The sequence below is a fragment of the Gopherus flavomarginatus genome, chromosome 24 (genome assembly GCF_025201925.1).
Source record: "Gopherus flavomarginatus isolate rGopFla2 chromosome 24, rGopFla2.mat.asm, whole genome shotgun sequence".
Classification (NCBI taxonomy): Eukaryota; Metazoa; Chordata; order Testudines; family Testudinidae; genus Gopherus; species Gopherus flavomarginatus.
In genome coordinates this window covers 3,924,357-4,203,867 of record NC_066640.1, presented here as the reverse complement: position 1 = coordinate 4,203,867, position 279,511 = coordinate 3,924,357, and the positions used below count along the sequence as shown (strand labels likewise).

Here is a 279,511-nt window from a genome sequence, read left to right as displayed (position 1 = left end):
TCTGTTGTTACTAGGAATGGCTTGTCAAAGTCCGGGGCCCTGAGCACAGGGTCAGACATGAGCGTTGCCTTAAGTTGGGTAAAGGCCTTTTGACACTCATCAGTCCACTTAACGGCATTTGGCTGGGTCTTTTTGGTCAGGTCGGTCAGTGGGGCAGCGATTTGGCTGTAGTGTGGTACAAATCGCCTGTAGTATCCGGCCAAGCCTAAGAAGGATTGGACCTGCTTCTTTGACTTTGGGACAGGCCACTTTTGGATAGCATCCACCTTGGCCTGTAGGGGGTTTATGGTTCCTCGACCCACCTGGTGCCCCAGGTAAGTCACTCTGTTTTGGCCTATTTGACACTTTTTGGCCTTAACAGTTAGTCCGGCCTGCCTGATGCGCTCAAAGACCTTTTCCAGGTGTAGTAGGTGTTCGGGCCAGGAGTCTGAAAAAATGGCCACATCATCGAGGTAGGCAACTGCAAATTCTCCCAGTCCAGCTAGTAGACCATCTACCAGCCTCTGGAAGGTGGCGGGTGCATTTCGAAGGCCGAAAGGAAGGACATTGAATTCATACACCCCCGCATGGGTGACGAATGCTGACCTCTCCTTGGCAGGTTCATCTAGTGGTACTTGCCAGTACCCCTTGGTTAAGTCTATTGTAGAGATGAAATGGGCACGTCCCAACTTTTCCAATAGCTCATCGGTACGTGGCATTGGATAGTTGTCCGGACGAGTTACAGCATTTAGCTTACGGTAGTCCACGCAAAAGCGTATTTCCCCATCTGGTTTGGGTACCAGAACCACTGGAGATGCCCATGCACTGGTAGATGGGCGGATTATACCCATCTGTAGCATGTTCTGGATCTCCCGTTCTATAGCAGCTTGGGCATGAGGAGACACTCGGTAGGGTGGGGTTCTGATTGGGTGAGCACTACCTGTATCAATGGAGTGGTATGCCCGTTCAGTCCGTCCTGGGGTGGCTGAGAACAATGGGGCGAAGCTAGTGCACAGCTCCTTGATTTGTTGCCGCTGCAGACGTTCCAGGGTGGTTGAGAGGTTCACCTCTTCCACGCCACCGTCTTTTTTCCCGTCGTAGTAGACACCGTCAGGCCACTCAGCATCATCTCCCTGGACTGTAAACTGACAAACCTGTAAGTCTCTGGAATAGAAAGGCTTGAGAGAATTAACATGGTACACTTTAGGCTTTAGTGAGGAATTGGGAAATGCTATGAGGTAGTTTACAGCTCCCAGGCGCTTTTGGACCGTGAATGGCCCTTCCCATGATGCTTCCATCTTATGGGCCTGTTGCGCCTTCAAGACCATAACCTGGTCTCCTACCTTGAAGGAACGTTCTCTGGCATGTCTGTCATACCAGGCCTTTTGCTCTTCTTGAGCATCCTTTAGGTTCTCTCTAGCAAGGGCTAAAGAGTGTCGGAGGGTGCTTTGTAGGTTGCTTACAAAGTCCAGAATGTTAGTTCCTGGAGAAGGCGTAAACCCCTCCCATTGCTGCTTCACCAACTGTAATGGCCCCTTAACCTCGTGACCATACACAAGTTCAAATGGTGAAAACCCTAAACTGGGATGTGGTACAGCCCTGCAGGCAAACAGCAACTGCTGCAACACTAGGTCCCAATTATTGGAGAATTCGTTGATGAATTTTCGTATCATGGCCCCCAAAGTTCCATTGAACCTTTCCACCAGGCCATTGGTTTGATGGTGGTATGGGGTGGCAACCAAGTGATTCACCCCATGAGTTTCCCACAGTTTTTCCATGGTCCCTGCCAGGAAATTAGACCCTGAATCTGTAAGGATGTCGCAGGGCCAACCTACCCTGGCAAAGATGTCTGTTAGGGCCAGGCACACAGTGTTAGCCCTGGTGTTGCCTAGAGCGACTGCTTCTGGCCATCGGGTAGCAAAGTCCACTAAAGTCAGTACGTACTGCTTTCCTCTGGGCGTCTTTTTTGGGAAAGGGCCCAGAATATCCACAGCTACTCACTGAAATGGGACCTCAATTATGGGGAGTGGCTGGAGAGGGGCCTTGACCTGGTCTTGAGGCTTTCCCACTCTTTGGCATACCTCACAAGACCGGACATACTTGGCAACGTCCTTGCCCATCCCCTCCCAGTGGAAGGACTTCCCCAACCGGTCCTTGGTTCTGTTCACCCCAGCATGGCCACTGGGATGATCATGGGCTAAGCTTAAGAGCTTCTCCCGGTACTTAGTTGGAACCACCAACTGTTTTTGCGGCTGCCATTCTTCCCGGTGTCCACCAGAAAGAATTTCCTTGTATAAAAGTCCTTGGTCTATAACAAACCGGGATCGATTAGAAGAGCTGAGAGGTGGTGGGGTGCTCCGTGCCGCCGCCCAAGCTTTCTGAAGGCTGTCATCTGCTTCCTGCTCAGTCTGGAACTGTTCCCTTGAGGCTGGGGTCACCAGTTCTTCCTCAGACTGTGGACTTGGGCTTGGTCCCTCCGGAAGCGATGTAGGTGATGGGGTTGTTTCCGTTGCTGGTGAACCGCTCTCCGCTGGTGCACCTGAGGGTATTTTAGGCTCTGGCTGAGCCTTTTGGGTATGGTTGTCTTTTGCTTCTGCCAGTTTTGGCTCGCTGGCGCCCTCTGGCGTTGAGTTTGAAGATGGGGTTGCACTTGCTGGTGCTGGTTGCTGTTCCAGTTCCGGGCCTGGGACTGGAGATGCTGTGGCTGTTTCAGTGGTAGGCATGGAATCCGGGTCCACTACCTCTGTCTGGGTCTCTGGTAACACAGACGGGGCCTCTGTGGACGGTTCAGGAACAGGAATGGGTCTGGAAGCTTGCCTGGTTTGGCTACGTGTAACCATTCCCACTCTCTTGGCCCGCCTCACCTGGTTGGCCAAGTCTTCCCCCAGTAGCATGGGGATAGGATAATTGTCATAGACTGCAAAAGTCCACATTCCTGACCAGCCTTTGTACTGGACAGGCAGTTGAGCTGTAGGCAAGTCTACAGCTTGTGACATGAAGGGGTAAATTGTAACTTTGGCCTTTGGGTTGATGAATTTGGGGTCAACGAAGGATTGGTGGATAGCTGACACTTGTGCCCCCGTGTCTCTCCACGCAGTAACCTTCTTTCCGCCCACTCTCAAATTTTCCCTTCGCTCCAAGGGTATTTGAGAGGCATCCGGGCCTGGGGATCTTTGGTGTGATGGTGGTGTAATGAATTGCACTCGCATGGTGTTCTTGGGACACTTGGCCTTGATATGTCCCAGTTCATTACACTTAAAGCATCTTCCATCTGATGGGTCACTGGGCCGAGGTGAGTTACTGGAGACTGGTGAGGTTGAAGGGTAGGGTATCTGTGGCTTTACTTGGGTGGTATGTGGGGTCTTTGGCTGTCCTCGGTTGTAGGGTTTATGGTCTGTGTGCCCCCTGGGGTAATCGTTCCCCTTGACAGTAGCTTTCTTGCTTTCTGCCAGTTCCATCCATTTGGCTCCAATCTCCCCCGCCTCAGCGATATCTTTGGGATTTCCATCTTGTATGTACCGTGTGATGTCTTCAGGAACACCATCCAAGAACTGTTCCATTTGTATGAGGAGGTTTAGTTCTTCCAAGGTTTGAATGTTGTTTCCTGTTAGCCAGGCCTCATAGTTTTTTGCAATGTAGTAGGCGTGTTTGGGAAATGACACCTCTGGTTTCCACTTTTGGGTTCTGAAGCGCCGACGGGCATGATCTGGGGTTATCCCCATCCTGTATCTGGCCTTGGTTAGGAAAAGTTTATAGTCATTCATTTGGTGCTTAGGCATTTCAGCTGCCACCTCTGCTAAAGGTCCACTGAGCTGTGACCTCAATTCTACCATGTACTGGTCTTCGGGAATGCTGTACCCAAGACAGGCTCTTTCAAAATTTTCCAAGAAGGCCTCGGTGTCATCACCTGCCTTGTAGGTGGGAAATTTCCTGTGCTGTGGAGCAATAATTGGCGCCGGGTTGTTAGGGTTGGCTGGCACATGCAGCCCAGCTTTTGCCAACTCCAGTTCATGTTTTCTCTGTTTTTCCTTCTCTTCATTCTCTTTTTGTTGTTTTTCCATTTCTTTTTGTTGTTTTTCCATTTCTTTTTGGTGTTTTTCCATTTCTCGGTGGTGGGCCAACTCTTCTTCTGCTTGTTTCCTTCGGTAGGCTATCTCTTCTTCTTCTAGTTTTCTTTTGTGTGCTGCCTCTTGGGCTGCCTGTTCTCTTTGGAAGGCTGCCAGTTTCATGCTTTCTTCCTTTTCTTTCATCTCCATCTGTCGCCTGTGTTCAGCTTCTTTGATTTGTTCTTCGGCGTCAATTTTTGCCTTAGAAGTCATGGTTCCTGTTTTCTTGTGTTGGGGTGCCCTCCGGTGTTTATCTTCTGAACTGCAGGTTCTGTTGCCTCCTGAAGTCTGCCTAGCAACAGTGCTTTTTTCCTTTTCTCTCTCTAGCTAATGTTCAATGAAAGGAAACCAGAAAAACCACTTTATTTTCATGCATATAAGTGCCAGTACTTGCCTCCTAATGGGAGGGCTATTGCATGACAAAAGACCCTTAACATGCAAGCCACAAACTGCGAGAGAGAGCAGAAAAAAAAATTCTCTCTGGTTCCCTTTTAAAACCAACTGCTTCTCTCTGCTAAAAAGCCCTTAGCAGAGAAAAGAAAAATATAATATTTCTACTGGCTTCTGGGTTCTGTCTATCTCCCACCAGCTGCCACTCATGTAATAACCTTAGTCCCAGATTTGGACCTTAGCGTCCAAAATATGGGGGTTAGCATGAAAACCTCCAAGCTTAGTTACCATCTTGGACCTGGTACCTGCTGCCACCACCCAAAAAATTAGAGTGTTTTGGGGCACTCTGGTCCCCCTGAAAAACCTTCCCTGGGGACCCCAAGACCCAAATCCCTTGAGTCTCACAACAAAGGGAAATAATCCTTTTTCCCTTCCCCCCTCCAGGTGCTCCTGGAGAGATACACAGACACAAGCTCTGTGAACCCAAACAGAGTGAATCTCCCTCTCTGTTCCCAATCCTGGAAACAAAAAGTACTTTCCTATTCCCCCAGAGGGAATGCAAGGTCAGGCTAGCAATCCAACACACAAATCTCCCCTTGATTTCTTCCTCCCACCAATTCCCTGGTGAGTACAGACTCAATTTCCCTGAAGTAAAGAAAAACTCCAACAGGTCTTAAAAGAAAGCTTTATATAAAAAGAAAGAAAAATAAGTACAAATGTTCTCTCTGTATTGAGATAATACAACACAGGGTCAATTGCTTAAAAGAATATTGAATAAACAGCCTTATTCCAAAAGAATACAAATCAAAGCACTCCAGCACTTATATTCATGCAAATACCAAAGAAAAGAAACCATATAACTTACTATCTGATCTCTTGGTCCTTACACTTAGAAACAGAAGACTAGAAAACAGAACTACTTCTCCGAAGCTCAGAGAAGGCAGGCAGCCAGAAAACAAAGACCTTAGACACTCAATTCCCTCCACCCAAAGTTGAAAAAATCCGGTTTCCTGATTGGTCCTCTGGTCAGGTGCTTCAGGTGAAAGAGACATTAACCCTTAGCTATCTGTTTATGACAGCGGCAGCTCTGATGGGATGGGGACACGTGGACAGTCCACGGGCTAGTGCTGACGGGACGAACTGCAGCCTGCTGGAGGAGGCAGGAGATCGGACGCGCCTGAGGGAGATGGTTTGAGGCACCCCAGGATGAAAGACGATGGACAAGCCTCAAGGGGCCCTGGCTTGAACTCGGAGCGGGAGGGTCCAGGTTCCTCTACCCCTCCTATGGCAACCACTAGGCGGGAGGCCGCCAGAAACTGCAAGTGAACCGCAGACCTGTTCCGAAGGATGTGAGCACTCATGGAGCCCACCTTGCTGCACCTGGCAGGTGGACCAGGCCAAGTTAAAGATGCATCCCAGGTGGTTTCTGTAGATAGCTGGGGGGAGTCCAGGGCTGGGCTAGCTGGGGCTGTGGGTCAGGAGTGAGAGGCCCCGGCAGACATTGGCACTGATCCCAGCGTTCAGTCTAAGCCAAGATGTGGGTGATTCATGTCTTTGCCTGAGCCCCCCCGCAGCCTAGCCCCCCCCATACCCCTGCTGTTCCACCCCCACCCCAATGAGGCGGGGGGCTGGGAAGGGCCGTGTGCAGAAGTTAAACACAAATGAAACCCAGGAAGGTGCTCAACTGACAAGGAGCATAGGGAGGGAGTTCACACTCTGGGCCGGGCCCTGATGGGAGAGGGCAGCAGGAGTGCAGGAGATGCCTTCAAGCGGCCTGAGAGAAGGCCAACCCACTGGCAGAGATGGGAGTGGAGGCTCCGAGGAGATGCAGGACTCCAGGGAGGTGTCTCTGGAGAGTCAGCGTCCTGCAGAAGAATGCAGGGCAGGGGGGAGGAGCCCGGATGGATTAAAAGCTCAGGCCTGAGAAAGGGGGAGGAGTCACTTTCAGGGCGGTTTGTATTTCACTATTGCATTAGGTTAAGACTACAGGGAGTAGCCCCGGGGACACTGCTCCGGCAGCAGAGTGGAAGGGAAGAGGCGTCCTGGAGGGGCAAAAGCCATCACATCAATGACACCATTTGGGACGCTGATATCCCTGAAGGGGAGAGACTTTAAAGTGACCTGGCTGGTCCAAATCATGAGAAGAGGGACTGCCACAGGGCCGGCGCAGCTGCCAGCAGGGGGCGCTGGATGACAGAAGAGGTGCTACATCATGTCCAGCCATGAGGACGTGCACATAGAATCATAGACTATCAGGGTTGGAAGGGACCTCAGGAGGTATCTAGTCCAACTCCCTGCTCAACACAGGACCAACCCCAACTAAATCATCCCAGCCAGGGCTGTGTCAAGCCAGGCCTTAAAAACCTCTAAGGAAGGAGACTCCACACACATAGAATCATAGAATATTAGGGTTGGAAGAGACCTCAGGAGGTCATCTAGTCCAAACCCCTGCTCAAAGCACCACTCCCCTAGGGAACCCATTCCAGTGCTTCACCACCCTCCTAGTGAAATAGACTTTCCTAACATCCAACCTAGACCTACCCCACTGCAACTTGAGACCATTGCTCCTTGTTCTGTCATCTGCCATCACTGAGAACAGCTGAGCTCCATCCTCTTTGGAACCCCCCTTCAGGTAGGTGAAGGCTGCTATCAGATCCCCCTTCGCCCTTCTCTTCTGCAGACACATGTGGTGAGTGAGTGCACCTTCCCATAAATGCTTTTCACAGTCACTGCTTTCCAAGATGCAGCCTCCACCCTGTAACCAGGACCCACATTCTCTGTCCTTAAATTGTGCTAAGTACGTCTATTGCTTGGCCAAGGAGTTTATATAGATACACCTGCTGTGTGTGACCATTTGTGGGGAGTCACCGAACAGCTCTCTCAGGCTGTGCTGTGAAACAGACTTAAATGGGGCATCAATTCCACTTTGTCTCTTCACGTAGCAGGCCCCACGGGGTGATATTTTGTCCTAGGTTAGCTTTATGCCCACTGAATTTTCTCCATTGCTTTTGTTTGATTTCTTTCCATAAACCATTAAATAAGAAGTATTTGAAATGGGCCTGTGGCAATCTGATTTTTTGATTTTTTTTTTTTTTTTTTTGTGGTTCAACTGATATCTTTGCCAATGCGTTGTGTGTCTATCCAGAACCCCGGGGCAGCCGAGGGAAGGGGACAGTGTGGTCTGTGGCACTGGTAAGGCCTGATGGAGGGGGAGAGGGATTATATAGTGTTGGGTGCCTTAGCTTTGCATTTCATTGCTTTTGTGGTTTCATGCCACGGATGTTGCATGCAGCAATCGTCACTGCAGGACTGGATACAGAGAATCATAGAATCACCGAATATCAGGGTTGGAAGGGACCTCAGGAGGTCATTTAGTCCAACCTCCTTTCAAGTATTGACATTTTTAGGTGCAGAAAAGCTAATTTAGGTCATTTTTTTGGTGGTTTCCAGGGGTCTGCTGAGCCCTATATAGTTAGGCTGATGGTCACTAAGACACCAGGCGTTACAGGCAGAGGGATACAAAATATAGTCCTCAGAACTATTTTTTTAAAAAACGTAAAATATACATAAACAAATCTTTTTCTCCCCTATAACATGGGACATCTGCAGATTGCACAGCAGGGCAGAGGGTGCAGACAGCCCAGGGATGTGGCATTTTGAAAAGGGTCTCTTTGCCAAGAACAATCCCTGAGGGGCCATCAGGCTGAGGGAATCAGGGACAGGATAAAGAGCCTTTTTCCAGGAGGGCTGGCATAGGTCAGTAGTGAGCCAGTGTCCTGGCTGCCGCATCGCCAACCTCAAAAGATCAAAAGTCGGGAGTCCGATCCCCTGCCCCCAAATCATGGGATTGGCCCGAAATGTCATGAGACTTCTTGGGAATGGCTGGATTGTGTTTTTCACTCTGTCTTTTGATTGTTAAACTCCCCTATCCATCCCCAGTGTGTGGGTGACAATCAGGGTTAGCAACGCTCCCAGACGGATCGGTACGTGATTTCTCCCCTCCTCGCCCGCTGGAGCTCTCACCCCCACAGCTGCCCCTCCCCTGTCCCGCCATTAATTCTAGCCCCAACATCCAAATCAACCCTGGCCCCCACCCCCCATCAGTTCTGCCCCCCCGAGCCCCCCGTCTCAACTCTGCTCCTCCTGGGATACTTCATCTCCTTCTCCCAGGCCGGGAGGACGGGGGGGGTGGGGGCTGCAGCAGGGTTCCCTCTCCATCGCAGGCTGAGGGATGGCTCCAGGGGCAGTTCACCTCCCTCTGCCCCTTCCCAGGGACCATCCCATCCCCACTGCTCAAAGGAAGGGCGGGGGGAGGGGGAGGGACCAGAGCCACCCTGAGCTGCTGGGCTTCCTAGCAACCCTGACAATGGCTTCAGGTTGCTATGGGGAGGAGGAGGCAGGAGGATGAGCTCTGTCTGCAGCAGGTCTGATTGGCTGCTCAACCTCAGGATGCGGGCATGTGGGGGCAGGCAGCCAATCAGAGGGCTCAGACTGACAAGCAGGCTAGTGCTCCTGCATCCCTGGCCAGCCCTGGTGCAGTGAGAACGGGGGGTGGGTTGGGGATGCAGCATTGACCAGTGTGCAAGGCACCTTCTCAGTCTCCCAGCCTCTGCTGCCCTTAGCCCTGGTGAGACAGGCTTGGGTAATGTGGTCCCCCTTGGGACACAGAGGAAGCCTGCTCCCCGTCTCTCCACCAGTCCTGTTTAGAGTATTTTTACTCCCTTGTGGGAGAGAGTACTGCCTCCCCTCCTGGTGAGGCTCTCTGTCTTGCTGCTCCAACACTCCTGGCAGCAGGGCTCCTTCTCTCTCTGCTCTGCCCCCCTCCTTCCTCCCAGGGAAGGATTTAAAAAGGTCTCAGGCAGCCCTGAGTTGGAATCAGCTGATCCTAATTAACCTCAGGTAGCTCCGCCTCAGCTGATTCTAATTGCTACCTCAGTAACCCTTTCTCAGCTGAACCTGATTGACCTGTAATTGCCTCCCAGTTGATAAGGAGGAGGGCCTTCTAACCCTCTGGGATGATTCCTACCCCTCCCTTGCATCTGTCTGTCCTGAGTTTATCACACCAGCTACCAGGGGCCGGAGCGAAGTGAACTGGGGAGCCTCGGCCCGGCCAAGCCAGCTGCGCCAGTGGAGCACTGGGCCTGGTGCAAGATGTGAGGCCTGACCCAGAGGCTGTGAACCAGTCTGGTCATGGATTAAAGCCGATGTTAAAAGTTCACTGTCCGGTACATGAACTTGGTCAAGATGTTGCTAATGTACTAGGTACTAGATATTTACTAAGTTTATTCCAGCTGGAACCCTATCTAATACAGGCTAAAATGGCTTGGCAAAACAATGAATAGGGACATTTTATTCAAGATATTAGGGACAAGCACAAGTAACACAGAAACGTCATGAGATCTGTAAGGTGGTGCATAAGTTGTGTATTTAAGTTGTTTGTCTTAGCCCCTAAATGTTCGGATACTTCACCTTAATTCTTTGCGTGGTCTAGGGGCCGGCAGAAACTCCTGCTGTTGACTGAGCCATTCCTTGCTACTAGGCACTCGTATGTCAGTGTACGTGTAAGCATGGAGCTAGGGTGCTGAGACCACGTCTGCGGGCCATAAACCTGGCTGAGTGTCTTTGTCACTGAACTGTGCCTGTGGTCTTTCTTTATGAGCAACATCGAAGCCCACTGAACTGACACGCTGCACTGTCTGCTAATAACATTGAAGCTCCAAGGACAGACACTGTGCTGTCTAAGCAGTGCTACTGAGGAAACGACATTCCAGCCTCCAGCTGTTAACCACACTGGGTAGTACTGCTGAGGTCTGCTGAGCCAGCTACCTGCGCAGAGCTGGGAAAACCCACACAAGCCAACTGACAACACATATAACATGGAGATGGACAGTCCCTGCCCCAAGGAGCTTCCAGGGTGAGAAGAGAGATGAATGCTCCAAACAGACCAGGGAGAGCACCAGCAGCCAATGAGATGGCCATCAGCCCCCATACAACAATGCTGGCTTTGGTGGGACCCAACTGAGAGTGCCAGTTCAGGACAAATCGCGTAGAACAGGGCAGTTACAGCCCAAAGCTGGAGTTCCTTTACTAATAAGGCAAACCAAACCAGCCAGACAGAGAGGACTTCAGTCTCACCCCACCGGCTAACCACAAGTCTCACAAGCAATTCCCTTAGACACTCCAGTCTCCCAGTATCATCACCAGTGTCACTCGTTATGGGGACAAATGGTTATGAAAATCAACACCCTAGTAGAAGAAAAAAGGTTCTCTTGATCCCAAAGGACCAAGCCCCAGACCCAGGTCAATATACAAATCAGATCTTACCCACAAATCACGCTGTTTCCAATCCTTTAGAATCTAAAATCTAAAGGTTATTCTTAAAATAAAGATATAGTTGAGAGCTAGAATTGGTTAATTGGAATCAATTACATACAGTAATGGCAAAGTTCTTGGTTCAGGCTTGTAGCAGTGATGGAATAAACCTGAGGTTCACATCAAGTCTCTGGAACATCTCCCGCTGGGATGGGTCATTCAGTCCTTTGTTCAGAGCTTCAGTTTGTAGCGAAGTCCCTCCAGAAGTAAGAAGCAGGATTGAAGACAAGATGGAGGAGCTGCGGCAGCTTTTTATAGTCTCTTGCCATGTGGTTTCTGCTTTCTTTGTCCCAAAGACACACATTCCAATACACAGCATGAAAAAAACCTTAGAATTCTGTCCATAGGCATGTCCCGCGGGCTTCAGCGTACCCGCCGCCAAATTGCCACTGAATCCGCGGGACCGGTGGACCTCCCGTAGGCAAGCCGCCCAAGGCTTCCTGACTGCCACCCTTGCAAGGACTGGCAGGGTGCCCCCCGTGACTTGCCACTCCAGGCATGCTCTTGGAGTGCTGGTGCCTGGAGCTGCTGCTGCCTGCATGCCTTGCTGAGTCACAAGGTGTATCTGTCTTCTCTCAATGGGTCAATTGTATAGCTAATGGTCCTTAATGGGCCATCACGCAGGCTGGGCAGAGCTGACACCAAATTGTCTGGGGTATCACCCAAAAGTATAGCACAAGTTTGAAATACAGACAGTACAGAGCCAAAACTTATAACTTTAAATACAAAAATGATACATGCATACAAATGGCATAATCATAACCAGCAAACCATGACAGTGTCTTAAATACTTGATTTGACTCCCTTTATACAAGATTGGTGCCACTACAGGACCTTGGTTGCAACATTGATCTATATGGCCCCCGTTTGTGTCAATAACATCACACCCCAATCCCAGCCTCTCCCGGATTCGACTCTCCCTTGACCTTCTCAGTGTCAGCAGGGCATTCGTAGCTGGAGCCAGTCTGAAGGAGATTCCCAGGACTCAGGCAATGCTGGGGCCCCTGGGCTGCTAGCCTGGCCCTGAGGTGCCAGCTTCAGCCATCTATTGGAGGGATGGACCAGAGCCACAAAAGTGCAGCTGCAAACTGCACCAGAGCCCATGAGGTGCTGGGATCGGAGCGCTGGATTTGAGCCTCCATCATGATTTCATTTATGCGGTTTCTAAATTGGCCCTAGGTGTCAATTTGACAGGGCCCTTCTATTCTGTGCTTTACAGGTTCTTATCCTGTCCTCAGCCCTGCACGATCTGAGCTTCGTCCCCGTGTGCACTGGGCAGTTCACCTCTCTCACACCCTCTCCCCAGGAGGTGATCTGTGGCAGGCGGGTATGTTTGATTTGGAGGGGTTATTGTTTTTAACGTCCACGCTGTTCTGTGAGTTTATGTTGGAGAAGGCTGGTTGGAGGAGCCTGCCTGGCTCTGGGGAGGTTTGGGATGATCCTGGAACCGGGCCCTGAGGACGCTGCATCTCCCACCCAGAATAACTTTCTCCCAATGGGAGAGCATTCTCCTGGGGCTGAGGACAGGAGCTGTCAGCTGTGGCCCCATCCCAGAGCCTAAGGCTGGGCTCAGTGGGAGAGAGAGAAAAGGTCGGGGTGAGCAAGGACAGGAGGAATCTCTCTCTTCTGATCCACTCCAAGGGGTCCATTCAGCAGGATGCCCAGCCTTGGGGCCTGGGAGAGGGTCAGCAGCACAGAAGCCCTGGACTCTTCTCCCTCCATAGGCCCTATACCTGGAGGGCTGTTCATTGCTCAAAATACAGCCCTGTGCACCTCCTTGTCCCGCAGTCAGTCCCCAGCCATTAGGTCGCTAGAGGGACTGGGAGGCTCTCTGGCTGCTTGGACTTTTAACCTTTGAGCTTTGTTTTTGAGCAACTTTGCATTAAAGAAGCCAGTTCCGCAGGCGTCTAATGAAACCTCGATCCAAAAGCTTTAAGATACAGCAGGGAGACCGGAGAAAGGCAGCTGGGGCTGGGATTTGCTCACACACAATGGCCCCTCCTACACAGCATCTTAGGAGAGCTGGTCAGGAAGTTTTCAATGAAACATTTTTGCCGATTTGCCAAAACCGACGCTTTGTGCAGGGAAGGGTTGGGTCTGACGAGTTTCCTGTTTGGAAGCAAATCTGGAAGAAAAAAAAAAAGTCTTAAAATTGTCAAAGTGGGACAGTTTCAAAACAACATTTTCCATTTTTCAGTACGAAACAATTTGGGGTTTTTCAATATAAGTTAGTTTCCGGTTTAAAAACCGTGTAACTACACAAAGGTCACTATCAAAACAAAAGATTTCCAGCTGATTGAAATAAAACAGCTGGATTGGCCCAAACTGACATTGTTTTCAGATTTTTGGTTGGGGAAAATTTTCAAGATTTCGACTGTTTGTCCCAGTTGGGGATGGGAAATTTATTGAAATCTCAGAAATTTTCCTGGGATGAGAAAAACATTTCCTGTCTAACTCACCACCATCATCTCCCAGAACCAGACAGAGGCCCCTGGGATTTGTTGGAACATGGACCCTCTATGTTCTCCCCATGCTCATGCCCCCAGTTGGGATGGTCTCTGCTGCAATAAGGAAAAGAGTCTGTAATTCAGGGCGTTTGTGAAATTGCCCCTTAGTTCTTTGCTGTGGCTGCTTGGTGGAGCCCCCTATTGGAATGTCTTCTGTACAGCAGCTGGGAGGGGGCGCAGGTCTATGGTGCAGGCACCGTCCTTCGTGATATTTTGTACAGCGCCTAGCACAATGGGTCCAACCCAGCTGTGATCTTCGGTGCTATGGCTACATAAATGTGAGCTAATAACAACATGGTGCACATGCCCACTCTAGAGGAGTCTTGGACAGTTAGGAGCACGGTGGTGGTTTTTACATCATTCCCAGAAGAACCTGCTGCTGACCACAACTGGAGAAAACGTACGGGTGTCAGAGATGGTACGCGGGCAGTCACGTCTAGTGGTTGGAGCAGGAATTGGTAGCCAGGAACATGAGCCCAGGGTCAGAGCTGGAGTTGGAGGGCCGGGGCCAGAGCCGAAGGCAGCAGTCTGGAATCAGAGCTGAGGGTCAGAGGCCAGAGGCCAGGGTCAGAGCCGAATTCAGGAATCGGAGCTGAGGGTCAGAGCCAGGTTACCTGGAGTGAGGCAAAGCTGGGGCCAGCCACGAACAGGGCTGGGAGTCAGCAGACACCAGAGCTACTGCAGTAAATGCTTCAGAGACTCCTCTCAGCAGTCAGGCAGTGTAGCCAACAGGTGGCCGGCCAGAGTCCAGCTGCGCTTGTCAGGCCCCGTCTGCTGCAGGCCCCGCTTCCTGCGGGCGGACATCGCTGGGCCCTCTGTCTCACCCCACGTGGGAGAGGCAGGGTCATGGAGTTGCTGGACACAAGCAACCTGCAAGAAATGGCCAGTCTGGGTCTCTGCGGGGCCGGGGCCAGACTGAGAACAAAGGTGGCTGGCGACTGGGGCTGATCAGTGACTTTTCTGCCAAAATTATTGGACAGAAAACTGGGTTTTCAACTAAATTTTCCAGAAGGCATCAGTCGCCTGGGGGCAATCCTGACTTTTCATCAGAAAACAACCCCCCCCAGTCTGGGGCTTCGGCTGGAAAATATTCTGGTGCTGGAAGGAAAGTGGACATTTTCCGCAACCCCATCCCTGCATTTTCGGATCCGTTCTATTAGCCCCACTTTGATGTCTCAGATACACCCAGCTCAGCGAGAAAGGAAATGGAGAAAGAGTGGTGTCTCGCAAGCCCCCTCGCTCCGGGGGCCGTAAGGAGCTGTGCCACACACCAGATTGGGCAGATCCTCCCAAGTTGCCCCTCCCTCTCCTTTCTGACAGGCTCTGACCAGCAGTGAAATAGTTAAATATCAGCATGAGTCTAGCTGAGCCAGCCCCCAGGGAGACAAAGGGGCCGGTTCACACCTCTCCCAGCCATTGTTCCATGTGGTCTCCGCCTAGAGACTGAGTTTTGCTTTCAGATGAAAGCTTTGGATTCTGGAGACTACGCAGCTGGCAGGAAAGAGGGGCTGGCACCGAGCCCTGGGCTGCACCAGCTGAGTGTGAGCCCTGGGGCAGGTGAAGGAGGAGACTGGAGATCAGCGGAGATTGGCCATTGGCCTATGTGAGTACTCGAGGAGGCAGGAGGCCGGAGTAGATAGATCATTGATCTGTGCTTGGATGACAGAGGCAGGGCACTGGACTAGCCTGAACATAAGTCTGCGCTCGCACCCCACTTTTACTAGGCCCTCCTGAGAGAGGAACGCAACAGACACTGTGAACGGAGCCCGGCTGGAAAGGGCAGGAGCTGCGGGGACGGACTCTGGATTCGAGTCTTGCTCTGCTCCGACTTGCTGTACAAATCCCTTCCTCCCCCTGTGCCTCGATTTCCTCATGTCAGCGCATTGAGATCTAGGGATGGAGTCTGCTCGGGCAGGCCCAGGGGTCGGTGCTGTTTGGTTTACTGATCGCTTGAGCAGTTGTTTGCCTGCTCCATTTGGCTCCTCTCTAGCCCAGCCCCGCCCCACACTGCCCGGGTTCTAGTGCAGGCCAGATGTTCTCTCCAGGAGTCACATCTGCTCTCCCTGCCTGGTGGTGGCAAGTTCCCACATCCAACTGGGACAGGCGGTGCATGCCGGTTGTCTCCCTGAGCTCCCTCTCCAGGTTTGTCCACACGTGGATTTATTCTGGGATAGCTACTGTGCTTTCAATTCACACCGGACCTTGATCCAGATTCATTTTCCCGCACAGGCAAGCCTGCCATCTCTTTTCCTTTCCTCCTTAGGAGGGGGCAGCACTGAGCTCTGAGCCTGACCCATGTATTCTGGGGCCCCCAAATTCATTCCTCTTGCTTTCCCCTCACCCTTCTGACACTGGGGCACTTTGCCAGCCTCAGTAGCCCAGAATCTCTCCCTCCCCTGCCACCCACCCCCACCTACACCCTTCGAAAGGAAATGGCCGGATGCTTTCTGCAGGGAAAGACTGCAGACAAATAACGAGCTGTGTGAGCCAGCGGAAAATTATCCCAATGTTTGGCTGCTTGTTCCCTTAGCTGTGCTAATGACCCCACTCCCGGATGAACTGTTAACAGGTGGTGGTCTGCTCCGAGGGGGCCACTGGGAGGTTGTCTCCCTGGAGAAAGGGTGAGCGGGAGGGTCCTGGGCGGCAGTGCAGGGAAGGCACCAGAGCATGCTGCATATTGCTGCTTGCAGAGGGAAGGGGCAAGACTTGGGGAGAGAAGAGGGAGAAGGGTGAGCAATGGAGAAAGGAGGTGAGTCCCGGCTTTTGTGGGGAGCCCTGCACCCTCCACCTGCCCTGGCGGGCAGGGACTGGGACTCAGGCAATCTGGTTTCAATTTGTTCCTTTGCTACAAACTGCCTGTCTGATCTTGACTGAATCACCAGATTTCTCTGGGCCTCAGTTTCCCATCTGTAAATTGGGGGTGAGCCTTCCGATTTAGACCACAAGCTCTTTGGGGCAAGACCTGTCTCCCAGTGTGCGACCATACAACAGCTGGCTGAGTAGAGGAGTCGGGGGCGAGGCAAGGACTCCTGGTTCTATTCCTGCCTCTGTCCCTGACTTGCTGTACAAATTCCTTCCTCCCCTGTGCCTTGATTTCCCCATGTCAAATGTAAAGCGCTTTGAGATCTAGGGATGGAATCTGCTCTGGCAGGGTCAGGAATCGGTGGCAAAGTCGGAGGCCGGAAGCTGGAGCCAGGCAGGACGCCTGCTGTGCTGGCTGGTGCCATGGTGTGGGCGACTGAGATACTCCCCATCTCCTCCTCCTCCTCTGGCTTGGGGCTTCAGGGCTTCAGCAGCTCCTTGCAGCCCACAGAGCCCTCGGTGAGCAGCAACTGTGGGAGGATGGGGCCCAGGAGCCCAGGTCAGTCCACGCTGCTGCAGGAAGCCCCAGACCCTCCACCTGCCCTGGACGGTGGGTCCCAGTGGACAGGGACACAGGGCAGGTGCTGCTGGACGGACACCCAGCTCTGAAGGCAGCGCCATCGCCAGCAGCAGCAGAGAAGTATCTGTGTATGTGTGACGTTTGTGTTGGGAGGGATGGCTATGGAGGAGAGGGCAAAGGTGAATTTTGGGGTGGCTATAGCCCACCCCCAGCCATCCCAGCTGCCTTCAGAGTTGGGCATTCAGCCAGCAGCTGCTGCCCTCCACTCTGCCTTCAGTGCTGGGTGGCCGAAGACCAGATTTCATAGTCTGTGACATGATTTTCACAGCCGTGATTTTGGTAGACCCCCTCGTAATAAGATGGTAAGACTATAGTGTCCAAGCTCTTTTCTGGAGGGGAGTCAGGATGCCTGATTCTCAAAGGTGCTTAGCCCCTGCAGCATCCATGGACAAACCATGGCTGCATACATACAGAGACAGCAGTGGGGTCATTAGCAAGGATTGAACCTAGGACAGTCAGCACCAAAACCCCAGTATTTGACTGCCTGAGCTAAAGGATCATCTCTCTCAACTCTGAGGGTGCTGGCATTGTTAGGGCAGGGGAGAGGCAGACAAGATCCCACGCTAACTGTGTTGTATCAGCAATGCTGAAAATCAGGCCCAGCGTTTCTACCACCCCCAGTGTGAACTCTGGGCCCTGGCAGGGTGATTTATCAGTGAGAATCCTTTGCCCTGTGGCTAGCACCATTCAGGGGGCTTCCCATTCAGTCAATCTCATGGGATGAGTGAGCAGTGTCTTTCTCCTCATTTCACAGCTGGGGATGCTGAGCCCCAGAGAGGCATCAACCGGGCAGAGCCAGGAATGGAAACCAGAAGTCCTGGGTTACCAGACTGTGACTGAGGAACCCAGCTGGGTTTGCAGCTAGATGCTATCCTGGTGTTTGCTCAGAGACATGCTGCCAATCTTTTAACAAGGGGCTCCCAGAAAAGCTTTCCCACAGAGCTGGTACCAACACTAAACCCAGCGAGCCAGGTGGCATGTCTGAGGCCCCTGGGGAGGGGGGGGGCGTGCAGGGGGCAAGGCCAGGCAGCCTCTTCGTTTGCTTTAAACAAAAGCACTTTCTCTGAGTCAGGAAAGAGGCAAAGCCACTTGGCAAACAAGGGGCTATTACGAGCACTTAGCCGGAAGCGTTTGCACTGGGTTCCTGAGAAACGCACGTGGCAGCGTGGCACTCAGCTGGGGGGACTGGCACTGGGCAAAGGGCATCGCCCACGAGAAATGTGTACATACCGGCTTGTTGGGTGCAGCCCGAAATGAAAAGCATGCAGGAAAATCTCCCCTGTAGCTTTGTCTTAGGCTGGCATCTGGCCTGCTTGTCCCAGCAGCGAGCCCACATCGCACTGGGCGGGCACTAGGTGGCAGCACAGGAACACACAAAACTGCAGCGCGTCTAAGGTGAGGTGGAGTTTTGGGAGCCAGGGTCCTGGTGTGGGGAGCTGGGCAAGTTGGGGGCAAAGCCTTGGAGTGAAGTACCATCCCCCGCCAGGCAGGGGCGCCCCAGGGCCATGGTGCCCATGTGGGGGTGGGCTGAGAGGGTTATATTTCAAGGTCAGAAGGAACCTGCCTGATCAGTGGTTCCTAAAGGCAGTTCATATCTTACAGCTGAGCTGCAGCAGATCCTTTAGCAAGACACCCAAAGCTTCTGATGCCCGGCATCCCCCACTGCTGTCCTGCGGGATTTCCCAGTGGAAATGTGCCCGTCTCCTGTAGATGGGTGAATCGCCTGCCAGGAGCCAGGCCTTGTGCAGCATGGGGCTGGTGGATGTCTGGCTGGAGAAGTCTACCTTGATCCAATTCATTTCGCAGCTCCTGTCTGGCAATTGGGAGCGTGGGAAAATTCCCATCAGGCCTCAAACGACAAGCTTGTGCGGAGTCCCAGTGTGTGCCCAGAGCTGCGCACGTTTAATGGAAGGGAGGGTTCCGTTAAATGGCTGCAGCATTGTCTGTGGGCCAATTCAGATGAAACAAGTGACCTTATGCCCAGTGTGCACAGTCATGTCTTCCTCTCAGAGGACCCTCTCCCCCGACCAGTCCTGGAAGGTGGACAGCCCGGGAGATACAGACCCAGAGGAGTGGGTCCCACTTGACTTCTGGGTTTGGAGCTGGTGCAATGAGCGGGTGCTTTTCTGGAGCACAACCCTCCTCTTCCGTCCCCTCCCCCCGGCAGTGAACATCACCTTGCACTGTTTGTCTGTTGTGCGAGTGTTTCGCATTGATGGATGCTTTGCTTGTGTAGCTAAGTGGCAGGCTTTGAGCTTAAGGGTATAATTTACTCCAGCTTTACTACTTTGCTGCTGATGTATTGCAGCAAATACAGTGAACACAGGCCATCCATTAGCTAGTGCTTCCCGTATATGCCGGACGAACATAAGAATGGCCATACGGGTCAGACCAATGGTCCATCTAGCCCAGTATCCTGTCTTCCAACAATGGCCAATGCCAGGTGACCCAGCAGGAATGAACAGAACAGGTAATCATCACATGATCCATCCCGTCGCCCATTGCCAGCTTCTGGCAAACAGAGGCTAGAGACACCATTCCTGCCCATCCTGGCTAATAGCCATTGATGGACCTATCCTCCATGAATTTATCTAGTTCCTTTTTGAACCTTGTTATAGTCTTGGCCCTCGCAACATCCTCTGGCAAGGAGTTCCACTGATTGACTGTGCGTTGTGTGAAGAAATGCCTCCTCTTGTGTGCTTTAAACCTGCTGCCTATTGATTTCATCTGGTGACCCCCAGATCTTGTGTTATGAAAAGGAATAAATACCACTTCCTTATTTACTTTCTCCTCACCAGTCATGATTTTATAGACCTTGATCATATCCCCCTTAGTCATCCCTTTTCCAAGCTGAAAAGTCCCAGTCTTATTAATCTCTCCTCATACGGAAGCTGTTCCATACCATTTTCCATATGATTTTTGTTGCTCTTTTCTGTACCTTTTCCAATTCCAATATAACTTTTTTGAGCTGGGGCGACCACATCTGCACACAGTATTCGAGATGTGGGCGTATCATGGATTTATAAAGAGGCAATATGATATTGTCTGTCTTCTTATCTATCTCTTTCCTAACGATTTCCAACCTTCTGTTTGCCTTTTTGACATCCATTGAGTGGAGGCTTTCAGAGAACTAGCCTCTAGCTGACCCAATATTCTCACACACTGCTCAGGACGTCTGCACCTGCTGGGGCAAACCTTTTCCCACCGCTGCTTACATGACCGGGGGCCCTAGGGACCAAGGACCCTGGGAAAGCACCAGCTTTGATGTTTGTTCATTGAGGGGCTACCCAAGATGTTAATAAACTGCTGGAAGAAGCAGACAGGCAGCTTCTCCCTGGGACAGGCCGGGGCTGGAAGATTCTGCTTTGAGTCAAGCCTTAGTTATGGAACAGTTCACTGCCTTTCATTTGCGTGCTGGTCCCCCACTCTCTTACGTCCAAATCCTCGATCCCCTACTGCTTGGCGTGAGCCCACTTCCTCCCATGCTGCCCTGACTCCAGCTCAGCCTTTCTCTCCAGCTGCCCAGAGCCCTGAGCTGCCCCTGTGCTCTGCCTAGAGTCACCTCAGGGCTCCTGCTTTTCGGAGGACTCGAGTGCCAGCAGCTCCCCTTGAGTTCTGCAGGCCGTAGCAACGCGTCCCCATTGCCCAGGGCTGGGCACAGCCCTTCAGGTGCCATTTGCTATGGGCAGTCTCAGCTTTAGCCACCCTAAGCCCATGGTCCCTCGTCCTCTGGGGCTCGGGTGGTCTGCAGGGGGCAGCAGGGGGCTGCTGCTGGGGGAGGCTCCCAGAGGCTAGGCCTGAACTTGGAGGAATCGGAGTTTGAAAATGTTCCTAGTGATCGCAGCGGAAAGCTGCGCCCACAGGAAGTGACCTTTATCCCATATGCCAGGCGCTGAGTAATAGACACCGGAACAAATAAGTTGGCTCACAGGCCTCCTCAATGCTGCCTTGGTTCAGAGCGCAGGCCCCGCCTGGCACCCGGGTCCCCTCCTGCCCCCCAGCCACCCCGGGTAACTCCTTGTAGCTGGCCCCTGAAAGTCGCATGACATGCACGAGCCTGCTGCTTAGGCAGGCGCTGGCTTCTCTCTTTGCCAGCCACCCAGGAAAGATCTCGGCGCCCGAGAGCTCTCCATGGGCAGCGCACGGGGCTCTGAGGGGGCCTGCACAATCCCGGGGCCCCGCGTGCCCAGACCCCCAGAGTTATATGCCACACTTCAAGGTGCCCGCAGAGCACAGCAGATGCCCAGACACCCTCCTGGTTCGGAGCAGGCGCCGGCTCCGGCCCAAAGATGCTTGGCACCTTCTGCTGCATCAGGGCAGGTGCCTGATTCATGGTGCCTTGGCTCTGAGCTAGGACTGACGGGGGAGCTCGGTCTCCAAGCCTTTGGCCTAACTGCTAAGCGCCCTCCTCACGAGAACTCAGATTCACTGCCCCCGCGGCTGCCAAACACACAGCGCTGCTACCTAGGCTGCCTCTGCCAGTCACCAGCTGGCAAAAGGGGGGCCAGTTCCCATCCCTGCCCGACCCACCCCAAATCGGGCAGCTGGCAGAGTCACACGGCCTGTGCCCAGCTCCGGCTCTGCTTCACAAGCACCAGTCAGAAATTCCAAGGTGGGTTTTCCTCAAAGCTGTGGCTAAAAATAAAAGGCTGCCTGCAAAAAATGTTTGCTTTTATTTTTCTAACTACCCTGTGCCTCCTGCCTGCAACGCACCCAGCTCAGGTGCCACCTGGGACCGAATACTTCACTAGCTCAGCACAGGTATGGCACACCAGTGCCTACTCATTAGCCTCCCTGCCTGTCCGCCAGGCCTGCCTGGGCCTGCCTCCACAGCACGGCCTGGAGTGCAGCAGCTTTGCCTGGGCTCCTCCATGCACCCGTCTGTTCCCGTTCCAGGCTCAGCACGGCTCTGCTAGGGGACACAGTCTGGCCCCATGCCCAGCTCTGGAAGTGCCCCTCGGGCCTGGCCCTGTGGCAAGTGGGGGGCTTTCCCATGCCCTGGAAGGCTCCCAACATTTTCCTGCCCCGAAGTTCTAATCTGGCCTGCAGGGCTGTTGGGATGTGGGATTCTGGCTCTGTTCATTGCTGAGATGGAGACTGATGTGGGGGTCACCCCCAGTCCCTTCCTTGGCTGCAGAATTCAGGCAGGGATGTAGAGAGACCCTGTGTGGTGCCACTAGGCTGGTGCCCAGCAGCCTCAATGAAGATTCGCCTTGTGCCAGCCTGGCTGTCTCTTCTCACGCCAAGGGGCATTACAGGGGTTGCCAGGGGAAGGTGGATCCAGCTCCCAGGGATTAGAGCTGTCTGCACCCGGGGTTTCAGCCGGGACCCATCTCTTGGCCACTTAGCTGCCCCCTTCCCACTTCACTCCCTCATCGCCGCTGGGTGCTGGCCGGCCCTGCCAGACTGGCACCCATGCCAGGACCTGAGCGTGACTGGGGCGAAGTCTGCTCCCCCCTCCACCTCCCCAAGGTTGCTTGTTAAAAAGTACCCGGCTAGATAAATAGTTGTCTTGCTTTTATGGGTGCAGCAGCCGGGGCCTATGGGAGAGGTGGCCCAGGAGACCTCGCTCCATTGCAGGGGGAGGGCTGAGCCCGGCTGTTTAATGACCCGCAGCCGGTGCCAGCTTTCTAATCCGTGCAGCGTTCCAGTACAAACTGTACCAGTGATTATATAAACCAACTTGCCTCTGTTTATTTAATTCCCTTTTATTTATTTACCGTCCAGCCAATTGAAGCCGGGGGAGTGGCTGGGAGGTGGGGCTCAGCCCCTCTCTGCTCTGGAGCACTCCACCTTCTCAGGGCTTTTCCAAGAAGTGCTTCCAACCCAGCCTTGAAAGCAAGGTTCAGGCCAGATCATTCCCCCTCCAGCCCCGGCCTGGTAGTGGCGGGGTCAGAGTGTCTCCTGATTGCAACATTTCCTCTGGCTGGAAAAAGCTCAGGGCTGGTCAAGGAGGAATGACCACACACCCGCCCCATGCAGCTGTGCGGGGCCTGCCTGCAGCCTTGGCCGAGCCCCGGCTGTGACTCTGATCAGATGGGGAGGGCTGATGTTCACTGGGTCAAGAGCAGTCAGAACAACAATGGAGAAAGGAAACTTGGATGAGAGGAGAGCTCGGCTGATTCCTCTGGTGCTCTGAGTGATTCGGGATTTCCTCTTGTGTCTAATCCTGCACCCTGTAGTGCATAGTGCGCGCGCACACACACACGCACACACACATGCACGCACACACAAAGTTTCTTACCCATGTACACACAAGCAGGGCACATGCAGGGTATCTGAACCACAGCGTCTCTGCTGCCACCAGCAGGCAAATGAGAGGGTGACGGGGACACCGGCCTTCTTTCATGTGTGCAGCAAAACGGCTGATTCTCAGGGACAGGCACGGGCTTGCTTAGGGGCAGAACTGGGAGGCTGAGCTAGGCTCTGATCTTGACCTGCTGACTCTCTGCCTGATCCTGGACAAGTGGCTTTCCCTCCCTGTGCCTCAGTTTCCCCATTGTATAATGTGAGAATAGGGCCATCTGCTTTGCAATGCTGCGGTGAGATTTTACTAGTGAATATTTAGAAGGCGCTTTGATCCCCTCTCAGGGCCAAGGCTGTGGAAGTGCCAGGGGTTACCCCAGATTTAGCTGATTCCTGCTCTGATCATGTGAACCAGGCAAATCTGAACATGCAAAACCAGGCTTTTGGGGAAGGAAGAAACAGAAAATGATCAAAAAATGGGTGTGTCAGAGGCATGAGTGACAGATGGGGCAGCCTGCCTGCTGTCATCAAGCCATACCCCCTAATCTAAGTGTGCCTGGGCCTTTGAGCATAATCCTTGATGAGCCAACACTGGCTGAGGATGGCTAAGTCGGGGCTAGGCAGGTCCCCCTGCGCTAGGCGCTGCACCAACAGTCCCTACCCCAAAGAGATCACCATCTACATAGACCCAGCCCTGGGTGAGGGCAGGGGAAGGATACCCCAGCAGGGTGATCAGGATGAGGGCAGCAAATGGCATAATAGTGCCCTGAATATTTTGGGTGCATTAAGGTAGGAGGACTGGAGTGAGGCTGAGTGAGGGTGCAGTCACCCACATCGCCTGCCCTGCAGCAGTGTCCGCACAGACCGACTTGCTCGAGGTCATACAGGGAGTCTGGGATCCCAGGGTAGCGCCCGAGCCTCTGGCTGGTGAGTGAGAGAGAGAAACCACCCCGGAGCAGAGTGCTTGTCACGGGACGCCCCATGGCAGCTCTGGCGAGACTCAGCCAGGCCGAGGCTGGGTTTGGGGTTCACATTTGAGGCTGAGAGTCAGTGGGAAGTAGAGTGGGGATGGAACCCTGGTTTTCACAGCTCAACAGAGTTAAAGCCAGAAGGCACCAGGAGACCAGTCAGTCCGACCTGTCCAGCCCAGGCCCCTCGGTTTCACCCACTGGACCCTGGACTGAGCCCAATAGCTTGTGCTTGGCTAAAGCATCTTCCAGACAAGCCTCCAGCCTCCAATTTAAATGCTCAGAGCAGGGTTCAGTGTGATTTCACCTCTACCCCAGCCCTAACTCTTACCCAGCCCCCCCCCCCCGGCAAGCTCCCCAACTATCCCCCCTCCCCCATTTGCTAAGGCAAACTGCCTCCACCCTTCCCCCCATTGCATAAACTCACTATTACGGGAAATCAAAGGGGCAAATGTCTTGCCTGAATTAATAACTGACTTCCTGTGGTTCCCAGTCACCTTCAACGTTTGTTTATAAACTCCTGCCTTTTTCCTCCCGCTGGAATGTGGTTTCTTAACACATTGTATGTGTTCGTTTGACATTAACCACATCGGGGCAGCAAAATTATCTGGGGAGTGGCATGGCTGGGGGAGGGAACCAAGCAGTGTCAGCGCAACGGGGACGGTTCTCTTCTCCTGCCCAAATTTGCTCAGCACAAGGGACAGACGTAGGGCTGCCAGTGACGTGGTCCTGGATCCCTGATTCACGTGCTGCAGCAGCTCTGGCCCCAGCATGAGCTGGAGATGTCTGGGGGCTGCTCTAACTTACACCAGTCAGCAGTGCTCCCTAACAGACCATAGGCCAGCTGGGAGCCGGTAGAGCAGAGCTGCACTTTGTCAGTCCCCCTTCCGTCACATCATACCCCGCTCCAGAAAGGAAGTGTTTCCTACTGGTTAGAGCACTACTCTGGGACTTGGAAGATCTCAGTTCAATGCCTTGGTTTGTCACAAACTCTCTGTGTGACTTTGGATAAGTCCCTGAGGGTCCGTCTGTCTCGCAGTGTAAACCCACGGGTGGTCGAACTCAAGTTAGCAGCCCCTGGGTTTGTTGACTTCGGGCTTGAGCATCTTCAATTATTTGCAGGGGTGCTGGAGCTGGAGGTGCCGGGGTGCTGCAGCACCCCCTGGCTGGAAGTGGTTTCCATCAGACACAGGATTTACAGTTTGGTTCAACCCCAGATTAGGAGTTGAACCCTGGATACCCACCTGGGGCTCCGGCAGCTACATGGCATTATGCAGGCCCGATTCCAACCACTCATATCCCAGATGTTTTAGCACCCTCCAAAAATGTGGCTGCTTTAGCCCTTGGCTCGCGGTGCAGGATGCGAAAACTTGACTGACTGGAGGACAAAGAAAGTCGGCCTGTGGGATTGTGACAGACTCCCAGAGCTGGAGTCCAGAGGGGATGCTTCTACAGGTGCAAAGCAACAGGGCTTGAACCCTGGGTCCAGGCTCGGACCCTCCACCCCCTGGCTCTGAGCCCTGGGTTAGCATGATTTGCGTGTAGACAGAGGCCTGGGTTCAAACCCTGGGTTTACACTGCAATTTAGACATACCCTTGGAGCTAGATATTTAGGCAGCTCCCATTGATTTCAATAGGAGTTAGACACCTAAATACCTTTACAAATCAGTCCCCCTGAGCTTCTGGTCCCCATCTGCCCAATGGGGATAGTCACCCTGCCCTGCCTCACCAGGGGTAATACATTCAAGGCAGTGAGGTGCTCAGATGCTCTGGTGCTGGGGGCCATATAGGGACCATATCGGGATTATTCACTGATGGGGGGCAGCTGACTCACTTGGGACAGTCATGTTGCTTATCACCCTTCTGCAAAGTGCTCAGATACTCAGGTGATGTAAGAACCTTCCTAGAGGAGACCAGGAGAGTTCCCCCATCCTGGGGCGGGGGTTCCCCCTGGGTAATCAGGGCCGGGAGGAGACTCTGGCCCTGTATCTCTGCACGGCACAAGAATGAAGTGGATGGAGCTGACACATGGGAGTGTTTATCTTCCTCCTCCTCCTAGAGCCGGTTGGACGTGCTGCCAGCCCTGCGGACTGAAGTCCTCTCCAGAACGGACCCATGGTGTGCAGCGGCCCCAACCCTGCCCCTCAACACTGACCTCTAGGCTGGGCCCCCTGCAGGGCCCTTTGCTCGTTGGCCCCACTGCTGAGGGTGTCCCCAGACGTGGAGGTTTGTATAAAGTGGATCCCTGCCCATCTCCAGGGGTTTCACAGGGGGACCTCAAACATCCGCCACATCTCACTCGTCTCACTAACACGCCCCTCGTTGGACAGCCGGACTGCTGGGGGCAAGGACTCGCCATTGCTTCGCATGGCATCAGATCCAGCAACCTGCTGTCTAGTCACTATCACATCTTCTCCCCCCTGGCCAGGTCCACAGAGTAGGACAGATTGTCTCTCCACACAAGCTGATTCCTCAGTGCCATCAGCCCCACCCCTTGCTAAGGTTTTCCATTCAGAGCAATGCTCCCCACCTCTCTAACTTGATACTGGCCTTAAATCCCCAAGTCTGGTCCCAAGCCAGCAGAGTTAGAAGGGACTTGGCCAGGTTCTTGTGCTGTGTCTCTGAGGGGAATGGTATTTAGCCCTTGGAAGAACCCTGGTCTGGCTCATAAATTTCCAGGTGAATTTCTTTTATATTTCACAGACAAATAAAGACAAATTTTTTGAAACCAGTCCAGGTTTCTAGGAGACTGCAATGTACTTTACCCGTTGCCAAACCCAAGCACTAACAAAGCATGGAGACTCATGGGGAAGGCTGTTAGTAAATCGGATGCTGCTAACATAGCAAACAAATGCAATGTCTTCAGTGATGGATATTCCTTGCCACACGATAACCTTAACTCTGACCCCCGGATTGTTCTGGGCGTGGATTCGGGATAATTTTTGTTTGCTTGATGCCAGTATTTACATTGGAAAGGACCCGGTTCAAATGGGAAATGTTAATGTATTTAGCAACTGACACCAGGTATTTTTGGTAAAGAACATGTTTGCTCTTTCTTGAGAATAAAGCCGTATATGTAATCTAGTGGGGAAGGTTATAGCATTGGGGTCCAGTTGCTTTGCCAGGTGACTGGCTCCCACCAGAGGTCAATCAGGCTTCCACCAAACATTTCCTGGGGCCTTGTAGTGGGATGGTCACCTGCTCCTGCCCTTCGGGGCTTGAAATCAGCCCTGGGAAAGGCTGGGACTGCGAGAGGGCTGCTGCTAGGAAAGCAGCAAGCCTCATCTGATTGGGGAAAGCAGCCTCAGCTGGGGGCCACACCCCAATCAGGCCAAGGCTGGCTTAGTGAGGGCCCAGCTGGCCCTTATAAGAGGGCTGAGGCCAGAAGCTAGTGAGAGACTCTGTCTAGCTTTGAGAGGGAGGAACCTGGAGTGGAGCAGGGCTGGGGGAAGACCGAGGGAGCTGGAAAGCTCTGGTCTGGAAACCCCCCAGGCTGCAGCCTAGTGGAAGGCCAATTAGGGTACTGGGGTTGCAGAGGCAGCGGTTCCAACCCCCCCACCCCCTTGCCTATGATGAGTGGCTTTTACACTGCAGTCTGCCCCAGGGAGCAGGGGCTAGAGGGTGACCGGCAGTAGCCCATGACTACACAAGGTGGGGATAGAGGGTTGGGGATTCCCCTGGGTGGGGAGACCCTGAGGCTGGGGGGGTATTGCCACAGGGGGTATTGAGCAGAACCCCAGAGTTAAGGGGAACTGGGTCCTGGGAGGGACATGGTGTCACGGAGTCCCCGGGCCATGTTCTGGAGCTGCTCCCCACAAAGCCAGACAGGACTTTGGGGAGCCTCCTCTCCCTTGGAGCAGACTGTCTGCAGGGCAAGAAGCTCACACGGCTTCACCTCCTGGGTCTGACGTTGGAGCATTCAGCATCCTCTGCCCCTCCGTGCGCTTCCCACAGCGAGTCTGCCCAGGTGGGGTCCTGGGGAAGCCAGAGCGTCCTGCACCCCCACTTTGCAGTCAGACATGAGTCTCAGCCAGCCAGTAACATGGTCTAAAACAGAGCTTGTAGGTACAGAGAACAGGATCCCTCAGCTGGGTCCATTCTGGGGCCCAGTGAGGCAGACCCCCACGTCTGCCCTCGCTCCTCATCCCCAGCCAGCTCCAGACTAACAACCCCCTCCAGCCCCTCCTCCTCTGGCCTTTGTCTCTTTCCTGGGCCAGGAGGTCACCTGACCTCTTTGTCCTCCCACACCTTTAGCATCCCCTTGCAGCGGGGAAGGGCCTGGCCATTAGTTGCCAGGAGACAGAGGATCGGCCAGAAACTGAGGCCCCCCCCACAGTATTCAGAGGGAACATTAAGAACAGCCCCACTTTGTCACACATGGGGGCCAGCAGCAAGCAGGACACCCGCCTGCAGAGGATGCTCCAGAGCTGGAAAAAGAGCTAATTCCCAGGACACCAGGAGGAAACGCCGCAGCGGTGAGTTGTGCACCATCATAGGCCTTTGGCAAGTGATTTAAATACTTGGTTCCTCATTCAGTCCCTCTGGAGAATGGAGCTGCATGTGGGGAGTTGTCTGATCAGATACTGGACTGTCCTTACTCTTTTGAAAAGTGGTCCAGGCTAGCTCAGAAGTCCAGAGCAATCATATTCCCTGTGACTCCGTTTCTGACCCATCAGCTTCTGTGGCGAATTCTCCATCACTGACCATTGTAAAGTCCAGATTGGATGTTTCTCTGAAAGATCTGCCCTAGGGGTGATCTGGGGGCAGATCTCTGGCCTGTGTGCTACAGGGGGTCACACACGATGGACCCTTCCAGCCTCGGCGTCTGTGGCTCTCTGTGGAGGGTGGTGCAGCATGTCAGGTGCTAGGGTCAGAGTTGGAAGCTCTGTTCCTTCCTCTGCCCCAGGCTTCCTGCCTGACTTTGAACAATTCCCGTAAGCCCAGGTCTGCGAGTGTTTTCACAATCACAGGGAGCTAGGGACCTAAATACATTTGAGGCTCTGTGCCTCGGTTTCCCATCTACGGAAGGAGGTCCCAGCCCAGCCCTACTGGTTAGTAGGATAAATATAGTGAGGTGCTCAGGGCCGATGGCAATGGGATCCAGGTAGGTACCTTAGATGAGTTTTTCAGTTTTGTACCTGTCCTTCCCTACCCAAAAATCCACCCAGGTTTCAGATACTGCAGTGACTCACCCAGAGAGCCAGTGGGGGAGCTGGCAAGAGAACCCAGCTGTCCTGCCCAGGTCCGTCTCTACCCGCCAATACTTCACCTTCCTCGCCTGTTGCTCCTTGTGTTTGGCCAATCCTCAGACTAACCAATCGTCCCTTCCACTGCTAATCTCCTAGTCCCACCTCTTTCTGTGCCCACCGGCTCTGGGTCGCGGCGAATAGGGGGGGCTGGAATGGTTTGGTAGGGCATGGCGGGTGAAGGAGCTGTGATTTATGGGCCTTTGCCCCAAGCCCCACTGGGATCTCCGCCCTGCTAACACTGCCTGGCGCAGATGGCCCTGCCATAGCATGAGGCTCCTCGCCTGGAGCTGGCAGGTAGCAGGGCGGATGGCTGCTTGAACCTGGAATTGGGTAGCTCCATTTGTGCTGCCAAAGGGCCTGTTTTTGCCAGAGGCACAAAGCCCTTAATTCCTGCCAGATCATCAGCACTCTGTCTTCGAAGCGATTTGTGTATCACCAGCTGGGTGCTGATCTGTCCAGCTTCTTTCCCTGGCTCCGTTTGTACCCAAGGCGAATGTGCCGCCCTTTGAGACCCAATCCTGGGGAGCCAACAGGCACTGGCAGCCAGCGCCAATACCACCTGCCGTAGATCAGGAGCGAAATACCCACCGTCCTCCTCTTCTGCAGACAAGGAGCTTTGCCTGGGACAGAGTGCGCTGGTTCCGTAACATAGTGGGAGCTTGTCTCTCTTCCCTCTCCCGGGTTGTCTCTAAGGCAGTGTTGCTTAGCATGAGTTAGAGCATAGGACCAGAGTCAGGAATCCTATGCACTGTTGCTGGCTCTGCCACTCTCTGACCTTGGGCAAGTCACTGCACCGCTCTGTGCCTCAGTTTCCCCCTCTGAATTCTTGTAACACAAACCTCCCTTGTTGGCAGCAGGGATGAGGACTGTAATGAAGTTTAAGGAAGTCCTGTTTGTAAAGTGCTTTGATATTCTTAGAATAAACAACTCTATAAAGGGAGAGTGTTTGAATGTGATTAGATGGGGGGGGGGGTATGGGGATAGATAGATACTGTAGGGGCAAAGGAGCTGGTCCCATTTGTCTCTTGCTCTGCACCCACTTCTCTTCGGTGCTGTGGGGTGCTATGTGCATGGCGGCCGGAAGACCACAAGAGCTAGTCATGGCAATAAATTAGCCATTTGTGACACAGCAAATCATTTCACTGAAGGAACAGACTTAACGACTGCATTGTCTTCTGAGGCCTGGTCTACACTATGCTGTTAAACCGATTTTAACAGCGTTAAATCAATTTAACGCTGCACCCGTCCACACTACACTGGTCTTTATATCGATTTCTGTACTTCTACAAAACAAGAGGAGTAACGCTAAAATCGATATTACTATATCAGATTAGGATTAGTGTGGACGCAAATCGACGTTATTGGCCTCATTATTTTACAGTAGCTACCCACAGTGCACCACTCCAGAAGTCGACGCTAGCCTCGGACCATGGACGCACACCACCGAATTAATGTGCCTAGTGTGGACGCGCACAATCGACTTTATAATATCTGTTTTATAAAATCGGTTTAAGCTAATTCGAATTTATCCTGTAGTGTAGACGTAGCCTGAGAAGCTGCAGAAGGGTTCCGGTCAGGCAGGTCCTTTCGCACTCCGTCCTCTCCAACCCTGGTTTATAATACAAAGCCCAGTGCCAGCTTTGTGCCTAATGAGTGTGGGTTTGTGAAAAGGCCCCGTGGCAAGTGTGTGCAGGAGGGACGGAGCTGGGCCTTGTGCAGCCATGGTGCAAGATGCCAAAGCAATCTGAAGCAATGGTTCCAGGCCAACTGGCATTTTGGGGGCAGTTGTGTGCCACAGGGAGTGCCTGGGCTCTGACACAATGAGGTGAAGAGCTGTGTTTGGCAGATGGGAAAAGAGGGGTTGAAAAGGGAGATTTGGACAGGGTGTGTGACTCAGCTCAACACCTCTGTTCTCCACTCTAAGGTCCAGGGTCTTGCTAATGTCCTCAGATTATCCCCTAATATCCTTCCAAATGGGATTAAGAGAGACAGGACTGAATGAGCGATGATATGCTCCTGGGCACAATCCAGCTGCTTCTCAACAGACTGGGATCAAACCTGGTTAAGGTCATAAGGGTCAATGAGTTTTCCCCCATATGGTCCCTTCCCCAAACCAGTCGGGGTGAATTTGCCAAAATTTGGCAGCCTCTGCTCAGGGGACGGAACAGCAGGGGGCTGCGGAGCATGGTGGAGAGGCATCTACAGAGCTGTGGCAGGAGGGGAGCTGGGCTCCTGCCGGTCAGGGCTGGGGGACCCTGGCAGCACTGAAGGGTGCCCAGATCTGGAGAAGCAGGGGAGCATTGGGCCAGGACTGGGAGCATCAGCAGAGCAAGGTGTGGGAGCCCAGGATAGCAATAGCAGAGGGGTTGCACGTCTGGATTGAGGGGCTGCTGAGCTGTGGGTGGAGGAGCCTAGGACTAAGCTAACCGGTGGTGGCTGTGGGTCAGGGCCGAGGGCAGCGGCAGAGGTGTCGTGGAGTAGCTTCTACAGCCCCTGCTCCCTGCCCCAGTGCTGCCTGGAACTCCTGTCCCCAGGGTCACGAAGCAGAGCTCACAAGCAGCGCAGCGCTGATGCAGCGGAACGGCTCAGACGTTGCATCAGGAATATGCCTGTGCTGGTGTCAACAAGCCCCCGTTTCTCCCTTGCGTTAGAATTGGCTGTGTAGGAAATGGACCCTTCTGTGCAGACCTGCCCCTTGGGCTTTCAGCCGGGGCCTTTCCCAGCCCCTCGCCCCACTTTCTGGCCACAGCAGCAGTTTGGCCCCATCGTGTCTCAGTCTGATTCGTCAGCACTCCAGCAGCAGACAGACGTCTTAGTACCAAGCAGGCAGCGATGCCTCAACCCCGGTCATGTAAGAAGGGATGGGGGGGGCGGGGTCTGGGCCCCCTGCATGCTCAGCACTCAGCGATCTGCACAGATGTTATTCTGTGGGTTACTACAGCACCACCCCCACCCCTTGGGCCCAGCTGGGATCCAGGCTCCACTGTGCTGGACGTGGCACGGAGACATGGTGAAATGGTCCCTGCCCCACAGAGTTTACAATCTAAACAGACTATGGGTGGAAAGGGAAATGCAGGAGGTCAGTGGCAAAGCCAGGAATAGAGTCCAGTTTGACAGAGTCCCAGGCCGCTGCTCCATCCACTAGACCAGCAGTTCTCAAACTTCAGCAACTGGAGGACCCCCATTTTGCTTTTAAAATTTTTCACTGACCCCCAAGCCAGCTTCTAGTTTTCAGACCACAGCCCAGGCCCCACCCCCACTCCACCCCTTCCCCCAAGGCCCCACCCCGGCCCCGCCTCTTCCCTGCTTCCTTCCACCCCCTCCTCCAAGCACACCTCCTCCCAGCGCCTCCTGCATGCTGCTGAACAGCTGTTCTGTGGTGTGCAAGAGGCACTGGGAGGGAGGGGGTGGAGTTGACCCCCTGGAGCCGACATGACTTGCAGACCCTCTGGAGTACCCTCTTGGACCCCCTCAGGGGTCTGTGGACTCCAGTTTGAGAACCGCTGCTCTAGACAACATTGTCCCTTGCTGAGGCAGGGGCAATCGGGCACCTGGAAAAATTCTCACTAGATTGGGGATTTGTGCCACCTAAACTGTTCCTGTCAGCCATCCCCTCCCTGTCATGACAGCATAAGGAGAAAACTGATCCATGGAGATTTTGGTTGCTGATAAGCTCCGACAGGGAGTGATTTCCTTTCACCTACTGAGGCTGATTCAGTTCCAAGCTAGTATTAGGTTTGGGGGGATTCAGTTTTGATTTTGGAGTGTGGCACAAAGTCTGTGCTGCCAGCCCCTGGTTTAGAACCTTTGTGGAGGAAAACGCACTGTTTCTCCTTGATTCAGCTCTGCAGGAGCTGCTGAAATCAGGAGCAAACCTTAGCAGGAAGCAAAGCCAATAACCAAAGGGGTATGAAACACTCATTGGCTTTCAAGCCTGGTTGCAAACCCCAAACCTGGGCTACTTTTGAAAACCTGCCAGGGGAGCAGGTCTGGAGTGACAAGGGGCTGATCTACGGGTGGAAGTGGAAACCTCGCTGGGATTTCATCCAGTTTTGACTCTAGAAAGGCCAGAAACCAAAGCCATGCGTCCCAGCTTTTGATGGAGGGAGGGTGAGGAGGGGTGTTGGGCTCCAGGTTGAGATGGGCCAGCACCAGAACTCCAGCTCTGAGCATCATACAGCTCTGTACCTGAACCCAGGCAGAACATCTCCTCCGCAGCTGGGCTTCTGGGACTAGCTGATGCTGAAACTCAGGGGTCAAGAACCCTCCACGAAATGAAATGGGTTTAATGTGGGACACTGGGAACTGAAACGGTTGCCTTTACTCGGGCTCTTGCTCTCACCTACACCCCACCCCTGTTTGTCAGAGCTTTCCTGGAGCTGCTTCCCCTCCCCAGCCCTGGAGCCTGGGAAATCATTAGACTCTTCTGGGGAGGTTCTCCATTCCAGTGCTCGCTGTTGCCTCGCTTTCCCCACCCAACGCCTAACTCATGGGACTCCCGGCTAGCCAATCAGCATCCAGGGTTTCTGCAAAGTTTCAAAGCATCCCCCCAGGCCCCTCGATAGCAATTCCAGGCCCCAGGGCTGTCCCTAGGGGGGTGCAGGACCCAGGGCGGAAGTGTCGAATCTGTCACTTCTGGGACCGACCTGTCACTTCCAGGACTGACCAATCACTCCAGCCCACAGGGCCCCCCAAAGCGCTGTGCCCCACCAGGGAAGAACAGTCAATGGGCCCCCTCACAAGGTCTGCCTGACAGTTGGTGGTGCTGCACCTGCACTGGCTGGGTGCTCTCTTCCAGCACAGCCAGGTGCTCTCTTCCGCATGCCCACCCGGCTGCCTTCACTGCCGGTACCACCCGGCTTGTGCCTAGGAGCCCTGGGGCCCGCCCGGGCAGTTTAAAGGGCCTGCATCCCCCTGTCTCATGCTGCTCAGAAGGGTGGGGAGGGATTCTGATTGGCTGGCATGGAATTGGGGGGGTGAGGTTCCTTCCCAATAGGACGTCCCATCCTGGCACAGGGGTATTAGCACCAGGATGAATTAAATGCAAAGAAATGACAAGTGCACAGTGATTTTTATAGCACATGGTCCGGGCTGCCAGGGAAGGCAGGGCTGGGGAAGGGTGCTTGGCTTGCTTCCCTGTGTACATTTATAAATGGCGCCCGTGAGGTGCCGTGAAGTAAGAGCTGCTTCTCCCTACGGCTGTCACCTTTCGAATCCCACCAAACAGAGTGGGGCTGAAGATGAGGGGTTTGGGGTGCAGGAGGGGGCTCCAGGCTGAGGGGTGCAGCAGAGGGGTTCAAGGTGTGGGAGGGGGCTCTGGGATGGAGCAGGGGGTTGGAGTGAAGAGAGGGTGAGAGCTCCATCTGGAGGTGTGGGCTTTGGGGTGGGGCCAGGGATGAGGGGGTTGGGGGACATGAGAGGGCTCCAGGTTTGGGGGCTCAGGGTTGGGGCACGGGCTTACCTCCAGCAGCTCCTAGTCAGCGGCACAGCAGGGGGCTTCCTGCCTCTCCTGACTCCACACTGCACCCCGGAAGCGGCCAGGAAGTCCGGCTCCTAGGCGGAGGGGCGGCAGGTGGCTCTGCGTGCTGCTTTCACCCACAGAGCCCATCCCCGCAGCTCCCATTGGCCAATGGGAGAGGAGAGCCAGTGCTTGTGGTGGGGGCAGCATGCGGAACCTCGTGGCCCCCTCGTCTAGGAGCCGGATCTGTGGGCCACCTCTGGGGCGCAGCACAGAGCCAGGACAGGTAGAGACTAGCCTGCCTTAGCCCTGCAGTGCCACCAACTGGACTTCTAATGGCCCGGCCAGCAGCGCCGTCCAAAGCTGCTGGGGTCCCTTTTCTACTGGGTGTTCCAGTCAAAAACCTACTTCTCCCGTCTGGGTGGAAAACTGGAGGTGCTTTGCCAGTTGAACCTGGTTGTCTCCCCACACCATCTGCATGCACCCTGTCACCTAGTGTGGGGGAATGCATGGATCCCATCTACTCCATGCACACTTGAGGACCCCTTGGATGCTGCCCCCGACACCCAGCCCCCATGCACTGTCCCTCCCCACACCCAGACAGGCTGCCTCTGATACCGTGTCTCCCCAAATGCTTTACAGAGGGTAGAGTGGGGAGCTAAACCCTTCAAATGCCCCCTTGCACCTCCCCCTTAGTATGTTCCAAAACTTGACCGGCACAAATCCCGGGGGTCCCCATCCCAGCCTTCCTGGCTGATCATGCTGACTCTCCCACTCTTGCCATCCCGCCCCTGGTAATTCTCTCTAGGGCTGGGCCGGCCCAGCTCACTGTCTCCTGGCTCTGCATCTTAGCAATCAAATCAGCTTGCGTGGTGCTCGCTGCTTATCACCCAAATCCCGGTCCACAGCTAAGAATAGCCCCCAGACCCAGCCAGCCCTTTAGAGCAGCCCTGGGACAGGGGGTCTTTCAAAGGCCATGGCTGGAAGGAGGACAGATTGCAACAAGGAGGCAACTCCCCACCCCACCTGATCACCCTCCCTGGTGGGGCACAGGGAGTGTCCCCTCTTCAGTGTCTCTGGGCAAGGGTTGGCTGAATCTGGGTTCTGCCGTTTGCCTCCTGCTGTGCCAGGCCACCTGGCTTTTGAGTCAGGCACATTGGGTGGGCGGAGGGGAGAGAGCCTGGGGCAAGAGAGAGGTGAGGGGAGTGCCGGTGAAGAGACAGATGGAAAGTTCCCACCCTGGCTAAGGAGCGCAGCTCTCGATTCCCAGCATGGCTGCCCGTGCTCTTGCACCCCTCTTCCCCTCTAGTGGGTGACCACGGCACAACCCCATTAATAACCATGCCTGGGGGCTGTGGCCGGGGGTGTCAGGTGGTCGTGCCGCCGGCCTGCACCAGATACAAGAGAATAGGGGCCGTGAGGGCTCCCACTCTGCCATATTTCCTTCCCTCGCCAGCAATGGTTTTATTTTCGGGGAGCCAGGAGTGTCTCTGAGTTCAGGCAATAGCTATGGTCTGGGGGGGCTGAAACTCCAGTATTTATATGAGACTAAGAAACGGGGTCCCTTCCAAAACGCCAGCAGAGGGGGATCTTTGGGAAGAGCTGCAGAATCTTTGGGCGGTGTGGCGGGGTGATCACCTAGCTCCGGCCCTGGGTGGGTACAAGCAGCCCTGAAAGCCGAGCTGGTTGGGAAGCAGCCACACCACAGCTGTAGCTGGCTTAACAAGGGCCCAGCTGGCCCTTAGAAGAGGGCAGGGGGCCAGGAGCAGGCAGGCTCCCTCCAGCTGAGGAGGAAGATGGACGCAGCTTCCTGAGTGCTAAAGGGTGCTGGAGTGAGGCAGGGCTGGGGAAAGGCCAGAGGAGCTGGGAGCTCTGAGCCAGCAACTCCCCAGGCTGCAGGTCCTTGTACAAGGCCCCTGGAGCTCCAGGGTTGTAGGGGAAGGCAGCAGGTCCAAACCCCTCTTGCCTGTGATGAGTGGCTTTTACACTGCAGTCTGCCCCAGTGAGCGGGGGCTAGAGTGTGACTGGCAGTAGCCCAAGACTGAAGCAAGGTCGGCATAGAGGGTTGGGGAGACCCTGAGACTGTGGGGGTATTGCCAGGGGGCAGCACCCCAGAGACAAGGGGTCGTAGGTCCTGGGAGGGACACAGGGGCCAGCGGCAGCGAGGCACCAGTCTGCAGAGGGTGCTCCGGAGGCTGGAAATGCTAATTCCCTGAGACGACCAGCAGGAGGCGCAAACTGGGGGAACTGGCTTGTCTGGAGCTAGAGATTTGTGGGATATTCAGGAGGGGGATTGTGGGGAGCCTGTTAGCCCTGAGGGGATGTTTAGGGCTCCCATCCCTGAAACCTGCCAAGCAATTTCCAAGAATGCAAAGAACAGTCTGGTCCTGGCCTTCAGGGTCCATTTTCCAAGGCCTGATCCCTGTGTTTTCCGCCCTGTTGGGTTTATCCCTAGGCCAGACACTGCCATGGGGGTTCCCCTCTGGGCGCAGGGCCCCCTGAGCAGTGCTGAGGAGGGGGGCCCAGCTGGGGAGAGAAGGGGAAGGGGCTTTCGTCAGTTCCTCTGACGGGGGACTCGGGGAGCTGGCAATTGGTCTGGTGTTTAGAGTCCCCCAGTGGCACTGGTGCCCGGTGCATTTCCTCCATATCTGGCTCTGTGCAGGCCTAGCTGCAGCTGGGCTCATGGCAGCCACAGAGAAGTGCGGCGAGTGGAAAGTACCAGCCTCCGAAGCGCCCTCTGCATCCATCCCTCTCTCTTAAAGGGACAGCTACTCCATGCCTCCTGTAGACCTTGCTGATCCCCACGCTAGTGCAACGAGGTCGTTAGTTCTCAGCCCTTTGAAGATTAAAGGGGGGAGTGGGGCACAAAGGAGGGGATGAAATGCCCCCAGATATCAGGGTGAGGAATGCGTTAGAGCGACAGCGATCCTAAGAACAAGGCCCTGGGTATCCGGATGCCTGGATTCTTTGCCCATCTTCACCACTGACTCACCAGGAGGCCTTAGGCCAGTCACTTAACTGCTCTGTGCCTTTTCAGTCAAGCAAGGGAGATACTCTCCCATGTCGAGGGAGGGTAGCTCATGGGACGTGACGAAAGGGGCAAATCCTCAGCTGGAATAACTCAGCCCTACTGAAAGACGTTCCAGCTCAGTGACTGGCCCGGCAGCATGAGGGGGTTTGGGGCAGGCTTCCGTAGCTGAGAGGTTCATGGGCTGGGAAGCCTGGGGTGGAAATGCCGTATTTGTTCACTTTGCAGCAGTCTTTGGGGGAAGAGGGAGTTGGCTGATCCATTTCCCCTCCCTCCGCCCCCAACCCCTCTCCAACCAGGGGATTTTCCCCACCTCGATGGCATCTTCAGCCCCATGGAAGCCCTTCAGGGCACGACATCATTTCTTTCCTCTTAATGAGAACACTAATGAGAACATATCGGGGGCCTCTCCGGCATTCGCTCGACAAGAATGGGCAGCGCCTTAGCCAAGGAGATGCTGCTCAAGGCTGCCCAATCTGAGCGCTCCGGACAGTGTTTGGGGCTGGCCATCATTTTCAGAGGGTGGGACACAGCTTAGCAGAATGGGCCACACGCCTCCTCTTGGGGGCACCTCCCCTCCTTTCACGGCCACATAGCGCCCCCCCTTTGGCAACTCCGGCAAGTGCTTCCTCGGGAAGGCGTTCCCTGTCGCTTTTGCTTCTTTGAATGCCGTTTAGCAGCTAGGAGTAAGGAAAAGAAAGTAGAGTGATGTCAGCAGGCAGCTGTCTGCATGCCCCCACCACGTGCTCATCACGTCTGGAGGGGTCGGTCCTGTGGTGAGCAGCAGCGATACTGGAAAAAAGGTGGAACCAGACTGTTCAGTTGTGCATGGGGTGACAAATTTGTTTAGCCCACGTCCTGTTAATGCTCCTCTCAAAAATAGTTTATGAAAGCTAAATCGATGTCCTAAATAGACCAGGGGCGGCCAACCTGAGCCAGAGAAGGAGCCAGAATTTACCAATGTATATTGCCAAAGAGCCACAGTAATACATCAGCACCTTCCCATCCCTCCCGATCAGCTGTTTTGTGGCATGCAGGAGGTTCGTGGCAGGGGGGAAGCAGTGGGCATGGCAGGCTCAGAGGAGGGGGGGCAGGGTATGGGGCAGAGATGGGGGTTGAGCAATGAGCCTCCCCCCCCCCCGGCATATTGGAAAGTTGGCACCTGTAGCGCCAGCCCCAGAGTCGGTGCCTATACAAGGAGCCGCATATTAACTTCTGAAGAGTTCCATGTGGATCCGGAGCCCCAGATTGGCCACCCCCGTAACAGATGGTTAATCAGTTGTTATCGGGTGCCTATGACCACCTATAACCACCTCAACTGCTGTGCTCAGAACTGCCTCTCACCCGCACCTCTCATGGCTGCAACATGCTTCCAGCATTTTGACTGATCATTCCGAGATTTGGAATAAACTATTTTTAAACAGAGAGTGCGAGGAAGCTCTCGAAAAACTGTGAGTTTGCAGTTAGAGGATTAATTGGAAACACTTATTTTGATCTATGAAGTGGCTGGATTTTTCTAGGGCATTTTGAAGGGGAAAAAAATCTGCCTTTAATTATCATTATTGCAAAATGAACCTTGGGGACCAAGTATTTTGGACTGTCTCATGTTTTCTTCACATCCCTTTTGAAAATGTAATAAACTAGCTTGGGGTCTGACACTCAGGCCTCCCTGGAAGATCTGCGTTAGTCAAATACAAGTTTTCAGGCTCAATACAGGAGTAACTGAGTGAAATTCTCTGGGCCGTGTTACACAAGAGGTCAGATTCGATGACCATAGTGGCACTCAGGCCTTAAAGTCTATGAAGCTATGAATTAATGGACGTAGTTCTTCAGTCTGCGGTGTTTGGCTGAGCTTTCCTCCTCCCCCGACTGTTTAAGGGCTTCAGAATGAATGCCCTGAGTTGATGAGATACATGACCCATGTCCAGGTGTCACTGGCACAGTGACACTGGCTGTCCTTTTCCCAGAGGAGTTCTGCTGGAACAATGACAGAGCGTTGAAGTGCACCAGATGTGCAGGTTACTACGGGCTTGTCTAGCCTTGAAACACTTTGGAGCAGACACTACCTATGCCGACAGGAGGGGGTCTCCCATCCGCACACGTGATCTGCCTCCCTGAGATGCGATAGCTGGGTTGATGGAAGAATTCTTCCATCAGCCTAGCGCTGTCTACACTGGGGATTAGGCTGGCTTAACCCACCACTCAGGGGGATGATTTTTCCTTTTTAGTATAGCCCAGGCCTAGGACCCTAGTGTTCTCCATGTTACTTTCTCATTGTGCTCCAGCTTGAGAATAAAGCCGGGTCTACGCTCAAAAGTTAAGTTGATCCAGCTACGTCACTCAGCGGTGTGAAAAATCTACATAGTGAAGTCAACCTAACACCTGGTGTAGACTCCGCCACGACTTCTTGGGGCGGTGAATTCACGACAGCACCGGGGGAACCCTGGAGCACTACAGCGGCTGTCGACAAGCCCTGAGGTGCTGAAGATCAGGCAGTTCCAACCTACTGGATTTGTGTGAATACAATACCGTCCCCTAGTGGCTGCTCCCCAGAGAGGCTAGAGACCTACTGCTGCTATTACCTAGAGACGGGGCTGGGGGTCTGTGCATTCAGCAACAAAGAACATTCTCAGGAGCACGTGCGTTTTATATAACCGAGTCTGATTCCCCCTTGCCTAGCACCTGTGCAAAGTAGGTATAAACAGCTACCAGCGCGCGAGGGAGTGGAGAATCCGGATTTGAAGGCCTTTCCAGCCACAGGTAGAAATGACACCGCAAGACCTGAGGTCGACTCCATGCTGTTGAGTCTCTTCTCTGTAGCACGTTGGCCCATCGCCAGCAATTGTCCGGAGATACACAACAAGGCCTCAGCGCTGACCTACGGCGACAGCTGGAGGAAATTGTTTTGGGCTTAGAAATATTGAATTTTTTTTTTCTAAATCATGAAGAAATTCGGTGAAATGTTTGTGGAATTGTTCCAGCAGGCTGAAATGTAAAGAAATGTTGAATACGTGTAAAACAGGAAAACGTGCAAGAAGTGTTCTCAGTTTACGTACTGCCCCAGCCACCACGTCTAGTCACCGAGGTTCGTCTACGCTGCAGCTGGACACGAGCCTCGCAGCCTGGGAGCACGAGCAGGGCTTGTGCTAGAGCACTGGAAATATCCGGGTGGCCTGGGCAGAGGCTGCGCTAGCACCTGAACTTGGATCCACCTGGCCCCTGAGTCTGAGCTCAGGTGGCTTGCCCATGCCCGAGCCCCCTCCGGGGCAGCAATAGCCACCCTGCTATTTTTAGCATGCTAGCTCCAGCCCTGCTAGCGTGAGGCTCCCTGCCCAGGCTGGAGGCTGGCTCCCAGCTGCAGTGTAGACATAGACAAGGGAGCCAGGTGAAGAGTTTGTAACAAGCATCTTAGCTGGCCAGGAACAGCTGCTTCCAAATTGTCTTTAGATGTGGGGCAAGTTTTTTGACTGTACAGGTGCTTCTCAGGCTCATGTGCGCTCACATTGGGCAGGGACTAGTGGTTGCTGCTTTTCCTTCCCGTAGTCAACGTGCACTCTGTGACTGGCCCAGCTTAGGTACTCATATGGTCCCTGCTCCCAAAGCACCTGGGCACCTCACAGTCTTTGCAGCGGGTAGTGTCATGACACCCGGTTCTTCCATTGACCCAGCACTCTCTACACCAGACTTAGGCTGCTTTAACTTCATCACTCAGGCATGTGGGAGTGGGATAACTTGTGGGATAACTCACATGACTGCAGTAGTGTCATGGATGGATATAAACTGTTCAGGAAGGACAGGCAGGGTGGAAAAGGTGGGGGAGTTGCATTGTATGTAAGAGAGCAGTATGACTGCGCAGAGCTCTGGTATGAAACTGCAGAAAAATCTGAGAGTCTCTGGATTCAATTTAGAAGTGCGAGCAACAAGGGTGATATCGTGGTGGGAGTCTGCTATAGACCACCAGACCAGGGGGATGAGGCGGACGAGGCTTTCTTCCGGCAACTAGCAGAAGTTACTAGATCGCAGGTCCTGGTTCTCATAGGGGACTTCAATCACCCTGATATCTTCTGGGAGAGCCAGGGGCAGCTCTAGACATTTCGCCACCCCAAGCAGGGCGGCATGCCGCAGGGGGCGCTCTGCCGGTCGCCGGTCCTGCGGCTCTGGTGAACCTCCCGCAGGCGTGCCTGCGGAGGGTCCGCTGGTCCCACGGCTCCACCGAAGCTGCGCGGGACCAGCGGACCCTCTGCAGGCACGCCTGCGGGAGGTCCACTGGAGCCACCTGCCGCCCTCCTGGCGACCAGCAGAGCGCCCCCCACGGCATGCCGCCCCAAGCATGCGATTGGTGTGCTAAGGTCTGGAGCCGCCCCTGGGAAGAGCAATACAGCGGTGCACAGACAATCCAGGAAGTTTTTGGAAAATGTAGGGGACAATTTCCTGGTGCAGCTGCTGAGGGAACCAACTAGGGGCAGAGCTCTTCTTGACCTGATGCTCACAAACTGAGAAGAATTAGTAGGGGAAGCAAAAGTGGATGGGAACCTGGGAGGCAGTGACTATGAGATGGTCAAGTTCAGAATCCTGACACAAGGAAGAAAGGAGAGCAGCAGAATACGGACCCTGGACTTCAGAAAAGCAGACTGTGACTCCCTCAGGGAACTGATGGGCAGGATCCCCTGGGAGAATAACATGAAGGGGAAAGGAGACCAGGAGAGCTGGCTGTATTTTAAAAAATCCTTATTGAGGTTGCAGGAACAAACCATCCTGATCTGTAGAAAGAATAGTAAATATGGCAGGCGACCAGCTTGGCTTAACGGTGAAATCCTTGCTGATCTTAAACACAAAAAAGAAGCTTACAAGAAGTGGAAGATTGGACAAATGACCAGGGAGGAGTATAAAAATACTGCTCAGGCATGCAGCAGTGAAACCAGGAAGGCCAAATCACACTTGAGGTTACATCTAGCAAGAGATGTTAAGAGTAACAAGAAGGGTTTCTTCAGGTATGTTAGCAACAAAAAGAAAGTCAAGGAAAGTGTGGGCCCCTTACTGAATGAGGGAGGCAACCTAGTGACAGAGGATGTGGAAAAAGCTAATGTACTCAATGATTTTTTTGCCTCTGTCTTCACAAACAAGGTCAGCTCCCAGACGGCTGCACTGGGCAGCACAGCATGGGGAGGAGGTGACCAGCCCTCTGTGGAGAAGAAAGTGGTTCGGGACGATTTAGAAAAGCTAGACAAGCACAGGTCGATGGGGCCAGATGCGCTGCATCCGAGGGTGCTAAAGGAGTTGGCAGATGTGATTGCAGAGCCGTTGGCCATTATCTTTGAAAACTCATGGCGATCGGGGGAGTTCCTGGATGACTGGAAAAAGGTTACTGTAGTGCCCATCTTTAAAAAAGGGAAGGAGGAGGATCCGGGAAACTACAGGCCAGTCAGCTTCACCTCAGTCCCTGGGAAAATCATGAAGCGGGTCCTCAAGGAATCAATTCTGAAGCACTTAGAGGAGAGGAAAGTGACCAGGAACAGTCAGCATTGATTCACCAGGGGCAAGTCATGCCTGAGGCCTGGTCTACACTACGCATTTAAATCGAATTTAGCAGTGTTAAACCGACTTAACCCTGCACCCGTCCACACAACGAGGCCCTTTATATCGATATAAAGGGCTCTTTAAACCGGTTTCTGTACTCCTCCCCGACGAGGGGAGTAGCTCTGAAATCAGTATTGCCATGTCAGATTAGGGTTAGTGTAGCCACAAATCGACAGTATTGGCCTCCGGGCGGTATCCCACAGTGCACCATTGTGACCGCTCTGGAAAGCAATCTGAACTCGGATGCACTGGCCAGGTAGACAGGAAAAGCCCCGCAAACTTTTGAATTTCATTTCCTGTTTGGCCAGTGTCGAGCTCTGATCAGCACGGGTGGCGATGCAGTCCCAAATCCAAAGAGAGCTCCAGCATGGACCATACGGGAGATACTGGATCCGATTGCTGTATGAGGAGACAAATCTGTTCTATTGCAGCTCCATTACAGAAGACGAAATGCCAAAGCATTTGAAAAAAATCTCCAGGCTATGATAGACAGAGGCCACAGCACAGTGCTGTGTGACAAGCGTAACGGAAAGCCAAAGAATCAAATGGACGCTCATGGAGGGAGGGAGGGGGGACTGAGGACTCCAGCTATCCCACAGTCCCCGCAGTCTCCGAAAAGCATTTGCATTCTTGGCTGAGCTCCCAATGCCAGTAGGGTCAAACACATTGTCCGGGGTGGTTCAGGGTATAGCTCGTCAATTTACCACCCCCTCCCCCCGTGAAAGAAAAGGGAAAAAAATCATTTCTTGACCTTTTTCAATATCACCGTATGTCTACTGCATGCTGCTGATAGACGCGGTGCTGCAGCACTGAACAGCAGCATCCTCTCCCCTCCCTTCCCCAGTGGCAGATGGTACAGTGCAGAAGGACTAGTAGCCGTCCTCGTCATCATCCCGTGAGTGCTCCTGGCTGGCCTCGGTGAGGTCGACCGGGGGTGCCTGGGTAAAAATAGGAATGACTCCCAGTCATTCCCGGCAGATGGTACAGAATGGCTGGTAACCATCCTCATCATAGCAAGTGGAGGCTGAGCTCCATCAGCCCCCTCGCTTTCATGTCTAAAGAAAAGATTCTGTACTGCCTGGACTATTATAGCAGCAGGATGCTGGGCTCCTCTCCCCCCCACTGTTTAATGTCCTGCCTGGGCTATCATAGCAGCTGGAGGCTGCCTCCCCCTCATCTTATCTCACTAAAAATTCAGTGTTTCTTATTCCTGCATTCTTTATTACTTCATCACACAAATGGGGGGACACTGCAACAGTAGCCCAGGAGGGTTGGGGGAGGAGGGAAGCAACAGGTGGGGTTGTTGCAGGGGCACCCTCTAGAATGGCAAGCAGCTCATCATTTCTGCGGGATCTGACACGGAGTGGCTGTGCTCTCTGGTTCTCTAGTACACTTACCCCATATTCTAGGCAGGACTGACTCTATTTTTAGATACAACATAAAGGACGGAATGGTCAGCCAGGAGCACCCATACAGCAGCAGATGGTACAGAACAACTGAAAACCATCATCTCATCGCCAATTTACAATGGCATGGCAGACAGTACAGAACAACTGGTAACCATCTCTGCTATCTTGCAAAGGCAAATGAATGCTGCTGTGTAGCGCTGCAGTACCGCCTCTGTCAGCAGCATCCAGTACACATATGGTGACAGTGACAAAAGGCAAAATGGGCTCCATGGTTGCCATGCTATGGCGTCTACCAGGGCAATCCAGGGAAAAAGGGCGCGAAATGATTGTCTGCCGTTGCTTTCACAGAGGAAGGATTGAGTGACGACATTTACCCAGAATCACCCGCGACACTGTTTTTGCCTTGGGATCTCAACCCAGAATTCCAGTGGGCGGGGGAGACTGCGGGAACTATGGGATAGCTACGGGATAGCTACCCACAGTGCAACGCTCCAGAAATCGACGCTAGCCTCAGACCATGGACGCACACCACCGAATTAATGTGCTTAGTGTGGCCGCGTGCACTCGACTTTATACAATCTGTTTTACAAAACCGATTTATGTAAAATTGGAATAATCCCGTATGGTAGACATACCTTGACTAACCTAACGGCCTTCTATGAGGAGATAACTTGCTCTGTGGATGAGAGGAAAGCAGTGGATGTGTTATGTCTTGACTTTAGCAAAGCTTTTGATACGGTCTCCCACAGTATTCTTGCCTGCAAGTTAAAGAAGTATGGGCTGGATGGAAGGACTGTAAGGTGAATAGAAAGCTGGCTAGATCGTTGGGCTTAGCAGGTAGTGGTCAATGGCTCCATGTCTAGTTGGCAGCCGGTATCAAGCAGAGTGTCCCAAGGGTCGGTCCTGGGGCCGGTTTTGTTCAATATCTTCATTAATGATCTGAAGGATGGTGTGGACTGCACCCTCAGCAAATTTGCAGATGACACTAAACTGGGATCGCTAAACATTGAGAATGGAGTGGAGGTTAAGGATAATCTAGGCATGGCCCAACATCTAAACAAATACTTTGCCTCAGTCTTTAATGGGGCTAATGAGGAGCTGTCAAGGTTCTTTCCCCACTTTGAACTTTAGAGTACAAAAAGTGGGGACCTGCATGAACACTTCTAAGCTTGATTACTAGCTTAGATCTGGTACACTGCCACCAGCCAGAATTTAGTGTCTGGCACACTTTCTGTTTCCCCAAAACCTTCCCTGGGGAACCCAGATCCAAACCCCTTGGATCTTAAAACAAGGAGAAATTAACCATCCCTCCTCCTTTCCCCCCAGACTTTCCCCTCCCTGGGTTGCCTTGAGAGGCTTCACACACATCCAAACTCCTTGGATCTTAAAACAAGGAGGATTTGCTCAGTCTTTAATGAGGCTAATGAGGAGCTTAGGGATAATGGTAGGATGACAAATGGGAATGAGGATATGGAGGTAGATATTACCACATCCGAGGTAGAAGCCAAACTCGAACAGTTTAATGGGACAAAATCGGAGGGCCCAGATAATCTTCATCCAAGAATATTAAAGGAACTGGCATATGAAATTGCAAGCCCATTAGCAAGAATTTTTAATGAATCGGTAAACTCAGGGGTTGTACCGTACGACTGGAGAATTGCTAACATAGTTCGTATTTTTAAGAAAGGGAAAAAAGGTGATCCGAGTAACTATAGGCCTGTTAGTTTGACATGTGTAGTATGCAAGGTCTTGGAAAAAAATTTGAAGGAGAAAGTAGTTAAGGACATTGAGGTCAACGGTAACTGGGACAAAATACAACATGGTTTTACAAAAGGTAGATCATGCCAAACCAACCTGATCTCCTTCTTTGAGAAGGTAACAGATTTTGTAGACAAAGGAAGCACAGTGGATCTAATTTACCTCTATTTCAGTAAGGCATTTGACACGGTTCCACATGGGGAATTTTAGTTAAATTGGAAACGATGGGGCTCAATATGAAAATTGAAAGGTGGATAAGGAACTGGTTAAAGGGGAGACAACAGTGGGTCGCACTGAAGGGTGAACTGTCAGGCTGGAAGGAGGTTACTAGTGGAGTTCCTCAGGGACTGGTTTGGGGACCAATCATGTTTAATTTTTTTATTACTGACCTTGGCACAAGAAGTGGGAATGTGCTAATAAAGTTTGTGGATGACACAAAGCTGGGAGGTATTGCTAACACAGAGAAGGACCGGGATATCATACAGGAAGATCTGGATGACGTTGTAAACTGGAGTAATAGTAATAGGATGAAATTTAATAGTGAAAAGTGCAAGGTCATGCATTTAGGGATTAATAACAAGAATTTTAGTTATAAATTGGAGACACATCAGTTGGAAGTAACAGAGGAGGAGAAGGACCTCAGAGTATTGGTTGATCACAGGAAGACTATGAGCTGCCAATGTGATAAGGCCGTTAAAAAAGCTAATGTGGTTTTAGGATGCATCAGGTGAGGTATTTCCAGTAAAGATAAGGAGGTGTTAGTACCGTTATATAAGGCACTGGTGAGACCTCATCTGGAATACTGTGTGCAGTTCTGGTCTCCCATGCTTAAGAAGGATGAATTCAGACTGGAACAGGTACAGAGACAGGCTACTAGGATGATCCGAGGAATGGAAAACCTGTTGTATGAAAGGAGAATGAAAGAGCTTGGCTTGTTTAGCCTAACCAAAAGAAGGCTGAGGTGGGATTTGATGGCTCTTTATAAATATATCAGAGGGATTAATATTAGGGAGGGAGAGGAATTATTTAAGCTTAGTACCAATGTAGATACAAGAACGAATGGGTATAAACTGGACATTAGGAAGTTTAGACTTGAAATTAGATGAAAGTTTCTAACCATCAGAGGAGTGAAGTTCTGGAACAGCCTTCCAAGGGGAGTAGTGGCGGCAAAAGACATTTCTGGCTTCAAGACTAAGCTTGATAAGTTTATGGAGGGGATAATATGTTGGGATAGCCTAATTTTGGCAATTAATTGATCTTTGATTATCAGCAGGTAAGTATGCCCAGTGGTTGGTGATGGGATGTTGGATGGGGTGGGATCTGAGTTACTACAGAGAATTCTTTCCTGGGTGCCGGCTGGTGAGTCTTGTCCACATGCTCAGGGTTTAACTGATCTCCATATTTGGGGTCGGGAAGGAATTTTCCCCCAGGAAAGATTGGCAGAGGCCCTGGAGGTTTTTCGCCTTCCTCTGCAGCGTAGAGCACAGGTCACTTGCTGGAGAATTCTCTGCACCTTGAGGTCTTTAAACCATGATTTGAGGACTTCAGTAACTCAGACATAGGTTAGGGAGTTTGTTACAGGAGTGGGTGGGTGAGATTCTGTGAGGTCAGACTAGATGACCATAATGGTCCCTTCTGACCTTGAGTCTATGAGTGGTAGATATGCTGGAGGGTAGGGGTAGAATACAAAGTGACCTAGACAAATTAGAGGATTGGGCCAAAAGAAATCTGATTTGGTTCAACAAGGACAAGTGCAGAGTCCTGCAATTAGGACAGAAGAATCCCATGCTCTGCTACAGACTAGGGTCTGAGTGGCTAGGCAGCAGTTCTGCAGAAAAGGACCTATGGGGTTGCAGTGGACGAGAAGCTGGATATGAGTCGACAGTGTGCCCTTGTTGCCAAGAAGGCTAACGGCATTTTGGGCCGTATAGGAGCATTGCCAGCAGATCGAGGGACATGATCATTCTCCTCTATTCGGCACTGATGAGGCCTCATTTGGAGTACTGTGTCCAGTTTTGGGCCCCACACTATAAGAAGGATGTGGAAAAATTGGAAAGAGTCCAGCGGAGGGCAACGAAAATGATTAGGGGGCTGGAGCACATGACTTACGAGGAGAGGCTGAGGGAAGTGGGATTATTTAGTCTGCAGAAGAGAAGAATGAGGGGGGATTTGATAGCTGCTCTCCACTACCAGAAAGGAGGGTTACAAAGAGGATGGAGTTCGGCTGTTCTCAGTGGTGGCAGATGACAGAACAAGGAGCAATGGTCTCAAGTTGTGGTGGGGGAGGTCTAGGTTGGATATTAGGAAACACTATTTCTCTAGGAGGGTGGTGAAGCACTGGAATGGGTTCCCTAGGGAGGTGGTGGAATCTCCTTCCATAGAGGTTTTTAAGGTCAGGCTTGACAAAGCCCTGGCTGGAATGATTTAGTTGGGGTTGGTCCTGCTTTGAGCAGGGGGTTGGACTAGATGACCTCCTGAGGTCCCTTCCAACCCTGATAGTCTATGATTCTGTGTTGTGGATTTTTCACACCCCTGGGCACATAGCTGGGTTGATCTCATTTTCTAGCATAGACCGGCCCTAAAAGATTGTAAAGGGGCCACACCCAACACAAAGCCTGATGGAGTCTGCCCAGAAACCAGCACCTTGGGGGCAGAGGGTGCACTGGGTTTTGTGTCCAGGTGGGCGTAGGCATGGAGAGAACGCACAGAAAGAAACTAGAAAGAAAGGGAACAGACCGTGGGAGGAGGAAGGAGAGGCAAGGAAAGCCAACCAGTGCAGGAACCTGTAAGACAGTGCGACCCCGGAAAAAGCTAGAGAGAGAGGGTATGATGTTGGCTAAAGAGCTAAGAACCCATTCCTTTTGGGCTTGGTTCTTCTGTGTTCAGAGACTCAGGACTTTGTCCATCCCTTGTAAATAAAGAAGATGGCATCAAATAAATATCTGGCTACTGCCAATTTCTGCTTGCACCTGGAACCTCATAGGGCCCCAAACTTTGGTTAGCCGTTCAGGTCAAAAGGACACATGGCCACCTGGGATCAATGGATGAAAAGAGGGAGGGTGCAGTGAAGGTGAGAATCCCTTGAGGAGTTGCTGGTATGCTGGCCAATCAGTTTGCTGGTGGCTCACCCAGCACTAAACGCTGTTATTAATTAATACACATGAATATTGTTGTGAAGCAGTAATGTTGTTCCCCCCCCCAGACACACACACAAAATAGTTAAGACATCTGAGTACATTCCCCTCTACTCCAGGTGCCATCATCATCCTAGCTAACATCCTCGCAGCCTTATCTCTTCCCATCAAGTTTACCCATCTGCATGTACCCCCTTGACAAAATTCTTTCCCCGGCACTAATGGTTGTGGCTGTTTGATGTTCTAGTTGGCTGTGTTGGGAGAGGGAAGCTTGCTAAAGAGCTGGGTGCAGAAGGGTAAGTCAAGGGGGGTGATGGCCAGCTGGCTTTGGCAGGGAGCAGAGTTCACGGTGTGGTGTGCAGTCAGTTGTGGTAGTGGTAAGGTGTGCGTTGTGGAACAGAGAGAAGGTACGGCCAGGTGGCTTAACTTCATTTCCTTGCTTTGGAGGGTTTGTGTCAGGTGTGCTGGTGCATTGAGCTACAGTAGATTCCCAGCTCCTCCACAGACTCCCTGTTTGATTTTCAGGGCCAGTGACCCATCTAGGAAATTAGGATAATTACACTCCCTTTGTCCAGTGAAACTGTAAACTCTGTGGCCCAGGGTGTCTCCTCTTGTGTATTTGTAAAGCACCCAGCACTGCGGGACCGCACAGTAGATGTTACTAATGGTACCTACTCTAGCGAACACAACAGGGCAGTGACCGACAAAACCCAACAGTGGAACAAAAGCCACCCTGCTTGTGTTAATCTCCTGCAAGCTGCAGAAACATGTGGGGCTCGGTAAGACAATTCGCTGGTCTCCTCTTATCTCCTCGTGCCGGCTGATACAAAATGCCCCGTGCCAGCTGGCAGTAAAGCAAGATCCATTTGGGGTGAGGAATTCCTCTCGTTTTCCATTGCCCTGGTCAGCTTGCAAAGCAAACCCAGGTTGGTTAAGGATGGAGTGTTTAGGGCTCTTTCTGTGTCCTCTCACCCCATTTTGTCTTTCATCGTCTTCTTAATTTTTAAATTTATCTTTGTGTCTTCAGAAGATCTTTTAATAATAAGAGAGTGATCAAATTACATGGGCAAAGCAGGACTTGAAAGAATGAATACTGGGAGATTTCAGTTGGCACTAAGGGCTTATCTACATGGGGAAATGGACTGGCGTAGCTAAAGCAGGCTAATTATTCTGTTCTAGCTACGCTAGTCTAATGCTCCATGTAGACACTCTATTCCTAAATAAAAGTGATTTTATTCTAGAATAATTACTCTGTTTTCAAGACCGCGCTCTAGCTCAACCACAAGATATGGGCTGGCTGCAGGAATGACTGGATGGAATCCTCTGGCCTCTGCTATGCAGGAAGCAGTGCTTGAATTGGGCCTGCTCATAAGGGGTCGTAGATACAACAAATGAAATTTCTACAAGTGGAGCCTGGTTGCTGGGGATGTGTCAGCCCCGCCTGGGGATGTTTGGGGGAGACCCTCTCTGACTGGCTGCTTTCCCCACAGGAAGCAGCCCCCTCCCCTCAGGAGCTGACACTGTGTTCAGGGGAGGGGAGAGGGGAGGAGGAAGCAAAGAGACAAGTCGCTCAGGGCAGCTCCATCTCCTCCCCCATGGGCAATGGGGACAGGACGGTTCCTCTGATCCTTCTTTACCCCCTGTAGCACCCAGCCTGGGAAGGGGGAGGAGACCCTGATGCAGCCTCCCCCGACCTCCAGACCTAGGAGAGGAAGGTGCAGAGCCTCAGGAGCTGCAGCAGGAGCAGAAATGAGGCTGGGGGCAGAGTTGATGGGGATTGGGGAACAGGTTCAGGTGGATATCATGTCTCTGATAGACACACACACCCCTTCTTACAGACCACATCAAGCAGCGGCAGGAAGCCACATTAGAGGCTCACACCCTGCTGGCCTTGAAACCCGTGACTCCCAGGTGAAGGGAACTGGCCGTGAGACTGGCTCAGACCTTCAGACAGTCACATCTGGCTTCTAGTTTCCTCTCTCAGCCTTCCGGAGCCGTGCGGGCAGCTCCCAAACGGGGCTGGATCTATATTAACTCGCGTTCCTTCTTCGGTAGTGGCAGCTGTACTCGTGTCTCGTTAGCACCTCACAGCTCTGGCCGAGACCAAGGCCCCGTTAGGCTGGGCACTGTCGGGATGGAGACGTGTGGCAGTTACCTCAGCTACTCGCTGAGCTGGGGCACATCTGGGAGGAAGCGAGTATGGAGGAGTGAGCAGAGTGTGGCAAAGGGGGTGGGGATGGGGAGAGGCTGTTTCCAGTATTGTCGACCACATGTGCTCAAAAATATTGAGTCATGCCCTGAAAATTAAGGAGATCACCTGAACACCCCGGGGATTTTAAACATAGTAAACATTAGGGTCCTTTTTTACTTGCCTTCTGGCTTTTAAGCTCCTCAGGGTCACATTTTCCAACTTTTCTCTTCACCACAGGAGCTAGTATGGTTGCCAGTTTTGGTTGGATGTGTTCCTGGAGGTTTCATCACATGAAATAATCTTTAATTAAAGATTAATTCTTAATTCCTGGAGAGTTCAGGATAATCATGGAGGGTTGGCAACCCTCGAGCTAGAAATCTTTTTTTTTTTTTAGCTAAATTTCTCATGGGATCACTTGATTCCAGCAGCTGGGACTTAAAAAAAAATTAGATCCGGTCAGAATTTTGTTTCTTATGGAAAATTTTGAGTTTTCAGTTAAAAATCAAAATCTCCAATATTTGGATTTGGAAAGACCAATGCAGTGCTTCATGGGAGTTGTAGTTCAGGTTTTTCATTCTCCCACTTTCCTCTATAGATTGGGCTTCCTGGTTGGACTACCACGGTGTCCCTTCTTCATGAGGTAAGGCGGTGCATCAGGGCAGTCACAGGGACTTGGTGCCTTAATGGGAGTTGGAGTCCAGCCCATGGAGGAGAATGAGGGCATGAGGGACCCAAACTACAACTTCCATGAGGCAACCCGGTGGTATTTCAGAATTGAAACATTTCAGATTTCAGTTGTTTTTTTCCAGTGAAAAATCAAAATGTTCTATGGCAAGCAGACAGGTGTCACAAAATATTTGATTCGTTGAAAATACAATTTTCAGGCCAAACATGGTTGTGGTGGAAAAATTTTGACCAACACATGAACTGTCCCCAGAGTGGGTGATGCTGTGGGATCAGGTCTGTGGAGGAGACTGAGTGTGAGATGAGATTCGTGGCTGGATCAGGCCTGTTTGTGCAGTTGCACTGATGCTGTTCCAGCAGAGCCTTCAGGGATTCAGTCCTCATGTGGCTGCAGCCTGTTCTTGGTCAGAACCTGGGTCAGAACCACAGACTCAGGTGTTTCAACCTGGCTGCTAGAGTTGCAAGCCAGTGTGTGCACCAGCCCCACCTGGCCAGGAGTCCTGCTGCCTTGTGGTGTTACAGACGCTCTTGGCCCTCGCTCAAGAGTTGGCCTGCATCTGGTCTCCAACTCTGACCTTGATTCGGCTTATCCATAGACTCTGACCCCTGGCCTGTCCCCAGGCTCAGCACTGCCCTGGGCTTGGTCTTGACCTATCAGCCGGCTTCAACCCGTGGCATCTTTTCTTGACTGTAGCTCCAATCACCGGGCCTGGCTGCTTAGAACTCAGAGCCTGACACCGAGGATGCGTCAAGGTTGGTGGGACAGGCGGAGTGGCAGGAGCAAGGATGGGGGAGTGATCACGAGACCAGGTCAGAGATGCAGGAAAGGGCTGCCCAGCATAGACCCTGTAAGGCTGAGCGAAGACATTTGAATTGGGTGAACAGGCTGCACGGGCTTATGGGTGAGATGCCAGACTTGGGCTTAGCTGTTTGTGGCTCAGTGCTCGGCTCTTCCACAGGCTTGCTGCAGGCCCTTGGGCAAGTCACTTCACTACCTTGTGCCTCAGTTTCCCTTCTGTAAAATGAGTGTGAATCTTTACTGGAGAGCCAGCCACAAGGAGCTCTCTTGTGCGGCTGCTTTTGTGGCCCATATCACCGAGCACCTCACACTTGTTAAAGCTCATAGCTTCCTCCTCCCTCTATGCGGCAGGACCCACCCCCATGCAGCTGAGACCCTTGTCCGAGCTTAAACACTATGTCTCTGGCAGAGGTGGGGATTGAACCTACAGCCCTGGCATGCCTTAAGCACAAGGCCTATGCCCTCCTTTCTCCCTTGGCATGTGCTGGCATTGGCAGGACTGGGGACTAGGAGCTCAGCGTGGGTACAATCCCAAAGTCTGGGGGGCTCAGTGCAGGTGCAAAGATCTGCCCCCACGGAGCTCCTCTCTGTGTCCCAGCACCTTCCCCTGGACAATGGGGCAGCTGAAAGATCTGGGAGCAGGGGACAGCCCTGTTTGATATTATTCTGACTGCATTACACAGAAGGGGGTGGCACTGGTGCTAATTAGTCAATAAGCAAATTGGTGAGCTTGATTTTCTCTAATGAGCGAAGTAGCTGGAGGACCCTGAACATGCTAGCAACCGGGGAGTTGTCCGCTTGCACCAAAGGATGTGGGAGAATGAACCAGGAGTGACTTGATCCTTTCGCTCTTAGCATCCTGCCCTTGCCAGGGTGCTGAGTGCCTGCAGTCATGGCAGGCTGGAGGGTGCTTGGCACCTTACGCTCCAGCTCTCTGAGGTCAGAGCTGCTCAGATAACAAATGGCTGTCCTGCCGGAAATTCTAAGAGTTTGACATTTGGATTCAGCCCAAATCAAGAGGAAACGTCAGAATTTTTCATGAAACAAAATTTTCCGAAATGCTTTGTTTCAACCTTATCAAAATGTTAATTATATTATATTATAATGTACAAATTGCAAGGCAGCATTTTGATAATTTCCGGTCTAAAATTCTGCTTAAGTGGCTACATTCCCACAAAACATTTCAATTTTGTCAAATCAGCCTCACTGGGTGGAAAGCCATCCAGTCAGAAGATGGCCAGCCAGCTCTATTTGAGATCTTTGGGGGACAAATGGAAGAGAGGGGGGCTGGATGGAGATAACCTTCCTGCCATGGAAACACAGTGGGAGTTGGGCACGGCTCGTTTGGATCAACACCAATGGCTGGAGTCGGCCTAGGTCTGCATCCTGGAGGTCCACTGTTCCTCTGGGGAAACTGGCTACGGGTGTTCTGCCAAGGAGCTGGGCTGGTTCTGGGTTGGGAGCAGGGTTCGGAAGAGGTTTGGGGGAACGGGAGATCCGTCACGTCCTTTCACCTGGACGGTACAGCAGGTGCAGAACCACAGTGCTTACACGCTGGCTTGTGGCTGCTCAGAACGCATTGGATTTCAGAGTGATGGATTCCTGTAAATTTGTGCCCTTTTTACAGGAAACAACAGCCTGGGGGATTTATGTGCCAAGAGATAATAAATGTGTCATGTGTCTTTGGAGTTCTTTTTAGAAAGCAATACCCCCACCCCCCTCAAATCTGGAGGCTGGACATATGGCAGAGCACGTGCATGAGGAAATGTTTTTGTCATTAAAGGGTTGGATTCGGTGTTGAACACAAAACCCCAACTGAGGTCAGGGAGGCTGCTGGGCCCCACTCTGCCAGCTGTGATGCCAAGGGGCTGACCAGAGAATTAGGGCTCGGCCCATTAGCACTTCAAATAACATTCAAATGGGCCCTGAAATTTCTGCCTGAAATGTGACTGGGACCTTCAGTTTCCTTGAAGTTCCAGGAAGTGTGGGTCAAATTATTATTATTACAGTAGCGCCAAGAGACCCTGACCAGGATCTGGCCCCATTACGCTAGGGGCTGTACATCCGCACAGACAGTCCCTGTCCTGAAGTGCTTGCAATCTAAATCAAGTGAGACACAAAGCTGATTGGAAACTGAGGCACAGAGAGTTTAAGAGGGAGCTTTTCAGATGCACCCAAGGGATTTAAGTGCATAAATCTCACTGTAAATTAACAGGATCTGGTTTTAAAGTCCCTTGAAAGTCCTCTCCTTAACTGATTTGTCCAAGGTAACACTGAGTCTGTGGCACAGCTAGGAACTGACTCCAGATCTCCTGCGTCCCAGTCCAGTGCTTTTCCCTGGTTATTTTTCAGCTGCCTCAACACTTCCAGCTACAAAGAGGATGCTGGCATAGCTGCGTGAGATGCTGTTCTCATGGGAACTCTGGCCTGACCGATCTGCAGAATTCACTAGAGCTGCCTCTCCTGAGAACGCCAGCCTAATGCTACAGCCCAAAGCACTTCAGCTAGGGCTAAAATCAGCCTTCAGCTGAACTGAAGTCCCAAACTGCTGGAGACTTTCATGTCCCCAGTGCTCAAGGACATACAAATCATCTGTGGGCAGAGATTTTGCTGATATTTCTACCTGCAAATGTCCTGTGTTGCCTGCCCTGCCTGGCTGGTCTGTGTCACCAGTAAGCTCGTTGGGAGAGGGCGGGGTCTCACTAGGGGAGTGTACAGCACCCTGCACAAGGCAACCCTGAGCTCTGCTGGAGTCCGTAAGTACGACTCTATCATGATTAATACCAATACATCAAAACTGGGCAAGTTTTCTCTTTTGTACCAAGTGCAGGGGCGGCTCCAGACCCCAGCAGGCCAAGCGTGTGCTTGGGGCGGTATGCCGCGGGGAGTGCTCTGCCGGTCGCCGGGAGGGTGGCAGGCGGCTCCGGCGGTACCGGCGACCGGCAGAGCGCCCCCCGCAGCATGCCACCGTGCTTGGGGCGGCGAAATGTCTAGAGCCACCCCTGACCAGGTGCAATATTCCTTGGCCACATTCTCTCCCTTTCTAGCTATTTAGCCTGTTTCTTGCCTCACTGGCAAGCGGCATGATCTGGTAGCTTAGGATTGCTGCCTTTTGTCCCTGACTCTGCCATGGACCTACTGTGTCACCTTTATCAAGCCATTTCATTTCTCTATGCCTCAGTTTTCCTGCCTATAGGATGGGGATAAACATCCCCTCTTTCCTTCCCAGAGTGCTTTTCCCTCAACGGCTGGCAAGCGCTGCTCTGGACAGGAGCTGAGCATTCATATGTTGTTTATCGAATCTGATTTTCTACAGCACCATCCTGGGGGAAGAACAGTCCTATGCTTACAGCACTGACTGGATCGCAGGAGAGTTACATTCAGTTCCCATCTGTGCCACAGCTTCCCTGTGTGACCTTGCGCCAGCCACGCGGTGCCAGATCTTCCAGTCATCCCCACTGTGACACATAGGGCCCCATTTCCGAACAGACGTGAAAATCTGGCTGTTGGGGTTTGACCCTGTTCCCTCTGAAATCAGCCCCCTTGATTTCCAAGATGCAGCCTCAGGTCCTCCCACGCTGTCCCAGCTGGGAAATGAGAATGGGATTTCTCTGCTGCCTGTGGGGTTGTGAGCCAAGATTTCCCAAATGACTGTTGATTCTGGGGCCCCAGTTCAAGACCCCGTGAAGAGGCCTGAATTTTACAGGGAGTGGGGAGGGGCTCGGTGCTTCCTGAGAATCGGGTCTCAAGTTGGGTGCCCAGAATCTTGAGTTGCTCTGGAGAAATCTCCTCCCAAGCGCGTTGTGCAGTGGCTGTGAGGTCTCTGGAGGGAGAGGCAGGGGAAACTGGCCAGGATGGCAGGCTGGCTCTGGCTAGGAAGGCTCAAAGAGCGCTCAGAAGGATGTTTGCTGTGCAGATCACATGGCTCCCAAACACGTATTTACACACCATTGCACACTGCCTGCGGTGATGCACAATGTGCCGTGTGGGTAAACACAACACCCTTTTCAAGGAGATGCATCCTTATTTAATTGGCCTTTTGGGAACATAATCAAAGCTTCTGATAAACTGCATATATACAAATAACAGCAGCACCCCCAAAGAACACAGACCACCACAGCAGTTCATCGCATTTACTCCCAGCCCCGCTCGGCTCAGCGGCAAGGTGTTGTTCTGCCCAGGGTCGTTGGTGCGGAATGGTGACTCCCACTGCCTCACCCCAGACCTGATCGCATGTCGGGGTGGGGGAAGTGTGTGAGTGCTTTGGGATGGAAGGGGATACTGATTTTGACCCCCACACCCACTCTTTATAGCGAGTTTATAAACGAGGAAGGGAAAGTGTCATGAAAGAGACTGATGCCCTCTGCCTGGTGCTAATGCCAGTACAGCAGTCACAATAATCCCTGGTGTGCTCATGGTGCCTTTCATCAGTATATCTTAAAGCGCATCATCATCCCCATTTTAGAGGTGGGGAAACTGAGGCACAGCGCTGTGAAGTGACTTGCCAACCCATTGGCCCATGGCAAAGCCAGGAAGAGAACGCAGGTCTGCTGCGTGTGCTACAGGCCAGTGCTCTCGCCACTAGGCCTCACTGCATTGATCTCTGCTAATTAGGGTTGCCAACTTTCTACTTGCACAAAACCGAACACTGTTGCCCGCCTCCTGCCCTGCCCCTCCTCTGAGGCCTCACCCATGCCCTGTCCCTTCACTGAGGCCATGCACCCACTCACTCCACCCCCCCTCCCGTCTGTCGCTCACTCTCTCTGCCCTCACTCACTTGCTCACTTTCACTGGGCTGGCTCAGGGGGCTGGGGTGTGGAGGGGGTGAGGGCTCCAGCTGGGGGTGCAGGCTCTGAAGTGGGGCTCGGGATCAGGGGTTCAGAGTGTAGGATGGGGCTTGGGGCTGGCAAGGGCGGGCTCTAGGTATTTTGCCACCCCAAGCACTGCAGGCAGGCTTCCCTCGGTGGCTTGCTTGTGGTAGGTCCCCACGGCTTGCCGCCCCAAGCATGCACTTGGCGTGTTGGTGCCTGGAGCTGCCCCTGCAGGTTGGGATCCAGGTGTTTGGAGGGTGGGAGGGGGTCAAGCTCCGAGCAGCACTTACGTCAAGAAGCTCTCAGAAGCAGCGGCATGTCCCCCCTCTGGCTCCTACACGGAGGTGCGGCCAAGTGGCTCTGCACACTGCCATGTCCGCAGGTGCTTGGGGTGGGGCCAGCGTGCGGAGCCCACTGGCTGCCCCTATGCGTAGGAGCCGGAGGGGAGACATGATGCCTGCTTCCCAGGAGCCATGTGGCGCCGAGGCTAAAAGGGAGCCTGCCAGCCCTGCTGCACGGTGCCACCAACCAGACAGTCAACAGACTGGTCAGCGCCTTTGCCATCCCTGTGTGCTGACAGGGTGCTGTTCAAAAGTGTCTAGACACCTGCCTCCCATTGAAATCCACAGGAGACTGGTGCACAGGGACTTTCCAAGTCCCATGACAAGGGAGGAGTTCAGTCGCTGGAGCCCATTCAATCCTCCCGCCGAGGCCCAGCCCCTCAGAGGGACAATCTGCAGCCGCTTTGGTGGTGGGTGGTTTATCTGACATGGGTGCGTGTCCTCTGGGAAGCAGGAGTTGCTGTTGTAAGACCTGAAGTGTCTGGCTGTACCCTGCCACTAGAAGGCGATTCAAAGTTAAGCCGGAAAATCTGGTCCGAGGCCCCATTTATGTCACTGGGAGTAGATAGGTTGTGACTGAGGGCAGAATGCACCCAGCTCTCACTCAATCCCCAGTTAGCCAGAGGAATCAAAAGTCGCCTCTGGCTGTGTCTCCCCAAAGCTGAGTGAACCCTTGTATCTACTGGAATAAATTTCTGTCTTTATGATCCTGGACAAGAGCAACAACGTCTAGACTGGAATCACTGGACTCTTCCTCTCCCCACTGTGTTCCCAGCACTTACCAACCTCTTGGCATTTTATCAGGAGTCTTGCAATATTTGGTGTTATTCTTCAAGCTCCAGCTCCTGGAGTCAGAGGATCATGGGACAATCTCAGCTTTCCTTTCTAAGCTAGTTTCAAGCCCATGCAAAAGTTGGAAAGTATGAAAATGTAACAAATGCGCAGCGGAGGCTGTGTTAGGGTCCGATCAGAGGTGGGCACCGGCGGCTCGAGAGTGATGGAGAGGGGAGAAGGAGGGTGGGGATTAACTGGGAAGGGCCTTGAAAGTGGCCTTCCCAATATCTGGGCACTTCAGAAACACTGAAGAGGCCATCCCTGTGGGGCAGGGCGTTGCTTCCTTCCTATTCTACACACCCATAGACGGACCCAGAGAGAGATTCCTGGATGTCAAGGCCCAAAGGGACCCAGATCCTCCAGCCTCCTCTCCTGTGTGACACAGGCCAGCTAGAGAACGTCACCCAGGCACTCCTGCCCTGTCACTGCTGGTCGAGCTGGAGAGCATCTTTGCAAAGACAGCCAGGTTTTCACCGAGCAGCTCCCAATGCTCAACATCTTGCTCTTCATTTCGCTCCCTAAACAGGAGCTGAGCATTGCGAGAAGCCTGGCACCGCCTTCCTTGCCCTAGGTCACACAGGGAGTTGAGAAGTCCTGTGAAATGACCCCAGATCACCGAAGTCCCCTGCCACAGCCTTGCCTATATGGCTATTTTTTCCCCTGCTACCGTAATGCAGCCCAGTCCTCCCAATCAAAATAAGCACATAAATGAATAAAATAACATGGGAAATTATATAATATTCATCCCCAGATAGTTGGATTTGAATTTCATTAATTCAAAGCAGATTCTGGAGGAGGAAACAGAAAAGCAGAATCAGAAAAAGGAAAGCCAAATTTAAAAAACAGCAACATTTTAATGAAGAGGCAAGGAAAAAGTGTAATGTATTCTCAAAACCAAATAAGCACCATCTGGGATTGTATCATTTTTAATTATGTCCTATTTTCAAGGCCTTTATTACATACATAGAGCCTGTGAGTAAGTTTCCTCTCTTGTAAAATTGTATAGGGGAAAGAACATAAAAACGGCCATCCTGAGTCAGACCAATGGTCCATCCAGCCCAGTATCCTGTCTTCCAACAGTGGCCAATGCCAGGTGCCCAGGCGGGAATGAACAAAACAGGGCCATTGTCAAGTGAGCCATCCCCTGTCGTCAGGGCTTAATTTGTACTGAAAGAGGTGTCAGGCTCAAGCATTATTTTTATATTCATAACCGATGCAGCAAGTCCAGAGGCGCCGGGGCTCTGAACCGCCAGGCCCAGAGGTGCTGGGGCTCTGAACTGCCAGGCCCAGAGGTGCTGGGGCTCTGAACCGCCAGGCCCAGAGGTGCCAGGGGGCTCTGAACCGCCAGGACCAGAGGTGCCAGGGGGCTCTGAACCGCCAGGCCCAGAGGTGCCAGGGGGCTCTGAACCGCCAGGCCCAGAGGCGCTGGGGCTCTGAACCGCCAGGCCCAGAGGCGCTGGGGCTCTGAACCGCCAGGCCCAGAGGCGCTGGGGCTCTGAACTGCCAAGCCCATAGGTGCCAGGGGGCTCTGAACTGCCAGGCCCAGAGGTGCCGGAGCTCTGAACCGCCAGGCCCAGAGGTGCCAGGGGGCTCTGAACTGCCAGGCCCAGAGGTGCCAGGGGGCTCTGAACCGCCAGGCCCAGAGGTGCCAGGGGGCTCTGAACCGCCAGGCCCAGAGGTGCCGGGGGGCTCTGAACTGCCAGGCCCAGAGGTGCCAGGGGGCTCTGAACTGCCAGGCCCAGAGGTGCCGGGGCTCTGAACTACCAGGCCCAGAGGCGCTGGGGCTCTGAACTGTCAGGCCCAGAGGTGCCGGGGCTCTGAATCACCAGGCCCAGAGGCGCCAGGGCTCTGAACCACCAGGCCCAGAGGTGCCGGGGCTCTGAACTGCCAGGCCCAGAGGTGCCGGGGCTCTGAATCACCAGGCCCAGAGGTGCCAGGGGGCTCTGAACCGCCAGGCCCAGAGGTGCCAGGGGGCTCTGAACCGCCAGGCCCAGAGGTGCTGGGGCTCTGAACCGCCAGGCCCAGAGGTGCCAGGGGGCTCTGAACTGCCAGGCCCAGAGGTGCCGGGGCTCTGAACTACCAGGCCCAGAGGCGCTGGGGCTCTGAACTGCCAGGCCCAGAGGTGCCGGGGCTATGAACCGCCAGGCCCAGAGGTGCCGGGGCTATGAACCGCCAGGCCCAGAGGTGCCAGGGCTCTGAACCGCCAGGCCCAGAGGTGCCAGGGGGCTCTGAACCGCCAGGCCCAGAGGTGCCAGGGGGCTCTGAACCGCCAGGCCCAGAGGTGCTGGGGCTCTGAACCGCCAGGCCCAGAGGTGCCAGGGGGCTCTGAACTGCCAGGCCCAGAGGTGCCGGGGCTCTGAACTACCAGGCCCAGAGGCGCTGGGGCTCTGAACTGCCAGGCCCAGAGGTGCTGGGGCTATGAACCGCCAGGCCCAGAGGTGCCGGGGCTATGAACCGCCAGGCCCAGAGGTGCCAGGGCTCTGAACTGCCAGGCCCAGAGGTGCCAGGGGGCTCTGAACTGCCAGGCCCAGAGGTGCTGGGGCTCTGAACTGCCAGGCCCAGAGGTGCCAGGGGGCTCTGAACCGCCAGGCCCAGAGGTGCCAGGGGGCTCTGAACCGCCAGGCCCAGAGGCGCTGGGGCTCTGAACCGCCAGGCCCAGAGGCGCTAGGGCTCTGAACCGCCAGGCCCAGAGGTGCTGGGGCTCTGAACCGCCAGGCCCAGAGGTGCTGGGGCTCTGAACTGCAAAGCCCATAGGTGCCAGGGGGCTCTGAACTGCCAGGCCCAGAGGTGCTGGGCTCTGAACTGCCAGGCCCAGAGGTGCCAGGGGGCTCTGAGCTGCCAGGCCCAGAGGTGCTGGGCTCTGAACTGCCAGGCTCAGAGGCACTGGGGCTACGAACTGCCAGGCCCAGAGGTGCCAGGGCTACGAACTGCCAGGCCCAGAGGTGCCAGGGGGCTCTGAACTGCCAGGCCCAGAGGTGCTGGGGCTCTGAACCGCCAGGCCCAGAGGTGCTGGGGCTCTGAACTGCCAGGCCCAGAGGTGCCAGGGCTACGAACTGCCAGGCCTAGAAGTGTCGAGGCTACGAACTGCCAGACCCAGAGGTGCTGGGCTCTGAACTGTCAGGCCCAGAGGTGCTCGGGCTACAAACTGCCAGGCCCAGAGGTGCCAGAGCTACGAACTGCCAGGCCTGGAGTTGCTGGGGCTATGAACTGCCAGGCCCAGAGGTGCCGGGGCTCAGCCCTGGCATGAATTAAGCGCTGCCTCATCCAGTCCAAGCTTCTGGCATTTGGAGGTTTAGGGACACCCAGAACATGGTGTCATATCACTGATCATCTTGGCTAAAAGCCCTTAATGGACCTATCGTCCATCAACTGATCTAATTCTTTTTTGAAGCCAGTTATATTTTTGGCCTTCACAACATCCCCTGGCAATGTGTTCCACAGGTTGGCTGTGCGTTGTGTGAAGAAATACTTCCTTTTGTTTGTTTTAAACCTGCTGCCTATCCATTTCATTGGGTTACCCGTGGGTCTTGTGTTATGCGAAGAGGCAAACAACACATCCATGGTCTCTTTCTCCACACCATGGATGTTTGTATAGTCCTCTGTCATATCCCCCTTTTGTAGTCTCTTTTCTACAATGTACAGTCTCAATCTTATTAATCTCTTCTCATATGGAAGCTGTTCCATGCCCCACTCATGTTTAGTGCCCTTCTCTGTGCTTTTACTAATTCTAATATTAGAAGAAGAAAAGTCCATTGTGTTTACTGAAAGGTTTGCAAGACGAATGTTCATGCCAATTTGTTTGTAGTAATTGGGTTTAGCTACAGAAATATGCTGGCAATTGATTATGTAAGTTGCTAAAGTTTTCCCACAGAAAGAACATTTATACCAATGCCACTTTTTCATATGGCGTTTTGTTTTCATACATCAGAGGAATATGGGGCTAATTTTTGGAAACTAATATATTTTTTACAGTTCCCCTAAAACATTTTATTTTAAATTCCAGCACAAATTTTCTCTTCCAAATGAACAGTTGGAGAAACACTTTCCTAACAGGCCAAGTGTCTGATCCAAAGCTTATTGGTGGCAGGGGGGTTGTTCCATTGGCTTCAATGGAACTACAACACACTAGTAAAGTTACTCGTCTGTTTGCAGGATCAGGTTCAAATGTTACTTTCTAGCCATGCCCTGTATGGGAATTCTGGGTTTGTTTCTCTTGTGCACAGTCTTCGGGCTCTGATCCAAAGCGCAGAGCAAGCGGAGTCTTTCTATTGATTTAAATGGGCTTTGCATAGCCCCAAAGCCTTGCATACTTATCGGGCCTGCTTCTTCTGTTACTTCTGTTGGTGTACCTTGGGCGTAACTCCCTCTGTGACGCTGGCAGTGAGGTGCCAGCTCGTGCCAAGGTGCCCGTGTCTCCACTGAATTCTGACAAATACAGAGCTGGATCCAGCCTGGCTTGCCTGTGTGTCAGAATTGTTAAAATAGGTGATAAGAATGTGTTTAGTGTTTAGACTAGTTAATGCCATTGCTGCCGGCATTAATTCCCCCGTATCACATCCGTGCCCCATAGCGTAAGGGAACATTTGAGCGGTTGTATTGTGAGCCTCTGTAACCATGTAAATCACCAGCCAGGAGAGAGACGTTAACTCGTGTGAAATGCTGATCTCTGGCGGGAGGTGTTCCAGCCTGCCCGACAAGCAAGGCCCAGCGACACCAAGTGAACTAGAGTGGAACATTAAAGAGGACAAAAGACTTTGTTGTTTATTCCCCCTTTCTCTCCCCCCCCCCCCATGAAGATGAGTCTTGCGAGTGAATTCCTCCCATCGGTTGAGTTTGCAGAGCAGAAGGGGAAAGGGACTGAAAACCCGTAATGAAGGAGATTGGATCTTTAGGCTACTTGGACTCTGGGGGGCAGCGGGGGGCAGGCATGCGAGGCATAAGCAAGAGAACCCCAGTGCTTGGCCTGGGTTAGCCCTAAAGGACACATAGAACTTGCTGCTTATCACAGACGCTTCTATTACTTCTTGAAATTTAGGATTGGGACTCATTTGTGTGTGGGTTTACCTGCTTTAACCTCGTGCCTAACTCTCTTGGTTCCTTTTCCTGCATTATAAATCTGGAGACAGTTTATTGTAGGATTGGCTACAATTTGTCTTTGGTGGGAGGTATAAAGCGCCATGGACCTGGGGTAAGTGACTGGTCCTTTGGGACTGGGAGTAACCTGAATATTGCTGCGATTCATGGTGTCAGGGGCCGGCAGGCTCCCCTGGGTGGCAGGACAGACTGGAGCACCCAAGGGGACACTCCAAATTAATGCTGCCCCACAGCACCTGAGGCGTTTACACTCGATAACTGGTTAGTGAAATCTAAGTATAGAACTCACCCCCGATATGGGGATTGTGCCCTGGTTCCTAACACTCTGCCCAGAGGCTGGGACTCGTATTCTTGAGCCACTGCAGGGCAGCTTGACACACTCCATGTCAGTGAAGTTTCTCCAAATTTACACCTGCAAAACTGACAGCAGAATCTGCCTCATGGACTCCAGCAAGTGTTTCACCAGGTCCGCACATCTATACCCTGTCCAAACCCACTGACTGCTGGGGACAATGAGACACCAAGTAATGAATTACCCAATACATTCACAACTCCAAGGGGCAAATTCTGATCTTCATTTACACCACTTCAAATGCAGAGGCATTCCCGATTCACTCCACCGTAACTGAGATTAGATTCAGGCTTTTGGTTAGGCTCAGGTAGTCAGGTACCTAACGGCCTTTTGTTTGTTGTAGCAATTGATTAAAATTCCAAGCTTATTTCCCCCTCTCTTTCTTAGCTTTAAGAGGAAACAATGGCCTCATTTTGTCCTCACGCAGCTTCCAGAAAGCATACACAGAATGCCGGCAGTGTAGTTAAACAATGACACGGATATTTAAGGGTTAATCATCAGTGGGTCTGAGCAGTTTTACAAGTATTACTCCAATTTGCAGGGACTTGTTGCATGCAAACGTTTGCTCCTATCACACTGACTTTTAAAAGAGACAGTGTCCTCGCATAACTACTTTCATTTTGTTGGGAGTGTGAGCTAGAACAAAGCGGTTGGACCTAGGCTCCCAGGGCTACAGGGGACTGGGGAAATTCCTGGGCCCTTTCAGCCAAAAACTGTTTGAACTGAAACATTAATATTTCTACTCATACTAGGACCTTTCCCCTCTGTTTTTATAAATTCAAATTTTGGGCCTGAAATTAGCTGACACAGCCCCTTTAAATGTTGTAACTAATCTGTGGCATATAGAAATGTCATCAGTGTCACGTGGCTACACATTGTGGCTACTTGGGATTTTTTGGTGGCAACAGGGTTAACTGAGATCCTCTTGCTTCTAAAGCACAGACTCCACCTGCTACTTGACCTAAAGGAGGACAACTATTACCTCTGAGCAGTATGGAGCCTATGAAATACACTTCCAGTCAGCAGGGGAGCAGCTGTAACATATACAGAGAAGCCATCTTAAGGTCTCACAATGAAATAAAATAAATAGTTATCTATTACTTGGATTGTGAGGTGTTTGGGGTGGGGCAATATTTTTGTTCTATTTATGTGCAGCGCCTTGCACAAGGAGGCCCTGGTCTGAGACAGCATAATAAATAAATAAACAAATACATGCGAAAATATAAATTAGTGCTGTTCAACACATGGGGAAGAATTGCATGGGCAAATTTGCAAAAATGCTTTCCTTTAAAAAAATAATTTAATACACTGTAAAAATTGGAAATTTTGAAAAAGTTTGCCCATCTTGAAAAAAGTTAGCCAGCTCTATAGTTATTGAAAAAAGAAGGGTCATTTTTTTGGAAATATTTTGTTGAAAGGTGTGGGGTTTGTTTTGTTTTTTTAAATTTTTTGCTGAAATGTCAACATTTGAAAAATACGCCCCACCCACTTTAATACAAATGTACAATTATGATTAGGGCGATTAAAAAAATTAATTGTGATTAATCGCATGATTAAAAAAATTAATCGTGATTAACTGCACTGTTAAACAATAATAGAATACCATTTATTTAAATATTTTTGTTTTTTCCCTACATTTTCAAGTATATTGATTTAAATTACAACACAGAATACAAAGTGTACAGTGCTCACTTTATATTTATTTTTTATTATAAATATTTGCACTGTAAAAAATAAAGAAATCGTATTTTTCAATTCACCTCATACAAATACTGTAGTGCAATCTCTTTATCATGAAAGTTGAACTTACAAATGTAGAATTATGTACAAAAAAACTGCCTTCAAAAACAAAACAGTAAAACTTTGGAGCCTACAAGTCCACTCAGTCCTATTTCTTGTTCAGCCAATCGCTCAAACAAGTTTGTTTACATTTGCAGGAGATACTGCTGCCTGCTTCTTATTTACAATGTCACCTGAAAGTGAGAACAGGCATTCACATGGCATTATTGTAGCTGTCATCAAAAGATATTTGAGTGCCAGATGAGTTAAAGATTCATATGTCCTTTTATATTCAACCACCATTCCAGAGGACATGCGTCCATGCTGATGATGGGTTCTGCTCGATAATGATCCAAAGCACAGCGGACCGACACATGTTCATTTTCATCATCTGAGTCAGATGCTACCTGCAGACGGTTGATTTTCTTTTTTAGTGGTTTGGGTTCTGTAGTTTTTGCATCAGAGTGTTGCCCTTTTAAGACTTTTGAAAGCATGCTCCACACCTCCTCCCGCTCAGATTTTGGAAGGCACTTCAAATTCTTAAACCTTGATTCGGTGCTGTAGCTATCTTAGAAATTTCACACTGGTACCTTCTGTGCGTTTTGTCAAATCTGCTGTGAAAGTGTTCTTAAAACAAACAACATGTGCTGGGTCATCATTCGAGACTGCTTAACATGAAAGATATGACACAATTCGGGTAAAACAGAGCAGGAGACATACCAGTACTATTCTTCCCTGAGGAGTTCAGTCACTAAGTAATTATCACATTATTTTTTTAACAAGCGTCATCAGCATGGAAGCATGTCCTCTGAAATGGTGGCCAAAGCACTAAGGGGCATATGAATGTTTAGTGTATCTGGCATGCAAATACCTTGCAATACCGGCTACAAAAGTGCCATGCGAACACCTGTTCTCACTTTCAGGTGACATTGTAAATAAGCAGTGGGCAGCATTATCTCCTATAAACGAAACAAACTTGTTTGTCTGAGCGATCGGCTTAAGAAGAAGTAGGACTGAATGGACTTGTAGGCTTTGACATTTTGCATTGTTTTGTTTTTGAGTGCAGTTATGTAACAAATAAAATCTACATTTGTAAATTGCACTTTCACAATAAAGAATTGCATTGCAGTACTTGTATGAGGTGAACTGAAAAAACTATTTCTTTAATCATTTTTACAGTGCAAATATTTTTAATAAAAACTAATAATAAAAAGTGAGCACTGTACACTTTGTATTCCATGTTGTAACTAAAATCAATATATTTAAAAATATAGAAAAACATCCAAAATAGTTAATAAATTTCAATTGGTATTCTGTTGTTTAACAGTGCAATTCAAACTGTGATTAATTTTTTTAATTGCGATTAATTTTTGAGTTAATCATGTGAGTTAACTGCAATTAATCAACAGCCCTAATTATGATACATAAACAGCAGTGTATATAACTAAGGACCAGATCCTAAATCCATTGAACCATGACCACTGAACAGACAATATAATATAATATAATATAATATAATATAATATAATATAATATAATATAATATAATATAATATATAATATATAAAACTATGGTTCCAATCCTGTAAACACTCATCCATAGGCTTAGTTCTAAATCAATGAGTGACTAGGGCCTACACAGGCCAATTGCAAATTTTACAGTTGAATGTAAAATGTAAAACTCCCTCCTGATTAAAGTAATTGAGTTTAAAATGCCTTTTTTGTCAGGGTTGCACTAGTAAATTCAAGCTCTCAAATGTTCATGGAAGGCAAACCTGGTTACACAGCAAAATCACTCAATCTGAAGGAATTATCACAAGCAATTTTTGCTTGCTGTTTTATAATCTTTAATGGGCTGATTTCCCTTGTCATCTGGGAGAGCAGTAAATATGAGAGGTGGCTAATATTTCCTGCCAAAAAAAAAAAATCCCAAAAATTTTCACAGAAGAATTCACAAGAATCTCTTACCTGATTTTTATCAAAATTCCTGTATACTAGGAGATTTTATAATAGATAGCAAAGTGGTTAAAAAAAGTAATTTGTAAATACAAGAGGTAAAATCCATTTTAAAATTTTGCAGGTTTTTTTCATTCTTTTTCATCTAAATTTTGAACTTTTCAATGTTTCAAATCAAAGAGAGACACATCTGGATACAAGAAAATGTAACAAATAAAGAAAATAGCTGTATATCTTAGACTTAAAGGGCTGGATGTTCAGCCAATGTTACTGATCTTAGCTCTGTCGACTTCATTATTTATATCGGTTCAGGATCTGGTCCAAAAAGCCATATACGTTCATGGATTTTCCACAAGTTAGTCAAAGGAAGAATATTGCTCCTTATATCTAATCAAGCTGCATAAAAATCATGCAAATTAATTTGGACGTAAAATCTACCAAACTTCTCTGCTACAATCCAGTTTTAGGGATCAAATTTCCCCGATTATCATTTTGGATATAAGTCTGTGACGCGTGTGGCAGTCAGACACTGCAACCAAGAGTAAAAATGTACCTTAGCAGAGGACAATGCAAGAGACAGACACAGGAATTCGACTAGTAAAAAGCTAATGGTGAGTGTGTTATATTTCCCCTCCATAAGAGGGGATCTCATACGGCAGGGTATTACTTAAAAGGTAACTGCATGCATTTTGCTGAGCCCAGCATTCTGAAAGTTGACACTAAGAAGTTCTTATCCCCATAAATAAATTGAGAGGTGTCCCTTTTTTTTTCAAAGAAAACTTTTGACAGGGATGGTATCCCAGACACAATGTTTTAAACCCAGATCTTACGTGCCTCGAAATTCAGGGGATGTTCAGTTCTGGGGACTTGCTTTGGTCTCTTAAAGGGGCGAGGCACGAATGTAGACAAGGACCTGGGCTTTCCCCGTTTTGGAGAATCTTCAGAGCTACTGTTTCAGCCCTCTAATTTTAAACGCTGTTGGGTGAGATTCATCTTGTGCCAGCACAAGATATCGCTTAAGTAGGACTTAAGTAGTTCATAGGCCTTTCACAGAGGCGAATTTCACCCCTAGAGTATTTCCAGGTAGATCCCATTTGGGGAGGTGGCTCAGGTAAAGAAGCCAATTCTGATTCGACAGCTGTCACATAAACTCTCACACTTAAACGAAAGGCCTGATTCTGCTCTTGGGGTCCATCAGGAACAGCTCAACTGAAGCCTATGGAGTTAAGCTGGTGTAAAAACACCTTCAGTGAGAGGAAACTCCAACCCCAAAAGCTTGTTTGTTTATTTTATATTAAGCATTATGGTGACCTGCAAAAAACAAAATAAATAAAAAATAAAAACCAATTGAATTGAATTGGGCTCATGCCTGTTTCTGCTTCCTTGGAGAAGGCCTAAAAAAGGATTTGGGGGAAATAGGTTCTCTTTTAGTGCTGGGATTTTACATTAGTAATTAAGGGCATAGCTACCTTGAGCAGGCCTATGGCTGAGCTAACAGAGGACTAAATTTGAACAAAGACCTGGAGTTTAGCCCTGATTCTGCAAAGATTTACTCATGCTTAATTTGACATGTCCATAGGACAACTCACAGCAGATACAATTAAGCACAGACATAAGTTTTTGCAGTACCAGGGACTTCGGTAGTAAGATCCTTGAGGCAGGGACTGTCCAGTACTAATATATACCCAGCACGGTGGCTCCCTGGCCTTGGCAGGGGCCTCTAAGTGCTACAAAAATAGTAATTAATATGTTTATATATTAGAGTGGGTCAAAAATAGGGGGAGGAATTGCCCAGCCACATTTTCAGTTTTTTCTCCTCTTTTATTCATGGTCTAACACTGCACTATTACTGTGGTGTGGGAAATCCAACTAACTGGGGGAGGCGGATTTCAATGTGGCCTGTCTAAAATCCTTTGGGTTTTGTTAACACTTGTTTAATTCTCATACTTGAGGTCCCTCTGAAAATCCAGTACTTCCAACCTTGCAATTTAAAGGTGACAAAGCACCTACTTGTGAATCCTCCAAACAATTTTTAACACTAGGGAGAGGGGAGGGGGAGACAAGCTTTGGCCTTCCTGACTATACACACAGAGACACATACACAAAAATCTGGCAGAGCTTCAAAGAAGAAGAAGAAAAAACCCATTTTGCCCCCTTTACAGATCACCTTTCATATTTCCCTTCTGTCCCTTGGACCCACACTGGAGCAGGCTGGTCCCTACATTTACAAGTCTTTAAGATCCCAGCCTGCCAGTGATCACAAGTGACACCTCTTTTTCATGACCCCTCCTGCTGATATGCTTAGAAAAGCCAACTGTTATTAAAAACACCCTGTGCGTGTATTTCACAACACACTTCTGCTGATACAGTGCCTCTCACCTTGGGAACTTTCAGAACTGCTGAGTACTTTCCCTTTATGTCTCAGATTTGGCCTGAGAATAACCACTCTTTATTAAACCAGATCTGTGCGGTGTGTAGGTGCGAATACCAATTTTCCCCCAGAACATAAAACGATAATGAAAGTTCCCAGCACAATCTTGGGTTGGGCTTCTAGGAGCTACAGTGGTACAAAAGGATAATATAAAACCACATTGGGAAGAAATTCAAACTTCTAACACTGTGCCCAACACAGCCACTAAACTGCTGTGTTGGAACCATTAAGACATTGGCAAGTTCTTTTCAATGTTTATTTTTTTCTTAGTTTCTCCTGGTGCTAAATGCATAAAATAAAAACTACAGTCTCCTTCGCAAAGCAAGTTGCTTTCAGGTTTAACTTCCACAAGACTTATTTAGTTGGTACAGTGCAAATGAATTACTTATTTCAGCCAGGAGGCTGTTAATAGTCAAAACGGGGAAATGACTTTTTGTTAGGGAGCAGATGGTGATTTTTTTTTTAAATTCAGCTTGTAAATATAAATGTTTTTGGATAGAAAATGAAAGCGAAATTAGATCTTCATTTACATAGGCAAATTCTGTGCTGAAATAGACCACAAACAAACTGAATATAGAAGATATCAACACACAGATTATTCTATGTAATATACAATATCTTAGTATGTGTTTTCATGGGTTATGGAGAAGATGTGGGCATGTATAGCTCTCCAGATTATACAAAATCCCTGTTAAAATCGACATTATTCCTATTAAGAACGATCAGAGCTCTCTGAGCTACCTTGCACCAGGAAAAAAAAAATTTAAAATTAAAAAATAGTGCCTATGCAGCTTTCTGTAATTTTATAAACAAATACAAACTATTTAGTCTGTTTTACCATGTTAGGATCCTTTGACCAGAGAAATAACACTAGATTATGGTACTATTTGTTAAGTATTCTGTAGGTATCATATATAAAAATATACACATCCACAGTACATTTAACCATGACACTGAAAAAAAATCCCAGTTCGTTGCCTTTATATTAAAAAAACAGGGTGAGTTGTAAGAGGTAAAAAGCTTTTGCTGGTTGTGCTACTGCAATAGAAAGATGGGTTGAAAATACAGATCCATGCCTGTACATATTTAAATCTTTCACGCACACTAGAGCTTTGTCTATCACCTGTAGAGATAAGTAAATAATGAATATTGGTGCAAAATCGGTTTTTAAATATGTTTTTAATTATATCTGCTATTTATATGGTGATGGGGGCAAACTCCAGGCTGTCACTTCTTTGGTGGCAGTGTAACTTTTTTACCATATCCAATGTGTAACTTCACAAGCCCGCAGTCCTTTGGCCATCTCAGTCAATCTGCTGTTAAAGTTGTACCAAACAGTTGGAGATAAGTCACTGATCACCTCCGAGTACTGTGAACCCAGTTAGCCCCTAATGGGAAGCCGTCACCCCAAAGGAACTTTGCTTTGAGTTAAATATTATTAGTTTGTAGGAACATTCAAATGATCATTAATTTAAAAAAACATCATAAATCAGCAGTCAAAGCTAAAAGTGGGATCACAGACTGCAGAACATCTGGCATATGATTTTAACTGAAGGGTCAGTCTTTTTTCCCTCACTTTCTGGCGGGTGGGAATCAACGTGTCCCACACTCCCTCACCCCACTTCTCCTGGGGCCTGTTTCCTCGAGGTGCTGAGCACCCAGGGCCGCAGGTGGAATCAGGGGCAGCTGAGAAGCAGGCCCCTGGACAGCCCCATGCAGTTATTTCTTGACTCCCTAGCTTGGCTCACTCCTTTAATCCTTCCCCCTCCCAGCCACTCAGAAGTTCGAAGGCACGTTTCAAATTCAATCATTTGCCCACTGGGGCATGCCAGGGCTCTGCTGGAATTCATGGAGGCCGCGGTTAATGTTTGACGCTGTATTTTCAGACACACACCAGCGCTATAAGGGGGGCGGGGTTCAGCTCTGCTAGGGAACTCGGATCCGGTGCACTAGACTCTCCGTTTTTAAAATGGGTGTGTGCAGCTTTAAGAGATTGATTGGGGGGGCTGGGGGAAGGGGGAGGGGTGTCCTGGGAGCTCTGATGGGGGGGTCACTCTGTGGAGCAGGACTCTCCAGCTGTGTCACCTCTACAGCGGGGGGGGGGCGGGCGGGTGAGAGGAGTCCAGCCCCCCCCCCATGTAACTGCCCCTTGCAATCCGCTCTGCAGTGGCCGTGCAAGCCCCAAGCCGGTGTGTGTCCCACGCACCCTCTGCAGCACGCGCAGGTGTGTGTGTGCCCGGCAGGGGATGCACGGGGCTGTGACACGGCGGCTCACACTCACCCCTCCCAGCTCGGTCGAGCCTGCGGGCTCCTGCTAGGATGCGGGCACAGCCCCTGCTCCGCCGCCGCCCCCCTACCATCGCGGACATCCCGCGGCTGCTCAGCGGACACCTCGGCTCGCCCCCCTGGAGCTGGGGGGGAGAAGCCCCATTCCCCGCCCCCACCAGAGGGATCCCCCCGTGCGGCTGTGCCCGGTGTCCTGGCGAGGGGGAGGAGGCAGAGGAGGAGGCTGCGGCGCGGCGCGGGGAGGAGAGAGGGGAGGGATGCGATGGGGAAGGGGGGGTGCCGGCGGGCGGCTGCAATCCGGAGCGATGCCCGTCCGGAGTTGGTGTTGGGGGGGGGAGGGGAAGATGTGAGCTTTTCTTTCCCATAGCTGCAGAGGGGGCGATGGCCTCCCCATAGCCACCGCACCCGACCCGCCGCCGCCGCTCCGCAGAGAGGAGAATTGTCACAGGTCGCTTCGCAGGAGCCCCTGGAAAGCGGCTGCGTTTTCTCGGTCTCCTCCCCTCCTGCCTGGGTGCCTAGGACCATTTTTTGACTCACCCGGTGCCAGGCACCTCCTTGAGCTGACCCGGGAGCCGAGCCGAGCCGAGCCGCGCCGCGCCGCGCCGAGCCGAGAGAGCCAGTAGTGGAGCTGATGCCCGTGTGTGTGCGCTCAGCCCAGCCCCAACCCAACACACAAACAAAAAAAAGCCAACAACAAAAATAACAACACACACGAGCCATGGGCACTGGCAGCCAGGAGGAGCCGGAGAGATGAGCCAACTCTGAGGACACTTTGATTTTTTTTTCTTCCTTCTTTTTGTTGGTGGAAAACACAAACTGTAGAATATTTTTGCCCCTTTTCCTTTGGCTGCAACTGGGTCTGGAGCCTCGTTAATTTCACTTGGCGATGGTAGGTTCCCTGGCAGTTTCCTTTTCTCCTTTACCTCCCCCCTCCCCGCTGTGGTGGATGGACCAAACAGCAAAAGTTTAGGGGTAGGGGTGGGGGGTATGTTTGTGGGGGCCGGGTAACCCCCCCCGTGGCAAAGCAGATGCGTGGAGCGCTGGGAGGGGAGATGGGGGGATGTGTCCTGCATGGCTCTGTGTTGGGGGGAGGCTGCCCTGCTAAGGTGCAGGCTGGGGACGGAGCCGGATGCAGAAGTGACCAGGAGCTGCCTGCGAGGCAGAGTTTCGTGCTGTACCGTCGGGGGGGGGGGCAGGGGAGGGAGATGTTTCTTGCTGGGGAAGTTTCTTTGCCACTCCTCCCCGCCCCCTCCCCCGAGGTGTGGGGAAGAGGCGGGGGGGGGGAGCTCTCCGCAGCCCAGGGGCTGCTCAGCTGGCGACGAGCTGGATGTAGCGGAAAATGGCCGCTCGGAAAGGGGCGGAGAGGACTGCAAGCCGCACCGACTTGAACTTGGCAATGACGCCCAGCAGAGGCGCGATCAAGGCCCGGCTGCGCACCCTGCGCTGCTGCCCTTCCCCCCCCCCCGCCCCGCTGTGTTTTCATGCCCACCTGCCTGAGCTGGCCGGGGGGGGGGACGGAGCGCGGTCCCCCCCGGTACGAAATGCACACCCGCCTCCCCCCCGCCCCCAGCCTGCGTGCCAGCCGCAGGAGCAGCAGCTTCTCTAACCAGGCGGCAGCCCGGGCCTGCCAGGGCCAGCAAAGTTCAGGGCTTGCTGGCTGCTCGGGGGAGGGAGACAGGCCACGTACCCCGCGGGTCCGCCCCCCCCTTACTGATCAGGGCTCCCAAACGCGGTGTTTCAAAGCGGGGCCGCTTTGCAGCCCTCCCCTGCCACCGCAGCACCAGAGAAGCAAAAAGCGAATTTCAGTTCTCGTTCCAAAAATAGCCTCGAGGTTTGGGGGCTGGGTTTTTTTTATTATTATTATTTAGTAGAGAAGAGATTTAAAAAAAAACCAAACCAAACCCCACCCCGTTCTCGGAGCAAAGCTGCTGCTTTGGCCTTTTTTCTTCGGCTCTGCTAGTTGCTGAGAAATAAACACCCCCCAGACAGGGGCTTTCAAAATTGTTATAAGGGCCCAGCCTTGTTCCACGCCGACCCAAAAGTTTAATTCTTTTAATGCAACATTTTGACGAGGGCAGGGGGAGAAAACCTCAGCGCGGCTCGCTGCTCCTGCGATGAAAGGGGGTGGCCTGGAAGAGACGCTGGTTTCTTCTAATGATGCTTCCAAAAAAACTTGGACCAAAACTAAAATCCCTCTGACCTTAGAAGCAAAAGAGAAGGTGGTTTGTCCACGTACCGAGGGGAAAACCGTGGGGCTGCTGGCGATGCAGAGCGAGCTGGCTGCCGCAGTGGGTAGGTGTTTAACACATAACATGTCACCCTAGGCCCGCTCTTCCATCGACCCTATCCGCTCCAGGCCTTCCCCACTGCACTGGCGAGGGGAGAAGCTAGGGAGCCTCCCCGCCTCCTCTCTCCCCCCCAGCGCTTAGCAACTTCGGGACTTGCAAACTTGGCAGCATCCAGTGAATTTGGGAATCTCTAGCGAACCCTCCCCGCCTGCAATACGCTGCAATACGCAGGAAATCAACCGCGCGAAGTACTTTCTTCTGCAGAAAATCCTTTGCGGGGGGTGGAGGGGGGGGTGACCTCTGGAATTTTTTTGCAGAGAGAAGCACTGTGGGATTTGGAAAAGCAAAAGTGTCAGGGGGAAAACAAGGGTTTGTAGTTGGTGGTGGAGCTGCTATGATTAATTAGGCGTCTAAACTAGTAGGAAAATAAGGTGACTAGATTTTGTCCTTATAATTAGAAGTAGGTGCTGCTGCATTTCGTCTTCTATAGGAAGGCGGCTGGAGCTGCAAAGCCGCGGCGATTCTATTTCACACCCCGAATAGACACACACGCAGACAATGCGAATCCAAACTCGTTTTAATATTCGCCCCCCAAGTCCTGCAAAATCCCCGAACCCGAGAGGACGTTTTCCGTTTTCTTTTTGCTTAAGGTCATTGCTAAGATCAACCGGGACAGTCGATCAAAACTCGCAAACCTCGAGAGTCTGACATCTTGCCATGGGAGAGAAGGGCTTGAGGTCTCACTTTCAGAATTATGAAGCAGGGATTCCCTTTGGTTTTTCTGTACGTGGCCCCCCCTCCCCCCTTCTCATTAGTTTTATTAAAGCCTCCAGAATTTTTTGGAGGTTGTTTTCGCAGTTTCATGCAGCCAGAATTTGTGGTTTGGAGTTTGGTGCTTGACTGGGGCGGGTGTTTTCTTTGCTGTTGGTGTTGTGCTGTTTGTGTTGAGGAAGGAGGCGAAGTGATGTTACTAATTTTGAACTCAGCAACTCTCCCCCCCCCGTTCTCCCCCCGCAAGGCTTTGCAAACTCTTAGCCGCGGCTGGACTCAAGGAATCTAGGAACCCGACAGATGTGTCCGCTAATGCTCACCTGTCGCTGCGTGTTCTCACCCCCCCTCGCCCACTGCGAAACCAGAGCGGCCCGAGGAGAAGTTCACTCGCCTGCTGCAGCAAACAGCAAACGAAGTGACCGCCCTAAAGCCTGCGGAGTGAGCGGGGTTCGGGGTGTGACTGGCCGGGTGTGATCCCAGGGGGGCCCTGCAGAAAGGCGGCTGCCAGGGGGGCTGGTAACAGCGCGATTAGAGCCCCGCTTGGCTGTTGATTTGTCGCTAACATTTCCCAGGGCCGCTCCGGCCTGTTGCGCTGGGGACCGGCTCTGTAGATCCGGATTTTGCTCTCAGAGCCGCTTCTCTGCAATAGGCGCCCGTGCTGGGCTGAAGGGGGAAACTGGGGTGGGCTCGGGCGGCCACTTGCGTGTCCGGGGTCGCTTCTGGTCTGGTCTCTTTCCCCCTAAGCGGGCGCCGGGCTGGTCGGAAGGCGAGTGACCCGGAGGGGCGGTTAGGCGCGTCTGGGTGAGTGTTGTTGTTTTGTCTGCGTGCCCTGGGTCCAGATGTTAACAGAAGATTCCGCCCCCACCCCTCCCGGCATCATATCGGGCGATGCCCTTCCGCCAGCTCCATCCCCCCCCCCATCCAGAGCCACCCTTGGGTGCCTTCCCGTGCGTGTTGGCCTGGGGCAGTTCCCGCCGGGGGAAGACGCATGAGTCTGTCTGGCTGCTAGATCTAAAGTTGACAATGTGTTAGCAGCAAGGAGTGAAACTCGAGGGGACAGCGGGCTGCGCGCGCGCGCGGGTGTGTGTGTGTGTGACACACACCCCATCCCTGGCACAGTGACTTCCCCAGAGCCTCCAGCCACTGGGGTTCAATCCTCAGCGTCTCCACTGGCGCTTGCCCCGCAGACAAATATGGATCTGCAGTTTTGATCCTATGGGCTCTGTCCACCCGCTCCGCAAGCCCTGGCATCTCCCAGCCACCTTGTGCCCCCCCCCCCGCCGGAACCTAGGCATTCCCCCACATCTCCCCACTCTGCCCCCACCCCAACTCCCACCCCAGCTTCGCCCTGCAGCGGCGCAGCCTTTTCAGCCAAAAGGGGGATCCTGCATCTTTAAATGGGATGTAATATTTTGGGATGGGCTTTTTCATAACGTCACTCCATTCCTCGCTCCTTTTTTTTTTCATTTTCTCATTTCTTTCTTCCCTCTCTCTCTGGTGCCCGTGTCTCCATTGGAGCGAATTTCCCCCTAACTTCCCCGATCGCTCCCCCTCTGCCCCCCTCCACTTTGTATTTGGGGGGGGATCTTGTAGGGGGGTCGGAGATCTATACCCCGCCCCCCGGTGAGGATGAGTCTTTTTCGTCTTAAATTTCGGGTTGATTTTTTTCCCTCTTAAAGTTGGCTCTTTCGCTCTCTCTTGATTTTGGGGTCCCGCCCGACACCCCCCCTCCCGCCTGCGGTCCATCCCCAGAGAAGAGAGATTCCGGAGAAGGAGACGGGGAAAAACTGCTACAGCCTTCGAAATGACTCAGTAACTTTTGCGCCCTGGGTCTCTCTGCTGCAGTTAGTCAGTTTCCCAGATCAGCTCGGGATGTATTCGTCTCCTCTGTGCTTAACTCAGGTAACAGCCCCCCGTTTCCCCCCCTCCCCAAATCCCCTCCGGCTGCTTCCCTCCAAGCCCCTGCTTCATCGCTGGCTCTGCTCCTGGAAACCGGGATGCGGACAGGGAGATTGGCTTCCTCTGCGGAGATCGGTGGGGTTGTCGGTGGAGCAATTTCTCTGCCACCATTAGTGCAAAATAGTTTTACAGTTAAAGAAAAGGGCGGGATTTCTGGTGCGTGTAAAGATCCGGGCTGTCTGCAGCGGGGATGACGCTCGGGTCTTGCCGGTTGTTTTTATTAGGGTGGGGGTTGTTTTTTCTGTCCAGTGATTCCCCCCCCTTCACTTTCACTGGGGCTGGTTTGTTCGCAGGGGTGCCAGTGTGGTGGTGGTGGTTGTTTTGTCATGCGGCGGGAGGTGGGTGGGTGCAGGGAGACTGCAGGGTTTGGGGGGCATTTGGGGAGATGGGGGCAGGGGGGCATTTGGTGTGTAATTTAAAAGAGCGACTGGCAGCTCGCAGCCGGCTCGCCTCGGGGCACTGCTGCCTTCATGGGCATTTAGAGGGGAAAGAATCGGCCTATAACTAATTGCTTTCAACCCCCCCTCCCAGTAATACACGGGAAACTTTCCTCTGCACGAACGGCACATGTCCCCCCACCCCAGGCCTGGGCTTGCGGGGACGGGCACGATGGGGGCAGTTTTTCTTCGAAATGATCTAACTTTGTACGAAGTTGGAATCACATGGGCGTGTGTGTGTGTGTGTCTCTCTCTGTGTGTGTTATTTTAGGGGATAATCTGTGCACCTTGGCTAGTGTGTATCTTGTAGGTCACAAATATTCACGGTGTGTGTTGTGTGATATTCTGAGGGATCATATTTTCTTGGTGTATATTGTGTTTGTGTTATTAAAATATTGATTATGCGTGTGTTGCTTTAAATGACAACCTATTCATTGTGGGTGGCTGTGTAACTGTAGGTGATAAAATACTCTCTGGGTGTTGTGTATTTTGTGTGCATGTTATTTTAAAGGGGGTGGCAAAGATCACTACCTGTGTTGTGCATTGTGTTACTCTAGGTCATCAAATAGTCCCTCTCTGTGTATTGTTTTAGGGGATCACTGGGACTGTTGTGTGGGTTTGTGTTACGTTGGGTTATAACATATTGACCACGAGTGTTACTTTAGATCACAGCATATTGGCCCTGTGTTGTGTGTGTTAGTTTATAAAACAAGGGCTGCAATATGGTATGTGGGTGTTCTTTTAGGTTCTCTTCACAGTTGGTGTTGCGTGTGTTATTTGACAGGAGAGAATATTCCCTGGTTGTGTTGTGTGTTACCTTTGTGGGCTCTCTGAGTGTGTGCTTTGTGCGGTTTCTTTTTGTGAATAAAATATTCGCTTGAAAGTTTCTTTGCATATTCCACCAAAACTCTGCAGAGGCAGGGCCACGTTGGAGGGGGAGGCTGGATCGCTTGCTCTGTCCGTATTGATTTTTGATATTTATTTAATTATTGAGCAGCCAGCCGTCCCTTTGCGTCTGAGTGACCCTTTCCCTGCTGCGGGGCCCACTTGCTCCAGCAAAATCAGGGGTCCGCAACCTTTCCCAAGTGCTGGGCCAAGTCTTCATTTGTTCACTCTGATTTAAGGTTTCGCGTGCCAGTAATACATTTTAACATTTTTAGAAGGTCTCTTTCTAGAAGTCTATAATATAGAACTAAACTATTGTTGTGTGTAAAAGTAAATACGGTTTTAAAATGTTTAAGAAGCTTAATTTAAAATTAAATTAAAATGCAGAGCCCCCCGGACGGTGGCCAGGACCCGGGCAGTGTGAGTGCCACAGAAAAGCAGCTCACATGCCATAGGTTGCCTACCCCTGAATCTCTCCTCCCTCTGCTCCTTAGTGACTGTGAGGGTCTATTCTAGGCCTGGGAGCTCCACTGAAAAGAGAGGAGGAGAAAGGGCAAGGACCAAAGGCTCGGTCTGCTCCGGGGTCCCAGCCCCTCAGCTCTCCAGCTGCCCCCCAGAAGGAGGGTGATGTCAGTGGGGCAGGAGACTAGCAAGACACCCTGCTTGCCTCTCCTTCCGTCTGCCAGTCAGTCCCTCTAGGGCTGGACTTTCCTGTGGCTTTAACCTGATTCTTGCTTCCCCTTCTTGCAACCCCCACATCAGGGTCACATGCTGCCCCCTGCACTGGGTGTGGGTAGGGGCCCACAGATCTGCACCCACGGGGAGACAGACAAGCCACAGGGACAGGAGGATCCCTATGGCTTAGCTGACCACCCAGGAGGCAGTGCCCGGGAGCAGGCTCACCTCCCCTGTCTTAGGTATCGTGCACATTGCAGCCGTGTTCCACCTGCCTGTGTCTCTTGGAGAAAGGGGGAGAGAAGCCCCTGGGTTTTGGTCTCGCCTCTTTTACTGGCCTTAGTATTTCTGGGCAATTCCTGAGACAGGCCTCAGGTTCCTGCCCCAGGAGCCAGGCGACGGTCGTTCCCCCCCACATTTTGCAAATAAGGCAACTGAGTTTGCACAAGGCCGCGTCTGGAAATAGAACCAAGGGTCTCAGATGCCAAAGCTACATCTCATTGACTCAGCCATGCTGCCTTTGGGAAGGAAGGTGCCAGATCTGTGTGCTTGACTTTGCTGGCTACAATCATTGCTCTAACCACTAGACCATGCTCTGCTCACCGCTCCAGGAAGGGAACCCGAGAAGCCTGATACCCCACCACAGCCATGCACTGTGTAGCCTGCTGGCAAAGTGTGTGTCCTGTCCCTCTCTGGAGCTGCAGTGGGACAGGCCTGTGGCTGGAAACGAAGGGCCTAGATTCGCAGACGGCTATTGAGCCTAGACGGTGTGCGATCACATAGTTAAACACATGCGAGAGGCTGCAGAATTAAGGCTGCATGAGTGACATTAACTGTCGTGCTTCCTCAGTTTCCACTTTCTAACCTTAAAGATCTTTAACCCAGCAGCTCTTTCCTTCTCTCCATCCTTCCTCTCCCCATGCACACGCCTCGCCCCCTAGACAGCCCCTCCTAGGTTAGCACTTGCCAGGGACCAAATGTCTTGGGGGGCTAGTAGTGGCCTGTCAGTCACCACTAGCCCAGTGCAGCAAGGACAACAATTGTGCCCATCGAGTGGGTCTCTCCCACCGTGTCAGGGGACTGAAACAAGCCAGGAGCAGAAGTTCCCACGCATGCCCGGCAGGGAGCCTCATTTGGCTTGGGGAGCTGCCAGAATATGCCAAACCCCGATCTGCGCTCTGCCTTCCCGGCGATGTGGACCTGCCCCAGGTTTGGGCTTTGCAGGGCTCCCCACAGACAGCTCCCTCTGCCCTCGCTCGTGGGCCAGGAGAGTCCCCTCGACGAGCAGCAGCTCTGGGATTGTCCCTTCCCTGCCAGAGCTCATCCAAGGCTTGTGTTGCACTAAAATAGCCCTGGCACCTCTGCCTAGTGCAGCGCTGGCCAGGGCTCTGCAGTGCCGGGCTTGGTTCCGATCCAGAAGCACGATGACGCGATTGCACACGGTCCAGCTCTCTCTCCCTGACTAGGGGCTTCCCTCCACCGAGACCCAGGTTCATGCCTATCTCCTCGGACAGCAGCGTGAGCTAGCAGTTAATGCACCGCGCTCCCAGCTCTGCCACTGGCTCCTGGGGTGTGATCTCAGGCAAAACACTTCCTCCCCCTCTGCACCTTGGTTTATCCATCTGTAAAATGGGGCAGTGATAGTCACCTACCTCCACGCGGGGTGGAGAGGGAGAACTCTGAGGCTAAATTAATAACTGCAAAGTGCTTTGAGATCCTCAGCTGGAAGGTGCCTTAGATGAGCAATTTATTATGAGTGCAATTGATTATTATTATTAATGCAAGGAGCCCCTAGTGTGTGCAATACGTTCGGCCTGCAGAAGCAAGAAAGCATGTGACCTGCTGATTAATTATTATTTATTATTATTTCTGGTTGTGTCCATCCAGCCCCTGGTTTGCAGACAAGGTAGGACTGTCCCAGCCAGGGGTAACTCTAGATAATACCAAGTCCTGCCCTGAGTGCAGGGGACTGGACTAGACGACCTCTCAAGGTCCCTTCCGGTCCTACGATTCTATGAACTCTTACCCTGAGTTCCTAAAGCTATTTCTGAGCAGCGAATATTTCCCCGTTGAAATCCATCAGAGGCACCAAATCACAGTCTCTCCCCCGCCCCCCCCCCCAAAAAAAGGAAAGAAAAATGCTCCTGGGGAAGATTCCTATAGCTTAAGGCCAGAGGGACCACTGTAATCATCTAGTCTGATGCCTTCATAGCACAGGCCAGAGAATCCACCCAGGGGTTCCTGCATCGAGCCACGGCAGCTTCAGCTCCCACCTCTGGCCCTTGTGCAGTCAGTGACCAGTGCCTGGGGAGTGTAAAGCACCTGCCATGCTGGAGGGCAGGAGAATTGGGCCTCTGGCGTTCGCTCCCTCGTTGGTATTCCAGTTCTTGGCCTGGGACAGGCTTTTCCTCTGGGTTTACCCCGCATCAGGGAATCCATATCAGCTGCGCTTTCCTCTTCTGCAGAGGGGTTTGGTCATGTCTCCCGGATGCTCGTCTCCGGTCTTGGTCCCACGTTTGGTGTCGCAGAGCTGAGGAGACGCTTGCAGGGTTTCAGAGACGAATAAAGTGAAGTTCAGGGCCATAATCTGCATTCGGGTGCAAGTCTGGAGGTGCCTGGATCCCGGGTCCTGGGTGGACCCACCTCTGCTTCTGGGGAAGATCCAGGGAACTAACCGTGTGCAACCGCTGACCAGGGGAGCCCTGTATGGGTTTTTAAAACTCCCAGAGAAGGAGGTCGTTGCCCAGCATCACCCAAGGGGTAGGAGCCATGGGGGGAAGTATGTGGTCAAAAGGAAATGCAGCACCTGTGTGGGGAGCAGTGCGGCTTTGAATTAGGTGCGTATGGACGTGTGGAAAGGTGAAATCGGGCTTTCCCATGTGTCATTGCTACAGCTCTCTGATACTGACCTTGGCCCGGGGAACCACAAGATCTTGTAGTCTCACTTGATAAGCCCCCACTTCTGAGCCCCTGGCTCTTGAATTCTCCCCCACACCCCTTGGCTAGGTCTTTATCTGGGTGGGGGAGGGACAGGAGATGTGCTTGGTGGTTGTGCTGTTTTGTCCTCCTTTCACAGCCCATGTGGGGGCTTATGTGAAGGGGGTCGGATGCCGAGCTCCACTCACATTGAGGCTCTGCTGGTTTACTCCCGCTGGGCCCATTCATGCCTTCAGCCCAGGGACACGTGACTTACCCTGACGTCAGGCGGAGGAGCACCAGGTTCCCCCGGGTGTGGGTATCCGTGAAGAAAATAGTCCCCTAAGAGGGAGTGCCTTGAAAAACTCACTTCAAATGAACCTCAGTTGAATTGTGTTGGAAAATGACTTGGCAGGGCTGGTGGCTCCGAGCCCAGGTCTGAGAGTGCTGTCTGGCTTGGCTCCAGGGCCCTGCGGGGCTCGGCCTCAGGTATTCAAAAAGAGGAGCCCTGGTACCTCTTCGCAAGGGGAGGTCAGAGGAGATGAGACAGCCGCTCAGGCAGTGAATTCCAGCAGTGATCTCAGATCATGTGCTGAACCATGAGGGGTAACTAGCTAGGAACTCGTGGGTTGTGTGTGTGGGGGGGAAGGTTGCAACATACTTTCGATTCTCCCATCTGCTGCGCATTGTTTGGGAAAAACAATGGGCCCCTTCTTTAAATGTAACCTTTGCGTGCCCATGTCATGTTCTCCCACTGTCTGTGCCCGTTCTCCACCGTGCAGGCCGGGGTCTCGGCCATGTCTCCCAGCCGTGCCCTCATGCCCTCATGCTCTGCAGTGGCTTAGCAGAGATTTGGCTCCTTCTGTCTGGTCTAATTTTAAAAGCTGGGTCGGTAAAAATAGATCCCCTTTTTAGTGCAGTTTATGAACCCGGATACGAGCAGGCAACAGAGCCTGCAGGGAGCTCAGATCCGGAGCTGGGGAGACGTGGGGTGCAGGGATGGGTCGGATCAGTAACATGGAGATAGCAGGGTCTTGCACTGCGTGTTTCAGTGTATGGCTGTATATGTGTGTGTCTGTGCATCGGAGCTAGCTTCCTCTCTCAGCTCCCCCAGGGAAATTCTATTGACTTCCGGGGAGTTGGGTCCTCCGGAATACATCACAGATTGTTTAGTTACCCCCTTTGGACACTGTTTGTTTAAAACCAGTGGCCCGATATGATTCTGGTTTACAAACTGCATCAGTTCCGATGGACTCACACAGTATAACTAAGAGCCGACTTGGGCTCCATACATGAAATTATTAACCCTCATCTGGGTTACCAAAATACCCTTCAATAATTAATGTTAGGCATCTAATTTTCTTTTCCTCCTTTCTGCGGTTGGTTTATTTGCAGCATTTTGCTCAGCCTGGCAATGAAAACAGACTCCTCAGATTCTCATGTGCTGGCACCATACTGCAATGTTTGGGCTGCTGAGCTGCAAAGAGCGGGTGGGGAGATTACATTAAAATTAAAAAACCGGCTTCCAATGACATTTGGGAGAAAATCAAGAGAGGATTTCTATTAATCGGCGATTTTAATAAACAAAATCTCAATGTCGGGCCTGAATTACCTGACAGTGTCTCTTTAAGGGCGCTGGGAGCTGATAAACATGGTCTGTGGCTTTAATTTAGGGCATGCTGGTTACAGGAGCATTCTGGGAGCTGTAGTTCAAATGGCCTCAGTGACATCGCTTCCTGGTGTTGCTCACTTTTACTCTTCCCAGAGGCTCTGGCAGTTCGGTTAGTGCTGGTCCCAAGCAGTGAAATCAGGATCTGGATTAGGAATGTTGGGAGGTTATAGCTGGGTACTGGATTCAAAACCTTTGGAAGTGTAGAGGTGACCCGAGGAACAGAGAAATGCACCGTTTCTTTTGCATCTAGATGATGGCTAAAGAGGGCCTGGAAATTGTTGTGTGTTCTCTTTGATTTTTTTCCGTGAGAAGCTCAGGTCCCGTCTAGTGTGGAATAGTCTGTGCATAAATGGAAGTCGGGTTGTTGAGCGAGGGAGAGATTTGTAGGTGCACGGCTGTAACTATGCAGGTGCACGTTAAATCTGCCACCTCCTCGCCCCCAGTGTGGACACAGTTACCTTGGACTGGAAGGGCTAAGACACCTTTACACCCGCACTCACACCAGGGCTTGTGAGATGTAACAGTCCCGATGTTGCTCTACTGGGAAAAGTGCCGTGTGGAGAGCAGGCAGTTTAACGCCGAGTTACCCCAGGCTCTGAACCTGGCATTGCCCCTACCCAGCTCCTGTCCACAAAAAAAACCCTCTCCCCCAAGGGGGGTAGTGTTTGAGCCCTGTGCTGAGCCGCCCAGCCGGAGGGTGGGTCAGAGTTCAGGCTCTGCCCTGACTCAGGCTGGGAAACCGCTTTGCAATGTGACTGAGGCCAAACCGCTCTGTGCTGCTAGTCCTCCAACGCCTGCCCACAGTCCCCCGCTGTGTCCAGTAGGACAGACGGGTTCTCCCACACTTGGCTGGGAAGGAATCACCAAGCAGCTCTGCTCACTACAGCAGGGAGCCCCTGGGATACGTCCTAGCAACACGTGGGGGAAGCGCAGTGCCAGCGAGGGGACAGCCTCTTGGGTAGGGCTTTGCAGCAGGGCTGCTCACACCCAGGCAAGGCTCAGACCCAGGCGCCGAGCACTCCGGATGCTCTGCGGTGAGATGGAGCCTTTGGCTTTGGTTTGGTCTGATTCACCCCCAGTGAACTCCAGCGGTGGAGAAAGCCTTTGCTAAAGACTCAGCACCCTGGGTAGAGAGGGTACAAGACGCATCCTAACAAGGCCTCCACGTTCTTGCAATACCGGATATTTCGGCACTTCCCACCCCTGCCTGCCTGCCCCGCCCCCAGCAGCATGCCTATTATGCACGGTGCGCGTGAGGTCACGCTGGTGGAGTTGGAGCAGTGCACTCTTCCAAAGGGCGTCCCCTGGCCAGTACCGGACAGAACCATGTCTGGTTATCACCCGGTACCGGAGAGGGGACAGAGCAGCCCAAAGGAGACCCCGTCTGGCGTAAAACCGGGCAAGCGGCCATCCTATCTCCAGCAAGGCCAGGGACGATCAGAGCGGATGTGCCTGATACTTACCCAGTAAAACCAAGTGCAGTGTGTGTGTGTGGGGCGGGCTTGCCAGGCTTTCTTGAGTGATCCCTTTAAAAAGGAGGTGGGTCCATGTGCTATTTAAAGACCCCAGCCTAATTCTTCTCCGGTGAGAGAGTTCGAGTCCCCGTCCTCTCCTGTTCCTGGTGCCTTGAACTCCGTTCTGGTGGGCAGTGATTCCACTGGACTAGCCCAGCGGGTTTACTTCATTGCAAACCCTGGTGCTGTGAAAGGGAGTTGAAGATGGGAATGCTATTATCCACGGTATTCTAGCACTGCAGTGACCCCAACCACTGTGCCCTTTACACACACGTGGTGAGAACGTCCCTACTCCTGGGGGCTCACAATCTAAACAGACAAAGGGAAACCGAGGCACGGAAATGTACCTAAGTTCACAAAACAGGTCAGTGGCTGAACCCTTCACAGTACCCCCTTTTCCTGGCTCCTCAGTCTAGTGCCCTAACCCCAAGACGATGATGACTTGAGCTCACGTGACTTTATTCAAACACACAAAAACTTTGGTGACATTTGCCCTGCCGATCGCATCTCATTGGTGCATCTCATTTGTCCGTGCTGTTTCCATATAGACCCTGGGGATGAAATGCAGCCGCGTGCAGAGTCAGTGCCGGGGCGATGCAGGGCTCCAGCCCTGGTCTGAGGTCTCGGTGGGGACCTCAGCAGCTCGCTGAATGCTGGAATGCACAATGGGGAATTTCACCCTGTCGGAACAAGAGGCGAAAACCAAACTCCCTCTCCAAACTTTGGGCAAGGTTTGACCTGGGGCTGAACTTTGTGGCTCAGGTTCCCTCTCTAATTATAAGGAGATCATCAGAGTCAGGCCCTCTATTTCTGATCCCAACATTTTTTGAACGCACACGCCCACCCCATGCGTTTTATAAGCCTGTAATTTTTCAGCTGGCAGATCCGGCCTGGCAAACAAGCCACTGGGACTTTCCTTTCTTGGTTTGTGTTGTCACCAGGGATACGGCCGACTCCCTTGGAGTTGTGGGTAGCTGATTCTCTGTGTAGCGCCAGAGTAAATCACTTCAGTTTATTCTGGGGCTCTCAGCTCTCTCCCGTGTCACGTGGGCTGGGAATCTTTCCGTCTCACTCATGGCCAATGGATTAATTTGTCCCTGTTCGTTTCCCTCCCCCTTACCCAGAAGCGCTGGGATTCTGTCTGTGCGATGGGGTGTGGACGCCCAGCAGGGCAGCCAGCAGTTGGGGTGGCTTGGCCTGGCACTTGCTTCTCCCCCTTACCCCACCAGAGCCGAGCGTTGGAGGCTGCAGCAGCTCTGGTGTTTGCTGCATCACCCTCCCAGAGGGGCATGGGGGCGCATTTCAGTCATCTCTGACGTGTCAGGAGCTGGGCTTTCCAGGCCCCTGCCCTTCCCTCCCTCCTTCACTCTCACCCAGCCTATCGGTTCCCCTCCCCCCGTACACCCCAAATAGCCCAAGCTGCCCTTGTTTGGCCCAAATCTCTGAGGACACTCAATTTTCTTGCCTCTGGTTTGCGCGTCTCCTCCTCTCCTCCAGTACAGCCTAGGCGCTGGAGAGCGAGACTCTGAACCTCTTGCGATGGTGGTTGCAGTTACACAGGGGGACGGGAACCGAAAGCAGCAGGAGGTCAGTTGGGGGGCGGGAAGGGCAAAGGAAATACTTCCAAGCCCAGCAGATTGCTCCCTCCTGCGCCTCTTCCTGGGCGATGCCGGAGTGTCGGTAATTACCCACGCGCATGGCTGCATGGCCGCGTGTTAGGGTGAGCAGCGAAACCCTTGTGGGGATAGTTCCCTGCTGATCCTGCTCTCATTTTGTTCACACACAGGCTGAGCCGGACGCTCGGGTCTCCTGCCGTCAGCACGACTCCCGCAGCCAGGGCCACCAGCTCCCAGGCTACGAGCGTGTGTCTGTCGGCAGAGCCATCGCTCGCCCCCCCACCAGCCCTACCGCTCCCAGCCTGGGTGCAAAAAGGGGCCTGCAGCTTGTCTTGTAGAATCGCCCCAGGAGGTACTGGGTATTAGTTACACCAAGGGGTGGGGAGGGGGGCGTTATCGTTCTGACTTTCTGAGCCCGCTCTGCTGCTCTGAATTCTCCGCCTTTCCGCCTCTCTCTCAGCCTGAGATTTTCTCAGGCTTGGGCGGGTTCCTAGGCTGGGGAATCCCAGTGTTTAAGGTCAGAAGGAACCACCAGATCAGATGCTCTCCCCTGTCTCAGCAGCCTGCTGAGATCCATTCAGGGACGCAGCCACTAGCTTGTGGCTTGGATGGAGCCGGAGGTGCTCAGCGCCTCTCCGGACCAGGCTGATGGTGGCACCCGAGCCTCCCCAGGCGCCAGTCATGACATTGGCTTTGATCTATACAGGCCCTGTAAGGCTGGTTGGTGGGGCAGCAGGCTGGATCCAGGCACTGGCAGAAATCACCCCTGGAGAGAGACTCCGGATTTACGCCAACACAACCGAGATCAGCGCCCGCCCCCTGCCGTGCCCTGATAACACCCATCGCCCGGGATGCTCCCCGGAGCTGCGCGTTTGCGGGTGGAGGACAGGAGTTCACTTCCCTTGTGCTGACCTTCAGTTATCCTGCATGGCTGATCCCTGTCCCCAGGCCTCTGCCAGGGGGGGTCATGCAGGAAGAGTTCTATTGGCTTTGTTTTCTTTCCTGGGCCCCGGGGCAGGGCGCTTGGGGAGGGGGCTCTGTGCTGCTGTTTGGTTTGATGTCTTTGGACTCCCTGAAACACAGAGAGAGGGGCTGGGATTCTGCCAGCCTGGAGCCAGGCAGTGCACCCAGCATACTGAGCTGGGGCAATGCATGTTACACCGAGGAGCAGGGATCGCCTCAAAATTCCTTCCTAGGGCTCTGGAACAAGTAAGGAAGACGCTGGTTTCCTGACGGGCCACTCCATCGGTTGTGCTGAGCCCGGTTCCAGCTGGCCCAGGAGGGGCTAGTGCGAGGATGAGTGAGAGCCATGCAGCTCCCTTCATCCATCCTCGCTCTGCCCCCTCCTCACGCCAGATCAGCTCCCCATGTCTTGGGCCAGTCGGAGTCAGCACGAAATACGGGGTGGCCCGTCAGGAAACCAGCGTCTTCCTTAGTTGTTCCAAAGCCCTAGGAAGGAATTTCGAGGTGCTCCCTGCTCCCCGGGTGTAACACAGATTGAGCCCATTTTTGTGGTGTGGAAAATACTGCGCCGGGGATTGATTTATTGATCAGCTGTTTCTCTAAAAGTGCATTAAACCATGGCTTCCCCGTCTCCTGCCAGTGTCCATCTGCAATTAGCGCTAAGGCCAGAATATCCGGCCTGTGTCTGAATGTGATCGTATTCGAGGCAGGGAAAGTGTAAAAGAAAAGTCAAACAACCAAACCTTTTTTTATTCCACAACTGAAACCCAAAAATATTTGGCACCCAAAAATGGAAAAATGTTTGGTTTGGAGGCAATTCCCGCCTCCCCTTTTAGTGGCTGAAAAGAGGGGGAAATATCAATTTTTGACAGACGCCCACAAACCATTGATGAAAAATTTCTGGGAAACCTTTTTTTGAGTTTGTCTAAATTTTTCGCAGCTCCAGAAACCATTTCCCGGCCAGCTTAGCTGGGGACTCTGCCCGCTTCCATCCTGTTCTCTTTCACGGAGCCAAACCAAGCCTGCCTGGCCACTGATTTTTTGGGGGGAGGGGGTGCCCTCCCCACTGCCCCACACCTCTCCCATCTTTGCAGCAGCTGTGCCCCTGCGGCCTGGGAGGGTAACTCTGGTGGCTTGCCAGCTTTTCCTCGGTAGCCTCCAACCATGGCGTTTGCTGCAAAGCACTAGGCTGAAACTACAGATAAATCAGGGGATGGATGAGGTTTATCATCAGCATTGCTTGGCTGGAGTTGGGACCTTCATGCTGCCCCCCCGTTCCCCAATTCTCCCCCCCCCCCGCCCCGGGATTAAGGAAAGTGAGACAGTGGAGAGAACTGTAATGTGAACCTCTCTGAGCATGGCTGTAAAATCTCCTTTAGTAACCTGTCCGCCTGGGCTAGTGTGCACCACGGGGTGCATACAAATGAAGCGGCGCTGCTGAAAAGTGCAGAGTAAAGGGTTTTTTGATGGAAGTGGCCGTGCATGCGAGACGGGTGTTGGAGAGAGTGTATGTGTCGGTGTGTTTGTGTGCCGGGGGGGACGTGCACGAGCGTGTATGTGTGTGCAAGACAGTGTGCTTGGGTGTGCGAGGCTGTGTGCGTGTGCGCACGAGGAGCTGTGTGTTTGTCCGAGGGGGGAGGCAGAGGTGCGTGGGAATGCCTGGGCACACGCCAGTAGCACTGTGCGTGTAAATTAGTGAAAGGGCGGAGACGAGCCGACTGGGTGTGCACAGGAAGGGCCGTGTGAGTGTGTGAGATGGCTTGGTGATGAATGGAGGGGGTGGGCTGTAGGCCGCCCACCCTGAATTCTCATAGCGGCCTGCTGTTGGGGGTCTCTGCTGCTCCCCAAGTGTGGCTTAGTCTAGGGCCAAGAGGTTCTCAGGCCAGAATTGCTCTGATTGACCCCTGCCTGCGAGTTGCTGGTGAGCCGGGGGTTGGTTTGTTCTTCCCGGGGCCGGAACAGAGCCCCGGGACAGCCCAGGAGAGGGAGCTGCGCGCCACGGGCTGGAGCGTTCTGACAATCCCAGGGATGGCAAATCCCCACCCTCCAGTTGCATCCGGGAAGCCAGAGAGAGCTGTGCCTTGCCCTGGGTGATGATCAAAGGGGCCGGGAGCCACTGAACCAGGCATGTCTGAGCACAGCTGCTGGCTCCAGGCCCACCCCACCTTCCCGCTCCTCTCTCCAGAGAGTTTATTAAACAAATCTCTTTAATTGCACCCGGAGAAGAGTTTGTAGGAAAAGCAAGGGAAATTCCCCTGCTCTCCGCTCTGCCTTTCCTGGCTCTCAGGGATCAGCCACTTCCCAGACTGGGCATGCGTTTTCTCCTCCTTGCTGTCTCTTTTTCCTCCGGCTTCTTACTGCAGCAGCCCTGAGTGCAGAGCCCTGTTGTGCTCTGAGCTGGACGTGCAAACAGCGAGAGACAGTCCCTGCCCCAAAGAGCTTCCTCTCTGCCCAGACAAGGCAAAGCAGGTGAGGAAACATGACTTGCAGAGCGTCGCACAGCAGGGCAGTGGCAGAGCCAGGCTTAGCACCCAGGGCTCCTGAGTCCCCGCCGGGTACCCAACCTGCTACACCGCTCGGCCTCACCACTGGCCAGCTTTGGGAGGATGAGGTCTGTGCTCCTCCCTCCCCCAGCTTCCATCTTGGCTCAGGCTTTGCTCCGGCCTTTTGGCAACGGGGGAGGTCTCACCCCTCAGGTTCACTCCTGAATGCAGCACCAGGAGCTGGCTGGCGCAGGGTGTGCACTTCTGCCCCCTACTGGAGAGAATCAGCACTGTGTAGCTATGGGGCCTAGTCCCGGGGCGCCTAACACCTAGCGGAGAATCTTCTTTAGCATTTTGGAGCAGGAGGAGCTGAGCTCTGGGCCTGCAGCCAGCGCAGGATACAGCACACGGTGACAACGCTGCAGCGGCTGATTGTGTACAGTGGCCTGTCTCACAGCCTACAGTCCAGGTCGTCCTACCCTGCCTGGCTGCGTTACGTCTGTCTGCATCGAGCCCTGCCCCTCTTTTTGCCAAGTCCCCCTTTGACCGATGCCCCCGTGCCGCTGGAACCCCTTTGGAATAGAAGCCAGTTTGTGGAGCATGCTTGTAAAAGGAAGACAAGCCCCGGGTGCGAGGCAGTTTAATCCACTCGCCGGGCCTGGCCTCCAGCGGCTGCCGCGCCTCACCAAGGAAGCTGATGTCCTGGGTAGGCTCCAGTGTGGGTCACTGCTGGCGATAGCTGCCCACACTGGAACCGAGCAGCGCTAAGATGACATTCGAGCTGTCTGCAGAGCAGGCCCAACGAGGCTCACACATGTTGTATCTGGAGACAGATGTGGAGGGAGAAGGCCTAGTTCTGACCCTACCCCCCGCCTTGGACAGCCCCACTCCTCCTGGGACAGATTCTGGGCCCTGCTCCAGCCAAGCAGCACTGGGACAGTTGGCTCCTGCGGGCCTGACCCCGGTCATGGTACTAGCCAGGGCTAATGGCCTGTGTGCGTTTAGGCGAGCTGTGCACGGAGGACCGCAGGTGCCCCGCTACAAACAGCTGTGTAGACATTGCAGCTTGGGCCTGAGGCCTGGGGAGGGGGCATCTCTCGGCCTGGGCTCTGAGACTCCACGCTCGCTGTGCAGATGCAGCCTTGGTAGCCCCCAGCGCTTCAGCCTGGCTGTCTAGCTTACGCCGCCTTTCGCTCGGGAGCTCCCCAGGTCTGGGCCAAGACGGCGGTCGGCTCATGCAGCCGTCCAAATCTGGCCCCGGTTTAAGTCAGAGGAGAATTAGCCAGGCCCTATCATGTGCCTTCTGATCCGTGCAGCATGCCAGCCAGCAAGGGGGGCACTCACTCTGCCACTGCCCTGGTGCCAGCTGTAGAGTCTGTGCCTGGTTGTGAGGCTGACAAGGGAGTTGGGGTGGCGGCGCTAGGGAATCACACGTGTAACGTGCACATCTGCCGATGGGCAACTGCAGGGAAGGGCTCTCTTTGCTCAGGGCAGGCCGCTCTGGTTCTGTTCCATCCCGCCCCAGCTGAAGGTGGTGTCGGTTTCACTTTTGTTTCTAGCTAGTTGTGAGTCAGTTTCTCTTCTTCTTGGCTGCAGTGTTCGCTGGGGAACCCTTGGCTGTGGAGCTGTTGCTTTTCAAGAGGATCTGTGGTGCTCTAAATTCTGGAGGAGCCAGTGTAGGGGACTTGCAGGGCTTAAGCCTTGTGGAATTTAAAGGGTCTGTGAACCTCACGCAGGGCCCTTTGCCCACAGGTGAATTTCGTGCCTGGTAGGCAACCAGGCAAACCCTCCCTGGCAGATGTTGGGCCTGCTCCCACTGGAGTGACAAGCTCTGCGCCTGGCTCCCTGTACTGTATCCGGCTTGTCATGCTTAGCTGAGTCAGCGGCCCAGGAACATATGACTGCACAGGACTCCTGCCCAGGTGAAGTGTCTAGTGACCCGCTTCTCCCTAGGCTCTGAGAGTCACGAAGGCTCAAATTTCCAAAAGCTCCTGTGTAACTTAGGAGCTGAACTCCCATTTTCAAAAGTGATCTAGGCACAGAAAAGCCAGATTGCCAAAGGGATTTAGGTGCCTGAAGATGCTGATCATACCTAGTTGGATTCATAAACCCCCCTAAGCAGGTTAGGCCCCTAACCTTGACTTTCAGTGGGAATTAGGCACCTAACTCACTTGGGCACTTTTATAAACTCCACCTGGTGCATAAACCCCTTGGGAAATCTGGGACCGAGTCTCACAGAAAGTCAGTGGCTCCTAAGTCCTTGTAGGCACTTTGGAAAATGTTGCCTGAGTGGCCGCGGGCCCTTTAAGGGCTTTCTGGAGTGGAATGCCAAATGCCGCTGTGTTTTTTCAGAGGCCTTGTTGATGAGGGTTCTAAAAATAGAGTCATACTGGGATCTTAATGGGACTTTGTGGGAAACCTGGAAACATTTTCTCATCCCTGTAAATGAGTCCAGATGCATTAGCATGACTGCAGCGCATCCTGAGGTAACGCCAGAGGAAGCAGGGACGCGTTTGAATTTCTCCTCTGATTGCAGCAGTAAAACTGTACAGAGCTGGGCCTTGCCCTCCCCCCCACCGCCCCTGCCTGAGCCAGACTCTGTCCAGTGCCAGGGCTGGTGGGGACCCCGGGGCTTTAAACCGCCCCCCTTTTATTGGTGCTCCTGCAAGAGCAGCCTTGGAGCTAATTTACGTTCACCCCTAGCGCCTCTAGGTGCCTGTTTCGGAGATGGGAAAAGCAGGAGCTCGGCAGGGCTCTGGCTGGGCCTTGGGCGCGCTGCTCTCTGCCTGGAGTCTCTGTTCCTTGTGCTGAGGGGATTCCTCCCCCCCGGGGCAGAGCGGGTCCCTTGCCTTCGCGCCAGGGCAGCGTGGAAGGCAGGACCCGGCCCAGGAATGTTCTTTAGCTTTGTAGGGTAATAAAAACGCGTCAAACTCTGGGCAGCGCTGGGGAAAGGTGCTGGCCCCTGAGCCCTGGGGATGGAAATGGGGCCCGTTCGGAGCCGAATGCCCCCTGCTCTGCCCCGGACGGGCTCCCCAGCACCAGCTTGTCTTGCTCAGGTCTCTGCACCGAGCCCGCTGGATGCGGTGGCTGTGCACGAAGCGGAAGCCGGACTGCGGTCGCTAGTATAGCTGGTGGAGGTCAGCGCGCAGCATGTCCTGTCTCTGCTGACCAGCGACCTGGGGGCAAGAGGCTCTGTAGCCCATTCCTGACCTGCCGAGCCAGCTGCTCCCGGCCCATGGACACACCAGCCCACTCCACCCCCAAATCCTCCAGTTTACACCAAAGCAGGGACATGCACTAGGGGCTGCACGCCGATCCCTCCCCAGAGAGCTAGCATTCTGCATGCACAGGCAGGGAGGAGATGGGAGAGGAAAGGACTTGCCCATTATCACCCCAGCAAAGCTGGGAACAGAGCCCCACTCAGGGCCCCGCTCACTAGATCGTGCTGACTGCCCAGCCAAAAGCTGGGGAAAGAGGGGTCCTGTACCCCACCTCTCTCATCCCCCATTATCCAACCCCCTGCCCTGCCCCACACATGCTCACTTACACTTGCTCGCTCACTCTTACACATTCACTCACACTCTCTCACACACACACTCGCTCACTTACACTCACATACTTGCTCACACTCTCACTAACACACACTTGCACACTCACTTGCACACCCACACACTTGCACACTCTCGCTCACTCGCTCACTTACACTCACACACTTGCTCACTCTAACACACACACTCGCTTACAGTCACTCACACTCACTCGCTAACGCACACTCACAGACACTCGCTCACTCTCACACACACTTGCTCACTCACACACATACTCACACTGTGTCACACACACTCTCTCACCCACACTCTCAGCCGATGGCTAGGGCTGTCTCAGGCCTACCACCCTCCCACCTCCCTGCCTCGTGCCAGGCTGGGCTGCTGTTGGGGGGGGTGCTCCGGTAGGTACATGTCCCTCAGTGACCTAGAGAGAGTTGTGATAAGGGCCGTGCAGCATGGGACCTGCTGATAACACCCCAGTGCGACACTTCCCATGTCATGGACCTGTTATCTCCAGGCTTTCTACAGTCACTTTCTGTCTTGAGCTGAGCTCTTCTGCAGCAACCAGATTCCCCCTCCCAGCCAGACGGGCCTGGCACAGCCGGGATCCCCCTGCCCCCCCACAGGTGCATAAACAGCCCAAAGAGCAGCTAGCGGCATGGGGATTTCAGGTTTCTCGGCTGGGTCAAAGCATCCGTCGATGCTGGTGCTGTCACTGGGGCTGGTTCCTGCCCGGCTGAAAGGTAGCGTAGACGGGACCAGCTGAAACCCTGGATGGGGCAAGGCAGCCTTCTGAAAAGTGGCCTCTAGCGATGGGGTGCCTGACCTGCCAGCGGCCTGTCCGCTCCCCAGTTGTGACCATTTTGACACACACACACACACGCACACGCACACGCACACACATATATATATTTGTCTTTCCCCTCCCGCCCTGTGCCTGCCTCGTCTGGAAGCTCCTTGAGGCGGACCGCTCAGGACGTGTCTGTCCCGCAGCCGGCACACCAGGGCCCCACTCCGTTTGCAGCTCTAGACTTTGCCAGAGCACAAGCGAAGGAGAGTGTAGTGAGAACGCTCTGGCTACGTCCCGTCTGCTCGGCTTCCGTCCCAGGAGTCCTGACTGATTATAGCCAAAGCCGGTCCTGGGCCATGGGCTCACGGCTCTAGCGCTCAGGATAAATCTCTAGTGCCGTGGTCACCGCGTTGCTGTCGAATGCTACGCTCTGCTTCAGCAGGGTACCCGGGGCTAAGCTGGAGTCAGGGGCTATGCCCTCTTTGGATGGCTTTAGCAATGGCTCCTGTAGTGTCTAGAAATAGGGAGGTATCCCACGAGGTCTCCCCTATCTGCTTGCTGGGGTGTTCTTTCCACTCCCTCGGAAGTTTCTCGTTGTCTGGGTTTGCTGCGCTGGGTCTGATCTGCGCCAGCAGCGCCTGGGGCCCGGGGATCCAAGAGATCCTGCCCCAGGCTGTGGGGATAAAGCTGGAGACTCCCCGGGGAAATGTCGAGACGTCAGGTTTCACTTTGTTTGGTTGCAGACCCATAACCACCCTGACACTGGGCCTGTGTTGGCCCGAAGGGGTCCCTGAAGTTAACCTTGACAGATCTGTGGACCATCTGTGTCCTCGTAATAGGCGAGTTCTGCCTGGTTCTGCCCTGGGTATCCCCTGGGGTCGCAGCCCCCAATGTTTCTCTCTGTGCCTCGTCCATTTGGTCCAGTCCCTTCGGTGCCTGCTAACCCTTGGCTTACAGAGAAGGGGGCTGGGAGGCTGCTTCTGCGGTAAGTTTGTCTTGTTCAGTAGTGAAATGTGGGCTGCATACAAACGAGTGCATCCGGCTGGCTGTGTCTGAGACCAGGCTCTACTCCTGCAGCTCTCGCTCGCAGGATCAGGCCCCTTGCATACCCTCTGTGCCTTTCACGCTCTTCCACCCTCTCCTCCTCCTCTGCTTTCCCTGGCAGCCAGGCCGCTGCCGCCTGCAGCACTGCGGGGTTTGATGGACCTTCCGAGGGAGTCCCACGTCAACTCGCACTTTGCAGCGCCATGGAATTTTCCACCCTAATGGAAGCCCCGGCTCATAACCCTGTGAAAGTTCCCGCTGACAGTGTGCAAACCCTCCGCCAGGCAGGATTCAACTGCTCTGCCCATCCCCCCGTCTCCAAGCCAGCCAGTGATCACGGGCAGGGCGAGGTGAAATGGGGGCCCTGGGATGTTTCAACACGGCCCGGAGTCTTTTCCATGTTGCTGTAATGTTAATTTCCCCTCAGTCTCATGCCCTGTGGCCAGTGCCCTGGGAAATCCGTGCAGCTGATCCAGGCAAATGGCCCCTAGTAGAAATCCCAGTGAGGTCCATTAGAACCCCCTAGCTGGCCTGTGGCCTCTACTGGTGCTACTGGCCTTTGCTGGCTTCTGCTAGAGAAAGAATAGCTTGGGGGGGATGGACCGAGAGACCCCTGGTTCTCTGCCAAAGTCCAGCTGCCAGTAGGAACCTGCTGAGAATTTTCAGCTGGTTGGTCTTTCTAACCAGGCAGTCTGGCTCAGTGGCTAGCGCTGGAGAGCTGAGCTCTGTCCCTGACTCTGCCACCAACATGTTGTGTGGCCGTGGGCAGATGACTTCCCCTCTCTCACTTTGGCTGTCTGCCTGGTGAGGCCGTAAGTTGTTCAGCGCAGGGCCTGCCCCTCGCTGTGGGTCTGTGTAGTGCCCAGGGATCTAAGCAGTAACCCCCCTTTCCGTGACAGTGGGGTGGTGAGAGGCTCAAGTAGGGCACTGAGAGCAGGAGCAGATTTACTGGGGTGTCAAGTCCCTGCTCTGTGCCTCGGTTTCCCCACCAGGCATAGTAGCACTGGCTGAGGGACGTGTTTGCGAAGTGCTGCCCCCCCTGGCTGCAGGTGAGATCGATGGAGCTGTGAGGGTGGCTACTGCTGCCCCAGGCCCTGGCTGGCTCAGGAATGGAGCCTGCCCCACTCAGCACACATCTGAGTGAATTGGTGGCGCCTTCCGGTCAGTTTCCTCTGGTCCCCGAAGGCTTTGTTACAGGGCGGCTGGAGTGATGGGCTGCTGGAAGGTTCTGAGGGACCCTAGCAGTGCTGATAGGGATCTTCAGGCTTCCCAAGCTCTGACGATGGATCTGAGCTGACTGGGGCTTTGGGAGCAGAGGGCGGGAGCTGGGCTCTGAATCTGATCTTCTCTCATCAATCAGGTCCAGGGGGTTGGTTTGGCCTGGTGCCTAGCATGGCTCCAGACCCAAACTCCTCCAAGGCTGAGGTGGCTCCAGGTTCCGATCTGGCCCTGTTTTTATTTCAGGCCTCTGCCTCTGAGCTGTTTGTAGCCAATGTGTGATTCTGTGGGTTCGGCAGCCCCGGCGGTGGCACTGAACTGTGTCCCTGCAGTCCGGCCTGGGGGAAGGCAGAGCAGCCCAGCCTAGTGGAGACACGACTGCATGAAAACTTATTTGATCCTTGTAGGGTTCCCTCCACCCCCATCCCACTGGCCTCGGTCTTTAAACTTCTGTGTCTGCTTCTGGCTCTGCCACTGACTGACTCATTTTGTGTCCTCGGGCAACTCACTTAATCCTGCTGTGAAACAGGGCCCGTGATGTGATCCCTGCTCAGCGTGGTGAACGGCTTTAAGATTGTGGGCTGGAGGGCACGGGCGAAGGCTCTCTGCAGACAGGCTAAAAGGTGTGGCTGGGCCCTAGCCCATTCCTGTTTGTATGTGCGTGGCCATCCACGCCAACCTTTGTAAACGCGTTCGCTCCCTCCAGTTTGCGCCGGGTAAATCTCTCTCATGTGGACAAACCTTCCAGGTGTTGTTATTGGGGTGAAAAGTTCCCTGTGATTCTCCTGTGGCTGATCCAAAACCCCAGACCCCCCAAAGCTTTCGGGGTCTCCAAAACTCTTCAGAAAGGTCATGTGGCCAGTCAAGAACAGCCTTCAGATCAGGAGGGTGGCTTCAAAATTATGCGATATTTTGAAAAAGAATCCATTTGGGGCTTTTTTTGTTTGGATTTTGAGCTTTTAGATCACACTCAGGTCCCGCTTTCCAGCTTTTCTCTCCAACCATAAGGGCTAGAAAGTGGAGCATCACAGGCTTCCAGGAGCTGGGGCTTTAATGAAAACACAGCCTGCTGTGAGAGTCACGATAACATGGCGAGAGTTATCAGCGCTGCCAGTGGAGGGTTACGCCTCCTCCAGCAAGCACATTGACTCCTCCAGCCTGGAGGGCTTGGAAAGCAGATAGCCAGGGCCACTTCAATTCACATTCCCAGGCAGTAATGCGGTGCCATATGGTGCCACCGGCATGTTTTGAGATCTGTAGCTACGCAGTGGTTTTGCTATCTGTGAACTGCACGGTTAAGTGTCTAGGAAATGGCTCTTGGCAGAGGATGGCTGCCATTTTGTGAGGCCAAATGGATACAGCGTGGTACGGAACAGATGTGCGCACACACTGTGCTCTCTCTCTCTCACACGGAAACTTTACTTTTGTTCTTTCTTGGCTTAGACCCTGCCCCTGTCATCAGGATATGCAGGAAGTCAGCCTGCGCTTTTAGTTTGAACAGGAACAACAAAATAAGAAAAAAGAAAAATAAAGTCTCCTAGAGAGACTGCGTAAGAGCACTAAGTGCTGTGTAACACGTCACCCGCCTCCCGTGCCTCAGTGTCCCCATCTGATACTTCCTAGTAAAGGGCTTTGAGTGGAAAGCACTAAACATGGGCTGAGTATGGCTTGAAGTGGAAGGAATCTTGACAAGAATTGAGTGAGGCCTTGTGACCGAAACCTTCCTGGAGGCAACAGTCACCCCTGCCTCGCTAGAGCCCTATTGCCTGAGGATGCCCTGCCATGCTGATTAACCCACCTTCACATACCTCCCCAGTTTTCAGATGGGGAAACTGAGGCACAGACAGGTGTAGCAGTTAGCCCAGGGTCACCCAGTGGAGTTGGGAACAGAGCTCCGGACTCCTAATTCCCAAGTGTGTGCTCCTCCCATTAGGCAGCACTTCCTTCGCTCCACTGGGAGCTCAGCAGTCGGGCCTGTCCGCGGCTGTCTGCACAGGTGTCCTCTCGGCTCCCCACCAGGCCGCTGGAGGCTGCGTGCGTCACCAGGACATGCTGATTTGCCGCGGATATTCTTTGTCCCGGGGACTCAGCATCTCCTCCCTCCCGGGGCCATGAACTTTTCACCTCCCGATCTAGGGACAGGAAGGCTGTCGGCTAGAGCCAGCCAATCCTCCTGCCACGTTTCCAACTCCCCTGCAAAAGGCCTTGGTTATTTTTAACCAGTTACTAGCTCCTTGTGGCCGCCCTGAATTTCCAGTGCAGAAACCACCCGCTAGGAAGAGGTGGGGGCTGCGTGCGTTGGGGAGGGGCACTGGATCTGGGAGCGGGGGAGCTGGGTTCTCGGGTGCGTCTACACGGCAGTAAAACACTTGCGGCTGGCCCGTATTGGCAGATGCCAGTTCCGAGGACTCGGGCTGCAGCCTCAGAGCCAGGTGTGTTCGGGGAGTTTCTGTGTCTGTGTTTGGGGCGGGGCTGTGTTGGTTGGGCCGGGGGACGAATCCAGGTTTGACAGGGCTGATGAGGCGCTTCTGGGGCTGCGTGTTTCAGGGGGCGCTGTCTATTTCTGGAGAAGTCGCCCGTTCTCAGGGGGTGCCTGGTACTGGGGGCTTGTGGGATCGCACCGGGGCACAGGACTCTGACTCTGTCCCTGCTGGGCCTCCCCGTGGCTCCCCAATGGTGGTATGGGGGATCCCACATTCTTGGGCTATCTCTCCCAAGCAGCAATGTGCCACCATGGGCGCAGCCCCCCAGATCACAGCCTTGCCGTTGTACAGGTAAATAACGCCCCCTGCTGCCAGCCCCCCCGCCCAGTAACCCTGTGTGGCTGGCTGGGCTCCTGACCCCCCCACGCCTCCTTGAGCTTTCCCACCTCATCCTCAAACAGCGGGAGAGCCCACACCCCACACCCCCAAGCTGGAACGAGGCACAATCATCCCCAAGTGGGGCAGTCACTGCAGCCAGGCCGATCCCTTCGCTCTCCAGTGGGAATCAGGGCTCAACTACTCATCCACCCACCCCCGCATACCTCTCCCTCCATCCCATACACACCCCACTGTCCTGGCCATCCACCCATGCGTATGCCACCACTGCAGAGTCAGACAAGAGCAGGAAGAATGATCAAGGGCCTGGAAAATCTCCCCCGTGAGGAGACAATTGAAAAGATGGGGATTGTAACATTAGAGGGGAGACGGATGAGAGGGGACGTGATAAAAGGTCAGGAAACACTGTGGAACTCCCTGCCACTTGAAGTCTTTGAGGACAAGAATTTAGCAAGATTCCAAGAGGGACTGGACATTCCTAAGGCTAAGGAGACTGTCCAGGGTTATAACTCCTAGTGCTTGGCCTGGCATCCTGCATCTGCCCCGGCAGCGCGCAGGGCCTCCCACTGGCGCTAGCTCTAGTGTAGATGGGTATTGGCCTCAGAGGTTTTCACCCCCATGCTCACCATCCCCAGGCTGCTCTGAGCTCGGGGCTTGGCTCCCGGGCTGCATCCTAGGATCTCCAAGCTCTTTCTAGTCATTAGCTAATGAACCTCATCTCACCCCTGCAAGGGGAGTAATAGGGATCTCTGGTTCTTGTGTCTGCTGCCTCAGTTTCCCTCTCTTGGCTCTCCACTGAATGCACACACCTCCTCTTAGGGACTGGGTTAGAGACGCAGCTCAAGGAGGCCCCAATAGTCCATCTCTTATGCTTTTGAGGCTTAACCCTTTCGCTCCCTTGGTTGCGAGCATCTCAAGGGCCACTACCCTAAACATCCTCCCCTCCCCCCAGCAGAGTCTCACAGCCTGTCGCCCCCTGCCTGACTCTCCGGGTCTCCTCCTAGGGTGCAGGGGGCTGTGAACCCTCCGGGGTTCTGTCCGCCCTCTGCCAGCTGAACCTCGAACCTCTCCTGCTGCTGCCCAGCCTTGGAGCTGGTATCCGTTAGGTCCCGTGTTTACTCCCAGTCATGTGCCTTGAGACCCAAGCACCCAGCTGGAGAGGACCAGGACCAGTGGCAGATGCCCTGAGATGTGGCAGATGTCCAGGGACCAGCCATCTGTGACAGGGCCTCTCATCATCCTTGTTCTACAAGGGGAAACTGAGGCAGGGAGGCTGGTCGATATGCTCACCATCTCACGGGGAGTGAGACGGGACCAGAACCCAGAAGTCCTGAGACCCTGCTCCACTACACTAATGCACAGGCCACAGTCCCCTCCCAGAGCTGGGAACCGTGTCATTACTGGTACTGCCCAGTGCAACATGCCAGCTGAAGCGCAACCCAGGGGCAAGCTCTGTAGGTGCTTCCCAGCTCAGCCCTGCTGGCACCAGCCCTGGGGCATCCCAGGATCCACATAGATACCCGGTGAGGCACAGGGTGTGTTCCTAGTACTGGCAGGACGGGGACGATTGCAGAGACCCTGGGTACAACGGCGGAACCAGTTACTGTCGCAGTGAGGGACAGCGGTTCCTGGGCAGGGCAGCCCTAGGGCCTGGGGGCCCCACTCCAGTTCAGTGCTCGCAGGTCTCCAGGCTCTTAGCATCTCTCGTTGGGGTTCCCCCACCCTGGCTCCATGCCCAGTCGCTGTTGCCCCCCTGTAAGTCCCACACAGACCTGCGCCCGGCACGGGGCTCTGTCCACACCCTGCTGTGGGGCGGCTCCTGACCCAACTGCCCTGCAGCTTCTGCTTTGCCAGGTAGGTGGCAACCATTCCCAAAGGGAGCTGGGCCGCCTCCTGGTTAGAGATCACAATAGAACCCAGGAGTCCTGGGACCCTGACCCCATGATGCTAACTGCTCCCCTAGCAGAGCAGGGAATAGAACCCAGGGGCCTCACGCGGTTGTCTCCCACTCTAACCACTAGACCCCGCTCCTTCCCCTTGTAGTAGGGTCGCTGTGAGATCCAAGCTGTCCCCTCGTGCATTCCCTGCAGCCGGGGCAGGCAGAGACATGTGCAGTGAGAGAAGACCAGATAGCAGCTCTGTGGTGATGGCCAAGCTCTCCTCTCGCCTCTGGGATTTCCATGCAGGGAGCTGCTTTGAGCCCAGCCAACCCAGTCAGCCCTGCTCTTGTTCAGGGACTGTGTGTGATGCCCATGCCCCCCTCCCTGCCCCGTCCCAGGGAAAACTTGCTTTACTTTGGTGCAGAGGGCTCTGCGGGGTGCAGCTGGCTGGTTCTGGGCCTGGCCCCCTCACACCTTCCCGCTCCTGCATCCCATGCCAGCGCCTCTGAAGAAAGTGGCAGCAATGCCAGGAATCCTATCTTGGAGCAAAGCGGACCAGACCAAGAGCCCCCACCAGCCTGCAGAGATGAAGCAGGGGGCGGCACTGGACGATCTAGGGGCATCTGGACCTTTGGCAAATTTTGTCAAGTGTCACAAAACATTTGCCCTTGGCCTAAGCCCCCAGGGAGATCTCAGCTTGAAAAGCCACCGGGCCATAACTCGGGGGTCCTTGGACTTTCTCACCTCCCATGCTGGGGCTGCCCCAAGGTGGCTGGCTCGATGGGCTGCTGGGCTGGGACTGCGCACATCACTTTAGGTGAAGGCATTTCCATGTGCTGCATCTCCCTTTCTCGCTGGCTGCAGCCCCGCTGCCCTGCTGTCCCCTCTGCAGGCTGGGCAGTTTGGCTCTGGCCTCTGGCACCAGGCAGACAGCATGGTGCTGTGGAGAGAGGCTGTGGGCTGGGGAATCAGGACACCTGGCTCTGGTCCTGCCTCTCCTGCAGACTTGCTTGAATAGCCTTGGGCCGGTTTCGCCATATCACCATGCCTCAGTTTCCCCACCTGTAAAACAGTGGCAGCGGTGCTGAGAGGACTGTGTGTAGAACGCAGCATTTAAGGATTAAACATTTCGATCCGTTTTGTGCTCTCCTTCCACCCTTGGTGTCCCCTGCAGATGCCCAGGTTGGACCTACACCAAAGAAATGCCAGACAAAAGGCTCTGAAGCAACTAAATGAGAATCATGCAGAATCTCCGGGCTCCTGGAGCTGGTGCTGCAAGGAGCAATGTGCTAGAAAAGAGCAGGGACCCGGGTCCAGAAGCCACAGCTGGAGACCCAAAGTTCAACCCCCCAAGGAAGCACTGTGAATTCCTGTCTGAAGCACCTGGGATGGTTCTGTTTTTCCAAACCCTAAGAGCAGGCCCTCGCTCTCACCCCAAACGACTTCCATCTCAGATGAAGGGGAAACCACAACAAGCAAGAACAAAAGGAAACCCCTTCCCCAATACTGAGTGACTGAGAGCACAGTGTGCATCTCCTCCGTAAGATGCTGCAGCAGCCCTGAGAACAAGATGGCTGCTGTGCTCCTCCTGCAAGGGAGAGCACCTGGAAATGTAAAGGTCTGGTACACAAACCAACTCCCAGCTGTGAACCCTGCACGTTCAGCAGCCCAGCACATCCCGTGCAAAGAAGGCTCTGGCTGCAGTGAGATTGTCTCTTGGTTTTGCAGTCAAATAGCTAGGCCCTGTGATACAACCACATGCCTGGTTCTATCTGATCTGGACTCAGAGAAGAGCCATCTCCTGCCACTGTCTCTGGGATTTATCCGGTGTCCCATTACCTGAGCACCTCCAGATCTTTCATCTAGATGTCCTCACAGCCCCTCTCTGAGGTCATGCACCTTTCACAGATGGGGAAACCAAGGCATGGTGCCATGAAGAGACCTGCCCAGGGTCACACAGGGAGTTGGTTGCAGAGCAGGGAACTGTAACTAGGTCTCTGGCTAGCTCCCTAACCACTAGACCATCTTTCCTCACCTGTCCCTTCTTTATGGCTGCTGCCTTTGGGGCCCAATGACGCTGGGGGCCCCCTGCCCTCCATGGAGATGCCGGGGGGAGGCTCAATACGCTTCCCACAGCCAGCAGAGTGGAAAGAGACTAAGACAGAGCGAGGTGCTCGGGGGCAAAGGGAGACTTTGGCAAACAACTGCAGCAGCGTGTGGAGCAGCCGGCGGCCGCTCCCCAGCTGTTTCCTGCGATTCCCAGGGAGCCCAGGACCTTTGGCTGCACTGCAGGGATATTCGGTTTCACCATCATGCTGTAGCCCAGGATCCCAAGCGAGGAAGGGTCGTTTCCCCCTCCCGGCTGGCGGACTCAGCCTGCTCCTCACTGCCCTCCAGACCCCGAGCAGCTGGGACTCCCTTGGGAGGATGGGCCGCTGCCTTCCCGGAGCTCTGTCCCCAAGCATGGAGCAGGCAGAGCCCAGCCCCCGGTCACAGGTACAGATGGTGCCGAAAACCGGAGAGCCGAGCCTCCAAGGAGGGGTGTTTCCAGAGCCTTGGGCAGAGCTGTGCAGGGGACCTGCGCCCCTGGAGACGTTACCAGCAGCCTGAGCTGGCGAAAATCGCCTGTTTCTTTGGAATACGGGTGTCAGGCCCTGGGGGCTGCAGCGGGGGCATTGGGGCTCTTCATAGGCCTGTTCTTCCATTCTCTCGGCCTCCATCTGTTGTCTGCCCAGCGCGGGTGGGCAAGCCAGCCCCAGCCCTCAGGCCTTCGGCTGCTCGTCTGGTCTCAGCCGCCCGCCCGCTCAAGCCTGCCGGGTTTGCCCGCTGGCAGAGCCGCGGCCTGTTGAAGTCAATGGGAGGCCACCCCATGCCCTCTGGCCAAAGCCCATGGAGGCAGCGTGCTCAGGAAAGGGTCTGTTGGGACAAGCGGGAGGCCCAGGTTGCTCCTTGCTCATCTTGCACAGCACCGGGGCTTCCCAGTGCAGCCCACCACAGGCGCAGAAGGGACGTGCCAGGATTGCAGGCCTGGGGTCAAGGGCTCGGCTGCCTTTGCCCCACCAGCCAGCCTTGCGCGGGGCCCAGCTGGGAGCAGCCTCTCCAGGAAGCTGCCTGGGGCAGAGGCGTCGCTTGCAGAGGCTCTGACGGACACAGCTCTGGTGTGACAGCCTAGCACACGCCCAAGCACTAGGGAGGAGTCCAGAGATCTGCCTTCCATCCATTGAGATCAGATGGTAAAGTGCTTGGAGCAGGCACTGGCTGTTCATTGCACCTGGCACAGTGGGGGCTGGGCAGGGTCAGGGCAGGGACCGTGTTTGTTCTGTGACTGTACAGCGCCTAGCGCGGTGGGGGCAGGGCGGGGCAGGGACTGTGTTTGCTCTGTGTCTGTACAGTGCCTAGCGCGGTGGGGGCGGGGTCAGGGCAGGGACTGTTTGCTCTGTGTCTGTACAGCGCCTAGAGCGATGGGGGCTGGGCTGCGCTGTTGCTGGTACCTGTTGGCACCCGTAGCTGTGGCAACCATGGCCCCGTCTGCACTGTCGCTGGTACCCGCTGACACCCGTAGCTACGGCAGCCGTGGCCCCGTCTGCGCTGTCGCTGGTACCCGTTGGCACCCGTAGCTATGGCAGCCGTGCCCACTTCCCACTACCTCCTGCGGACCCCTGCATTTTGAGACCCCTTTGCTGCAGGGGATGAAACCCCGACCCCAGGCCCTTGCAGCTGGTGCCACCAGCTAGCACCTTTCGATTGCATTCTGCTCACCGGAGGTTTCGCTGCGCTGCTCAGCGTGGTTATGCGGCAGCATGCTGGGCGCTGATACTACATGTTCCACCCCAGAGGCAGCTGCAGTTGAGTGATCCCAGCTTAGTTCTAGCTGGTGAATGATGTTCCGGTGCCCTCGGTCGCCCCCTGAACCATACCAGGGGGAGGTGCATTTTGTCCTGTTCGTCTGGTTAATTTCTAAGCTGGCAGAGACTCAGAATTCAGTGATACCCGCTGTGCTGGGGCCCCATGCACCAGCGGAGAGCACAGCCCAGAACAAGCATTTCACGGGGCTGAGCCTGGGAAGGCTGCTGGCTTATCCTCCCAGGAGCCTCTCCCCCCAGGGGAGGGGCCAGCTGGGCAGTGTCTATGCCAGGCTGGCTGCTCAGCCCTGGTGGAGTCTGAAGCCCTGCGCTGCCCGATCAGATTGCGCTAGAGCCGGGCGCTGACTCTGCACCCCATGGCCCCATTTTGCCTCCTGGGGTCCTAGGGGGACGCTCAGACTCGGGGGCTCATTCGTCCTTCGGCCTCTCTGCTGAGGCTGCCAGCAGGCAGGGAGGAGGCGGGGGGCTAATTGCTCCTATTTGTGCTGCTCTGCTGGGCAGGGCTCAGGCCTGTAGGCTGCAGGGAAGGGCCCCCCCCGGTTCTAGCAGAGGCTCTGGGCGGGTGGAAGGTTGTGCTCCGTACCCAGCATTTCTCTCCCCCGAAGGCCTGCGGTCAGGACAAAGCTCACCCACCAGGAGGCTGCTGCATTCAGGGAGCACACATCCAAACCCAGCGGCGCTCTGGCGTGACCCAAAGCACTGGGCTCCCTCCTCCTCCCCGCGTGGGCCCAGCTGCAGCAGCCGCGGCCGTACGCTGCTTTGTGTGGTTCCCGGGGTCGCCCCGAGCGGTCCCATTGCCATGCAGCCCCACGGACTCGCTGTCTTGATCGCCCCACCCCGGCATCCACATTTAACTTTCACTCCCCCCATGGGGCAGGCAGGGCTGGGATCCCTGCAGCACAGACAGGGAACTGAGGCCCAGAGACGGCCCTATAGCAGAGCAGGGCCTTCAAGCCAGGTCTCCCCAGTCTTAGCCCAGCACCCCACCCACCCCACCTCTTCCCCCACCCAGCTAGCTGACTCTCCTTGCAGAGGGGGAGCCGAGAGAGAGTCTGTGACTCGCCCCCTACCTGTCCCACTGGGAGCCTTTGGCAGCGCTGGGAATTGGACCCCCCCTCTCTGCGGGGTCTCTGACTGGTGCCTTTATCACAAAGCCATGTGAGGCCCTTCCCTGTGAGCAGCTTCCAGCCCCTCGGGGAGGTGGGAGCCAAAGGCCAGGCTGGGTGCTGGTTGACGCAGGGACCGGTGGGCCACAGCTCCCTGCAACCCCAGGGCAGATGTGACAGTCCTTCCCTTGGGCCCAGCCAAGGGGAAGTGACAAGCGGAGGAAGGGGCAATGCTATTCTGTTCTGCAGTGCATCATCCTTCATTTCGTATCGGCATCAGCTCCTCCTAACCCAGCATGTTCACCTTCCTCTTGTATTCGTAAGGCTCATCGGCCCTGCAGTGCAGCCTGGTGCACACAGGCCAGGACACCTGGGTTCTTTTCCTGAGTCTGCCACCAACTTGCTGGGTGGTCTTAACCTGGCTCGCTTGACTGCTCAGTGCCTCAGTTTCCCTGTTCATAATACAGCTCAGCTGCCTCCTAAGGTTGCTGAGAAAACCTCATTAATATTTGCTTTGAGATCGACGGACGAACGAGGCTGGACAAGTGGCAAGAATTACAAAGAGCCTTTTATGAATAATTAGTAAATGATGAGCAGCAATTGATTTCCTTCCCCGTAATCAATTACGGTAAAATGGATTCAAATAGGTCGCAGTGGCGGAGCCTGGCAAGCTCCCGTGGATTTCAGGGGCTAAGTGCTTTGTTCCAGGGGCTGTAACATTCCTACTTTACAAGGGTTTGTGTCTGGCTTTGTAGCAGGTTTGAACCTTTCTCAGGATCGCGTGTGACCAGAAGCCCTGGGATCTGACCCAGCGTGGGAAGCTGATTGTGTGAATGATGATCTCCTGAGATCTCCAAGCGCTTTCTAAAGCTGGGGTGGGAGAAGAATCCGCAGCATCTTACAGGCCGGGGAGAGTGCGAAGGGATGCATCTCGCCAGGGCTGGCTCTAGGCACCAGCAAACCAAGCACGTGCTGGGGTGGCACATGTTCAAGGGCGGCATTCTGGACATTTTTTTTTTTTTACTTCCAGTGGCAAAAGCCTAGGGCCCTGGCAGCTGCAGCCGTCTGCATGGGGGCACCCTGGGGCTGCTGCAGTTCGCACCACAGGGGAGCAGCGCTGCACCTTGTGGCTGGGCCGGGCAGGATCTGAGTGGGGGACATGTGGGCTGGGGGCCGCCCCACAGGGTGCACGGAGCCTCCAGCAGGTGCTGCAGGGTGCCAGGGAGAAGTGGCCTGGGAGAAGGGGCCCGAGCTGCCCAGGGACTGCGGCAGGGCAGCCAGAAGCAGCAGCAGCAGCAGTGGGGCCATAGAGTGTGGGGTGCTGCTGTGCGCTGCCCATGTCCCGCTTTCCGGGGCTCCGGTCCCTCTGGGGCTCCTCAGCCCCCTGCTGGGGTGGTCCCCTGGTTCTGCCGTCCCGGGTCCCGGACGGTCCTGGAGGTGGGAGCCCTGGCTGGAGGGACCCTGGGCTGAGGCATGGCAGGGGGCTCAGGATGGCGGAGAGAGAGCCCAGGGCTGGGGCGGCAGGGGGTGCGGGATGGGGGAGAGAGAGCCCAGGGCTGGGGCGGTGGGGTGTGCGAGTGGGGGGTGAGAGCCCAGGGATGGGGGGGGCAGCTAACATTTTTTTTGCTTGGGGCGGCAAAACACCTAGAGCCGGCCCTGCGTCTCGCCCCAAGTCTCACACGGAGGCTCTGTCCAGGCTGAGAATTACCGCAGGCCTCCGGGTTCCCGGCCCTGTGCTCTAACCAGCAGGCCGCACGGCCTGCCGTTGTCACCCTGCTGTATAACAGGCCTGAACTAACCTCCTGCTCTGAACTCTGGAAATCCAGAGCTGAACGTTGCTGTACTGGAGAAAGCCCTTGGCTGCTAAGCCAGTGATTTAATATAGGCCAGATTATTGTCTGTTTCTCTTCAGTGCTGGCCCTCCTGGGACCTGACTGCTGTCTCCAGCGCCCGCCTCGCTGAGGCTGGAGCCTGGGCCAGACGGTGCCAGGAGATTCACACGGCTAAGGCTGCGTGAAAGCTCTGAGTCATGCAGGGAATGGGGCGGCTGGCCCAGAGCACCTATGGTTGAGGGGGACATAAGCACAGGTCAGATAGTGGTCCATCTAGCCCAGTATCCTGCCTTCGGCCAGTGGCCAGGGCCAGGTGCTTTGGAGGGAGTGAACAGAACAGGGCAATTACCCAGTGATCCATCCCCTGCCTTCCAGCCCCTGGCCTGGCAGTCAGAGGTTCGGGGACACCCGAGTGTGGCGGTGTGCTCCTGGCCAGCTTGGCTAATAGCCAGGGATGGACCTAGCCTCCTTCGGCTGATCTAACGCTGTGGACGTTGTGAGCAAGGTATCCAAGCGCTCTGTGCCCGGGATCAGGGCCAGCTCAGCCCCCAGGGAAGGGCTCAGATTTGAGATGAGCTCGGCAGCACCCAGTGTGCTAATCTGGCCTGAAGTTGGCATAAGGGGGTCAGACCTATAGGGGGGCCAAGGGGACGAGACCTCAGGGCTGTCATCTCCTAAGAGAACAGAGCTCACAAGTGGATTCCAGCTCCTCCCCACCCTCGGGGGCCCTCAGGTGCTGCTCAGGACTGCTTCTCCCTGGGGTGGGGGCGTGGAGACTGCGGCAGTTTCGAGGTGGTTGCCAGGCTGGCGAAGGGACTTAGCAGCCATTAGTAAAATAAACCCTGGCTTGTCTCTGCTGGGGCCAGGCTGCCTTCAGGTAGCCGGGGGTCTCTCCGCATCTCCTTCCCTCAGTCCAGAGACAAAACAGCCCAGCACCAGGGCCAACAGCTGGGGCATGAGCCAGGGCAGGGGTCCAGGGCCCACTCCGGAGGGATGCGCTCCCCAGATTTGGCATCCCTAGCTCCAGGAGTCATGGGATTTAGGTGAGACTCTCAGTGTTTCTGAACTGAAAGAAATAAATGTCTGGCCCTTGGGGTTGGGGAGAAAAGCTGGAAAATGCAACCCCCAAATGGCTCAGAAAAGAAGCCATTGAAAGGTGGATTCTCTCCATCGCTGGCTATGTTATGGTCAGGATTCAGTGCCTTGCTAACAGATCTGCTCGAGTTCAAACCGGAGTGATTTCAAGGCAGTTTTCTAGCCCGTGTTATCTGAGAGGGCAGACTGGCTGCTCACAAGGGTCCCTTCTGACCTGGGTGGCTATGAATAAAGAGATCCCACTGTCGGTTATTGAACTGAACTGCATGATTTTCTAAGCCAAGCTTGTGAGTTTCTGAGCCATGATTTTTGAACATGTAGGGTTGGCAGCACCATAGCTGCCTGACCACCAGCCCCGTGCCCGCCCCATCTGCCCGGGATGGTTGAACCTCAAACCATCAAGAGAACTTTGTTTTGGGCAACCTGGGCTAGTGGGCTCAGCAGAGGGCAAGGCGCCAGGCGCGCCTGAGTTCTAATCCAGGCTTTGCAACTGACTCACTGTCCTTGTGTGAGTCCCTTTGCCTCGGTTTCCCCATCTGTAACTCACGGGTGATGCTTCCCTCCCTAGCAGAAACGTGGCGGCTTAAGTCTGCCTGGGCAGGGCTCTGAAATCTCTGGCTGGAAAAGGCCACAAAAGAGTTAAAAAATAAAGACTAAATCTGCTCCCACTGAAGTCAAAGAGCAGCTGTGTCAGTGGGAGCAGGATCGGGCCCTGTTTCTACAAAAGCAGCACCCTGCAAGCTGGCCTGTTTCCCCAGATCTCGTGGGCTCTATAAAACGGGGTTGGACATGGCCCAAGGACAGGATCTCCTGCCAGATTCCTGGCCGGAAATGCCACGAGAACAGCCTTTCTGTGGTATTTCAGCACGGCTGTCTCCAAGCCCAGCAGCGCAAATGAAAAACAACAGAGGAGAAGTTAACCAAACTTTTGCTGAACATCAGGAACGGGCTGGTTTGAGTTTGAGGCACAGGGTGGCCCAACCTATTCTCCCGTCCCCCGTTGTTAGGTGCTGTAATGAACTGGCTAGGGTGTGTGTGTGTGTTTGTGCATCGCTGCCCTCTCCTGGATGGAACCGGAGGTGCTCAGTGTGTGCCATATGCCCTATACTGGTGTCTGGTGCCTGAGATCATCCTTTAGCTCCAGCGGCATGGCTTCAGGAGCTGGGCTTTCAGAGTAGGAGGTGCTGAGTTCTCTCTCTGCTCTTGAGGAGGATCCAGCTAGCAGCTGGTCCCAGCTGTGAAGTCCTGGCTGGGAGGTGGGGGGATGAGTTCCTGGGGCCAGACATTGGTGTGTTCTCACCTGCAGCTCCTGCTGTGATTGTTCAGGTCTAAAGAGAGACAAGGCAGTAGCTGGTGGAGCAGGCTGGGCTCAGAGCTGTCCTTCTGCTGGGAGGGAATGCAAGCTCAGTGGGGCCAGGCCACAGCCAGCAAAGGAGGAGCTGCTCTGGGAGGCGAGTTTGGTGTTCGCTGGCTCAGAGCAGCATGGCTGGGCTGGGCTGTCTGCTACCCTCAGACCTAGAGACCTTGACAAGATGGGGCCCTGCTGTGCTAGGCGCGGCACAGACACAGTGAGAGACAGGCCCTGCTCCAGAGAGCTGACGGTCCAGCTAGAGAGCTCAGGCAAAGATAGGAGGGGAAACTGAGGCACGGAGGGGGGCAAGGATGTGCCCAGGCTCATCCAACAGGTCAGTAGCAGAGTCAGGAATAGATCCAGGGCTCCGGTCTCCCCTACCAATGCCCATCTTTCCCTCTGTTCTCTTCTGCACTGCCTCTGCACAGCCCCGCAATGCACAGCCTAAACCATGCCTGCCTGGCTGTCTCTCTTGCCCATCTGTATTTACACTGTGAGCTCTTTGGGGCAGGGACTGTCCTTCTATTCAGTCTTTGTACAGTGTCTAGTGCAGTGAGGACCTGGGCCAGGGTGGGGCTCCAGGCGCTACCATAATACACCTAATAGCTAATGTACAGTGCCTAGCACAGTGGGGACCTGGGCCAGGGTGGGGCTCCAGGCGCTACCGTAATACACCTAATAGCTAACGTACAGTGCCTAGCGCAGTGGGGACCTGGGCCAGGGTGGGGCTCCAGGCGCTACCGTAATACACCTAATAGCTAATGTACAGTGCCTAGCGCAGTGGGGACCTGGGCCAGGGTGGGGCTCCAGGCGCTACCGTAATACACCTAATAGCTAACGTACAGTGCCTAGCGCAGTGGGGACCTGGGCCAGGGTGGGGCTCCAGGCGCTACCGTAATACACCTAATAGCTAATGTACAGTGCCTAGCGCAGTGGGGACCTGGGCCAGGGTGGGGCTCCAGGCGCTACCGTAATACACCTAATAGCTAATGTACAGTGCCTAGCGCAGTGGGGACCCGGGCCATAGCTGGAGCTGCTAAACACAACAAGGATACAAATAATATCTTAACTCCACTTTTTATCTCCCTAGCTACTGCACCAAACCAAGCTGTCACTGCCCCTCCCTTGCCGGAGGAGCCGGGGTTTGCTTAGGGATTGTAATCACCCCCTGGGGTGTCACACAGCCCAGCCCCGCAGGAGAAGGCCATCCAGTGGATAGGCTCAGGCCAATCACGGCGCCTGCCCAGCTGTTTGCGCGTCCCCCTGGTACAGCTGTATTTATGGCACATGAATTGGTCCCTTGTCCGGCCTGGCCACTAAGGCAGATTAACGATATGTGACATCTTTGTGCAGTGGAGATAATCTGGGAGGGGGGGCAAAGTTGTCTGAGTGGCTGATCGGATTTCAGGAGCTGCCCCAGCAGATCCCTGCTTAATCCCGGCGCAAAAATCAGCCTTTTGGGGCCACGGGGCTTCTTCTCTGGACCAGCCACCAGTGCAAGGGGATAGGGGGTCAGAAGCAGCCCGTGAACAGAGAATGCAGCAGAAACTAGAGCTGGGACCCTTCTTAATAAGCAATGGGGCGCTCTGGGAGAATAAGAGCCCCAGAAATGTGGCTGTGGAGGAGTTTGAAGGAAAATCCTCTAGGCAGGGGTTGTTTCTTCCAGTGTTCCCATGGGTTTGTGGACGGGGCCCCGATCCTAACTGGGCCCCTGGGCACTGCTGTATTAGATCTAGCACTCAGAGAGTTGGAGCAGGATGGAGCCATCAACTCTGCAGTGTTGACACCCCGTTTGGGATTTTGCTGGGGCTTGGCCAGATCCCCGGAAGGAGTTTGTTCATAGTGAAAAAAGAAAATCTTTGTGTGTGTCAGAACAGGAGGGGCCAGACCTGTGGCTTGTATCAGATCTTAAGAGTCGAGATATATTGACAGCGTTGGGGCAGGCGGGAGCACAGAGCTGGGATAGCAGGGGGCTGTGAGTCGGGAGTGAGGGGCACTGGCTGAACTGTGGAGGGACCCCAGGGCTGGGCTAGCAGGGGGCTGTGGGTCAGGAGTGAGGGGCACTGGCAGAGCTGTGGGGGAAGCCCAGAGCTGGGCTAGCAGGGGGCTCTGGGTCGGGAGTGAGGGGCACCAGCAGAGCTTGGAAAGAGCTTGCCCTGCCCCTGCCTGCATTGCCCAATGGTTCTTCCCCCACTGCTTTTCCCCAGGGCATCCCCTCCCTCCCCCCGGCCTCGTCACAGCGACCTGCCATTGCTGAGGAAAGCGGAGGGGGGTCCCCCCTGGATCCCATCTCTGCTGCTCCTTCAGCCCTCAAGGGTGGGCACTGGAGAGCCAGGTGAGGGGCAGCCCAGCGAGCAGGGCATGGCCTAGGCAGCTTCCCCCTTCCCCTCGGCTGCCCCTGCTGCCAGGCCAGAGGGGGCTGCTGTCTCCACCTCCTCCCGGCTGCAGGCTGCCAGGCCAGGTCTGCGGCAAGGCTGGGGACCCCTGTGCTCTGGGGGCAATGGGGCAGCTCCTTCGCCCACCTGGGTTGGCCCGGGGTCAGCTGATGGGCAGCACGGTGCCTATGTTAGCCCCTGTGCCTGGCGCTGCAGAGGGGCACTGCTGCCCAAGGGGGTTGGGAACCAGCCCTGGGGCCTCTGGGGCAGAGTGGGTCGCGGTACCTGGATGCTGTCCCCAGGGGGCACGGTGTGGTGGCCTGGCTGTGAAATGAACCCGCTGGGCCTCAGTCCAGCTCCCTCCTGCGCAGGGGTCCCACAAAGCCCACCTCCCTAACTGGCCCCTTCTCAGGGCCCTGAAGGCTCAAACGGGCCATGGAGTCGTGGGCAGGGCTGCAGGGCTGTGCCACTGAGCCCTGGGTACCAGGTCCAGGGTCTCGCCAGAGTGCTGGGGCGGGGGTCACAGCCTTGCTGAGGGGGATACAGTTATGAAGAGAGCCTGGCAGCACGGGGGTGGGGACGGGACACGTGGTGAGCTCAGTCCCTCTTGCCAGCGCCCCCCAATGTCCATCCTGCAGGAGCAGGGCAGGCCCATGTCCTCCAGCCTCCTGGGTCTTCACTAGACACTCACCCCCCCCCCCCCCCCACCGCTAGGGCAAGGGGCCTAGCAACAGTCAACCCTCCGCCAGGCTGGATGGTCAGAGGGAAAAACTCGGCCCGCCGAGCCCAGCGTAGAGAAATGCAGCTGCAAACAGAGGTGCCCTGCGTGTGAGCAGGGATGCCTCTGAGTGTGTGAGGAGAAGGGCCCACAGTGGGTGCATATGGAGAGGTGCCCATTGTGGGTGTGTAAGGAAAGGTGCCCATGCGGTGTGTGAGAGGAGGGGGTACCTGCAGTGGGTGTGTAAGGAGTGGTGCCCATGGAGGGTGTGAGAGGAGAGGTGCCCATGGTGGGTGTGTAAGGAGGTGCCCATGGTGGGTGTGTAAGGGGAGGTGCCCATGGTGGGTGTGTGAGGAGGTGCCCATGGTGAGTGTGTGAGGAGAGGTGCCCATGGAGGGTGTGTAAGAAGAGGTGCCCATAGTGAGTGTGTGAGGAGAGATGCCCATGGAGGGCGTGTAAGAAGAGATGCCCATGGAGGGCGTGTAAGAAGAGGTGCCGATGGTGGGTGTGTAAGGAGGAGCCCATGGTGGGTGTGTAAGAAGAGGTGCCCATGGTGGGTGTGTAAGGGGACGTGCCCATGGTGGGTGTGAGAGGAAGTGCCCGTGGTGAGTGTGTGAGGAGAGATGCCCATGGAGGGCGTGTAAGAAGAGATGCCCATGGAGGGCGTGTAAGAAGAGGTGCCGATGGTGGGTGTGTAAGGAGGTGCCGATGGTGGGTGTGTAAGGGGAGGTGCCCATGGTGGGTGTGAGAGGAAGTGCCTGTGCTTCGAGAGGGGCCCTGCAGATACCGGTCAGAGCTCCCCTTGGCAGCTCGAGTCCCCTCCACTTTCCCTGTCCACTGGGTTCTGGCTCGTTTTCCCTCCCTGCCTCGGAGCTGCGAGTGCCTGGTGCAGGATGTGCCCGGCGCCCTGCGGCAGGCTCGGGGCAAACCAGGGTTGCCCAGAGGATTCAGGGGGCCTGGGGCAAAGCAATTTTGGGGTCCTTTCCATAAAAAAAGTGTTGCAATACTATAGAATTCTTGTGGGGGGCCCTGCAGGACCTGGGGCAAATTGCCCCACTTTCCCCCCCCCAGGCGGCCCTGGGGCAGACTGGCGTGTGCGTGTATCGTCGGGAGGGGGCATTCCCTGAGGAGCGAGCAGCCTGGTGCTGGGACACCCCGCCAGGAGCCCTGGCTGGAGAAGGGATCGACCCAGGCCGGCCGGGGGCACGGCAGTGGTTTGAGACACCAGCCAGCCTGGGCCAAGGGTTGTTTTTGGAACTGGTGGCTGCTTTTTTCGGCTCCTGTCTTGCTTTGCCTTGACCTTCTTCCCTGATGGGAGCCGCAGCCCGGCTGCCGGGGATTAGCGGCTGCTGCCAATTGATCCGGCAGCCTGGCGGTGCTGGGGGCCTGCGGGGATCCGGGCCTCCCTCCTCTTTTGCAGCTACACTCCCGCAGGGTGCCACGGACAGACGGACGGGAGCAGCTGCCCAGAGTCTTGGGCCCAGCTTCCCTAGCACCCCCAGGGCTTGGCCTCGGGCTCCCACTCTCCTGCCACCTTCTGCTGCCCACCCCAAGTTGGATGGGCCGCACAGCAGAGAGCCACCACGGGTGGTACCGTGAGCTCCACTCTCCGTCCTGAGCTGGCAGCCGGTCTGGTCAGTCTCCACCTAGCTCTGGCAATGGGGCACGGTTGGGGCATCAGGTCGTTGCCACTAGGCACCGCTGTCCTGGGATGCCCTGAGCCACTGGGGCTTGACGGGTCGAAGGGAGGTTGAAAGTGAAACTGTGAATCTGCAGCAGGGGTGTGGGGGATGGGCTCTCTGGGACTGGGCACAGCTGGGTCAGTGCCAGGGTGAGCCAGGATCTGGGGTCCCTGGCTGTGGGCACAGCTGGGTCAGTGCCAGGGTGAGCCACGGTGGGGAGTCCCTGGCTGTGGGCAGAGCTGGATCAGTGCCAGGGTGAGCCAGGGTTGGGGGACCCTGGTCTGGGACTAGCTGATCATGCCGTGGGGTCGCTTAGGGTAGGTCACTTGGCCTGGGGACCGCAGGATCTGCTCCAGCTCAGACAGGCTCTGTCCGCGTGTAGCCCTGGACTATCTCCACTGGGGTCCCAGATTCCCCGTCTCCCCAGCCACACTCCCCAGCCAGCGAACCCCCGGCCCCCAGCTCTGTGCACAGCAAGATGCAGCCTGGGCTCGCAGTGCTGACGGGACCTTAGTCCTGCCCCTGGGCCTGTGCTGCCCGTGACGAGCAGAGCGCTGGCTCCCGCCCTGCACCCAACACGACCCTGGGCGGGGATGGGCTGAATGGCTCCTTGTCCATCGTCTCGGCGGCTCTGGCACTGAGGCACTTGGCTTGCAGCTAGAAAGAAGCTTTTTTGGTCTTGCTGCCCTGGCTCGCTGTTCGATTTTTATTTGTGTTTTTCTCATTGCCCACCCCAGGCACAGTCAGCCGGGGATCTGAGAGCACAGCTGGGCTTCCCCCTTCACCAGTCATCGCTGGTCAGAGCGGTCTGCTGGTCCCTTCCTGCCCTGGGTGACTCCCTGTAGCCTTCCAATTCTGTGCTTGGAACGACTGGGGCTGGAACCAGGGGCGCTGGGGGGCTGCTGCCCCCTCCCCGAATCAGAGAATATCAGGGTTGGAAGGGACCTCAGGAGGTATCTAGTCCAACCCGCTGCTCAAAGCAGGACCAATCCCCGACTAAATCATCCCAGCCAGGGCTGTGTCAAGCCTGACCTTAAAAACCTCTAAGGAAGGAGATTCCACCACCTCCCTAGGGAACCCATTCCAGCGCTTAACCACCCTCCTAGTGAAATAGTGTTTCTTAATGTCCAGCCTAAACCTCCCCCACTGCAACTTGACACCATTGCTCCTTGTTCTATCATCTGCCACAAGGGAGAACAGCTGAGCTTCATCCTCTTTGGAACCCCCCTTCAGGTGGTTGAAGGCTGCCATCAAATCCCCCCTCACTCTTCTCTTCTGCAGACTAAACAATCCCAGTTCCCTCAGCCTCTTCTCGTAAGTCATGTGCTCCAGCCCCCTGATCATTTTTGTTGCCCTCTGCTGGACTCTCTCCAATTTGTCCACATCCCTTCTGTAGTGGGGGGCCCAAAACTGGACACAATGCTCCAGGTGTGGCCTCACCAGTGCCGAATAGAGGGGGAAAATCACTTCCCTCGAGCTGCTGGCAGGTAGCTATAACAAACATTGAATACATGGTTTCTAGCCCGCACCCCTGCTTGGGACACCCGCTTCTTGTGGCCATGGCCGTGGGCAGCAGGATCTCCAGATGACGCCCCAGGAGGAGTGGACTCCAGCCCTTTCTCCTTTTGCTGGGGTAGCTGGGCGGGAATCCAAAGCCGGTAAAGCTGCGTTAGTCACCCAGCCCAGGACACCCCCAGGAGGCGGAGGGTGACGGGAGGAAAGGGCTGGTTTTTACAAACACTCATTTTTCAGAGCAGAAGCACAGTCCAAAGAAAAATAATTTTTCGCCGGCTTTCCAAATTCTTGGGCAAAACTGCTGCTTCTCACAGTTCTTGTGTTTTCTTAAAAGCTGCAGGGCCAGATCCTGGCCTTCTCTTATGCCGCCGTAACTCTGCCACTCGCCGTCGAGCCGCCCCCCGCTTTACGCCGGGCCGGCAAGGGAAGGATCTCATCCCCGAGTGAGTGAGAAGGAGCAGCTCCAGTTGTGGTTAGCAGCCTCCTGCCATGCGATCGTGCTGAGCGGAGATTCTGCTCTGCAGAGCGACGCAAGGAAAACATTTCCGAAGTGCTGCCAGCGCAGAGCGGGCTTGGCGCGCGGGGCTTTTCCTGATGCAATCCCAATTAGCCTTAATCGGAGCCAGATTCAAAGCAGCGAACGCGCCCATAACGTCCGGGAGGTCTGGCACGAAGAACCCGCTGCCTCTTGGGTTTCAGCTCAGTTCTAAATCGGGGAGGGGAGGGTGGATTTTTCCTTCCTTTGCGCACACACAAAGGCGGCTGGGAACCTGGCTTGGGTGTTTTTTAATGGCAGGTGGTCCTGCTCCAGTGCTCCTTTTCCCGCTCCGGCGGAAGAGTCCTAGCACCTAGTAACCACCTTCTGGCACTTCCCCCCGAGCCATGGAATGGGGAAATTGGGGATGGAGGGGACGTGCTTTCCTTGGTTTCGTTCTTGGACGGACTCTCTGGGAAACACTAGCCAAGTGGAAAAAGACCATCAGAGCGTGACTCACTCGCTGGAGCAGGGGCTGGGGCAGAAGTGGGGTGAATCTGGGGCGTTCCCTGGATGGGCCTGCTGGTCACACGGCCGCTGGTCTGGGAAAGGGGACACTGGGCCTGGAGCCCTGTGCAGGGGCTGGCACATGTTCCCTGGCTGGCTGGCACATGGGCTCACAGTCATGCCCAGGCACTGCAGGTGGGCACAGAGACCCAGCCTGGGTGCCTCCAATCACAGAATCTTATTCACCTTGGGCTCAAGAATCCAGTCTGCCAGCTCCTCCTCGCCTGGCACCGGGCACAGGTTTCATCAGAGGCTGGCATATGCCTGGCACGGCCGTGGGGCAAGCTGAGCCTGGGGTGCTGGGCCACCGGGCTGAGAGGGGAGGGGAGGGGAGGGGGTTCGTTACTGTGGCTACAGCACATTAGGCAGCACCTCCCCCTCTATTAGCTCCATTACACCTGGAATTGGAGCCTCTAGTCGCTGGCCGCTGGTGATCCAACCCCAGCCCCGCTCGCCACAGCGCCTGGCAACGCAGGTTCCTGCTGTGCTGGCCGTGGTGTGTGTGTGGGGGATCCAGACTTTCCTCACCCCCACCCCCCCAGGCCTAAGTCTGGTGTAAGCTACGGGGTGACTCCAAAGAAGACAGAGGGTCCCCCAGGCCCATGACGGGAGCAGGCCCAAAGGGGGGCAGAGGAGCTCCAGGCTGGGCAGCAAAGGGTCTGAGCTCATAGCAGGCGACCCCATCACGCCGGGGGACATGCCCCGACCCCCTGGCAACGCCCTTGCTGCCCAGGCCGAGCCTGGCCGGGGTCGCCCATTTGTGTCTATTAAACAGAGAGGATGATGAACGTGCAGTAATTCACTTTATCAAACAGCTGCAGCAAAATTTCCCAGGAGGGATCCCCAAGACACCAGTTCCACCCTCCAGACCCCCTGACTCTCCTCCCAAAGCTGGAAACAGAACCCAGGAGTCCTGGCTCCCAGCCTGCTCTGCTCTAAGCACTAGACACCACTCCCCTTGTATCCAGCAGCCCTAAGTCCCATGAGACCAGTGGTTAGAGTAGTAGGAAGGCAGACTAGGACTCCTGGGTTCTATTCCCAGTTCTGTCAGAGAACTCAGGAGCCCTGTCTCTTGGTCCCCAAGCTCTAACCGCTAGATTCCTCCTCCTTTTCCATACCTGGGAAGGGAACCCAGGAGTCCTGATGCCCAGCTCCTCCCCCAATACTAGGCTATGTTCCCACGGGCCCTACAGAATCCCCCTGTGCACGGTGCCCCCCATGGTCCCGCCTGTCTGTCCTGACGGCCCGATCTGTCTGCTTGCTCCTGCAGGATGAGTTTCACCCGTTCATCGAGGCGCTGCTCCCCCACGTCCGGGCCTTCGCCTACACCTGGTTCAACCTGCAGGCCCGCAAGCGCAAGTACTTCAAGAAGCACGAGAAGAGGATGACGAAGGACGAGGAGAGGGCGGTGAAGGACGAGCTGCTGAACGAGAAGCCTGAAGTCAAGCAGAAGTGGGCGTCCCGGCTGCTGGCCAAGCTACGCAAGGACATCCGGCCCGAGTTCCGGGAGGACTTTGTGCTCTCCATCACGGGCAAGAAGCCCTCATGCTGCGTCCTCTCCAACCCCGACCAGAAGGGCAAGATGCGGCGCATCGACTGCCTGCGCCAGGCCGACAAGGTGTGGCGCTTGGACCTGGTCATGGTGATCCTCTTCAAGGGTATCCCGCTGGAGAGCACGGATGGGGAGCGGCTGGTCAAGGCCGCCCAGTGCACCAACCCCATCCTGTGCGTCCAGCCCCACCACATCAGCGTCTCCGTCAAGGAGCTCGACCTCTACCTGGCCTACTTCGTCCGCGAGAGAGGTAGGTGCCACCCGCGGCTCCCCCAGGGCCGGGTTCGCATTGCACTGCCGCCTGGCATTGCGGGAGGGCACGGGGCTGTGCCCAGAGTCCCTCCCCAGCGGGCAGGAATCCAGGCCCGGGGCTTCCCTGTTTGGGGGACTTTGACCCGCAAAGATAAACCTGGGAACCAACTTGCCCCAAATTCTCTGCCTCAGGGACCGGTGCCCCAGCCACCCAACTCCCTGCCAGCTGCCAGGATCTCAGCCCCTCCCCACTCCCACCAAATGCCCCCAACCCTGTTCCTTTTCCTGGGCTCTCCCAAAACGTAAGCCTGGGCCCTGATCCCGTTTCTGTAAATGCCAGCCTGAGTGTGCCATCTCCTGCCCGTCTGGAGTGGATCCTGGCTGTCGGGTGGTTTTGTCCTTGGTGAGTTGCCAGAGGTGACTGCATGTCAGTGGTGGGGCGGGGACAGGGCAGTTGTGTGCAGTCGGAATGCGGCATGTTCCTCCCTGTGGGATCTAGGCACCCACCTACCGTCGCGCCATCTCTGGGTGCTCCCCAGCCAACAGCAAGGATAGCCCCCCTCTGTGGGATTTGTTCTCTTCAGGGGCCATGTGACTGTGGGGTGCATTGAAGGGTGGAGTAGGTGGCCTGGCAATGCAGGGGCAGCCTCTACCCAGTGCATCTCGGGGGGGCGGGGGTGCTACCTGGGTGCCCGGGGGCAGGGATTCCGGCCTCGGCAGGGCTGCAATGGGTGCCCAGAAGGGCAGGTACTGAGCGGCGTGGGGGCAGCCAGAGGGACTGGGCCTGTGAGCATGGCTGGGAATGTGTGCCAGCAGGTGAAATGCCAGGGGAAAGTCAGCCCAGCACCACCGGGGCAGTGAGAGCGGAGACAGAGCTGGGGGTGAGAAGACAGCGTGCTGTCACGGGCGAGGCTGGCTCCATGCACAGAGGCACTGGTTAGAACTGGGAGGTGATGCCCCCATAGGAAGCTCTGCAGGAATATCGGCCTCCGTTCTGCCCCAGAGACGCTGCAGGGAGCTCCGAAGTCGAGGGCTCCATGCCACAGTTCATGCCACGGTTTCAGGGCTGGCGGCTGAGTCAGGGCCCCTGGATTTCCAGCTCCCCTGATTTGCAGAGGCGCCGAGTGCCGAGAAAATACCTGCTAAAACCATAGGGTGCAATAATCCCCACTGACTGCTGTGGCCAGGATCCCCCAAAGCTCAGCCAGGGGCCCGTGGTGATAAATCCCCCGGAATGAGTCTGGGGTAGAAGCGGCTCTGGACTGGGAGCGACGGGCGGGGCTGGTTCCGGCTGTGGGAGCTCTGCTGAGGCTGCAGAACCAGCTCCCGAGGGAGGGGACGGGGCTGCAGCGCCCGCCTGCTTTCCCTGACAGCGAGGGGCTGCCTGGGTTTTTTCCTCGGCTTTAGCACCTAGGATCCAAGGCTGGGTTTCTCCCTGGTCCCTGGCCACGCAGCAGTGGCCTGTGGCTGTGCTGGGGTCGGGAGGATACTGTTGGTATTTCTGACGGTAGCACTCCCAGGCTTACTACGACTAAGCCCCGGGTCCTCCCGAGTATTTGGGCACCTCACTGCCATTGATTCCCATGGAAAGACCTTTGAGGAGCTGGACCTACGGGATGGCTCTGCCCTGAAAAGCTCCCAGTCTAAATAGACAAAACACGGGAGGGGAAACTGAGGCACAGCACAGGGACATGATTTGCTTGAGGTGTCACGGCAGGTGCGTGTCAGAGCTGGGTGTCCTACTCTAGAGCCTTAGCCACATGTGTGTCAGAGAAGGTTTAGCTGGCGTGTGAAGCAGGAGTTCAGGTCTGTTGCTATCCTTCGCTGGTACCCCGGCTCTCTGACAGACCCTGTCCAGCGCAGGACATTTGGGGCCTTGGTCTCGCTGGCTGGCTCTCTGTGATTCCGCCTCCGAATTGTGCCCGTTGCTTGTGCGTTCTCCCTTCATCTCTGGGGTCCTGCTAGAGCCCTCTCCCTGCCCTCAGCACCCACTCAGGCCACGTGCTGATCCCAGAGCCCAGAGCGTGACCCGCCCTGGCCGGCACGGACGGGGACAGAGCAAGGGACTGTATCGGTGAAAGGAAAGTAGAGTTTCCCCTCCGGCTGCTGCGTGGCTGGGATCTGGGGAGGTTTGCTGCAGTCAAGGCCACCGCTTGATTCCAAGACCTTAATGCGCACGCGCTGCAGAAGGAGATTTAGCCCCAGCCCTGGGAGCATCTGACCCCTGTCTGGGATCCCACTCAGAGCCCAGCACAATCCCAGACAGATGGGAGGGAGGTCTGGGTGGCACTGGGGGTGGGAGCGTGGGACCAGAGCCCGGGAAATGGGACTGACACTGCAGTGGGAATGTGGGTGCAGCAAAATGCAGGACTCAGGACCTGGCTGCACCCGGAGAAGTTCAGTGCCTCAGCCTGGGATTGCTCCTTGCAGTGGATTGGTAGATACTGGTTTCCGCATGAGGCAGAGACCCTGGCCCTTCCGTTCCCAGGCCAAGCTGCTTTCACTCCAGGCGGATGCCACAGGCTCGGGACTAGAGGGGCCAGGCCATGCCCCAGGGAGCTCATTTGGAACAAGCCAGGCAGGAGAGGACTTTGCTGCAGGGATCACCTCCACCCGAGATCTCTTCTGGGCTCGGGCAGGCCTCGCCCCGAATCGCCTCTCCCCAGCGAACCGCAGGCGGGAGAGCTCCTGCCCCCAGCCCCCACTCCCAGCCTCCTGCCCAGGCCCAAGGGCAGATACGGACCTGAGTGGGCATTTCAGTGGCTGCCATTCCATCAAAGGGGACCTGACGAGGCCATAAATCACGCGAGGAGCAGACCGTACGCTGGGGAAATCGGAGAAGACGTTTGAGTTGTTAGGTGCTTTCCCCTCCCCCGCCAGGCTGGTGCTCCTGCAGCCAAGCCAGCTGGCTGGGGATGGCAGGTCGTGGGGATGGCGAGGGGTTGGGGCGCCGTCCTGGGAGCAGGGCAAACCCTGTTGCTGCTCCCCATTGCGTGCCTGAATACTAGGGGGCTGCCAGGCTCTGGGGCCAGGTGTCTGTGCCGACTGGATTCTGCTTTTCTCCTGGGTAGGAGTCCCCGGGGCTGGTGGGAGCCCCCACTGGGCTGAGATTAATCTTTGGTGGATTCGCTGTGGAGGCTGCTGGACACAGACAGGCCTTGTGGTTCTCTCTGGCTCCCCACCGGGTCTCTCCTGGAAGGGGTCAGCCGCCTACTCTGCAGCAGCCCAGAGCGGGGTGTGAAGTCAGCCTGTGTCATCATATTCACACTCTGGGCCCGGCTGGGGCAGCCAGTCGAATCTCGCACCCTACCTCTGGAGGGCGCCGCCAGGCACCGCGGTGACTGGTATCGAGCATGGCTGCTTCTCTCTGCCGGGGCTGGGGGTGGATTCGGAATGCCAGGGGGGTGCTGTGCTCCGGAGGTGGGGTATGGAGAGGTGCTTGGGGAGCCTGTGGGGAATGCAGAGAGAGCAGCTGGGAGGAATGGGACTGCGCCACCCCAATACAACACATGTGGGGTGCAAATCTCCCTCCCTCCCATGCATCTCTGCCTCCCCAGCACAAACCCTGCTGCAGTGCAGGGGGCACCCCGGGGAGCTCCAAAGTGCCCCTCTCCGGAGCAGAAAGAGGAAACCTCTGACTTCACCCTCCTCCCTAGAGCTGTAGCAGGGCAGGCCAGGGAAGGCTCAGCTCTGAAGTGTGCCCTGGGGCAGGGGCGTTGGGGAGGCCCCTGGGACCTGGCACAAGCCAGCCCAGGCCTGGGGAGAGATGGGCACCAGCATTCTGCTCAGCGCCGCCTCCCTCCGCGGCTCCTGCAGCACCGAGGAGCTGGGAGCATGAGGGAAATAGGCGGGGAAGGAGCCAGACCAGAATGTCTAATAAAGGGAGGGTCCCTGTGTTTGCAGAGACCCTGAGGTGCTGGGTGGGACCTTGGCTTGGATCTGCCCTCCGTGACCCTGGTGTCAATCTGGAGTCACCCCAGGCAGGCAGGAGCTGGGCCTGCCAGTGCCCAGCCTCCCGCACACCGAGCTGCCCCAGCCACGTGGCCTGGCCAAGGTGGTGCCCCCGGGGCAGGACTGAGCAGCCTGCGGGGCGGCTCTGCTCTCCCATGGGTGCTGCGGTAGCACCCAGGGGTCCAGGCAGGCTGTATTCGGGCCTGCCAGCGCCCAGCCTCCTGCACACCGAGCTGCCCCAGCCACGTGGCCTGGCCAAGGCGCTGCCCCCGGGGCAGGACCTGAGCAGCCCCCGGGGCGGCTCTGCTCTCCCATGGGTGCTGCGGTAGCACCCAGGGGCCCAGGCAGGATGGGGGACCCATCTGGGAGACCCCGCCCCCCCGAGGAGATGGGGGGGCTGCTCCGAGCTGGGGGGGCACCTCCCCCACTGCCTCTGACCTTGACCCCAGACGTCTGGGTCCCCAGGCAGCCGGAGTCACGTGACCCGCCCGGCTGGCTGGCGGCGCTCAGCTGATAAGGCTCCGGAGCTGTCACTGGCCCCGGCTGCCTCTTAAGGTGGCGCCGCATCCCCACTTAAGGCAGAACGGAGCCGGCCCATGTGTGAACGGCGGGGGGTGGGAGGGGTCGGCGCCGGAGTGGGGGACCGGGCTGAGGTGTTCTGCGATCAAAGAGAAACAAGGAAGGGTTTGATGGTTGTGATGGAAACCGCTGGATCTCACTGAAGCCACCAGGTGTGAATCCAGAGTCACTCTGCTGCCTTACATGGAGTCACTCCAGATTTACACCACTGCAGTTGAGATCTGAAATTGGGCTTTCTGGCCCTGATCCTGCAGGGGGAAATAAACCGGCCTAGCCCCTAGGGAACATTTCCATGTGGCCATTATTATCCCGGAATAGTTATTGCTGTAAATTCACACCCTACCTTCATCCGAATTAGCTTTCAGGTGTAGACAAGCTGTTATGCTAGACCAGTGGGAGGGTGCCTGTCACGGAGTCCCCGGGCGATGCTCTGGAGCTGCTCCCCACAAAGCCAGACAGGACTTTGGGGAGCCTCCTCTGCCTTGGAGCAGACTGTCTGCAGGGCAAGAAGCTCACACGGCTTCACCTCCTGGGTCTGACCTTGGAGCATTCAGCATCCTCTGCCCCTCCGTGAGCTTCCCACAGCTAGTCCACCCACGCAGGGTCCTGGGGAAGCCACAGGGTCCTGCACCCCCACTTCGCAGTCAGACGTGACTCTCAGCCAGCCAGTAACACAGAGGTTTATTCGATGACAGGAACAGGGTCTAAAACAGAGCTTGTAGGTACTGCGATCCGGACCCCTTGGCCGGGTCCATTCTGGGGGGCAGTGAGCCAGACCTCCCCGTCTGCCCTCACTCCTCCTCCCCAGCCAGCTCCCAACTGAAACCCCCTCCAGCCCCTCCTCTCTGCTCAGCCCCTTTCTCAGGCCAGAAGGTCACCTGACCTCTTTGTCCACCTTTAGCCATCCCCTTGCAGGGGGGAAGAGCCCTGGCCATTTGTTGCCAGGAGACAGTGTGTTGGCCATTTATACTCACTGGAGACTTAAGAAATGCATAGGGGAAACTGAGGCACCCACATAGTATTCAGAGGAAACATTAAGAACAGTCCCACTTCGTCACAGAGAGGAAGCTGAGACAGGAAGTGACTTGCCAATGGACACACAGCAGGTCGGTGGCAGAGCCAGGAATAGAACCCGGGGGTCTTGGGGCCCAGCCCGGCCTTTGGTCAGCAGGCCTAGCCCCTGGACTACTCACCTGTGTAAAGTTAAGTGTGTGTGTGTCCGTGCATGCAGGATTGGGACCGATCCCTCCTTGTCTCCCTGGGGAGCCAGGTTCCTCTGGCCTCACTGAGCCAGCAGCACCGGTATCAGGAGAAAGGGGCTCCTGGATGCTGGGTATGGAAATTATTTATCAGCTTGTTAGATCTGTCAAGGGCAGGGATATAACCCCTGCCAGGGAGCCGGGCTGAGCAAACTGGGACAGCAGCTGATCTCTGGGCCCTTGTCAGGCGCGGTTCCCCCTGGACCTCAGAGCACTGCGTCACCAGGATGTGGCGAGCAGAGCCTCAGGATCTGCTCAGAGGTGGAGGCGTGTCATTGCCCCCCCTCCACGAGACAGGTGGGGAAAGTGGGGCATGGACCTGTTAAGAGCCTCGTCCAAAGGTGGGGGGGCCCTAAGGCTGAGGCCAGCGTTCTCTTTACAGCTCCACAAAGTCCTCCTGGGGGCGCTGGCTGGGGTCAGCGATGCGGATTTGGGGCCATTTGACCAGGGGCTTCCTAAGATACAGCCCCGCAGACATCTGCGTTCCTGGGCAGCGGCCCCTTCTTCCAGGGCAGCCCCTGCAGAGAGAGAGAGAAACCCCGTTCTGGGGAGGCCCGGGTTCTCCGCTGTGGTCCGCCCCCTCCCCAAGCCCAGAGGAGGATTGTCCCCCTGTGTCTTCCCAGGGCTCCAGCATGGGGAACAAAACTGGCCCTTGGAGCCTCTGTGGAGCTGGGGAGGGCAAGCAGGTGACACGGTGCTGCTGGGCCTTTCACTGCTGTATCAGCCTGTTCCACCAGGCCAGTGTCCCACCTTGTGCCACTCTCCCAGACTCCTGTTCCACGGGCCACTGCTCTGTCCAGGCCAGGCTGCCACCTCCACACCTGGAGCCACATCCTGAGCCCAGCTCCTGCCTGCCAGCAGCAGCCCCTGTCTCAGGGCACCTGGGCCTTCTCCTCTGTCGACCTTAAAGCACTTTACAAACAGGTCATAGTCTTTGTCCCCATTGCACAGATGGAGAAATCAAGGCACAGGGAGGAGAAGTGACTTTCCCCAGGTCACCCAGCAGGCCACGCCAGGGATAGAACCCCTGTCTCCTGAGCCCCAGGCCAGGGCTCTAGCCACTAGCCCGTGCTGCCTCAGTAAAAGATGACTCCCAACCATCTCAACGTGTGATGCAGCTGGTCTGTACTTTGCAGGGGGTGAGAGCCTTCTAGCTGATGCTGTGAACCCTGCGTTATGGGCACAGCTATGGGAGGAGTCCTGGGAGGGAGAAGCTCGGGGTCAGGAGCATTGGCCGGCCCAGGGGCGTATTATCTCCGGCCTCATCTCTGGGACTCATTGAATTTCCTGTAATGCAACATGCCTGGATGAGCCTCCTGCAGTGATGAGTTCCACAGCTCAGCCCAGTCAGGATGGGCTCTGAACTCCTTCCCCTGCCCATTCGTCTGGGGTTCCCGGGTCTGTGCGGGGGGACAGCCCAGCCATCATGCCCCGCTTGCCTGCCCGGCCCCCCCGCCTGCCGGCACTGCCAGCTCTCAGCTGCTTCGGTTCTGTGGAGTCGGCCCCTCCCCTTTGCCCCATAGCCAGCCCTTCACATAGCCCTTCCCGTCTGCCCCATAGCCAGCCCCTTACACGGCCCCTTCCCTCTGCCCCATAGCCAGCTTCTCACACGACCCCTCCCCTCTATCCCATAGCCAGCTGCTCACACGACCCCTCCCCTCTGCCCCATAGCCAGCCCCTCACATGCCCCCTCCGCTCTGCCCCATAGTCAGCCGTTCACACGCCCCACTCCGCCCCATAGCCAGCCCCTCACACGCCGCCCCCCCCCGTGCTCCCAGCATGGCAGAGACGGACTCACCCCCCCCCGGCTCTCGCTCAGGCCTGGCCCCTAGCCTGTCTCTGTCTCACTTGCACTTCCTCGAAGCCCCCTTTTGCTCCCACCCGCCCCCCCAGGCCAGGTGACCCAGGCTGATCCCATCACTGCCCGCAGGCAGCCCCCCCAAAATGTGGCACCCCCAGAGAGCGACTGATGGGGAGAGAATGGGAGTCCAGGCCCCAGCCCCCCGGCCTCCCTCTCCTTGGGGGAGAATTGAGCCCGTGGCTAAGCCGTGCAGGGGCAGGACATTTCGCCCCCACCCCAGCTCCTGTGGCAGCGAAAGGGTTAAGGCCGGGTGATGGCTCGTTAACCTGGCGCCTCCCTGGTCCCCGTTATCAACTGGGAGCAGCCTGTGGCTCCCCCCTTCCCCCCCTGCACCGATAACAGACTGAGCCCAGCGCTGGGCCTGGGCCTTCTCCACCCCTTCCATCCACCCCGGGATCCTTTGCCCCCCCAGCCCCTCCCCAGCCCCCCAGTCCCCATCTCTCTCCCAGCCCCTCTCCCGGCAGTGGCTCTGCCTTATGGGAGGGGGCTGATCTGGCTCCGTCCTTTTCCAGAGTCTGGGGAGGATCCCGGGGGCCTCACTCCACCTTTAGGGACCCACGAGGAGGCTGAATTGGGGATCAGTTCCCCACTGCCCCTCTCCGTGCCCTGCGGTGCCCAGCATGGCCCCAGGGCTGTGGGAAGGTCCCAGTGCCCCAGCTCAGACCTACTCCCCCCCACTGTGTTCCCCACACAGCTCCTCTGGGCCCTCCCACCAGGGACCCCTGTGTGCCCATCACACTTTGTTGTCTTGAGCCCCCAGCCTGGCCTCATCCCCTCCCTGCCACGGCCATAGCGCTGGCCTTCGAGGGTCTGGGAGCAGTGACCAGTCCTTGAGGAAGCCCCCAGCGGGCAGGATTGTCCCCATTTTACAGAAGGGGAAATCAAGGCACGGATAGACTCAACCCAGGCCCCATCTCCAGGCGCCCCTGGGGCCTCAGGAAAGTTTGGATCCAGGCTTCACCACGTTAATGAGGTGACTTGTCTGAGGTTACAGAGAGTCGATGGCAGAGCCATAGAGGGACCTTTTGGTCCTTTGTCCCATGGCTCCCTGCCCTGACCACTAGACCCCACTGCCCTCCCAGAGCTGGGGAGAGAACCCAGGCATCCGGGCTCCCTGCTCTAAGCCGTCCTGCCCCTGCCCCTGCCCCTGCCCCTGCAGGTGGAGCTGGCAGCAGAGGCTGAGATGCCACCTCCCCCCTTTGCTTTACAGCCGCCGAGGTGGGGAGGGGGATGGGAGGGTCCGTTTCTGTCCCCTGTTACTGGGGGTGGGGGAACGTTCGCCAGGTGAAGACAGGCCCTTATTGTGTGGGGCAGCCCCCCAGCGGCACCCAGCCCTAGCACTCCTCCGCCCCACCCCTCACGGGGGCTGTTTGCTTGAGGCCAAGGAGAGAGGCAAGAGCCTCAGCCAGAGCTTTAAAGTCCTGGCTGGGCCGCGGCGGGGAGCAGGCTGGACGCCAGCCAGGCTGGGCACAGCTACAGCGTCCCCTGGCCCCAGCGCCCAGGCACAACCTGCGGAGTCGCCCTCCTTTCCTGGCACAAAGCCCTGGGCCCCCGGCTCGCCCAGCGAGGTGTTGGCGAGTGGGGAGCCCCCAGTGAGTCCGAAATGCCCCCAGACACCCCCTCCCCAGCGTGGGAACTGCCCTGGCCCGGATAACGTACCGCGGGCAGGGCTCCCTGCTTCTGGACCGCTGCAATTACCCCAGGGGAAGACCCTGGTTCCCCCAGACTGGGGTCGCAGAGGATCCCCCAGGGCACAGCCCCACCCATGTTCCCCAGCCTGCTGTGCCCTGGGGGCGCTGGCTCAGCCCCTAGTGTGGGGTGATCTGACTGCGCCCTTCTGATGAACTAGGAATGTTCTTAATGTTTTCTCTGAATACTGTGTTGGTGCCTCAGTGTCCCCATGGCAGTTCTTAAGTATCTGGCAGAGCAAAGGGCCAGTGCACCTAAATGCCTGACACTCTGTCTCCTAGCAACTGATGGCCTGGGCCCCCCCTCTGCAAAGGTGCCAGCTGAAGGTGTTGGAGACAAAGAGATCAGGTGACCTCCTGGCCCCGGAAAGGGGCTGAGCAGAGAGGAGGGGCTGGGGGGGTTGTTAGTCTGAGGCTGGCTGGGGACGAGGAGTGAAGTGCAGACGTTGGGGGTCCGGCTCACTGCCCCCAGAATGGACCCGGCCGAGAGGTCTGGTTCTCTGTACCTACAAGCTCTGTGTTAGACCCTGTTCCTGTCATCGAATAAACCTCTGTGTTACTGGCTGGCTGAGAGTCACGTCTGACTGCAAAGTGGGGGTGCAGGACCCGGTGGCTTCCCCAGGACCCGTCCTGGGTGGACTCGCTGTGGGAAGCGCACGGAGGGGCAGAGGATGCTGAATGCTCCAAGGTCAGACCCAGGAGGTGAAGACGTGTGAGCTTCTTGCCCTGCAAACAGTCTGCTCCAAGGGAGAAGAGGCTCCCCAAAGTCCTGCCTGGCTTGGTGGGGAGCAGTTCCAGAGCATCGCCCGGGGACTCCGTGACAGCCCTGTCATACAGGGTGAGAGCGCGGGGTCAGGCGGCCAAGGGCCGGTGCCTAGGGGGGTAGGGGATGTGCCAAGGGGGTGGGGGAGCCCCGTGATGCACTGCCTCTGAGGGTGGTTGGAAAGGCTGGGCCCCAGCTGCTAACAGGCTGGTCAGTGCCATGCTTGAGGGAGCTCAGCCGGGACCTCCCAGGGCTTCTCACGGGCTCCCTGCTGAGGCGCTGGAGCTTCAGGGTGCTGGGCAGAGTTGCCCAGGGAGGCAGACCCCCCCCCTTGCTGGTGCCAGGCTCAGGGGAGAGCACAGGACATGCGGGATTAGTCCTGGGAACAGTTTGTCCAAGGAGCCATCACTGCCATCGATCAGCAAGAGTGTGTGGGATCCGGGGCTGGGGGGCTGGGGGCTGCAGGTTGGGAGTGAGGGGCACCGGCAGAGCTGTGGGGGAGCCCAGGGCTGGGCTAGGAGGGGGCTGTGGGTCGGGAGTGAGGGGCACCGGCAGAGCTGTGGGGGAGCCCAGGGCTGGGCTAGCAGGGGCTGTGGGTCAGGACTGAGCGCTGGGAGCTGCCTGCTTTCTCCTTTCCCCCCTGTGATGCAGTAGGGAGGGGGGTGGACTGACCTGGGAAATTCATCTAGTTTTACTGGGACTGTCTGCATGGGCGAGGGGAGAGCAGGGGGTGACTTTAGGGGAGGGACGGTACCTGAGCCAGGAGGGGGGTGGGGGGAGTTGACACCTTTGCCTGGGAAACTGGACAAAGGGAGGAGGAGAGAAGGGGGGGGAGCCTGCTGGGGTGGGGGTTGGTTCAGTTTTGGGCTGGCTGGGAAGAGGCAGGGAACCCCAAGTCTGGGGTCTAAGCTCCTTGCCCCCCAGAGGGACCTGGTTGGGGGGTCCGGGCTGTACCTACAAGCCCTGCTTGGGACTGTTCCTGTTGTCTAACAAACCTTCTGTGTTACTGGCTGCTGAGAGTCGCGGTGAATCACAGGAAGGGTGGGGTGCAGGGCTCTGACTCCCCCTCACTCCATGACCCCCTCCCACTGCTCTTTCTCTTTCTCTGCTCCTCTCCCGAAGGCAGAAGCAGCCCTGGAGCCTGGGCAGCAGTTTCCCTCCCTCATCCTCATCCTGAGAGCCCCCCATACCCCCCAGTGCCGTGCTGGCGGGGTGGCCTGGCTGGGGGGCGCTGACTCTGAGCCCGGGGGCTCGCAGGGCTGGGGGCTCGGCAGAGAGCTCCGGCTGATCCTGGGCATTGCCCCGCTCCCAGCAGCAAGGGACCTGCCCCCCAAAGCCTTCCCTGAGCACAGCTGGCTCGCAGCCGCCCCCAGCAGCCTGGGCTGCACCCCCCACCCCAGGGCTGGTGGGTGCTGGGGCCTCAGGGCCCCCCAGCAGAGGCAGCCCAGCCAAGCCGGGCCCCTTCTCAGGGACAAGGTTTTAAGGCCTGTTTAAAAGTGGCTGGAGGTGGAGGCAGCGTGGCCCAGTGGTGAGAGCACAGAGCTGGGGGCTGGACTCCTGGATTCTGTTCCCTGCCTCTGCTGTGTGGCGTTGGCCAAGCCCCTTCCCCTGTCACTGCCTCAGTTTCCTTAGCTGTGTTGGGGAAGCAGCAGTCATTGCCCCCTCCCTCCCCCCAGGCACTGGGTCAGCCCCACTGGCCATACCCAGGGTTTGCAATTTCCTCTGCCTCCCCCTCCCCCAACCAAGCCACCCGGTGACTTGCCCCTTCCCCGAGGAGAACCCCAAAGTGACCGAGAGGGGCCTGGGGCTGGGCCCAGCAGTCTGCAGTGTGTGTGGGGGGTAGCGTTCTGGGGCTGGGGAGGTCGTGGGGGGCAGAGCTTTGGGGCTGGGTGACAGTGAGGGGGCTAGGTGACAGCGAGGGGGCTGGGCCCAGCAGTCTGTAGAGTGGGGGAATGGGGGGGGCAGCGCTCCAGAGCTGGGGAGGTCGGGGGGGGCAGAGCTTTGGGGCTGGGTGACAGCGGGGGGGATGGGTGGCCTGGGGCTGGGTCCCACAGTGTGTGTGGGGCGGGCAGCACTCTGGGGCTGGGGGGGGCAGAGCTTTGGGGCTGGGTGACAGCGGGGGGCTGGGGGGCCTGGGGCTGGGCCCAGCAGTCTGCAGTGGAGGGGAGTGGGGGGGGAGCGCTCCGGGGCTGAGGGGGTCATGCATGACAGTCAGCAGCTTGGCAGTGTCCCAGGAATCGATCGCCTGGATCAATTGTGCTGGGGCCTCCGGAGCATCCTGGGCGGATTCCTGCAGAGCTGCGTGTTGCTGACGCCGGCCTTTGGGGCGGGCTCCCTCCCAGGGTGGGGGGAGCAGGCACGGGGGGGGGGGGGCCAGCCGCAGTAGGGCCGCAGTGTGCAGGGGCAGGATCGGGGTGAGGCGTGGAAGGAAGGGGGCAGCTCTCCCCAGTGTCGGCCAGGCCGGGTGGGGATGCCCGGGGTGGGGTCCTGCCCCCGATCCACCTGGAACCAGGCAGTGAGAGAGAGAAAAGGGGCCTCTGCTCCTTGGGCTGCCCTGGTGCCAGCAGGGCGGATGGGGGGCAGTGAGAGAGTGCCCTGCTCCGTGGTGGTGGAGAAACCCAGTGATGTGAGCTTCCTGCCAGCAGTGCCCTGCCCTGCGGCCTGGCTGACACCCCAGCTGCAGGAGCTAACTTGATTTCACCTGCCCCCATGCTGCCCCAGGCCCTGCCTCCAGGCTCCCCCTGCTCTGCTGCGGTGCGGGAGACAGATTCAAGCCCAGGGTTCATAGAGACCCTAATCTCACCGCGTCCAAGGGGTCCCGTGGGTGGCAGACCCTGTGTCCTCCCACCCAGCCGCCTGAGCCTGGCTGCTCCCTGGTGGCCACACCACCACGGTGGCCCACTTGCCTTCCTGGCCTCTGCCTGCGCTCAACCTGGATTCCTGTCGCTACAGGCACAGAAACCCTACATGAATGGGTCTTGCAGCCCGGAGCCCCCCGGCCTTGGGCACCTCTCCCCGTGGGCACTGCCCCAATGCTGGTGATCAGTCATGTGACTCCCACCCACCGGCCGGGGCCTGGTGCATTTTGGGCCTTTTGGGCGTCACATGGCGGGGGGAGGGAGCAGCAAGGTAGCTGGGGCATCTTCAGCCCCCAGAGCGGCACCAGCCTCCATGCAGCCACCCACAGGTGCCAATGGTGTCCTGCAGCAAGGGGGCTGCTGGACCCCCCAGGACACTGCGGGTGAACGGGCAGCATCCTGAGGCCCCAGACAAGCCCCCCCCCCCATGTGGTCCCGTCCTCACCAATGTCTCCTGCAGGGCAGGGTGGGGGGGCTCAAGCAGCTCGGACCTGGCTGCCGGTGCTGGCTGCAGGGAACCAGGCAGTGTGTGTGGGGGGTGAGAACAGCAGCATGGGGGGGTCTGTGGCTGGAACCGGCCGGGGAGCGAAGGGAGAGCGTTGGGAAGGGGCACGCTCAGAGGTCAGGCCCTTCTCCTGCTGTCGCTGGGCCCAGCCCGGGCCGCTCTCTGCCCAGGGGTGGCTAACGTGTTGGCTAGTGCAAGCCAGGCCGAGCACTGGGGTGGAGAGCACCTCGGATGCACCCACCTGCACAACTAGGCAGCAGGGCCAGGCAATGGCAAAGCCCCGACACAGAGCAGGGGGCCCGGTCCCCCAGGCCAGGCTACCCTACAATAACAGAGCAGGGGGCGCGGTCCCCCCCCAGGCCGAGCTCCCCTACAATAACAGAGCAGGGGCGCGGTCCCCCCCCAGGCCGAGCTCCCCTACAATAACAGAGCAGGGGGCGTGGTCCCTCCCCAGGCCGAGCTCCCCTACAATAACCAGAGCAGGGGGCACGGTGCCCCCAGGCCGAGCTACCCTACAATAACAGAGCAGGGGGCGCGATCCCCCCCCAGGCCGAGCTCCCCTACAATAACAGAGCAGGGGGCGCGATCCCCCCAGGCCGAGCTCCCCTACAATAACAGAGCAGGGGGCACGGTCCCCCCCAGGCCGAGGTCCCCTACAATAACAGAGCAGGGGGCGCGGTCCCCCCCCCAGGCCGAGCTCCCCTACAATAACAGAGCAGGGGGCGCGGTTCCTCCCCGGCTGAGCTCCCCTACAATAACAGAGCAGGGGGCGCGATCCCCCCCCAGCCGAGCTCCCCTACAATAACAGAGCAGGGGGCGCAATCCCCCCAGGCTGAGCTCCCCTACAATAACAGAGCAGGGGGCGCGGTCCCCCCAGGCCGAGCTCCCCTACAATAACAGAGCAGCAGAGGGCGCGATACCCCCCGGCCGAGCTCCCCTACAATAACAGAGCAGGGGGCGCGATCACCCCAGGCCGAGCTCCCCTACAATAACAGAGCAGGGGGCATGGTCCCCCCAGGCCGAGCTCCCCTACAATAACAGAGCAGGGGGCGCGGTCCCCCCAGGCCGAGCTCCCCTACAATAACAGAGCAGGGGGCGCAGTCCCTGAGGCCAAGCTCCCCTACAATAACCGAGCAGGGGGTGCCGTCCCCCAGGCTGAGCTACCCTACAATAACAGAGCAGGGGGCGTAATCCCCCAGGCCGAGCTCCCCTACAATAACCGAGCAGGGGGCACAGTCCCCCAGGCTGAGCTACCCTACAATAACAGAGCAGGGGGCATGGTCCCTGTGACAAAGCAGTTCTGGCGGGACCCAACTGAGAGTGCCAGTTCAGGACCAATGGCTTTAACAGGGCTATTACAGCTCTAGGCTGGGGTTTTTCCACTTCTAAGGCAAACCAAACCAGCCAAAGAGGACTTGGGTTACACCCCACTGGCTAACCACAAGTCACTCAAGCCATTTCCTTAGACACTCCAGTCTCCCAGTATCACCACCAGCGCCACTCGTCCTGGGGATGAATGGCTATGAAAACTAACATCCCAATAAAAGAAAAAGGTTCTCTCGATCCCAAAGGACCAAGCCCCAGACCCAGGTCAATATACACATCAGATCTTACTCACAAATCATGGTGTTGCCCCAGGCCGAGCTACCCTACAATAACAGGGCAGGGGGCGCGATCCCCTCCCCAGGCCGAGCTCCCCTACAATAACAGAGCAGGGGGCACGGTCCCTCCCCAGGCCGAGCTCCCCTACAATAACAGAGCAGGGGGCGCGGTCCCCCCGGCCGAGCTACCCTGAGTGGGCACAGCCTGGCCGAGCAGCCCTGCTGTAGCCAAGCAAGTGGGGTGGGGGGAGGGAGAACGAAGCCCCTTCCCCAAAGAAAGGGCACTCCGGGGGGTTGATTGACAGTGGTGAACGCCCCTGGGAGAAAGTCCGGAACTGGATTCTGCAGCCCCCCCGGAACGGACTCTGGCTACTGCTCCTGCAGTGGGTAGAACCTGCAGCAGGTTGTTGTGCTCCCCTCGGGATGGGAGGAGAAAACCTGGAGTGGAGTTTAATCCGCCAGTGAAATGGATCCAACCCCGCCGAGGAGGCAAATGTGGGCTGGATTTCTGGGCCCTGGGGAATGGACTCTCCCCATGGCGAGGGTTGAACCCTGCAGGCCGGCTCCCGTTAGCTGGCCCTGCTGCGGGCCCCGATTCAGCAGAGCACTCAGGCACTTGCTTAGCTGTCAGCGTGGGCTCAAATCCATCCCACGTCAGCCCCGTCCTTAGACGCAGGCCCCACCTGATGCGCTGAGCTCAATGGGGAGCACGTGCTGCCGGCGATGCACCCGCGGAAGTGCCTTGCTGAATGGGGGCCTTTCGGGGCGCGGACGGATGGGGGCGATGCAGCAGCCACCGGGCTAGCGAAGGAGGCCGCAGCATTCCCGTTGTAACGGCTACTCTCTGTCCTCTCCCCTTTGGGGGAGGGGATTTTCCAGGCTTGCTCTGTGGCTGAGTCCTGCTGTGAAGATGCAGCGCAATGAAGAGGGAGGAAAAGTCCCTTTTCTCACTGTTGCTAGGTGCTGCGCATGCATCGAGGGAGGAGGCCAGTCGCTGCCCCAGCGAGCTCAGGCCCAGGTCCCCAAAGGTGTTTCAGGTCCTACCGGTCACTGAATTTGAGGCTCTGGGCTGTAAAGTCTAAATGGCCCAAGGGATGCAGAGAGGGGAAGTGGCTAGGCAAAGGTCATGTAGCGCTGCTATGCGCTAACCACTGGGACAGGCTGCCTTGCTATGTGCGCTGCAAGCTTTCTCACTGATGATGAGAAAGGCTGTTTTGTGTGTGATGCCCCCTTTCCCATCTCCCTCCAGCTCCTCACAAAGAGATCCCTCCCCTGGCATCTTCCTAGATGGGAAAGGAAGGACAAGGGGGAGGGAACACCTTCAGAAGCCAACCCGTCTGAATTCCTCCCCAGCTTGGCACCTGGATCTTTGCGCTCCCCAGCCCCAGTGTAAGCCTGGAGAAAAGCGAGGCAGATGGCACCAATCTGCTGGGTACCATGTGCCAAGCCTCTTGTCCTGAGCTTGCCTTATGTCTCAGAGGGCCACCGTGCCAAATGTCTGTGCCGTCCTCCCATCTGGAAAGAAAACATCTCCCCATATGCCCGCAGTGCACGGTGCAGCCGCAAATATTTATCACAGCACTTGCAAGGAAACTGACAAGATTCATAATATTTTGAATACACCTTTTGCAGAAATATGCATGCACGCTCACCTGCACACTCACCCGCATGCTCACCCGCACACTCACACCTATGCACAAGAGGATATGATGATGTCCATGTTTAGTCACACACAGACAAATACAGGCACATACACAAATATTCACACACCCACTTATGCACATAAAGACACATATTAATACGTGCACATGTACACACACATACCTGTGCACTCACAAGCATGTGCACACACGTATTTACACACGCACTTGTGCACATACACATATAAATGCACTTATATTCACACACACACATACCCAGACAAGTCACTGTTAGATGGAGTTAAGTTTCAAGTACATCAGGGTGAAGGACCCGCCAGAGGCAGGCTGTATTTATCCCCAAACCCCGGATTACAAACCAAGGAAATGCAGAGCTGAGCTTCCACGGAAAAGCAGCCCTGCTGCACTCAGGGCGGAAGCCGCGCGGCTGAGGCACCCTGGCCATTGTAGAGCTGCCCAGGAGTGATGCAGTTCAGTCCTCACGCCATTAAGGCAGTTACTGTTTAGTTGCATCTGATTTTTAAAGATCTATTGGGGTGAGGTGGGGGCTTCACATTTTTTCCCCCTTTCTTAGAGCTGGTCCTGGACTGAGAATAAATGAGTCAAAAATAAATTGTTCCCCCCACTAGGAAATCATCTTTGCAAATAAAGTGTGAATTGCCAAGCTCCAGGGCGGGCTGAGTGGGGGGGTTGGGGGAGAATGTCTTTGGGATGATTTAGTTTGGGATGACTGTTATTTGCAGAAAGTGCTTGACCGACTGTATGCGTGCGTCTCTCGGCAGGTGCATGGAGACACAGCCAGTCTATCTCTAGAGGGTATGCAGAAGGAAAGGAGACTATTTTTCCTGTGTGGGAAAGGGGAATTTCCCGTAGGATCGTTGGCAAAAATGCATATCGGATGAGCTTGGCGCATGGGGCACGTGCAGGCCTAAACTAGTGTCGGGGCGGATTCTCTGTGACTTGAGGTCTTTAAATGAAGATTTGAGGACGTCAGTGACTCAGCCAGAGGTTCTGGGCCTATTACAGGAGTGGGCAGGTGAGGCTCTGTGGCCTGCAATGTGCAGGAGGTCGGACGAGATGATCATGATGGTCCCTTCTGGCCTTGAGGTCTAGGAGTCTCGGATTAAAAGCTCCGTTGCATATAGAGATGTGAGGATGGTAGGAGACGTCTTTGTCTGTCTGGACAGCTCAGGAGTGAAACCCTGACCCCAGTATTGCTGTTGAGGTCAATGTGACCCAGATGTCACCGTGCAGCTAGCCGCAGCCCCTGTCCAGCGTGCCCACTCTGCACTGTGGCATCTCATTCACACCTCAGCAGCACCTGTTCAGAAGCACGTACGAGGATGTCCTGACTTTGTGGGGCTTAGCATGGAGTGGTGTGTTGTTCTTAGTGTGACACTGGCACTCGGCAGCACCATCGCGCTACGGGCTGTACATCTAGGGCCTGGCTGGTGGATCTCGCTCACACATGCTCAGGGCCAGACAGGCTTGGGAAGGAATTTCCCCCCAGATCCGATAAGCGGGTACCTGGAGGGAGGTGGAGTGGCCTCCTTCTGCAGCACAGGGCACAGTTCGCCTGCTGGGTTCATCTGGGCATATCTCACCTAACAACTCCTCGGGCATTGGTGCCCCTCCTGGTCTCTGCCTGTGGATCGCAGCAGTTTGTTCCAAGAGGACTGCAGTGTTTTGGTCTAACTGAAATCTTTGGGCTCCATACCGGGGAGCTGGGGAGACCGAATCTCGTGCAGTAGATGGGGTCCCTCCTCGCCTGGGGCTCCAGGAAATACACAGTGCCTGGCAAGATAAAGGGCAGGGAAGGAAACAAATGCAAGAAGCAGCTTGCCCAAGGTCTCACAGCAAGTCAGTGGCACAGGAGCCCTGGGCCATCAGCTCAGCCCTTCGTCCTCCGTCTCCGGGCGCACTGGGGCTGAGTGCAGGCTGCCCGCAGGTCACAGGAGCTGGGAGGGGTGTGCACGTTTGCAAGCTCCAGGTGGTCAGTACAGGCTGCTCTGCTCAGCACCAGCGCTCTTGCAACAGCATGTCTGACGCCTCCTGCGTGCGTGCGTCTCCAGGGAGATCCATGGCGCCACTCGGCCATGGGGGTGGGGGGCTGTGGGCAGGTATGAAGGGCATCAGCGGAGCTGGGGTGGGGAGCTGAGGATGGAATCGGGGGCCTGTGGGACAGGCTTGGGAGACATCAGCAGAGCTGTGGCTGGAGGGATCCCAAGCCTGGGATAGCAGATGCTGTGGGTCGGACTGCATTGGGGATGGGAGCTCTGTGTGTGTGGTAGGGGGGGAGGTGTATGCGCACATATGTGTGTGTGTGTATTCACTGGGGCCGGGTGTATTCTAGCCTTTTCAGTCATTTCACAAGGCTCCCGGGGATATAAATGTTAAATGCTGGAGCTGCCTGATACCCGCTCTCAGCATGCAAGCAACTTTGTTTTTGTGTAGGACCTACAGAAAGAGTGGCATAACCCCTTCCCCACCCCTAGCAATTCTCAGCCAGGGTGCCCAGCATTAAGCCCCCGTGGTTCTGATTCGGGGAGCAGGGGCACATTTGATAACCCATTGTGCTGCCATTGAGGGGGCGCTGAGCAACAGGAGGACCCCAAAGCTACCTGGATGCTTGTTGGCTTTCTTTCTTCCCTCCCTCCTCTGGCCTCATTCGTTCCCTCGCTTTTCCACTCCCCTTCCTCCTCCTTTCACTGCCTTTCCTTGCTCCGTCCCTCCCTCCTTCTTGGGGTTTCTCCCTCCAGCAGGCCGGGTTGGGGTAAACGGCTGTAAGAACTCTGGGGGGCAGACCCAGCTGCAGAGCGGGGCCGGTGCTGCAGTGGGCGGGTGGCTGGCTCGGCTGGGTCCCAGCCCAGCACTATGAAAAATAAACCTGCAGTGTCTGCTGGACCCAGCCCCCACTCTGCCGACTTATTTATATTTATAGCCAACCAGGCGGGCCGTGTGGCTGGGAAGAGGGAAGGGTAGCTCTGTGGGGAGGTGCTTGGGGGCTCATGGGGATGGGGATTTGGGACAAGTGGGGGCTGGTGGCAACTGGATGGGGTGATTAGATGGGCATGCAGGGCAAATGCTGGACCATAGGCAGAGAGGGGCAGACGTGGTGGGATCTGCTGGGGGGGGCAGACCCATGGCACGGGAGGGAGTGAGTACCGCTGGGGGGGCAGATTCACTGAACAGCCAGGACAGAGGTGACCCACTGGTGGCTCAGAAGAGGGCTGGTGCCCAGTTCAACGCAGCGAGGTCCCTTTGGGCCCTGTCTTCTGTGCGGTGTGACCCCGTGTTGCACTCCCACTCTGCAATGGAGGATCTTGGGGCAAGACCCCTTGCTCTGGCCGTGGGGCTGACCCTGGCTGTCATGAGGTGCTGATGTGGCCTGGGGGCAGTGAGGGGGCTGATCAGTTAATTCAAAGGAAACCCTGATCTCCTGCCCCCTACACGAGCATCTCCCCCCGCCCCGCCCCCCATGGGACAGGAGAGGTCAGAAATGGGTGCCAGGATTGGAGTGCTGCGTCGGGGGCGGGGGGAGCGACATGGATGGGCGCAAGGGGATCCACCCCCTCCCCCCGGGGAGAGGTGCACACACACAAAGCTGTGGGGGCGCAGGGACGGGGTAGGCCTCCCCCCAGAGCAAGGGCCATAGTGAATGCAGCTGGCGCCTCCCGCACACGCCCCGGCTGTGGTGCACCCGGGACATGCCAGGCATGCCCATGCAGGGCAGGGTGGGGGAAGCCTCTTCTGGCAGCACTGCGAGGGCTGATGAATTAAAGATGAGCGGGGGGTTGTCTGGCTTGCACCTGCCCTCCTCCCCCATGCAGCCGCGCCGCACTCGTTGGCAGGCGCCGTGCCCACTAATGGGTTTGCAGTTGCCATGCTGGCAGGCTGCCCATGCTCTCTCAGTGCTCCCGCGAGGAGAGGGGGGCAGCTGGGCCAGCAGATGCTGATGCTTCCCTATCCTCTCCTCCTCCACACCCCCACCCCACCTCCCAGCCCCGGCCAGGGGCTGACGTAGGCAGGGTCCGGCACTGGGGCACCGGCCGAGCCAGAGGGGCTCGCGCCTTCACCTGGCTCCTCCGCATCTCGCGGGATCCGCCCGGGCACAGCGAGCAAAGCCCTGGGGACGCCTCAGACTGGCAGTGCAGCGGTCCCCTTAGCTGCAGGGAGCCCGGGTTTCCTAGCCAGGGCCTGGAGCACTCCCAGGTGCCCCCTCAGCAGAGATAACCAGGGCCAGCCCCCCAGCAGGGTTAGAATGAGACGGCTCGTTCTGGGTCTAGCCTCACTCTGGAGCTGGATTTTGCCAGCTTGGTGACCACCCAGGGCTGGTGCCGATCCATTTGAGCTGAACCACCAGGCCTGGCTGGCGGCTTAGAGACTCCTGATTTGCTTCTGTCTCTATCCCGGCCAAAGGAAGTGAGTTGTGTCAAAGCCCATTCTGAGCCAGGATCTGCTGTATCCAAGCCACCAAAGTGTGTGGGGAGGGAGATCAAAGAGCCTGGGGTTGTTCCATCTCCGGCCCGGGCAAGCGGGTTTGGGGTTTGGAGGGATAGTTCCGAGCCAGGATCTAGTTCAATGGAACCACCTGAGTTCTGGTGTGGGGCTGAGATGAAGGTTACAGGCCTTGAACTCATCCAGCAGGTGTGAACCTAAGCGTGACAGGCCAGCTGAGAGCAAACCTCCCTCCCTGCTAATACCAGACCAACCTGCTGGTCCCAACTCACCCCCCAGAGCCACCTGAACCAGAGCACGCTGGCACTGCTTGAGCTGGGGGTACAATCCCCTGCGAACCTCCCAGCTCCTTGAGGCCCAGCTTCACCCCAGGGATTGCTCTTTCATTCCTATCACCACCCACCCATGTGTCCTGCCAGCCATGAATCAATACATCAGCTCCTCCAGAGCTGTCAGCTGCAGCCCACAAGCGGGGAAAGCCCGGCTGCCTCCAGATTCTCCTTAGGCACCAAGGAGAGGATGTGATCTAGCTGGTGGAGGCTTGGGTCTGCACTCAGGTATTCCCTTCCTGGTTCTATCTATCTATCTATCTATCTATCTATCTATCTATCTATCCCCAAATACCCCCTCTATCTATCTATCTATCTATCTATCTATCGATCTATCCCCACCCAACCCATCTATCTATCTATCTCCATACACTCCCTCTATCTATCTATCTATACCCATACATCCCATCTATCTATCTATCTATCTATCTATCTATCTATCTATCTATCTATCTATCTATCTATCTATCTATCTATCTATCCAGTGGCTCCCTGTATTGCTGTTCCAATGCCTTTCTGGGGCTGGTAATCACCTTCACTAATGGGACCTCAAACCCAAAGTGAGTGACTTGAGCTGCAAGCATCCTGTGCTGTCCCACTGGGGAGGTGTCTTGGCAGTGTGTGCTGGGCTGGGAGCACTGGGCTGCAGCCAGCCAAGGACTCTCCGTCCACCCAGCACCAGGTTACTGCTGCTAGTCTAATGAGCCGTGATGTCCTGTGGAGAGGCAGTGATCTGTGAGGGGCAGCAGGGAGTTCCCGTGCCAGCGGGGACAGCTGGTGGCACCGCGAGGATGCCAGGAGGAAGGCGCGGCTCAGCTGGCTGGATGGAGGCTGAGTGCATGTCTCCACACGGCAACATGCGCAGGATTCTCCCAAGCAATTAACCTTGATTAAGCCACCCTCTGCATCTGGATGGGATAAACAGCTGGTAAACAAGCCCCTGATGCAAGGCTGCAATTAGCAGCATGCAGGTCCCTGTCTCCCAGCCAATCTGCCATGCACGGGGCTGGCAGGAGGAGTGTGGGTTGTTTTCTTTCTCTTCCTCGTTCTGTCTTTCCAGCCTGGACCATGGCAGTGCTGGCAGGGCAGGTGGGAGCCGAGCGGGGCAGCTAGTTCCCTGCAGGATTCTGCTGCAGCCAGCAAGCTTAGTCACAGAGCTGGGAGTTACATTTAACCCAGGTTGGTCCACGGCTGGGCAGCAGCCTGAATCCAGCCCCAGGCTGTTCGGGTGCACAAGGGGCAACGTATTACTCCCGGAGCCCCCAGGCTCTCACCCCACTGAACAGAAAAGCGAGCAAGGGGGTTGTGATGGGTTTGTGGGCCAGGCTGGGGGCCATTGTAGAGCCGGGACTGATATGCCAAGAGGCTGCTTGGGGGGCACATCTTGATGCACTGCAGGACTCCCCCTGCACCCGTGTGATGCCAGCGCCGGAGGGGGTGAAGCGACTCAGGTTGAGGCCACTGGTGCAAGGATGGCATCCTGGGCAGACCACGGAGTGATACTGGTGCCCATCTTGGGCATAAGGCGCTCCAAGCCACTGCTTTTGGCCATTAAACATCCCACAGCCTTTTCCCTAAGAACAGCCTTAGCCCAAAACATCCCGGCCACATGCGTTCTGCTGGTTCGGGGTCCCCCAGCAGTGTCACTGGGATACAGTGCTCTTTACTTCCTGTCCTAAACTGTAGTATTGCTGTGTGCTGTTCAGCTGCTGCAGCGTTCCACCCCAGAGGGGGCTGCATTTCAGCACCGGGTGACTTGATCTGTGCATTTGGAGGGCGCTTCGAGATCTCTGTGGGGCTAGGGGCATCAGTTATTGCTGTTCCTATGAGGCAAAGGGGTGTAGATTAACCACCATCTGGCCACAGGCTGTTGCTTCCTCTGCCCTCCATGCCTGCAGACACCCTGCTCCCTCCACCCCCTGCCCGGCTCCCCAGGGCCCACTGTTCTCCAAGGCAAACAGCAGCTCAGGACTTCCTTACCATCCGCCACCAACGGGCAGCTGCCATGTGGAGCCTGGGAGCCCCCTCAGCTCCCCTCCAGCCATGGCACCGCCATGCGCCCAGGGCAGGCTGACAGCAGCTGCCAGTCTGCTGCTCAAGGCCTCTTGATGACAGGAGGAAGCAGTTGGCAGTGCCAGTCCCAGGCAGATGGCAGCAGGTGACAGGCGCCCAAGAGCCAGGCCCCACGGGGGAGCTGAGTGGATTTCTCAGCTCTTCAGGCAGGGGCTTTTAACAGGCTGGCAGATGTCTCTTCAGCCCCTCCCTCCCCTGCCCGCCAGTTCTTGGCACCGCTCGCTGCCCGGACTATCACACACTCCCCGCAGGGCAGAGACCCCTGGAAAATCCTAGGGACCCTTGGAAACACACCGAGGCTGCTGGCCCATTCCTGCTCAGTGCCGCTTTCTGCTGCTCCCCCTCCGTGGGTCCAGGCACCTCCCCTGCCAACTTCCCTCTCTCCCTCCCCTGCCTTGCTGTGTTTTCTCCTCCTCCCTCCCCAGCCCCGCTGCCTCGCTCTGTCCCTTTCTCCGGCTCACTCCGTCCTTCTCAATTTCTCTCTCAGTTCATCTTTTGTTCTTTCTCTCTCCCAGCCCCTGCGCGGGAACACGACCCCCGCCCTGCCCCCCATCCGGACAGGTGCCCACGTCGCAGAGTAACCATGATGCAGACCAACATCCCTGAACAACCCCAGGGGACGAGGGCAGTGCTGGCATCGCCTGGGCACCTCCACCAGCAACAGGCTGTAGGAGAGGCTTGCAGGGCACAGCGTTAAGTGGGGAATGAGAGGATGGTCCCTGCGCAGGAAGCGCCCACGAGCATGGCCTGTCGGAGGGGCCTGCCAGAGCGGTGTGGCCGTCCCGCGGCTGTCTCCGGCTCAGCGGTATGGCACGCACCGCCATGGGGCAGAACTGCGGCCAGGGTGCCCTCGGCACCTTTCCCATGACAAGGGTTGGGTACGCTGGGGCAAGAGGGCCTGGGGGCGTGGGGGTGGAAACCGAGAGGTGCTACCGCCTAAAGCATGACCCCCCGCGCATCCCCCTGGCTGCCCACGCCCAGCCCTCCTCAGCCACAGGCAGGGGGCCCAGGCCTCAGCTCAGGCTCTGTCCCAGTGGGAGCCTCCCCAGAGATTGGGGGACCCGGGGGGCTTGATCTGAGTCAGACCCCAGAGGTGCCACCAGGGGGGATCACCCCACCCCCTTGGGCTGGAAACCTTGCGAGAGACCAGGCTCCCTCCCCAGTCTGCAGTGCCATGCTCCAGCACCGGGCACAGCCGGGCTGCTTGGGGACCAGGCTTGAAGCGGGGTACGGCAGAGATGAGTCTGAGACAGCGGCATTGTGGTTTGACTCGTTACAGAGACAAGGGCTGGGCCAAAGGCCGGAGCCAGCCCCTGGCCCAGCCCCTAGGCCTGCAGGGCGGCTGGCGCCCCCCCACTCAGTAACACGGGCCCGGGGAAGGGGCCATTCTCCCTGCCGGGCTCCCCATAGAGCCTCCCGTGGCTCCTGGAGATGCCAAAGGCTGCCTGGCAGTGGAGCGGGTCTTCATACGTCTGTCTGCGACCCCCTTCACACCCAGCTGTCTGCTTCCTCCTTCCCTGCCCCACTCCCTGCGGCTCGCCCCCTCTCCCTTTCCTCCTTTCCCTCCCTCCCCTTTTGCTTACCCCAGCGGTGACCTCCCCTCCCCGCATTCCCCCCTTCTCCCTCTCCACGCAACTGGCAGCCCACGCAGCTGGGCACCACCATCCACTCTCCCAGCAGGCCTGACTCACATCCCAGCTAGGCCTGCACCAGGGCAGGTCAGGGTGACCCTGCCCACGTCGAGGCGTGGGGGACTCCCAGTTAGCACAGGCCAGGGAGGTTGCACTGGGGTGTGTGCAGGGCTGGGGCCCTTCCCCCGGGGCGTAGGGCTGGGCTTGGGCTCTGCCTTGTAGCTTGACTCTGTCAGGACAGAGAATTCTGCCTCAGTGAGAAGAAACAGGCTCCTGCAAGGCCCCTCGCCATGGGGCCAGAGCCAGCTGGGGCACTGACGTTGTCAACTTCCTCTCAGCAGTGCCCTGCAAATGCTGACTGGGGGCTCCAGCATGTGAGCCTCTGGGGAGCTGTGAGAGCTCTAGCACTGATCAGTTTGTGCCAGCAGAGCCAGCACTTTAAGCTGCAATGCCAAGACTCCTCCCCTGTGAGCTTCCCTCCAGCAGTGCCCTCACCATGCCAGCGGGGACCCCTCCCCTGTGAGCTTCCCCCCAGCAGTGCCCTCACCATGCCAATGGGGACTCCTTTCCTGTGAGCTTCCCCCCAGCAGTGCCCTCACCATGCCAGGCGGGACTCGTCCACTGTGAGCTTCCCTCCAGCAGTGCCCTCACCATGCCAGGCGGGACTCGTCCCCTGTGAGCTTCCCCCCAGCAGTGCCCTCACCATGCCAGCGGGGACTCCTCCCCTGTGAGCTTCCCCCCAGCAGTGCCCTCACCATGCCAATGGGGACTCCTCCCCTGTGAGCTTCCCCCCAGCAGTGCCCTCACCATGCCAGGCGGGACTCGTCCCCTGTGAGCTTCCCCCCAGCAGTGCCCTCACCATGCCAATGGGGACCCCTCCCCTGTGAGCTTCCCTCCAGCAGTGCCCTCACCATGCCAGCGGGGACCCCTCCCCTGTGAGCTTCCCCCCAGCAGTGCCCTCACCATGCAAATGGGGACTCCTCCCCTGTGAGCTTCCCCCCAGCAGTGCCCTCACCATGCCAGCGGGGACCCCTCCCCTGTGAGCTTCCTCCCAGCAGTGCCCTCACCATGCCAGGCGGGACTCCTCCCCTGTGAGCTTCCCTCCAGCAGTGCCCTCACCATGCCAATGGGGACTCCTCCCCTGTGAGCTTCCCCCCAGCAGTGCCCTCACCATGCCAGGCGGGACTCCTCCCCTGTGAGCTTCCCCCGAGCAGTGCCCTCACCATGCCATTGGGGACTCCTCCCCTGTGAGCTTCCCTCCAGCAGTGCCCTCACCATGCCAGCGGGGACCCCTCCCCTGTGAGCTTCCCCCCAGCAGTGCCCTCACCATGCCAATGGGGACTCCTCCCCTGTGAGCTTCCTCCCAGCAGTGCCCTCACCATGCCAGGCGGGACTCCTCCCCTGTGAGCTTCCCTCCAGCAGTGCCCTCACCATGCCAATGGGGACTCCTCCCCTGTGAGCTTCCCCCCACCAGTGCCCTCACCATGCCAGGCGGGACTCCTCCCCTGTGAGCTTCCCCCGAGCAGTGCCCTCACCATGCCATTGGGGACTCCTCCCCTGTGACCTTCCCTCCAGCAGTGCCCTCACCATGCCAGCGGGGACTCCTCCCCTGTGAGCTTCCCTCCAGCAGTGCCCTCACCATGCCATTGGGGACCCCTCCCCTGTGAGCTTCCCTCCAGCAGTGCCCTCACCATGCCAGCGGGGACCCCTCCCCTGTGAGCTTCCCTCCAGCAGTGCCCTCACCATGCCAGCGGGGACCCCTCCCCTGTGAGCTTCCCCCCAGCAGTGCCCTCGCCATGCCAGCGGGGACCCCTCCCCTGTGAGCTTCCCCCCAGCAGTGCCCTCACCATGCTAGCGGGGACCCCTCCCCTGTGAGCTTCCCTCCAGCAGTGCCCTCGCCATGCCAGCGGGGACCCCTCCCCTGTGAGCTTCCCCCCAGCAGTGCCCTCACCATGCCAATGGGGACTCCTCCCCTGTGAGCTTCCCCCCAGCAGTGCCCTCACCATGCCAGGGGGGAACTCTCCCCTGTGAGCTTCCCTCCAGCAGTGCCCTCACCATGCTAGTGGGGACCCCTCCCCTGTGAGCTTCCCTCCAGCAGTGCCCTCACCATGCCAGCGGGAACCCCTCCCCTGTGAGCTTCCCCCCAGCAGTGCCCTCACCATGCCAGGCGGGGACTCCTCCCCTGTGAGCTTCCCCCCAGCAGTGGCCTCACCATGCTAGCGGGGACCCCTCCCCTGTGAGCTTCCCCCCAGCAGTGCCCTCACCATGCTAGTGGGGACCCCTCCCCTGTGTGCTTCCCCCCAGCAGTGCCCTCACCATGCCAGCGGGGACCCCTCCCCTGTGAGCTTCCCCCCAACAGTGCCCTCACTATGCCAGCGGGGACCCCACCCCTCTGAGCTTCCCCCCAGTAGTGCCCTCACTATGCCAGTGGGGACTCTTCCCCTGTGAGCTTCCCCCCAAGCAGTGTCCTCATCATGCCAGGCAGGACTCGTCCCCTGTGAGCTTTCCCCCAGCAGTGCCCTCCCTGTGCCAGCCAGGACCCCTCCTCTGTGAGCTTCCCCCCAGCAGTGCAAAGCGCTGTGCTCTTCCTTCGAGCAGTGCCAGTGACCGTTCTAACTTTCCCAGCTCTTTGCAGCAATGAGAGCTGGGGCTGCAGCCATGAGTGGGGCTGGGAACGAGGGCACAGTGTCCTGTGGGCCCTGGCAGGGCAGGGGACAGGCAGGTTGTTGGTAGAGTGAGAGACCTAATGACACTCTTGGCTTCACAGAGCTGGGGCCCAATTGCAAAGGGGTGGGTGGGGGGTGAGCTTGTAAAATGTCTCTCTGGTTAGAAAACTCTAGATCCTTCTGGGGGGGCTTATGTAGCAGGGACCCTAGGTCAGAAGAGACAGAAACAGATGTGTCTGGGGATAGACAGACAGACAGACAGGGCGGATGTTTGTGTCCATTTAATTTTCCAATATGGGCTCAGGCTGGAGAAACAGCCAGAAATGTGGGTGTTTCTCTGCCCCCCAATGGGTGTGAAATCAGGGCAGGTCTCTTTACTCCTGCTATTTTATGGCTTCGGCATGTGATCCCAGCCAGGGCAGATGGGGGACAAACCTCCAGTTGTTGCAAAGCGGGACGGTAATGCCTGGCGGGGAGGGTGCATCCAAACCCCAGGAAAGTTTGGGGGTTGATTTGGGGCTGAGGGTCAGGGGGCTCTTGGATCAGAACGGGCTGACTCATCCGTTTCCCCAGGAAACGAGGCACGTCGCCCAGGATCCTCTAAGAGCAGCCAGCTAGCGGCCTCCCCAGTTCTTTGCACATTTGGAATTTGGGCCCCTGTAGGACACAGCTAACTCCCACTGGGGTGGGAGAACTGGGGCCCTGGAATTACCACCGCCCCACCCAGGGCCTGGTGGAAAGCAGCAGGCTTGTATCTGCGTACAGGAGACAGAGCACAGGCGTTTACACAGGGTCACTCTGACTGTTACCCCAGCACCTAGTGTCCAGAGCCCTGCGGGTGGGAGGGACAGCCTGGCACTGCAAGGGTTCGTGGCAGTCGCTCTCCAGGGATTTCCGGTCCATCCTTTGGAAAGCTATTAATGAAATGAGCTGACAGTCCCGAGCACAGCTGTCCGCCTCTTTCTGTGCCATATTGAGCTCCTGCCACCAAAATCAACCAGGCGGGGCTGGGCGGCGTGACACGGGGCCCTGGGCATGAGCCGCTGCTCAGCCCCTGGGGAACGCTCCCGCTGGAAGGTACTTTGCTGCAGTCCCAGCTGGAGAGCAGCTGGGGTCAGGGAGGGGGGACTCTCCCATGGACGGGCTCTCGCGCCCGGCTTTGTACATGCAGCGCGTGTCCCCTGCCAAGCTGCAGCCCAAAGCACTTCCCAGAGTTAAATCGCACACGTCAGCACGAGGCATAAATTACGGAGAGGAGCGGCGCAAGAGCGAGGCTGGGCGATCGATGGATGTGCCACTCGCAGAGGCAGTGAGGACTCGAGGGGGGAAGGGGCGGAGGAGGCGGCGTTTGCATGGGAAGTGTGGAGGGAGCCATAGCAGAGGGGGAGTCAGGAGCTAGATTGGATTCACTCCAGTCCGGCCATGTAGGTTCATATTCTGTGCCCATCACCGTGGTATCTGAGCTGCGGGGTTGTGTTGGCCCTGCACCAGTAACAATAGATGTCAAACTGCTTCACAGTCTGTCATGTATTTATCCTGTCAGGACTCCTGTGGGGCAGGGCGGCACTGTTATCTCCATTGTCAAGATGGGGAAACTGAGGCACGGGACAGCTAAAGGTGCGGAGGTGGCTTGGCAGCCTTTTCCCTGGGGTTCCAGCACAGCATCTCCTGGGGACACGGGGCACCTCCCTACACTGACCTGGGAGGTGCTACTAGGGTAACCTGGGTCCCTTCCTCCTGGGGAGGCCTGAACTCATCCATGTCACACCAGGCCCCGTAGCCAGGGTCCACGCTCACTCCTTCCTGCTCCTGCCCCTGCCTGGCCTGGCGGCCCATACAGCAGCTGGAGTCTGAGGGCAGCCTCTTGCCCAGCTCTTTGCTCCTCTTGAACCCCAATCCTGGATCCCTTCCCCTTCTTGCAGCCCCTGCCCTCAGCGCCTGGAGCAAGGCAGGGGATGGGTGTGGTTCCTGCCCCTCCTGGGGGATTTCACAGCCACCCTGGCCACCAGGAAGAGCGAATTCCTCTTGGCAGCACCCCACACCAGGCAGCTTTTGCCTGCACATGTGCATGAAGCAGGAAACTGGGAGGCCAGACTCCCGGGTCCTGTTCCCAGCTCTGCCGCTGGCTGCTGGATGACTGCAGGCCCGTCCCAGCCCCGCTCTGTGCTTCGGTTTCCCTAGCTGGGATGAAGAGATAACAATCTGCAGCTGAGGTGCTGGGGATCCTTCCAGGCTAAGGGTTGGAGGGGGCAGTGTGGGGCTGGCAAAGCACCAGCTTCCGAGCACCCTTTCCGGGAAGCCACCAGGCTAATATTAAACACAACCTTCGAGCCCTCCCGCTTGCCTCCCTCGGTCCAGCCGGCTCTTCCAGTCCGCACTGTGCCTCCCTGACCGTCCAGCGAGGAGCTGGGAGACCTGGGGACCACGTAGCGAGCACTCTGCCTTCCCTTGCGCTCTTCCCTTTGGAAGTGAGAGACGCAGCCCCCGCCCCGATGATCCAGCGTCGGCTTGGCTGGGCAGCGGCCCCGAGACCAGCACCACGGGGGAGACAGGCTGGGGGGGGGGGGGGGATTGACCCCTTATAGAGATGGGCTGCAGCTGCCCAAGAGTTGGATCCCCCAAAGGTGCTGAAGGTCCCCGGCCCAGCGCTGGGGATGGGCACCAGGCCACCCCTCCGCCCCCCTGTAGGAAGTCTCCCTTGGCACCAGGCCTTATCTTTGGGCCTTGGCTGCTCTGCTGAGGCAGCCAACATGAGGAAACTGGCCTGAGATCCAGCAAACTCATGCCAGCCACAACACTGACTGGCCACCAATGCTGACACTCTCTGCCCCTTCTGGCCCAGGTGGGATTTGAACCTGTGGCCTAGAGGCGAAAGATCTCCAAGTACGGCTCACCCAGATCCAACCTGTGACTGCTAGCAGCAAATAGCCCCCCGGCTGGTGAGGGGAGGCTAGCTGGGGAGGGCTCTGTGCTACAGAAAATTTGTGCCCAGGTGTCTGGCTGGCAGGTCTCACCCACATGCTCAGGGTCTAACTGATCCTCATATCTGGGGTGGGGTCAGATTGACAGAAGCCTGGCAGGCGGGGTTGCCTTCCTCTGGGTCATGTGCAGGTTTGCACTAGTGTCAATGGTGGGTTCTCTGTACCTTGAAGTCTTTAGACCAGGATTTGAGGCCGTCAGTAGCTCAGCCTCGGGGTAGGGTCTGTTACAGGAGCGGAGGGAGGTTCTGTGGCCAGCAACGTGCAGGAGGTTGGAATAGATCCCGTGGTCCCTTCTGGCCTTAGACTCTGCGAGGTTCTGCTCAGCACTCCCCAGCCCCCTCCAGTGACCCCCCTCTTTGGGGCCAACCCCTCTGCACCCCTGCGCAGACACGTCATCCCCAGGTTTGCAGGGGGCTGGGAGGAGCTTACACACCGTGCTGGCCTCCCCTGCCCTGTGTGTGAGCGAGCAGCTCGAGTGCGGCGGGAGAGACCCTGGGATGGGGAGTGGAAGCCAGGAGGAAAATGAAGAGAGACGGGGTGGGGAAGGGACACAGCCGGTACCTGGGAAATCAGGCCCATTCTCCTGCCCTACCTGTGATCCCTCATGGGGATCTGACCCACCTCCTAGTGCTGGGTGGCCAGGCTGCTCTGCAGCCCGTGAGTCAGCGCCATGGAGCCCTTCGCTGCAGGCCTCTCCGCTGCTGGATAGGGCTGAGCCATACACCTGGCTTGTGGCTCCTTCTGTGTCTGTGAGACACCCCCTCTGGCCCCCTGCATTCATCGCAACTAGCTGTTAACAGGGTCCTAATGATGAGGAGATTGTCATGCTGACTGTTCCCGCTGGGCCCCGAAGCACCAGGGGTTGGCATTAGGTGGGGACCTCGACAGGGTGTCTCATGGCTCAGAGCTGGACCATGATTGCAACGGCAAAGGCCAGCGATTTGGGATTGAGATACCCCCAGCCTGATTCCCAGAGGAGACAGGTCCCTCCTGCCCTTAGGAGATTGGGGCATTTGGCACTTGTTGAAAATCAGCTCCCAAGGGCCTTTCAACTCGGGCACCCAGACTGAGCCGCCCTTCGTGGCTGGCAGTATCTAGGGCGGAGGGCACCTTTGGGGTGAAGCCCCCTGGCTCTCCTGTGCTAAGCAGAAAAGGCTCCACAGGTGAGTCCCCAGCCCCTCATGCTGCTGCTCTGTGAATCCAGAGGAGGAGGCGGGTGTTCAGCCCATTAGGTCAAGCTACAAAATCTGTGGCTTGGTTCCCAGCTCATATCCAGCCTTCCCCGCTCGTGAGACCTGAGACTGGGCCATTAGCAATCGAGTTCTGGCCCCTAGGCACCGGTGAGGAGAAGGAGGGAGGGGAGAGCCAGTACCCAACAAGGTGAGGCGAACCTGAGTGGGGATGCCGCATTGACGGAGTACCTGCGCCCCGAGGCCCTGCTGCAGACCCAGGGCTTCGGCACTCCCTGCCCACCATGGCTCCATCTTTTCCATGGCCTCATCTCTGTCTCGGCCACGCCAGCTGAGGGGAATGTGTGAGCCCTTGTTACTGTAACTGCTTGGACAGCTGTCCGGGGCCAGGCGCTCGCCCTGCGTTCACACCAGACTGTTCTGCATGGCGGATGGGGGGGATGGCCCCCATGACCCAGCCTGCGACCCCTCGGCCAGGCAGAGAGTGGCCCTAGCTGCATGTGGAAGGATCTGGCACTGAGGTCCCTCCACTGCCCCATTAACTCATCCAGTGCAGGGAGGAGCTGGCACCCGAGGCTGGGTGCAAAGTGGACACCAGGGAGGCATGCTGCCTCTCTAAGGGACTGCTCAGCCAGGCACTAAGAGAACAGCCCTAGGGCCATGAAGGGGTTAAATCCCCCTGGGCTATACTGGGCCCCCGAGTTACTTGGGGTGAGGGGCTCAGGATATGGGGTGTCTCCTGCGCTGGCCCCGCTGCCTAAGGCTGGCACGGCCGATGCCAGCTCCCGCCGTGTCCACCCACACCCTGTGCAGCACTGGGCTGGGCTGCAGGGGCCTTGCTCCACGGGCGTCCACTCAGTCTTTAGAACCAGGGGCAGCGCTGCCCGGGCACTGCCACGAACTATCAGAGCATTTCGGGGGGGAGGGAAACCTCCCTGCATCCGAGCTGGCGTGCCACAAGGATCCCGAGCTCAGGATGGCCATGAGCCAAGGTGGCTGGTGCTGGCCCAGGCAGCCCGGCTCGGTGCACTCCCCAACCCCCCCATGGTTCTATAGAGAAAACAAAGTATTGTCCTGTTTGGTCACTGATATCCCACACACACAGACACACACACTCATTGAGAGGAGATGGGGAGTTTAACCCTTTCACTGCCAGGCACATCATCCAGAGGGGCCGCATTGACCTGAGAGGCTCTGGTTGGGTCCGTAGCAGGACTACCACCCACACTTCCCTTTCCCTGCCTAGCCACAGGCCATTCCTAGCCACCTGGCATGCTAGGATGCAGAGGGCGGGAGGTAGCAAGGTCCAGTTGCTACACACTAGGGAACCCCTTTCCCCTCCTGCCCTGTGTCTGTCTGGGCTAGTTAGTCTGGGGGAGCAGGGCTGCCTGTTACTCTGTCTGGGGCTCCAATCGTGGCTACTCCTCCAGCTGCTACTGTGATTCTGGCAATAACGGTGCATTGTGGAGTGCCAAGAATGCACCTCCCAAGAGTAGGTGCCAGCTGAGAGGGAAAGGACTCAGTGGGGAGGCACAGCTGAGGTTCGGAGAGGCCTAGATTTGCAGGCCAGAGGGAACCCCTCTGACCCGCCAGTCTTAGCCCTGGCAGAGCACAGTCCAGAGAGCCTCATCCAGTCATTCCTCCATCCAGCCCATAGCTTGGACTTGAGCTAGAGTGTGTCGGCTGAAAAGATGCCTGGGCCTGATTTAAGGATTCCAAGTGGTGAAGAATTTACCCCCTTCAGTGCTAATCTGTCCCAGGGGTTAATTGCCCTCACTGTTAAAAATGTGCATCTTGATTATTACTCCTCATGTGCCTCTTCCAGCGCCCCTTGCGGCCTTGCCTCTGCCAAACAGCAGCCCTGCCCCACGGAGCTTGCCCACACGCCCCACAGAGCCATGGGCCAGGGCGCGTTTGTCTAGCATCAGCTTTCAGCCTTTGGCACCAGTCTGGCTCACGAGCTCAGGGCCTCCCATATCCCAGCCCCAACTCTCCCCAGTCTCTTCCACAGCCCTGCGGTAGCTCGGCTCTTGGCTTCTCCGCACCGTCCTAGGCCTGCCATAAACCAAGTTAATCATTAATGGCAAGTATGGGTAAGAAATAATCCCCCAGCCCGTCCCAGCTCCCTGCTCTCCCACCCAGCACAACCAGGCCCCTCCTGCCCTGGTCCCACCCAGCCCAGCCCTCTCTTGCTCAGCTGTATTTCTTGTGGGCCTCATGTCAGAGTCGTCGCTTCCCTCCCCCATTTCAATGTCCTGTGTCACCCGCCTGGGCCCTCCTAGCTCTAGGCTGATCCCTGAATTGGCATGAGTCAGGCGTGCTGTCTCCAGCCCCGCATCCTTCCTCCAGTGTTGCTAGATGGTGTTTTTGGTAAAGCCCCAGCTCCTGGAGTCATGTGAATGCATGGGACTCCCAATTCTCATGTATGCCAATCTGAGGCTGGTGTGTGCTGGGACAAGAGCTGGCTCATGCCTTAGCAGGGAGGGCAGGGCTTGGACCAGGCTGGAATGGGGAAGAGGTGGCCGCTCGCTCTGAGCCAGCACGGCACCAGGCTGAGGAAAGGTAGCAAAGCATTGCCAGGTAGCACACGGGGGAACACCTGTTGGTGGCAGCAGGCCAGGCGGTGTCTGCCGGGCCAGGGCACAGGCAGCAGCAAGTGTGAGGTGTGAGGAGGCAGGCCCAGGCAGGGAGGGAGGACGCTGGGAAGGAAGCTGCTTAGCAGGGACTTCCTTGAACCCTTTGCTCATTTTCCTGGCCTGAGCCACATAATGGGCCCCATAGGCTGTCAGACGGCAAGGCCGAATCCAGGCCTGCCAACGCGGCTCCCCTGGGTGTGGGGAGCCCAGCTGCGGAGTCATTAACACGGGAACAGGGGCATCTCCCCCGAGCTGCCTGTGGATTGGTGGCTCAGTGGCAGCAGATCTCTGCAGGCAGAACTGCCCAGATTTCTAGAGGGCTCTGTCCTCCCCGCAGGACAGCTCTCCCCCGCACTGGGGTACAGCGGAGTAACCCCACTGGCATCAGCAGGCCAGACCCAGCATAAGGGAGCTGGGGTCTGGCCCTAGGCCTCTCTGTCAGACCCACCGACACTCAGTAACAGCAACAATCACGAAGAGCAGAGCCCAGACCAAGCCCCAGGACAGATATGCCTCGACTCGGGGTGTGGGAGGCCCCTGCCTAATGGGGCAAGCCACAGTCTTGGCTCCAACTGCCAAGAAACTGTAGGGCTTTGTGGCTGGATCCATCGCTCATGATGCCCCCTGCTTCCAGCGAGGTTCTGGTTCCCCGCCGGCTGCTGACCTCAGCCAGAGCCTCTCTGTCACCCCCAGCTGCCCTGAGGTCATCTGGCCCACGTGTTTCGAACCTCGTGAACCCGTCTGGGCCAAAGGTTCTGGGCTGGTCCCTCTTCTAGGGGAATCACGTTAGCCTGGCACGAAAACAAAGAGAAACTCAGAGAAAGACTCAAAATACATCTGGCCCAGAACCCAGAAGAGGGGGGCTGGGAAAGCCACGTCCCTGCAGCAAGGCTACAGACAGTTAAAGATTAAAGGGACCTTAATGAGTACATGGAACATCTGTCATGTCAAATCTATCAGCTCCGTCGGCTGAGTGCGGACTAGCCGGGGAATTCAAATGGTGGAAACCATGGTCAAGATTTTTGATACAGACATGTCTAGGGCCAGATTCTGATTTCAGTTACCTGGGTGTAAATCTGGAACAAACCCATGAAACCAGTGGAGTCATTTGGGGATCTATGCCGGTGTAGCTGAGATCAGAATCTGTCCCTTTGTGGACAGTGGGAACAAAGAAAATGACCTTCCTGAAGTGTCTGTGTGCTCACTAGCACGGATAACAGAAACGGCCATCTCCATAAGAAGAGATGGCAAATTCAAACCCAGCTACCCTCTGTGCAAACCAGCCTCTGAGCTCAGCAGGCCATGTGGGGGGTGTCTTTACACCTGGAGCTGGAAGCTGGGCTGGGGCAGATCTGAGGCAGGAGAAGAGGAACAGAGTAGCCTTAGGGATAATCCTTCTTAAATTCTCATAACGTTTCTTGTTCAGTGTCGGAAGAAAGTGACTCTGAGAGGCTTTGCACAGCAACACGGGCGTTGCTCAGCCCTCAGGTCCATCTTGCCCAGTGTCCTGTCTCTGACCATGGACAATATTGGATGCTGCAGAGGCAGATGTGGGATAATCTGCCCCCCACATTAGAGCTCATCCTGATCTCGGAGAGCTCGAGGCTGGCTTAAGCCCTGGAGCACGAGGCTCAGCTGGCTGGTAGTGTGCACTGGTACTGCTCTGGCTGTTAGCACTCGCATTGCATTGGGGCGCAGGCTGGGCCATCTATTCATGGGTGAGATGGGAGCAGGTTCACTGTCCATTCACTGCAGCTATTGCAATTCACAGCTGCTGGGGAGCTGCCCAGAGGCAGGTGCCTAAAGGGTGGCTGAATTCTTTAGAACAGCTGGGCTGTGGGTGGGTCTGGAGCACCTGGAAATCTGGTTCCGGACATGGGTCTGGTTGTATTTTACCATTGCTAGCAAAGCCCACAAGCTATGGCAAGTTTCACTGTGTTCGGAACTGGCTCCTCTGCAGGGCTGAGCCGCCGTCTGTGTGCGGGGGGAGTGGAGGGGGGTGCTCAGTGGGGAAAGTTTCCCCAGACTGAACCGTGAACAGTTTCAGATCCCAGGATGTTTGCATGAGAATCCCAATCCAGGGACGGCTCCTCAGCTGGAACGTGTGAGGCAGCTCAGATGGTTTGGATCAAGGAGACTGGCACTTTTGGGGAAACGCTTCTGGAGGGCAGCTTTTCCAAACACTGTGGGGCCGGGTGGAGTAAACCCAGGCCTGGGGGGCATGTTCTGTTCCCACCTCAGCTGCTTGTGTGGCCTTGGTTACACTGTGTGTGGCTAGAGCACTGTGCAAACACTGGGCCGGGCACCAGGAGGCTCTGGCTGTTTGACGCATGCTGGGACTGCGGCCGGTTTGCATGGCCTGAGCTGGCTGACTGTAATGGGGAGGTGAGTGGAGTGGAAAGCAGGTCCATAGCTGGGTTGAAGGCCCTGCTCCAGCGCAGGCTGGGACCTGGGGCAGGGCCCTGTGGCCACGTTCTTAAAGGTAGCAAAGAATCCTGTGGCACCTTATAGACTAACAGACATATTGGAGCATGAGCTTTCGTGGGTGAATGTGTCCGACGAGTGGGTATTCACCCCTGAAAGCTCATGCTCCAAAACGTCTGTTAGTCTATAAGGTGCCACAGGATTCTTTGCTGCTTTTACAGATCCAGACTAACACGGCTACCCCTCTGGTTCTTAAAGGTAGGTAGGGGCTGGGCTGCTCAGCGCTGCAGTGACCAGCTGACTTCAGAGCCTGAATGCGACGTGGGCGTTGAGATGTTGAGGGGAGCAACACTTTAGTGCCACTAAATCTCTGGCTCTCTGGACCTCAGTTCCCAGCTGTATAGTGGGGGGCTCTGCCCTGCTATGCCGTGCGAGGCACGAACAGACGAGGGTGCTGGGGCCAGGCAAGGGCCAAGCTAGCGAATCCAGCCTGTTACCCGGATGTGAAGTCCGACTGGAACATGCACAGGTACTAGGGATTCAAGGAGATGTAGGCACCTAAACCCTTTAGACTCCCCAGCCCAAGCGCTTCTCCGCACCCACTGTTTATCAGTGGGGAAGTGACTCATCTGAGCTCCTGCTCCCAGGCAGAACGCCCGGCTCCTGGCTCCCTGGCCAAGGCCTAATCCACTAGGCCACAGGGTCGCCCCCTTCTAGCAGACACGGAGCCGTATGGGGTGATGGGAGGGGCTGGCACACGCTCCTTTATCCCGCCAAGGTCTCTGTTGATCTCTTGGGCTGTGGCACAGCCTCACCCAGGCGCTAGGAAAGGGACAGTAGGGAAGGGTCCTGCCCCGGCTGGAAGAGAAGCTGCAGGCGGGGTTGTCAGAGGAGCTGCAGGTCAGTGGGAGGTGAACCGCGCATCCTCAGCCTGGGTAAGCCCCTCGAATCCCATCAGCTGGATCTAATGCTCCCCGCGGGGTTGCCCGTGTGGAGGGATGCTGCTGAGCAGCTGTTTGCCTTCACTCTTGGCTCAGATGCTCGGGACTGAGCGTTAGTCCCGACTGGCTCTCAGGACTGGCTCCCACTGACTTCAAGGGAGGGCACGGCCAGCCAAGTGTGCAGACAGCACACTAGGCAGGGCTTACATTCTCCCCGAGTATTTCCCAGAGTCCAGGGGCACTGGAGCTCAGAGCTTCTGTCCCACGAGAGGCACCGGGGCTCAGAGCTTCCGTCCTGTGGGTTTGAAAATATTTACTGGAGGTCTGCTCCAAACAGCTCTGCCTGAATTTGAGCCTTGGCGCTAGGCCTGACTGGCTCCTTTGCTCTCCCCTAACCCTTTCCCCCTGAGGATCTCAAAGCTCTTTTCACCAACTCCTCTGTGATGTGGGTATTATCCCCATTTTACAGATGGGCGAACTGAGGGACAGAGTAGGGCAGCGACTCCCCTTGGTTATACCGTGTCACAGCTGAGAACAGGACCCCGACATTCTGACTCCCAGTCCTGTTGCCTTGTTCCAACCACAAGAGCTCCCTTTCCAGAGCCGGAGCTAGAATCCCCCATCCCCACGTCCCTTAGCGCTAACCACTTGACGACACTCAATCCCTGGGCGTCATGCTTTGGCAGGCCTCCATTGCTAATGACTTCCAGAGAAGCTGCAAGAGTTTGGGTTGCAATGGGGGAGGAAGGCGGAGAAGAGCATGTGTGTGTGTGTGTGTATGTACACACGTGTGTGCACACACATGTCTGTGCAGACCCCTGTGTCTGTGTGAGGGTTAACAGGGCAAGCCTTTCTTTCCTTTCCTCTTTCTTTGCTGGCACGAGTCGCCGCCCTCCCTGCCTAGGACAGTGACGTATTTCTGCAGAAAAAGGAAAGGAAAAAGAGTGCAGAAAATTCCCCCACCCCCCAGCAGCTCTCCCCTCCCGAGGTCCTGGCACCCTTCCTCACTCCCCCTTCAGCGCTCCGCTGCCCTGGCTCTTTTCCCTGGACTGCCGGAGGAATTCACGCAACCTAAAATGGCTGCCAAGAGGAAACTTGGTGTGTGTGTGTGTGCGTGTGTGTGTGAAGTGCGTATGCACAAGTGTGTCTGTGTTGGGTTTCTCTTCCCTCATGCTCTGAAATGGCTGCCAGCTACACCGGAGGCTGCGGGCTTCGGCTAAGACGCCGTGTGGAGAGAAAGCAAAGCCAAGCCCCAGACCCACAACCACGGGGGGTTTCTTTCCCCGGCTTGTTTCTCTCATTCAGGGTTTCTCTACCTTCTTATTTCTCCCCTTTTTCAGCCCGTGATACCCCGCCCCCATCATGGAGCCATCTCATTTGCACGCTTTGTTCCAGGACGCTTATTTTGAACCTGGCTTGCTTTATATTTGTGTTGGCCAGTATTCGGGGACGGAGTGTGGGCAGCAGGGGGAGAAAAGCACGAGCCCCAGCGTGGCACAACGGGCACTATTTCACTCTGGGCAGAAGTGTGAGAGGGCCCCGCGTGAGCAGTGCCTAAGAGAGCGGGTTTCCCACTGCTCCATGCACTGTGGTTCTAATGGGAGCACAAAATGGCCGCCAGGCCAGCATGGGGGAGTAACATGGAAAAGTGGGGAGGGGAGCGGAACAAAATGGCTGCCCTCGGCGGTTACGTCAAGCAGGATGCACTGCTGTGAAAGCCTTCCCCGTGGGCCGTTTCTCCTTCTCTTTTTCACCCCACCCACCAACAGCCTGTGCCATGGGTCTCAGCAACAGCGACACCCTTTGCCTGTCTTTTGGGTGAGAAAAGCACATTCCCAGGCACCCACTTCCGTGCCTCCCGAGGCCAAAAATAGCAGGCCACGCTCCGGGAGCTGCGCTTCCGTGCGAGCTCTCGGGAAAGCGCGTGAAAGGGAAATCAGGGAGCAAAGAGCCGTCAGGCGGCTTGGCTGGGCTGCTGTGTTTTGACTGCGTTGTTTGGATTGCCTCAGCCTTTTCCCGGCATCAGCCAAAGCCGTGAAAGAAATATGCCGAAGGCCAAACAGGTGGGAGGAGGAGAAGGATGGAGAAAGAGCAAGAGAGGGAGAGAGGAGAGAAAAAGGTGTGTGGGGGGAGGAAGGTTTGGAGCCGCTTTGAAGCCAGCCTGGCATCTCACCAGCTCCCAGAGCCAAGCGACGGAGGCTGATGGAAAGCACGGTCCAGACTCCTGGCAGAGGCGGATTAAGATTTATTGGAGCACTGGACACAAAGAACATTTGAGCCCCCCCATCCCCTGGGGGTCCAGGGGCAACAGACCCTGAGGGACCTCCCCCCACTTTTTAACATGGATATAGTAGCCTGGAGCAGGCATGGAGCAGCTGCAGCATGGCCATAATTTGGGGGGGCAGTGGGGCCATAGTTTGGGGGGTCACCAGGCCAGAGGTGACAGGAGGAGCGGTGCCCTACATGCTTGCTGCCCAGGCAGCAGCGGGGGACCCGGCGGGGGCAGCCTGGCAGCAGGAGCCAGGCACAGGCACTGAGCGAGCCCGGGTGGCGTGCAGCAGCTGCTGAGGCCGGGCCAGTAGCCGCGGGAGCTGTGCCAGAGAAGCCTTCCCTGCCCAGCTCCTCGCTGCCTGTGACCTTCCCGGGGCTCCCTGCTGCCTCCCAGCTGGGGCAAGGCCTCCTCTCCCCGCAGAGCGTGTCTGCAGGCCCAGGGGAGGGGGCAGGAGGCCAGACCAGAGCCCCCACTCCTGGATCTCACTGGCAGTGGTGCACCCCGGGGGGTGTAGACATGGGCCGGGGGCTGTTCTTGGGCACCTCAGCCCCCACTCAGGGCAAGCAGAGGGTCTGAGGATCCCCACAGCAGCCCAGGCTCTCTGGGCCAGTGGCTCTTACCACTGACCAGGGGACGGAGCCCTGGGGAAGACAAGGAGCAGGGAGCAGGGCCACAGTTCCAGCACCGCCAGTGGACCCCCACTTCTGCCCAGGTTCTGGTGCTCCTGTGGGGCCCCACATATTGGCGGGGGCCCCTGGCACAGGCTCCGTGGGCCTGTGTGTTTATCCATCCCTGCTCCTGGGGAAGATCCTCAGCAGGTCATGGAGGATACTGTGTGGTGCAAAATCCCTGTGGGTGGCACCATGGGGCAGAGCAAGCCTGGATCAGAGGATCAGCGAGGCCCCACACTCTATCCCACCCCCTATCATTATCGTTATGTTAATAGCTCCAGCAGCCTTAACTCCTCAGTTACCCACGGACTGTGCGCTGCCGGGAATAACATTAAACCACTGGGCTCTTTGCTAAGCACACATTTTATCAGGCATCACAGGCGTTCATTTCAGTGGGTCTCCCAACCCTGCCTTCCGTCCAAGAGCCAGCAGAGCATTAGCAGCCCCACTGCATTGCAGGAAACTGAGGCACACAGGAAGTGGCTGGTGCAGAACCACAGCAACAGACCCAGAAGTGGAATCCAGGAGCATTTGCCAAGCACTAGGCCAAACTCAGCCCCGTGGCTGGGAATGGAAACCAGAGTAGAGCCTTTTGGAGTTGGGGCAGTTTAAACCAGCTGCCCTCTGGAGTCTCAGGTCCTGCTCCCCTGCTCTAATTAGTAGACCATACTCCACCGCTGGCAGTAACAGCAGAACCCAGGAGCCCTGGCTTCTCAGCGTCCGCCCCAACACTAGACCACACCTCTCTCCCGCAGCCTAAGATCCCATCCAGATACGATTCTATGGTTCTGCTGTGCCCTTGGCAAGGCTTCTTCTCTTGCCTGCTCGATTCCCAGCTGTCTCCAGACCCCAGTGGGCACAGCTTGGATGTATGTAAATATAACCAACCTGTGGCTAGTTAGCCGCGTGGCCAGCGTACAGTGGGTAGGCCCATGGCTGTGATTAGGGTGACCCAGAGGGATGCTGGCTAGGGGGGTCCCTCCATTTGTGGGTGGAGAAACGGCCGCCAGGAGCATTGCTGGGACTGGGCTGCCTCTGCCCAGCCTTGAAGAGGGGAAGCTGGGAACAGCAAAGGCCACTTGGGCTCTGCCTGGAGCCGAGGAAATGAGCCAGTGAGTCTCCTCACACAGCCGGGCAGTACTAGGCCCCTGGGGCTTGGAGCTGAACCACCGACGGAGTGCTGAGTGGGGGCCTGAGCCAAACCCCCGGGTCCGTCGCTGTTCCAGTGGGCGCAGCGGGGCACAGCTGGCTCTTCCAGAGCTCTGCCACAGGAGCACCGGCAGGCCTGCCTCAGCACCCAGGTCTGGTTCCTCGCTTTCATGGCTCGGCCAAACCTCCCAGCAGAGCGGCTGTATCCACGCTCCGTGCTCTGCGCTGCCTCGGTGCGCCGGAGCTGGCTCTGTGAAGGAGCCGGCTGCAGAATTCACATCCGGGCCCGAGTACCACCACAGCACCAGGGCATTACAAACCCAAAGGGCTTTGAAACCAGCAACCTACCAGCCCCGGCCCCAGACGTGGCAGGCAAAGCTGGGCTTAGCCTGCAACTCCAGCCTAGAGGGAGCCTGATGTGAAGAGCAGAGACTGCAACGGAGCTGTTCCGTCCTAGCTGCATGCCAGGGGGTGCCCGTGCGTGGGCATGGCTACCTATTGTGGGTATTTATCCGTCCCCGTTACCAGGCTACCTGAGCCCCACCCCGTCTTTAGCGAACTGAGCCTCGACGCGCCCATGGGGGTGGGGGTAGGGCAGCACTGCTAGCCCCATGTACAGGGGGGCAACTGAGGCACAGAGAGACAAGGTCAGACAGGAAATCAGTGGCAGAGCAGGGGCTTGAGCCCTCGTCTCCTAAGACCCACCAGACTACCCCTGAGCCCCGAGGAAGGCACCTATGGCAAGGCCCAAGCAGTGCCATCAGTGGGGCCTTCCTGTGGGTCCCGTGGTGCATGCTGGGTGATGTAGTCCCCATGGGCGGCACTTCTGCCTGATGGTCCAGGGCCCAGCCTGGCTGTGGCTGCTCCTCCAGCCCTTGGGATAGCATGGCTCTGCATCCCCTGAATCAAAGCCCAGGTCCTGCCGGGACGGCAGGTACAGTTCCCCAGCCCCCAGCAGTGCCAGATCCTGCCCCTGGGCTTTGTTCGTGGCGAGCAATGCAGCACTCCCAGGGGATAACCAGGCAGCACGGTCCTCCATGTCCGACTGGGGGAGGGAAACGGCCTTGAAATCTAATCCAGGATGCTCTAGAAACCAATAGTGCTGAGCTCAGCGTCTGTGAGCCTGCCGAGGAGTCTGATTATTTTTAGATAAGATGGAGCAGGGACGCGGGCTGCCCAGCCTGCCTGTGTGGCTGATGAGGCGGCGAGGGGTGAGGAGACTGCAGCAGGCGCTTCCTTTGCACCATTGCTCTTGCAAACGTAATGCGTGCCGCCATCATTCTAGTCTTCCCGTTTTTTAACTGCCTTTCGTTTGGGAGGGGCTGGCACAGGAGCGGGGCTGAGCCGGCGTCGCCCCGGGGAAATCAGTGGAGTTACTCTGCATTTACCCCAGTGTCACTGAAGCCAGGATCTGGCCCCTCCGCCATCCAGACGGCACCGCACAGGCCAAATCCTGCAGTCCTTACTCAGTCAAAACTCCCACTGAGGTGGGCAGCTCAGGCAAAGCAGGTAGTAGTGCCCCCTGGGGCTGGAACAGCAGAATGGGGACTCTGGATGAGATCTGGTTCCCAGCCCTGCAGAGACACTGCTCAGCAATTTGAGACAGGAAGTGGAGGGGTCTGCATCCAGAGGAAGCAGCAGGAGGAATTCACAGAAGCACTTAGGCCTGGTCTACACTCCAAATGTAGGTCGACATAAGCCGCGTTAAGTGGCTCTAATGATGTATGTGTCTATAGTATCGATAACACACACACACACACACACACACAGAGAGAGAGAGAGAGAGAGAGAGAGAGAGAGAAGACAGCCAGGCTACATTTCAGCAGCAACAGTGCTGGGTTTCCCGCATTGTTGTTTCTTGTTGCTAACTCAGTACATAAGCTCTCCGGGCGTCACTGAAAGGGCACCAAGAGCAGCCAGGAGATGGGCATGTGGGTTGCCAAAGGTCTGATGGCCATGGCACAAGGGGGAAGGCAAAATAAAAACGCCTGCGGCAAGGCCCGTCACAGCATGAACTGGCTGTGAAAGCTGCAGGGGCTTGCAGAGTGGAAGATGAGCAAAAACCACTGATGCTGCTCCAGTTGGGGGTCTGGGGCCAAAATGCTGTGTATATGCACTGGGCATGTGTGACAGGTCTATGTGATGGATGCAATGCTGGGTATATGCAATGAGTACATGCAATGGGTGTATAGGATGGGTGTATGCCAATATAGCCCTGGGTGTATGGGGCAGGGTATATGTGACGGTAGAGCCCAGGTATACCCCTGGGTGTAACTCTGGGTATATGTGACAGGAATAGTGATGGTTGTACTGCTGGGTACACACACTGGGTAGGGAGTTTGGGGCAGTGCGAGGTATATGAAATGGATATATGCATTGCCTAGAGCAATGGGTATAGCCTTTGGTGTAGTGCTGGGTACACGCACTGGGTAGGGAGTTTGGGGCAGTGCGGGGTATATGAAATGGATATATGCATTGCCTAGAGCAATGGGTATAGCCTTTGGTGTAGTGCTGGGTACACGCACTGGGTAGGGAGTTTGGGGCAGTGCGGGGTCTATGAAATGGATATATGCATTGCCTAGAGCAATGGGTATAGCCTTTGGTGTAGTGCTGGGTACACGCACTGGGTAGGGAGTTTGGGGCAGTGCGGGGTATATGAAATGGATATATGCATTGCCTAGAGCAATGGGTATAGCCTTTGGTGTAGTGCTGGGTACACACACTGGGTAGGGAGTTTGGGGCAGTGCGGGGTATAAGAAATGGATATATGCATTGCCTAGAGCAATGGGTATAGCCTTTGGTGTAGTGCTGGGTACACGCACTGGGTAGGGAGTTTGGGGCAGTGCGGGGTCTATGAAATGGATATATGCATTGCCTAGAGCAATGGGTATAGCCTTTGGTGTAGTGCTGGGTACACGCACTGGGTGTAGTGCTGAGTATCGCACTGAGTTCCACATCAAGGGTGAAGCGGGGAGAGAAAGAACGACAGAAGGAATCGTGAAAAGGTCTGGGGGTCACGGGGCCCCTAGGAAGGGGGGTCCCTTTCCAAGGCCTGGCCCCCGGAGGAGGAGGAGTTCATCTTCACACCTTAATGTTTACCAAGTGCCATCCCATGAGCTGGCCCTTCGTGGGGCCGGATTGTGGCGTCTGGCGCACACCAGGTGCTCAGCATGTTACAGCGTCTGGGCCCAGACAGGGCCCTGGCTACAGACCCTCTCGTTCTGGGCTCGTCCCAGCAGAGAGCTGTGCGGGGCACTTGCCAAGGCAGTGCTGCTCAGCCAGGCAGCAGGACAGAGAGCCGGGCGAGCGCCCGCAGAGGGGCAGAGGGCGCCTGGCTGGAAGGCCTGAGTTTGAGCAGGGAGGGGAGACTTGGCGGGGTGTCAGCTGGGGTCACTGGACTGGCATGGGGAACACCCAGCTGCCAGGGGAGCGTATGGAGACCAGGATCAGCCCCATGCCTGGGGGAGGGCAGAGGCTGAGCTGAAAATGCAGGGGCTAGAGGGTGGGAGGCAGCCAGCACACAGCCTGAGGCTGTGTCTCCATTACCCTTCCCCCCTCCCCATGCCCTCCTCTGTCTGCCAGGGTACCTGGTCTCCATGCCACCTGCTGAGGCCTGGCCAGTCCTGTCTCAGATCCCCCAGACGGGACCCACCCTGGCACTGGGCTCGTCCATAGTATTACTCCATGACCGATATCACATCCGCGTGACACCATAGCAATGAAATCCCATTGCCTCGAACAAGGTCTGGGAACTCCAGGACAGCTCCCTGAAACCACTGAGACTCTGCCACAACCCCTGGGGCTGGTGACCCCCCCAGCCCTCCCACAGCTAGCGAAGGCAGTTTGGGTGGCTTAGAGCCCCCCACGGCACCTACTGCCCAGAGCATGCCAGGCTGTGGCATCGCCCCGGGGAAGGCTGCCAAGGCCCAGGTGGCAGGGAGCAGTTGTTCCAGAGCCAGATGCAGTGGGCAGGCCAGGCGGTGCTTTGTACCCGTGCGCAGGGCCGCCCGCCCAGGGGGCTGCAGCCACAACAGAGGAACCAGGGCTGTTTCGTGGCGCCATCGGTTCTGAGGTTGGGAGCTTCCTCCATTACTGGTGGCGGGCAGGCAGCGGTGAGGGCAGGAGGCTCCATCGGGCACGGCAGCCCATTAATCATTGTATGGGAACAGCAAAGTGACCTCTGGTTAGTGAGTGCAGACCACGCAGGGGCCATTACTGCACAAATGCTATTACATAAAGCAGCCATTAGTGTTTGTCTGTTGCCAGGGGAACCAGGGGCCTGCCTGGTCATGGTCACTAGAGGAGAGGAGGGAGGGGTCTTTCTTTCTGTCGTTCTTTCTTCACTCCCTCAAGCTTTACAATTCCCCCCCACCCCTCCCGCAATTTGATTTGGATGCTGCATTCTACTCCACTTCCTGTCCTAATCTCTTGCACAGTGTTCATGTGCACTGTTACATGGTTGCCGTGTTCCACCCTAGAGGTGGCTGCATTCCTGCATGCCATGAGTGAGCCAAGTGCAGCGTTGCTGCCCAAGATTTAATTATTGCTGTGTTCCAGCCCAGAGGTGACTGCAATAACTCCCTTCCCTTTCACTGTCAAAGGGATCCTCGAAGGGATACTGTGAGGAAATACTAGAGCAGGGGTAGGCAACCTATGGCACGTGTACCGCGAGCTGATTTTCAGTGGCACTCACACTGTCCGGGTCCTGGCCACCGGTCCAGGGGGCTCTGCATTTTAATTTAATTTTAAATGAAGCTTCTTAAACAGTTTAAAAACCTTATTTACTTTACACACAACAATAGTTTAGTTCTATATTATAGACTTCTAGAAAGAGACCTTCTAAAAACGTTAAAATGTGTTACTGGCACACGAAAACTTAAATCAGAGTGAACAAATGAAGACTCGGCCCAGCTCTTCGGAAAGGTTGCCGACCCCATACTAGAGTCAGTTTCCAGCCAACAGGGGGCACTGCGGGGAATGCGACAGGGTCCAACCACTGACAAGGGTAGCGAGTGTGAGCTAGTCCGGAGCCCAGCCGCTCCCGGCTCCTACTCCTGACTTAGGCAAGTCACAGTTTCCACACCTGTGAATCACAGCTCATGGGAGCTGTTACCATCTTCCTGGGGTGTGCGAGAACCAGGGCTGGTGCCAGGGTGGGTGACTGCCGGAGCCAATGAGCACCAGTCTCTACCACCCTTTGGGGCAATGGAAGCACGGAGCGCTGCTGGAATTAATCAGGGTCGGGGCAAAATGGGGACTGTTGGGTCATCTAGGGCAGGCTCGATGCAATGCCAACTCTCCCCGCTCTAGTGCAGCCCCCAGCTCTTGCCATCCTGAGAGCGGGCTGGGGGCAGTGGGCTGGTCACTGCCAGCAGGGGTTGCTGCTCAGAGCGAGGCATAGGGGCCTGGTGCGGGGTCAGGATTGGGGGAAAGAGGCTGGCGACAGGGTGCTGGGCTGGAGAGTCTCACGCCTGGCTTTTCCTTTCAGATTCGGAGCAAAGCAGCAGTCCGAGGACAGGGATCGGCTCGGACCAGGAGGACAGCAAACCGATCACATTGGGTAAGTCAGCGCTGGGCAGGGGGGATCCCCTCACCCCTCTCCCTTGCCAGCTTGCGGGGGGTAGATCTCACACACAGACCCCATTTAAAGCTCTCTCGGGGCAGGAAAGGGAGCCATGCGGGTACTGAGGCAGTTGACACCCTCCCTGTTCACCCTCCCCAAACCCAGGGGCCAGGCCTCTCGCTGGCCACAAGAGTGGTGAGTTTGGGGCTCTCTCAGCCTAGCGTCCCCTGGTGGGAAATCTCTGCACAGCGAGGCCTGAGAATGGGGGTGGGGGAGGAGGAGTTTCTTAAAGCCCCAGCCTCTGGGTCAGGTGCTTATGGGAGAATCTCAGCTTTGGTTTTAAAAATACCCCAGGGATGTTTCTCACCCATGTGGCTGTGGAGAAAAGCTGCAAGACCTGAAGCCTCTGGAGCCGGAAGGCAAAGGACGAGACCCACTCAGTTAGTTAGGTTCTACAGCTCAGGATTCGTGGGGGCTGCCCCATCATTCTGGGACGCTTTAGGGGGGCAGGTTTCTGCTCAGAAGAGGCCTGGGGCTGGGATAGTGGAGGGGCTGTGGGGTGGGACTGAGGAGCAGCAGCAGAGCTGTTGGGGGAGCCCTGGACTGGAGCATCAGGGTGTGATGGGAATTGAGGGCCATTGCAGAGCTGTAGGGGGGACCCAGCACTGGAACAGTGGAGGGGCTGCAAACCAGCGTCCTGGGGCATTGGCAGCGCTGGGCATGGGAAGCTTGTACGGCACTCATGCATGCTATGCCAGGCTGTCTTGTCAAATTACCCCCCTGGCCGCTTCTACCACAGGAGGCATGAGGGTCCTGAGGGGCACAGAGAGCGGTCACCCAGCTGCCCCAGACTCTTCGCCACCCGGGAAACAGCTGAACACACCTCACTCCTGCCACAGGGGGCGCCAGAGAGCCCTGGGCCAATACAGGACCACAGGCAGGTTCTTACATCTGCAGCAGGAGGCGCCAGAGAGCCCTGGGCCAATACAGTATCACAGGCAGGTTCTCACTCCTGCCACTGGGGGTGCCGGAGAGCATTGGGCCAATACAGCACCGTAGGTGGGTTCTCACTCCTGCCACAGGTGGCGCCAGAGAGCCCTGGGCCAATACAGGACCACAGGCAGGTTCTTACATCTGCAGCAGGGGACGCCAGAGAGCCCTGGGCCAATACAGGACCACAGGCAGGTTCTTACATCTGCAGCAGGAGGCGCCAGAGAGCCCTGGGCCAATACAGTATCACAGGCAGGTTCTCACTCCTGCCACTGGGGGTGCCGGAGAGCACTGGGCCAATACAGCACCGTAGGTGGGTTCTCACTCCTGCCACAGGGGGCGCCAGAGAGCCCTGGGCCAATACAGTAGCACAGGCAGGTTCTCACTCCTGCCACTGGGGGTGCCGGAGAGCACTGGGCCAATACAGCACCGTAGGTGGGTTCTCACTCCTGCCACAGGGGGCGCCAGAGAGCCCTGGGCCAATACAGTAGCACAGGCAGGTTCTCACTCCTGCCACTGGGGGTGCCGGAGAGCATTGGGCCAATACAGCACCGTAGGTGCTTTCTCACTCCTGCCACAGGGGGCGCCAGAGAGCCCCAGTCCAGGCCAGCCCTATGGAAGCGGGAACGTTTTAGCCGAGTTTTGCATTGAAGTGGTCAGCAGCACAGACACCTGCTCCTTCAGAGGCCAGTATTGCGCCTGCTCTCCCAATGAGATCAGACAGCCCACAGCAAGACCCTGAGCTGGCCCCTGAGTTGCTCCCAAGGGGTCAGGTTTGTGCTTCCCTCTGAGAGCTGCTGGGGCCATTTCAAGAGCACATGGTTCCCTCTTGCCAGCAGTCGATGAGGAAGATGCTGAGGGCACCCAGGCCTCTCCAGCCAGCACCCCAAGCCAGTGGTTCTGTGCCTGACTGTCAGACCGAGGCTCTGGACCAAGGCGCCCCTCCTGAGGCGCCCATGTTCACAAGAACCGGGCTCTGCGTGCCCCTCAGCTCCTGGGCACAGAGTCAGAAACAGCCCTTTGCATGAAGCGAGCTCAGATTCAAACACAGGCCATTACCGCGGGGAGATGGGGCGGGGCTGGGGGTGGGTAGCGCTGGAGAGAGGGTCAGACTAAGACAAATAGAAGAACTGGATGTTAATGGAAAGCAGAACTTTCCCCACCCGAGAGGTTCACCCATTAGTAATATCAAGGGAGGAGTGTCCACAGGACGCCCCTGATTTCACAGGAGTTCACATCACGGACGTGTTGGGCCCCTGCAACAAATATTACTTGTTATTTGTATCACAGTAGCACCTAGGGGCCCCCAAGAAGGACCAGGACCCCACTGCCAGGAACTGCCCAGACACCTAGAGAGACAGCCTGGCACGCCAACGGTGGGAGGGGGACCCAGAGGTCAGAAGCAGGCCAGTGGCAGAAGCAGAAAGAGAACCCAGGTGTCCTGAGGCCTGGGCCTCCCCACTAGACCGCATGATTTTAGACAAATCACATTTTGGTCGGCTGTGTCTGTCTGACAGCCAGCAAGGCAGAGGCAGAAGAGCGGGGAGAGAGGGCTCCCAGCTGGCCTGCGCCAACCAAATCCTGGCTGCTGCTGGCCCAGGGCATCCCCAGAGCAGCGCCCGGAAGTGCTAGGGGTGAAAGGTCAGGCGCCGAGGTGGAACGGAAAGGAAATGATTGGATTTTGCTAGATGGGAAAATGCCACAGAGAGGAAACTGCTGAGCTAGGGCTTTCTCCTCCACCTCCGGCTTCTGCCAGCAGCTTCTCAGCCGCCGGTGACGCTGAGACCCAAACTGACCCCGTCTGCTGCTGGTGCACCGCCCCATGCTCTCGCCCGCCTGCAGCAGAAGTGCTGACTCGGCGAACCAAGGCTTGGCTCCTTGGTGCCTGGGGTGACATATGCTCCAGGCAGATGCTGAATAGCTTCCCTCTAAGGGAACTGGGCTGAGTGACAGGGAGACCGCTGGCTGGCCAGGAGCCGGAGTTTTTATCAGCTGGTCTCTGGAGCATGGAATGAGTTTGGCAGGCCTCAGCCCAGCTCCCCAGCATAACAGCCGTCCTTGGGCTTCTTGCAGAGAGGCCAACAGAGTGATTGCGTGGACCTGTGGCAGAGAGCAGCAGGACAGTGGGAGCATGCCCTGGGATTCCAGGTGCAGGGTGACTGGAGACGGGTGAGGTGGTGCCAGTGGTAGGATCTGGTGCCCAGAACAGGGGCTGAATCCCAAGCTGGCAAGTTCGCAGTTTGCCGCCATTCACTGACTTTGCTGTCTCGCTGTGAGTGCCAGGATCTCCCGCCCGCGGCTGCTTTCCACTGAGTCACTCCTGTGGTTGGGTTTGGTTTTCTGAGTCACCTCCCACATGCCAGAGGCCCCTGCACTCAGCTTTGCCAGCGTGCCGGCCCCGGGGCATGCGGGCAGGAGCTTGGCTGCCAACTGGGGATGGAATTATGCAGGACTATTGAAACAGCAATTATTATTGAGAAGTGGCACCTGGAGGCCACCCCCGCTGGCACGCTCCATGCCACCCCTAGACCAGTGTGCTGGGTGCTGCACAAATACGCAGTCGAATCAGCCTCTGCCTGGAAGAGTTTACAGTCTGTACAGATAAAAGAAGCGAGTTTTAATCTCCATCTTAGAGACAGGAAGCTGAGACCTGGAGAGCCAAAGGGACTTACCCCTGGTCATGCAGGGGATCTGGGATAGGACCTCTGAGCCCTGTGCTCTTCTGAGACCCAGGCCAACAGCCTCAGTGCAAGACCATCCTGCCTTTGTGCTGGTTTGCTGTTCCACCAAGCCTGCCCTGCTGCGTGCATGATTCCCATGCTCAGACCTTTACACATCAGCCTTGATACCATACTTGTCAGTCCTCAAATACAAATGCAGGGCATTGTCACTTTCCGCACTTTACAGATGGGGAAACTGAGATGCAAATCTTGTCACCCTAACTTGCTAGATTTCTTTGAAGAGATTACAAGTTGGTTGGTTCAGGTAACAGTGTAAGGCATTTTGGCTTGGTACTGCAGGATATTTTGATTAAAAAATGAGAACAATACAAGATCAACACGGCACCCACAACATGGACTAAAATCTGGCTCACTGAAGGGCCTCAAAATGTTACTGTGAATGGGGACTCATCAGCAACATGCTTCTAGCAGAGTCCTGCCGGGATCAGTTCTGGGCCCCACGATATTGCACATTTTTATCAACGACCTTGAAAAGAACATCAAATCGTCACTGATAAAGTTTGCAGATGACACAAACATTGGTGAATAACGAAGCTGACAGGTCACTGAGACAGAACGGGCTAGTTTGCCTGGTGAGCCGGGCACAACCAGCCAACCTGCAAAGTCACCCGTCGAGGAACACAGAACGTGTGCCACCATTACAGGAGGCAATGAAAAAGATGGAGAAACATTCTTCTCTCTTGCCACACAGGGCAGGACAAGAGGCAGTGGGTTCAAATGACAGCAGAGCAGATTTAGATCAAATCTCAGTAAGGACAGTAGGACAATGGACCGGACCTGCCTCGGGAGGTTGTGGAAGCTCCTTCACTGGAAGTTTTCGAAAGGAGGCTAAGAGCACCTGTCTTGGATGGTGCAGACACAGCAAGTCCTGCCCCTTGTGGATGACTCTTGTGGTCCCTTCTAACCCTACAGGTCTTTGGGGTGCTCCTGGGGAAGCAGTGCCTCTGAACAGGACTTTGGGGTCATGGGGGATAATTGGTTGAACTTGCTCTGGGTTACTCTGATCCTTGGACGTATAAACAGGGGAATCTCAAGTAGGAGTAGGGAGGTTCTTTTACCCCTGGATTTGGCTCTGGTGCAACTGCTGCTGGGACTTTGTCCAGTTCTGGTGCCCACAGGTCAGAAAGATGTTGATCACGAGGGAGGGTTCAGAGAAGAGCCCTGAGAATGACTAAAGCATTGGGAAACCTGCCTCCCGGAGCTCTGCCTGGTTAGCAAAGGGAAGGTTGAGGGGTGATGTGGTAAGTAGCTGCCTAGGGAGCAGGAATTTGAGAATCAAGGGTTCCTCGGTCCAGCAGAGCCAGGTCTAATGAAATCCAGTGGCTGGGAGTTGAAGCTGGATAAACTTAGATGACAAACAAGGTGCAATTTTTAGTGAGGCTAATTAACCATTGGAACAATTTTCCTGGGGTCGTGGGGGGTTCTCAGCCCTGAAAATCTTTAAATCAAGAGGGTTTTTTTTTCTCCCAGCTCTGTGCTTGTTCCCCAGGAATTAGTTCAGGGACGTGCTGTGCAGGAGCTCAGAAGAGATGATCACAGTGGCCCCGGCTGACGTTATAACCTAGGAATAAGTGAAGGGACTTGAGTCATGCCGGGCCAGGCCTACCTGCGCCCACGCCACTAGGTCGTTTCTATGGATAACAAGAATATCCAGAGTAAATGTTTTAAAAGCAAAAGAGCTTGAAAGGGGAACGAACCCTCCTGCTTCAGGGCAGGAGCTGACCTCTAGCCATGGGGGTCAGGAGGGGCCTGTGCCTGGGGCAAGTACCCCATCACTGCGGGATTCTTGCCCGTTCCTTGGAAGCAGCTGTTAGAGGCAGGTTACCAGGGTAGATGGGCCCCTGATCTAATCTGGCAAGTCCTGAGCTGCCTCTGTTGTGTCTCAGATTAAAGCAACATTCTGGCTAAAAAAAACGAGGAGTCCTTGCAGGGGTCTCCAACGCGGTGCCCATGGGCACCATGGCACCTGCTGGGGCATCTAATTATGCCTGCATACTGGCCGGCGGACGAGCATCCGCTGAAATGCTGCATCATCCAGAGGCGTCGCTGCCGAAATGCTGCAATTTTTGGCGGTATTTCGGCGGCAACGCCTCTGGATCATTCTGCTTGTTGGTGGCATTCGGCGGGGATGCCTATTGATGTTGCCACTTGTTGGCGGACTTTCGGCGGATGCTCGTCCGCCGCCACGGTCCTCCATGGCTCGTCGTCTGGCGCCCGCTGAACGAAAAAGGTTGGGGACCACTGCCTTAGAAACTAACAAATGTATTTGGGCATAAGCTTTCGTGGGCCAGAACCCACTTCATCAGAATGTCAAGTCAGTAACAGCCGCCCTGAGCACTTGTGACCCAGCCCATGGAGAGATTAGAGCTGCTTTCACACCCCGGGTTGGGGTTTTAAGCTGCGTGAGTGTGACATGAAAGCAGGTCAGGTCAGTATGACATGTACGTCAGTTACTGGATATCTGACACACAGGTGCAATACGTGGGAGCCAGCATGAGTCACACAGATAGGAAATTAGATTTCACAGCCGGTGCCTGGGGATCTGGGCTGGGGATCCCTGGCCCTCTCCAAGCCCCAGGCAGTAGTGGGCAGCGCTCAAGGGGCAAAAAGGGTGGAGAGGAGCCAGGCTGGGCCATGCTGACGCTGCTCTGATGCCCCGTTGGATCTTCCCACTGGGCCGACTTGGGAACTTGGCAGGGACCCATGGGCCGGCAGCTGCTGGGCGAGGGTGCAGATTGCGGCTTCTATGCATGCAGCATGGGAGATGCCAGACTGCTGGAATGTCTGCTCCAGCCATTGCCCCAAGCAGACCATGGGAGGTCCCCAGGATCCTGCATCTTGGAGCAGCTACAGCCTCTCTTCCTTGCCAGGGCTATAGCTAGCTGGCAGCCCCAGGAAGCGATGCCCAGCACAGGCAGCAGGAGGGAAGAGGGAATCTCCATGGCTCTGCCCACCCTGGCCTCTGCAGAGATGCGGCCAGTAGCTGAGGTGCCACCTCTACCCCGGAGCTCCTCTCCCCAGGATCCTGCAGAGCGACGGCTTCCAGCATCTAGGCTCCCTGGTCGGCTCCCAGCCCAGCCCCTTGGCTCTGCTAATTGATGGGCCAGGAGCACCGGGCAGCTCAGCTAGCCTGGGGGACTTGACTCTGGCCTAGCCAAGCAGAGCCCGGACCTCCTGCAGGCCCCTGCCTCAGCTCCCAGGAGCAAGGCTGGGACCAGCAAGCCAGGCAGCTCCCCCCACCCGCGGAAATCTAGGCACTGTGTACCACGTGCTCTTCTCAGGCACCGTGGCGGGGTGTCATGACACATGCTGGGCAACGCCGGCCCCCGGGGGCCATGAAAGGAGGCAGGTCCCCAAAGCGATGGATTGTGGGTGGAGGGCTGGAGCAGAGGCCCACCCTGGTTAGAGACGCAGGGAGGGAATGGCGGCGAGTCTGGTGCCAGCGATGGGTGCCCAGAGCTGTGTCTCTCGGCTCCTCTCATCTCTCTCTCGCTCTCTCCCCACGGCAGATACGACAGACTTCCAGGAGAGCTTTGTCACGTCGGGGGTGTTCAGCGTCACAGAGCTCATCCAGGTCTCCCGAAGTGAGTACCAGGCCGGGGGCCGGCGGCCAGGGGCGCGGCAGCAGGCAGGAAAGCCGTCAGGGCCCCAGAACTTTCCCTTGCGCTGACAAACACGCCATTGCGTGGCGAAGCAGAGCCAGACACTTCCCCTTCCGCCCCCACAGCCCCTCCAGGGGAGCAGACTGCGCAGAGTTCGGCTCAGGGCCCGGTGAACAGGTCTGGGCACAGCCTGGCAGCCTCATGCCAATGGCTGTGTTCTTGAGCCCCATGGGGGACGCCAGCCCTAGCTGGCATAACGGCCAGGGTGAATTTCCCCCCAGGAGTGGGTAGCAAATGCAGCTTTCCCCCAGAGCAGCAGACCCAGGGGAGCTCTGACATGGAGGGATGTACCCGCCCCCGGCGGGGTGTTCTGATGAGCCCCCTGATGCGGGTCTCTCTATGTTGTGATCCACAGCGCCAGTGGTGACAGGCACGGGGCCAAACTTCTCTCTGGGGGAGTTGCAGGGTCATCTGGCCTATGATCTGAACCCTTCGAGCACTGGCATGAGACGGACGCTCCCCAGCACCTCATCCAGCGGGTACGTATCAGCCTCAGCACGGGCTCTGGGGGCAGTGGGGCCGGGAGGGGTGGGGGGGGGGGATAGGCCTTTTCTAGGCCTTCTCTTTGCAGTGCAGTGTGGGAAGGGTGAGACAGGTTCAGTCCTGCTTCAGCCAGACGCGGGGCCTGCCGGCACGCCTAGTCCCATGCATGCAGGCGCCTTCCCGGGCACACTCACACTACCATGCACATAGAGGCCTGGATGTACAGAGATGCGAGCACACCCGGGGACCCGCGTGGAGGTGCAGTCGCACATGGAGTCCCATGTCTGCACCCTGCGACACGCGTGGTGCTCCAGTCACACACACCGACAGAGCATGCACGTCCGCGGACTCGTGCAGACACACACCGGGCAGTAGTGTAAAACTCCGCCTGCACGGCCTCAGATCGGGGTTCGTTTGGTCCATGGAATAGAAATCCAGGGCAGGTTTTTCCCTGTGCTGGGCGGTAGCCAGAGTCCAGTGCAGGCGGGCTCCTCTCCTCCTCACTCCTAGTCCTCTCCCTGCCTGACACAGGGTGTCCCAGGGGAACTCCTTTCTCCACCCTGGCTGCAGCCCAGGCTCCCAGCCTGGTAACCTCCTCTGGTGCGGAGGGGGAATATGTGTTACTTAACCCCATCAGTGCTGCATGGCTCCAGGGACCTGGTGCAGCGACGGCCCTGCCGGGAACAAAGCCAGCAGTGACATGGTTAGCCAACAGTTTTGGCCTGGTGGCTTCCAGGGACAACTTAGAGCAGCCCTGAGCTTGGCAGCTGTAGCAGCCTGGCCTTTGGGCCTGTCACTGCTTCCGTCTAATCAGGGCCAAGGCTGTGCAGGAGTTAGATGGGAGATTGCTTGAGGAGCTCTGCAGAAAATGGCCTGGGCCCTGCCCCAGTGATGGGGGCTTTCCCCTCTGACCCAGGCCTAGCCCCATGCCTGGAACTGTGCTCCTGGGGGCTGTTGCATATGGACTGAGGCCGGTGGAGACTTAGGAATGAGGAGGAGTATTAGCAGCAGTGTGCGGGCTCCCTACCTCCTTTGGACAGGACCTTGTGCCTCCCTGTAATCCCCGTCCCTCTGAATATGGTCTTTGCCACTTCCGGTCCTAGACTGTTGTGTGGCTGTTAAACAGCTGCTGCGTTCCACCCCAGAGGCAGCTCCCGCACATAGCTAGCCGGTGAGGATGATATTTTTCAGTGGCGGCGGGTGTGAGCCCTGCGCTTTCAGCCTGTAAACTAATGAGAGAGAACAGGAGCCTGGGAGCTGAGGGAGAAGCAGCCCACTTGGGTCTCTGGGCAGAATTTGGATTTTGTGGGTGCTGCCAGGTTACTGGAGAGCAGAATTTGGCCCACAGAGTCCATTTCCTCTGGCAGAGACCAGGCCCTGTGGATTTCCCATCAGATGAGCGAGGTGAGGGGACGGGGATCCTGCCGGCCTTGCCTCACTGGTTTGGCAGGATGGATGGGGCCTCAGGGAGCCCCTTGCTTTCTCTCGTCTTTGATTGGGGCAGCGTGGGGCAGCCAAGGCCTTGGACACCCTCTTAGAGTTAACTGGCACTCCGGGCGTTGCTGGTAATGGTTGGCTGCACTTGGGACCAGACCCGTGTTGTCATCACTATGTCATGAAGGGGTGTGAAAAATCCACTCCTTCGAGTGACGCAGTTACACCCCTAGCTCCCTGCAGACAGCACCCTACACACGGGGGGGCTTCTTCCATAGACACAGTGACCCCTCTCCGGGAGGTGGATTAGCAAGGCCAAGGGGAGCAGCTCTCCTGATGCTGCAGCCGTGTGCATCAACACAAGCCCCCAGTCTGGCTCCCAGAGCACCACTGGGGTCACATGGGTGTAACGGAGAGGGGAATTGGGCCCGGCAGCTTCATTTCTTCTTGTCACTGACCCCAGGGCTCCCTGCCACCAGCTCCTCACTGGCGCCCCTTAGTGCCGAGGCTCCAGGAGGCAGCAGCCACAAGGTGCCACCTCCATATGGGCTTGGCCCAAGAATCTCAAAGTTGATGCCTCCTCTTCTGCCACGCGCACCCCAGGGGACTCTGCCCCTGAGTAATGAGCGCTCCCAGCTGCCCTGCACGGTGATAACATCACATTCCTGCTGCCCCGACCTGTGTCAGGTGGGCCACTCGCTCAGGGAATAGGGGCCATAAGACTGGACTGGTGACTCACCTGAGGTCAAACAGCCATTCAGTGGCAGAGTCCCCTATAACCACCAGACGACACTTCCCTCCCAGAGCTGCGCACAGAACCCAGGCATCCGGGCGCCTAATCCTTGCCTCTAACCACTAGACTGCACAACACAGGGAGGGAGGGAGCCCCCGAGCCGTGACTGCCGCCCCTTGGCTGTGGGCAGGAGCTGTGGCAGCGAAAGGCCCCAGTGCCCACGCTGATCAATTCTCCTTCCTCCCCTCCCCAGGAGTAAACGACACAAGTCTGGCTCCATGGAGGACGACATAGACACGAGTCCGGGGGGCGAGTACTACACCTCGCCCAGTTCGCCCACAAGCAGCAGCCGCAACTGGACAGAAGACATGGAAGGGGGTAGGTAACCGGCGTTCCACGGTGTCTTCTGGCTCTGGTGCCAGGCCGGGCCGTGCACCCGGCTTCTCCTTTCCGGGTTGGTCACTTCGGCTTAGGAGCCAGTTCCTGGCTCAGAGGATCGCCCAGGTGCTGAGAGGTCTGTGGTGGAGCAGGGAAAGGAGCCGCCCCCTGCATCCTGGGGCATCCCGGCTGCTGATCGCTGGCTTCACAGGTGCTGTATGTAAAGGCTTGGCCGGGGGGTGAGCCAGCGTGCCATCCTCCCTCTGCCAGAGGAGACCGGCAGCCGCAGGCCCACTCTGCCAGGCACTCTGGGCTCGCTGTCGGAGCTCCTGGCTGGGTGCTTGCCCTTGCCAGCGCTATGGGAGCCCTCGAGGAGGCGCACTCGGGTTTCTATAGGTGTCTCCGATGGCTGTGCAGGGAATGTCCATGGATCCACAGGGGCTTCCCCAGCACAGGGTCTCTGGAGTGGGTCTGTGTCAATGAATCTTCCAGGGGAGGGCCAGCAGCTGCCCTCCCCGCTCAGGAGGCCGCCTGGCTCCCCACCCGCCCCCTGCACTCACTGTGTCCCTGCCCCCGCCACCTCGGACCCCTCTGTGCACTGCCAGGCCGTGGCCCTGCCCCCGCCGCTCCCCATCTCCACAGGTGCCCCATATTACTGAGGACAGATTTCTTCCTTGTTTGATGTTTTGTCTTCCTGTCTAGACAGCCCCAATTAGCCGCTCATTAAGAGAAGGGGGAGGGGGTCGGCTGAGCTAATTAAAGCAATACAAACCCTTTTTCAGATGGCTGGTTCCTGGGGTCCCAGGCGGCGCCAGTTCTCCCTGCAAGGACGGGGGGCGGGTGTTGTACATTGTCTTGTATTTATTTCTTTTTATAATCTTGAGATTTCTGTCAGCGGGTAGGGGGGAGGTTCCCTGGGGATCTGCTGGGTTGGGGGGGCAGCGAGCACTGGCAGCTAATGGCCCGGGGGGGGTTCACCCCCCCACTTCACACAATTAGGGATATTTTCAAAGGGGCTCTTAGCTTTCATACCTCTCAGCCTGGGAGCCCCAAACTATTCCCCCCCTAGTCCTTGGGCCTGGCCCCCGGCCCTCCCCCTAGACTGTGTGTATGCGTGTGTCTGTGTACACCTGTGTGTTTGTGCACACGTGTGTGCAAAGCTGGGCTGGGCGGGGTTCAGACTCCAAGCCCAGATCCTGGGCCCATTCCAGAACTCGTGCCGTGCCAGGAGTCCAGGGCCAGACCAGAATCGCAGCCTGAGCCTTTGTCTGCCCTGAGCCTCCCCCCCCCCACCCCGGGACTGTAGGTGTCCCCTGACCCCTGCTGGAAGCGCCATATCACAAGCTTTGCACTGTTGAGCCAGCCTGGGGGCACCCCTAGGACAGTGTCCACAGCCCCTCTTCTCCAGCGGGGCGCAGAGCAGGGGGGCAGAGAACTCGGAGCTCCAGCGGTTCTGGGCAGCAGAGCACACCGAGAGGCCCAGTGCAGAATCTAGTCCATTTTCCTCACTGGATTTCCTCCTTATTTACACCAGCCTGAAATCAGAACCAGGCACAAGGCATCGTGCTGGGGACACAGGACTCCTGGGTTTGAGTCCTAGCAATGACTCAGCACTTTGCACTGGCCAGTCTGTTCTCTGTGCCTCAGTTTCCCACCTTGGGAAGAATGGTGCTGACCCCAAGTGGTGTCCTGAGTTAGCAGCTGCAAAGCGCTTTACTGCGGGATTGGAAAATCCTAGAGTCGGCTGAGATTTTTGTTCTAATCTGGGTTTGGATGTCAAAGGGCCTGTTTCTTTTCCTACATGAAAATTTTCCACAAATAAAACCCGTTTCTTTAGAAATTTGAGGGAGGCTTTTTTTAAATGAAAAACGAAAAGCAAGGCAGGTTATTAAGTAAACCCTGCCCCCAATCCCATTTTTGCTTTCCAAGTTTTTCCTGGGAAAAGCCCTTTTCCAGCCGGCTCTGTTGATGATGATGATGATGAATGTGAGATTGTTTTAAAGATCCCAGGATGGGTTATTCAATCTTCCGCTGTTCAGACTCCCAGGTTTTGCTAGCCTCTTTGTTATTTGCTAGAGGTGGGTTTCGCTATTATTTATTTATTCTTTGCACTGCGGTAGCCCCTAGCAGCCTCCTCTCGGCCCAGGTCCCTGGCCTGCTGGGCACTGAAGAAACACAGAACAAAGAGAAACTTCCTACGTCAAAGATAGATTGTGCTGGGTGGGTCTGGGCTTGGGAGCTGCGTTGCCCCAGGCGTGGTGGAATAGCCCTGGGGTTGCTCTGCCTTACCTACAGAGCGCTGGGCGTCCAGAGTAGTCAGCCGCGGTCAAGACATTGTAGGTGTGGTGCCAAGGAGGAGCGCTCACCCAGAGCTAGGAACAGAACCCAGGCATCCTGGTTCCCAAGTGCCCTGCTCCAGACCTTGGCCGCAGCTTTCTTTCTTTCCCCTGTGGCGTGGCCTCGACTCACTAGCTCCACCAGCTGTTGGAGTTCAGGGAGAACCTCAGCTCTGGGTGCGAGTGTGTGTGAGTCCCTCTCTTTCTGTGCCCCCCAAGCCCGGCTGTGGGGACGGGGGGAAAGCCATCCGAGAAGGGATGTGCTTAGCTGGCGCGTCGCAGGGGAGGTTATTTCAATCCCGTACTGGATGTTCTGTGAAATCCTCCTAAATGACCGTCTGAGAACGGGCTAAACCTATTAACACCGGCTGGGCTGAATGGCTGGAGATAAATCCTCCATGGCACTGTGGCAGCAGGATTAACTCCCTCTGGGAGCGCCCTGCTTCGGGCGGGGGGAGCCCCCACAATGAAGCCCTGGGTACTGGGATGGGGAAGGGCAGACGAGCCCCACGCTCTCTCTAGGGGATGCTCAGTGCCATGCACAGCCACAGGGCTCTGCCCTGGTGGGAGAGTCCTGCCAATGTCCATGGGCTGAGGGGGCTGCAGGGGAAGCCATGGCCGGGGGGCAGAAGCAGGAGCAGGGTTGAACGCAGGGAACAGCAGAGAGGAGGGCACGGGGTGAATTGGAGAGGGGTGGAAGGGGATGGGCGAAGCAGTGGGAGACGGGGCCAAGGGGCATGGAGGGCGATTGCAGTGAGCAAGTGGAGGGGCTGGGTCGGAGGAAGCAGCTGCCCAGGATGTGGGCTGCTCCATACAGCCCAGGGGAGAGCAGAGAACCAGGCACCCCAGCCGGAGACACCATCCTGCCCCAGGAGCCATCCCCAGGCAGCCGCACACCGCCTCTGGGCCTGCCAGCTGGAATCATCTGCGGGCGTGGGGGGAGCCAGTTCCTCCAACTCCTCTCCCCAAATCCCTGGGGCTTAGCTGCCCATATCCTGCGCCCAGAGAGGCCCTGGCGCGAGGGAGCACAGGGAAGACAGGCAGTCCTGTGGGCAGCCAGGGGTTGGAATAGAGCAAGGCGGGGCAGATGCAGTGCACGCTGGAGGACACTGGGAGTGTGTGTGTGTGTGTGGGTGGGGGGGGGCAGCTGTTCCATTTCGATGAGTGCTGCTGGCTCCTGGGTGAAAGGCAGTGAGGCAGGCTGGGGGCAGGGACCACCGGCCTGGAGACCTGGGCCCTAGCACCTCTAGGACCGAGTCTGCCAGCCTTCGCTCAGCGAGAGGATAAAGCTGCAGTGTTTGGCCCTCTGAAAGCAAGGATGAGCCAGCGGGACTCTTGTGCCCAGCCCTGGAGAACCCGGGTGTCTGGGCCTGTTTTAAAAACTGACCTAATTTCTGGCTAAAGCTTGTGGTGCTGCAGACAGGAGACTCCAGCCCAAGCCTTCCACCTGGATCAAAGCCCTTTGCCCAGGGCTTCCCTTGTCACCTGCATGGCTAGCTGGCGCGGGCACTGTTCTCACAGCACACGCAGCCTGGTGGGAGGCAGGATATATTGGGCCTGTTCCCACAGCAGATCCAGGCAGCCAGCCATGCTGGAGGCCAGTGACGGGCACTGCTGGGAGGAGATTCCTGCCCTGCATTCTCAAATGGAAGTGTCACGGAGTCACCGAGCGATGCTCTGGAATTCCTCCCCACCAAGCCAGTCAGGACTTTGGGGAGCCTCCTCTCCCTTGGAGCAGACTTGTTCAGGGCAAGAAGCTCACACGGCTTCACCTTCTGGGCCTCTCCTTGGAGCATTCAGCATCCTCTGCCCCTCCGTGCCGCTTCCCAAAGCGAGCCCGCCTCAGTGGGGTCCTGGGGAAGCCACCGGGTCCTGCACCCCCATTTGCAGTCAGACGTGACTCAGCCAGCCAGTAACACAGAGGTTTATTCGATGACAGGAACAGGGTCTAAAACAGAGCTTGTAGGTACAGAGAACCGGACCCCTCAGCCGGGTCCATTCTAGCAGGCAGTGAGCCAGACCCCCACGTCTGCCCTCCACTTCTCGACCCCAGCCAGCTCCAGACTAACAACCCCTCCCAGCCCCTCCTCTCTGCTCAGCTCCTTTCCCGGGCCAGGAGGTCACCTGATCCCTTTGTCTCCAACACCTTCAGCTGGCACCTTTGCAGGGGAGAGGTCCAGGCCATCAGTTGCTAGGAGACAGAGGGTCAGGCATTTAGGTGCACTGGCTCTTTGCTCTGCAAGATATTTAAGAACTGCCATGGGGACACTGAGGCACCAACACAGTATTCAGAGAAAACATTAAGAACATTCCCAGTTCGTCACAGGAAGCGACAGAGATCCTGACCCCCGTTTGTGTGCTGGCAATGGGGGCTGGTTCCTGGCGATGAGAGGCCAGTGGTGCAGACAAGGAGAACTCTTTGCACGTTGGATTGGATCAGAGGCTGGGTTGGGAGCCCCACCCCTCCCCCTGGGGTTCGGTTTCAGCCCTTCTCTGGTATAACTGTGAGCCAGCAAGCTATGCGGACAAGGTGCCAGAGAGCAGCTCCCGGGGGTTCGGTGCCACTGGAGAGCGACGGCGGCTGTGTCATCGCGTGCCTCCTCGTGGAGGTGCAGGGTCAGACAGGGCAGTCACGCGCCAGGATGCAGCTCGGGAGACAGCAGGCAAAGCCCCAAATTCTGGGCTGGGCTGGGGGCGGGACTGCCCTTGGTGTGTTAGAATAGCCCTGGGGCTGCTCTACCTTACCGGCCCTACATGGACCGCTGTGCAGCCCCGAATAGCCAGCCCACACAGCACTCCAGCCACTCCTCCTGTCCCACCATACACCTGTCCTCCCAGGTCTGGGGGGTGTGGGAGCCTACGCTGTCCTTGGGGAGACGATCTCATCGCAGGCACGTTTCCCCGGCTCAGCAGCCCTTCCCCCCATGGTGTTTATGCCTTTTGGCTCCTTGTGCTCAGGGCTCAAATCCCCCAGCTCAGCGCTCTGCAAAGCTCAACGTATTTTTAGCTCTCCTAATCTTTCCTCATAAATCAACAGCCAACTATCCCGGCTGGGGCCCATAACGGGGCAGGGCTGGGGCTGGGGTCTCCTGTCTGCAGCACCACAAGCTGAGCCAAGGGGAGCTAGATCCAGAGAGTTTCCTTTACGTTGGGTGACGCTCAATGGCAGAGGGAAAAACAGCATCTCTGTCCCGTTTGCTGAGACAGGGCCGACAAAGGGGGGCTTGGCTGGTTCCCGTTCTCCTTGGCACAGGCACCTCTGTCCTGACAGACCCCGCAGTGGGGAAAGCAAAGGCCTGGCAGTGTGGTTGGCCAGGCTAGGGGCATGGCACCAACATTGCACAGAGCCACCTCAACTTACCCTGCCTGGGCCTGTATGGCCTGGCCCCCACCTGCCCTGAGTTTGTACGGCCCGGCCTCCGTCTGCCCTGGGCCTGTATGGCCCTGACTCACCTGCTCTGGCCCTGTCTGGCCCTGCCCCTACCTGCCCTGGGTCTGTACAGCCTGCCCCCTACCTGCCCCTTGTATGGCTTACCCCCACCTGCCCTGGGCCTGTATGGCCCGGCCCGTACCTGCCTCCTGTAGGGCCTTGCCCCCCTCTGCCCTGGGCCTGTCTGGCCCTACCCCCACCTGCCCTGGGCCTGTATGGCCTGTCCTCCGCCTGCCCTGGGCTTGTATGGCCCTGACCCAGCTGCTCTGAGCCTGTCTGGCCCTGCTCCTACCTCTGCCTGCCCTGGGTCTGTATGGCCCGGCCCCTACCTGCCCCCTGTATGGCCCTACCCCCACTTTCCCTGGGCCTGTAGGGCCTGGCCCCCGCCTGCCTTGGGACTGTCTGACCCTGCCCCCACCTGCCCTGGGACTGTATGGCCCAACCCCCACTTGCCCTGTGCCTGGATTTATCCTGCCTCCACCTAGGGTTGCCAACTTTCTAATTGCATAAAACCGAACATCCTTTCCCAGCCCCCTGCCCCCCCTTCCCCAAGGCCCCGCCTCCCACTCACTTCATCCCCCATCTCTTCATCGCTTGCTCACCCTCACCCTCACTCACATTCACTGGGCTGGGGCAGGGGGTTGGATGGGGGTGAGGGATCCGGCTGGGGGTGCGGGCTCCAGGAGGGAGTTAGGGCATGGGAGGGGACTCAGGGTTGGGGCAGGGGTTGGGGGCAGGAGGGCGTGAGGGGTGCAGGCTCCAGGCAGGGCCGGCGCTACCATTTAGGCAGCCTAGGCAATCACCTAGGGCGCCAGAATAATTGGTGGGCGTCATTTTGCCGGAGGGGGCGGCAGGCAGCTCCGGTGGAGCCGTCGCAGTCCTGCCTGCGGACGGTCGGCTCCTCGCGTGGCTCTGACGGACCTCCCGCAGGCAGGACTGCGGCAGCTCCACCGGAGCCACGGGACCAGCGCGCGGGGCGGCAAAATTGCCGTCCGCCTAGGGCACTCAAACCCCTAGTGCCGGTCCTGGCTCCAGGAGGCAGTTAGGGTGTGGGAGGGGGCTCAGGGCTGGGGCAGGGGTTGGGGCAGGAGGGCATGAGGGGTGCGGGCTCCAGGAGGGAGTTAGGGCATGGGAGGGGGGTCCAGGGCTGGGGCAGGGGTTGGGGGGCAGGAGGGTGTGAGGGCTGCAGGCTCTGGGAGGGAGTTTGGGTGCGGGAGGGGGCTCAGGGCTGGGGCAGGGGTTGGGGGGCAGGAGGGTGTGAGGGGTGCAGGCTCTGGGAGGGAGTTTGGGTGTGGGAGGGGGCTCAGGGCTGGGGCAGGGGTTGGTGCAGGAGGGCATGAGGGGTGCGGGCTCTGGGAGGGAGTTAGGGCGTGGGAAGGGGCTCAGGGCTGGGGCAGGGGTTGGGGGGCAGGGATCAGGCTCTGGCCGGATGGTGCTCACCTCAGGTGGCTCCCGGCAGTGGCCGCCATGTCCAGCTCCTGAGCGTAGGGGCTGCAGATACTCCGTGCGCTGCCCCTACCTGCAGTGCCACCCCTACAGCTCCTACTGGACTCATTTCCTGGCCAATGGGAGCTGTGGAGCTGGCGCTCGGGGCGGGAGCAGCGTGCAGAGCCCCCGTGGCCACCTCTGCACCTAGGAGCCGGACATGCCGGCTGCTTCTGGGAGTCATGTGGAGCCAGGGCAGGCAGGGAGCCTGCCCTAGCCCCCTGCACCACCAACCAGACCGTTCGCTGCCCTGTCAGCACCGCTGACCAGAGCCGCCAGGTTCTTTTTTCGACTGGGCGTTCTGGTCAAAACCTGGACCCCCGCCCACTGCCCCGAGGCTGTAAAGCCCTGCCCCAGCCTGTCCTGGGCCTGCACGGCCCTGCCCCTACCTGCCCTGGGCCTGTACGGCTCTGCCCCTACCTGCCCTGGGCCTGCACCCCTGTCCTGGGCCTGCACGGCCCTGCCCCTACCTGCCCTGGGCCTGCATGGCCCTGCCCTACCCTGCATGGCCCTTCTCCAGCCTGCCCTGGGCCTGCACGGCCCTGCTCCAGCCTGTCCTGGGCCTGTCTGGCCCTATCTCCGCTTGCCCTGGGCCTGTCTGGCCCTGCTCCAGCCTGTCCTGGGCCTGTATGGCCCGGCCCCTACCTGCCCCCTGTACGGCCCTGCCCCAGCCTGCCCTGGGCCTGTATGGCCCTGCCCCAGCCTGCCCTGGGCCTGCACGGCCCTGCCCCAGCCTGCCCTGGGCCTGGATTCCCTGCCTTGGGTGTTTCCCCTGCCGCTGCCTGGCCTGGCTCTATTCCTGGGTGTGTAATGATGGCCTCAGCCATTCCCGTGGGCAGAGCGCTGGTGCTGTGCTCAGTGTGCCCTGCAGAGCGGGAGGTTCCCCCCACAGCCTGGGCCCTGCGTGGCTGGCAGGGACGGGATGGGAGTGGAGGGGAGGAAGATGCGAACCCCCAGGGCACTGCCCAGCACGGTGCAGGAGACGCAGCTCATCAGCAGGTGATGGGTTTTGGTGACTGGGGCCTGGAGGGGACAGGACGAGGTTTGGGTGGGTGGCCTTGTGCAGTTCGCCTGCTGTGTGCCCCCAGCTCTCCCAGGTCAGGCCCCGCTGGGCCATTCGCCCTGAGGGAGGAGAAGCGGGTCGGAAACACAGAACTGGAGCCGTGTGCAGTGGGGTGAGGCTGCCCAACGGGGAGGAGAGGCATGGATACTCCTGCCAGCACATGTATACCAACGTGTGCACACACACACGCACACACACATGCAAACACACCTACCCTTGTGTATACACACACCCCTGCATATCCATGTGTCCACTCACATACACCCAAATACCCCTGCGCATACACACACTCACCCTGCTGCACACCCACGTGGACAAATGCACACTTGTGCACTTGCACGCACATGTGCACACACAAACGTGTCACTTAGACACCCTGTGAGCCAAGCAGTCGAGCCAGGGAACATGACCCACTTCATAAGCTCCTGCCCCTCCCTCTGTCGCTACCTAATTAAGGAGAGCAAATTAGTGCCTGTGACGGGGCCTCAGGAGAGTCTCTGGGTTCTGCGCCCCCTGCTGGCTCTGCGCAGCAGTAACCCAGCCATGCCCCCGGAGTTCTTTCTGCTGCGCCTCTGCCTGTGACACCCGGCCCAGCAGCACCCCCCTTTCCCGGGTAACGCCGGGCACAGCAGAGCCCTTCCGCAGGCGCCGAGCTGCACAGCGTGCAAACCCTCCCCTGGGAGTGCCAAGGGTTGCCCCTTCCTCAGTGTCTGGGACTGGGCGACGGGATGGATCACTCGGTGATTCCCTGTTCTGTTCATTCCCTCTGGGGCACCTGGCACTGGCCACTGTCAGCAGACAGGACACTGGGCTAGATGAACCTTTGGTCTGACCCAGTGTGGCCATTCTTATATTTGCTCCCCCACGTTCTAGGCTCAGTCGCTGGAGGGTTCCCCTCTTCCCCCCCGCACACTGGTGATTTCACTGGGCTGTCAGTGCCTCGAGCTGGGCCGGAGTGAATCCATTCATGGGCGTCTCCTCCGGCCTCTGAGCCAAGCGGATCCATGGGATCCATGTGCCTGGTGGGAGGGGGAACCCTTCCTCATCCTGGGGGTCAGATTCTGCCCTGACGCCTGACACTGAATGGTGCTTCTGATGGACTCTGCTGTGGATTTTATTTGTGGGCCTTTTAAACGCCGCCCCTGAGCACCGTCGTGGGCCAGAGTAGCGGGGGGCTGACCCCTAACAGCACCGCTTCTGCTTTTCTCACGGCTCACTAGGCATCTCCCCCGTGAAAAAGACGGAGATTGACAAATCACCCTTCAACAGCCCGTCGCCCCAGGACTCCTCCCCAAGGTTGAGCTTCACCCAGCATCACCGTCCGGTCATCGCCGTGCACAGCGGTGAGTCTGGATCTGCGGAGGGGCAGGCCCCCAAAGTATGAGGGCAGTTCCTTTGTCATTCACAGCCCAGGAAGGGGTGCTGGGCAGGGGGCCTGGGAGAGGGCTGCACGAACGCATGCGTGGCTGGTATCATTTCTGCTGCGCCCACAGCCTGCCAGGCACCTTGCAGGCAAAGACCCAGCCCTGAAGAGTTTGCAAGGGAGAGAGAGCCGCCAGCTACAGTCTGGCAGGGTCTTCGTGACTGGGGTTGGGGGTAGAAGGAACCCAGCTTGGTTTTCAGCCCAGCATCCCTTGGGCTTGTGGACTGGGCCCTGTGTGGTTGGGGGTGGGGAGGGTGGTTTCTCGGAGTGGGACTGGTTTGCAAATGGCAATGCTTAGCACCGCTCGTCTGCCAAATGCTTCACCAGCATCAGCTGATCCTCCACGCACCTTCCCCCCGGCCCCAGAGGCAGGTAAGGATCGGGGTCCCCATCCGCAGATGGGGGAAACTGAGGCACGGCTCGAGGTTCAGTGACTTGCCCAAGGCCATAGAGGGGCCTTGGGGTCAGAGACAGGGTGAGGGCTCAGAAATCCCTGGCTCCCGGCCCCCACCATGAAGGGATAAGCAGTCATAGATGTCAGGCAGCTGGGCCGTGTGGGGCTGCCGTCTGAGCCGCTGTTAAGGGGGCACTGGAACCAGAGCGGTGTGCCTGTGGGGCAGGAGGGTGCTGGGGCGCTGCCTGGCCCGGAGCTCCGAATGAAGGCCGCCCTGGTCCTCTCTTTGTCTCTCTCCCGCTCTAGGTATCGCTCGAAGCCCACACCCTTCATCTACTCTGCATTTCCCCACCACCTCGATCCTCCCCCAGGCGGCCTCCACCTACTTCCCCCACACGGCCATACGGTACCCGCCTCATCTCAACCCGCAGGACCCCCTGAAAGATCTCGTCTCACTGGCCTGCGACCCGTCCAATCAGCAGCCTGGACCGGTAAGGAGCTGCCTAGGCAGCCCCCCACCGATCCCCCACCCTGGGGGCCTGTGTTGGGGAGAGTCCCACAGGGCCGATGCAACCCGGCTCCTGCCAGACCGGCCCGGCATGTCCCTCCCCACCAGAGACCTGTGAGCTGAGCACTCTTGCCTCATGCCCCACCCCCGGACACTGTCGCCAGCTCGAGGTATCCTGAGCTCGGACACTGCACCCAGTGGCACTGTAAGAGCTAGATTAGATAGACGGGGTGTCTCTGGGCTCCCTCGAGGTGAAATCCCCGCCCCACCACACACACACCTGTGCACTGCTCACACCCAGCCTGCGGGACTTGGCTGGGGCGCAGGCCTGTGGCTCCGCAGCCAAGAGACACCACCACTTTGACCTGGGAGAACAGCCCATCCGGGGTGCAGCCCATTGGCAGGGAGGAGCCGCTCTGCTTTTCCACTCCCCCCGGCCCGGTTCGTTTTCCCGTCCCTGAGGCGTTCGCTGGGAGCAAGGGGTTTCATTCTCTGGCCCAGTCCAAACCCCCGAGAACATGGTTTGATTATTATTTTTAAATACCAATTAGTAGCTTTTCCTCTTTCGTTTGGCTGCGAAGTGGGCCAGGGCAGGGGTGTTGCTGGCCTGGGACCGCCCCTGCTGCGTGGTAAAGGCCCATGGCACCGCGCCCTGCCAGGACTGAGAACCAGGAAGTGAAACTGACAATAAACAGAAAGTGAAACTGAGCCAGTGCAGCCAGGCTGGGTCAGAAAGGAAATTAGCTCCATCTGTAGTGCTGGGAGGGGCGAGGACACAGAGGGAGGCACTGACCATTTCTCACCCTTTGAAGTATAGCAAATGATTTTTAAAAGCTAAGGCCCAAGTCCATTGCGAAAGCAGAGGGGATTCCTGCCCCACGGACCCATGAACTATCTGTCCCACAGTGCGTGTGCTGCCAGGTCCTTCCCGACCCCCAACTCTTCCGTGCCAGGCGCATGTAGATGTGCTGTTTCCCTTGCCCCAGGCCCTGCTAGTGCTACCTGGTCACCTGCGGGGGGGGGGGGTCTTCTCTCTGTGACGCCTTCTGCTATCAAACCTCCCCCTTAGCTTCTGCTCTGGCCCCCTCCTTGCCCCCTGCAGCACCCTGGACAGTTCCAGCAGCGCAGGAGCAGGTCAGGACTCCTCCACCTGCTGCTGACACAGCCTGGGCCCCCCGCCAGGACCAGAACCCCGGCCTGCCGCTCCTAGGCCGAGGGAGCGCTCGCCAAGTGGCACTAGTAGTAGGTCCTGTATCCTGTCTCCCACATACATGCCCCTGCCACTCTCCAGACTTGCCTGGGGGTTCTCCTCGCTCCCGGCCCTGACTCCTGGCTGCCCCTTCCCCCTCGCCACCAGCTGGCCCTTCACCCAGGGCAGGCAGTCTGCTGGGCACAGTTCAGGCTCTGCTCCTCACCCCAGCACATCATGCTGTTGGGTTTTCCTGGCGGATCCCCCTTCCCCAGTCCCCCGGGGGCTGTGGGTTAATTTCACCCCCACCCAGGGAAAGGGGGCTACAGGCAGACTGTCCTCTCCAGCCCTCCAGCCGACTAGCCTCCTTTAGGAGTGGGGATTTCACAGCCCCCTCACAGGCAGCTTCCGGTCCAGGAGGCCAGTGGCACAGCCATAATCCTGCCCTCGCCCCAGAGGCCTGTGGCAGCTTCTCCCGCTGGTGGCTGGGCCCTGGGCCTGGCGCGGGGGCTACAGGGACATGACCCCCATGCTCAGGGCTGGCTGGAGAGGCAGAGCCCCCACTGGGCAGGTCTAGGAGCCCGTGAAAGCTGCAGAGCGAGGTGGAGCGGATGGAGGCAGCTCCGCAGCCTTTGAAGCCTTCAGCTGGGCCCCTGCACCCTAGTGCGGCCCCCCAGCCCCAGGGTTTGATGGAGCAGTGATTGCCTGGGCGCCCCTCCCCACGGGGGCGGGTTCAAAGGGCTGCCTGCCACGGGGCTGACAGGGAGGGGTGCCCCCCCCCACTTGCTTCCGCTTCCTCCTCCAGATTCAGAGAGCACTTTGGTCAATGTTTGGGAGTCTAAACTGGGACCCCCAGACTCTGCCGATGCCCCTCAGTCCCGACCCGCAGCCCCCTGCAGCCCCTTTCCTGTGTTGCTGACAGAGCTGCACCAATACGCCTCTGTCCTGGCCCCCCATCCCGGCTATTCACTCACAAGCCCAGCTGGCCGGATTGCGCAGTGGCTGAGCTGGGAGCTAGGTGCACTGAAAGCCGAGGTGGGTGCATCTCATGGGACATGCTCACTGTCAGCCACTTAGAGGATCCCTAGGTCCCCCCTCGCCTGCCAGGGCACTGAGAGCGGGCACTGCATGAGACGGGCGCAGGTGGGCACTGAGCAGGCGCCGACAGCGGGCACTGAGAGCAGGCGGGCACTGAGAGTGGGCACTGCAGGAGGCGGGCGCTGAGAGCGGGTACTGTGGGAGGCAGGCGCTGAGAGTGGGCACTGAGAGTGGGCACTGCAGGAGGCGGGCGCTGAGAGCGGGTACTGTGGGAGGCGGGCGCTGAGAGCTGGCACTGTGGGAGGCGGGTGCTGAGAGCGGGCGCTGAGAGTGGGCACTGCAGGAGGCGGGTGCTGAGAGCAGGTACTGTGGGAGGCGGGCACTAAGAGTGGGCACTGAGAGTGGGCACTGAGAGTGGGCACTGCAGGAGGTGGGCGCTAAGAGAAGGCACTGCAGGAGGCGGGCACTGAGAGTGGGCACTGCCAGAGGCTGGCACAGGCAGGCACTGAGACTGGGCATGTGGGAGGTGGGCGCAGGCAGGCACTGAGCGGGCACTGCGGGAGGCAGGTGCAGGTGGGCACTAGAGCGGGCACTGCGGGAGGCAGGCCCTGAGAGCGGGCACTGAGAGGGGCGCAGTGAGAGGCAGGCACAGAGAGCAGGCACTGAGAGGGGCACTGCGGGAGGCAGGTGCTGAGAGTGGGCACTGCAGGAGGTGGGTGCAGATGGGCACTGAGAGCAGGCACTGCGGGAGGTGGGTGCAGGCAGGCACTGAGAGCGGGCACTGCAGGAGGCAGGCGCTGAGAGCGGGTACTGAGAGCAGTCACTGCGGGAGTTGGGTGCAGGCAGGCACTGAGAGCGGGCACTGCGGGAGACGGGCACTGAGAGCGGGTACTGAGAGCAGTCACTGCGGGAGTTGGGTGCAGGCAGGCACTGAGAGCGGGCACTGCGGGAGACGGGCACTGAGAGCGGGCACTGAGAGCAGTCACTGCGGGAGGCGGGTGCAGGCAGGCACTGAGATTGGGCACTGCGGGAGGTGGGTGCTGAGAGTGGACACTGCGGGAGGCAGGCACTGAGAGCGGGCGCTGAGAGTGGGCACTGCAGGAGGCGGGTGCTGAGAGTGGGCACTGCGGAAGGCAGTTCCTGGCAGGCACTGAGAGCGGGCACTACGGGAGGCGGGCACTAAGAGTTGGCACTGCGGGAGGTGGGTGCTGAGAGTGGGCACTGAGAGCAGTCACTGCGGGACGTGGGTGCAGGCAGGCACAGAGATCGGGCACTGCAGGAGGCAGGTGCAGGTGGGCACAGATATTGGGCACTGCGGGAGGCGGGTGCAGGCGAGCACAGAGATCGGGCACTGCAGGAGGCGGGCGCTGAGAGCGGGTATTGAGAGCGGGTGCTGAGAGCAGGCACTGCGGGAGGCGGGTCCTGGCAGGCACTGAGAGCGGGCACTGCTGGAGGCAGGCGCTGAGAGTGGGCACTGAGAGTGGGCACTGAGAGTGGGCACTGCAGGAGGCGGGTGCTGAGAGTGGGCACTGAGAGCGGGCACTGCAGGAGGCGGGCACTGAGAGCGGGCACTGCGGGAGGCGGGTGCTGAGAGCAGTCACTGCAGGAGGCAGGCACTGAGAGCAGTCACTGAGGGAGGCGGGTGCTGAGAGTGGGCACTGAGAGCGGGCACTGCGGGAGGTGGGCACTGAGAGCAGTCACTGCAGGAGGCAGGTCCTGGCAGGCACTGAGAGCAGGCACTGCGGGAGGCGGGTGCTGAGAGCGGGTACTGAGAGGGGGCACTGCGGGAGGCAGGCGCTGAGAGTGGGCACTGAGAGCGGGCACTGCGGGAGGCGGGTGCTGAGAGTGGGCACTGAGAGCGGGCACTGCGGGAGGCGGGTGCTGAGAGTGGGCACTGAGAGCAGGCACTGCGGGAGGCGGGCACTGAGAGCAGTCACTGCGGGAGGCAGGTGCTGAGACTGGGCACTGAGAGCAAGCACTGCAGGAGACGGGCACTGAGAGCAGTCGCTGCGGGAGGCAGGTGCTGAGACTGGGCACTGAGAGCGGGCACTGCGGGAGGCGGGCACTGAGAGCAGTCACTGCAGGAGGCGGGTGCAGGCGGGCTGGCCAGTGCAGGGCTGGTCCCAGACCCTGGATTCCCCACTCTGCCTCCAAGCAGGGCCCGGGCTTTGCATCTGCTCTTTTCCATCAGCTGCCCCAGCCGGTGCCTGAAGCTCGGCCCTCGTCCCTGTCCCCAAGCAGCCCCGGGGCCCTGAGGCCTCCACTCGGACCAGACCCCTAGGGCTCCCACTGCTCAGGGCTCTGCCCTGCTGCTGCCGCGGCCCCCACCCGCCGTGCCAGTGGCACCTGCGGCGCCGCGCCCGGGAGGGCCGGCTGGGGGCTGCAGGGCAGGGCACGGGCACTGGGCTGCTCTTGCTTCCTAACGGCTTGTGGTTTGTTTTTGTCTGTGTTGTGTCCCCAGTTAAATGGAAGTGGTCAAGTGAAAGTGCCCAGTCACTACATTTCTACCCAGATGCTGGCACCGCCACCTCCCCCTGGCATCCCCCGACTGGCTCTCTCTCCTGACACCAAATCCACCACGACAACTTCCGAGGGCGGGACAACCTCACCGACATCACCCAGTAAGCAGCCCGCGGCATCGCGAGGGGCCAGCCTGGCCCCGGTGCCATCCCCCCCGCCTCCTCCTGCCTCCCGCCCTCCAGCTCTGCATCCAGGCCATCACGCCCGGCAGGCACGTCAGGGGACGGGGCGTGGAGTCGTTTGGGAGCCAGGAACCCCCTGCCCATTAGAGAGCAAAATCAGTTGGTGTCTGGCAGCCTGCATGGAACGAGTTTGCTGGGTCTCCATTGGCTTCTTAGAGGGCAGATCTTCACGTCGCATCCCCTGCTTGGCCCCTCAGGGCATTCTCAGGGCGCCGAATGGGCCACGGACACTGAGCGTCTCTCTCTTGTGCCCAGGGTCTGCTCCACAGCCCGGGGCAGGGCCCGGTGCTCCAGCAGGGAGCTGGCCTTATGCTTCCCCAGGAGTAGGTCTCTGCTGCTGGCCACTCTGACCTTCCTGGGGAGGCAGGTCTGAGCTGGTGCTGCCGGGAATGGTCACTCTGTGCTGCTTCTCCGCTCTGCCTGGCAAACTCGCCTCCTTCACTGGCTCTCCATGGTGCATAGGTCTGTTTCCCACCGAAAGTGCTAGGGCTTTCAAACCCAGGATAGGTGGGGAAGCCGGACGCCGGGGTTCTGTTCCTGGCTCAGCCCCACACCTCCTGGCAGCCCCTGGGCAAGTCACTTCAGCGCTCTGTGCCTCAGTTTCCCCATCTGGAAAATAGCTGTGGGGGTGGAGCTAATACCTGTCCCACGGGCTGGCGGGGGGGTCCATTGGCTAATGGTCACGGTGCATTGAGCTCCTCCAATGGGAGGCATTAGGGAAGGAGGACGTAGGACTGATGGTTGGAGAATTAAATCCATGCATCCATTGGCATGCACGGTGCCCCGAGCTCCCAGTCACTGCATACGCGAAACTAAACAGCAATGGTGGAAAGCTGCAAACACACTGGAAACTTCAAAGGCAGAGAGTCCATGATGAGTCTAACGAGCCAGAGGCCGTGCCCTCGTTAGCGATGGTGGTCAGTGGCTAGTTCACCCATCAGCTCCCAGCCCATGAGGATTTGTAAGGCACTTTGTGCGCTGAACGTGTCTATGGGTCCAACCAGAGCCCCATAGAAATTGGGGCCCAGCTCCCTACATCTTGTGAGCAACAGAGCTGGAGCATTCTTGTGGCAGCACTGCTCAGCAGCAGCTGGTCCCTGCCACCCGGCATTCACCCAGCACGGCAGTGCGGGGGGGCGGTGTTTTGCCATGGAGTTCAGGGCAGGCTGGGGTCTCAGATGGGATCCCACGCCCCTCATGCCAATGTCACATCCAGTCCATCCCCTCCTGCCCCACTCCGTCCTGCCTGTTTAAAATATCCCTATCCATGGGCCTTGCCCCTCTTCATCCCCTTCTCCAGCTGGAGCCATCTACCCATTCCAAATGGTGGAGCTGGGCCATCCCATGGGCCTGGCACAGTGGGGCGCCAGGGCACAGCATCAGCATGTCAGAGTGTGCTCCATGGCAGAGGCCTAGCTCCCAGGGCACCGACACGGTCCCGCAAGAGGTTCCCGGCTCACGCTGCCATCACGTGTCATCACCTAGCACCTCCCAGTGCATTGGTTCAATCCTGGCCCCTCAGCCATGCCCCCCGGAGCATGCTCTGCTCCCCCGCCAGGCCACATGCCCCCTGGAAGCCCAGCTGCCAGCCACACCCCAGCGAGAAGGAAGCGGATCCTGACTGCCCTGCACTTCCCCCTCGCCCCTCGCTCGAAAGGCCGGCTGTGAGTAAACAGTTCCCCCACCAGCAAACCGTAATCGCCGACCAAGAACCCAGAGCTTGCTGATGGGAGCAAAGGAGGAAAGACTGGTCAGTTCTGCAGCCACCTTCCAGCTAGAGCGGAGGAGGCGCGTTTGGAACGAGCCAGCACCGGGAGGGGCTGCCTTGAATATTTCATCAGCATTGATGAATGAATTTTTCATCCTCTCCCTCCGGTCTGGGAAATAACCGGCCAGAGCGGCGGGACCTGGAGGCCCTCCCAAGCCCGGGGGAAAGGTCCCAACATCCCCAGAGGCTGGGGAGCAGTGGGAGAGCTGGCGGCTCTGCCAATCCATCCGCAGCCTGCGCAGTGCATTCACGGTGCCCCCTGGGATGGCGAAACGGCAGGGCTCAGCCCTGGGGGGCTCGTACCCACGCCCCCCATTGAGCCCCAGACCTCTGGCTCTGATAGAGCTAATGGGCCAGTGCGAGTAGATCGGTAGCACTATGGGCTCCTAAAGCGCTCTACACAGCCCAGCCACTGGAGGAGGCCAGCGAGCCACCCCATCAGCGTGGGACACAGACCCAACTGGTCTGCATGGAGGCTTTGGGACACGCCCCAGGGGGTGTCATGGAGTCCCTGGGCTATGCTCTGGAACTGCTCCCCACAAAGCCAGTCAGGACTTTGGGGAGCCTCCTCTCTCTTGGAGCAGACTGTCTTCAGGACAAGAAGCTCACACGGCTTCACCTCCTGGGTCTGACCTTGGAGCATTCAGCATCCTCTGCCCCTCCGTGCGCTTCCCACAGCGAGCCCGCCCCGGCGGGGTCCTGGGGAAGCCAGAGGGTCTTGCACCCCCACTTTGCAGTCAGACGTGACTCTCAGCCAGCCAGTAACACAGAGGTTTATTCGATGACAGGAACAGGGTCTTAAACAGAGCTTGTAGGTACAGAGAACCGGACCCCTCGGCCGGGTCCATTCTGGGGGGCAGTGAGCCAGACCCCCCCGTCTGCACTTCACTCCTCGTCCCCAGCCAGCTCCAGACTAACAACCCCCCCCAGCCCCTCCTCTCTGCTCAGCCCCTTTCCCGGGCCAGGAGGTTACCTGATCTCTTTGTTCTCCAACACCTTCAGCTGGCACCTTTGCAGAGGAGGGGCCCAGGCCATCAGGTGCTAGGAGACAGTGTCAGTCATTTAGGTGCACTGGCCTTTTGCTGTGCAGCAATCACACACCCTTATTCCACCACCTAGATATTAAGAACTGCATAGGGGACACTGAGGCACCAACACAGTATGCAGAGAAAACATTCAGAACATTCCCAGTTCGTCACAGGGGTCTCCCCAGGTCCTGGGGCAGCTGCCCTCAGCCCGTCTGATGCCTGCTCCCGTTCGCCCCACCCATGGCTAGTCCCAGGAGCACCAGGAGGTGCCTCCTCGCCCAGTTTGTATTAACCCTCCTCACGGGGCTGGGCCATGTCAGCGCAGTTCCACACCCAGCGCCAAGCAGAGGCTCTGAGAACCACAGCTCCCAGCATGCTGTGCTGCAACAAGCTCCGCCCCCTCATCTGAGGGCTGATTAAAATGCAGGGGGGGGGTAGTGGAGGACATGTGGCCTAGTGGGTAGAGCAGGGGCCTGGGAGCCAGGCCTTCTGGGGACCAGTCCTAGCTCTGCCACTGATTTTCTGTGTGGCCTTGGGCAAGTTGCTTCATCTCTGGGTTTCCCCACCGTTGGCGAGGGGTTGCAGATCGCGTTTTGCCTTGGGGCACGGGGCTTTGGGAAACTCCCAGATCCTGGCATGGGAAGTGCTGAGTGCTGTGTGTGTGATCCTGCTCTCTGCGGGGTGGGACTAGACCTATGTGTCGTAGTCCCTGTACTGCTGGTATCACCCTGCTGCTGCCCTGGCTGTGCGTAAACAGGATTCTAGACTCGGGGATCTCAACTCGGCACCTTTCGCCATCACTAACCATTCAGAGCAAGTGTATTTGAGACACTCCCACAGGACGTGGCTGCAGTCCATTCCCCAGGCCCTGCCATCAGTATCAACACAGAGGAAGCAAAACCCTTTGGGACAGCTAGACAAAGCAACCTTGTGGGTAGGGCGCCCATAACAAGGCAGTGTGGCCTAGCAGATGGAGCCCAGCCTGTGCCAGAAACGCCTGGGTTCTGATCCCAGCTATGTCCTGGGGTGACCTCGACCGTGCCCCTTTGCCTCCCTTCCCAGTGGTGTGCGGCCACCGGTGCTGGGCTGTGGTGACTGGTCAGTGCATCGGAGGTGACTGCCATTCGCCGGGCTAACGAGCTCTCGTTTCTGTCCCTAGCCTACTCTGCACCCGGCACGCCCCCTGCGAATCGTTCCTTCGTGGGATTAGGACCAAGGGATCCGGGGAGTATGTACCAGGCACAGGTAAGAGCTGCGTGCGCAGGGGCCACGCGGGGAGGGAGCACTGGCCTCCCAGAACTGCCCTGGCGCAGGGGCTCTTTGCCATGGCAGGGAAGGACTAGCAGGTCATGCTGGGCAGGGACCCTGCCTTCCAGTCATGACCAGGACTTGGGTAGGAAACAGCCAGCCCCATGGCCAGGCCGGGTGGCAGCATCCTAGTGGCTTTGCCCCACTGGCAACCGTCTCACTTTCCCCGGCGATCGGGTTCCCTGTGGTCCCATGTGGGATCAGGCCGGCCTGGGGGCATGTGAGCAGAGGGGCCTCAGGGGAGGAGCACGGCCAGGCAGCCTCTCAAGTGACAGCGGGCGGCATCCTGCCGGCTGACCGTCGGAGCCCAGCTCCCCAGGGCAAAGCGGGTGCAGAACCCCTCGGACGGAGCGGAGGGAATGACGGCCCAGCATGACAGGGGCGAGGGAGGCTGCTCAGGGCCGGAGTCAGTCACTTGGGGCAGGCCCAGCAGAAGGGGCTGGCTAAGGTGGCTTTAAGCCTCGGCTCTCTCCACACGTGAGGCCATGTGGGCAGCAGAGAAGAGCCACAGCGTGGTGCACCCCAGCCGGGCCCCAGCAGCAGCGTGGGTGCCGTGCCCTTCCTCCAGCTCTGTGCCAGCCAGGAGAAAGCTCAGGGGGGCATCGGTACCTACTTTAAGGGCCCTCAAAGCTAGAGTGGCCCAAAGGGACCTGGGTGTATCTGGGAATTGGGCTCTCTCTGGGTGCTGGGGCGGCCTGTGCGGGTGAGATTTGTCACAGGCCGTGACGCCCGCGTCTGACGCTGGTACAGCAACGCGCTTGGGTGGTGCCCATGCAGCCACGCGTCTCCCAGCCCAGCCGCGCATCTCCCTGGGCCTGAGCATCCCCCACGCTGCCTCGCCGCCTTCGTCTCAGTGCATTCTGGGAGAATCCGGGCAGCTGTCCTGTCGTGCCTCAGCAAGGGGTGATGTGCCCAGGGACACGTGCGCAGAGTGGCACCAGCGTGGCAATGCATCCTGGGATTGCTAGTGCACCGAGAACAGGGAGCAAGGCAGAGCCGCCAAACCCAGGAGCCAGCCTGGGCCTCGGGCAAAGCGACACCCGCTGGGCTGCTGTGGGGACTAGCCCTGCTCCAGCCAGTGAGTGTGCGGGCACAGCCCATGAAGGTGTATGACAGGGCCCTGGTGTGCCAGGCGCTGGCCCTGTCTACTTCCACACGGTGAACTACTAAAGCAGGGTCCCGAGCTCGCGGGAGAGAAGCAGGGTCCCACTGCTGCCAGTCACTGCGAATCCCCAGCAACAAGACACCGCCTTAGAGACAAATCCCGCCCAAGTGCTTGCAGGGCGGAGGAAGGCCAGGCCGGCGGGGGGGCTGACAGATTCGCACTTAGAGGCCAGCTCGCTGGGTGGCAATTACAGCCTTTGACCACTGAGTTGCTGGTTCAAACCCAGCCAGGGGATGGTCTGGAGTGGCTGCTGTGCAGGGGGGTTGAGGAGCCTTGTTGCTGCCCTCACACCACTGCTGAGGGGGCTGAGAAGGGGGGTCCAGGGTTGTGTGGGTCGTGGAATCTGGGCTCCACCAGAGAGGGGCCTTGCTGCCGCCCAAGCTGGGGAGAAGGGCCCACTGTGAAGCCAATGGAAAGACTCTCGTTGGGTCTGAATTGAGCAGCAAAGGGCAGGAGGAGGTGGGTCACCCAGCCTGGCCCGGTTCTGAGCTCACTCCGGAGCCCATCCTGGACTCTGCTCTCCATGTCTTGGCTCTGCTCCCGCCTCCCTCGCTTTCCCAGCCTCCGCGGGCACTGCAGCTGCCTGGAGCCCAGCTCCCACCTTGGCACCCGACCAGCACCTCGGAGCCTCGTAAAAAAACATGCCACTAAAAAAAACTTGGCAGCTGGCGCTGAGTGGCTGTTGAGCCTCCTCCCCCTGGCCAGATTGGCACAGCCGCCGCTTGGCATCTGATTGGCTGGCTCTGTAGCGTGATGGCCGTCAGCCAATGGGATTCCTCCGGCGACGTTGGCACCTGGCAGAGATGCTAGGTGGAGCGCGGCTGGTGGTGCAGCGAGGAGCCGTTACCCTCCCCCCAGAACCCCCACGTGAGCTCGGTCCGGAAGGGGCAGCTCTTTGCTCTTAAAGAAACAGGGGCTTAAAATAACACACGCCCCCCCCCATGCCGTACCCCCAGCCCTGACTCTGCTGCTGGGAGTGGCTGGACCCTGGCCTTGCCTCGGGCACACACACGGCCCCATAGGCCTGGCACAGCTGGAGCTGGGAGCTGGAGTGTGGATTTTCAGCTACTTTTAATTAACATCGCTTATTATTTATCCCATAATTCATTAGCTGTGTTTGCAGGCACAGGGTTCCCAGGTGGCGCCATTCCCTCTGGGTCCCTGCTCCTCGGCCATGCTGCCTAGGGGCCACGTGGCTTTAGGCTGGCACCGCAGTTCTTTGTGCAGACTGGGCGGCCCCTGGCAGCCCCATCACAGAGCCCGTTGTGCTCGGTGCTTTACGCCCACAGAACAGAGAGGCCATCCCTGCCCCGGCGCTGGCAGTCAGATATGTGAGGGGATAGTGCTGGCAGGGAGACAAGGAGACACGGCACAGCTGGCACTGGGGGATTATTACAGATCGGGGGATGGGGTTTCTAAGCATCTGAGGATGGGGTCCTAGCCAGGGCCCTACCCCGGGACCTGCTTCTGGGATTTCCACAGGGCACAGGATTCCTTGTCATGTCCCATCCTGAGCGGCTGCTGTTAAACGTCATGCTCCACCCCAGAGGGGTCGCGTTTCAGCAGCTGATGGAATGAGCCCAGCATCTCCCTCCCCTCAGTGATGGGCATTGGTGGGTCTGTGTCTGAGGAGCCTGGGGGGAGCCCCACCAGGGGAAAAGCCCTGCATCGGGGCTGGTAAGGCGTTCGCGTGCTAAGCAGGAGTTCTAATGATGAACACATCAGCTGGGTGCCTCTGGAAACCCAGCTGTGACCCAGCAGAACAGTCACCTCTGACACAAGTTAGGTAGCCACAGCTCTCCCAGTGGTGCTGGCTTGGCAGCCTCTGCTGCTCTGTGTTCAGCCACAGCCTGGGGGGGGGGCGCACGGGGAGAGCTCCCCTGCAGTGCCCAGAGCACTGCGAGGGGGCAGAGGACACTGTCAGGCCTCACTTGGTCCCTGTGCAGTGCCAGCCAGGCTGCCAATTAGCGCCAATTGTCCTGGTGCCATTTGTGTGGCGGACAGTTGGCAACGAGGAGCCGACGAGCCCTGTGCTGCCGGGAATTCGCTCCCCCTCCGCTTTTCCCTTCTCCGTTTGTCCACAGGTTGGCAGACCGAAGGCAAGGACTGTTAACACTGATCTGTTTGTCTAGTGTCTCCGGGGAGGTGGGAGGCTGGGAGGAATTCAGGTGAACTGTGAGCTCATTCATTGTGGTTTGAACTCCCAGGGAACAAAGGTATGTGCAGAGAGCCCAGGTGCACTGCGCTGCCGGCTGCCCGCGTCCAGCGCTCCGCGCAGCACTGGCTAATGTAAACTACAGCGCGGGGCTCTCCGCCAAGGAGCCTGGGCACTTCCAGAGAACGCCAAGCAGCTGCTGACCCAGCAAAGAGGCGGCAACACTCATCACCATCAACTCAAACGATTAACAACATTAATCGCAATTCATCGCCCTGTTAAACAATAATCGAATACCAATTGAAATTGATTATAAATATTTTTGGATGTGTTTCTACATTTTCAAATAGACTGATTTCAGTTACAGCCCAGAATCCAAAGTGTACAGTGCTCACTTTATATTATTATCTTTGCACTGTGGGAAAGGTGAAGAAAAGAAATCGTATTTTTCAGTTCATCTCATACCGGTTACTGTAGTGCCATCTCTTTATCCTGAAAGTGAAACTTACAAATGGAGATTGGTTTTTGTTGCTGTGAGGAAGTGGGACTGTTCTTAATGTTTCCTCTGAATACTGTGGGGGGGCCTCAGTTTCTGGCCGATCCTCTGTCTCCTGGCAACTAATGGCCAGGCCCTTCCCCGCTGCAAGGGGATGCTAAAGGTGTGGGAGGACAAAAAGGTCAGGTGACCTCCTGACCCGAGAAAGAGACAAAGCCCAGAGGAGGAGGGGCTGGAGGAGGTTTCAGTTGGGAGCTGGCTGGGGATGGGAAGTAAGGGCAGACATGGGTGTCTGGCTCGCTGGGCCCAGGAATGGACCCGGCCGAGGGGTCCGGTTCTCTGTACCTACAAGCTCTGTTTTAGACCCTGTTCTTGTCATCGAATAAACCTCTGTGTTACTGGCTGGCTGAGAGTCACGTCTGACTGCAAAGTGGGGGTGCAGGACCCTCTGGCTTCCCCAGGACCCTGCTGGGGCGGGCTCGCTGGGGGGAGCGCATGAAGGGCCAGAGGATGCTGAATGCTCCAAGGAGAGACCTAGGAGGTGAAGCCGTGTGAGCTTCTTTCCCTGAAGACAGTCTGCTCCGAGGGAGAGGAGGCTCCCCAAAGTCCTGACTGGCTTTGTGAGGAGCAGTTCCAAAGCATCGTCCAGGGACTCTGTGACAGTTGCATATCTCAAAAACAAAACAGTGTAAAACTTCAGAGCCTCCAAGTCCACTCAGTCCTACTTCTTGTCAGGACTGGCGCTAGGGGTTTGAGCTCCCTAGGCGGACGGCAATTTCGCAGCCCCGCACGCTGGTCCCATGGCTCCACTGGAGCTGCCACAGTGGTGCCTGCGGAGGGTCCGGTACTCCGCGGCTCTGGTGGAGCTGCCGCAGTGGTGCCTGCGGAGGGTCCGGCACTCCGCGGCTCTGGTGGAGCTGCCGCAGTGGTGCCTGCGGGCGGTCCGGTAAGCCACACGAGCAGCCGACCATCCACAGGCACGACTGCGGCAGCTCCACCGGAGCCGCGGAGCACCGGACCCTCCGCAGGCACCACTGCAGCAGCTCCACCGGAGCCGCCTGCCGCCCCCTCCGGCAAAACGGCACCCACCATTTATTGTGGCGCCCTAGGCGATTGCCTAGGCTGCCTAAATGGTAGCGCTGGCCCTGCTTCTTGTTCAGCCAATCGCTCAGACAAACACATTTTTGTTTACAGTTACAGGGTCCTACCTCTAATCCCCCCCCCACCTCCGTAATGCACTTTCACAATGAAGAGATTGCGCTACAGACCTTGTGTGAGGTGAATTGAAAAATGCCATTTTAAAATCTTTTTTACAGAGCAAATATTTGTAATCAAAACTAATAATAGAAAGTGAGCACTGGGCACTTGGTATTCTGTGTAGTAAGTGAAATCAATGTATTTGAAAATGTGGAAAACATCTGAAAATATTTAACTAAGTTGGTATTCTGTTAGTGTTTAACAGTGCAATTAAACCTGCCATGAATCGGGATTAATTTTTTTAATCGTTTGACAGCCGCAGGCTAAACCCAAGGCCCCGAATACCACGTGGTCCTTAGCAAAAGTCGCACCCCATCCCCATGGTTGCTCTCTGCCGATCATGCTGTTACATTACTCTGAAACGTGTGTGTGTGCGCCCTCTGCTGACTGGCTTCAGAAAGGGCTCCACTGGGTGTCATAGCCTCTGTAGGGCTCGTGGTGGCATTGGCTAAAGTGGCAGGGCCTGTGCTCTCAGTGCCGCCAGACCCAAGTTCCATTTCCCACGGTGTCCCGCGTGGCCGTGCCGCATAGCAGAGGGATGGCTGGGAAGCCGCCGGTACCTACAAGTGTAGTTGCAGGACATGGTGCATGGGATCCGCTGCCCGACTGGCTCCACAGCACCATGCTGGGCTAGCGAGTGGTGGGAGGCCAGGAACAATCCAGGCAGCAGTGTCGTCATTCACTGGGGCGGGGGGTTCTTCTGGCTGAGCCGCCCCTTCAGCAATGGTGGAGTGCTGTGCTCTTCCCTCCGGATCATGCCCGATGCCTCGGGGTGGCACTAGGGGTGCTGTGGTGTGGGCAGCTAGGTGAGCAACTCAGTAGGGCCCCTTTGACCTCTGGGTTTAGCGCTGCTGGGGGGTGACTGGGTAGGAGGCGCTGTCCCCTCAGAGCCCCCGTGCGGTACCAGGGGAGCACTGTGGGGCACTCTGCCCTCCAAGTCAGTGCCACCCCCATGACCAGCTGTGGAGCTGCAGGATGCTCTGCTGGTGATCCTTGGGGTGTCGCTCTCCCTCCTGAGCCCCACCTACCCCATCACTCCAGAGTGCAGCAGTGATGCATGATCGACACTCCCAATGTCACCCAAACGCCTGCGTTGTCCTTGGCTCCAGCCACAGCTCCCCGGCTTTCCCCTTCGTCCGTCTGCTCCCCACCTGGGCCCAGCCAGATGCATTTAAACCTCAGAGGGAAATCAGATCTTCAGAGCAGTTTCATATCTGGAGCTCCAGCCACCAGCAGCTCCATCTCGGGGAACAAACGTGCCTTGTCTCCCTCTCGTTCGTGCCCACTCCCCCAGCTCCTCTCTCTGCCTCAGTTTCTCAGACGTTTCCCTGGGGCCGGGGGCAGATGCAGAAACCCAGTGAGTCAGTTCAGTTCCCAGCAAGCAGGTGTCACCGAATGGCCCCCAGTGGCAGTGTCAGAGGGTCCGGGCCTGGACCCCCTGACATTGGGATTGCACTCAGCACCGGGACCCCTGCCCCGCGGAGACACATAGTGTGGGGGGGGCTCGTGCTGCCACCTGCTGGGGAAATGCAGAACTGCAGGGCAATCACCTCTGCCAGTGTCGGTGGGAGCTCAGAGCCCAGACATCTCCCTGTCTCCTGCTTTTCCTAATTCTGGCCTGCATATTGTCTGTTTGTGAAGCCTGGCGTCACCTGTTTATTCCCCCCAGGGATTCCTGTGGCACCCCAAGAGACTGAACCCCAACGCCGGGGGAGGAAGGGAATTTTAGATCCTTTTTATACTAGGAAAGTTGCACCCATTTAAATTGATCCCGTTACAAACCCTTAATCTAGACACATTAGGTGAACTAGATAAGTTCCTGGAGGACACGTCCATCAATGGCTGTTAGCCAGGATGGGCAGGAACGGTGTCCCGGCCTCTGTTTGCCAGGAGCTGGGAGTGAGCGACGGGATGGATCACTCGGTGATTGCTGTCCTGTTCATTCCCTCTGGGGCACGCAGCACCGGCCACTGTTGGAAGACAAGATACTGGGCTGGATGGACCTTTGGACTGACCCAATATGGCCGTTCTTATGTTCTTATTTAAAACAGTTTAACACTGGCCTAAACCAGTTCAGTTTGCGCTGGCAAATTACAGGCTTAAGCTAAACCAGTGTAAGTAAGAGTTAAACCAGTATGAGTGTGTCTACACATTGGGGTTCATACTGCTTCCCAGAGAGGAGGTTTGAGTGGATTCTGTGAAATCAGGGCCACTTTTCTAGCCTGGACAAGACTTGAGCCAGACTGATGGCAAACATCATTGCTTGTGGTTATTTAACTCCAAGGCCTAACGATCTCTTGGGAGACAGGAAATCTTTGAGATAGTCACCATCTCTCCCCCTTCAGTTAAGGGGCATGAGACCACCTGATCCACACCTGAGACCACCCTCACAGGAAAACCAGGGAAGATGAGATCTCAGTGCCCCATCTCCCCTGCCCTTGACCCATCTCCTACCTCCCCACACCCAGGCCTGGCTCCTCACCCCACTGCATTCCCACCAAGCCGTGTCCTCCTCCTCCACGCTGCCAGGGGGGCACTGAGCACACAGCTCCCTGCCCTGGACTCCAGGAGCAATTGTAGGGCAAGTCCCATTTGTCCCTTGAAGCCCCAGGGTGGAGCGTGCTCAATGGCTCCTTGGGGGTGGCACCTGCCCAGCCCCCTCAGCACAGAGGAGCTGTGAGGGGCTGGAGCTCAATCTTCAGAGCATTTAGCTGCCAAACTATGACAACTTTGACATGTCTCTTCTGGGCATGTGCAAGCTGAGATTTCTGAATTTGGGCAGATTTTCATGGGGATGGCAGAATGCAGCTCCCTGCAGACGCGCGCACACACACACACATACAGGTACACACACACACACACACACCGCCAAATTTCAAGTCCCTGCTGCACAGCACCGGGACACCAGAGCTGCTCAGCTAAACAGCTGGAAGAATTGTTTAGCATGGGCACAGCGATGGGTTTTCCCCAGCCTCACTCGGAGGAACGGGTGAACCGTTTGGGCTGGAATTTTCCTTAAAAATCCAGCCCTGAGCAGAGACCTGACATGGGAAATTTCATCCCGGACAGTTAAAGTTCGTCACAATTGCAATCGACTGAAAACAGGGTCTGATAATGGGAAGTGTTGGACAATCAATGGGGCTGCCTGCCTGCCCTGCCAGGAGTGGATCCTTTGCAGACCCTTCTTCACCCCAGAAGAGGCATCACCCCTTTGCAGTATTCCAGGAGGCTGATCTCCTACCCACAGATCCACCCTGAGCCCACCCTGCTCTCAGCCTGGGCCTGTCGTCCTGGCCTCAGCAGCAGGCCCTGTCTGTGGGGTCCGTCCCCCCGCAGGAGGCGCTCGCTGCATGTTCTAGCGAGGCTGCCAGGATCCCCCAACCCATCCAGCAGGACGTGGTTTCCTCGGTAATTTTCCATTCTCTGACACTGTGCAGCCAGCAGACACGGAGCTGGCACAGCATGGAACTTTCATATAAATGAGTCAGTCCAGGCTCGGAGCTGGGCTGCTGGAGCCCCAGGGAGCCAGCTGCAAATAATTCATGGTGCTCTCCAGCAGGATGGAGGCTCAGAGATGTCCCTCTCCCCCAGCAGGCAGACAGGATTTCAAAGAGGGGCTTGGCCCAGCCCCCTCTGGCCCCTGGAGCAGCAAGAATGGGGTGAGACGGTGCCGCAGGCTGAACCAGGGATGCTGTGCATGGTGCGGCTTGTCTGGTGCGCCTGGAACCCCCAGCAAGACGCTGGAGCCATTTTCCTGGGGTCACCTCTCCGCCTGGGAACGAGAGAGGTTTGGTTCCCAGGTCAGATCTGAGGGGCTCCGCTGAGTTCTCGTCACAAATGGTTTCCTCTCTCAGCCGCTCGGTTTCTCCAAACGACTCAAGTGAGAGGGCTTCCCTCGGGCTGCCCCAGGGAAACATCTGGGTCTGGGACCAGGGCCTCAGACCACAGCTGAGCCAGCCTGGGCTGCATAGTTAGGGGAGCACCCCCAAGCCACCACGCCGGCGTGCTAGGCTCTGTACACGTGGGATGAGACACTCCCCCCTCCAGTCTAACCAGACAAGCAGACAAAGGGGACGAGGGGAAAGACTTGCCTGAGCAATGGCAATCAGGAATCGCACCCAGGTTTCCTGAGTCCCAGGCCAGTGCTCTACTCACTAGACCGCACTGCCTACCTCGGCCTGTGGGCCTGCCTCTCGCTGGCGCTGCCTGTCTTCAACTGGAAGAGGCAAAGCTACGGGGATATCTGAGCAGAGCCTGGAGGAGCCGGTGCCCCTGTGACGCTCTTGGGCAGGGCTGAGCCAGGCACAGAGGGTGATGGGGAAACTGAGCCCTGTCACCACAGGCAGCACAAAGGGGCACCGTGTGCCCTGTTCACACTCCTGGCAGTGAGGAGACTGGCTCCCAGCTCCCATCCCCCTGACTAGGCCCAGCAGTAGGGCCAAGACCCCAAAGCAGGGGCAGGGGATCAGGGACCACTGGACCTGGATCATCCCCTGAGCACAGACAGCGCCTGCAGCCCCAGCCCCCAGCTCTGCTCTGCAGGGAGAGGCTGGGAATCTGCCAACTGCCCAAGCGAACCGGCCGGATTTCCATGCCAGGCTGTTATTGTGCCCCGGGCTGCCCACACGGAGGAGCCGGGACTGCCCCTGCCACCCTCCAAAGGAAGAGACCCCTCCGGCCATCTGCCTGTGCGGGCTACGGCTCACGTCACCCTCTGGGGTGAAGCACAACAGCTGGGAAATCTTGCCCAGCAATCTCACCCCAAGGCAGAGGGCAGACGGCAAAGAAGAGTCTAGAGTCCAGGGGCGGCTGCCCGGAGCCATGCAGGGGAGGCTGGCTGTAATTGCCCCACAAGGGCATTTGGCCCAGCGCTTGCAAACAAAATCCCAAGCAGCATGGGATCCTTGATGAGCTCAAAGGATCAGGATCTTGGGTTTACACCTCATCTCGCCCAGAGGGACGCGCCTTCTATTGGCCCCTCCGCCCGCCCAGCGCCGCACTGGGGTCAGCAGTGGCCAGGAGGGGGAGCGCCCTCTATGGAGCCCCCCATTCCCTGCAGCACTGTGGATTTGCTGTGAAGGTCTCTTATCCAAGCACTGCCCGGGCTGGCCTCCCGGGCGGTCCATGCTGGAATGTCGGTCCCAGCGTTGCCCCAGCCCACTTCAAGGGAGCTCAGATTCGGAGCCTAATCCAGATACTTGGTCGGCCACGGAGGTCTGAGAGCTGGTGGGATGGCCTGGCCCAGCTGCAGGCCCCAGGAAACGGCACATGTTCATCCATGGATATACCAGAGGAGCCCGGGGAGCCATACGCTGCTGCCCCATCCTGACGGTCTGAGGCCCCTCCAGAGGAGATGAGATCTTGATTCAAAGCCGCTGTGGAAGTTGAAATGCCGGCGACACAACCAAGCCAAAGCGAATATAGGCCAAGGCTCAGACAGCTGCAGGTCAGGCACCCTGGAGGTTGGGGGCAGGAGCTCCATCCGCACAGGATACACCGTCTGGTTCCTGCTTCCGCTGCCTGGAGCAAGCTGATGGATTTTGCATGGACCATATGGCGAACTGGCCTGCCCCGGGCATGCCCTGCCAAAGCCCAGCAGAGGAAGAAGTTCCCACTGGGCCTCCTTAGTGCAGAAACCCAAACCTCAGGCAGCCAGAACCCCAGCTTACGGGGGGCAAGGGATGAATGTGGGCAAATCACGTGAGGAGCAATCAGCGCCGGTTCTGCACTGCCTGGGCACATGCTACACTGGGTGCTGCCCCCTGCAAGCATCACTCGGTGTCATCCACAGCGCAGGTACAGCAGCAGGGCAAGCTGCCCCCCAACCCCTAAGGCTGCTCTAACTTACCTAGGGTCAGGCCGGACCTGGACAGCTCCACAGCCACAGCTCTTCCTGAGACCCTCACGCTGCAGTATCTGAGCACTTCCCACCCATCAATGAATTAACCCACCAACCCTCTGGGCAGCAAGGCAAGGCTGTTATCCCCACTGTACAGGTGGAGAAACTGAGGCACAGAGAGGCCAGGCGACATGCCCAAGGTCACCCAGGAAGTTTGTGGTAGAGCAGGGAATTGAACCCAGGTTCCCAAGTCCTAGACTGTCACTATCCATTGGTGCTTCCGTCTTCTCTCCCCCACAGTGTGGGGCTGGGGGGGATCTGGTTCTCCAGTGTCCTACACCTTGTGTCCTCATTTGCACCAGTGGCAAGTGGGCATAAGTTGCTCCCAAGTGGGGACGATGGCAACACTTGGCACTGGCTTTGCCCAGGTGACCCGAGGTGCAGGGCACTGGAGAACCAGGCCGGGGTAGCCCAAAGTGGCTTCAAGCCACCTTCACCCCATTGCCCTCACTTCTCTCCAGTCCTGCCCCACTGCAGGCACAGTGGCACCGACCCAACTCTTCCCGATGTCAGTGAGCTTCGAGCCACGTGGGTGCGGGTCGAGGCAGAGCCCTGCATTGGAGGGTTTCAGTCCCGGTCGTGGGAACCACCATCCCCACAGCTAATGACGTGCTGGATTATCAGACCAGCCTGAAGCTAATCCTCTCTCCAGCCCGGGGTCGGGTCACTCGCTGATGGTGCTTCACCGTGCGTGACCAGCACGATCGGCCTGCTGGTGTCACACGCGCACACCTGTGCAGAGGTGTTTGAGGTGGGCTTGCAGTGGCAGCCGCCTGGTCCAGATCAGCTCAGCTTTCTCCTCAGGGTTCCCTCGCTGGCTTCTCCTTCAATAAGACAAAATACCCCCCCCCAACCCCCCCAGGGAGCTGCTAGTAACTTTTATCCATCCCCAGGGGATATTCATTGCATATCCAGTCAGCTGCTGATCTTGTTAGCTCTTGATACATCACCTTTGTATCACACTCTAACCCAGGGCTGGGATTTCCAACCCTTATCTGAGTGCTAGGGGAGGAATCAGATGGTGCATTTGACCGAACCCAGTGTTAAAAAGGGGAAGTCCTGACCAAATGGAACTGAATTGATCGGGGGCAGGGGTTGGGACCCTACTGTGATAGTAGATACACAAGCACCAAATTGCTTCTGTGAATCAAAGTCTCCTTGTTTTAGAGATTTCCAGAAACCTGACAACTGTGGCAGCAGCCAGAACTGACCCCTTCCTAATGGGCCTTTCTATTTTCCTCTGTAGATTGGACGTTGCATTTGTAACAGATTCTTTTTGTCGCTAGCCACCTCTTTTACTCTAATACGGCTGCTACTCTGAAACTCTTTTACTCTGTTGGTCAGCCATGGCAGCCTTTTTCGGGGCCTCTTATTGGTTTTAGTTTTTTAATCTGGGGCCTACATTTCGTTTGAGTCACTGTTATGGTGTTTGAAATCACTTTCATGCAGCTTGCAGGCATTTCACTCTTGTGACTGTTCCTTTTCACATCCGTTTAACCAGCCTCCTCATGTTTGTGGAGCTCCCTGTTCTGCAGGTAAATGCTCCTGGGGTGGGTTACTTTGGTATTTCTTCCCCTCACCCCCAGGATGTTACCTTGTGGGCGCTCTTGGAGCAGGTCCTTTTTGCCACCTGGGCCTCTCCCGGGTGGGTTCCAGGACTAGCTGTTTCAAGAAGCAGCCATTAACGGTGTCTAGAAATGTGTCTCTGCACCCCGTCCTGTGGTGACATGTCCCCACTCAGTATGGGGAGAGATGAAATCCCCCATTGTTACTGGGTTTTCTGTTTTGTAGCCTCTCTAATCTCCCTGAGCCTGTCACAGTCACAGTCACCATCCTGGTCAGGGGGTCGGTAATTCATTCCTACTGCTCTGTGCTTATTCACGCATGGAATTTCTATCCACAGAGATTCTCTGGTACCGTCTGATTCTGATTTTCACTATATTTGACTCTGTGCTTCCCTTCACATACAGCACCGCTCACCCACCAGCGCAGCTACTCTATCGGTCCTGTATATATTGTACCCCGGTATTACAATGTCCCGGTTATCATCATTCCACCAGGTTTCTGTGATGCCGCCTGTATCAATAGCCTCATTTAATACCAGGTGCTCAGCTTCACCCATCTTAATATTTAGACTTCTAGCATCTGTGTACAAGCACGTAGAACATTTGTCACTAGTTAGTTGTCTGCCTTCGTGTGATGTCATTGAATGGGACTCTTTCATTTGACTGTTTCTCTGCAGTTCCTACCTGCACTTTATCAACCTCTATCCCCTCCTCTCTACTAGGATGTAGAGAATCCCCTTCAGTAAATCCTCCCCTAAGGGATGTCTCAGAACCATGTGTTTCTGCGCATCTCTCAGCTCCCCTCTCCTCGATGAACGGTTGAATTTGCCACGCCAGCAATCTGGTTCTGTTTTGGCTTCCGTGCAGCCCATCCTTCCTGTACAGGCTCCTCCTTCCCCACATGGTTGCTCGGGACCTAATAAACCTAAACCCGCCTCCTAGCACCATCCATGCGCTGGGGCCCTGCAGTTCTGTCCGTCTTACTGGCCCCATGCGTGGAACCGGAAGCATTTCAGAGAATGCTCCCAGGGAGGGTCTGGACTCAAATCTCGGACCTAGCAGCCTAAATGTGGCCTCCAGGACCTCCCTCCTACCCTGCCCTGCGTCACTGGTACCTACATGTAGCACGACCACCAGCTCCTCCCCAACACTGCACAGAAGTCTGTCTAGAAATCCACAACATTCGCACCCAGCAGGCAATTCACCGTGTGGTTCTCCCGGTCATCACAACCCAACTCTCTAATAACCAACCCCCCATTACTGTCTCCTGTCTCTTCCTAACAACAGGGTCCCCTCCCCTGGAGGGTTTTCCTCAGTGCAAGAGGACACCAGGACATCTTCTGGAAGGAGGGTCCCAACTACAGGACTCAGTTTCCCTCTGTTCTCCTTCCCCGAGACTTTCACCCTCCCCAGTAGCACAAAGTCTGCCAGTCTGGGGCTGGGCCTGCTCTGCTGTGTCCCTGGCTGTCTCCCTGAGCTCCTCCAGTTCAGTCACTCTGGTCTCCAGAGCTGATACTCGGTGTCCGAGGGCCCAGAGCTGCATGCACCAAATATTCATGTACGGATGGGTTCCATTCAGGGCAATAAACTGGATACCCCCACCCAGCTGCTGCCGTCTGCCTGCATTATTTTGACTCTTCCCCAGGGGTGGAGGGGTGTTTGTTTGTTCTTTGTGTGTGTTGCATTATTGGCCTAAGTTTAGAGAATGTTTATTAGAGTGTGTTTGCATCTCATGCTGCCTCACAAAATAGATAGATAGATAGATAGATAGATAGATAGATAGATAGATAGATAGAGGGGGTGAATGGGGATAGATAGATAGATGGATGGGGTGGTTGGGGATAGATAGATAGATAGATAGGGTGTATGGGGATAGATAGATAGATAGATAGATAGATAGATAGATAGATAGAGGGGGTGGATGGGGATAGATAGATAGATGGATGGGGTGGTTGGGGATAGATAGATAGATAGGGTGTATGGGGATAGACAGATAGATAGATAGAGGGGGTGGATGGGGATAGATAGATAGATGGATGGGGTGGTTGGGGATAGATAGATAGATAGATAGATCTTTCATCCAAGGATTTCAATGCACTATTATAACATGAATGAATCCAACTCGCCGAGAGACAGCTGAGTTTTATTAGCCGTGGGCAGTGACGTTCATCGCTTGTGTTCGCACTGATTTGTATCACAGCAGCGCCAGTGCAGCTCGGGATCCCATTGCGCCAGGTATGCAGTGAGAGGCCATTCCTGACCCAAAGAGCTGGCAAGGCTAAAAGACGCGGGTTGGGAAGGGAAATTGAGGCATGGAGCAGGGAAGTGATGTGCCGAAGGTCACATGGGGGCTCAATGAGGAAGGAAGAGGCCAGGGAATCCAGGCGGGGAGAGCCAGAGCCCGCTGCCTGCAGCAGGAGGGTCACGCCCAGAGCCGTCTGGTTGCCAGTGGAAACTAGACATGAGGTAATCGCGGGATGAACTTGAACTTGGGGGATTTAGGGAGCAACACAGAGGAGGCCAATCGAGGGCAGCAGCGATTCTCTCAAGGCTGCAGGGCAGGAGCCCTCTCAGCCCCAGCCCCTCCAGCCTGGCTGAGCACTCCCCGACCCGAGGCCTCAGCTCCAGGCAGGCACGGTCTGTCGGCGGGACGCCCAGCACAGGGACGGAGCCGGTGACTCGTGGGATTGAGAGTCCCGGCTCTGGGGCCCTGTGCGGGGGTAGGAGCCGGAGGAGTTTGTGGCAGGGCCCTCGCTGGTGCTGGGGCGCGGCTCTAGATTCCGGAGCCGGTTCTGCCCCACAATGCACAACCTTGGCAGTGTCTAGGGGCTGTACACGTGGGGCCAGATAGAGAATGGCCAGGCATGAGGGAGGCACCAGCAGCCCACGCTGCCCCCCCCCCAGCCCCTTGGGGAAAAATCACCCTGCACAATAGCAGCCGAGCGCAGGGAGGTTGGAGTAACAGCTCCTCCAGGAGGTCTCAGTCGTTATCTAGTGGGTGCTGCCAGGCAGGCTAGGCCTGATGCTATGCAGGAGCTTTGCCAGCGATCTGGACGTGACCATGAAATCCTGCTGGTGACGTTTGTGGGTAAGGCAGGATTGGCTCAGTGGTAACGAGCGCCGAGAACAGAGCAAGCTGGGTCACTTGCCCAGCTCTACAGCGGGGAGCGAGGAAGGCCGGGCTGGGGTCTGGCTCTGGAAAGCAGCGACCCTAAAGGAGTTAGGGGTCAGAGTGGACCAGCACCCCAGTGTGAGGCTAGTGGGACCTGTGGCTGGCTAGAGGAGCGTGGCAGGGGGGAGCAGGGAGTTGACTGTACCTCTGCGCCTGGCGTTGGTGAGTCAATCCTGGACACCGCATCCAGTTCTGGGTCTGCAATTTAAAGAGGATGGTTAAAAACTGGGGTGGGTGCAGAAAAGAGCCGCAGAACTGGTCTGAGGGCTGGAGGGAATGCCCAGCGGCGCGGGACTGGTGGAGCTCGGTCTGGCCTGTTAGAAAGGAGATCAAAAGGGCACTCGATTATAGCGTCTAAGCACCGTGGTGAGGAGAAACCCAGGGCCTAAAGGCTCCGTGATCTGGCAGAGCAAAGACCAATGGCTGGAGGTGAAAATCTCCCATTGCAACGCGTGAGAGAAACAACTCTGATGTCACTCGCCCCGACGGGGACGGGACTCTCAGCAGAGGGGGAGCCAGGCACGCAGTGAAACAGGGACAATGCACTTGCCCAGTGCCGGGGTAACGGGCTCAGAGGTATTGGCTGATCCAGCTATAAAATCTGTGGATCAGTATGTGGGGCTGGGCCACGGCACAAAGGGGCCCTGGGCTGTGGTGTGGCCCCCCAGGTAGTCCCTGCAAGGGAACAGACTGCGTGTGGGGCTGCCCCTTTCCTGGACCCAGCATTGCTGCCCCCTACTGGCGGTGCTGGTGGGGCCTCCCCATGCTGGCAGTGGTGCAAGAACTGAGCCTCCATCCCTGTCTCGCCCCGTCAGGGTGGGGGCTGGCACCCAGGAGGGGTTTGGCCCAGCGCACTGCACTCCCCTGCACCCCGACACACAGCGAGGGGGAAATATGCTGCGGATGCCAGCAGCCTGAGCCCTAACACCGAGGTCGTTGGTCTGCTCGGGGCCAGATCCTCAGCTGGTGTAAATCTGCAGAACCTCTGCTGAAATTCCCTTTACACCAGCTGACCACGCCTGGCCCACTCGCAGGGCTCGCGTACCCAGCTCGCAGGGCTTCGGTTCCCCACAACAGACAGGCAGGCGAGCGGGGCAGGGGCTCTTGGCAGGGAGAAAGTCTTGTCTAGTGGGCAGAGCACCGGATGGGAACTCAGGCAACCTGGCTTCCAGTCCCAGCTCTGCCATGGCCCTGCTGGGTGACGCTGGGCCAGGCACTTCCATGCTCTCTTTCTCCACCTGTTTGTTATCTGCATGTACAGCCCCTAGCGCACGGGGCCCTGCCTGGGGGCTCTTACTAACAGCTGTGGAGAGCGGGAGAAAGCCCGTCCCAGGGGCAAGCTGGGGACACTGAGGCAAGGGCAGGTGCACTGTGCATAACCACCCACCGGGACATTGCCATGCGGTGCCTGGGGCTGGGGGAGCTGGAGAACTGTCCATGCCTTTGCATTAGGGCACTGCTCCCCTCTCCCCATCCCTCGCTGTATTTAGCCATGGGGGGTGGTGATGAAGAACTGAACGTTTGTGGGGAAAGGCAGCAAGGAGCATAAATCGTGACAGGAGCTATTGGGAAGGGAGGAGGGACCCTGGCTGTGCATGCAGGGCCACTGACGGGCTTGGCTCCGCTGCTCTGTGGCACCCCTGGCTGGGGCTGGCAGGAGGGGTCAGCCCGGCCCTATAAACCACACTCCCCTTGGCTAATTGGGGCAGGACTCAAACCATACCTGAGCCCTGGCTTCTCTGCAGCAGGCGGACGCCACCCGCCTCTGGGGTTGGGTTTTGGAGGGCAGCTCGCACCGCGGGCACCCACCCAGTGCCAGCTAGCGAGGAGAGAAGCTCTGTGATTGGAGAGGAAGCTGGCAAATTACAGGCCCCTGCTCTGAGGAGCAGAGGCAGCCGTGGTACTAATGGAGACTTTTACATCCCTTCAGTCCCTCTCCTCCCCCGCTGGCATACCCCACGGCTGCCGCGGGGTGGGGGGGGAGCTGCGGACAGAAGAGTGGCAGGGGGCTGTTGGCTTCCCGGCCAGAGGTCGCATCGAGTATGTAGCTCATAGAGGGGACCCTGCCCTGAGGACTCACTCATGGGCCTTGGGCCCTGGTGGTGGGGAAAGTGGGCCTGGGAGGGCTGCTTTTCCCTGTAGGGGGCACCTTGGAGATCCCAGTCTTGTGCATAGGCCTGGAGCACCCATGGAAAAAAAATAGTGTGTGTTCAGCACCAGTGGGCCCCACCAATCAGCTCTCCCCCCCAGTGCCTCCCGCCCACCACTGATCAGCTGTTCAGCAGCAGGCAGGAGGCCCTGGGGGGGAGAGGGAGGAGTGGGGCCTTGGGGGAAGGGGTCGAGTGGGGGCAGGGCCTGGGGCAGAGCAGGGGTCGAGCACCCCTGGGGAAATCAGAAAGTTGGCACCTCTGCACCCAGGGATGCTCTCTGGAGGGGGGGCTAGCAGGAGGGAGGAGGGCGTGACTCCAGATCATCTGCGAGGGAAGAGCTTGTACTGAGAGAGCTGAACTATGCTGGGTTTGCTCAGTGCCCGTGTGACTCAAACACTCGAAAAACCCTTGGGAGAAAAACTCTCTGTGTTAAAAAATGTAACACTCCAGCCCCCTGTCGACTGAGCCAGCCCCATCCTCCTGCTCCTCCCCAGGAAGTCTGTCTTAGGTACTTATCTGGCTCTCATCACCGTAGCCTCTGGGCATCTCACAGTCTTCAGCCTCATAACGCCCCGTGAGGCCGGGATGTGCTCTTATCCAACTGCACAGAGCAGGCACTGAAGCCTTGGCCCTATTGGAGTCAAGGGCAAAACTCCCATTCAGCTCAATGGAGACAGCTGTCGCCACCCAGCATTCAAGTCTGTGGTATAGGAGGGACCTGAACTCAGGTCTCTGGAGTCTGAGGCTCATGCTCTAACCACTGGTCCATGCTCCCTAAGCCACCCACAGCAGAAAACATCCTGTTAAAAAAAATCAGCCCTTTTCCCTCATAGATTCATAGACTTAAGATCAGAAGGGACCATTATGGTCATCTAGTCTGACCTCCTGCACAATGCAGCCCACAGAATCTCACCCACCCATTCCTGTAACAAACCCCCTAACCTATGTCTGAGTTATTGAAGTCCTCAAATCGTGGTTTGAAGACCTCAAGCTGCAGAGAATCCTCCAGCAAGTGACCCGTGCCCCACGCTGCAGAGGAAGGTGAAAAACCTCCAGGGCCTCTGCCAATCTGCCCTGGGGGAAAATTCCTTCCTGACCCCAAATATGGTGATCAGCTAAACCCTGAGCATGTGGGCAAGACTCACCAGCCAGCACCCAGGAAAGAATTCTCTGTAATAACTCAGATCCCACCACATCTAACATCCCATCACAGACCACTGGGCATACTTACCTCCTGATAATCAAAGATCAATTAATTGCCAAAATTAGGCTATCCCATTATACCATCCCCTCCATAAACTTATCAAGCTTAGTCTTGAAGCCAGATGTGTCTTTTGCCCCCACTACTCCCCTTGGAAGGCTGTTCCAGAACTTCACTCCTCTAATGGTTAGAAACCTTCGTCTAATTTCAAGTCTAAACTTCCTAGTGTCCAGTTTATATCCATTCTTTCTTGTGTCCACATTGGTACTAAGCTTAAATAATTCCTCTCCCTCCCTGATATTTATCCCTCTGATATATTTATAAAGAGCAATCATATTCCACCTCAGCCTTCTTTTGGTTAGGCTAAGCAAGCCAAGCTCTTTCATTCTCCTTTCATATGACAGGTTTTCCATTCCTCGGATCATCCTAGTAGCCCTTCTCTGTACCTGTTCCAGTTTGAATTCATCCTTCTTACACATGGGAGACCAAAACTGCACACAGTATTCCAGATGAAGTCTCACCAGTGCCTTATATAACGGTACTAACACCTCCTTATCTTTACTGGAAATACCTCACCTGATGCATCCTAAAACTGCATTTTCATATCACATTGGCAGCTCATAGTCATCCTGTGATCAACCAATACTCCGAGGTCCTTCTCCTTCTCTGTTACTTCCAGCTGTTGTGTCCCCAATTTATAACTAAAATTCTTGTTATTAATCCCTAAATGCATGACCTTGCACTTTTCACTATTAAATTTCATCCTATTACTATTACTCCAGTTTACAAGATCATCCAGATCTTCCTGTATGATATCCCGGTCCTCCTCTGTGTTAGCAATACCTCCCAGGTTTGTGTCATCCACAAACTTTATTAGCACAGTCCCACTTTTTGTGCCAAGGTCAGTAATAAAAAGATTAAATAAGATTGGTCCCAAAACCAATCCCTGAGGAACTCCACTAGTAACCTCCCTCCAGCCTGACAGTTCACCCTTCAGTGCGACCCATTGTAGTCTCCCCTTTAACCAGTTCCTTATCCACCTTTCAGTTTTCATATTGATCCCCCATCTTTTCCAATTTAACTAAAATTCCCCATGTGGAACCGTGTCAAATGCCTTACTGAAATCGAGGTAAATTAGGTCCACTGTGTTTCCTTTGTCTAAAAAATCTGTCACTTTCTCAAAGAAGGAGATCAGGTTGGTTTGGCACAATCTACCTGTTGTAAAACCATGTTATCTTTTGTCCCAATTACCATTGACCTCAATGTCCTTAACTATTTTCTCCTTCAAATTTTTTTCCAAGACCTTACATACTACAGATGTCAAATTAACAGGCCTATAGTTACTCGGATCACTTTTTCTCCCTTTCTTAAAAATAGGAACTATGTTAGCAATTCTCCAGTCGTACGGTACAACCCCTGAGTTTACCGATTCATTAAAAATTCTTGCTAATCGGCTTGCAATTTCATGTGCCAGTTCCTTTAATATTCTTGGATGAAGATTATCTGGGCCCTCCGATTTCGTCCCATTAAACTGTTTGAGTTTGGCTTCTACCTCGGATGTGGTAATATCTACCTTCATATCCTCATTCCCATTTGTCATCCTCCCATTATCCCTAAGCTCCTCATTAGAGACCGAGGCAAAGTATTTGTTTAGATATTGGGCCATGCCTAGATTATCTTTAACCTCCCCTCCATCCTCAGTGTTTAGCGGTGCCACTTCTTCTTTCTTTGTTTTCTTCTTATTTATGTGGCTATAGAACCTTTTACTATTGGTTTTAATTCCCTTTGCAAGGTCCAACTACATGGCTTTTGGCCTTCCTCACTTCATCCCTACATGTTCTGACCTCACTAAGGTAGCTTTCCTTGCTAATCCCTCCCATCTTCCACTCCTTGTAGGCTTTCTGCTTTTTCTTAATCACCTCTCTGAGACGCTTGCTCATCCAGCTTGGTCTACAACTCCTGCCTATGAGTTTTTTTCCCCTTTCTTGGGATGCAGCTTCTGAGAGTTTCTCCATGAGAATCCCCTTCCCAAGAGGCCCCCAGTCCTGAGTGGCTGCCCTGAGGCTGCTGCAAAAGAGCAAGGTCCAAAGGGCACGTTCAGGTCACTTTTCCACCTGCTCTTCTTGAGTTGGAATAGGCTGGGCCTCGGGGGAGACAGAAGAGCTGCTGGATCCCAGCTGGGGTGAGCATGGAGCGGGAGATACATCAGAGCAGGATTATCAGCCGGAGCTGCCAGGACTCCAGGGCCCTGGGGCCTGTTCCTCTCAGGGCCACACTTCTCAGGCCAGTTCCCACATGGGATCCTCCTGCTCTGTTTTCAGAATTTCCCCAAATATCTCCCAGGTGGGTCGAGGTCTCTCAGGGTTTGCCTGGTCTCAACCTGAAACACACTTTCCCCCGATAAAAGCAGGTGCTGATTTATGGATGGGTTGGGGGTGACTCCTCTGAGACGGGGGTGGTGTCTCTCATTCTGTGGCTTTCTGGTGGGTGGGAGGTGGTGTGGCTGGAGGATCAGCATGCTAGGCTAGGGGTCAGAAACCCTGCCTCCAAGTCCCCGTTCCACCAACAACTCACTTTGCATCAGTTCGGCCGTTGTCTTCGGAGAAGCTCAGCAGCTGCAGTGTTGTCCTCTGGGGTTTGTGCCTCAGTTTCCCCACCTGTAGCTTAGAACTAATGCTGACACCCCTCTTGGCAGCGTCATGATGCCCTCGGTGCTTTTCAGAAAGCTTCTGGCCTCGGCCCGTGGCTCCGTACGTCCTGCGCGGCAGGTTCTGTCACCGTGTGGAGCTGATCGGTGATGCTGGAGGGAGCAGAGGCAGCAGGGGGTGAGAACAGTAGGGAAGGGAGGAGAAAAGCAGGGCGGGCAGAGTTCTGACGTGTCGGGAGCTGGCTGAACGCGAGGACCTGCGGGATGGTGCGATCTAGCTGAGTGGGGTCATCTCCGTGGGCCATGGCTGAGCTCAGCAGACACCATCGGCATCTGACTGGGGCCAGGCTGGGGCGTTCACTCCCTCCCTGCCTGGCAGAGCCCAGACCTCACACACCACACGTGCCCTCCCCTTTTGGAAATGTGACTGTAGCAAGGAGGATCTCGCAGGGAGCACAGCTGGGCCCAGATGCTCAGGGCACTGAATAGCTCAAAGCAGTGGTATGTCCCTGTAAGGCACAGGGGGAAACTGAGGCACAGAGAGTAAGTGATTTGCCTGAGATGGGCCAGGAGTAGTTGCACGTCCCCTCCCCAGTGCCCCAACTCAGAGATGGCAGGCAAGGGGCACGAGCAAGCCCTGCAGTGACCCAGGTAACTCCTGAGCCCAGTTCAAACCAGTGACCATGGGGGTCGGGTCCCTTGGCTTCTAATAAATTGAAAGCTGAGACTGAGGCTTACGAGCTCCCATCAGCCTTTGCTGGGAGTGGGGGGAGAGGCTTGTATGCAAATCAGTAACAGCAGCATCTGTTCCTTCTTTTCTGCTCAGTCCTGGTACCTGGGATAATCGCAGCTGCCCCGTCCCGTCGCCTCCCTTCTCCTCTGCTTTGGGCGTCCCGAGAGGAAAACAAGTAACACAGCCCCAGGCCCAGCCTTTCGGTGAAGATGGAGAGAGCGAATTAACGATGACGACGACGACGACAAAAAGAAAACGAGACCCACACCCAAGACGTTACAAGGAAGGAAGGAAGGAAGGAAGGAAAAGGTTCAAACTTTTTTAAAAAGTAAAAACAAACAAGAACCCTACAGACAAAACAGCGATCCACACGCACGGCGACGCGGAGTCCCGTTTGCCAGAAACACTATTTTCCCTGCCGGCCGACCTCCTGGGAAGAGAACGGACACAGCTCATCACACAGGTCTCTCCCAGCAGCAGCAGCAGCGCCGGAGTCTCGCCTGCACTTCTCCAAAGGGTTGTATATGCAAAATTGTCTTTCTGATTTCCTCTTTTGTTCTCACCTCTCGTGAGTTGAAAAGAACAAATTTCCCGGGTTCCCCCAGCCCACCCGAGCCCACCCTCCTCAGCAAACTGTTTACTTTCCAGGAGGGTGCTGGGGCGGGGTGGGAAGACAAAGGACCAAGGCATTCGGTTGTTTCTGAACCAGAGGTGCTGGCTGGGGCGGGCAAGCGCTCCTTAGCGCTGTTGCTCCCCGTTCCATGCCAGACAAGACACCTCCAGCCACCTGCTGGCCCAGAGTTCGGACAAGCGTTCGCCTTTGCTTTGGTTTTTCTTAAATACTCGATGCCATTAAATGCTCTTCTTTCGGGTGGGGAACGGAGCCCTCCTGGGATCTTGGCACTGCTTTCCAGTGCCCTACAGGAGCGGTGTTGTGGAGAAGCGAGGGTGGCGGGGGTACACAGGCCGGAGCCCCTTCAATCCTTCTCTTTCTCGCATTGCCTTTGGGTACTACCGGCTGCAGAAGGGATGGGGTAACTTGGCTACTGACAGAACTGCTGTCCCTGGGCTGAGCCGTAGGCTGGGCTCCTCTGTACGTTCCAGGCGAGGAACCGGGGAGCAGGGCACTGGCTCAGGGGGAGACGTTTCCTTGGCACAAGCCAGCACTGCAGGGAGGAGACGGGTCTGAGACTCACCGCCCGGCTGCTGGAATGTACAAGGAGCAGACACAAGGCTGCTGTTCGGATTGGCACTAACAGGCTCTGGGAATTAGCCCTGGAGCTCCGTTTGGAAATGGAAATTTCTGATCGGCTGAAACAGCTGAGTCCAAAACTCCTAATCTCTCCTCTGGGAATAATTCTCCCGATGGCGTCTGCCATTCCCCAGGTGCCTTCCCCTGCTGCCGAGCCCTGCCAGCCGGAGCCAGCCGGGAGCAAATCCGTCTGTCTCTCTGCAGTGAGCGTGTGGTGTGGCTCCGTCGAAGCCCATGGGTGGGGCTATTCTGCCCTTACGTGGCTGTCATGCCCATAGCGCGGGGCTGGGCCAACGTAGCCACACTGGTAAACTTTCCGTACTGGAGCTTATGCCTCGTAGCTCCTGGCAAATGCGGGGCCTGTTTGAAAACCCCGCAGCTCTCTTTGTGTGGGGGCGAGGTGGGGCTGGACTCTGCTACCAGGGCAGGGCCTGGGATTTGTGTGGACCGAGTCTTCTTCTCACGTGGCTCTGGAAAGTTAGGCTGGGACAGGCGGGCCGAGGGGAGGGAAGGTCGGAGCGAGATTTCCCCACGCACCTGTGTACAAAGAGCTATGCACACCTGTGGACAGGTACCATGTAGACTAGTGGCGAGATGGTTGCAATTGTGTTGCACATTTTGTAGGAAATGCACTTTTAAGAGGGAATGATAAAAAATGAGCAGCAGCAGGAGATTGGAGCTCCCGGCACTGGCTTGCTGGGAGATTTTTTTTTTTTTTTAAGAGAGATGATTTGCTTCCTGAGAGGATGCACCACAGATGGGACCCCCCACCCCCGTTTGTGGGGCTGGAGTAGGCCTTGGATCCATGACTTGGGTAGGCAAGGTGCCCTAAATTCAAATGGGTTGGGGCTGGGCTCTGCTCAGCTCAGACCTCCCCATTTCCTTCTCCCCCGTCAGTCACTCCTCAGCCCCCACCATCAGCAAACCCAGCTGGGGGGTAGAACGCAGTTCCTGACTGGTTCAAATGCCTCAATTGTCTGCTGCCGTCCCCTGGGCGTCGGCAAGCTCAGAGAGCCGCAAGGGCCAGGCGTGTGGAGGTGCAGCATCTCCGCTTTCACCTGTCCCTCCATTGCTGCCTGCAGGGCTGGGGGAGCCATACAGGTCCCAGGATATTAGCATGTGTTGGTGAGAGATGCTCTCGAGTTACCCAGAGCCCTTCCGCACGCAGAGAAGCATGAAGACAAACTGGGCCCAGTTCCCTGGGATTCCTGGCTGGGCCTGAGAGAAGCTAAATTAAACGACCCGAGCTGGAGCCCGGGATGGGCTCGGCGAGGGAGAGGCCAGTTCGGGACTCCGCCCGCCGATCCAGGACACTGAGGGGGCGAGATGCCATTGCCGGGCAGTTGTTGGAGGGCTGCCTCTTCCAAGCGAAACTTTCACGAGTGCCTCACGCAGCAGCAAGAGAAACGGGGCCACTGGCTGCGCCCTTTGGCAGTCGAAAGTGTGAGCAGGGAGACGGGGAACTCGGCTCCCTGGAACAGCCCCGCCTCGGGGGGCACTGCTGGTACGGGACAAAGGCACCCACACATTCTCAGATCCTCTGTTCGGTCACGGCAGAGAGCCATGCGAATTCACCAAGCCAGCACCCTCCTCTCTCCCTGGCCCATGTCGTGCTGTGCCTGGGCTCCTAGGAGAGCACTCGAAAGGTCCAACGGCTGCTTCTCACCAGTTCCTGTCTGTCCCTCCGCGAGACGCCGGGAATGAGGAGAGCTTTCCCTCGCCCTGCTCTGGCCAGGCTCATTGGCGCTGCAAGGGCACGGCGTGTGGCTAGGAAGCTGCTGGGCTCGCCTAGAGAAGACCCCAGGCATCCACTCATGGGTACAAATCCAGCATCACTCTCTCCAGCAGCCAGCCCTGGCCATCTCCGGAGCAGGCCGGGCTCCGAGGGGAGGCGAATGCTGACCCAGACGCTGTCCGAGCGTGAAGCAGAGCAGGTGGGATGGAGATGCAGTGGGGCCCGGAGAGAGGAGTCCCAGCCTTGTCCCCCTGAAGGCAGCACTGCCGGTTAGTGCCTTAGATCAGCGGCGGGACCACGCTACTCCCTCCCGCCTCCAGCGCAGCTGGGCCCCTTGGCGCCCCTGCTGCTGTCTCCTCCGCTTCACACAGGCAAGTGGAGAAACGAGGGGCCGTCGCCCGCTTCCTGCCCATAGATACACCTGGGGTGGGGGAGAGCTAGCGGTAGGGCAGGTGTCTCGGGGGGGAGGCGGGGGAGCCCCAAGGCCATGGAGCAAAACGTCAGGAATCCAGGCAGAGGCAGTGCCACCCAACTGCCAGCACCTGTTGGCATAGCCCAGCGCCTGGTGGTGCCCTCCCACACACAGGGCATCAACAAACGGGGGAAGAGCCCCAAAGGAGAGTTAGGTGCCCAACTCCCAGTGACCGTCAGTGTCCCTATGCCTGAACATCAGGGAGTCAGCCCGTCCCCCCTCACAGCCACCTCCACCAGCACGGGACCCTGTCTAGAGCTGGCCCCAGACAACAGCCCCTTCTCCCCATGGGCACAGCAAGACCGGCCCTTTGCTCCCCCTGCTCCTTCCCGCTGGCTGGCCCCTGCCCTGCTCCCCAGCTCCAGGCTCTGCTGTGCCCAGCGAGAGGGGAAGGCGCGCTGTGGGGCCGCGCATTCCCAGCCCGAGGGCCGTGCACACTCCTTACGGAGAGAACCAGCAGGAAAAGAGGAAGAGGATGGCAGAGGAGCGATGACTGGAGAGGAAGGCTGCAAATGGGCCATCTGGGCACAAGGGAGCCAGGGAACTGGCGCGCTCTTCGCAGCAGGAAAATACCAGGTGCCTGCAAGCCAGACTGAGTCCTCACCAGGGCGGCAGGAAAATCCATCCCAGCCCTGCAGCCCTGCGCACCCCAGGCCAGGCTCCCCTCCTGTCCTCGCTCTGCCCAGGAGGTACTCAGGGTACTTACGGATGGCAAAGGATTCCAGCCCTGGTTCATCCTCCCCCACGGCCCCGGAGGCTGCTCCCTGGGTCCGTTCCAGGGGTGCACAGACAGATCCCACTCCGCTGCCCGTGGGGGAGTCGAGACTGCAGCAGATGCTGATCACCGGTGACCATCATTTCTACTCCCCCCCCCGCCCCACCGCAATGGCTTCCTGCTCAGCCCAGTACTCCTCGATCCCTCTCTATCTATCCCCACCCACCCCATCTATCTATCTATCCCCACCCACCCCATCCATCTATCTATCCCCATCCACCCCCTCTATCTATCTATCCCCATCCACCCCCTCTATCTATCTAATGCCATCCACCCCCTCTATCTATCTATCCCCATCCACCCCCTCTATCTATCTAATGCCATCCACCCCCTCTATCTATCTATCCCCATACACCCCCTCTATCTATCTAATGCCATCCACCCCCTCTATCTATCTATCTATCCCCATACACCCCCTCTATCTATCTAATGCCATCCACCCCCTCTATCTATCTATCTATCCCCATACATCCCATCTATCTATCTATCCCCACCCACCGCATCCATCTATCTATCCCCATCCACCCCCTCTATCTATCTATTGCCATCCATCCCCTCTATCTATCTATCTATCCCCATACACCCCATCTATCTATCTATCTATCTATCTATCTATCTATCTATCTATCTATCTATCTATCCCCATACATCCCATCTATCTATCTATCCCCACCCACCGCATCCATCTATCTATCCCCATCCACCCCCTCTATCTATCTATTGCCATCCATCCCCTCTATCTATCTATCTATCCCCATACACCCCATCTATCTATCTATCTATCTATCTATCTATCTATCCCCATCCACTCCCTCTATCTATCTATTGCCATCCACCCCCCTCTATCTATCTATCTATCCCCATACACCCTATCTATCTATCTATCCCTATACACCCCATCTATCTATCTATCCCCATACACCCCATCTATCTATCTATCCCTATACACCCCATCTATCTATCTATCTATCCATCTATCTATCCCCATCCACCCCCTCTATCTATTGCCATCCACCCCCTCTATCTATCTATCTATCTATCCCCATACACCCCATCTATCTATCCCTATACACCCCATCTATCTATCTATCTATCTCTCCCCACCCACTCCATCCATCTATCTATCGCCATCCACCCCCTCTATCTATCTATCTATCTATCACCATCCACCCCCTTTATCTATCTATCTGTCTATCCCCACCCACCCCATCCATCTATCTATCTATCCCTATCCACCCCCTCTATCTATCTATCTATCTATCCCCACCAACCCCATCTATCTATTTATCTATCTATCCCCATCCCCCCATCTATCTATCTATCCCCACCCACTCCATCCATCTATCTATCTATCCTCACCAACCCCATCTATCTATCTATCTATCTACCTATCTATCCCCACCCACCCTCTCTCTCTCTCTCTCTCTCTCTCTAGCCCCAGTAGCGTCTAGGCACTGGCTCCAGTGAAAATCGGAGATACTTTCCTTTGAATCAAACTCTTTGCCCCCTATGGCTTTGTACAGTTTTGGGGGGTTCTCTCCCACTATTTCTTCCCCCTCCTTGTGCTCCCTGCCAGCTTCTCTTCTGCCCCCTCCTCTGGCAGGCCCGGCACAGAGACGCTGGTTTCTCCCCCTCAGCAGGAGCTCGGGCCTTTGGAAGTGACTCTCAATCAGCCAGCGAGTCAGACACAAAGAGAAAGAGGGACGCACCCTTGCGCCCACCCCAGATACACGTCCTGCTTCCCAGAGCTGTGGGCTCCCAGCTCCCAGGATCTGTGCTGCCTGACAGACCAGCCAAAGGCAAAGCGAGGCTGATGGGATCCCAACACCTGCATTGTCCAGGGGAGGGCTGGGGATTAGGCACCCTATTCTCAGCGCTTGGTTTTGGGGGCTAGACTGGCTGGTTCCAAGGAGCTGGTTTCACCATCGGGCCATGAAGAGGGCCAAACCTTGCATACCAGGTCCATCGCCAAGGTGGGACCTTATCTGGCAGGGGGGCGGAGGGACCTCATGTCTGGTGCCCCTCTGTGGGAGGGGCTGACGCAGGAAGTCCAAAAAAAAGCAATTGATGGAGAGGGGGAAAAAAATTAAAAATACAAAAAAAAATTAGAAATAAACTGCATGGTGCTTTAACAGGAACTCATGTGACCTAGCTCAACCAATCAGCTACTGGCTGATAATGTGCATGGCAGACTGTATAACTGGCTCTACCTTCCCCCCCCCTTACAAAAAATTATGTATAAAAGAAAAAAAGTTAAAAAATCCATGTTTCCTAATTTGCACGAAATTTGATACCACATGATGTGCCTTGCCTTCTAAGACTAAGTATTAACCGTACTGGTATCACTGCACAGGAATAGCTGCATGCACTGGTTCTCGTAGTAAAATTAAGGGGGGGGACTTTTCGCCATTTGTCAAACCCTTCAGGGTTCAATTGGGGGCTGTTTGTTGATTTTCTTTTTGAAGTGTGTGTCGGTTCTGACGTCCTGGGGAAGGCTCCGCGCGGCTCAGAAACGTTGGGATGGTGTTGAGTAGGGCTGGGCTCGAGGCTCAGCTGTGCTGGCGTAATCCGGGGCGCGCCCCTTCTGATCCTGCTTATGCCTGACTTGCGGCCTTTGTAGCCCCATTGGCTTCAATGGGGTTACTCCAGTTTCACACCCTTGTGACCCTGTTCACATTCAGTGGAGTAACTCCAGTTTCACACCGTTGTGATCCCGTTTACATTCAATGGAGTTACTCCAGTTTCAAACCATTGTGACCCCCTTCACATTGAGTGGAGTTACTCCAGTTTCACACCAGCATAACTGAGATGACGAGTCTGTCCCCAGACTGTACATTTGTTTTGTAATCAGGCATTAAATCTGGACCCCTCCGTACTGGCAGACAGGACACAGAAATAAATAACCAGGGAACCTTCCTGGGTTTCAGAATCAGAAACCAATGAAATTCGCAGGGGGAGTGTGAAACAAACAAAGCCCCGGTCTGGAGCCATTTGGCTGATTAAGGCAGGTCCGAGGGGGGAGCTGAGCCGAGGGGAGAATAATAACCTCCTGGTCTCTAGTGCTCCCAGCAGGAAGATTGTCTTGGCAATCAGCCCCCTCATTTGCCCCCTCTCCCCCAGCCTCCCCTCTTGTCCAGGCCAAATTAGGCGGTAGCTCTCCGTACGTTAGCCATGCATTTGGTTTCTTTTTTCTTGCGTTGGACGCTGAGTTGCCAGGCTGTCCTGTTTATTACCAGCTTCCCCCATATACGTCTTCCAGCTGTTCATACAAAGTGCATCCTGTATGAAAAAAATATGCAATACCTGTTTTGTCTGTATCGATAGCTCCGTTACTGAGGCGCTCAGTGACTGATCCAACCCCGTGGTGCAGTGGGAGGGATTGCTTGGGTTCTGTGGCGTGGGACGGGGGAGGTGGGATTTTGTGTAGTTTTTCCTTTTCTTTTTTAATTGACCAAAGTTAATTAGCACGGCAGCAGAATCTCCCTCCTTCCACAGCAGGCTCTTGGTGGGTGGGAAGGAGACACACATATGTTCTGGTGTGGTGGTAGTGAGGGGGGATTCGTCATTGGTATTAGCACCGTGTTTCCTTTGAGAAGGGCAGATGCTTCTGAAGGTGGGAGGGGACGGGGATCCTAGAGCTGAGCTGTGAAGCCAGGGCCAGGTCCACACCCTCTGGTTTGGCCCCCTGACCTCAGAATCAAGGGCAGCTGGGGGATTGTTTCTATCTTCCTGGTGATTTTATTTTAAATCACATTGATTTACCTCCTGGAGAGGAGACTCCACTGGCTCCTGCTGTGCTGAGCCTCCTGCCGCACACCCAGAGCGCTCAGCAGCCACGCTGGACTCGCGGGCTCCCAGGGGTGGTGGGTCATTGGCACTGGCTGGAGAGGATGTGAGCCGGGCAGTCCCTAGTGATGGACATGGCCAGGCTCTCGGGAGACCCCCGCCCTGCATGCTTCACAGTGTGACGGGAGTGGAAGGGCGTTTTCAGGGAGATGGCGGGTCTGCGACGTGCTGGGCTGGCAGGGACGCGGTGGGCTGGAGCAGGCAGCAGTGAAGAGGAAGCGGGAGCAAGGGGTGCGAGCATCCAGATCAGAGACATAACGTGTGAGTGCTGGGCGGGCTGTTCCAGAGGAACCCAAGGGCCGTTGCCTCTCCAGGGTCTGCTGGGACAGTGCCCGCCGCTGGCCACGCCACCGTCATCAGGAGTCCCCCCTGTGACGGCAACGACCCAGGGTTCTTCTGGAACCAGGAGCAGCCCACAGGCTGTGGAGCCGCCACTTGCCTCTCTCACCCCACTGAGCCCAGATCAAAGAGACCCCTCCCCAGCCAGGGCAGGATTCACACTCCCTGGGTGCAGCCCCCCGGACATCACCCGCGTTTAAATGTATAAACATCAGTTCTCTGGAGGAGACTCACCAGGGCCTGCTCAGGGCCAGGCCATGTGGGGCTGAGTCAGCACAGGGGCAGTTGAGAGATCTGAGTGTCACATGCCCTCTCCAGTCCGATCAGGTCCGGGCTTCCCCAGGCCCTGGCACTTGCCATGAGCGGTGGGTGCTCCGTAGTGCCTCAGCCTGGTTTGGAAGGCAGGAGGAAGAAAATTAAAGTAACTTTTTTTGGTAAAAACCCTACAACAAATGGTTCCCGTTCCAGCCAGCGGCCGTCCCACATGTCACAAACCAGCACACACACACACACACACACACACACACACCCCGACACACACAGCATTGCATTCCTTTTGATTTATAAGGCAAGCTGAGGCTCTCCCTAATCCTCCGCCTCCGTGAGCTGGGGGAGCAAAGGAAAACAAGGCTGGCCATTAAAACAGCGAGCACTGGCAATGCTGGGAGATGCCGGGAGCGTCCTCCCTCCAGCTGGACATGACAGCTCTGGGCCCATTTCTGCTGCTCTCAGAGGGTCTCACTGACTGCTCGGGTTCTCAAGCTGTGTTATGTCTGCTTTACACCAGTGCAAGTGAGATCAGGGACAGGAGGGGACAGGTGGACGGAGCCGTCTGCAAGACTCGCTGCTTTAAAAACCCTCTGGGCTAAGGTCTTGCACCAGTCCTACAGCCCACTTAGGTGCCACATCAGCCCTTAAGTGGGACATAAGTGTTGGGGAACTTGCACTGCAGAGGGGTGAATCTCATCCCAGTAGAATGATCTCCTGCGCCAGCAGGCCGCTGCCGCGTTGCCGCTGCAGTATGAGTGCCCCTTCCGAGCCAGAGATGCCGTGGAAAGATGGAGGCTTTGCTGCCCCTTGCTCACACCATCTGCCGGTTCCACACACATGCACACAACGTGAACAATCAGCCAGAGCCAACGGACCCGGAAGCGAAATGTGGCTTTGTTTGAAGAGGAAGATTTTTGTGTCAAACGTGCTAGATGATGGGGTGGCCTGGGAGAGCGACCGGGACAGAGGAAGGCTAGAATCGTAGAAAGCTCTTCGTGGGTTTGTCTTTTTTTTATTGTTGCATTCTCCGTGCCGCGGGCCGGAGAGCGAAGGATTTGAAGCACGGGATGCATGCGTGGAAAGTCCTTGTGGGGATCTTTTTATGCAATGTGCAGTATTGTTTTCTGCAAGGACAATGCAACGCGGGTAGCTGTCCGTTTATTTTAAAAAGACAAAAAAAGTCAAAAAAGAAAAGAAAAGCAGATTAAAAAAACCCACACAAAAAAAGTCACCCGCAACCTAACCGACAAGTGACCAAGTTTGCAGGCCGCACGCCCGCTGCGACCAACTCTGCAGGCACCGGGCTGGGCAGTAACCCCCACAACAATCCAACCCCCTTAGTGCAAGAGCTCCTGACACAGCGACTGGCTTTGTGTTCATACCATGGAAAAGAAGGGGTGGAGTCAGGGGGCGCTGGACGCTTTCTTGGTGGATGAGGCATAGGAGAGGAGAACGTGTCTCCTAACCAGGTGACTCTCAGGCTGAGTCACCCTCCAATCACGCCCAATTGCTCACGCAGGCACAATGCCCACTGAGCTGAGCTGGGGTTTGGCCTGTGCATGGCTCATACAGCTGAGCCCTAAACAGAGTCTGGCGGAGAAAGCTTGGTGCACACAGCAGCCTCCCTCTGTGGCGGGAGTGCACAGCACCACTCGTGCTTTCTGGCCCACCCGAAATACACCAGCTCTCTGCCGGGTAAAGATCGGCTTCAGTTTTTCCATTTGCAGCCTGCAGATTCTGGCAGCTCTGCAGATGGCAGCTGTTGGGCCGGCGAGATCTCGGGGCCGGTTCAGGGCCACCAACCCCAACCCCAGAACTGTCCAGCTGCAGCACGTCATTTTTGTTGGCTTGTTTCAAAGACGGCCACAAAAAGTCCCCCATGAAGAAATTGCACCTTACCAAATGTTCCAACCAATCCAGACGGGCGCTGAGCAGCACGGGGGCGCCAGGTTGGCTAATTGCTTGGGTTCTTTCTCGTCCACCAATGAAAGGAAACACACACCGCCCCCTCCTCCTCCCCTGGGAAAATTTGCACTGTTCCACTCACCACACTTTTCTTTGCCGTTTTTTAGTTACCCCAGCCCAGGGGCCAGGGGAGGGGACCAGCAAGGGGGAGACCGAGGCAGGAGGGACCAGGATGGACTAGACGCAGCCGGAGAGCTCAGTATGATCAGACAGCCCAGAGACCAGGCACAAGAGTTCAGACCCGGATCCCCAGGCCTGGTTGGAGTCAGAGTTTCAGTTCAGGTTCTGGGGGCTGTGTGCGTCTGAAGCTGGGGCTCCTCGCTAGAGACCAGCAGGGCAATCCTGCACTCACGCGTGTAACGCCACCGACCCCCTCATTTACCCCGGTGTGCGCCAGGGCAGAATTCGGCTGCCTGGCCTCCACCCCCTTGTCTGAGACATGCCCCCAGGCCCCGCCTGAAGGGAATATGCAAATTCCATCACAGTCTCCATCTCCATTATCTTTTGTACCCTTGGAGGGTTCATTTGGTTTGGTTTGGGTTTGTTATTTTTTTTTCTCTGTGACTTTTTAACTCCAAACAAGGCAGCAGCCTGAGCTGGGGAGCAGAGATCACTGCGCGCGGTAGACACTTAGCACGGGATGTTGGGTTTGGTTGCTTCATTTTTTTTCTTTCTCTGCTGCATCGATACAATCACATAGTTCAGCCGTTGAAATAGACACATAGTCGTTCACAACGATCTCTGGAAATATCTTGGCAAGGCAAGGATCTTGGGGGGGGGGGGTGCTGCCAGGCACTGGCAGGACAGGCCCATGGGGGAGGAGGGGCACAGGCGGTGGCTGGAGAGGAAAACATCCCATCGGCATGAAGCTAAGGGGCTTGTTTCGTCACACAAATGCCTGGAACTTTTAGCTCTTCTAGAGTCTCTAGACAATCAGGTTGGGGAGCAGCCTGTGCAGCCTTCGCTGACATGGAGGGCGGACGGGGACTGCGATGGACCCAGTCCAGACTTCCTCCCGCGGTTCTGAACTGTCCCAATCCCCAACTTCCACTGAGAGACAATCCCAAGTCACACCCTAGGCCGGGGAGATCTCCTTCCCTCCAGCCTCTGAGCCATACCCTCAACCCTCACCAAGCAGAGACAGCCCCCATCCGCTGGTGCCCTCCATGCACAGCCGGGCAAGGCACGGTGCTTGCCAATTTTGTTCATGCACTACAGTTTCTCTAGAGGGTTCTTGATTTTTTTCGTTGTTGTTGTTGTCAACTTTAAAAAAACTAACACAAAAAGTTCTCGTGATCTATAAATAGAAAACCATGTACATATCTCTCTCTATGGTGCTACAGGGGCTGGATCTCAGAGCCTTGGGGACCCGGCACAAGGTCAAATGTGTCTACAGCTACCCCACCTGCTCCTCTCTGGAGAAGATGATGCTCCAGCTGTTCTGGTTTTAATGTTGTTTGTTTCGTGTAGGGAAGGAGGCTGGGGGCTGAGCATAGACCCTAAGAGCAGACGAGCCTTCGTCACAGCCCCGGGGCCCCCGAGCAGGCAAGGTCCCTTATACCATAAACGAGGGTATCATTTGTTTTGTTGTAATGTGAGTTGGAAATCGCGACTCGTTGTCTCTTCAGCTTGCACATGGATCTTGGGGCTTGGCTGCCACTTCCTCCCATATTTAGCTGAAGTATTGGGGCCTGGGGGGCAGATCCTCAGCGGACAAAAGGCCCCAATCCTGCTGCAGAGGAGTCGTACGCCCCTGTACAGCCAACTAGTGCAGCCCAAGCTGGAGTCCGGCCGTGTTCCACACAGCGCTGTGCTGAAGCGGGGCCGGGGGGGTCTCACTGAAGTGACTGAGCTCCCCCGAGAGGATTGAGCTAAACATGTGCCTAAATCTGTGCAAGTGCAGGCAGGAAATGCCTGTGGCTCCATTGAGGCCGCACGGGAGCTGTGCCGAAGGACTCCAGCGAGGGACGTCGCCCCTAGTCTCTCCCCCCACCCTCCTGCCCTGAGATGGCTCCCAGGGTAGGAGGCGAACTTACTAAAGTCCCCTTCACTGGGCCAATCCAGACCTTTGTAGATTAACAAGACTGGAATTCCTGTCGGGAACATCCAAGTTATCACAGGATCCTTCCCCGCTCCCCGTGTGTCAACCCCCGACTCCCTCAGAACTGGGCCGATTGGCTCTGGCGGTCCTGCATGCCCCAGAGCCCCACCTCTTCTCGTTCCTAACAATGACAACAGCCACAGTTTCACACACAACCAAAAAAAAAAAAAAAAAAAAGAAGGAGAAGGAGAACGAGAAGCAGCCAGCAGGAATCTGAAATACACCAATACCAAAAATTGTGACAAAGCAGTGCCTCTTCCTTACTGCCGGCTTCCTTCTCTTCTCTTGTCTTTTCTCTTTTTTTTTTTTTTTGCCCTGCCCGGCCCAGGATTTTGGCGGGCGGGCAGCCGGAGGGAGAGGGGATTGCTTATACAACCATCTTGGATGGTTCCTACTCAGCACTGCCTCTGTCCGAGGGAAAGCCCAGCTTTGTCCTTTGCTATGCTGTCGGGATGGGGCAAGGCGGTGGGCGGGGTCAGTGTTTTAGCCATGCCCACCCCGCCGGATCATTAGCAGAGGGGACGAAGGTTTTTTGTTTCATGAAGCCTCAAGAACTTTGTCCGAAAAAAAATCCAGGGCTTCCTTAGTGAGAAAATTGTGGCAGGGCAGGGGCCGGGGCGGGTACATTCTGGGGTTTCTTTCCCCTGGCATCTGAGCCAGCGCCTCCTGGAGCCGATGGGAAGCAACCCACGGCCACAGCTAGGCCTTGGCTCAGGTCCCCATGGCACGGCTTGGCCGGCGTTCGAATCCTGCCACGGGTTGCCAGGCTCAAAACGCCGCCATCCCAAGCCATTGGGCCAGCCCCAGAGCTGATTAGCACCCCCCGCCGCTGGCCGTGCATGGCAGGGTTTCGTGGGATGCGGGCGGCACGTCCTTTCCCACTGGGCTTTCTCCAGGCCGAGGCCGGCGAGGCTAGCGCCAGGGAGAAGATATTTCTCGGAGATACGCTGGGACCGAGGGGAACGTTCGTTTTTTTTTCTTTGGTTTTGATTTCCTTCAGAAGCTCTGTTGTTCCTTCCTTTCCGTTGCTACGGGACGGACATTACAGTCATAGTTACTCTGTTTCTTGCTTTTTGCTTGTGGCTTCACACTACACACGTACCACGGCACCAGGGAAGGCCAAGCCGCGGGGCGGAGATCTCATGGGCAGCTTTAGCCAGTGCCTTGTTGGCAAAGCTCTCGAATCAACCCCCCCCCGTCAACCCCCCGGCTCTCCCCCCTGCATGTAGAGCCCCTCCCCGTTCTCGCCCCCCCTCCCACCGGCTGGTTGCTTCCTTGGTGCCTCACAATATTTGATTATAACATTGTATGCAGTCATTATTGTTTAGCAGATGCTCCTGCCTACGTACAACTTACTGAAAGCGACTATGGGTTTTTTCCCCCCTATGCAAAAAAAAAACAAAACGAAACAAAAACAAAACAAAAAAAGTTTAAAAAAACAGAAAGAAAGGAAAAAAATAAGAAAAAATGTATAAAAATTAAACAAGCTATGCTTCAACTCTACCTCGTGTCTGGGTCTCATTCCGGCCGCCGGGCCGCAGCCTGCCAGCCTGGGATGTGGGTCGGTGGCATGAGCCTTGGTTAGTGGCTGGAGAAACTGAGGCACAAGCGGGGGCAGTGGCTTTAGCCAAGGACACACAGAGACACCCCGGGGGTCCCACTCCCTAGTTCCTGTGCGTCATCCCATTGGGAACAGCACTTTCCAGACTAGCGTGAGAAGATTGGTGACCACACTCTGGGCCTCAGTTTCTCCATCAGGATAGTGGGGACCCTGAGATGGACCCTGCTCCTGGCCAGAGCATCCTCAGTCCTGGAGGGTTTTGCATTTTTGCCTCTTGTCAAATAATCACTCCCGTTTGCCATTGGGGAAACTGAGGCACAAAGGTCCCGATTTGGGAACGCACAGAGGTGTGTGTTTAAGTCCCATGGACACCAGTGGGGCTTTAAGCATTGTGCTTTTCTGCTTTCTGGAACCAGGGTGCCAGGGGATGTGATCTGACATGAATCAGCAACACATCTAGGAACCCAGGTGTCTTGCCTTCTGTTCTCACTGCGACGTAACTCCGGTCTCTTCAGCCTGGGCTGGTCTCAGTCGGTGACACTGCTGCCTCTGCAACACCGGGGGGCAGGAACAGCCCCCAGCCCCCCACTGGGGACCCCGTCTCCAGAGCTCATCACAAGACCCCCCAGCCTCCACACAGGCCAGGAAATCAACTAACCAAGTCTCAGGGTATGGAGCCAAGATCGGATTGTTTAGCCTTAAACCAGATTAGTAAATAACCCAGGAAGAGCCCCTGCAGCATGAGCCAGGCAGCCCCAGACACGGCGGGTTGCTCCCCAGGGCTGAATTTGGGGTGCGTAGACCCCACAGCACAAGGGGCCCCTGCTGGCCAGAGACCCTCTTAAAGGGAATTATTTCTCACCCTGCCGCTCAAACATGGGTTGGGAGGTCACGGCCTCCAGGCGATCCCCATGCTGACCGCATGGTGGGCAGGTGCCCAGGACTCCCCCAGGCAGCCCCGTGGTGAGCAGGTGCCGGGGCTCCCCCATGCCATGGCCACAGCCCTGCAGGGTGCACATGCAGCAGTGAGGCCAGGCCAGATGAGCGAGATACCCTGCCGCCCAGACATTCCCCAATGCCCCACTTTGGTGACAGGCTGGTACGGCCCAGCCAGGGGTCCTGCCAGCACAGCAGGGACCGGGCCAGTGGGGGTGGGGGAGTGGTGGCATGAGACCCCAGCTACTCCCTGCAGATGTTGGTCCAGGCAGGGTTGTGTCCTGGCCTCACCCTGTGAGCCCTGCACATCTGTCACAGCTGCAGCCAGCGAGCATCTGAACCTGCTCTGATCCAGCCAGTTAGGGCCCCTGGCGACACAGCACTGCCCTGCTGCTTCGGCCCAGCTGCCTTAATTAGTTGCAATAAAGGGGTCCAAAGACTCCGAGATGTTCCCACGCCCCAGGCCCCATCCAGCATTAACCGGTGCTCAGCAGGGCCCTGGGTTGGTAGCTAGAGCACAGCACCGAGGCAGAGACACTGCCACAAAGCCTAGCAGGGTATTGCCTGAAACCCCCAAAAAGCAGAGAACCGAAACGGGGGCCCGAGCATTGACACTGGGCTGTGGGGAGGTTACCACAACCGAATCCAGACCCGGTCTCTTGGTCAGTCCGTCTTGGTGCAGAGGAAGGGCCAGTTCTGAAGGAGCGTCACGCTCTGCTTTCGGCAAAGCAGCTGGAAGGGGGAGAAGACAAGGGGGAGCAAAGCCGGGGTCTGTGGCTTTCAGCCAGGTTCTTGGGCGGCTGGTCAGGCACAGACGGACGCTCTGGTCTGCCAGCTCGGCCACAGCAGCTCTTGCTCCGGACCCTGGCTCAGCTCTGCAGTCTGGGCTGGCTGGGTCCCTCTCCGTGGGCCTCACCGGGCTGTGCCATGCAGCGCTGCCGGTGTCAGGAGCGGGACAAAGCCGAGCGAGAGCCGAGGGAGGGCAGGAAGGTGGGCATGGGAGGGAAAGGAAGGCAGAGCAGGATCAGTTGTGTCTCCTGCCAGTGTCCGCACTGGGGCAGCGATGGCAGGCCGGGGCCCTGCTGGAGAACCAGTGTCTGGTGTCACAGCCAGAAACCTTCCACCGCAGCCACTCTGGTAAGTCCGTCCGCCCCGCCCCAGCCAGGCAAGGGGTGGAATTAACCAGCCTCTCCTTGGGGTTTGGCCCCCATCAGGCCCAATCTCAGACACCCCAGTTTTGCTCCTCTTGTGCAGGCCAGTGAGGTAGCCCCTTAGCCCCAGTCCCTTCCCGCAGCATCTCCGGTTTCTTGCACAGCCCGGAGCCGTGTGACAATCCAGGACCTGTTGCCCGCGTCTCGGCCATTGGGCTAATGATGAACAGGGGCCTCAGTTCTCCCAGCCCCAGCCTCCCTCACTCAGGCTCTGAGGGCGGGAGTGGGGCAATGGCTGAGCAGGTCTGTCCCAGCCCCCAGCATGGGGCGAGCAGCGCAAGGGGCTGGGAGGCCCTGGGAGCTCCTGTCTCTGCACTCAGGGGCTGGAACATGTGTGAGGAGCTGGGGCCAGCCGGGCACAGCGCAGTGCAGGCAGCTGCAGTATAAACCAGCCCTCGCACACACCCACATCCAAACCCACCCCCTTCCACCCTGCAGCTCTGCCAATGCTCCTCACTCCCTACTCGCAGCCCCCTGCTACCCCATGGCACAGCTACATTGCAGGCAGTTCGGGCAGACCTGCCCACGCAAGCTCTAATCCAGCTGGTACAGCTAAAAATAGAATCACAGAATCATAGAATATCAGGGCTGGAAGAGACCTCAGGAGGTATCTAGTCCCACCCCCTGCTCAAAGCAGGACCAACCTCAACTAAATCATCCCAGCCAGGGCTTTGTCTAGCCTGACCTTAAAAACCTCTAAGGAAGGAGATTCCACCACCTCCCTAGGGAACCCATTCCAGGGCTTCACCGCCCTCCTAGTGAAATAGTGTTTCCTAATATCCAGCCTAGACCTCCCCCACTGCAACTTGAGACCATTGCTCCTTGTTCTGTCATCTGCCACCACTGAGAACAGCCGAGCTCCATCCTCTTTGGAACCCACCTTCAGGTAGCTGAAGGCTGCTATCAAATTCCCCCTCACTCTTCTCTTCTGCAGACTAAACAATCCCAGTTCCATCAGCCTCTCCTCATAAGTCATGTGCTCCAGCCTGCTGATCATTTTTGTTGCCCTCCGCTGGACTCTCTCCAATTTGTCCACATCTTTTCTGTAGGGTGGGACCCAAAACTGGAGACAGTACTCCAGATGTGGCTTCACCAGTGCTGAATAGAGGGGAATCAGGGCCGGCTCTAGCCATTTCGCCACCCCAAGCATGGTGGCACGCTGCGGGGAGCGCTCTGCCACTCGCCGGTCCCGCAGCTCCGGTGGACCTTCCGCAGGCTTGCTAAATTATGTGTGAGCAGGGGCAGGAATAGCAGGATGGGGGGACGCCTGCGGGAGGTCCACCGGAGCCGCCTGCCGCCCTCCCAGTAACCGGCAGAGTGCCCCCTGTGGCATGACGCCCCAAGCACGTGCTTGGCGCGCTGGGGCCTGGAGCTGGCCCTGAGGGGAATGATCAAGTCCCTCAATCTGCTGGCAGTGCTCCTACTAATACAGCCCAATATGCCATTAGCCTTCTTGGCAACAAGGGCACACTGCTGACTCATATCCAGCTTCTCATCCACTGTAATCCCCAGGTCCTCTTCTGTAGAACTGCTGCTTAGCCACTCGGTCCCCAGCCTGTAGCAGTGCATGGGATTCTTCCGTCCTAAGTGCAGGACTCTGCACTTGTCCTTGTTGAATCTCATCCGATTTCTTTTGGCCCAATCCTCTAGTTTGTTTAGATCACTCTGGACCCTATCCCTACCCTCCAGCATATCTACCTCTCCCCCCAGCTTAGTGTCTGAGGGCGCAATCCATCCCATCATCCAGATCAGTAATGAAAATAGCTGTGTGGACACGGCAGCTAGGCTCCCGCTGCCACTGTGCAGCCTGCTAGGCCCTGGCTAGGTACTCCCAGTGCTAGTCCATGCCAGGTCTGTGCCACTGGGTCTACACGGCGCGTTTAGCCAGGCTAGAGTAAGCCTAACGCTGGTCTGGCTCTCTGCACTGCAATCACACCTCAGAGACACACACACACACACACACAGAGCCTGCCCTTGGGTCATCACCACAACAGCAATCTTAATGACGCTTAGTCCTGACCAGTCGTTACCTTCCCCATTGCTGCCCTCCCATCCTGCTATTCCTGCCCCTGCTCACACATAATTTAACAAAAGTTGATCACCAGGCCCGTGGTACTCAGCCTTTGGCTCAAAGCTCCAGATCCTGGAGTCCTGGACTCACAGGAGCCACCCAAAAACACGTAAGTTACACGTACGTGTGTGTGTGTGAGAGACAGAGAGGGGGGCCATCCCATGTTTCTTTATCTCTGTACAACAAACTCGGAGTTGCTGAGCTCTGCAAAAAGCAGCGAGAAACACCCCTGGCGAATGTAGGTCAGGTCTGCTCCGTGCTGTTATTGATCATTGTGACCGGGCGCCTGGGATGCGCCAGGCTGAGAATGCCACACTCAGGGGCGACTGCAAGAAATGAAGCAGCCACTCCCCAGAGCTGGCGCTTGCTGCTATAATTAGCTTCACCAAGCCAGTAGCAAAGGGTGTCTGTAGCACCACCCTGGTTAACCAGCAGCCAAACACCATCCTCCTCAGGCCTTCCAGCCTATGCCTGCCATCCAGATAGGTCTAATATGGTGTTGTCATAGCATTCCCTCTCAGATTTGAACCTTAGAGTTCAGAAAATGAGATACTAGCACCTGAATCCTCTAAGCTTAATTACCAGCTTAGATCTGATAGCACTGCCACCACAAAAATATAGTGTTTTGGGGCACTCTGACCTCCCCAACCTTCCCGGGGGATCCCAAGAACCCAGATCCCTTGGGTTCTTAAAACAAGGAGAAATAAACCATTCCCCCACCTTTCCCCCTCCCAGAATTTCCCTCCCTGGGCTATCCTGAGAAATACTGATCCAACCTCTTAAATCACCATACAGAGAAGCATCTCCCTTCCCTTCCACAAAGAGGCAAACAGATTCAAGGAAAACAAAGGGAGATTCTATCTCTCCCCCCTCCCATCTCCCCCACCTGTCCTGGTGAGTTATCCCAATCCCCTGGAATAAAACCAGGGAAACAAGGGGAAAAAAATCAATCAGGTTCTCTAAAAAGAAATATTTTAATAAAAGAAAGGAAAAAGTAAAGAATTATCTCTGTAACTTCAAGATGTAAATATTACAGGATCCTATAGCTTACAGACACCAGAAAGAGACTTTCCCCCCACTACCAATACAAATCAAAATATTCCCAGCAACTACACATATAAAAGTTAACCAGCCAGATCCACAATTGCAAATAGAGTAAAACAATTAAAAAGCCTAACAGCCTGTTTTTACTTACTATTTGAAAAGAAACTTAGAGAGCCTGTAGTAATGTCTGGTCTCTCTCAGACCCTCCGAGAAAAGAACACAGAACGGACAAAGAACACACACAAAAGCTTCCCTCCATCCAAATTTAAAAGTATCTTGTCTTCTGATTGGTCTTCTGGTCGGGTGACCAGTTCCCTGCTTGTAACCCTTTACAGGTAGAAGAGCCATTACCCTTAACAATCTGTTTATGACAGGTGTGAGATAACTGACAACCCAATTCACCCTGTATGGGCCCTGCCCAATTCATGGGCCATTCTGGTAAGTTCCACGGGTGCAGCATTTTAAAAATCTTGAATTTCCCGGTTTCTGATATTTAAATCTGAAACGTCTCAATGGTGTCACAAATCATGAATATGCATTAAAAATATAAACATGTAAAGCTTGTAAATCAGCTGGTCTCAAATTGGGGCGGGGGTCCCAACTCAAAAGGGGGTGTCAAGGCTATTGTAGGGGGATGGGCATGGTATTGCCACCTTTACTTCTGCGCTCCCGTCACAGCTGGGCGGCTGGAGAGTAGCAGCTGCTGGCCGGACACCTAGCTCTGATGGCAGCGCCGCCACCAGCAGTACAGAGTATGGGTGTCAACTCCATGCCCCCCCAAAACACATGCACATAATGGCCAGATTTCACAGGGGAGGCCAGATTTCACAGGGGGACCAGATTTTGTAGAACTGATAAATGAAATTGTTTTTAATTTATTAATGTAACTTCTGTTCTCCATCCACACTACACTTGCCTACACTGTAACTTCTGTTCCATATTGTAATTCAAACCCCATTTTAAAACACTCACTCCATTTTGTAAAAGCTTCCTCCAACCTTCATTTTTGCAAACCCTGCTGTAATCTTATTAGTTTAGTTTAGATGTGTGAATGAGGTATGTATGGATGACAGAATCAACCTCCAGCCCCAGCCTGTCCTGATGAGATAAAGTTCAAACACCAACGGCTGAAGACCTAGACAACAGCCCTAAACAAAGTAAGAAGCATCCACCCTAAAAAGAAAAGGACAACAGAACAACAGAAGGAAGATCAAAGCCAGGTTCAAGACTTAAAGTCACGCCTGCAATTGATGGGTGATCAATCCAAACCCAGAGGCAGCGTGACACAGCAAGACCTACAGACTTTGAATCCAAACGAAAAGCCTATAAAAAAGAAGGGTGAGATGAGAGACTTTAAAAGCAGCAAAGAATCCTGTGGCACCTTATAGATTAACAGACGTTTTGGAGCATGATCTTTCGTGGGTGAATACCCACTTCCTCACATGCATCTGATGAAGTGGGTATTCACCCACGAAAGCTCATGCTCCAAAATGTCTGTTAGTCTATAAGGTGTCACAGGATTCTTTGCTGCTTTTACAGATCCAGACTAAGACGGCTACCCCTCTGATACATGAGAGACTCTGGATAACATTCTGCTGCCAATATGGAAGGACATCAGTGCCTGCCCAACAGAGATCCAGCTTGTCCTTGTGCCTGGCTTTCCTGGCCAGTTAGCCACCACAAGCTACGAACCCAAGCTACAAAATCAAATTATGAACTTAAGCTATCTTCAGGACTGGTAACTATGCAGCAGCTGCAGAACATCTGATGGATGTGTGTGTGTGTGTGGGTGTGGGTGTGTATAGGTATTAGGTATAATGTGTGTCTATAAGAATTAAGATATTAGTTATTAGTCATAAATCAAATTGTTATCATAATAAATGTGGTATCTTTGTCTTGCCCCCTGAAAAGATCCTGTGTAGTTTTGTCTGTACAACAATTTCACAGTCCAGGACAAGTTTTTCACGGCCATAAATCTAGTAGAGCCCTAACCATATGTAAAAGCAGCAAAGAATCCTGTGGCACCTTATAGACTAACAGACGTTTTGGAGCATGAGCTTTCGTGGGTGAAAAGCTGGGAGTGCCACCAGCACTCCCAGCTACCTCCATGACACCACTGATTTCCTGAGGAAACTACAATGCATTGGTGACCTTCCAGAAAACCCCATCCTAGCCACCATGGATGTAGAGGCTCTCTACACAAACATCCCACACACAGATGGAATACAAGCTGTCAGGAACAGTATCCCTGATGATGCCACAGCACAACTGGCTGCTGAGCTCTGTGCCTTTATACTTACACACAACTATTTCAAATGTGATGACAATATATATCTCCAGATCAGTGGCACCGCTATGGGCACCCGCATGGCCCCACAATATGCCAATATTTTTATGGCCGACCTGGAACAACGCTTCCTCAGCTCTTGTCCACTCACGCCCCTTCTCTACCTACGCTACATTGATGATATCTTGATCATCTGGACTCATGGGAAGGAGACTTTGGAAAAATTCCACCATGATTTCAACAGCTTCCACCCCACCATCAACCTCAGCCTGGACCAATCTACATGGGAGGTCCACTTCCTAGACACCACAGTGCAAATAAGTGATGGTCACATTACCACCACCCTATACCGAAAACCTACCGACCGCTATGCCTACCTTCATGCCTCCAGCTTCCATCCTGGGCACATCACACGATCCATTGTCTACAGCCAAGCACTGAGGTACAGCTGCATCTGCTCTAACCCCTCAGACAGAGACCAACACCTACAAAATCTCCACCAAGCATTCTCAAAACTACAATACCCGCACGAGGAAATAAGGAAACAGATCAACAGAGCCAGACGTATACCCAGAAGCCTCCTACTGCAAGACAAACCCAAGAAAGAAACCAACAGGACTCCACTGGCCATCACATACAGTCCCCAGCTAAAACCCCTCCAACGTATCATCAGTGATCTACAACCCATCCTGGACAATGATCCCACACTTTCACAGGCCTTGGGTGACAGGCCAGTCCTCGCCCACAGGCAACCTGCCAACCTGAAACATATTCTCACCAGCAACGGCACACTGCACCATAGTAACTGTAGCTCAGGAACCAATCCATGCAACAAACCTCGATGCCAACTCTGCCCACATATCTACACCAGCGACACCATCACAGGACCTAACCAGATCAGCCACACCATCACCAGTTCGTTCATCTGCACGTCCACCAATGTAATATACGCCATCATATGCCAGCAATGCCCCTCTGCTATGTACATCGGCCAAACTGGACAGTCCCTGCGGAAAAGGATAAATGGACACAAATCAGATATTAGGAATGGCAATATACAAAAACCTGTAGGAGAGCACTTCAACCTCCCTGGCCACACTATAGCAGACCTTAAGGTGGCCATCCTGCAGCAAAAAAACTTCAGGACCAGACTTCAAAGAGAAACTGCTGAGCTTCAGTTCATCTGCAAATTTGACACCATCAGCTCAGGATTGAACAAAGACTGTGAATGGCTTGCCAACTACAAAACTAGTTTCTCCTCCCTTGGTTTTCACACCTCAACTGCTAGAACAGGGCCTCATCCTCCCTGATTGAACTAACCTCATTATCTCTAGCTTGCTTGCATATATATACCTGCCCCTGGAAATTTCCACTACATGCATCTGATGAAGTGGGTATTCACCCACGAAAGCTCATGCTCCAAAACATCTGTTAGTCTATAAGGTGCCACAGGATTCTTTGTTGCTTTTACAGATCCAGACTAACATGGCTAACCCTCTGATACCAACCATATGTGAGGTTCTACTCATGGCAAAGGGTCAGACACTTCCCCCCAGCTCTTACCCAACTATCACACTCTCAGCCAAGCCTTAGTGAACTAACTGCAGCTTTATTAAGCCGAGAGGAGCTATAGATGGTTAATAGATCACACACCGCCAGCCGATTGCAAAGCCCTTCCTGCAGGGTTGTGTGGCGACGGACTAGACGCCTGGCTTGGAACCCTAGTGTGAGGAGCTTGAGGGGTTAATGTGCACAACAGTGAGTGTGTCTGGGGTGAGGGTGGCCAGCAGTGCATGGGGGTGAGTGTGCACAGTAGTGCATGGGGTGAGTGTGCACAGGAGGGTGAGGAGTGAGTGTGCACAGCAGTGTGTGGGTGAGGGGTGAGTCTCCACAGCAGTGCATGGGGGTGAGTGTACACAGCAGTGCGGGGGTGAGGGACGAGTGTGCACAGCAGTGCATGGGGTGAGTGTGCACAGCAGTGTGTGGACGAGGGGTGAGTGTGCACGGCAGTGTGTGGGTGAGGGGGTGAATGTGCACAGCAATGTGTGCAGTAACCTAGTGACTCTCCTGCACTCCTGGCTGTCCCCCCTGCCCCCCCCAGCTAAGGGCCAGGACAGGGGGCGATGGGGATTCTGTGCTGACAGCGGGAGGAGGGGGTACAATGAGGATTCTCATCCTTTGGGACCCACCAGCTCCTGGGACACTGACCCCCCCCCCCGATCCCAGTGGGATCCTCCTCACTGAGACCCACCCCCCCCCTCCAGCCAGAAGAGCCCTGCCCCGGCCGCACTGAGCAAAAGGTGGGGGGGTGACGCTGGTGCCTTCCAGCCCCAGGGAACCACCCTGCCCCCCGCCCACCCCCCCACACATAGGCTCCTTCACCCTGTGCTTGCAGAGTCTCTTCCTTGAGGGGCCAGAGCCTGCACTGCCAGGTGAGGGAGCCCCACCCCATCTGGCCCCAAGCACAGGGGCAGGGGCAGGGACCAGACCAGGGCTCCTCAGGGGCTAGGTGGATTCAGCAGCTGCCAATCCTCCATATGCTCCCAATGCCCCCCATTCTCCCACTGCCCCTCGTCTCCCAGTGGTCCCAGAGCCACCAACCCCAGCGCCCGACTCCCCAGCCCTAATGCTTGGAGGGCAGCAGTGCCCAGCTGCTGAGCTCCAGCCCCACAGAGCCCTGGGGCTGCCCAAGGCCAAGGCCTGGGGTGGGACCGGCCAGGCCCCCACAATCATTCCCCTGTCAGCGCAGTGGGTGACATGCAGGACAAGCCCACGGGCTCAGCTCACAGAACAGTCAAACTCCTGAAAGCCACCCCCTGCCCCCAGCCCAGCGCCCCTCACCCAGCAACAGCCCCACACGGCCTGGGGCCTCTGCACAGGGGCTCAGGACACCTGGGGACTAACCCCTGCTCTGCCACTGTGCTGCTGGGTGGCCTTGGCCAAGTCCCCACCCACCCAGTGACTCAGTTTACCCTCCCACTCTGTGTCCATCTGATTTCTTTCGGGGTGTGATGAACTAGGAATGTTCTTAATGTTTTCTCTGAATACTGTGTTGGTGCCTCAGTGTCCCCATGGCAGTTCTTAAGTAGCTGGCAGAGCAAAGGGCCAGTGCACCTAAATGCCTGACACTCTGTCTCCTAGCAACTGATGGCCTGGGCCCCCCCTCTGCAAAGGTGCCAGCTGAAGGTGTTGGAGACAAAGGGATCAGGTGACCTCCTGGCCCGGGAAAGGGGCTGAGCAGAGAGGAGGGGCTGGGGGGGGTTAGTCTGGAGCTGGCTGGGGTCGAGGAGTGAAGTGCAGACGTGGGGGTCTAGTTCACTACCCCCTAGAATGGACCCGGCCGAGGGGTCTGGTTCTCTGTATCTACAAGCTCTGTTTTAGACCCTGTTCCTGTCATCGAATAAACCTCTGTTTTACTGGCTGGCTGAGAGTCACGTCTGACTGCAAAGTGGAGGTGCAGGACCCTGTGGCTTCCCCAGGACCCCGCTGGGGTGGGCTCGCTGTGGGAAGCGCACGGAGGGGCAGAGGATGCTGAATGCTCGAAGGAGAGACCCAGGAGGTGAAGACGTGTGAGCTTCTTGCCCTGCAGACAGTCTGCTCCAAGGGAGAGGAGGCTCCCCAAAGTCCTGCCTGGCTTTGTGGGGAGCAGTTCCAGAGCATCACCTGGTGACTCTGTGACACGGGACCTGTCACTCACATGGGGTCTGAGCAGCACCAGGGCAGTGGGTCCCAGATCTCAGGGGGCCCCCTGGGTCTCTGCTATGACACCCAGTGCTAATAACCTGCCAGCTCATGGGGGGCAGGGGCTCTGTGACCCCCTGGTGACTACCAGGCAGTCAAGGCAGCTGCCCCCAGGGACCAGCCTGGCCCGGGCAATTAGAGCAGCGCAGGAGAACAGTCGAGCCGAGGGGGAAGGGGGAGGCAGGGAAAATGGCTCCTGAAGCCAACTGCCCCCAGCATGCAAAGCCAGCCTTGCCTCCCCACCAATCGCTAGCCTCCCAGCCGACCTAGGAGCCCCAACAGGCAGCAAAAGAGGGGCCCCCATCCCCCGCTAGCTGCGAAAACACACCCAGGGCAGGGTCACATGCAGCGGCTGGGGTGGGTCCCCCACGCCCGCTGCCAGGGCGCTCAGCGCGCATGGGGCTGGGCGATCGGGCAGCCTGGGTTTAAAGGGGCAGGCACATGAGTGGAGATGGCACCGAGATGGAGGGGAGGGCGCGAGGGCCCACGCAGGCTCCCCGGGCTGTCCCAGCCCTGCACATTCTGCCAGCAACGGAGCCTGGGAACGTTCCCGGGGAAGCCCAAGTGTCCTTGAGTCAGAGGTGTGGGCAGAGCGTGGGCAGCATTTCCTAGCACCGCTGGTGCCCTCAGTCCCAACCTGGATCCTGAAGAGCTGGGGCGGGGGCCGGGGGGGCTCTGTCTGGCAGAGCGTGTGGATAGAGCCGTGTGCCCTGGGGCTAGAGTGGGGAGGGGGGCTGGGGGGGGCTCTGTCTGGGAGGGTGCGTGGATAGAGCCGTGTGCCCTGGGACCGGGGCAGGGGGGGCTCTGTCTGGCAGAGCGTGTGGATGGGGCCGTGTGCCCTGGGGCTGGGGGAAGGGGGGCTCTGTCTGATAGGGTGTGTGCATGGAGCCGTGTGCCCTGGGGACGAGGCAGGGGGGGCTCTGTCTGACAGGGCGCGTGGATGGAGCTGTGTGCCCTGGGGACGGGGCAGGGGGGGCTCTGTCTGGCAGGGCGTGTGGATGGGGCCGTGTGCCCTGGGGCCGGGGCAAGGGGGGCTCTGTCTGGCAGGGCGTGTGGATGGGGCCGTGTGCCCTGGGGCTGGAGGAGGGGGGGCTCTGTCTGATAGGGTGTGTGCATGGAGCCGTGTGCCCTGGGGACAGGGCGGGGGGGCTCTGTCTGATAGGGTGTGTGCATGGAGCCGTGTGCCCTGGGGACGGGGCAGGGGGGGCTCTGTCTGACAGGGCACGTGGATGGAGCTGTGTGCCCTGGGGCCGGGGCAAGGGGGGCTCTGTCTGGCAGGGCATGTGGATGGGGCCGTGTGCCCTGGGGCTGGGGGAGGGGAGGGCTCTGTCTGGCAGGGCGGGTGGGTGGGACGGTGTGCCCTGGGGCCGGGGCGGGGGGGGCTCTGTCTGGCAGGGCTCATGAGTGGGGCCGTGTGCCCTGGGGCCGGTGGAGGGGGGCTCTGTCTGGCAGGGCACCTGGATGGGGCCGTGTGTCCTGGGGCCATGTGCCCTGGGGCCGAGGGAGGGGGGCTCTGTCTGGCAGAGCGCTTGGATAGAGCCGTGTGTCCTGGGACCGGGGCCGGGGAGGCTCTGCCTGGCAGGAGGTCAGTGCTCCCAGGATGCAGCCTCCCCACTCACAGTCTCTGCCAATGTCCCCACCAGGCTGCCCAGCCCCGCAGCAGGCAAAGACCAGCCCCTGCAGCCTCCAGCTCAGCTCCTGGCACGCGGGCAGACCCTGACCAGGAGTCACAGCACCCGTGGCCCCGTGGTCTCTGCAGCACCCCGAGCTGGAGGCAGAGCACCCCTAGGCAGCAAGGGGTGGGGGGAAGGGACTTGCCCCCAGGGGGCCACTTGAGGGCTGTCCTGTGTTTTTTAAACACAGTGCTGGCTCCCTGCTCAGCCCGCTTGCCCTGCCAGGAAAAGGATGGGGAGGGACCGTGGCTAGGGCGGGCAGGGTCCCCAGGTAGCTGCCAGCAGCGGGCAAAGCTGGCCTTGTCCATGCAACCCCAGGCCCGTGTGCTGGGGCCAATGCCATGTCGGCCTGGGGAGCCCCTGGGGGCAGTGCAGGGACCGGCCCTCGGGGCTGCCTCACTAGGCTTCCAGGGTCTCCGCTGTGCAGGCGAAGGGGGCCCAGGGCCTGCCCTAAGGAGGTGCTTGTTGTACAAGCCCAGAAGGGCTCAGCCTGGGAGTGGGGACAGCAGAGGTTGCAGGCTGGGTCCCTGCAGCACAGCTGTGCATGCAGGTCTGTGTGGGCCACATGCATGGACCCAGCCTCTCCTGGCCCCCCACAAGCGGGCAGGGCTGAGCTGACCCACTCACGAGGGGGCGTCACTTTCTGATGGATGAGCTTGTAGGACGCTGCCTGGGCCCGACTGGCTGGTCAAACGGACAGGACCATGCACCCTGCAGTGTGTAGCATAGTCTCTGGCAGGAGGAAGAGCCTGTGGGGGGCGATTTCCTGGATCTGACCCACATTCCACCCCCAGCTCTTCACTGAGCTTAGAAATTCACTTTATTTTATGCTATGTCCCGGTGATCAGCTTCAACACAACCCCCTCGAGCTGCATGGGCCAGTGCATCTAGGGTGACCAGAAGTCCCGACATTAGGGGCTTTGTCTTATATACACAACTGTACCCTCCCCCACGAGAAAAAACATGTCCCAATTTCCCACATTTGCTATCTGGTCGCCCTAAGTGCAGCCTGTGGCGCAATGGGCTCAGGCTCTCTGCACACTCAGGCAGACATCTCTGCGTTGGTCTCACACACACTACATCCTGCTCTTAGGCCTTTCTTCACAATCACAAGGGCCAAAACCCTTTATTACCGTTGTTATTCGTACAAATGCAAGTGCAGATTCTGGAGCCCAATTCTGCGGCATTGGGAGGGAAGGGGGAAGTCTGCAGTCTCAGAACACGTGGGGCCCGGCCACCAGGCCATAATCCGCTCGCCTCCTGTTCCTCCCCTCATTTCTCTAGCTGGGATTTACTCTCCGCTTTCCCTCCTGGCTGCCAGCGGGTGGCACCAATCAGCACTATAATGTTTTCAGCCCAGCTGGGCAGCGCAGGGGGCAGAGCATGGCACTGGCGCCCGTGGCCCAGCCGGGCTCAGAGACGCAGGGAGATTGTTCTGCTCCCTCCCCGCTGCAGTCCACAGGCTCCTGCGCCGCACGCCCAGCCCACGCAAGGCCCAGCCTGGACCCCGCTGCGGTGCTGCCGGGGGGCTTTGGGGAGAATCCCCTCCAGGGAAGGGGAGAGGGAGTTTGTCCGGCACAGGGTAGTGAGGGGACGTCTGTTCCCGCTGCACCCCTGGGCCCTGCACAGCAGCACACAGAGGAGGCCTCCGTGCTGGGCCAGGGAGGGGCTGGGCAGAGCTGGGCACAGGGAAGCAGTGAGTTGATTTGTGTGCCGGGTGGCACAGCGGGGCACCGTGGTGGCAGTGGCAGCAGTTCCGTGGTCTCCCACCCCGCCGGACTCGCAGGCTTCTCACAGGGAGGTTGTTTTATTTTCTTTCCTCTCGTTCTGCTCCTCCTCACCGTCCGCCTCCAGCGCTAGGTTGCTGTAGATGTTTGAGACCTTCCTGCTGAACAGGAGAAACAGCGAGGAAATGTGGGGCCCCAGGGCGGGGCTCGGGCCGGGGGGGTGAGTGGGCAGCTCCCTGGGACGACTGGTGCATGCTGAACCTGGGTTCAGATCCCTCGGGGTAATGGCCGCTCGCTGGCTCCCCTGGCCGCGGTGCCACGTGTTCAAAGCACAGCTTGCCTTGCCCGCACTGGGGCTTTAACACGGGTTCACTAACACAGCTGTGGGGCAGGCTGTGAGCTCAGCAGGGCCAGGCCAGTCTCTGGCTGTGCGGCACCCTGCCCACTGGGGCATTCAGGTGCCTCCAGGAGGGGAATCGTCAATAACGGGAAGGGGCGACGGCCTCAGAGACAGGGAGCTGGCTGGTCCCTGTCCGATGGGCTCCGCCTGTCTGCTCCCATCCCAGCAAGCCAGTGGCTACCTAGGGCGTCCCATTTGCCACTGCACTGCTGGCCAAAGCCATCCAGGCCCTGAAGGCAGCAGTGGGGATGGAACCCAGAGTCTCCTGCTCCATAAAGCTCCACCCCTGAGCAGCAGGAGGATCCTCACTAGCCATTATCAGTATAGGGTGCATGAAACGCAGCTGAGCAGCCCCAGTTCCCACCAGCTGCAGCGTCTGGCAGTGTGGGGAACCCCCCCCCTCAGAGAAGGCGCCTGCTTGTCACCGTTCCTACTGAGTAGCTGAGACAGGTACTGTGCGTGGCCCTCACCTTTCATTTCTACCCACGCCACTGAGCGTGCACGAGCACCTGCACGTACCCAGCCACACGCATGAGCATGAGCACACACATGAGTACACGCACACACACACCAAGCACAAGCACACACACCTGCACACACACACACATACACAAGCACACATATCTGCACACACATACACAGAGGCATACATATATGCACACACACGAATGCATGCACACACAGGTGTTGCTATAGCGAGCCAGACCTGCCCAGTGGCTGGGGTCCTGCCTGCTGCTTGGCCTCTACTCCCAGCTCTGCCACCAATTCCCTTCCTCGCCTTCATCTCCTTTGTCATGCCTGTGAGCGTCCTGGGGGGTGCTGGCTCCACATGGGTGTCCCTGGGGTAGCGGGGCCCTGAGCTCACTTGGGGTGTTGGCTCAGCGTGGGTGTTCTTGGCATACGGGGGCCCTGAGCTCACTTGGGGCATCTAGATGTTCCAGCTGCTCCTGTCCCGGGAGGTGGGTGTCCAAGCCACGGGCAGAACCGATTTCTTAGGGCCAATAGGCACAACAGGGCTGCTGGCAGGACAGGATATTCCTGGGGGCCTCCAGTTGGGAGGGATCCAGCCAGAGCCCTTAGCTGGCCCCATCCCATAGGCCCTGGGCACCCCACAATCACCAACACCTGAGGGGCGGGGCAGGGCCGTTACCCCCTTGTACAGATGGGGCCTGAGGCCCAGAGAGCCAGTCTGGCCCGAGGGAGCGTGTAGCAGAGCTGGGCATTATAATCTGCTTGCCAGGCCGGCACCCGACCACTAGGCCACCCATCCTCCCAGTGCCAGCTGCACCTCCCAGAGCAGTGAGCGGTCAGGGTTAGCTGCCTGCGGCTGGGAGCCCCATGTGAGGCAGGCGTCAGGAGTTCTTATGCTGATCCAAAGTCCAGCAGCAATGGGCCCTGCCCCACCTCCCCTTCCATCTCCAGGTGCAGGAGGCTGAGCCGATCCGCCTGTAGGGAGGGCCAGGGACTCACCCCAGGCCATGCAGCAGAGCCAGGGTCACTGGCCCATTGGCCACAGCCCACGCTGCCTCCCCCCCTGCCCTGCCACCAGGGGTCACTGCAGCCAGTGCACCCCGGAGAACCCCCAAAACACCGCTGCTCCAGGGCTGCAGCCAGAGAGGCAGACGCTTTACCTGGATTGGGCAGGTTCTCCCAGTGGCTTCTCCTCATTCCTGTGAAAAGAGCAGGGGGGACAGGGAGTCAGAGGGCGTCATGCGGCAGGGGGGCCCCCGGACGTGCACTGAGGAGCCCCAGTCAGCCCCAATGGGAGCCTCAGTACAGAGTAGCTGCTGTCCCCTGGTGCAGCGGGGCCCTCATCCTGCTCTGGATACACAATGCGCCCATCCTGCTGCCCCGTCGGGCGCTAACAAGTGCAGCCGGTGAAACCCTTGTTGTCTGCACCATCGTCCACGAGAAAATGCCCATTTTGCCAAACGTTTTTGATTTCCCAGTGGGAAAATGGACAGGGTGGTGCCCAGCTGCCCCCTACAGCTCTTGTCCACTTTCACTCTGCCAGAGAAACTGTCAGAAATCCCCAAGGGCGAAGAGCCCGAGTGCCCAGCCGTCCCCTCAGAGCTCTCTGCCTCGCCACCTCCCACAGCTGGGGGCTGGCTGCGGGTGAGTGTCCGGAACTGTGGCCTCTCCACCCCATGGGCTCGGTCAGTTTCACAAGAGGGCATCCAGCCAGCTGAAAAATACAACATCTTTCCCAGGAAAGTATTTCTGTTTTCCCGTCATCGGTGCTTGAATTAAGAAACGCCAGCACTACAGCTGGCCAGGCCAGGCCAACTTAATCCAGCCGTCTGCTAACAGCACACAGGAGCCAGCTCTCCTGGGTCTCTGGCCAGTGCCTTACACCCAGGAAAAGAGCCATTCTCCTCTTTCAGGTCCCTGCCTCCTTCACTGTCCTTCCTGGGCACTGAATGAGGCAGGGGTCCCGTAGGGCAAACAGCGCGTTATCTGGTGGGGAAAGGCTGTATTGTCATTACAGCTGATGGGTATTTTTCAACAAAATGGGGTGGGGAGGTGTTAGAAATGGCCAACTCGTGGTTTTGACAAAACTTCCTTGGGAAAGTGTCTTGGGTCCAGGTTGGAATTTCTAGCTAGGGAGCAGCCCTCACCCCAGGGTGGCGGTAGTTTAGTGAGGTGGGGGTGTTTATCTGTGACGGAGGCGAGCCAGGGTCAAGTCCCTGCTCCAAATTAGGCAGAACAAGGACCTGCAGCTGGGATTCTCACACCCCAGGGAAGAGCCTGCAGCAGTGGGACTGGGTTATTCTGAGTGGGGCCACTCTCGTGTGTGGTTTGGGATGACAAATTTGGAAAGGTCCCACTCTCATTCTGACATGGAATGAAAACAAATCCGGCACTTTGCCATTTTTTGCAACTTGAAATTCTCATTTATGACCAGCCGTACCCCGGTGTGAATGCTCCAGGGGGATGAATTTAAACAAAAGCAGAAATGCATGATCATAATAATCATCCCCCAGAAAGCCACAAACAGGGCTGGAACCCAGGACCTTTAGATCCACAGCACAGATCCTCTGCTACTTAAATTTAAGGAAGCTTGCTGAGGTAGTAGGTTGTTATCCTCCATCTGGACCAGTCACTTGAGGGCACCTGCTAATATTTGTGAGCCAGAAGAGGAATGAAGTGAAGCTGGAATGGTGGGAGCTGCTCCTGGCTCTCCAAAGGAATATCATCTAGATCAGTTCTCAGCCCGTGGATCAGGACCCAAAATTGGGTCACAGAAATGTTTCAGAGGGTGGCCTTGCAGCTCCTGCAGCTCTGGTCCCAGAGGGCTGGCTGGGTTAGCCCCCCTGCTCCAGGCATGGCGACTCCAGGGTCCCAGGGTCACTCATGACGACAGGAGCCCGGACAGGCCAAAACCGAGTGAGTGGCACACGTGAGCCAGGGCACAGCTCCACTCACACCAGTTTGGTGCATCAGAAGGACGGGGCCAAATGTGAGCAGCGCTGCCAGAGCCGAGAGCCAAGCCCAGGCAGCCCCACAGCACAGGAGCTGCAGAAGTCTCCACTGTGGGGTGAGTGGTGGGCAGGACCCAACCCTCCTCCCAGGGGAGGGGCCAAGATCCAACCGAAACCACCCAGGACCTCCAACTCCAGGCTATTTACTGGGTCACAACGAGTCATAATCATTTACAGAGGGGGCCCGAGCCCATAAAGGTTGGGACCCACTGGTCTAGTGTGTGCAGACGCCACAGCCAAGCGCTTGGATTCAGCCTGGTTGCTCGGAAAGGCCAGTAGGTGTGTGGATGACACTGGCGCCCATTCAGAGATGGCTGTGCCTGACGTTCCCTCCAGGGGCGGCTCTAGACATTTCGCCGCCCCAAGCACGGCTGCAGGCCATGGGGGGGCGCTCTGCCGGTCGCTGGTCCTGTGGCTCCGGTGGACTTCCCACAGGCGTGCCTGCAGAGGGTCCGCTGGTCATGCGGCTCCATCGAAGCGGCGGGACCAGCAGACCCTCCGCAAGTACGCCTGCGGGAGGTCCACCAGAGCCGTGGGACCAGCGGACCCTCCGCAGGCAAGCTGCCTAAGGCAGCCTGCCTGCCGCCCTCCCGGCGGCCGGCAGAGCGCCCCCCGCAGCTTGCCGCCACAAGCACGCACTTGCCATGCTGGGGCCTGGAGCCGCCCCTGGTTCCCTCGCAGCAAAGGGCCTGCTCCTTGCCTGCCTCTGGCAGATGGGCTGGGAAGCCTTGATGACTAGGAGCTGTGAAGTGCACAGAATTATGACCTGAGTCTGGGAGAGAGACAGGACTAGAATCCAGTGTCCTGCTGGCTCCCTCCCGGCACGCCTTCTTGCTGCCACTTGTCCAGAGCTCAGGCTCTGTGAGCCTGGAGCACGTGCAGTGCAGCTGGAAAGCTCAGAGACTTTAGCAGCAAGCTTCCTGCAAGCTCTCCTGAGCGTGTGCAAATGGCAAAAATTCGGCCCGGATGAGTTTTCATGGGCACAGCAAAAGGCGCCTCCCTGAACCGAGGCTCATACCCCTGCCAGATGTTTACGTTCCTGCGCCAGAGCTTGGAGGAGCTAGAGTTCTTCCAAGGAATGGGCAGGAAGGACCCTAGCAAAACTACCTAATTTCCCCAACCTTGTTCTCAGAAAGGCTGGACTGTATCGAGCCCGACACTGAGACCCAGCTGGAAAATTTCAGCCCAAACTGGTCAAATTTGTCAAAGTTATGAGCAGCTGAAAACAGGGGCTGATAATGGAAAACATTAGGCCACCTTAGCTACAGGTTGCTCTGTCCATTTTGGCTGCAATAGCCTGGCGCAGCAGGGACTTGGTACTTTGTACGCACTCAGTGCCCTGTGCTCCCTGAGGCAGCAGTACGAGCAGAACGCAGAGCCCAGGTGTGTCCCGATATGTGGAATAAGCCCCAGATAAGCACCAAACTGCTGATTCCAGCCCTGCAGACACCAGAGGGGAGGGTGACCTTCACCAGGCAACGGGGTCCACTCTCAAGATTACAGGGAGCTGATGCATTGTGCCCAGATCTCAAAAATGTTTTACAAATATGATTAGTGATCGCATGGAGCGTCATGGTGCTTTGTGGACATTGCCTAAAGCATCCATTCACCCAGCCTCCTCTGGCCAAGAAGCTCTGTTTGCCCTTTATATAGATGGGGAAACGGAGGCACAGAGCGGGATAGGCATTTGCCCACAGTACACAGCAAGTGAAGTCATTTGCCCCAGGCACGTCACTACACAGCTGGGAATGGAACTGAGGAGCCCTGACCGCCCACCCACCCTGCTCCAACCACTAGCTCCCACTCTCCTCCCAGAACTGGGTGGAGAACCCAGGAGTCCTGACTCTCAGCTCCTGCCCCTGCAACTTACACTAGTCTAACCAGCACTGCCTCCTGGTCACAGCTCTTTGTGGTCTCAGACCATCCCAGTCAGTGACAGCGGAGAGCAGGTGAGGGGGCCAGAGGACCCAGGAGAGGGGCAGGCGCTCTGCACCATGCAGGATTGGGCCGAGGGGAGGGTCATGTGGCATATGTCCTGTCAGACAGGGAGCCCACCTGCGCTTCTTGGAGCACCAGACTCTGTTGATGATCATCAGCACGACGACGATGCAGAGGAAGACCACGACGGCTGTCAGCCCCACCAGCCAGGGCTGCAGTGTCCTGGAGCCTGCTGTGGTGCCCTGCACTGCGCCTGCCAGGCCAAAGGGAAAGGCTTGTTCTGGAGCGGGGAGCTGCAGCTGGATCGGGGGAAGCTGGTGCCCAAGGGGGCTCCCTGGATTGCCTCAGGGGCTTCAGCCTCCAGCTCTACTCATGGGCCTCAGTCGTGATCTGGAGAGACTGATCCCTGCCAGGTCCACCTCCAGCACCCCATGGCCCTGCTTGCTCCAGCAGCCCCAGCCCCGCAGGCCCCCTCGACACACACACAGAGCGCAGAGGTGAGGCCAGGGAGACCGTGCCCGGGGCCCAGAGAGGCAGGGACGGGCACTGTTCAGACCCATCTCCTGTTCCCCTCCTGCCAGGCTGCCCACCCCATGCTCTCCCACCCCCAACCTCGGTCTCGGGCTGGGAGGGGGGCGTCCCTACCATCCTGGGCCTGCGAGGCGGCGATGAAGAGCAGGGAAAACAGAAGAGCGTGGAGAGGAGACATGATGCCCGGCTCGCTCGGTGGCTGCCTGTTGTCCCGGGCGCCAGGTGCTGTCCCAAACCAGGGGGGGCACAGGGATTGCGTGAGGATGAATCTGAACTCAAAGCCTGGAGTCTCTCCCAACAGATAGCGCCCACACCCAGCGTGGCCAACAGCCCGTCTGATGGCTCAGGGACGCCAGCCAGTGGGTTTATTGTGCTCAAGAGGGCAAATGCCAACTTGTACCTTAAAGGTACCATGGCAACCAGATTCCTTTAACCCTCTGGAGGCGGCGCGAGACCGACGAGGAAGCGGAGAGAATCCCAGATTCCAGGCCAGGCCCTGCACAAGCAGCTGGCTGAAATTTTTCGGGCAAATGGTTTATTTGCTGCCTAACACCAGCTCAGCCAACCTGAAATGTGTCGTGCATGTGACACGGTCAGTTCCGGCCCGGAAACACTCTCCGGGCCAACCCACTGGGCAACGTTTGTCCTAGCCAGTGGGGGGCACTGCCCAGGATGCTGGAGACCCCCGTCAGGGTCAGGAGGAGCCAGGCAGCCCCAGGGGACAGGGGGCAGGGACAGGCCCGGGCTCTGTCTCTGGCTCTGGCTCTGTAGCTCAAGTTGCAGCAGCTCATGCTCTTAGCTCCCGAGGTCCCCGGTTCCATACCCAGGTGGCTGGCTGAGGGAGCAGCCTCACAGCCACCTCAAGGTGCTGTACCCCTCCTGCCCCCGGGGGAGCCGCAAAGAGCGCGGCTGAGGGGGACCCCTCCTGCCCCCGAGGGAGCTGCAAAGAGCGCGACTGAGGGGGACCCTTCCTGCCCCCGGGGGAGCTGCAAAGAGCGCTGCTGAGGGGGCTGGGCGGGGGGCAGCTAAGCTCACCTGCCTGTTGGCAGCTCTCCAGGGAGCAGGGGCCTTTCACCATTCTGGGTTTGTGTGACACATCAATTGCACTAATCATTAATGCTGTTATCTGGGTGCCCTGGGGTGACTCACACTGGCTGGAGACTGAGCACCAGCTTCCCTTCGCAATGTGGTTCGGGCCCCTCACCTGCTGGCGGTGCTGCCCCATGAGAACAGAGCAGTGGGGGCAAGGGTCAGATCCTGGGGTGGGGTAGTGCTGTGGAGGGGATCAGCTGTGGGGAAGGGGAGGAGAGGGATGTAAGAGTGGGGTGAAGCTGAGCAAACAGCCAATCAGCACAGGGCAGAGGAAATCCAATTAAAACAAAGCCATAGGCCCCCTCCTCCCACCCCCCTGCTATGTGGGGTTGCCCCCAGAGCAGCCTTTGAACCTAGGCCCATGGTGATGCCCTCCCCAAACCCCATCCGGGGCCCCAAATCTGCAGGTGAGGGATGGCAGATGCAGTCCCCTTGGTCTGGCCCCACACATCTGTTCTCCCAGCCCATGGGCCGGCCTGGTTTGGGGCTGAGTCTTCAACTGGGGGCCAAGGGCACTGGGGAGCTCAGACCTGTCCCTGCTGCAGGATGCGTCTGCCCCAGACAACCCCCACCCCCCGCTGTGCCCCTGGGGGAGGGGCAGGCAGCCCGCTGGAGTTTGGACTTTGATGTGGCCGCTCAGTGCCTCGAGGCAGCCATGGCAACAGTGCCAAAGTATAGTCAGAAATAAACACTTGGCGTCTTCCAAGCACCCAGCCCCTTTGGGGGAGGAGTTGGCCTTGGTCCCATGCTGGCAGTGGGGCCAGGACATCATCAGAGGGTGGGGGGTGCTGGGACTTGCATCCCACATCACCAGGTGCGAAGGGCGAACTCCTGGTCCCTCTGACGCCAATGGGCATTTGGCCACTGGATGGCTGGGAAGCAGCATCTTCCAGCCATAGCGACACCCTCCCCAGCCCCCCACAACAAGCCCTTGGCTCCTGCTTCTGGGGTAAAGCCCGACCTGCAGTCCCTGGAAGGGTCTTTCCCCAGGCCTGCAATGGGTTGGCGCAGACAGTAAGGTTGCCAACTTCCTAATCACACAAAACTAAACACCCCTGCCTAGGCCCCTGCTCTGCCCCTTCTCTGAGGCCTCGGCCCCAGCTCCCTCCGTTGCTCGCTCTTCTCCACCCTCACTCACTTTCACTGGGATGGGGTTGGGGTTGGGGTGTGGGACGCAGGGAAGGCTTCGGCTGGGGGTGCAGGCTCTGGGGTGGGGCTGATGAGGGGTTCAGGGTGCAGGAGAGGGCTCCGGGCTGGGGCAGGGGGTTGGGGTGGGGTGCAGGGTCCTGGGGGCGCTTATCACGACTCCAAAGAAGCAGCTGCCAGGTCCCTGCAGCCTCTAGGCACATGGGCAGGCAGCCTACCTGGTGCATGCTGCCTTTGCACCCGCAGGACTACCCCCCCACACCTCCTGCAGCTCCCATTGGCTGCCGTTCCTGGCCAATGGGAGCTGTGGAGCCGGTACTGGGGGAAAAGGGCAGCGCGCGGAGCCTTCCCATGCCTAGGGTCCGCAGGGACTTGACGGCTGCTTCTGGGAGCCATGCAGAGCCAGGGCAGGCAGGGAGCCTGCCTTAGCCCCAGGCCCCTGCTGCGCCGCCGATCGGACTTTTAATGGCCCGGTCGGCAATGCTGACCAGAGCCGCCAGAGTCCTTTATCGAGTGAGAGTTCCAGTCAAAAAGTGGACACCTGGCACCCCTAGCAAACAGGCCTGCCGTAGGCTCCCTTCCCTTCCTGGACAGCTGCGTGAGGTGCCAGCCAGGCAACCAGGAGGAAGAAATGGATTGGTGAGGGGGGGGCCTTCAGACACCCCAGAACCCCATCCCAGCAGCTCGCAGTGTGTTTGGGAAACAAGTGGGACCCTAGCCCTGGGAACCCAGACCCCAGCAGCTGGGGTAAATTCCAGTCAGAGCCCCGCAGTTCAGACACCCCAAGCAGCCTCTGGGGAAGCAACATTGCAGGACAAGGCTGTCAGAGACAATCCAGACTCAACCCCTAACCCCTAGCTCCCCCCTCACGTCTTGTCCTCCCCCAACTTCTGTGCTGTCCTGAAGGGGAGGGAGGCTGATCCAGCGGCCAGGCCTCACCGAGCTCTCCTGAGCTGCATCCAAATTCTGGGCCTGCCCCTCCCCGGGGGGCTAGTGCCTGGGATAGGATGAGATGCAGGGGGCAGAGAACTGACATTAAAATCCTCTAGACAGGCTGAGGCAGCAGCAAACTCAGCTTCACAGTTGCTTGGAACACAAAATGAAAGTGTGTGTGTGTGTGTGTGTGTGTGTGTGTGTGAAGGACAGTTGGAGGGTGTGCATGCATGTGTCTGCAGAGTGTCTGTGTGTGTACACACGTGACTGCGCTGTTTGTGTACCCATGCGTGCATGTCTGCAGAGTGCATGTGTGTGTGCATGCACACATCTGGGTGTGCCAGGGTTGCCAGGTGTCCAGTTTTCAACCAGAAAGTCGGTGTCCAATCAGTCCTGCTAACTGGACACCAAAAGTCTAGTTACCGCAGTAACCGGCCTCTGCTGCCGGAGGGCATGAGAGCAGCTGCTGCTGGAGGAGCTCAGCTGATGGAGAGAAGCTTGACCTGAGGGACTGGCTCCCGGCTCCGGCTCCGGCTCCAGCAGAGAGATAGGTACCGGTGCAGCCGCCAGGGGGACGGACCCTGACACACAGAGCAGCGTTTGAGGAGCAGGGCTGGCAGCCGGGCTCGCTGCCTGTGATAGCCTGGCACGGCTTCTCAGCCTCCCAGGGCCCCGACTCCCTTCAGCCCCTTGCTCTGGGGATCGATACCCCCACCCCGCTCCCCACCGTGCCCCAGTTGGGCAGGCAGACTCCACGTCAGCTCCTCCCAGCCTGACTCTTCAGGCCGCAGGTGAGTCCGAGGGGGAGAGGGGAGTGAGCGATGGAGCTGTGGGAGAGGGGCTCTAATGTCCAGTTTTGGCAAATTGGCAACCCTAGTGTGTGCTGTGTGGAAAGGCCTGTGGCACTGCACGCACATGTGTGTGAACACTTGTCTGTAGTGTGTGCACATCTATATGTATCTGCAGAGTGTGTGTGTGTGTGCGTGCACGTCTGTAGTGTGTGCACATGTGTATGTATCTGCAGAGTGTGTGTGCATGTGCGTGCACACATCTGGGTGTATGCTGTGTGGGAAGCCCCGTGGTACTGCACGCACGTGTGTGTGAACACACGTCTGTAGTGTGTGCACGTGTGTATGTATCTGCAGAGAGCGTGTGTGTGCAAACGTCTGAGTGTGTGCTGTGTGGGAAGGCCCGTGACACTGCACGCGCGTGCATGGGGTGAGCTGTGCAGCAGAGCATGTGTGCGCACATTTCTTCCAATGCCTCAGCCAGCTGATTCTGGCCCGGCCAAGCCTGCCCAAGCCCTGCTGGTGCAGGCAGCTGGAGTCTAAGCAGCTGTTTCAAGAGGCCTCCCTCACTCTGCGGCAAAGAAGGACCAAGTTGGTTTCGGTGCCTGCCCAGCGCAGCCAGGAGGGAAGCAGGGCACGAAGAAGGTGACAACTCTGGGGCCCAGACAGTGTGTTCTCATGATGACAGTCCCACTCCTGGTTTGATCCCAAACCGAAGCAGTCCCGTTCCCCAGTGCTGGTTTAGATGCAGCTTAGGAGCTCACCCCATTTCCAGTCTGACTGCATGGTGGGGGCCTTTGGGGGCAAACTCCCGCAGCTCTGGCTGAGAACCAAACCCAATCCTGTATCTAGCTCCAGCTGTGCTTCTGGCCTCCTTGCCCAGCTGTCATAGAATCATAGAATATCAGGGTTAGAAGGGACCTCAGGAGGTATCTAGTCCAACCCCATGCTCAAAGCAGGATCAATTCCCAGACAGATCTTTACCCCAGTTCCCTAAATGGCCCCCTCAGGAATTGAGCTCACACCCCTGGGTTTAGCAGGCCAATGCTCAAACCGCTGAGCTATCCCTGCCCCAAGTGGTTTGAACATTGACCTGCTAACCCCAGGGTTATGAGTTCAATCATCGAGGTGCCATTTATGGATCTGGGCAAAAATCTGCTGGGGCTTGGTCCTGCTTTGAGCAGGGGGTTGGACTAGATGACCTGAGGTCTCTTCCAACCCTGCTATTCTATGATGGGCAGCTGGGCAGCATAACCCCCATACAGAGTGCTCCAGCGTGGGATTGGGAGGGGTCCCCTGCTCAGGCTGGCCTGGCTAGTCCCAAGGAGGGTGAGGAAGAGTCCCGAGCCACCCCCTCAAGTGCCCCGGATGGAGCCTGGTTGTTCTGAGGCCTGGGGGTCCAACGGTCTTTGTGCTGAGCTTTATTGACCAAAATGTTCTCCCCCAAGAGCAGATTTTGTTCCCCTGAATCCAACACAGTCACTGAGAATTGGGTGACACGTCACTTACATTTGCTGACTTTTTTAAATGAAAACCATAAAACTAATGAGAGAGAAGGGAGGGGAATGGGTGTGGGGGGGGGGCTGGGAATGTTTAGCTTTTGTTTGGTCTAAACATTGGAAAAATCCACAAAGATTTCCAAACCCCCCCTCCTTTGTATTTGTTTCTTTCTCCTTTTGGTGTGAAATGCACAGTGTTCGCTGAGCCGCTCTGGTTGCAGGGGAGCCCGCTCCGACAGCAGCACTGAGCCCACTGGCTATCTGGCCCTGGCCTCCCCTCCCCAGAGCTATGAGAAGTGTGTGGCAGTTCTCGGGGGTGCCTGGGAGCCACCTTGCTACCTCCAGCATGAAGGAGTCTTGCCTGGGGTAAGTGGGTGGGAGCTACCACCACCAGCCTTTCAGCTGCTCGCCCTCCCCTGCGGGCTGTGCCACCTGCCTTTCTTTGCAAGTGCACCTCCATCCCCGAGGCCTTCGGTAGCTTCCCCTGTGATCCCCCTGACACCGGCTACTTACGGATGCCCAGACCCTCTGCCCACAAAGGGAGCAGTTTGCCCATTTTCTAGTGCCCCTGTAACCGCCCTGCTCCGGTACAATGCCCAGCACCTGGCATGAAACCAAAGCAGGTGTATCTAGGAAAGAGCAGAGGAACCACTACAAGCCAGAGCACGTGTTGGACACCAATGGTTAACACACAAAGCAGAATCACATACGGAGAACCAGGGCCTGCACTTGTGACCTGTTCCCTGGCCCCCCAAGCTTCTGTCGCTGCAGAGCTGGCTTCCCAGGAACTGGGATCCACCCATCCACAAACCTTCCGCCGAACACGCCACCTCCTCAGCGAGTGGATGCGGAGCCTCCGGGTCCCAGGCAGGGCGACCCCCTGGCTATTACACTGGTCCCGGTTTGCCCCCAGCGGTTTCAATTGTTTGCAGCTGTTTGGGCTGGGTTCCATTGACTGTTCTGGGATGGTGCAATGGGGGAGAACTGAGCCGGCTAACCAGGGAGGGCTGGCCGCTCCTGCATCACCATGTCCTGTATCGCTGCCGGGCGTTGCTTTTAACCTTAACCCATATGGGCATAAGCTCTGGTGTGGTTCCCTTGTTCCCACGCCGGGAGTCTGACCAGCACTAGGGCACCGCTCCCCTGTATGGATTTGGTGTAACGAGTTTGTCCGATCTGTGATGGGAGCCACTTGTCGAGAGCAGTGAACCCTTCTGCCCTGGCACTGACAGCCCAGTGCGGGCAGTGGGTGCAGTGAAGCGGGCAGTGGGTGCAGTGAAGCGGGCAGTGGGTGCAGTGAAGCACAGGTTGAGTGGCTCCTTCTCTGCCTGCCGGACAGTCTTGATCCCAGCTTTGGGCCCTGGCGGGCGGGGCCCTGGCCTGAGCAGGCCCCTCTGCCGGGGAGTCTGAATCTGCCCAGTCCCACAGGCCCACGCTGGCAGCTGGAGCTGAGGGGGCAAGTTGCCCTGCCAGCCCCATGGAGCCACTGTCCCCTAGTGGACAGTGGAGGCCCCCAGTGCCTGTCCGAGCTGCGCCTTAGAACTTCTGGCGAGAGTCTGTGGAGGTGATGGAATTGCGGGGGGCGATGGGGGCAGTGCCAGGGGGGCTTCCATCCCAGGCAGGGTGCAGGGAGCTTGGCAGCCCTGTCCCTGTCCCTCCATGGAGGTCTCCTCCTCTCGCCTCTCCTGCACCCCCATCGCTTTCTCCACAGCAGCCCTCCCGCCGGCCTCCAGCTGCTCCTCTGGTTTCGGCCCAAAGGCCCAGTCTAAACACAGAGACAGAGAGATGAGAAGGGGCATCGTCCTCCCCCTGCCCTGAAATAACGCCTGGGGCAGCCCAAGGGCCCGACCTGGAACTAGCCCACACGCGAGGCCGCCTTGCGGCTGGGCCCAGGGCAGGCGGGCAGGGCCGCCTGGCACAGGCAGGCTATAGCCTTGGCAGATCAGTAGGTGTCGCAGGGCAGGGCCCCAGCCCAGGGTCTGGGCAGCGGAGGCTGAGGGGTCACTGGGCTGCCCTGATACTTGTTCTCATGAAGGATCCCTGGGGCTTTTCCTAGCAGCAGGTCTGGTAACCGCAGCATCCTGCCGAAATTCCCCCAACAGCCCAGACGGACCCCACCGTTCTTCAGCCAGCCCAGGCAGCCTTGCTCTGCCCTGCCCCAAACCGTTGCTCTTCGTTGCTCTGCACCGCCAGCAGCAGCTCTGTCCCACCCTAGAGGGGGCTGCACTGCATTGGTGCTGGGTGCTGCACGTTCAGAGTTGGGGCGTCAGCCAAGGGGAGACGGGCTGGGAGCCAACCATGGTGGGTTGAGATCAGCTACCCCTGGACTCCCCCAACCACAGCAAGCCTGGCATTGGCACTGAGGCTACAAGCACAGGGATCGGAGAGTGCCAGCCTCATCCCCCAAAGCCCCCTGTTCCCTGGGTGGAGGCTGCCTGGCAGCCACGAGACAGGAACAATGTCCAGCCAGCGCTGATGCAGGGTGGCTGGAGCAGCTGATCTTGAGCCGAGATGGTCCTTGTTTCATTCACCATCTCTGAGCCACCTGATCCATTCCCCCGGCCCAGGTCCCTGCCACTGACTGCTCACACCCACCTGCCCTGTGGCACTGCCCAGCAAGGCCCTGCCCTCTGACTCCTCACACCCACCCACCTCGTGGGCATTGCCCAGCGAGCCCTGCAGTGCACACCAGGCCCACCTGCCTGCTGACTGCTCACACCTACCCGCCCCACCGTGGGCACTGCCCAGCAAGCCCTACATGTCCCTGCCACTGACTGCTCACACCCACCCACCCCATGGGCACTGCCCAGTGAGCCCTACGTGTCCTTGCCACTGACTGCTCACACCCACCCGCTCCACGGGCACTGCCCAGCACATCCCTGCCACTGACTGCTCACACCCACCTGCTCCACGGGCACTGCCTGGCACATCCCTGCCACTGACTGCTCACACCCACCCACCCCATGGGCACTGCCCAGTGAGCCCTACGTGTCCCTGCCACTGACTGCTCACACCCACCCGCTCCACGGGCACTGCCCAGCACATCCCTGCCACTGACTGCTCACACCCACCCACCCCATGGGCACTGCCCAGCGAGCCCTGCGGGTCCCTGCACTGACTGCTCACACCCACCCACCTGGTGGGCACTGCCCAGCACATCCCTCCCACTGACTGCTCGCACCCACCCCATGGGCACTGCCCAGTGAGCCCTACGTGTCCCTGCCACTGACTGGTCACACCCACCCGCCCTGCCGTGGGCACTGCCCAGCGAGCCCTGCGGGTCCCTGCACTGACTGCTCACACCCACCCGCCCCATGGGGTCTGCCGGCACATCCCCGGGACACTCACCAGCGAAGTCGTGCACCAGGTCCTTGATCAAGTGGCCCACTATGGCATAGGCAACGAGCCCCACGATCAGCGCTGCCATCAGCAGGTACAGGACGTAGCTGGGCAGCTGGATGGCGTCCAGGGCTGGGGGCTTGTAGTCCATGTACAGGGCCTCCTCCTGCTCTGGGGCGTCCTGCAGCAAGTGCCGCACCCCTAGTGGGCTGTCAGCCGCACCCTGGCCAGGAGCCAGGCTCCCGCTGCTGCCTGAAAAGACCTTCTCCAGGCGAGCCATGTCAGCCCCCGCCTGCCCTCTGAGTCTGTGCAGCCCTCCTAGACGTCCCGCACTGCCTGATGCTGCCACTCCGGCTCCTGCTGGCTGGCCCCTGGGCCCAGGTCCAGAGGCAGTGCCAGGCAGCGGCTCCGCACTCGGTTCCCAGGCGCTCCTGCCCGTGAGATCTCGCCAGGTGGAGACGAGTGCCCGTGAACAGCCTACGCCCGACTCCCCGGCCCCGTCACTGGACCCGACGGGACTCACAGCTCTTGTGACAGGGCAGGCAGGCGAAGAGCCGCGGGGGGCAGCTGGAGCATGGGGCACGACCCCTGCTAGATCAGTGGTGACTCAGATTCAGGGGCCCCAGTGTTGTGGAAGGAGGGGGCCCCATCTGCTCCCAGCACCCCAACTTCTGCTCAGCAAGCCCCACACATAGAGGAAGAACAAAGCTGGGGGAGCAAACTCCCCTCTCAGTCAGGATTTGCAAGTTGTGCCCATGCAGGGGGAGCCCAGGCCAGCATCAGGTCCCTCCCAGCCTTTCTCTGCCCCCCACGGGGTCTGGAGGGACCGGATGGCCGGGCCCCAGCAGGCTAAGCTGAGCGTGGCCATACGAGGGAGGCAGTAGGGGCGGTCTGGATTGTACTGACCCTTCCCTCCTGAGTGCCAGGTGTGTCCCAACACCCCCAGGCCCACAGGCTACTGTTAGGATAAGGGAACGATGCCCTGGAGGGGATGAGCTCCCCCAGTGGCTCCCAGCACCCGGTCGGGGCAGGGAGAGGAGGAGGGCTCGGGGCCTTTGGCCAGTCTTTGCCTTGGGTGCACTGAGAGCAGCTGGGCAGGATGGAGCCACGTCCCTGACCCTTAGTCTGCCTCTGGCTGTGCCAGGCTAGGAACCGCTGGAAATCTTACCCCTGGGAGTGGCCGAGATGCTGCAGGGCTCCCAGGTGCCAGGTCCCTCGGGGCGTGGCTGCAGCAGGCTGGATGGGGGCTCCGCTCTGCCCTGCGGGAGCTCACATAGCCGGTGACGAGCGCGTAGCGGCTGGGATCGGCATACTGGCCCTGGGCTGGTGGGTGAAAGCCAAGTGCCCACAGCTTTGGGGAGGAACGGCTCCCCCCAGGCGGAGCTAATCCCTGGACAGATGGTCTGAGACCAGCAAGGGACGTCCCCACACAGGACCTGCAGCTCTGTTCCTGGCACTGGGCTGGTGAGGGGGCACAGGAGGTTTCTTTTGGGGGGTTGGGGAGGCAGCTCCGGGGCCAGCCCACCGAGTTTGGGGCCCCGGATCCAGCTGGTGTCCTGCTATTGAGAACGAACACACATGCACACGCACACGCATGCAGGCCTGTTCCCAGGGCAGATGCCAGTTTCATGTTCAAGGCTGGCTCAGGACACTCACAGCGGGCGAGGGGGATCTATGATCTCCAATATGATTGGCTAGCCATTAATGATCTGATTTGCATATGCATATTAATATTGCATGGGCCACAGGAAAGGCTTTGCCCACTGTCCTCCCTACCCGTCCCACTTGGAGAAATCACCCCACAAGCCTGCTGCGAGGTGGATGCCTGGGAGTCAGCCCAGCTAGTACAGCAGTGCAGCCACCTCTGGGGCAGAGCATGGCAGCTGTACAGTAAGGAGCTCCGCTGCCGCAGACCTGAACACCCACCAATGGAAACCACAGGAGACGTTTAGGGAGCCAGGCAGGGGTTCCCCAGGTTGGAATTTGGCTGGGGCACAGGGCCAGCTCTTGCCCTGTCTTCCAGAGGTGGCAGCTTTACAGCACAGGGTGTTTGGGAGGCAGCATTTGCCAAAGGGCCAGGACCCAGCCAGGCAGATAACAGGGGGTGGGGGGGTCTCCCAGGTTCTCTTCTGGGCTTCAGTGTCTCTGCCCTGGGACTTTTGGCAGCACTGGACTCTCCACTTCCCTCTCCCCACAAAAAGTTCAGAGGGCCAGGACTCCTGGGTTCTATTCCCAGCTCTGCTCTTGACTCACCCCATGACCTTGAGTGAGTCACTGCCTCTTTGTGCCTCAGTTTCCCCCAGCTGTATGAGTCGATTCTGAGAGCTCTAACAGCTAAACCATCCAAGAGTCGTATCAGCCTCCAGCACGAACACTCCCCAGGCTGCGCAGTAGGCAGCTACCAGCCCAGCTCAAGGACTGCGCCGAACATTGCCAGCAACGTTGAAGTTGCCGACGAAGCCCAAACCATCCGTGGAGACATGTTGGTTTCCCAGATGTGGGTGACTCAGATTCAAGTCCCCAGGTCTTCCCTAGCCACGCAGGGACCCGGCTCCCAGGGCAAGAGAGAGTCAGAATCTCCCCCTCCCCTGGAAGCCAGATGGCTCAGCTGCACTGTCTGGGTCACAGAAATAGTCGAAAGGTTTCAGCCTCATCCCCCTGCTGACCACCACAGAGCCAAGCTTGGAAATGGCCATAACAGAACTGTCCCTGTCAGCTGGCCCCCGACCCCCCCAGGACCTGCGGCCCTACTGGACACCAGCTCCGCCCAGCCCATACCCAACACAGCCCCAATATCCGCCCTCCTCGATACCCAGCAACCTCCATGGCCACAGCACATTCCTTTGCCCGTCTCTTGCCCATCCGATGCATGGTAGTGGCATGGCTCTCCCGGCCCCCTCTGGGGGACACACATTCCGCCCCCCCCCCCCCCCAGGAGCACAGACAGGAGCTGGGCTGGCTGCGGGTCTTTGCCCCCCTCCTGCCCCAGCAAAGAGCTGCAGCTGCATTAGAGGGCTTAGGAAATAAGAGGATTGAGGGAGAGCGACTCAGAAAGGGCTTTTGCCAAGGAAAAAGCATCTGTGAACAAACCGGACACAGCTGCTGGCCTCTGGCCCTGGCTGGGAGCAGCCAGGAAAGAATGAGGGGAAAGCAAGGCTGAAGCCACCCCGGCCGCTGGGCCCTGCTGCCACGCAAACCACCAGACTCCTGCGGCCACGAGTGCTGGTGGCCCCCATGACCTGGCGTCACAGCCCAGCACCCCTTCGCCCCTGAAAGCAGAGTGCCCTGTGGAGCTGCTGTCCCGGCCTGGTACCCCCAGTTCAAGGGCGTTGATAATTGGAGAGGGTCAGAGGGGGAGCCATGAGGATGATGAAAGGGTTAGAAACCCTGCCCTGCAGCGAGACTCAGAGAGCAGAACCCATGTAGCTTAACCCAATGCTCTCCTTCCCGGTGTCCCCCCCACCCCGGCTCTAAATCCCTCCCCCAAGCCCCCATGGCAGTAACATGCCCTTTGCCCCCTCAATGCTGTTCACTCTGCTTGTGCCTTACACGCCCCCCCCCCGGTAAATCAAGGCAGGGACCCTCACATACACTGATCAGTGCCCAGCACAGCAGAGCTGCTAGGCGCTATTGTTATACCAGCCCAGTGCTGACTGGCACGGCTCCTGCCCCCAGGGTCAGCCCCCCCGCCCCCACACACACCAGAGCAGCACTCACACCTGCTTTCTTCCAAGGGCCACAGGGCCCTTTGTGCTGGGAGTGAGACGGCTTCATGAACTGCGGCCATGGGGCTGCTAGCCGGGGGCTCAGGCTCAACAGGGGAGACAGCGGGAACCTGGACATGAGGCTGCTGGCCGGGGGCTCAGGCCCAACGGGGAGAGACCAGGAACCGGGCTGCTTGCTCAGGCCCGGGGGGGGGGCGGGGGAAGCAGGAATCTGGCCACTGGGCTGCTGGCCTGGGGCTAAGGCCCAGGGTGGGGAGACAGCGGGAACCTGGCTGCGGGCCTGCTGGCTGGGGGCTCAGGCCCAACAGGGAGAGATCGGGAACCTGGACACGGGGCTGCTGGCAGGGGGCTCAGGCCCAACGGGGGAGACAGTGGGAACCTGGACACGGGGCTGCTGGCCGGGGACTCAGGCCCAATGGGGGAGACAGCGGGAACCTGGCCACAAGGCTGCTGGCCGGGGGCTCAGGCCCAGCGGAGGCAGAGGCACCCCTGGTCCAGTGCTGAAAAGAGGCAGGTCAAGGCCAGACCTTCCACAATTTCATTTATTCCCCGCAAGCCCTTCCCAGCCCCAGTACAAGTGAACAGCTGTACCCGACTGGCCCCCCACAGGCTCCATCTGCTGCAAGACGGCCCCATCCACATGGCGAGACTACCGCAGCTCTGCCTCGGGCATTGTGCCCTGTCCGCTCCAAGGGGGCTCCCCCTACTCCAGCCCCAGCGGATCACATTCCTGTTTGGGAACTCGCTGGCACATGGCTACAAATCTCCCACCTCTAGCCCCTAAACCCCTGCCCTCCTACGTGCCCCCACTACTACAGGCTGGCTGTGACCCACTCCGAGGAAGACCCCATAGCAGTGCCAGAGACCCCGCTCCCCACTCATCTGCCCACTGGCCAGTGCTCAGAGAAGGCAGCTGTGGCCGGGGTCTGTGCTGCCCTAGGAGGTCTGCTCCCTGGCTGGCACTGGAGGGGAGCTCTGGGGCAATGCGGCTTCCCTCTCTGCCATTGCCCAGGCAAGAGGGAAATCGAAGGGCAGATTTTCCAAGCGGGCACTCAGCCTCACTGCACAGCAGCCACCCCCCAACAGCACACGCCACTGGGAGTACAAAGCCAGGCCTGCAAAGACCCACGGGCAGGTTGAAAACCCAGGGACTCTCTAGCTGTGTCTGAGCCACACGCCTGGGACAGAGGCTCTGTCAACGGTGCTGTAGGTGAACGGGCAGAGGCTTTGGCTGGTATTTGTTCCTGGCGTTAGGTGCAGGCTCCGCCAGGCTGCTGCAGCCCCCGCCACATGAAGCGCCACCTGGCCGCGTTGAGCTGCACATCATCTCCTGAAATGCCTGCCAGTGGCGCAGCGGAGGGCTTTGCCCAACGCATTAGGCCCCGCAGCAGCAGTGAAGCTTGAGCACAGACGTGGAGAAGGGAGCCTCTGTGGGCACAGCCCGAGCAGCTAAGTGACAGAACCTTGTGCCCACCCACAGCCCGTGACTTGAGAGAGAAGCCCTGCTCTCCCGACGGGCTCAGACCCTGGATCCCGGGCAGGCTCCCCCACAGAGAGCTGCTGGGTCAGGATCCAGCAGTTCAGCCAGTCAGCAGAGCAGCTGTTTGAAACCTCTGCCCTGGGACCCCAGCATGGAGCCTGACCCCCAACCCCGCAAGGGCTGGATCTAGGGTGCTGGCCCATCCCAGGGACTCAGAGAAACAAGCTAACGCTAGAGGCTTGCTGCCACCCCCATGGCACACAGAGCACACAGGACTATGCAGATCTGGCTTCCCACCCACTCTGCCCTGGTGCAAGCAGTGGTGCAGAGCAGGCGTGAATCAGGTCTGGCTCCTCCGGCAGCCACCCAGCTCCCCGCAGAGGCTGAGGCAGGCTCCCTGCTCAGCCTGAGGCCTGCAGCTTGCTCAGCCCGTCGGCATACTGGAATTCGGGCCCGTTGGCGTAGTCGTACATGTCCAGGGCCACCTCACAGCTCTCCCTCACCACCCGCTCTCCATCCTGGGCGAAGGCCCGCAGCGTCTCCAGGCAGGACGCCTTGGCGATGGAGCCCAGCGCCTCCGCACACTCGTGCCGCACCATGGGGTTCTCCGCCACGCTCTCCAGTGCCGCCGTCAGCTGGGGCACGCAGGCCTCATGCTGCATCTGGCCTAGGACGAAGCCAATCTCGTGGCGGAAGAGGGCGCTGCCGCACACCAGGCCTGGGGAGAGCAGGGGGAGAGAAGGGTTGGTGCAGGCAGAGCAAGGAAGTGACCCAAAGTACTCTGGGATGTTGGGCCCCACCCTTCCCACACATCTGAAGGGAAGGACCCCGCATTGCTCTGCTGCGACTGCTCTTGGGTCAGCTGGGAGCGAGTTGCTGGGGGCTCAGCCACTCGGGGGGAATAGCAGCAGGTGAAGCCTGGCCCCTTGGCTGCAGCCTGGGGGAATGAGTGGGGTCAGCCAGGGTCCACCTGCACTCGACCCATCAGACGCCCTGTCGGCTATTGAGACTCAGTGGCCCCGTAACAGTCCTTCCAAGCAGGGCTAAGGCACCAGGGCTGGGGTGGGAGGAGGCACTTGCCCTGATCCGTAGCTGTCTGCCCGACACAAGCCTGGGTCCTCTGTGCTCAGCAGCACCCATCCAGCAGGAAGGCAGAGGACCCCATGGGGGCAGGGAAAGAGACAGTGAGCCCTGACGGACTTTTCAGTGGGGCTGGATTTTGCTCCAGAAGGGCCCCACAGTCCTGCTCACCTCTAACCGGGTCAGACCTGCCTGGGGGCCAGAACAGGCCTGGTCCCATGAGATTCTCAGGCTCTGCGGGTCGGTCCCTCCCAAGGGGCTGGATCCACAGAACCACCCACAGCACCGGAGCCGTTGCTCGCCCGCAGCCGGACTGGGGTGACCAGCCCCCTCTGGTGGGGGCAGCAGGATGCCCAGAGAGCGCAGATGGAAATGCTCTGAACCAGCCAGCTCAGAGAACTCCCCACTCCCACTCTGGGACAGGGGCTGGTCCAGGGGGCTCCAGGCTCAGCTGGGGGGCTGGGGGGACCCTCCCCCTAGAGCAGTGGTTCTCAAGAAGGACCGCCCCAACACAGGAAGGGCACGGGGTCACACACACACACAGGAAGCCCCTGTTCTGGCCTGTCCCAGGGAGAGGGAAGAGCACGAGCAGTTGGTCCCCTTTCAAGGAGCCGAGATTCCACAGTTTGGTGGCGATTCCTGGTGAGGGGGAGGGGGTTTGGCCCTGCCGAGGACAGCAGCGCAGAGGCTGTGCTGTCTGCCCGCCCCCGACCCTGCGTCTCTGGATTCCAGCGGCACAGGGCCAGTCCGCTGCCATGGAGGATCCTGAACTCGGACATGACACCCCGGAGGGTTCCTGGAGGAGTGTGTGTGGGGGGACACGCTGTGGGACCCAGCAGGCACAGGACGGGGCATGCACGTGGCAAAGGCTCCGGTGGAGCCAAGTCCCGGGGGTAAGTGGATTACATAACATGGGGGGCCACAGGGGGACACGTCTGCTCATCCCATCCCTGGCCCAGGCTGGGGGCGGGTGCTGCTGCTGAGACCCTGCTCGCGTAGGTGAGGCAGGCCCTAGGGTGACCCCTGGTGGAGGGTGATGGGAATAACAGGGATACAATCCAGCCAGGGAGCCCAGCTGCTCAGGCAGGGATGGGTCCCAGGGACAGCACAGCAGTGGGGCCCCTCACTGGGGATCTCTGGACTCAGCTTGGGCTAGGGTGAGGAGAAGCCACAGTATCTGCCATCGGGGGTTGTCTCACCATCAGCCAGCGCCAGCGCCGCGGCCTCGCCCCCCACGTTCCTCAGGGCGAACATGGCGCGGTACCGATCGAACAGCGGGCGTGACTCATCCAGCAGGGTCTCCCGCAGCTTGGCAACGTCCTTCTCCTCATCAGGGGGAGCCGGGTCCACAGACAGGTAGGGGCTGGCGCCAGGTGCTTCCTTGTTCTTCTGCAGCCATTCGAGCCTCCTGACTGCCAGCTGGCAGGTCTCGGCTACCTGCAGAACAGGACAGAGACACCTTCACTGGGACCCCTTGGGAAGAGCAGAGTCCCACCAGCCAGACAGCAGCGTCTAGTGGTCAGAGCATGGGACTGGGAGTCACAGCTCCTGGCTCCAGTCCCAGCTCTGCCACCAATCCACTGCGACACCACCACCAAGTCACATCCACCTCTGCAATTCAGTTTCCTCATTGGCACAACAGGGCTCATACCCAGCTCTGTCATGCCTCACCTGAAAGGAGTGATGGACCGGCCAATAGTCAGACATGCAGCTCTGACATTCCACTTCCACGGGGTCCAGCTGCCCAGTGATGTGTACAAAGGCAGGGAACTTTCTGTGCAGGGTGACTGGGCCTCCTGGGGTATAAATAACCCCCTTACTGGGATCAGTTCAGTTCCTGGTCAGCAGGAATCCCAATGGCAGCAGACGTACCAAGTATCAAATGGGGTTACACAGACTGACTCCCCCAGACGGGGCAGCATCGGGAAAAGTGGCACTGCCAGCAGGACTCGGGCTGTTATCTGCATGAGAAAAAACTCACAGACAAGAGGTGTGTCTGCCCATCAGCATAATATCCCCAACAACTGCCCTACTCACTGACATCTGGGGGTCCCTGCATCAGTGCCAGGGCTACAGCAGAACCTGCAGGACCCAGCAGAGATCAGGCTCCACTGGGCCAGGAGCTGACCAGACAAATAGGAAGAGTCTCTGCCCTGAAGGGCTCAGTCTCACCAGACCAACATGAGAGGGGAAACTGAGGCAAGGAGCAGGGAAGGGATTTACCCAAGGTCACTCAGCAGGTGAGTGGCAGGGCTGGGAATAGAGCCCAGATCTCTGCAGTCCCGGTGCGGAGCTCTGCCCACTGGCTGCCGGGTTGTATGATCAGTGCTGATGGCTGTGTGACGAAGTGGGGGGATTTCTTGGTTTTTCTGTGTTTTCCAGTGGGTTGCATGCAGAGGGAGAGGGACTCTGTGTCCCCGAGTGTTACTGGTTTAACAAGGTGAGGGGAAAGGGAGTTTGTTGGTACAGAGGACCGGAGAGGGAACTTGGGACCCCGGCTGATGGCCTGGAGAATGGAGACCCCAGCGACTGGTGACCCGGAGACCCAGCTCAGGAGTCACAGCTGGTTCTGGCCAGTAGGAAGACAATGGGCTGTGAAGAGAGGACCCCGGTGACCTGACCAGCCAGTTCCAGCCAGAGGAGAGCTGCGAGGAGAGGGGACTCAGGCCTTCCTGTTTACGACCCTGTTTACCTGGAGAGAAGACAATGGACAGAGGCGGGCTTGGGGCCGGGGTATCGGAGGCCCAGCTGGGAAGCAGGGGGGCTCTGGGCTGGAGAGGGGGAACAGGCAGAGCCCACCTGGATGCAGGGAGACTGGGATGTGCTGTTATTGTGAGAGGCCAGGCCTGAGGCCCTGAGAGTTTCCTGTGCTGTGTTCAACTCTCAATAAACCCTCCTGTTTTATGCTGGCTGAGAGTCGCTCCGGTCTAGAGATCAGGGTTGCATCAACCCCTTCGGGGGTGGAGGTCCCAGGGGTCCAGAACGAGTGGACAGAGACAGACGTGCTAAGGCTCAGAGAGGTGCGGTTCCAGGAGGTGGAGGGGCCTGACCCCGAGAGAGAGCGGACCCTCGAGAAGGGCTGTTGCACTGAAAGGGGCATCCCTCATGGACTGCACAGGGCCACGAGTGGGCATGATCTGTGAGTCCGTGACAGGCTGCCCTTGGCAGGGGAACGCAGGGAAAGCTTTACCTCGATCACCGGGTCTTCCGAATAATGTCTCAGAACATCCAGCACCTGGGGGTTCCCGATTGCTCCCAAAGCTTCCCCTGGAACACAGACCGAAGGCACCGGTGCCAGTGAACAAGCTGGAAGCTCCCATACTGCTGCCATCACCTTTAATGTGGCCTTGCCCCTTCCCTGGGGCCAGCGGGGACACAGCCCTGCCACACGCCTGGCTGCGGCGCTTCTAAAGAGAGAGAGCTGAGCTACGAAAAGTGCGAGGGAAACGCAGCATGTGGCACCGGGGCAGAGGGCAGGGACAAGCTGGCATTTTGCGGGGATGGGAAGCAGCTTCAGCCTGGCGTTGAGGAGACGTCTGCAACATCACGCCCCAATGAGTTTAGCATCGACCCCCAGAGCTCAGATTCACTGTACACGCAGCACCACGCGGGGTCTGCACCAGCATCCCAGGAGCTCCACTGTGGGGGCTGTAGAGGGGAGGTACGAGCCACATTGCTCCTCACATCGCCAGCCACTGCACGGGGGGAGCCAGCACAGAGCTGGAAATAAGACACACCAGGAAAAGGTTGGCACATGTTCCTGCCCCCCAGGAACAAGCCACAATTCCATGCATCCCTGCCCTGCCCGGCTACATCAGCCCCTGGCTCGGGCTGGACTGGCAAGGGCCTCTGTGCCAGTGGGACCAGGACAGACTCCGCTCAAGCACTGAGCTGTCGTACCTGCTTCATGGCGCACCATGGGCTCCTGGCTGGTGTCCTGCAGTACCCGGACCAGGCAGGGGATGGCACGCTCATCCTGCATCTGCCCCAGGCAGTACGCCAGCTCGTGTTTCAGAAGGGCAGACTCATCCCCAAACGCCCGGCTGATCCAGTCGATGGCAGCACAGCCGCCCACGTTGCGCAGGGTGAAGAGCGCTCGGAAACGAGCCTTCAGGGGCTGCATCGTGTCCACCAGCGTCCGGCCAATGGCCTCCACTTCCTCCTCAGTCACCATGGCGCCTGGGTGGGGAGAGCCGAGGGTCTTCTGCTAGAGGCAGCTTCTCTCACTCTATAGCCAGCAGCTCCCACAAACCAGGCACTGCAAGAACCTGGGCATGAGAAAGAGCGGTCAGGTCTCCGATAGTCCGGGGTAGAGCAAACTCCACGGTTATGTTTTAACACATTCACTAACAGGATTGAAAATTCCGGTGCGGACAGGACACAACGGCTTGTTGCTAGTCATGTTTAACCCTAGTCTGTGTCCGGGGGATTTTCTGTAGCATCCTCTCTGCAATTTACAATCACGTTGGTTAACATGTGTTAAAGCCCAACCCCAAATTCAAGAGTAGGCCTAGGATGTTTGGAGACACCTGACAGCAGGTGCCAGTCTAGGAGCTAAGGCAGAAAGCAAAGGTGTAGACCCACAGCAAGTATAAATCCACAGTAGCTGTTGTCCTCATCTCCGCAGGTGAGATTCACGGTCTGGTGTCATGGGGAGGCTGGCAGGGAAATCAGAACACAGCCTGGATAGGAGAGATTTTTTTCACACCCAGGCAGAGCAACAGGCATGGCTCAGCACTGATCCAGCCACAACCACAAGGGCTCAGGATTACACGGACACTTAGGCCTTGTCTTCCCTACCAACGACACATTTTTTAAACACCTGGCCTCTGCTGGGGATAGGGGGCCAGAATTTCCAAGAAGTCAGGGCCAGTTATTCTAGAGCTCCCTGTCCATCTCTAGAGCCTGAATTTCAGCTTCCATGTAGGCCCCCAGCCTGTGGAGCCCTTTAGATACCCTGGCCCTGAAGTGTCCACACGCGAATTTACAATCCTGCTAGCGTGTGTGAAACACGACTGAAAAGGGAAGCGCACACACAGCCATTAGTGCCGGCCTGCGCCCAGGCCGAGGGCCCACGTGGGAAGGCCCTGGAGAGGAAAGATGCTCTCTGGATCTGGGAATGACGCCCTCCGCCTATGGCGTCTCTCCCCCGTCCCGGCCCGGAAAGGGGACAACTCCCCAGAGGGGAAGGGCCCCAGGGCTGACAGCTGTAAGTGGGGGAGCTCCCGGCCAGCATCGCACCCCCGGGGGATGGGGCCACATGCTGGGTCCAGGCAGGAACCGTGTTCCCAGCAGGGCCAGGGACGAGCTCTAGTTCGGGCCCCACGCGTGGCGGGTCCGCACACGTGGGACGCTCCTGGAGTTCGCTGGCGATCGAGCGGGTCCAACGGAGCTGGGGGGGGGGGGGCCGGAGCCCTGGTTGCGGGGCTGAAGCGGGGGACCCTCAGCCTGGCCCTGCCGCTCCCGGCTCCCAAAGCCGGACGCTAGCGCGGCCCCGCTGCCCGGTCCGGGGACCGCACCAGCCCCCTCCGGCCGGAGCTAAACGCACCGACGGGCTCCCCGCCCCGCCATGCAGCCACCTCTGGGGGGGAGCCGGGCTCCGCACTCACCCGCCGGCTCCGGGCGCAGCCATCGCTCCACTGCCCCGCCCCCGCCCCGCGGATCGTACCACTCCCGACTCGTGCGGGTGGAGCCGCTGCCCCGCCCCCACCCCGCGGATCGTACCACTCCCGACTCGAGCGGGGGAAGCCGCTGCCCCACTCCCACCCCGCGGATCGTACCACTCCCGACTCGAGCGGGGGAAGCCACTGCCCCACCCCCACCCCGCGGATCGTACCACTCCCGACTCGCGCCGGGGCCGCCACTGCCCCGCCCCCGCCCCGCGGATCGTACCACTCCCGACTCGTGCGGGTGGAGCCGCTGCCCCACTCCCACCCCGCGGATCGTACCACTCCCGACTCGTGCCGGGGCCGCCACTGCCCCGCCCCCGCCCCGCGGATCGTACCATTCCCGACACGTGCGGGGGGAGCCGAGCGCAGCCCTCGCTCCATTGCCCCGCCCCCACTCCGCGGATCGTACCACTCCCGACACGTGCAGGGGGAGCAGTTACTTCCCAGCAGCGCCCCGGGCAGGAGGCGGCCCTGACCCCGGGACACCAGCTCCCCCTCCGCCCCCTGGCCAGCCACGCTTGGGTGCAGAGGGCAGCTGGGCTCCCCACTCCCTGGGGGGCACCAGCTCGGGTCGGCCGGCTGCGGGCTGGGGAGCGCTGATCCCGGGACTCCGGGAGCTGGAGGTGCCCGAGCAGCCCCCAATATCCCGGGCAAGTCACTGGAGCTGGCAACGCCGAAGGAGGGAATTCAGCTTTAAACGCACGTGGAAAACGGGGGTCTCCCTGCCAGCTGCTCTTATCATGGGGGGAGCTGTCACTCCATCCCTCCCCAACCCCTCCCTTAGCCCGCTCCTGCACCCCAGTCTCCCTCTCTGCACCTTCATATCCCCCTGCACCCCTGTATGTGTCCCCCTGCACCCCCATATCCCCCTGCACCCCTGTATGTGTCCCCCTGCACCCCCATATCCCCCTGCACCCCTGTATGTTTGTGTCCCCTCTGCACCCCATATCCTCTGCATGTTTGTGTCCTTGTACCCCCATATCCCCCTGCACCCCTGTATGTTTGTCCCCCTGCACCCCCATATCCCCCTGCACCCCTGTATGTTTGTGTCCCTGTACCGCCATACCCCCTGCACCCCTGTATGTTTGTGTCCCCTCTGCACCCCGATATCCCCCCGCACCCCCATATCCCACTGCACCCTCACATTCCCTCCCACCTTCAGCAATCTCCTGTCACCGCCCCCTTTCCTCTCTACATTTTCCTGCCCAGCTCCCTAACCATGGAGGGCACAGGATGACCATCTTCTCTAAGGGCAGCCTGGCTTCAGTCCCATTGGAAATGATGGAAGTTCCCTGCAATTGGAACAGGGAAATGACAGCCATCTTAACTGAGGGCAGGCTGTGGCTCTGGGCCTGCTGAAAGTAAAGGGAACTAAATGCATAATTCATGGAGTTTGACTGAGGAAATCAGGGGATCATGAGAAACTTAAAAGCAGCAAAGAATCCTGTGGCACCTTATAGACTAACAGACGTTTTGGAGCATGAGCTTTCGTGGGTGAATACCCACTTCGTCGGATGCATGAGAAACTTAAAATATTCCGACCCTCACAGTGATATTGTGGGAGCTGGTAGCTCTGAACTTATCTGAGTGATTTCTTTGCCCTTGGCACGTCTAAACTGTTGACCATAGGTTTGGCCAACAGAAATATGTCCTGATTTTTCATCTGTAATCCCCACGGAAACAGTTTTATTACAAACAAATAACCAATAAAAAGTAGCCTGTGAGCTCTGCGGGGCAGGACTCCTCTGTTACTCTATCTGTACACCACTCATCACTGGCAAGGGGGCATTTGGACCTGCTGCCTCTGACTAACCCTGGGCAGCACCTCTGCAACCCCAGTACCTGCTTTGGGCCTTCACCAAGGCCTCAGCCTGGGGAGTTGCCATGCTGGAGCTCCCCAGCTCCTCATGCCTTTCCCTAGCACTGCTCTGCCTCAGCTCCCCTGCTCAGCTCCCTGGCAGTCAGGTCCTCCTCTCTCCACAGCTAGAGAGAGACTGACCCAGCTCCTGGCTCACAGCCCTTTTCTAGGGCCAGCTGTCTTCTAATTGGGCATGGCCTCACCTATGGCCACCTTCCCAATCAGCCTTTTCTTCTCAGCTTTCAGCCCCAGCCCTCTCCAAG

At 57.0% G+C, this 279,511-nt stretch overlaps 4 protein-coding genes and 4 long non-coding RNA genes across 26 annotated transcripts; 5 read left to right on the top strand and 3 right to left on the bottom strand.

Moving 5' to 3' along the window:
- The first annotated feature begins 60,477 nt into the window (after nt 1-60,477).
- Nucleotides 60,478-62,430, top strand: LOC127040089 (uncharacterized). Of its 10 annotated transcripts, XR_007771349.1 has the most exons (6): nt 60,478-60,575; nt 61,214-61,343; nt 61,532-61,564; nt 61,817-61,847; nt 62,038-62,100; nt 62,259-62,430. It is a non-coding gene; the product is annotated as an uncharacterized LOC127040089 (long non-coding RNA). The 10 variants fall into 10 exon arrangements; XR_007771354.1 differs by lacking the exon at nt 62,038-62,100 and having other exon boundaries at nt 61,247-61,310; nt 61,532-61,595; nt 61,817-61,880; nt 62,290-62,430; XR_007771348.1 differs by lacking the exon at nt 62,038-62,100 and having other exon boundaries at nt 61,247-61,310; nt 61,532-61,595; nt 61,817-61,880.
- Nucleotides 62,431-62,611: 181 nt separating this feature from the next.
- On the bottom strand, nt 62,612-73,530 carry LOC127040088 (uncharacterized). The gene is made up of 3 exons (XR_007771347.1): nt 73,177-73,530; nt 65,712-65,763; nt 62,612-63,743 (listed from the first exon to the last, which is right to left on the bottom strand). It is a non-coding gene; the product is annotated as an uncharacterized LOC127040088 (long non-coding RNA).
- Nucleotides 73,531-73,592: 62 nt separating this feature from the next.
- LOC127040026 (nuclear factor 1 C-type) lies at nt 73,593-189,942 on the top strand. Of its 3 annotated transcripts, none has more exons than XM_050933764.1 (9): nt 73,593-74,070; nt 77,993-78,142; nt 120,509-121,040; nt 168,675-168,746; nt 175,990-176,064; nt 176,498-176,621; nt 179,046-179,170; nt 188,705-188,827; nt 189,608-189,942. In XM_050933764.1, exons 1-9 carry the CDS (start codon nt 74,068-74,070, stop codon nt 189,925-189,927), a joined length of 1,524 nt encoding a protein of 507 aa, XP_050789721.1. In that variant the 5' UTR covers nt 73,593-74,067; the 3' UTR covers nt 189,928-189,942. The 3 variants fall into 3 exon arrangements, with proteins under 3 accessions (XP_050789721.1, XP_050789723.1, XP_050789722.1); XM_050933765.1 differs by lacking the exon at nt 73,593-74,070 and adding an exon at nt 76,969-77,041; XM_050933766.1 differs by lacking the exon at nt 77,993-78,142 and having other exon boundaries at nt 73,594-74,070.
- LOC127040095 (uncharacterized) lies at nt 78,607-89,508 on the top strand. Its single transcript, XR_007771363.1, has 2 exons — nt 78,607-87,885; nt 88,621-89,508. It is a non-coding gene; the product is annotated as an uncharacterized LOC127040095 (long non-coding RNA).
- Nucleotides 114,447-115,722, top strand: LOC127040087 (uncharacterized). 8 transcript variants are annotated; one of them, XR_007771338.1, is made up of 3 exons: nt 114,447-115,356; nt 115,463-115,570; nt 115,650-115,722. It is a non-coding gene; the product is annotated as an uncharacterized LOC127040087 (long non-coding RNA). The 8 variants fall into 8 exon arrangements; XR_007771344.1 differs by having other exon boundaries at nt 115,623-115,722; XR_007771343.1 differs by having other exon boundaries at nt 115,436-115,570.
- A 4,451-nt stretch (nt 189,943-194,393) lies between the features above and the next one.
- LOC127040078 (nuclear factor 1 C-type-like) lies at nt 194,394-212,834 on the top strand. The gene is made up of 3 exons (XM_050933847.1): nt 194,394-194,657; nt 198,694-198,779; nt 212,667-212,834. Exons 1-3 carry the CDS (start codon nt 194,549-194,551, stop codon nt 212,793-212,795), a joined length of 324 nt encoding a protein of 107 aa, XP_050789804.1. The 5' UTR covers nt 194,394-194,548; the 3' UTR covers nt 212,796-212,834.
- A 36,857-nt stretch (nt 212,835-249,691) lies between these two features.
- Nucleotides 249,692-256,982, bottom strand: SMIM24 (small integral membrane protein 24). The gene is made up of 4 exons (XM_050933846.1): nt 256,754-256,982; nt 256,226-256,361; nt 252,320-252,358; nt 249,692-250,449 (listed from the first exon to the last, which is right to left on the bottom strand). Exons 1-4 carry the CDS (start codon nt 256,815-256,817, stop codon nt 250,353-250,355), a joined length of 336 nt encoding a protein of 111 aa, XP_050789803.1. The 5' UTR covers nt 256,818-256,982; the 3' UTR covers nt 249,692-250,352.
- Nucleotides 256,983-269,689: 12,707 nt separating this feature from the next.
- On the bottom strand, nt 269,690-277,410 carry DOHH (deoxyhypusine hydroxylase). Its single transcript, XM_050933814.1, has 5 exons — nt 277,331-277,410; nt 275,622-275,989; nt 274,912-274,988; nt 272,921-273,158; nt 269,690-271,359 (listed from the first exon to the last, which is right to left on the bottom strand). The coding sequence occupies exons 2-5, from the start codon at nt 275,893-275,895 to the stop codon at nt 271,043-271,045; spliced, it is 906 nt and encodes a 301-aa protein (XP_050789771.1). The 5' UTR covers nt 275,896-275,989; nt 277,331-277,410; the 3' UTR covers nt 269,690-271,042.
- Between the last annotated feature and the right edge of the window lie 2,101 nt (nt 277,411-279,511).

Excerpts from the sequence above, each read along its gene's own strand:
- LOC127040026 (XM_050933764.1), top strand. Across the intron at positions 168,747-175,989 it reads CAGCAAACCGATCACATTGG|ATACGACAGACTTCCAGGAG; the intron begins GTAAGTCAGCGC and ends TCCCCACGGCAG. Across the intron at positions 179,171-188,704 it reads GACAGAAGACATGGAAGGGG|GCATCTCCCCCGTGAAAAAG; the intron begins GTAGGTAACCGG and ends ACGGCTCACTAG.
- LOC127040078 (XM_050933847.1), top strand. The coding sequence starts at position 194,549 with ATGCTGGCACCGCCACCTCCCCCTGGCATCCCCCGACTGGCTCTCTCT. Across the intron at positions 194,658-198,693 it reads AACCTCACCGACATCACCCA|CCTACTCTGCACCCGGCACG; the intron begins GTAAGCAGCCCG and ends TTCTGTCCCTAG. Across the intron at positions 198,780-212,666 it reads GGAGTATGTACCAGGCACAG|GGTCCCCTCCCCTGGAGGGT; the intron begins GTAAGAGCTGCG and ends TCCTAACAACAG.
- SMIM24 (XM_050933846.1), bottom strand. The coding sequence starts at position 256,817 with ATGTCTCCTCTCCACGCTCTTCTGTTTTCCCTGCTCTTCATCGCCGCC. Across the intron at positions 252,359-256,225 it reads TGGTGCTCCAAGAAGCGCAG|GAATGAGGAGAAGCCACTGG; the intron begins GTGGGCTCCCTG and ends CTCTTTTCACAG. Across the intron at positions 250,450-252,319 it reads GGAGAACCTGCCCAATCCAG|CAGGAAGGTCTCAAACATCT; the intron begins GTAAAGCGTCTG and ends TCTCCTGTTCAG.
- DOHH (XM_050933814.1), bottom strand. The coding sequence starts at position 275,895 with ATGGTGACTGAGGAGGAAGTGGAGGCCATTGGCCGGACGCTGGTGGAC. Across the intron at positions 274,989-275,621 it reads CATGGTGCGCCATGAAGCAG|GGGAAGCTTTGGGAGCAATC; the intron begins GTACGACAGCTC and ends TCTGTGTTCCAG. Across the intron at positions 273,159-274,911 it reads CGGAAGACCCGGTGATCGAG|GTAGCCGAGACCTGCCAGCT; the intron begins GTAAAGCTTTCC and ends CCTGTTCTGCAG.